This window comes from Sinohyriopsis cumingii, chromosome 17 (assembly GCF_028554795.1).
Source record: "Sinohyriopsis cumingii isolate HCF-2022 chromosome 17, ASM2855479v2, whole genome shotgun sequence".
Lineage (NCBI taxonomy): Eukaryota > Metazoa > Mollusca > Bivalvia > Unionida > Unionidae > Sinohyriopsis > Sinohyriopsis cumingii.
Window position 1 is genome coordinate 122,130,162 of NC_142977.1, and position 269,017 is coordinate 122,399,178.

The following is a 269,017-nucleotide window of genomic DNA, read 5'->3' on the forward strand; positions in this document are numbered from 1 at the left end:
GCGGAGCTAAGTACGTTTGGCCTTGGTATTGACCACTACAATCGGCATTTGTTTTGAATGTAAAGTGGTGTAACCGTAAATTATATCCCAGATTTGACCTTTTGTGTATTGCGAGTAATGACCATAGCAACAATAGCATCGGGAAGAACGCCCAACCCCCCAACCCCCCCAAAACCCCCCACAAAAACAGTGGTAATTATAGGTGAGTGAGTGACTAATGGGTAAAATGACTAATTATGTATTTTAAAAACTGATGAAAATTTGCGACTGGTTGTCGTTTTGGAGTGTTCTTGGTTTAAGCCGCTTGGGTTCATTGTTCTTAGGCGTCGTTTCTTTTTAAGCTTTTAAGCTTCATTTTCTTTCCTAAAGTCTTAGAAAACAAACTTCATAAAGACATCTACTACAAACCAACTGATAACATCTCACATCCAGTTGCCAGCCAAAGCATTCATTTGTAACTTCCGGTTTAGCTAGGTTCCGTATAAACCTCAGAACCGGAAATGAACTGGTCCGCCAAGAATCGTGACGTTGTCAAAATGGCGTTGTCAAGAACTCCTTTGTATAATTCACAGTAGTTCCAAAATAATATTAGAGTTCCAAAAATGAGCACTTCCTATTTCCACTGAACAGTCCAGACAAATGTTTTCCCTCTCAGATAATATCTAAGTACAACATAAAACGTGTGAGTTGATGTTTCAACAGAAACACAAGAAATAAGGATGATTACAAAAATAGGAATCAATCTGATTGCTCAGTTCTCTCCTTATATTCACCTTCAAGAGTCTATTACGTTTATATGTCTCAATATACCCTACGTAAGAGATCTTTATGCTCAATTTAATATTTCAAAATATCAATTCACGTGACCCAATTCATCCAATAAGAATTAACTTAATACCACCTGACAGATCTGTCCAATGGGAAAAGGGTCGAATCTAGTAAACATATTTATTAATAATTCTCTCATTAGTAACTGTCAAGACATATGTGAGCATCTATTACAAATTCTATGCAATTTTCCGCTATTTAATATCTTCAAATAGACCAAATGCATGTACGAAATCCTACCACAGGCGATCACTACAATTTATAGTCATGCAAAAAAAAATTTGCAAAACTTAGACACTATCATGTACAAGAAGTTACACAAAGCAAAAATTATACATAATGATAGCACAAATTCTTCACTACATCGTCGTGATTCAGTATATTAACATTGCTAGACACATGGAAACCAGGCTAAAAATTTGATCCAACAAAAGCGATAACAAGACAGGGACAGTTGTCAGATAACAAACCAAAAGCGGTATTAGATAAATATTCTAAATGGAGAGATCAACACTATACTGGAACAAAACAAGAACCATCAGCAGCTGAAAAAGCAAATGAATCTCTACAAAACAAACTAAATTTACAGGAATAAATACCTGGTTGAGGTAGAGAGTTAGAAATGGCGAACTAACAAACAAACAAACAAAACCATATACATGAATATTAATTCAAGTCAATGTAAATGGACACGATTAATGTCCATACATGCGACTATTCCACGCGGAACTAAGGTAGCCAGATGGTTTTATGACCCTGGATTTTGTAAGACGTACCCCGCCCCTTTTAAACGTTCCATTAGTCCCTGGTACTCTTGAATCTGTGCGTTTTGGTAATAATACCTCATTTCAGAATCATTAAAAATTTAAATGAACAACTGATTATTTGATGCATTCAATACTCACTACTACTACTGCTACATAAATTAATTGAGAAGAAGAACACATATCCTAGTGTCAAAATAGGTGAAATATATTATAGAGCCATGATTGCTTCATTATATCCGATCAACAATCGATATTAATTGATTAGTGCTATTTTCCTTACGTTTTCATAGACAATGTCAATTTCGCATACTTGATATGGGTTAATTTGCTCATATTCATTTATTTACAAATGATAATGAAGGCTTGCTTGTTTGACTTTTCCTACCAGTATTGATTTTCTTCTTTCTAAAGGTTAATTAGGTGACACTGTTTGGACTAACTATAGTACTCGCACAACCTCCTGTTTGTTTGTATCACCCATATCGATTATCAAAACAAAGGCATTACGAATATGAAAAATGCTAAAAACTTAGTCAATTTATTCATCAGTTTATAATCTAAACCGATTGTCGCCAGGGTACCAAAACAATATCAATTTGTTGGCGATTTGTTGGCGATTCGAATCAAACGGTTGTTTTGTTACACCGTCGCCATATCTACATTGGCGAGTGTATGTTTTGAATCAACACATTTGGTGTACTTTACCGTCATTAATAATCGCGGCGATTCCGTAAGTTTTGGAGTTACATCTCTTTGAATCCATATATACATGAGTTTCTCGTTTCTCCTTTTTATTTGTCCAGTTTATTTTATAAATATTGGAAGCAGATGACACAGTGTTTACTGAAAAGGACTGGGTTTTTTTAAAACCAGAAAGAACATTGAGTATAGATTCTTCTCCACCCGAGAGCTGTGCCTCTTCTCCCACGTTGCCTGACATACATGGGTTAGTGCAGATCACACTCACATGACGATCTAGTAATTAGTTCTCATGTATCTAGGCATTCCTATGAAAGAAATCAAGGTATATATAATTAATTATAGAGAATTATATACACCAGACAGAACGGAAAGTGCTATCACAGGATTCCTGTATGTAGGGAATATGGACTTGTGTGTGCATGCAAGGCGATGGTTGTTGTTTACAGGCGGACCTGGGTTCGAAACTCTGTAGAGTACGAATTACAAATTCTCTACCCTGTATAACACTATTATTTGCATTAAACTGTTAATTCTTCCTACCATTATCAATCATTTTCTTTTACAGGAATACAGGGATTGTACTTTCCGTTCTGTCTGGTGTATATTTATAATTCTCTCTCTCTCTCTCTCTCCTAGTCAGATAAAATTTTGAATCATCAGTGGTAAAAAACCAACCTTTTCCTACAATAAACCAGAAGAGGACAAGAGATAACGATGACGTTCTGTGTCGCTTCGTCCACTGAGAGAAGCGTTGGCAGAAGTTTACGCTGGCATGAGTGACCTGAGCTAACACTAGTTACCTCCACCAAAAGTCCTAGAGTCAAGGTCAATCAAAAAGGAAATTTGTTCGGTTAATATTATTTATATATTTGACCAAATCAAAAAGTGACTTCCAGCAAATTTAAAACGGCTTCCTCCTAGACTGTTCCCACCATAATCAATTTTTATATTAAAAAAAATTAACAAGGAAATTTCACAATATTCAGCACAAATCGACAGAAGATGAATAATTATACAACGCTGAATTTCCTTATTAATTTTACATCTATATAAAAAGATGGGTACCAAGACTAACCCACCCTCTTCGTAGCAAGAGGAATGATTTAGCAAGAAAACAGAAACAAGATTTAAAGTTGTTTTATTAATAAACAATCTTAGTAATGCTAAAATCCCACTTCCGATTTCTAGTTGATAAGTATTTGTTTCCCAAAGACTTACAAAAATGGTACTAACAGCTGCCTCTTTTGGCGCTCAGCATTAATAGGTTAGTGTTAGGACTGGTTGGCCTGGTGTCAGGAAAATGTGACTGGGTGGGACATCATGCTACATGTCTGCGGCATGATGCCCCAAGTGCTTGACATCACTATAGACTATCACTGCAGACATCGTAGCGATATGACTGAAACGTTAAAGCTACGTTAAAATACAAATCTCACACACACACTCACACAGAGTCTTTCTTTGCTATTTTCAAAGAAAAGCAGGCGATCCTGGTGGATTCAGGAAAGCTAATAGGCTGTGTTATCTTTTAATTGGATCCGGTGGTCATTTGGGCTACCACCAAAATGAATGTATGTCTCTGCGAGGCTAAATCCCGAGATGAAAACTGGTGAGAGTTGATTCTGTATGCCATTCAACAGCTTCTGTTATGTCTGTAATCGAAACATTACGTTCAAAGGCGACACTCGCGGTTATCACTCTGATTTCACATGCTGAAATCTTCATGAGGCGACTCTGATCTTTCGAGACTTGAGAGTACATACGGAGCGCATAATTCACTTCAGCCATGAAGATAGAGTTTGAGGGTAATATCCTGCTTCCCGTGTGTCACCTGTAGAAAGTCACCTGCATGTGGTACGACTTGCCTCTGTGCTCTTCAATACTGCTCGAGGGGGCGAACATTGGCTTGTATTCTCGTTGCTCTCGACGTGTCTATAGACGAGAGGGTATTACCGGCTTACGGTAACTAAGTTTTGGCTGCAAAGCCTGTTGCGTCGAGAGGACCACCGAACAATCCAATCTGAACTGAAAACAGTTCGGTCAAAGGAAACGGCATGCAACTCGCTCATCTGCATTCACAAGCTAATGTTATCGGGAAAGATGTTTTATATAATAGTAGATTTAGCGAAGTGCGGGCTAAAGGCTCGAATTTATCTGAACTGAGCCAGCAAACATTGTAAGAATTTTGCTCGATTAGATCAAAATTTGCCAGAAGATCTGATAAATGCTTATCTTGATTGATATCGCGTCTTTCAAGATGCAGGAACGTGTTTGATGTGGCGCGATAGTATTTGATGGTACTTCAGGCCAACTGCTTCTCGTACAGAAGTCGACAAGTTGAGTTTTAGAGGCACTCAAATGGTGTTATTGACTCTGCACCAGTCCCTAAAAACCCGCCACTTTCCCTCATTAGCCTTCAGAGTGGATAGCCTTTCTAGTCGCAAGATTACCTATAATCGAAGGTTTAAATTCTTTCTCTCACAAGACTTTCCGGACTGTTGCAAAGCGAGAATACGAAGATGGTCCGGACAGGGATGCAACACCCACGACATCGATCGTTTCAGAAGAGTCGGCTTGGAATATTCCTGGGCAGATCTGTTGCTGGATCAAGTAGATCGGTCACCCAAGACTTGTCCCGTCTAAAAGGCGCTATCAGAATCATCTTGCAGTTCTGACCCCACAGCCTCTGGATTAATTTTGGTACTAGGACTGCGGTACGCAAGGAGAAGGTAAACAACCACTCAACTCCTATTTACAGTGTGTCCACCACCCAAGCTTCTGCATCAGGAACTGGTGACAATGGTAGGCAACTCGTGATTCGGCCTTGTCCTAAAATATATATATATATCTTCGGACGCACATAAAGTGCGCAAACCCGAAGAAAAACAGATTGATGGAGAGTCCATTCTTGATCAACGATTTAATCTATTCTGGATAAAGTGTCGGTAAGGACAATGAGTCTGCATTGAATATGCTTAATTTGTACATTAATATATAGTTGGTCGCGCAACCATTAAAGCTGCCAAGTCAGAACGTACAGGTCGTGTGATTTGGTTTCTCCGTTGAGTTGATAGGTAGCTACTACAGAGTTGTCCGATTTAATTAGAGCTGCTTTTCCTGAGAGTCGATCCTTCTAGAACTGTAAATCGTTTTGTAACAACATTGATTTCGAGAAGGTTGATGTGGAAAGGCCCCTGGCTCCCCATGTGGTGTTAATCGTAGCAAAATCAATCAGCAGATTAGCACCCTAACCATAGATACACGCGCTACATCGCTGTAGATGAAGTCGACCGGAACAGGATCATGATGCAATCCACGATTTTGGTAAAAGCCCAGAGGCTGGTGCTCAGGCCAAAGGGTTGGACTTGAAACTGATAAAAAGTGTCGCGGTTAGCAAAAGGGAGAATTTTTCCGCGACGGATATAAAAAAATGCATCTGTCACATCGAAGCTGACTGCATATTACTCCCTTCTGATGGAGAAAAGTATATATATCTCAGTCTCCATTTTGAAATTCGGTGTTCTAATGTATTGGTTAAGGCGATTCAGATCGACGTTGGCTTAACGTGCCATTCGCCTTAAATGGAAATCCTCGAGATAGTAGATTCTGAACCATCTCCACCGTCCTTTTATCAATGAGCGACGTATATCCTGCTATAGAAAATGGTCCTCCCGATCTAAAGGTATGTTTGTGATAAGGAGAGCAGAGGAATGAGGGTGAAGTAAGATAAATGATATTCAAGGCCCCTACGAAATCTCACGGATATCCCACTCGTTCTAAGGAAATAAGGCGATCGAATGAGACAGGAATTTCAGGAATCGGGCGGCCACCAGCAGGCATTCTGCGGGTTGGCAGGTGAATATTTATAAGGTTCTTAGCTCCCCTTTAAGGTGTTATGTATATTTTATTGTTTGTTATATATATATATATATATATATATATATATATATATATATATATATATATATATATATATTGCTATTGTAATGCAACAATGTATGTTGTACTTGACCGTGTCCAAAACCGAGTTTATTTCTGCTTGACCTGGTTTGACTTTTGTTATAGGTTTTTGTGTAAACTACTAATGCATAGCTAAATTATTCTCTCTGTGTATGGGCTTAATATCAAGATCATTATTAATAGAAGAAGTTAATGTTTATTTGGGTTTAAGTTTTGGAATTTTCTGAGTGTAATCCAGGTTATGGTTCCGATTTTTTAAATATCAGATTATTCTAGAAGGTTATTTTCCATTGGGTAATGTCTTTTTTATATAAAAAAAATGCTAATTGTGACCTGAGGTCAAGTAGAGAACTAAATATATATATATATATATATATATATATATATATATATATATATATATATATATATATATATATATAGTAACTGTGAGGACTTACTCATTCGTGCTTTACCATCTAGGATTTTCAAGTTGTATTATGTGTCCAGTTGGGGTGATTCTTTTTCTTCAAATTAATGAATTTAAGTGATTATTTTCTCTGGAAGTACAAAAGTGCTTTAATAAAATTCTTGGATAAAGACATTCACTGGAATTTATACTGAATTAAAGTCTGGAGTTCTATTACAGTGAATCAACAAAAGGCTGTTGACTCATCAGTACTCTAAGCTATACCCTACACGTCATTGCCGTCAGTTTTGTGGATTTCTTCGGGACTTGTACAGAGTTATATTTAGGACTTTACATTACTAGGAGTTGTGTCTGTAATTAACGGATTATTTTGGGATTTAATTAGCAATACCTAAGTTCTGTTTTCTCATTTTCACTTTGTACTCTAGAGAAATAAATCTTATTTGTTAAATTTTACAAAGCTTGTTGTCTTTCACTGTTTCCTGTTATTTATTTTAAGAGCACAGACTCGTAACAAGGGTAGCCTCATAAACTGGTTAGGTTGTCTCATCCCGACATTTCTCTGGATCTGAACTGAATGTTTGACTTAAAGTTCCCTTTTCTCTAGCCTGCCTATAGTCCTCCAATTGGCGAAGAAGGCTGATGGAAATAAGTCTGTCCCTCCTCATGGAGAACTACTGACATTCTAACTTTATAGTCGCGTGTGGCGGTATGGGGTGGTGGACATTTTGAATGACCGACACGCTCATTATGCAACAGCATGTTCTGGTTCGGCTTACATATCCGGATAAACCATACCAATTGTCATCTCTCTACAAGTCACGGCCTCTCCCCTTTATACAAGTTGTGAACATACGGTAAGCCGAGTCACTGGGTATGGTAATGTTCTCTGGTCTTTTAGCTGATCGTCACTCCTCTGATATAAAAGATGTAAGTGGTGGACAGAGAAGTTGAAAGAAATTGCATCGCCATTTCCTCAATGCATCGTGAACAGTAAGGATGTCACAAGACCAAGTGCAAAGTACCACTATATGATGCAGTTTAAGTGTGAATGAATGCAATAGATTGTCACATCTCACCAAGTCCATATTATATGAGGGTGTAGACATAGGCTATCATTTGGTGTGGCGCTCTCTTTATAACCCTAGTTATATGGCTGGATGACTCTTATTCATGGTCACTGCCAGCATTTTCCACTTGGAGAAAAATGGCCAAAGACCCAAGTTGGATTGCAATATTTTACTTTAGCTTCAAAGTAGCACTAAAAAACCTGTCAACTGCTTTTGATGGAATATGGGCATACATAAATCACCACTGTGCTTGTCCGTGTTTGGAATATCGCCATTACAAGTCTCTCAATAAAATCAATAAAAAGACAGAAACAGCAATACTTGCAGCTGGCATACTGAAAATAATACTTATATATTAATAGGATCCCAAATCTTGTCTGTCAGCAAATGGTGATATCTGTGATTTTCATGGACTGAAGGAGAAGACAGAATGAGAGACGTTCATCTTCCTTTGTGGCACTGAATGAAGCCTTATCCTTGAAGGCCTAGTTCAATGTATGAGCACTAGAGGGGCAGATAACACGTGAAAGGTTGTAATACATTTCTTCAATTACTGAAACTGAACTCACTCCATTCAAACATGTGCAACTTATCCCTTGTCATCAAAAGTGAAAACAAATAACTAACGTTTCACCAAATAAAACATAATAATAATGTTACTAAACAGTGTAACAACACTAACTCTCCATATCCACTAACTTCTAGTCATATGGCTCACACAAATTTAATGCATTACAGCAGTGCTGTCCAACGTTTTTGACACAATGGACCACTGAAAAATGTTTTTCTTGAAGCCAAGGGCCACAGCAGAAAGCTGAAAAGCAACAACTATATAGCTGATCGGGCTTTGGTGGGCCTTTTTAAAATCAGCCCGCAGGTTGGACAGCACTGCATTACAGGATGTGTAAATGATGCATTGTGTGTATTTCTGTAGTAAAAGCTTTAACTGAGGAACAGTCAATAGATAGTAGACCAACAGGGGAATGTTATATTAATACCCTGGAAGAGTTATTTCCCATAAGTACTATTTTTAGCATCTATATCACAAGTACTATTGGCAAGCAAATCAAGCTTACAAGAGAAATACTAGCATAAATAAAGACTGATGGTAAGAGGACTTTTCATCATTCTTTTTTTCACATTAAATCATTTTCTTTCTTGTTGGAATGTTTGTGTGTGGGGCGAGGTACAACCTCATGTCGTCCTGATCTTGGTGAGTGTGAATTTTACAGCAATACATTTATTCGTGCACCATTAAAATAATGCAACACCATAAAATACAATATCTTTTATTGGAAATAACAGATAGGACACCTTTGCTCTAGACATACAATATTATGTGAAAAGTACAGCTTTAAATTGACAAGTGATGTTCAAAAGATGTTTATATCAAAGACCAATGATCTTTGTTATGGTGATAAATGGTCAAAGAAATTATTTGTACAGATGCAGAGAAGACTTTGCAATACAAAATAGGTTGCTGGACACATTTATAACATAAAAAGTGAAAAGAAGCGTAAAATAATTTTCTTTTCTTCTGGTAAAATTCTAATATTTTAACACAGCTGAAAAGGAAAAAAAAGTGCATACTCTCATAGCAGTCACTTCCTTCTTAAACAGACAACTCTCTCATACAACCAGTGTCTATTTCCTTTTGTAATTTTACCTCTCATACAAGGGCAGACAACTCTGGAAGTCAATTTTTTCTACAAGTTAGACCATTTTGCAGTAAGGTATAATAAAATATCATGTCCTCTTATTGTCATGCTGGAAAATATGCATTTACATGTCCAGAAGTGTGATTCAAGATGCAGCCATGGTAAACATTGCGTTCAACTAAAACTTTTGTAAAGTATACTCAGACCTTAATTACCTCCAGCAGAGTTTCACAAACTGCAGTTCCAAACCATAATGAGCTCAGCGGCTTCTTGCTATCTCAAAGCTTGATGTAATCCTTAAAAACAATTTGTCTGATGTGGTGATGGCAATCATCTTTCCAGCCAGTCATGAGACATACTCAAATAAAGACCTTATGTCCAATAAAAACCTAACAGTTGCCCTTTCATACTCTTTCCCAAAACAATCTGAATATACCTTTCTATTCTTCTGTACTGACTATTAAAACCTTTAAAAAGGCTCAAGGGTCCTTCAGTTTTGGTAATGTATTGCTTGTTGGCTGCCTTTTTCAAAATTTCTGATAACAGGGTTCCTGTCATAAATTTAAAAAAAAGATTCCAGATCTTTTCCAGACCAAAAATATAAATACAAATCTCCAAACAATATGAAAAGTTTATTAACCTAATGAGGCTAAAATATTAAAAAAATAAAATGTGCAGAGATTCCACTAGGTTTGTGCAAATACCAGTGCTCTATACAAGCATGGATTGGTACAAAAGCTATTGGGCCAATATCATCAATGCATGGTTTATCCTTTGCACGAATTTGGGAAAATTATGTTAATAGAAAACGAAATTAATGCATTTCTGACCTTTCTGACCTTTTCTCTGATTTATTTTAAATATTTTGACATTAATGTTTCAATGTTATATCAGAGCCAATTGCCTAATGAAAAGTTGGAATTCGTCACTACCACATGGTGACAACATAGGGTAGCCACTTACAAGTGGGCCTAACACATTTAAATGTCCTTACACTGGGTAATACTTGCATGAAATTATTTTCTCAGAAATTGTGAGTAGAACATTTGTTATGTCTTTAATTCACTGGCATCACAAAACTGTAGTGCTGATGCAATTTGACCTAGTACTTGCCAATTATATAGCTAGTCATACGACTAAGCAAATATCGTAACTTATATGTAAGTACCAGAGGTCTAATAGCTACACAATATCAATATTACACCCCTTTCCGATATTGGTCTACGAAAAAAAATCGAAATTAAATTAAAGTTTTGTGAAATGAGCTAAAGCATAATTAATTCTCAACATATTTATTCTGAGAACAATGAAACCTGTGCAAGCGACCTGGAGAAAACCAGCAGAGAGCACATGCAGTACTAATGTGATTCCAACCAAAACATAGCAGACATGTGCTCAATGCTTCATGAATCTGACTTTCACCGGGTGGCAGTGAATTCCAACTTTTGAATAGCCAACTTCCTCTGACCCTATTCTTCGACATAAATAAAAGTGGAAAGTGTTAAGATTAAACTTGGAGAATGTAATCCGTTTCCAGTCACCAACTCAATCCACACACAGTTAACGACTTTGGTTATGAGTAAGAACTATGAAGTAATTAGTTATGGTGTTTAATTATAAAGGCTTTGAATGACAGCATCAGAAGACAGGCTTCTAGGCTCCATCTGTTAAGTAATTAGTTATGGTGTTTAATTATAAAGGCTTTGAATGACAGCATCAGAAGACAGGCTTCTAGGCTCCATCTGTTAAGTAATTAGTTATGGTGTTTAATTATAAAGGCTTTGAATGACAGCATCAGAAGACAGGCTTCTAGGCTCCATCTGTTAAGCTGCAGCAGCAATCCAAAGCTGTTTCAATAATTCGATAACTGGGGGAAGTGTAGCCCTAACTGCAAGTTGTCCATTTTAACTCATTTGGGATTATTACAAATTATACAGCATGTATCTAACATTGCAACATCTGAATCCATCAAAGAGATAAGCTGACTCTTCAATCAAAGTTGGCATTTATATGGGACTACAATTGGCATTTATATTGGACTACAATTGGCATTTATATCGGATTACAATTGGCATTTATATCGGACTACAGTTGGCATTTATATTGGACTACAGTTGCATGAAAAGAACAGATCGGCTTCTGACACTTTGATGTTGAGACAGTTAACTTTCAGGACTTAAACACATGTTACAGTTTGTCAGTACATAACTACCAAACAGTCTTATTTTTTCTGGGACTGGGACATATTTTACCAGTAAAAACTGGTATATACTGATGCAAAGAGATCCAAAAGTATAATCAAAACTGCAAGATTTATTCGTATACTAAAACTTTTCTCCCAAATGCATGTGATCGATTTCTGTAATAACAAAAATGTAAAACTTTTCAAAATTATTTGAGTTATTTATAAATTTTTCCAGACATTTTCAAGACCTTGAAAAGCATTTTTCAAATTTAAGACCTTTTCCAGAATTCTAGACCTGCACAGGAACCCTGTAATAAGCAGCAATTTAATCATTCAAACAATTTGCATCACCAAATACTTGCAGTTGAAAACATCTGAGGTACCTCCATAGAGTTAATCTGATTCCCTGACCAACTCTACTAAATCTGGATCCAGATCAAACACAGACAAACCAGTATCCGGATTTGACTGCAAACAATCGTATTTCTGTAAATTATTCCGTAAGTCCATATTTTAATGACCATAAAACTTGTGGCAAAATCGTAAGGATTGGCAGATCTGATGATGCATCTTTCTCTCTGAAATTGATGCAAGGCTCAAAACGATAAGATCATTAAATTATGATATCAATGATATCATGCAAGTTAAATCTATTGCAGCATTATAAATTACAGAACTGACTGGAAACAAAATGATGTGGTTGTGTGTCTCTCTAAATAATAAAAAAAAAAGCTTATATGGTGTATATAAACAGAATAACACCTGTTGAAGAAAATGATAAAAGTCAAGGAAATGTATGGAAAAACATTACTGATTTGTGTCCTGATGGAAACAGTCCATTCAGACTTTTTGCTGATCTCAATAAACATGTTTTACTGAAAACAGTTCACTTGCCAAAATACAATTTTCTTTGTGAAGCAAATGAATGGAAGAAACGAATTACCTGTTTAAATTTGCTGAATTTAAAACACTCATTTACCTATTTTATGACAATAAAATGACTGAACATTTTTCCCAACATTTTTGTAAATGAAGACCATTACTAGGGGATAAATACTGAACTACAAGTAGCATATGAAGCCATACCAACCTATACATTGTGGGTGCACAAACCCGAGCCCCTGGCCAGTGAATGTGTTCTGTCTGGCCCTCAGGGCAAATAAAAACAACACAGAAATATGGCCTGTGAACTGTAATTATATTAAAGAAATGAGTGTTTACGGCCCTCAAGTGCTCTTACAAACCCATGCTATACATAAATTTCCTGGACAATTAGTTATGGAAAAACAAAACGTTTTCAAGATGACAAATACTCCAAATTTTTATAAGTGATGATCCTAACATCCGCAATTATTCTATTCTACTGCTGACTGCCTAGGAGAGAATGCACTATATCTAAAAACATAGTTAAGGGGTCGTCAAACTCTAGCATTAATTCTGTCACAAAACAAGACAAGTTCTGAAATTTGTAAATAAAGAGAGAAATGGAAGCATATGTTAATAAAATATTCATTCATCCTTTACCCAGGCACAATAATGCATACATTTTAACCATAATTTATAGTTTATTTTAATGTACTCACATGATATGCTGTGTAACAGCTACATTCATGGTGACATATATATATATATATATATATATATGATGTCTGCAAGTTATTTTCAAAAGAATAAATCAACAGTAAAGAATCTACATGATTCAACAACAGCGCAAGAAATGAATCCTAATAGCCAATTTACTCATAAATGAAAGATATTCAGATCAAAAATGGAGAAAACTAATGAAAATAATTTTACACAGAATAATCGTGCTTTGGCAATTGAAGACTGGGAAGACAAATGAAGCGATGAAAAAACAAAACCCATTTAATATAGTACTGTATAACACTTAATTTTATATACAAAGACCGAAAATTCCATGGCTATTATCTGAAATATTCAGGATAAATTGGTCATGGGGGTGACGGTGGGGGGCAATGTTGTTATTATGGAGTTGATATTCTTGACCAAAAGTACACTGGAAAAACTTAGAAATCAAAGTAGAACCCAGAATTAACAAATGTGTTAAAAATTCACTTACTATCAAATGACAGTTTACAGCCAATTCCATGCCAGTGAATGCAGACAACTTATAAAAGTTGGAATTCTCAAGGACTATGGATATTGTACACAAGTGACATAAAAACAGTACAACAATGGTACACATCTTATGCAGGTATAAATCACTGACATAATTACTGTAAATACAACTGGAAAGACACATCTGGCAAGGACTATGTAATATTCTAAAATAACAGCATTTGAGTAAATACACATTTACAGATATAATGCCAGTTCTAAATTTTATCAAATGACAGATCTTTTATTTAGCTTAATATTCCCATATAAAAAAATTCTATATTCACCTAAAAGTCGCGACATTATATAATTAATAGACATAATGACATACTGATTCATCCGAAGATATTTCATTCAAAGTCATTTCACAATAATATTCTGTAGTTTCCTAAAATAAAATCAAAAACTTAGGTTATATTAAAAATAATGCTAAATTTGTGTTTTATCCAAAACTTGCTAACAGTTTCAATCTTCTCCATGCCAAAGATCACAAGAGATCAAAATTATTTGCTAAGGTTCAAGACATTTATCTGAGATAAGCACTCTAATGCCTATACTTCTTGCCTATTATACTAGATTTGAGTGGGATGTTGAAGACATGAACAGTATACATTATGGTACAAAAGCCCTTCAGAATTCTTTAACAAGTTATCAAAGACTTCCAAACAATTGAGTATTTTGTCTTACAGACAACTTTTTCCATAACGGTGCTTTGTGCCATTTGATGAACCAACTTTTATTAATGCCCTTTATTCATTACTTCGGGACATCTTGTGAGTACTAAAAAATTCTTGATATACAACATGACATATTTTGTTCAGTTTGAATGATTTTATTCCCTGAGATAAATTCAGGGAGTTTTGGAAAAATTTAAGTATTTTTTGTTAAAAGATTCAAGGATAAAATCAACTGTTTTGATACTCTCAAATTCACAGATTATTCAATGATGTGCAGCCATTTATATGATCACAACCAAACCTTTAAACAATTTAAAATCATATCGGTAAATCCAACAATGCAACAGCTTTATAGAGGTATTTCCTCAAATAGCTAGAAAATGGGACATATATTATATGCTTCCAGGATATGCAAGTTGCTCAGGAAAATAAAACATCTGTGATAGTTTATAACATGTTACATATAGGAATCTTGGGGAATAATTTATGATGTACAGCAGCATAAAATTAAAAAGCAGCAACAACTTTGGTTAACTACAATCTGAAGCATACAATTTTGTCATCACAGACTTAAACCTGTATAGAGTCCTAAGTACTACTACTAGACTAGTTAACAATTGTTTTCTATCCTTTGTTGCTGGTGAACATTTGAGCATCAACTTTGAACATTCCACCTTGCACAGCCTAGATGAAAGAAGTATGTCATGAATATTCAAGCAAAATGCACCAGTATCACAGGGGCACCAAAATAATGATGGGAAGTTTAATTGATGCTCGAGTTGTGCCCATCTTGACAAGTCCAACTTCGGTCAGAAATGCCGTTCTATTGTTTCTTCCAGTGAATACTCTAACACAAATTCCAGTGGTTTCACCTGTACTGCATTGTTCCTATCCCTTATTTGGTTCCACTGCTGTAAAATACCTGCATACTGATCGGCCTTTTCTTGATTACTGACATGACGATACAGTTTTAACAAACCTCGATAGTCGTATTCTAGCCCACTGTAGCCTTCACCAAAGAGCTTCTTTCCTGTGTAGAGACATTAAGGTAAGCATGACAAAATAAACCAACAACAGCTTAATAAAGACAGGTGAGCCTATGCAAATGAAGTCACATTCATATCTGTTTAACTGTATAGACTCCAGGTAGGTTAATCATATATTCCAACAGTCTGATGTTAAACAAATATAGCAGTGCCCATGATTTGCTGAGGATATTGCAGATTTTAGATGATTTTATTGTCAGTTTTCAGCAGGAATATATATGGTACTGAGATGTTTTGTAACTAATCAAAAGCATATGTTATTCCTCCACAAATTATGTCTCTCTGCGAATACTAACCCGTAAACATTGATAAAGATGTTCAAACACTTTTGAATTCAGCAATCCCAGAAAGATGAAAAAAAATTGTCTTTCCCATCTACAGTGTAGACTACATATAAATGAAAAAACAAACTCTTCCCAATTCTTCCCCTTACCAATCCAAGGTGGCTATGATGTCTTAGTTTTATTCGAGTGATACCTCGATGAGCATCCTTGCATTTGTAGAGGCGTGGGAGGACATATCAGTAATGTAAATGCATAGATGGTGAAACAAAATTTACTTTAAAAAATTCTTTGAATACAATCATCATTTGTATTAACATTAGGAGAGAATGTAACTGGAAGAGGCATGCTATACAACACAGACAGAAGCTTGAAAAAGTTGAGTGTGCAGGTTAGCCAATCTCTATTATATCTCAGCTAGCCTAGGTTCCATTCAAATGTGAAGCATGCCCATATGGCAGTTTCCAAGATGGGCCATAAATGGCAGTCAGTATACTGTGGTATCATTAATATTCATGAGATGAAAATGGGCAATTGCTGATTCCACCTAGTCGCAAAGAGATCCATCATTGGGTTATGTCAAAGTACACAAACCATTAAATTATATGGACAAATCTGTAAAGGGTCTAGCCAATTCTTAACAATAAATAGAAAAGGACATTAAGCCTGCCCAGAATATATCTGATTTTATATTCATCTGTGTGCAATAGCAGAGAAATTACCAACTAGTATGCATGGATTTGGTGCTTGCGTCTTTCCTTGTTTGTGGAGATAGGTCACCATCACAGAATTATGAGACACAGTGAAGACTACCTTTCTGAGCATTTCTTTATTATGGGTTTCATTTCCAGGAAAAAGATGTCAAGAGACAACTCACACTGCTCCCATTTGCCACCGTCCACATTGAAGCTGGGCTAAATACGGGCTCCACAGGCAGGGTGGCAAGTGAACGACACCTTTTTTTGAGACATGGGGAAGGAAAATGATTTGAGGATTTTGTTGCTGCCTGAAATGAAATTGTTGCCTTGCAGTGTTATTCATCCTATTATCCCATTTCCTCCAATCATCTCTGCACTGCAGCTGAAACTGATTCTGTCTGAACACATGAGCTAGGGAACAGGGTGAAATGAAGCAGCAGTTGTTGACGTGCCTGCTTCCACACATCCCCAATTTGACTGCCAAATGGCAATGGCATGCCAAAAGATGACAAACACAGAACATGATGTAGTTCTGGGACAGCCAAGTGCAGGCAGGCATCTCATCTCACAAAACTGAGACCAGCCAATGCTGTAATGAGGTCAGTACCATGTTATGCATGCCCTCCTCATTTCCTTTGCTATGCTGGCAATCCGCTCATGGCTGTTTGGCTTTTTGGACCATCAGATAGGAGGAGATGCCAAATCTAGCACAGAAGAGATAGCGATCACATTCCTTACAAGCTTGAAGGTGGAATGCAGGGCATATTTATCCACCTTACAAAACAAAAGGTTAGACATAATGACCACTGTAATGATTTAATCCAGTGACTACAGCTCAGAGCTGAAAGTTGGTGAATGCATGCAATACCAGCATTGTACAAACTATGTTGGTAGCTAGCTTTCCACAATGAAAATTCTGAATTGAAATTGTTGCATACTTTATGTCAGGCAGTCTGAAATTTCTTTCACCTTTCATGACTTTCAAAGAAGACGATGTTTTCTTTGTTTTCCAAATCCAGTGATTGATCTTCTGTGCCTGACTTATAGCTGACAAGGATGGATACTCAGAAATTGGCAGCACTATGCAATTTTCTTCCACATCTGCTTTAAAGATGTATTCTGTATGTTCCATAGTAAGATCCACATACAGTGAGTTATCCCTGCAATCCATGCATGCAGTGAGTTATCCCTGCAATCAATGCATACAGTGAGTTATCCCTGCAATCAATGCATGCAGTGAGTTATCCCTGCAATCAATGCATAGTGAGTTATCCCAGCAATCAATGCATACAGTAAGTTATCCCCACAATCAGTGCATACAGTGAGTTATCCCTGCAATCAATGCATACAGTGAGTTATCCCCACAATCAATGTATACAGTGAGTTATCCAGTGAGTTATCCCCGCTATCAATGCATGCAGTGAGTTATCCCCACAATCCATGCATACAGTGAGTTATCCCTGCAATCAATGCATACAGTGAGTTATCCCCACAATCAATGCATGCAGTGAGTTATCCCTGCAATCAATGCATCCAGTGAGTTATCCCTGCAATCAATGCATGCAGTGAGTTATCCCTGCAATCAATGCATACAGTGAGTTATCCCTGCAATCACTGTTGGGTGTGTCTTCATCTGGTCAGGTATTCTATCAGAATCAAAATAAAACATCCTGGTAGGAAGGGAAGACGGCAGACTGGTAAAAGCATAATTATTGCAAAGAGAAGTGGCAAAAAAGCATGGTCTGATCATAAAAAGTACAATTTATACATTTTATGTCATAATTACAACAAACTGTATGAATATTGTATATTTATATTAATTTTGTTATCAACCTGCATCAGCACTTATTTAAAATTCTGTCACGTATGGGGCAATCCACTTTAAGAAGTCTACACATCTAACTTGGTGAATGATTGACAAATCCACAAATTTGACAATGGCAATGTGTTCAATCCGAGTGCTGTATTACATCACCCTCACATTTTTCTTTTAAAAGTTTTAAAGCATTATTGTTTTGTTCATTTTCTGATCTGAAATATTATGAAGTTTAAAATAATATCTCCTCTAACATTTTTCTGTCATATAATGGCCACGAGTCACAGAGATAAAACCTGTTTAACTTTGCATCTGGTTCCATGTTTTCTAAAGTATAGGCTGGTTTGCTATCTAAATATATTATCAAAATATAATGAATCTGTGAAGCAAGTTTCTAAAATTGATGAAACGCATCAGTCCTTTTGGAAATGTGTCATACACGGCTGCTATAAATAGAAAATAAGGAAAATTCATGTAGGTCTACAATGGACTCAACAACTATTCTTAAGCAGCAGTCTTATAATTTTATATTTTCAAATTAATATGATGTATGGGATTCAAGAGATGATAATAAAAATGCCAAACAAAAATTTTATTGCTTAATATTTTTTACTTACCAAAAAGCATAAAACATATTCCACACCTTTTCCAGGCCCAAAAATATAAATTTCCAGACCTCATGAAGAGTTCAAAATCCATATAAAAAAAAATTCTCCCAATGCAAAGAGCACTCATATTACTGGTTTCTATGATGATTGCAATAATGAAAATTTAAGTCTTTTTGAAGACTTTTTGGTCATTTTTTAAAAAATTTCTAGTCATTTTCATGACCTGGAAAAGCAATTCTCAAATTTTATACCTTTTTCAGAATTCCAGAACCATGCAGGAACCCTAACATTTAATTAGGTGAAAAAAGCACCATCATTATGACAAAAATGCAATGTTTTGCATGTATGTCTCCCCAAAGCACAAGCTGAATAGATTTGTTTTACCAGTTGCATCACTAACCAGCAGTATCAGTTTGTCTTGCTGGTAAGAAATGCAGTAATCACAATTACCAGTCTGTTCAGCTATCAACTGGATGGATGGCCCAAAATTATTGCCTGGCCAATCAGAATGGATGGCCTAAATTATTGCCTGGCCAATCAGAATGGCTCTTGGGTGGACGACCAGTATGTTATTCAGCTGGAAAGGTAAACTGGATCATGTGGCAAAAAAGCTCTGCATAACCATGTGCCATATGGCACGGCTTGATTTAGTGATTGATTCCCAGTCAATGATTGTTGAGTATGGAACACCTGGCTGCTGGACAGTAGCTGGAATGGCAATAAAAGGACTGGTGGCAATATGGCCAGAAAATAGCCCATTCACCAAGACTTACAGGCACTTCAGCTCCAACAAGTGGCGGGGCTTACACATGCTTGGCAGTCTAGAAAATGGAGGACAATTCTTATAAATTCCAACTTGGGTCTTGAAAATATAAGCAGGATGTAACAATGAATTCACCAGAGGCCAACAACAATGTTGTAGTCTTTTTGGTCACCACCCCCCTTGATTCCAACAAAGATGGAATCAACAACCATTTATTCTTCCAACTGCAGGTGTCCCAAGGTCATGGTAGCTGTTGTTACCATGTGCCTCGCCATTAACATGTCCCCAACAATGCTGGCTAGTAATGACATATTAAGGTTTAAACTTATAAACTTAAGCTATAAACCCTGGCTTGCTGCATCCCTCTTTAATATTGACAAGACTTCCTAATAAAACAGCCCAATGTTTTCTGACCATGCTTCATACACAATAGTCACAGATGATCATTTAGTATTACAAGACAAATGAAGTGCCTCTCTACTATGGCCTTCAGCATTTTACATTTAGTGCATTTAGTCGTTATCTTGGTCAATTTTCTAAGAGACAATGGTAACAATTTTTGGGAAATTTCAACCCAAATAATGTTACCACCATAAAGAAACAACAATTACTAATAAATAAGCAAATGAATAGCCACAGTGTATGCAAAAACAACTAGCAAACAGGGAAGAACTATGCTGTGTTGGAGCATGAGATTAGAATTTGTATGTAAAATTGAAACTTTAAACCATTGCCTGTAGTTTAAAAAAAATCTATTTATAAATTACAGTAAAATCACAGCAGTAAACAGCTCTGATAAACCATCTGGAACTGTCCACTACTGAGACTCTTCTCCAAGGCAATACTGTTTGAATTTTCATCAATGAGTTTTATTAACAAATAGATCAGTCATTAGGGGATGACATCCCATTCTACTATTTTAGATCCTAACTGTATATATCGACTGAATGATGGAATCAGATTTTAAACCAGTTCCTTATCTAACTTACCTATTGCAATAGACCTAAGGTACAATTTTTCTGCCTCTGCAAACTTTTGCATGTCATAATTGTAAAGCGAAGCTAAGTGACCAACAGATAGTGCCACTTCATAATCCTCCGGGCCTAAAAGCCGTTCCTTGATTTCAATTGCTTTCAAATGCATATCTTCTGCTTCCTGTCAAACATAAATGAAAATAATTAAAAATAATTCATGCACTATTGAATGATAAAAGTAAAAGTATACTGTTCATGCAGGCCATATTGCCAAAAAATCTGTTTTGGTGAAAGAAAAAGAAACCCAACCCATAACAATATGTCGTAAGTGAGAAATAAAGTGTTCCAGCCAGGTTAACACAAAAAGAGGCAAATTGGTGACATGCATTTGAAAAAAGTGTGTCAATGGTGTGATCATAATAAAATGAGATATCATTTATATAGTCTACTTTACACGTTATTTCCATGAAAAACCAAATAAATTAGCTTCTCTACTTTAGGAATATCCTCTATGATGCTTCCAATCTTACTCTTACAGCATGGAAGAAGTCCAAATCTATAATTGTATGCCCCCACCCAATATTTGACAGAAAACCCAACGTTGACATTATCCTTGCAGGAGTAATGAAAAAGATATTTCAAAATGAATGCACTGATGCCAACCCCCAGAGTACAAAAATACTGACTGCTGATGACACAAATACTGATTTTGAAAACGTTAATGCATATTTAACTATTTACAACATCTACAACTGTCAGTAAAGTAACCTGATTAAAAAGTCAAATATGCACGTGTTGCACTCTTGCACCTTCTGAATGGGCACCTTGTTCCATTTGGGTGCCCATTCAGAAGGTGCAAGAATGCAACATGCACTTGGACACAGGCTGTTTATAGAAGCTTTTTTCCACACCTTTTTTCTTCAATCATTATCAATTCCAATGCACCACCTTTCATTGATGATCTGAATTCCGTGTGATTTTTTTTTATATACCAAACTGTTTTCCCTCTAGCATATGAAAAATAATTTGTGATTTCACAGTGTGGAAAAAGTGTGCAAAATAAATCACCAGCAACACTTAAGTTTAGTAACTGAGGAAGGTTCATTTCCAAAAGAAATTAGGTAAACTGAACTTCGATCGAATTACATCAAGGTTCTCTCTGGCATTTATAAACATCATAAGTTCTGACTGAGTGTTGATGATGAAGCAGCAAGCATATGTTTATTAGCTTTTTCATGCTGTTTTATGTCATTGCCAAAATCACAATTACACAATTTGTAAAATGCAAGGTTTTCTGCTCTGCTTGATGGTTACACAAATCTAAACAGAATGGCACATTTGTTCATCCAGTTCTGTATCTTCTGATTTCCTTTTCAACATGATTGGAAGTTGAATACTATGAACGTGAGATACAGTGATAGCGGTAGGTGTTTGCACAATCCAATAAGGCAGTTAAAGACTGGCATGGTAGCCTCGATGTCGAATGAATCAGTCATATTTTAGAACTCAGTATCCATATATCTATGTGATACATTTACTCTCAGAATGGAACCAAGTGGACATTATAAACGGAAAATTGCAAGGAAAGTTTTAGTTTAATTTTTTTTCTCATTAAAAAATGGATTTTTAACAAGAAAAATGTACAGCCATATTTGGGTCCAAAATATGGGAAAAATATAGAAAAAATAGGATACTTGGCAGCTATGTGGATGCCATGGTAACCGTGTAGGATGTCAGATTGGCACCATTTTAATTTAGGACCAACTAGAGATTAGAAGAAGTCATTTATTAAAAACACCATACAAACATCTGTGTAAGAGATGTTGTGATAACAAAATATTTAAGATAACAAAAGTGCTAAACATACTTGATGTCAGATGGTCACAATTTTCATCTAGAACCAAGTAGGCATCAAAAAGGGTCTTTAGCGAAAAACTATGTCAATATGTCCATCCACTCAAGAGGAGATTTTCATGATTTCCACTGTGGCATCCAAACTGACTCTAAGATCAATACCTTTTTTATTTGGGTCCATGAAGAAATCACAGGAAAGTCTTTTTATTAAAAGAGCACAATCAGGACTAGTAACAATAAGGCATGATTCAGCCAATAATGTGCAACAAAATGTTGTATTCAAACCAGAAAATAAAAACAAACTATCAAGCACCACATGGCTGAAGTTTCCACTCAGTAACTTTCACTTCAATCTATCATCACATCATCAGAATTTCCATGTTATACACTGACTTTCCACTTCAAACTAGCAACATTTAATCACACTTCCATGCCATGCAATCTAGCATAAACGGTCAAAGTTTCCATATACTGTATTAGGTTACTCATATTGTACAATTTAAAGTGATTCAGCTGTGAGGAAGTGATAAATATACTTTCCCTCCAAAAATATATCAAAATGAACCTTAGAATAAGAATTCTGAAGCTGAATGAAAATATAGTTTCATTTAAATTAGAAAACAATAGTAATAAACAATCACTGTCATGAATACCTCAAACAAGTGCATGGACTGATACAGTCTGCCCAAGTTTCCGTAATGTTTGGCTGTCTGGACATTGTTTTCTCCAAAGGCTCTTTTGGCCAATGCAAGGGACTGGAGATGAAGTTCTTTAGCTTCATTTAGCAACCGATCCTCCACTTCCTTGTTTAGACTATCAATTGCAATTTCTTCCAATATCAGTGCTGTTGAGTAAAAGAAAAGATTATAAACTCAGATACCTCTTTTAGTCTAACTGCTAAATAATACAAAATAATGGTTGTATGAAACACTTTTTCTCATCTGACAGATAAATCCTCTGAATTTCAATAATTACTTCTCTAGCTTTGGTCTCATCTCCATTCAGTTGTCCATGCCAGACAGTTTGCTTGTATGTTAAATTTTTTTATGATTTTGATTATCACAAGACAATTTATTCTGGTTTATAAACAGAAATAACTGTCTACAAAAATTAACTAACCCTTTATGCACTATCCAACTGATTATACAAATTTCAGAAAATACTAATTCTTTCCATAGCAACATTTTTATTAATTACCTGCCGTCTCTTTTTCCACAATTCTTTTCTTATCAAAAATGGGAGAAAAGTAATACATCCAATGAATTTCATGTGGAAAAGCGAATTCTCACCAATAGGAAATCAAATTGTTTAAGCAAAATCGTTTCTCTGATAATACCTCATCAGATTACATTAGGATTACTTTCTCTGCTACATAGGAATCCAGCCCGGATTTATTTCAAACTTTAACAATTACAGCAAGATTATGAATAATGAACTGTCAACATCATCTACATCTACCAAGGAACTGACCTTGTTGGCAGAACTGAGTGAAGGTGGAGGATGCAATTCCAACCTTTACATTGTCAAATTAGCATGTGTTGGCATTTCCACTTAATCACCATCATCAATGGAAAATAATGATAAAGTATCACAGGCATAAGTCACCGGTTTTCTCATTGGATATGCTGTCAGTAGTGATTGCATTATGGAATACTGGTCTGGCATGGCTGGTTTTGCTTGGTAAGACAGCTTCAGTAAGTATTATGCAGGTTTGCTATGAATTTCAAATAAAACTTGTTTATTTGCCTGGACTTAGTCACCAAGTCTAAACAGTATACCAAAAATTGTATGTCTTCTGCTAATTTAAGGCTGGTTGTTATGGACCATTCATCTGAAGCTTATTGGATCTGACAATACAGTATTGTTATAGATTGTATGTCTGTAACATATTGGTCAAATGCAAATGTTAGATATGGCTAGCTGGCTGGCTATGCGGTATGTTTGCACAGCTGGCAATTACAGACTAATAACCATAGTAATTGTGGTCAATTGTACAGTTGGAATGGTTGTATGGTTGTCATGATCAGCATACCAAAGATGATATATGCTTTTTCATCCAGCTAGCTAGTGCAGTATGGTGGATATGGATCATTCATTTGAAGATTATATGTACTGACCTTAAAGTCTAACACAGAATCAATGCTGAACAGAAAAAAAATCCTTTTTAACATGAATCAAAATGTTTAACACAGAATCTTAAACTGACCGCTATATATATATATATATATATATATATATATATATATATATATATATATATATATATATATATATATACATATATACACACACACACACACACACACATAGCTTATCATGTGCTGGAAAACGGAACTAAACCCACAAAAACAACAACCTACTGACCTTTTACTCTTTTGGATGAAGATAAGAGAAGATGTTCCTCGTCTAAGATATGACCCAGTATCTCTATTGCCTTTTCTGCATGGTCTCTGAAAAAACAGCAGAAAGAATTTTTTAAAGTAAATTATATTTTCTAAAAAACATTTACCCGATCAAATTAACATTAGGATATTTATATCTGCTACTCTGTATCCAGCCCACCATGAATGACACCCCCCCCCCAAACATCTAAAGATAAAAATGGACACAGAAGTAACTCTTGCAGATTAACTCCCCTGTTCCCACGCTGTGGCCAACGATACCCCAGTTACCAATTGAACCATGAGCAAAACCTGCAAAAGAATGCTTACATTTACAAGGATGGGAGGAAGGGATTGACAGTAATATGATTGGTTTAGTATTTTAACAGATTAACAATATTCCCTTCTTTGTCAAACACATTAACCAATCACATTAACATTTCGAGATTAAGTAAGAGTGGAGTGTTTGTGCAACAAACCTCTACCAACATGCCCTGCAGAAGCATGATCAGGGTTCATACAGAATTCTGAACAATAAATTCAAAGACTTTCACCAAACTTTCAAAGACCACAAACAGATTTCCAAGACCTATTTACGCTAACATTCTGTGTACAAGTTATGTTATATAAGAAAACAATCAATGCAAAATACAACAATATTGTTTAATGATGAAATTCAGATTATAATTAATTTCCTAATTTCAAAAGAAAGAAACCAGAAAACTACATCTAAATCTAACAGCCTTGTGATTATGGAAAGAAATTAAAATGTTCGGGTTTATTTCATTTTTCAAAGACTTTTAAAGACTTAAAGACTTCAGAGTACTCTGCTTGATTTCCCAAACTTTCAAGGCCTTGAAAATGCTCCCTCATTTTTCCCAAACTGTCAAAGACCTTTGAAGACCGTAGACACAAGCTATAAATATGAGCTTATACAGGTGCAGAGCAATCCCTGTGAGATCCTGCATGTGGCTACTCTATGAATCTAGCTAAAGTTGCATGGTTATGCCTGGGGACGGATGGTAACTGTCCAAGTGGTGTTACCAGTGGCCTAACATAAAGGGAGGATGGTATCTGTCCATGTGGTGCTACCAGTGGCCTAACAAATTTGAGCTCTCCTTTGCAAGACCATATCACACAGATAGAAGCTTTAAAGACTGGACAAAGTGGTCGAGTCAAATGTCTCCTTTATGTCTCAAACTGAGACATTAAGTTTGAAAGCCTGTCTTGTGGAAATCACTGGTATTGCAGGAGCTGAAATCTTTGAGCTGTATCTGATCCACTGAGAATTCTGATTATGCTAATCTATTAACACCCTTTAGCCAGCCAACCAGCAATCACTTGTATAGTTATGTCTTGCTTTCCTGTCTCAACTGGTAAGACGAGACTTTGACAGCCACCATGGATATTCTCCATGCAAATCATATAGTCACATCAAGCAGACTGTCTATCCAGGATCCTTCCCATTGGTATTCGACTATCAGAACTGCTTTGCATGTCCCACCCCTCATTTTCTGGATTAATGTTGATATTAGAACTACTAGAAGGTAGGCATATGCGCATGTTCTCTACACTAGGATACTAAAGCAAGCAGTTGTTTCACCTCATAATGAACAGGTCTAGAATTGATCAGCCCCACACGACACAGACTCAATGGAAGATGGATCGATGGAGAGACCACACTATGAAGCAGCTGGCCTTACCTGTGCTTTCAAGTCGGACAAAACAATAAACCTATCCAAATGTGTCAAACATTTATGTTTATATTATATTGGGCACACCAATGATGGCACTCTCCTACCCTAATGCAAAGGTCCAATCTTTGAGCACAGAGCTCACTATGCCTCGATTGTCTGACATCATCAGAACTATCATCCTCTGCATATGTTCCATCCAGGTGTGGGAGACATTGAGATTTGACTTCATTTTCAAACGGCTGGCAAGAGAAGTCTTCTCTTGCAGTGTCCACTTGCCTCTGACCATTACAGAGACCAGCAGCAAGTGTGCATCCCAACCAGACAAACTGTTATCTAAACAGATTGTTTTTATCTGGCTGTGGGGTTTATAATGGAATGCACACTGCTAGACACTCATTGTCTTACTACTGAAGAAGTGTTTGGTCTTAGACAAGATTGTAACATGGTGATCCAAATGACCCAAGATCAGGTATTGCAGTACAACTGGTCTACTGCCACAATGTGTAGGCCAAGGAGTTGGAGAAACTCCCTTGCCAAAATCAATGTCTTGGTTGACACTTTCTCTGAATGATACTTCTGATGCATTTGGAAGGAAGACACACCAATCAGAGATGTTTAGGTGCAAAGGCTTAGACTGAGGCTGATTGGAAGGATGCAGAATTGGTATACTACCCAACAGTATGCAAGCAAAGGTGTAACTGCATGATGCCAAATGAAATGGTATATAGATGTATGCTTTCGAAAAGTTAAGACTGATTGCTTATTTATTGCACCACACTGAAAGATGGCCAGACCCTGCCATTTCCAACCCGAATTTTAAACAGAAATAACTTGACACAGCCTACGTAAATAAATGTCATATCTTAATTTCCTCACTGGATTTTGTAGCATGTAAGATTCTGTAGTAGAAGGGGTGTCAGGAAACCCTCCAAAATGACCTGTATCACTCAATCATTTTCCAGGAATAGGTTGATCCAAGATTGCTGAAAAAGGAGTCATGCACACACAGGTAGGTCGCAAGTTGGCATGAAGGACAGCGAGTCAGTTGGTGAGAAGTCTGAGAGAGAGAGAGAGAGAGAGAGAGAGAGAGAGAGAGAGAGAGATAAAATAAACCTTACTTTCTCCCTGCCTGTGAAAATTAGGAAATTATGACCACCTTAATTTGCTTGACCATGAATATCCTGCTGTTGTTGAGAGCCACTCATGTAGACTCTGTGGTGACAATCGTCTCTTCTATGATAGTTTACTGATGGGGTTGTGCTGAGATGAGCTTGCACAGAAAACTAAAGAGGCATCTCTTGCGCTACTTGCCTTCTCACTTAACTTAACAGAAGGGAGGTCTGAATGGAGAGTAGAAGGTGACAACATGATGTGATTACACAAAAGGAGAATGCAGTAGTATGTCTGATCAAATCTATGTTGCATTACCCTCTAAGAGTGTCCACCATCATGTGGTGAGCAGCAATATTAACTATCCTGGCGATATGGCTAACTGAATCCCAGGCAAGGTCATATAGTGCTCTTTCTGCTTGATGGAAAATCTCCATAGATGCAAGATTAAGTATGGAAAAGTCAACACAACATTCAGGACTAACTTTTCAAGCAGCATTAAACAATTGTTGATCCAGTTATAACATGATGCAGCAGACATACTAAATGCATAAATATTCTTGTCTAGACTTGGTACATCTGATAATACATATCAGTATAGTAGGGTGAGAAAGCTGGGAGTGAATGATTGTTGTTGTTGTTGTTGGGTTTAATCATGCCATTTTTCAGCACATGATAGGCTATACATGGCGGCCAGTATTAATGGTGGAGGAAGAACCCGGGAAAACCCAGGAAAGAACCGACCCACGAGAAGCTACTGGAAAGCTTTCTTACAAACCCACATTGGCTGAATTTGAGACTCGAACCGGCGCAGACAGAGGTGAGAGGGCAGTGATCCGTAATGGAGAGCGCTTTAGACCACTCAGGGCCCCTGGGAGTTAATGACTCACTGAGAAAAAGGCTATAGTATCACTGGGATCACAAACATTATCCAAGAGACACCATGTAATTTTCGCAATTTTGAAGTCTGTACTAAGACTCTGAATGATGGACAATCAACACTATCATCTATGTCCACATTGACCTTGACCTTATATGCAGTACTGATTGCTGGTTAAGGATGGTATTCCAATTGAAGAAAAATCCTGAATTTTTTTTTCACGGTCTCTAAGTAAAATTCAATCTGTTCTGTTGTAGCTGCTTGATCTACAATCAACAGGTGTTGTATGTCCAGCAATGAACATGATGCAGCTGTAGAATGTCCGTCTGGCATGGCTTGTTTTGCTGGCTCCAAATATAATATTGGTTCAAACAGATATGACTGGTTTAGCAGGGAAGATGACTGGCCACACAGCTTGAGCAGTCTGCTGAGAGAAAGTCACCATCACTTAGCACTGTTGACAGAAGTGGTTGGCCTTCATTCAGAATAGATGAAAAGATGACAGAAGCATAGCTACTAAAATAATAGATACATTTTCCAAGTGCCTAGATCAGTTGCAGGGTGGTCTGGCTGGTGAAGGCAAATAGTAGACCTGAATGACTAGCTTAAATATTTCTAAAATCATGCATAGGCGGGGAAAATGACTTGTACCCAGCGGGATGCCAATTTTTCATTTCTTAGCTTCTTTTTTTATAATGTTAGACCAGATGGACTCTGTCCCTGACACCCATGCATTACACATGTGTGATGTCAAGCACTCTAAGTAATGAAAGAGAATATTAAAGAAAGAAGACAATCATGACCTAGATAACCTCAAAATATCACAGACAATAATGAACAGAATAGATGAAAAATGTGAATCAATTCACCAAAATTCTCATAAATGTTGTATGCACAATATATTATAACATTCTTACTTACTATTCCACTGAAAAGAAAGAGTGGATCGTTGAAATTTTAAGTATTAATTTAGACGGATTCCAATAGGTCAATGTTGACAGTACCAAATTAGAACTCGTTACATCTGGGTGGCGATTTAGTGAGTAACATGGGGATGTTAACCTGTATGAGTTGATTCCCTTTGTGTATGTTATATGCAGTGTAACCCTGCTATAGTACCACAATTGGGGTCCACAAAATGTCATCATGCTATGTACTGAATCATGCTAGAACCAAGCAAGATTCTTCAGCAATATGATGCATGCACTAAAAAGGTCTGCGATGTAGTTATTGTACTGAAACCATTTTTGGTCTTTCATTTACAGCAATCTTGATCACTGACCTTTTTAGCTCCATAACCCAGCATAAACTATCCACAAAGTTTGGTCCAGTAAAAAGCCACATCTGATCCAGTTAGTGACTTTGACCTTTTACCTAGGTGTGTAATGCAGAACTACTGTAAAAGTGTTGGAAATTGTTCTTCTTTCAGTCAGTAACTTTGACCTTTGACCCTGGAACCAATAGGCCTCTTCTTAACACAACTGCAACCTATCCAATAAATCTGGTGCAAATGTATGTGCTGAACAGTTATAGTGAGGAACAAGAAAAGATAACAGAAATATAGATACACTGGGTCATAGCATAATATGTTCTACCAAAAAATGGGCATTTCAAAGAAAACAGAGGGGGAAAAAAGCAAGCCCTGATTATGGTACATGACAGACTTAAAAGTGTACATACCTTGCATCATTAAACCTCCCAGAACTGTACTCTTGAACATAAGAGGCATACGCTAAATCTTCATGTGCTATCGCAACATGCAGGTTATTTCCTCCAAATACAGACTGCCGAATATCCAGGGCATTCTGTTGCGAGAAATAAAAAAATAAAAAATTTGTTTGTAATTTTTACAATATACCAACATGCTGCTGTTATATAATGCTGAGGCAAACAGAGTAATGTCTCTTATCCATGGACTCGCCATGAAAGCCAAATTGGGATGATCTAATAGCAGGATTTGAACCCACACACCTTCAATTTGCAAGTGTCTGACACACTAACCATTAAACTACCATTGCTTAACATGAAAAGGAAGTCAGTAGCACACACACACGCACACACACACACACATCCACACACACACACCCACACATACACACACACACATCCACACACACACACCCACACCCACACACACACATCCACACACACACACACACACACACACACATCCACACACACACACACACACACACACACATCCACACACACATCCACACACACACACACACACACACACACATCCACACACCCACCCACCCACACACACACACACACACACATCCACACACACACACACACACACACACACACACACACACATCCACACAAAACAATATTTTCTTTAATGACTCATTGTTAAAATGAACTCAGGAGCTGAGACAGGTCATAGAGAAAAATCTGATGTAAATAAATGTGATTAAATTAACAAGAAAAAATAATCTTTATCACTTTGACCACAAATATGTCAGTCACATCATAAAATGACAGACATCATGAGTTTTGCTGTGGAAAATAAAGTCTGAATGATGGATGGAAGAATGAAGAGGCAAATGCATTAAAAATATTGCAGCTGAAGAACTGTAAATATCTATTTCAATAGTCTAATTAATACTTACACCAAATCATATACATCTTAATGTTGAACTTGGGTAATGTATGAAAGAATGGATAGATAAATGGAAAAACAATTTAAAAAACTGAAACTGAAGCACTGTGAAAAGCAAAATGGGCCACTGTCTAATCTGTGTACCAAATTTTATAGCAATATCTAAAATGATTTAGGAGTTCGGTTCTGGAAATGAAAGTTGGGATAACATGAATGGATGGACAGAAAAATGGATGAAAATGTCACTACTGAAAAGTGAAGAATTGTCAATATCTACATAATAGTGTATTATGTGTAACAAATTTCACTGACATTGAACTGTTTTGGAGTTCTTCCCATGAAACTAGTGTGGATAATGGCTAGGAAAAAACAAAAGACCAAAAATATTACAAATACTCAAAATGAAGAATTACGACTAGCCAAAGGCACTTCTGGGCCATAAATGTACCAAGTTTCATCGAGGCAGCTTAATGGTTTTGGAGTTTTCTGGAAACTAACATGTAATCAAGGAATGGAACGGATGCACAAAGAAAGAGAAGGAAACTATTCCAACAGAATTTTAAGTATCAAAGGCACAGTTACACTAGTCTAATTGTGTAGTAAACTGTATGCAAATGATGGCTGAATGAATGGACAAATGGAAAATAAAAATAAAAATATTGAAAGTGAAAAACTGCACAGTAAAATAAACATGTGTAACAAGCTTCATTGATATCTTGAATTGTTTTGAAAGCGTCACTGATGGATTGAAAAGATGAAATCATTCTATGTTTTGAAATAAAAATAGTATCAACTGCACCAATGTTTTCTTCTTACATTCATGAATTCAAATGTACTGTGACACGCTTGCCTTACTGGAAGCCTCAAAACAGATTACGATGAAAAATAGTCTAAAAGAAAATATTCATATACAAATCAAACCCCATTAGTAAATTATGTTTCTCCAAGAATATTTAGCTTATGACATCTGTGCTAGGAAAAAGTTCTGCTACTGCTATGTTTTGAATCCAGCAATATTCCAAAAAGGATGCAGCTCTTTCCAACCATTCACCTCACCTCTCCTCACCACCACTAGCTGTGTACAGTTATTTACCAGATTTAGCTTGTGGGATACCTTAAAAGGGATACTCATATTTGGGGGGATGGTTTAATGGTAACATGATCCGATAAGTATTCTCTATCAAACATAGTTTACTGAAACATTTGCTCTCTCCTATGAATACATTCTGCAATCGTATAATTGTTATGAGAACAGAAATAGCAAAAGGTAATAATGAGCACCCTACCTCTACCATAACCACTCTTGTGGGAAGAAGGAATCTTCACTGTATGAGGGTAAAATGAACTCCTAGCATTGATTTTTCCAAACTTGAAAATGCTCCCTCATTTTTCCGAAACTGCCAAAGACCTTCAAGGACTGAATAAACCCTGTTCTAGTATTGTCTTGCACTGGGGCATCATGCCACAGCCATGTAGCATCATGTCCCACCCAGTCATATTATCCCGACACCAGGCCGACCAGTCCTAGCACTAACCTCTTAATGCTGAGCACCAAGCAAGGCAACTGCTAGTACCATTTTTTTAATAAGTCTTTGGTATCATTCAGCCGTGGTTCGAACATGTAACCAAACGCATCTAAGGTGGACGCTCAAACCACTTAGGCCACCGGAGTGTTAGCTTGAGAATGGGATTATGCCTTCCAGCATCTTTTACATGTCTGATTGTGATTTGGATTTCTAACATAGCTTTAGGAGGAAGATTTGGAAGAGTTTTTTGCCTTCATCTCTATGGGATACAGATGGGAAAGACAATCTTTGCTTTCTGTGGTTCTTGGATTCAAGGTAGCCGAGCTTCCTCCTAACAGTAATATGATCAAGGAATATATTCCAATGAGAAATGAAAAGAATGAAATAATCATTTTTGGATCTTAGGCCAAAACAGATAAACCTTGATGGCATGATGGTCTAAACTTTTCTATACCTTGAGAAACCAAAACTGTTGCAGGAAAATAATGTGTCCACTCACCTGATAAACTTGTACTGCTGCACTGATGGAGTCCACATTTAGGAGATAGAAGCCATAGTCTAAAAGTGCATCTGAGTACTTGGGATGCTTAGAACCGAAACAGTCCCTACATAAACAATGAAAACTAAATCAATATCTACACAAATGTAACCAAACAAAACCATAAACCTGCCATTAAATTCATAGTAATTAAATTGCATCTTAGTCACACAGAAAAATAATATTTTATAATTGAGAGGGTTACTTTGTGTTATGATATGTTTTGACCCCACTAAAGACCTGCTATTATCTCCTGGACGGGTGGTCAAGTGAATGCATGACTTTTGTCCCAAATCTACTCAACCCATAAAGGAGTAATAAAGCCTTAATAAAAAAACAAAATATAAAATTATTCCACAACACTGTAGAAATTAAATTTCCTATTCATAATTGGCTAACAACATTTTCAGTGAATTGTGTATGGAATGACTTATTTGCAACCATCAGATAAGGGCTGTACCATTAAAACATACATGGAACCCGGGGATGGCACTTTTAAAAACATATATGCCAGGGTTGTTTGGATTCAAAATAGCTTCTGTCCCAGGCTGTTTATTCAATAAAATCACTTCTGTAGGTGGTTGAAAGAATTGGTTTGGGAGGTCTCCCTAAAAGTGCAAGTTAAATGTAATCAAAAACTTCCACTTTCGATATCCAGTCATCAAATGTGTATTTTATGTTATGTAAACTGTATTTTTGCCCGTCAAGCTCATTTCCATTTCGTTCACTTCGTACAGACCCAGACTATAAAACGTTGTCATTGGTCAGCTATAAATAGGTCAGGAAAAGCATACCACACAATCCTGCATTTGACTGACTAATCACAAAGTGAAAATCTATGTCTTTAGTTTCTTAATCATAAGGAAAACTCTGAATAAATCTCCTTACAAAATGAAAGTGTAAATTATGCGGCCATATTAGTTTTAGTCTCATGAATGTAGCCGTATCGTGATAGTAATGGTGGTGAGATGTTTTCGACCTGGGAAGAGGTCGGTATTTGGTCAAGAAAGCAAAGCCTAGAGAAATAATTGTCAGCCTTAGAGGTATGTTCTGTTAAATTTTCAGCAAGCTAATAAACAAGTGTTAAAAAACTAGTGAAATTTTGTTTATTCAATCCTTACAAATGTTGATGTCATAGACATGTTTCTTTATTATTCACCCAATCTTCCAGTTATTTCTGCATAGAAATGATACTATCCATACCTAACTAAAATGTAACTTTTGGTGATCTAAGTAAAAATGTGTTGGGGTTTTTCCACTGAATCTTCAAATTCTTAGTAGGTTGTTGTTGTTGTAGGGTTTATCTTAGTAGGTAACAGTTCTTATTTTCATTGGTGGTTTGTCTTAACCATGTAAGTAGTTATTAACAATGTGGTCAGTTGTGGCTTGAATACAAGTACCGGTAGTATCTGCTTTGTATCCAGTCATCTCATTTTCTACAAAAAACTTTTAAGCATAATGATACCATAACTGCAAGTTGAATTAAACATTGTTGACATTATGTTTGTATTTTGTCTACATGCATGTCAAGTTGCTAAACATTTGGACAGTTCATCATCTCCCAAATATACATAGCATGTAACATAACTGCTGCTTTACACTCCATGCCTATTCTTATTCACTTGAATAACTTTCATAATGAATGCATTAGTGGTCAGTTTCATGTTAGCTTCAGTGTGAATCTTGTTGGTTTTGGATTAACTTTGTTTTTGTTGTTGTTGTAGGGTTTAACGCCATTTTTCAGCACATGATAGGCTATACATAGCGGCCAGTATTAATGGTGGAGGAAGAACCTGGGAAAACCCCGGAAAGAACCACCGACCCACGAGAAGCTACTGGCAAGCTTTCTCACATACCCACATTAGCCGAATCCGAGACTCGAACCCATGCAGACAGAGGTGAGATGGCAGTGATCTGTAAAGGAGAGTGCTTTAGACCATTCAGGGCCCCTTTGTTTTTGTTGGGGACTGTCCACATGAACACACTGACGGAGGAGGGTGAAGTTTGAGTATCTGTTTGTGTGGATAAGACCATGTAGTACATGCACACCTAATGACAAAAACTTTATTAAAGTTACAATAAAACCTATTTGCCATAGCCAGCAACAAACAACTGATAGTATTTGCACATCTTCCAATTTGTACAAGCTTACCAATTTTAAAAATGAAAAGCATCAAGAAGTTATAAATAAGTGCAGTACATCACTGAATAATAACTCTTATTAGGCCAGCAATGACGATAAGACAAAATAGTTTGTCTTTTGTTTTTTTTATTAATGTTAAGATTGGAGTGGCTGTGTGAAAGTTTTATTAATTGTTAACAAAATTATTATACAGTTTATTTTATTTTAGATAGTATAAGATGTTACTGTAAGAAACTGAATAGAAATTTTGCCTCATTTTTAACGATAGAAATTTGATAATGGGTAATCTCTTGCTGTATTTATTTAATCAATGGATATGTACTTGCACCGAGCTGTTATATCTCTGATACACATACACACACACACACACACACTTGAGTTTAAAGTACTTTAACCCCCCACCAATCAATGCCAACATGGGCAAGGCACTCGATTCCTGGCTCAAAATCACTCATGGGTATTTCCATCAACACTTCGCCAGCTTCAGTAATTTCATCTTCCTCAAATCCTTCAAAATCATTGTCATCATCACTATCAGAAGTCAGTATTTGTTGCAAGAAATCACTATCATATTCAGCGTCAGCCATTTAAATTTTTTCCAGGTACCATGTGCTCAAAAGCGAGTATTTGTAAAACTTCTTTGCTAAATGCTTAGTAAGGTAAAACGGAATGCTTGTTCCGGGCCTCTATAAACCAATCAAATATAGTTTTACAAGCAGTCATGGTAAGTTGAAGTAATAGGATGCATACATTGTTGCCTACCAGGAAAATGACTTAAGTCGTGACAAGCACTACGAGACCTCGACCATAAGCAGGACTAATGTCGTGACCAGCACATTAAGGGTTAAACTGTACAAAATATCATTGTATTAATTTTTGTTTATAGAATAGAATAGAATAGAATTATAATTTTAATTTAAGTGACACTATTTTATATACAGTTTATGCACTAGTTTAACACTTTTCCCGTTAACTAATAAGCCATTTTTTAGTGACTTACTATTCCCGTCCCGTCCTGTTGTTTTTTTATAATTTTAATTCCCGTCCCGTCCCATTGATTTTTAATTTAAAACTTTTAAGCGGGAACAAGATGGCGGCTGAGACTATATAAAGGGAAATTTAAAGAGTAACGACATTTACTGTTTGACTGTTGCCTTGAGAAGAGCTACGACTTTGAGAGAAAAACAAGATGGCGGAATTTACGATTAACTTGCCTACAGAACGAAAGAAGCGCAGCCGTAACTGGTGCTTTACTTCAGTAGAAGAGCTGATAAGTAATGCTGAGAGCCTTAAAGAAACGATGGGCGTACATTTTGAAAGTAAAGACAACCCGCTGCTGGCTACAGAAATAGAGAACGAAAAGCTACACTTTGCTATTTACTTGGGCTACAAAGAGATTGCCGATGCAGAAGTAACTTATGTACATAGACATGGACTGTTAATGCTACAATGCTGCGAGGGAGTACAGCCTGCCGTAATAGTAAGAAGCAGAGCAAGAAAGCTAATTGCAGAGACACTGAAGCTTAAAGCTGAAGAAGTACAAGGAGCTTTGAGCTATGTGGAGCCTATGGTTTCCAGTAAGAAGAATGCAATTGGCTACTGCTTTAAAGCTAACCCAAAGACCGGCATACACAGCGAAGTAAATACAGGCGAGACTTACAAGACTTTGATAAAGTACTTGATGGCGGAGAAGTTGCCGATTACACAAGACAACTTAATGAAAGCAGCTTACAAGCACGATTTAAAAGAGGGCTTTATAAGGAAGATTAAAGACGACTTGCATTTGGTAAAGATTTACCATGATACTGTGCGAAGAGGAAATGAGCAAGCCGGAAGAAGACTTGGACATATTTATAGACTGTGCTAACATGGAAACGAAGAAGATGCGCTGCATTTGCCAAGACAGAGAGAATATAATAACAGAGAACGAAATGTTTGGAGGGCTATTTGCGGAACAAAGAGCTACCTTTATAAGGATACTACAAAACTTGCCTTTTATACGTGAGAGGAAATTCCAGGACAATTTTCCGGAGCTGGTATTTTACGGAGATGCAAAGACTGGCAAAAGTATGTATGCAGACTTAAATTGCAAAGTAAAGCAAGTGGCTAACGATGCGAACGGAGTGTACCGATTTGCATTTGAGTACCTGGAAACTTGACTGACATGATGTTGATACAGTGGCTTTGTCCAAAAATATGTGAAGTTTGAGCTTTAATACTCTGCTGTAATTAGTGTATATACATAATGTTTCATTAATAAGAGTGTTTCAAAAAATAGTTATCGTATTTGACAGGATTGTTGTTCTTTTGGATTAAAAATGCATGGATACAATTAAATGTGCTTTCAGAAGAAATTAAATGTTTCAAGAACAGTTGTATTTGAATGTAGGATCAATTTGAATAAGTATTTGAAATTTAATTTTCATGTACTTTTATTCTGTATTATTTTTTCTTTCATTTTCAGTATTACTACTGTTTGAATACCTTGTACTTTTTCTCCATTTTCACTCTATCCTTACCTGCCTCACATTGATCTAAGGCAGTGAGTGTAAAATTATTGAACGTGTGCATTGAAAGAATATAAAATGATTTATAATTCTTGTTTCAAAAGGTTAAAATAAAAACGTCCACGACACAGACATGTAAAAAAAACTTGTCAAATAAACAATAAATTTTAATTTAATCTGGTAATCTTTTCTCAGTTGTAATGTTATAAAACAATTCCCATTTTCATTTAATTATTTATAAAATATCTTTACTGTTTGCATGTGCTTGTGTGTGTGTGTGCATATATATATATATATATATATATATATATAGTGGGTCCTGAAAGACCGTAATCACATCTTAGGGTTGCTACCCAATTTCAAAACCCCCGGTCCCATGAATGTTTTAATGGAACAACCCTAACAACAATGCAGTTATAATTAGCTGACATCAATTGAGTTCAACCAATCAGAGTAAAGCTGCTCCGATGTCACTTTTTGCAGATTATGCCGATACTGCAGATAGCCAATTATTAAAATTGCCGATACCGATTATGTAACCAATTATTTCAAGAAACCGCCTGTTCTACAGTTAGTGAAAGCACTAGCATTTGATTGACAAGTAAACCATGCCCTATTTTTTTATATAACTAACAATGCCTAAAATGGGTGCGGATTTATGTTAACAGTTCAAATGTGGTCTCAAGCTACCATACATGTGATAACTATTTCCCACATTTTATATCCCACTTTATTTCTTATTGTTAACTCGTATATGCAAATAATATAACTCTTTACTAAATAACATATTTATTCTGAATTAGTTTTTGGGAGGCACATATGCTCTGTGATATGTTTCTTCATTTCTTCTTTTAATTTAATGATGGTAATCAATGCTTATATATACGGTAGAGTAATGCCAGGTCAAGTTGACTCGTGTAAGTTTCATTGGTGGGAATGGAGATCATAATTTGCTTGTTGAGAAAAAATCTACAGCATTCAGTGATCATTCCTGGGATTTAGGAAGCAGTTCACTAACAAGCGAATCATGTAAAGCACAGCAAAAATAAATTTCTTAACTCCTAGTTTACAGAGATGTACTTTGTGAAGCTAGCCATAAAAAAAAGGGGTGGGGGATTTAATTCCTGAATGCCTGAAATCGACGGTCGCATTATACATCACTTATCTTACACTGCAAAGTATGATCATAGGGTTTTAGTATTAAAATGTCATTATCTAAATAAAGTATACAATTATTATTTGGAAAATAATATATATATAATATAGATTTGCTTAATACCTCATGTTTCTATTGAAAAAAAGAGACTGTAGGAAAGTAGATATTTTACATCTGATAATGCATTTATTTCAGGTGACAACAGTGATACCTATGCACTAATGGTGATGTGCAATGCAAATACCATGGAAGTAGTGCAAAACAGTCATGTAATGATTTATTTTGTAATGTTATGGCTGTATTGCTTGTTGTCAATAAAATAATAACTATCCCATCTTTTTCAATTTTCATTGCCTATTATACAAATAGACTTGGAAAAATATTCACTACTTGTTCTGGTGACATTTTGGACAATTGGCAACAAAATACTGAAATTGGCGATATTTTTTTTGCTACAACTTTTTAAAAGCCAGGACCATCCCTGTAATGTGTATGCTGGATGTTCAACAGCCATACGAGGCCTCATTTGGCTGGCTGGCTGTTGTGATTGGGATGAGTGCATGCATGGTAATGATAATTTGTTGTGAGCAGACAATCAGTGGTAGTTTATAGCAAGGGTGTTAAAAAGTATTTACTTTTAAGAATATACTGTCTTTCAATTAAACCCCAAAACAAATGTTTATTCTTTAATTTCCAATATTTAATTCTTATTTAAAATTCAAGCCATGTCAAGATGAATGTTATGATTAAATTTATATTTTGGAAATTTGTTTACATCAGCACCAATTATTTCTACCGATACCAATTATATCAATTGTTCCAATAATAGGCCCGATTATGAGTATGGCCGATTAATCGGTACAGCTATATATCAGAGTACACATCTCATATGAACTATGTACGGAAACAGTTCAAACACTGCAGGTGTCCTGCTATTGAGTTTAGAGAAATAGATTTGAGAAAAAAAATATTACCAGAAAATGTCAAGTTAAATAATGTGGTGAGAAGCATGTCTGACATGACAAACTAACCTGGCAAAACTAACTGCCTGCTTGATAAGAACATCTGCTTTATGGAACTCTCTCTTCACAACACAAGCCTGAAACACAAGATTATATATAGTTATTCTTATCTGCATACAATGCATATTTACCAAATTAGCATGGAGAATGCAGTGTTAAAATTTTAAAACACTCAATTTTTGAAAAATTGTAATCCGTGTTATCAATTATTTTTCTTCCAGACAAAATTAAAACTGTACTATATAATTACATACACATAATTACAGAATGATTTGCTTTACAGCACACAAACACAAGTAGGTTACTTAGCGCAACTGGAGTAAAGTGCCCTGCCCAAGGACACATCATGAAAGCTGACCCAGGCAGTTCTGATGGAACCTGCACCCTTTCAGTCTTGAATCCAGCACACAAACCACTGAAGCTCCAATTACAGAATGAAGAAATAATTTTGCATAAAGAGTTCTATCATTTATTAAGTAGGGATGAAAACAGTCTCCCCCCCCAAAAAAAATGAAAATTTTCCATGCATCTCCAGGACACATGTAAAGTGCAGAATTTCACAAGTAACCGAAAACATGCCCAACTCTTTCAAAATCATAAAACAAAAAAAGATTATTATCATTCATCAACTTGAATACTATTTCATCGTTTAGACAAGTCACTTGTGAAGAACTGTTGATACCTCTTGTAATAAACTGTTTCCCAAACCTGGTTCATCTGCTGTGAGGAAATACAAAATGTTTCCTATTGCACTGGTTTTAAAATTAGGGTAGGTAGTTTTTTTTAAAAACATCAGATACAATGTTAGTTATAATGGTTAGTATATATAATGTACAAAGCACTTCAAGAATTGGGATAAACCAGCTCAATTAGATGCACATATCTCTGGATTTTTTAAATAAATTTTTTCCCCATTACCCCAGGGTGATAAAGGTGCTAGGGTTGGCAACGAAAAACTGGTATCATCAGCTGACTGGAAACATTTTTTTTTGGTCTGAACATTTTTTTTTTGGTCTGAGGTGGTCACTGCCATTTTCAAAAGATGAAAGTGACTGAAAAAACATTGGGAGCTTCTGTGTATTTAAACCCGATTTTCTCTGACTGCTTTTTTGTATTAGCATAGTTAGGGAGCACTTTTTTGTATTGGCATAGTAAGGGAGACCTTTTTTTGTATTAGCATAGGAAGGGAGCACTTTTTTGTATTAGCATAGTTAGGGAGACCTTTTTTGTATTAGCATAGTAAGAGAGACCTTTTTTGTATTAGCATAGTTAGGGAGCACTTTTTTGTATTAGCATAGTTAGGGAGCACTTTTTCTATTAGCACAGTTAGGGAGCAATTTTTTGTATTAGCACAGTTAGGGGGCACTTTTTTGTATTAGCACAGTAAGGGAGATCTTTTTGTATTAGCATAGTTAGGGAGCACTTTTTTGTATTAGCATAGCAAGGGAGACCTTTTTTGTATTAGCATAGTTAGGGAGCACTTTTTGTATTAGCATAGTAAGGGAGACCCTTTTTGTATTAGCATAGTTAGGGAGCACTTTTTGTATTAGCATAGTAAGGGAGACCCTTTTTGTATTAGCATAGTTAGGGAGACCTTTTTTGTATTAGCATAGACAGGGAGCACTTTTTTGTATTAGCACAGTTAGGGAGACCTTTTTTGTATTAGCATAGTTAGGGAGACCTTTTTTGTATTAGCATAGTTAGGGAGCACTTTTTTATATTAGCATAGTAAGGGAGACCTTTTTTGTATTAGCATAGTTAGGGAGCACTTTTTTATATTAGCATAGTAAGGGAGACCTTTTTTGTATTAGCATAGTTAGGGAGACCTTTTTTGTATTAACATAGTTAGGGAGACCTTTTTTGTATCAGCATAGTAAGGGAGATCTTTTTTGCCAGCTGATCCAGAATTAATTTTGTCTTGGCAACTCATGCACCAGACATGTTCAGGTTCCTCCCATTTCCATATATATTCCAAAAACATTAATGTGATCTTTTTCTTCTAGACAGCTCCTAATGAACAGATTGATTACTAGGCCTAACAACAAATTTCGTTTTCATAGAAGCCTTGAAAAGATCTGAGTGTGTGAAACATCACTCCAAAACTGCATCATGAACCAACGAAACTATGAACAATTCCTGCCTGCACAATTAACTTCCAGTATACTGTGTCTTGTTACCTTCTTTCCTTCTCAAATTATATTGAGGAACAAATATTTTGACTTAAAAAAAAAGCAAAACTGGAAAAAAGTCTGCCAGAAATTTTACCCCAATAAATGAAAATTGGTATGTATGAAGAAAAAAAACGGATTTGTGACTAAAACCAGAAAATTTCCATCTCTGATTAAGATTTAAAATGACTATATTTGGATCTTTCTGAACAATAGGAAACAACAATAAAGATTTCCAAGTCAATGAAAACATGTATAATCTAAATATGGTTCAATATACAATGCTTTTCTTTTAAACTTTCAACTTTGCAATATTTTATCTTCTAATCAGCTAATAACCCAATAACAGTTAAAAAATACACCCACCCACCCAAACATCAGTGATGATCTTTCAAACCTATTTTGCATTTTAGAAACTCACGTCAAATTTTTAGATTTTACATACCTTTGAACATTGGCGAAGAACATCAACTATAGCCTGTAAAAGGAAAAGAAATTAATTATGTTGTCTAATTATAGGTTATTGGTTTGATGCTTAAAAATACTCTTAACATGTTCCAGGGAGTAATGTGTGACCCTGATGACAAGATACAACCAAGAAAGTGCTCACAATATTTGTCAGTTTAAAACCAATAGCTATTTTGTACTCCAGAAAAATATCAATTTTAAACTCAAGAGAGCTTACAGTTCCTAAAATATATCCTTGTTGTAAAAAAAGAAAAATTTCAACAACAGCTAAATGTCTAATGCCATTAATAAATTGCATCTGATAGTGTGATGATACACAGTTATATAAATAGCATAGCTCACACATCAGTCCTCTTTGCAAAGAAGTAAAACCATGAAAACAAATGGCTACAAAATCATTGTGAGAGGAATACAGACAAGAATCATATGCTAAAGTCTGATGATGTTATCACAGATACTGTGAAAATAAGGAAAAACCGTAACTGTAACTTTGAATTTAGCTAAGATTCTTGAAATAAATGAGAACATGCATCGAGGTTGTCTCTGGATGACTGGCACGATTGCAAACAACATTGCCTTGCTTTGGTACTGTACACTTAGTTTGCAGTTGAGAAGTAAAGTATTGGACATGTCGTTTCATTACAGGTAGAACTGGATCTTACATATTCCCGCAAGCAGAGCTTAGCATCATATGCTGGATGGGGAGTATGGTTTGTGTTAAGTTCCTACAGTGGGTGTGACTTGTATTCTTTACACAGAAAGTATTTAATGGGGTATATGGTTTGTGGTAAGTTTTTATAGTGGGTGAGGCTTGTATTCTTTACACAGAAAGTACTGTCCATATAAGACAAGGGTTTAATATCAGAAGTATGAGGTACTCAAAGTTGTCAATAAAGAGGAATATTACATATTTTAAAAATAAGGAAAAAAGAAATATTATACATGAAGTATTAAATAATTAAAAATAACAGTAGATAATAAAAGGAAAAAAAGAAGAGTGCCAAAAGCGAATATAAAATCATATAAGAATCAGTAAATCTATCATACTGATGTAAAGCAAAGGTCAATTAGAAAATCTGACTGGTTTGTATGACTTCATATTCACAATACAAAAAATGTCGGTAACTGATTTTCTTGCCATTCCAACTGCAGTACCAAAACAATATGTATGACTGCAATGCAATATCATAGAGTATCACATATTGCAGGATGTCATATCAGCTAATAAAAAAGACCTCCCTCATAAATCATGTAATTATCTTAATATAAAATTGGGTGAATCTTTCGATCTTCTTGGCATTCAAGTATTCACATTATTAATAATTCATGTGTGGCTTCATTGGTAACCATTTGATTTTTTGCCAAGGTTTTATGTTCTAAACAGAGCCAGATTGTTTTTTTCCCCCATTAAAAAATTTGTCAAAAAAGAAAAGGTTGTACAGAGCTTATATTGCTGGCTAATAAAAAAATAAAGATGATAATAACTGTCTTGTTTTTGATGTTAGTATAAGATGAGAAAAAGAGAATGGCAGCTTAACTGCTCAGCATGGTCTAAAAATGCAAATTTTCAAAGTATGTGTCTCCAAAAATACTTACCGGATCACATTAACACTTGTGATAAATCTTTAATACCTTCCAAATCCATCCCTTCAAAAAGGACATAAAATGTCTTTTCATCCTATATCATATAGAAAAAGGACAATAACCCTTACCAGTACCACCCAATGCCAACACCAAGTATTACTAGTTTTAAGCTGAGTGATGGGTGAATGAGTATGCTTGCATGGCAGGGAGTTTGGAGATTGTTAAGTATTGTGATCGGGTAAGTAATTTTGGAGAAACATAATTTACTTAGATAATTTGCTATTTCAAAAACAGATCACATTAGCATCCTACATATAACCTGCCTTTTGTCCATATTATATAGACACAATACATGATTTCATCTTTTATGAAGGGTTGGATTCAGGAGGTAGAAAACTTGTATATCTACCACTAATGTGATCAGGGAATGCATCTAAAGGAGAAATTGAGCTAAGGGTAACTTTCACATGCAAATGAGAAAAATATGCCATAGTAACCAGATTTGTTTTAACATGGTAGGACTCTTCATGATGCATCAACAAATAAAATATAAACCAAGTAAAAATCCTAAGTTTTGACGCTGAATTGACAGGCAGATGGATAACTGGATAGACTGATGGGTGATGGATAGTCTAATGGATGGATAGAAAGATTAATGGAAAACTGGACAAAAGGATAAGCTGATTTAAAGAATAACAGGCAGTAGGACAGACATAATTTAATTTAATACATTAGCTGCAGTTGCTCTGAACACTGAATTTTATATGGCAACTTACCTTCTGAGGTAATGATGTTGCAAGCTCCTTCATTGCAAGCCTACAGTATTTGAAAGCCTGAAAAATAAGTAAATGGATTAATTACTTAATGAATGTATGAAATAAAAAACTAAAATTCAAACATCAAGGCAAAAAGTGATTTGGATTGGAAAATATCAGAATTAAAATCCAAACTATATCAACAAGACTGTTTACTCCATTGTGGCATTATGATGTTCCAATTTCAGTAATAATGAATGAAAAAAAAAGAATATTTTAAAAACTGTATTAACACAAGAAATTTAGAAAAAGTAGCACATACCCTGCCATGGCATTAACCAAAAACTGTGTAGACAATAATATGCTGGTCAATGGCACGATGCATATTTCTAAGCCTGCAAATTGCTAGAGGGGCCACGAGTGGCTGAGTGGTCTAAAGTGTTCTCTGTTACAGATCACTGCCATCTCACCACTGTCTGCGTGGGTTTGAGTTTCGGGCTCAGCCAATGTGGTTATGTGAAAGCTTGCCCGAGGCTTCTCGTGGGTCAGGGGTTCTTTCCAGAGTTTTCCTCCACCATTAATACTGGCTACCATGTATAGCCTATCGTGTGCTGAAAAATGGCATTAAACCCTACAACAACAACAAATTGCTAGAGCAAGAAAAATAGGTTACTGTGGTCTACTTCTAACTGTGGTGTGTAGTAACCATTAAGATAAATACATCGATCAAGTTCCATGACTACACTCATAAATATCACAGAAACTAAGCAAGATGTAAAAAAACCCTAACAAAACCAATATATAAAAATTAAGCACAAGTAGAATCCTCAATAATAAATGTATTGTATACCGTGTATACTCACGTATAAACCCATTCATGTATAAGCCAACCCCCCAAACTGAATAGGCATAAACACTAAAAAGTGCATGACCCGTGTAAAAGCTGACCCAAAAGTCTGATGTTATTGTTGTTGTAGGGTTGAACGCCATTTTTCAGTACAAGATAGGCTATACATACCAGCCAGTATTAATGATGGAGGAAGAACCTGGAAAAAACCCCGGAAAGAACCACTGACCCATGAGAAGCTACCGGCAAGCTCTCACATACCCACATTGGCTGAGCCCGAAACGCAAACCAATGCAGACAGAATGAGATGGCAGTGATCCATAACGGTGAGCGCTTTGGAGCACTTGCTCACTCGGGGCCCCCTCCAAATGTCCGAGACAACATCACACGATGCAAGTGGTAAGTTACACATGCATTCATTTAGGTAAACTTACATTAGCAAAAAGTACACATATAGCTCTCTTGCGGTTGGCATGTATGATTATTACATAGAAATGGTATAAATTTGTTTGAAAAGTCAAGAAATTTACTTAATTTTCTGCTTTGTTATTGCCTAATTCATATTTGTGTATAACTTAATCAGACAATGACAAGAATTGATCATTTGTGGGTTGCTGTAACACTACCCCCCTTTTGACTCGATTATTGTTTGTTTAAGCGTCATTGCATTAGACATTCTATATCAGTGAAGTAGTAATGTTTTTATTTTGCCTTGAAATTGTAAATACCTAACTCATTAAAATATTATCCTAGTATGACAACAATGAACAACAATAGGGTTTGATTCAATCCTCGCAATTACGCTAGTGAGTGTATTTACATAATAGCGCCACAGCACGTAGATTATAGGTTTGAACACGTCCTGAATGATATACATTCCAGTGAAAGAAGTACACCACTAAGATTTGAATCATGGGCACCACTGCACTAAACTTTAATAATATATCCAAAGTACAGTAATGAAGTTTCAGAAATAATGCTTCAAAAATTATGCTAATACCGTAAAAAAATGAGTTGTAGTTTGTTCTGATGTAAGCGACCTTACACCCCATTTTACAAAAATATGGTAATCGTGCGAACATTATGGAGTGAAAGGCAATCACACATCAAAGTACTCTGATAGTTGTCGGTCAAAATTCCCTCTTAATCGAAGCCAGTTTCAGGATTTTAATGATCAACTGACATGTATTGCTGTCGTAAAACAAAAGACAAATCTGACAATTAAAGAACAAAGGAGATGATGAAGCATCCACCTTTTATTCTGTGTAAAATTATGATTTTGTTCCGCCAAAACACAAAAGTAAAACAGATTGATGAATGATCTTAGTTGATCTATATTCAGAATATTAGCCTTTTTTATTACTTTTCTTTAATGAATATGTTACAGTCATGCTAGCTATGCCTTGCACAACTGAACGTGTGTACCTTTCCATAAAGATTACCTCAATTTGTAGCATCTCTTATATCATTAAAAAAGAGTAACTCATGAGCGCATGGATCAATGTAAATGAAACGGCTATTATCGATTAGGAAAAGTGTTATCTGGAAAAATGTGATTTGGTCAATAAAATGAATAGAGCAAATTCTGCATCTAATATGTTTCGGAATAAACAGGGATTAAAGTGATGCTAGGCAAGATGTGTACTCTGCAAGTACTATACATTATACTACAGCCTGGTCTCACAGGTAAACTTGAACTGGTCCATGAATTATTAAGTCTTTATTTACCTTTACTTAATTTCATGCTGGAGAAATCAGAAAATATGCACATACAAATTAATAACAAAAGCAATCATAGTAGTTTATAACAATTTAGTAAATGTTAGTACACCAAGAATTCTTTTTTTTTTCTCACATGCATGTACATTTTAGGTCTTAAAAACATAATTGTGTAGAGGGTGGGAGGGTGTGCCCATATTATGACCAGGTCAGAATTTTTGAAGAAGCATCAGAATTTTGATATGCCCCTCTTTGATGCACTTCTACCAATCTGAATGTAACAAGGAAAACAGTAGTACGATTAACATAATCAGCAGTATCCTCTGCATCAGTATATTTTGATCAGTATGTGTTTATCAAATATACAACAAATAGCAACAGTCTACTGGCCATGGTCAGGGCTAAAAACACAAATGAATTTTCCTTGAACTTTGACAATGATAAGCTGGCCTATTATATGATGCACATACAAGTCTGCAGTATGCAGGCCTGTGTTACAGCTCTATGATCTTAAACTAAGTAAATGAAAAACAGTAATACCAACCAGTTCAGAAAATTCAACAACTTATTTATTTACCAAGAATACAAAGCAAAATATTAAAAGGAGCATTAAATATTGTGAATTATATCCCAAATAGTCCAGTAAGTTCTATCACACATACAAAATTCTGAATGAATACCAATCTTGAATGTATTAATATGCTTTTAACCTTCAATATGCTAATGTACCAACAATCCAGATGCATTACAATGATGTAATCCATAATGTCTCTGAATGAATTCACAATAATTCCAAAACAGTGCTTTAGTCACAAAGACAATAAGCACTTAGTAATTCCAGTGAATATTTTAAATAAATAAATCCTTTCAAACTATAACTGAGCACAACTAAAAGACTGATACTACTGGATGTTACAATAGGAATAAATAATTCTGATGTAAATAACATATTATATATATATATATATATATATATATATATATATATATATATATATATATATATATATATATAAACCACGATAAGAGGACCAGGATCAGGACTTAAAAAAGTTCATTTCTAGAACATTCTATGTTGTAAACAAATTCAGGTCTTTGACTTAAATGTTAGCAATGAACATGAGAAATATCAAGCTGACCAAGAATTTCCAAGGGCAAAACCTATGTCCTGAACTAAAATCTAAGTAAACTTGTTTACAAATATTTTAATGTTTCGTCTACAACCGTGGACAAAAATTAGCCAAGTAACATGCTTACAATACAATCATTACAATCTATACTCATGAACAAAAATTAAACATACAAAATAGATACACATAACACTTATTATATGATGCAGATCTAAGTCTGCAGACAATGAAATGCTGGTCTATGGCATGCATATTTCTGAGTTGGCATTCTTCACAGAGGGGTCTGTGTTCTAACGTAAATCCTTTAAGAGCAAATGATGCAAAACATTCTTAACCTTAGTTCAACACAGCTGAGCGAGAATATCCTTCAAATTTTCTAGAACAAAGTGCTAAATGTTAAAATGACAATAACAAACCAGTACAATATGGCAATACATTTATTTTGAGCAACAAATAACTGTCAATTTTAGTACAACATCATATGAAATGGAAATGCAAAATAGCAGGGATAGCCCTGGGCTTCACCAATGTCACAAATTTTGATTTCTTTCCCCATATTGGCGACAAAATTATATATACCGCCTTGGCTTTGGAGTGGAGAAATTCAAAAGCAACAAGACAGGAAGCCGCAAACTTGGACATAAAATTGCACTGGAATCTAATATTTCACAAACAAATCCTTTGTTCATATTGACAAACCACCTAACAGTGCATTGTTATATGATAATCGATTTATGCATATGTCTGGCCTTAGTACTCTGTGCCGTAATATAACCCAAACAGTCATCCTACCTTTCTAGCCACAACTGACCACATGTGAAGGTGGTAATGAGAATGACTTGACTTTGGCCATATAGCAATATTTTATTGTGAAAAAGGTACCAGAAATTCTGCATATATACTAAGCAAACGGGTACAAAAAAATGTGATGTTGCCACAGCAATAATAAACAGGCATTTGCTTGTTCCTTCAAAGTGAGCCTTTAGTGGCGCCTTCAATTAGAAATACACCTTCATCAAAGCAAGCCAAAGATGTATGACTGAAGGAAGTCAGCAGCAAATTTAAATAAAAGCAGTATTTCATTTTTCATAGTGATTGGAACAATATTTATTATGCTGTGAAAGTTTCTGATTTGCAACAAAAATGTTCACGCTTACGATTTCTACCAACGGTGGCATAAAACCGAAATTAAATATGCAACTTTTGAAACAACATATATCTGGCCATCAAGTTAAAAGAAGATGGGGCATCTCACAACAATGTTTGTTAAACTTTTTAATTTGTTCATGTTTTCATTTCCCTATGAATAGCTTCATCCCCTTGGTAACCTTGGAAGGATGGTAGTTGTCTCTGGTTGACCAAATTCTAGGTCAATTTAAGTACATGTAGCATAGCAAATAAACAACTATTCGACCACAGGCTACTAGGCTAATGAATATCAGAGTAAATTGTTTTATGAGACGTGTTTGTGAACAATGGGCTATAGCTCAAACGAGGACTACCATTATATAAATATATATGTGTTAGCTGTGTTTTCTAACGGGATTTGACTGATACATGACTTTTCTATTGTATGATATAAAACTAAAATGCATGGATTTTGTCACATACATATACATTAACACATTGTGTAATACATAATGTAAGTTGTCAACATTTAAGTGAATTTCAGACTAGTTATCTTCATTTTAATCGAAATATCCATCATTTTTTTTTCTTTTTGTGTAAATCCTAGTCACTGACAACAGGTCACCTCTTAAATATTTCACTTGTATGCGAAATTTCAATTTTCAGTTCCCTCTACTTATCAAAAGACCCACTTATGTTGACAATATTACCTTGGCCCTGAGGACATCAAGATGAATAATGATAATGGCACCATTCTTTTTTGAAAATTGGTAACAAAATATTGAGGTTATCGATTTTTTTGCAACAACTTTGTTAAAGCCAGTGCCAACCCTGAATAGGCAACATCTTTATAAGTCAATGGGGGTAATTTTCTGCAAGATGTTAAAGCTATGACTTGCGTTGTGCTTTTGCACAAATTTTCAATGATATTAGGGATGAACTAGCAAAAGTATAATATAACCAATTTTACCCACAATTCCTTGCAGATTCACAATGACTGGCAATGAATGGCTGTTTTGTACTGGAATTTCTATATGTGCCATTGCCTGCTATCAGTTATAAATATCACTGAAACTATCATTCATTGATATTTACATCCTCAAAGTAACCAAGCTGTACTGTTGCTAGCACTTACAGTTGTGCTTTTTAATTTGGCGAAGTATTTGTTCAGAAAAATGTAATGGCATAAACATAATGAAACAGACACAGACACTGTCATTTACCTCGTCATACTGACTCTCAGCAAACAGCAGTGCACAGCACTCTGTAAATAACATTGCTTTGTTGACATTTACTCCACATTCACTAAGTTTCTCTAGAAGTTGAAAAGCTGCTTTACGAGTTACATCTGCATCCTTGTATCGACAGTTGGCATTCTGAACATGGAACAGCCTGAAATAACAATAACGTTCAAAATTACACAAATGTCAGATAAACAATTTGGTGGATAGGGGAAATCAGAAATCATTCATTTATATATATATATATATATATATATATATATATATATATATATGATCAATCCTCACGAGTGGCAGGATCAAAGGAAATTCAGTATAACAGTCCTTGATATACCAAAGTTTAATCTAGCCATATTGCAAATAAAACTGAGGTAACATAATCACCTCCAGAAGGGACCTCAGTATAACATGGTTCTTGACATACCACAGTGATGTTGATGCATGTATGTAATCCTCAAGAGTGGCAGGATCAAAAGAAACAACCTCAGTATAACATGGTTCTTGATATACCACAGTGATGCACATGCATGTATGCAATCGTCAAGAGTGGCAGGATCAAAAGAAACTCAGTATACCACAGTCCTGAATATACCACAGTGATGCTGATACATGTATGTAATCCTCAAGAGTGGCAGGATCAAAGGAAATTCAGTATAACAGTCCTTCATATACCACAGTGATGTTGATGCATGTATGTAATCCTCAAGAGTGGCAGGATCAAAAGAAACTCAGTATAACATGGTTCTTGATATACCAGTGATGCCCATGCATGGATGTAATCCTCAAGAGTGGCAGGATCAAAAGAAACAACATCAGTATAACATGGTTCTTGATATACTACAGTGATGTTGATACATGTATGTAATCTTCAAGAGTGGCAGGATCAAAGGAAACTCAGTATAACAGTCCTTGATATACCACAGGGATGCTGATGCATGTATGTAATCCTCAAGAGTGGCAGGATCAAAAGAAACAACCTCAGTTTTAACATGGTTCTTGATATACCACAGGGATGTTGATACATGTATGTAATCCTCAGGAGTGGCAGGATCAAAAGAAACAAGCCCAGTATAACATGGTTCTTGATATACCACAGTGATGTTGATACATGTATGTAATCCTCAGGAGGGGCAGGATCAAAAGAAACTCAGTATAACAGTCCTTGATATACCAGTGATGTTCATGCATGTGTGTAATGCTCAGGAGTGGCAGGATCAAAAGAAACAACCTCAGTATAACATGGTTCTTGATATACCACAGTGATGCTCATGCATGTATGTAATCCTCAAGAGTGGCAGGATCAAAAGAAAGAAACTCAGTATAACACAGTCCTGAATATACCACAGTAATGTTGATGCATGTATGTAATCCTCAAGAGTGGCAGGATCAAAAGAAACAACCTCAGCATAACATGGTTCTTGATATACCACAGTGATGCACATGCATGTATGAAATCGTCAAGAGTGGGATGATCAAAAGAAAGAAATTCAGTATAACACAGTCCTTAATATACCACAGTGATGCTGATGCATTTTTGTAATCCTCAAGAGTGGCAGGATTAAAAGAAACAACCTCAGTATAACACAGTTCTTGATATACCACAGTGATACCCATGCATGTATGAAATTGTCAAGAGTGGGATGATCAAAAGAAATTCAGTATAACACAGTCCTTAATATACCACAGTGATGTTGATGCATGTATGTAATCCTCAAGAGTTGCAGGATCAAAAGAAACAACCTCAGTATAACACAGTTCTTGATATACCACAGTGATACCCATGCATGTATGTAATCCTCAAGAGTTGCAGGATCAAAAGAAACAACCTCAGTATAACACAGTTCTTGATATACCACAGTGATACCCATGCCCATGTTATTCTCCAGAGTGGGAGGATCATACTCTCAGCCTTATCAATTACTTGCTTTCCTTACAATGTTTGAAAAACTCCTTTAAAAAACCCGAAAATTAAGATACAAATTTCTTTACTTGATTGTGAATACTGTGTCCATCAAATTAATTCATACTGCAACAATTTGATTAGCATAATCTGATCAACCTGACACTTGCATCCTATCTATAGCATTGTTACGCATATCTATTATTTTTTTGTAACTCATGAAACATCATTATCTAATTTTTGCAAATGTTATTCACGGCTGTAAATTGTAGTAATTCTGCATCATCTTTCGTTAAGCTACTGTCTACATAACTTGGGTCTGTTTTAGGATTAAGAGCTTAAAAATTACATAGGATGTATAAATAAATGCTTATGTATGTGTCAATAATTACTAATAATAGTCTTAATGACAACTTTGGGTTAATTTCTCATTGGCTGATGGGGTTTGGACAGTTCTCAAATAATGTAGTAACTTCCCTTTGATTGGATTAGGTCACATGAATAGGCAATTTCGAAATAAATGTAGTAGTATGATCCATGATGTGGGGTATGTCGTGAAATATAGTCATAATAGAAGGTGTACATAAGGAGAAAACTGATATACTTTCTAATCTTAAGTTAACCTTGATTTTGAATTTTATGGCATCAAAATAAGTAAATGAAAGGTTAGAAGTAATTCAATGTTTTAAATGCACTATGGTGTATAGATTTGACTTCTATCAATGTTTATCGTGTACAAATTCTGTAAAGTGGTTTACATAAACAATGGTACAAATTTCCCATGCAAATTCAATTTTCAACTTTTACTCCTAATAAAAGCCTTGCAGAAATGTCAAAACAAATTATAGCATGTCCTCTCTCATCTATTGCCAATAAAGAATTTTGAATAAATCTACCTTATGAATCTAAACATAGCTTCCAACCTTCCAGGCTCACAATTAGTGAAAACAGGGATAAAAAGTCGTGAATTTGGGCATGAATTAGTGAAAAATTCCATGACAATAATTCCATCCACTCTGACCATCAATACTACACTATATCAAATTCGCAATGTAAAACTAAAACACTACAGTAATACCTCGAACATTTGCGAGGTTAGGTTCCAGAACCAGTCGCAGATCAGGAGGAATCGCGAATGTTTGGTAGGAGTCACTAAAAATGCTAATACATGTAAATGCTTATTTCTAGGGTTTAAACCCTAAATATGACCCAAATCATACTCCCAAAGCACTTTAATTTCATTTAAAAGTTAGCTTAATACATTACCCTTAAAAAAGATAAATAAATGGTTAACGTAAAAATAGAGTACAGTATCGCCTAATGGGTATTTGCCACACTAGCGCATTTACAGAACGGTACATGTATACTAATATTACCCCCATACTAATTCATTGGCTGCCGTTTTCTTTTACACTCACAGTAAGGTAAAACCAAGTAACAAATGGGACTGTAAACTTAATGACTGACGTTTTCTTTGTCATTGTCAGGAAGGTAAACTAGGTAAACTTCATATGTCACAGAAGTCATATAACAAAGGTACAATTCAATAAAATAAAGAAAACATGTATGTAGAGGGTACCAATGAAAATTTCGCGAATCCAGAAACGCGAATGCAGCACAAGGTATTACTGAACATATATGCAGAAATATTTATTTATCGAGACATGATACTGTGGCAGACTTGAACTCCCTCAACTGCTTGATCGTAAATTTGTTTTCTAAACAGTTCAGACTTCTTGCCTGCTGGCTGATCTTGGTGACTAAAATTGCTGACAAATTTTCTGCAGCTAAGGAGGCCCTAAAGTCTCTTATTTATCCTCACTAGAGAAAACACTTTTTTGCTGTCATTGTTTGCTGTGAGGAATGCACAGGAGCTGCAGCGCTTTTGGTTCTTCCACAGGAAAATTTGGAAGTGATTTTCGAGTCCGGGAACATTTGTCAGAACAAATGTTTATCATGGTCTCCAGCTGATAAAAGTAGATTGTGTTTGACAGGAAAACTCACAAATAATGCTTCAGCATTGGTAGCCTGCAGGTCTTCTGCCAATGGCTTAAAATATTCCAGAGCTGAAATCTGCGAATTCTTAATTTTCCCAACTCCTGCATGTTTTTTGCAACCGAAGTGCTTCCTCACATCGTCTCTGCGATGGCACACTGAGTGCAAAAGCATGATGAATATTAATGTTTAATGACAGAATGCACGGCCAATTTTTGATATATTCCAAATTAAACTTCACGTTTTGAGTAATACATTTCTTTTTCCTTGGTGGTGAAGACATTTTTCAAGATCTTACATGCGATGCTGAACGATAACTCAAAATCAGTGTTGGTGACGCATGCGCGGAGTAAAATTCTGGCTAGGCCTGAGTTTCACTCAAAAGCAATTGTAAAACTTCTCTTATACATATAGATTAAAATAGGCTAAAATGCTTGCTACCAGGCCAACTGTACTAATTGGCTGTAGATCTACTAATATCGCAACCAGCAGTACCGGACCGTTTCGGCAACTGCGAATATCACGACTAGCGCTTAACAGGAAATTGGTTATTTTTTTAATTAAAAATTTAAAATAATTGAGGATTGGAGAATTCATGAATTTTTGGCTTGCGACGTGAATCCGTGAATTGCTGAAAAAGTCGTGAAATTCAAACCAAATTCGTGAGGGTTGGCAGCTATGTCTAAAGTTCAATGGGATCGTCAATCGCATAATGGTAGGAAATGAGCAACATTTGGTGGGTTTGGTAGTGTTTCCAAAACACCCATGTGTTAGCCTCAACTTCTATCAGTCACTTATTTTGAATGTCATTGTTATTAATCTTGTTTCAAACTGACTTTCATCTTCAATCTGTCAAACTTAAACTACTGACTTAAAATTAAAAAAAATTATGACCGCTTAATCAAACTTTCAACGTTACTGAATTAGTCTGAAAAGTAGATCTTTCTCACTTTCTGGCTCTAATGTTGTTTGCTGTTATAAAATCTTCACTTGTAGGCCTAAACTGTATTATTCATCATAAAACATTTTATAGAAGAAAAAATTGCCAAACTAGTTTATTAAGTCAGTCCCAAATCAATGGTAGCCAGGAGGGAAGAATCAAACAACATTTCACCATATGCTCAAGTGATGCCTTGAAGTGTGTGACTTGAACAAGTGCGTGTGCAGTATTTATTTTGTACAATTAATTATGATCAGTTTTTGTAATGAATTGAGATAATGATCTTGTAATGTTATGTCCATTTAAAAAAAAATTATTTCCATGGTGATGCTTGTAAATTTTTAAAGCAAATTATGGTTAACTGAGAATACTGAAACCAAACAAAAAAGAACATTATCTTTCCTGTCTAAAAAAAAGTCACCATTCGAATATATTGTTACATTTATCTCCCCTTTCCACTGCTATTTGAGTACCTATATAATAATAATAATAATAATAATAATGAGGACTTTGTATAGCGCCTAACCTTTAGAAGCTCTAAGCGCTTTACAACATTAGACAACACCTATAAGATAAAAAACATATATAATGATTTGATTACAAAAACAAACACCATGAAATTAGAAAACATAAAAAACATGCTGAGAATATTTAAAGTAGGAAACGATATTAAGTCTTTAAGTTTGTTCTTGCAGTCGAAATAAGTGAGTTTTGAGAGCACTCTTGAATGTGATCACTGTCTTTTTGTCTAAGTTCAGTCGGCAATTCATTCCACTTTTGCCCTGGTATGCAAAAGAACACTGTCCATATGACTTTGTTTTCATAGTGGGAATAATGAGTATATGATTGTTAGAAGAGGAGCGTAAGTATCTTCCTGGTTGTCAGATAGGTATGTTGGACTAGAGTCCGTCAATGAAACGTAGCACAGAGAACAATTTCTGTGTTTGATTCTGGAATGAATGGATAGCCAGTGTAGGGTACAGAGCAGCGGGAAGGTGTGCTCCGATTGTGGTACTCTAAGTATCATCCGAGCAGCTGTGTTTTGAACTTTTTGAAGTTTCTGGAGTAGATATTGAGATGAACCAGACAGAACTTAGTTACAATATCCAGTCTTGAAAGTACTAATGAACACACAAGTGTTTTAGTGGCATCAACTGAAAAATATTTGCAAATGGAGCTGATGCATCTCAGCTCAAAATATGCAGCCTTGCATATGTTCATGACATGTTGGTGCAATGTGAGAGTACTGCCCAGAGTAACACCTAGGTTTCGTACTGATTGTGTGAACTTAATGTTGTGTTACTGATATTTATTGTTTGAGGTAAAGGATGTGAATGAGAAAGTCTTTGTGTTGTGATCAGAATGGCCTCAGTTTTATCATCATTCATCTGCAGCTTGTTACATGTCATCCATGATTTCACATCAGAAAAGCACCTCTCTACACCTTGGATGGTAGCATCAACTTCTGTTGGGTGGCTAGATTTGTATATTTGCATGTCATCAGCGTACATTTGGTGAGACACTGGATGATGATCTATGACACTTGAGAGCGGCTGAGTGTATAGAATGAAGAGAACAGGTCCAAGAACAGACCCATGTGGAACACCACAACATAGATCAACAGGGCTGGAGTGTATTCCATTTGCAGACGCAATTTTTGTCCTGTTGACCAAGTAGGACTTGAACCACAGTATGGTTTATCATGAATGCCAAATACATGCTGGAGATGGTGAAGTAATATATCATGGTCTATTGTGTCAAATGCTGCAGACAAATCAAGGAGGGTGAGGACTGTAATCTTTCCGCTATCCAAAGCAGAGAGAATGTCATTAACTACTTTTAGAAGAGTAGTTTCAGTACTGTGGTAAGGGCGATATGCAGATTGTACATTGCTAAAAAGATTGTTTGAATTCAGATGAGATACAAGCTGGGATAGAACAACCTTTCCTAAGATTTTTTATATGAATGGGAGATTAGAAACTGGGCTGTAGTTCTTTAAATTGTTATGGTCTAGTGTTGGTTTCTTCAGCAGAGGCTTTACAATGGCAGTTTTGAAAAATGATGGGAATTCCCCTGAAGAGAGAGAGGTATTAATAACATCAGTTAGTGAAGGCAATACTGAATCTAAGCACTCAAGCAGCAGTGATGTTGGAATTGGATCAAGTTCACATGACTTTGGTGCACTCTTCATCAGGAGTGTACGTACGAAATCCATAGAGACAGGTCCAAATTCTGCTAATGGTTGCCGCTCAAATTCCGTATCCCTACTGTATGATGATGATGAGTCGATTGAAATTGTGTTGTCAAGCTTATCTCTAATGGTTTGTACTTTGTCACGGAAGAAATTAGCAAACATGTCCAGAGGGTCGATGGAGAGAAGTTTGTTGGAAGTGGTGTATATTTGTTCCTTGACATTAGCTTGTTAGTAATCTAGAAGAGCTCTTTGCAGTTGGAACTTTCCATGATCTTAGTAGTGTAGTGGGCTGATTTCGCTGCATGGACTATATTTGTGACATTCTTCTTACCGGCTTCATAGATTTGCTTATGAATAGTGAGTCTGGTGGAAAGCAAAAGCCTCTAAGCTTTACGGTGGTCTCTTTTAGCAGTGCAAAGCTGGTCCCAAACACTGCTATACCATGAAGAACACTTTTGAATTGATACTCTGCACTTGGTAGCTGGGGCATGTTTGTCGAGCAATGAACGCAGGCAGTTATCAAGTTGTTCTGCTGTAGAAGGTAAGCAAGTTGTTAGGTTTGCTTGGATGTCATGCATTAGTTTGGTTCTATTTATCATACGGAGGTTTCTCTTAGTAGCAGATAAAGGTGGAGGGTTAGGGACTGATACGTCAAGATGGTATATAATTCAGAGCTGATCTGATGCAAGGTCATGGGATACCAGGGAGGACCATAGAATGTTATCATCAGGTCTATGAAGAATCCAGTCTAAAATGTGACCATGTTTATGGGTGGGTTGGTTAACTGACTGTTTGAGGTTGAAAACATTAGTGGAATCTAGGAGTTTTGATGTGTTTAGGTTTCTGGGACAGTCAAAGTGAAAGTTGAAATCTCCAAGAATAATCAGGTTGCCACCTATCGAATTTCCATTCTCCAGGAGATTCGGAAACTGCTCCAAAAAGAGAGATTCAGTTAGCTTGTTTTTTCTACTAGGAGGGCGGTATAGGCAGAAAAAATGGACTGACCTTTGCTACAATGTGAGTGTGGTACTACATCAATGAAGATGAGACATTTGCTGGCAGGGATTAAATGTGATCAGGTAAGTATTCTCGTAGAAATATAACTTCTAATAAAAATTTCCTAAAGGGAAAAATGCTTACAATATCCAATGAGCATAAAGCCTTAAAAAAAGGTCACGTTCAAATACACGGTTTCCTTTAAAGAAAGAGTTATGAGCAAATCCCCCAAATTTGAAACAAAAGGCCATACAATGGTTATGCTAGCCTTTACAAAGTATCAAGGATGCCGGAATGACCATCATCAGACCCACCAGATGTAGTTCAAGTTGGATTTGAGAAAAACTATATGATCCTTTCACATTTTATATATTGCATAAAATTATCTGCATTTGTTGGATGTGGCTACATAATCCAGATATTAATGACAGTATAGCTGCAAACCCTGGAGTACAAAAATACTGACTGCTTATGTCAAAAATACGGATTTTCAGGAACAAATACTGATTTTTTAAAAATTTTTTAATGCATATGTAACTTTTTACAACATCTACAACTGTCCATAAAGTAGAAAAGTACCCTCCTTAATTATTCAATGTCAATGACAAATGCACTGCATTCTTGCACCTTCTAAATGGGCACCCTGTTCCATTTGGGTGCCCATTTAGAAGATGCAAGAATGCAACACACACTCAGACACATGCTGTTTATGAGCCTTTTCCATACCTCATTTGTTTTTCTTTTTTTATTCATTGTCAATTCCAATGTACCATCCTTCACTGATGATCTGAATTCTGTGCGATTTTCTTACTGAACTGTTTTTGTTTTTCACACAAGTTATCTTTTGCAATTTTACTGTCTGGAAGACGTGTGTGAAGTATATTGCCGATGTGTGTGAAATATATTGCCAGCAACATGAAAGATGAAGGTTCATTTCTAAATGAACCAAATTTCAATCAAATTACATCAAGTTATCTCTAGGGTTTTTATATGTCGTAAGTTTTGGCTGAGTTATGTATGATGAAGCAGCAATGTGATGTCTATTAGCTTTCTGTGCTCTTGTATTTATGTGAACCTCCATGCCCAATAGCGAAATCACATTACACAATTTGCAAAACGTAACGTTTTCTCCTTTACTAGATGGTTGTTGTTGTTGTTGTAGGGTTTAACGCCATTTTTCAGCACAAGATAGGCTATATATGGCGGCCAGTATAACTGGTGGAGGAATAACCCTGGAAAACCCCAGGAAGAACCACCGACCCATGAGAAGCTACTGGCAAGCTTTCTCAACGTTAGCCACTTTACTTGATGGATTCACAAATCTAAACAAGGCAGCACAATCAACCTTCCAGTTCTGTTTTTTTGTCTTTCCTGGAGAAATTTCTGAATATTCTGCTTTCCTATTCAACATTATTAGAAGTTGAATATTAAGAAGATGAGATTCAGTGATAGCAGAAACTATTTGCAAAATCCAATATGGCGGATTAAGACAGGCATGATAGCCTCGATTTCAAACGAACCAATCGTATTGTAGAACTGCATTCCTATACACATGCAATACATTTCTATCAGAATGGAACAGAGTGCCCGTTCTAAACTGAAAATTGCAAAATACGGGACAAATATGAAGAAGAAAAAAAAAGCAGGACACTTGGCAGCTATGTGACAGTCTATAATACACACCTCACACTACACTCTAGGGATCTGTAGATTCCAGTAGAACTGATGTCAAGTTCACACAGCAGTAAACACGCTTTATACACCTTTCCACTGTCAAAAAACCAACCAGCATCACAAAGAAAGCCCCCTGAAATCAGTAAATTAAAAATAAAAAAGAAACATTTTAAATGCCACACATATTACAAAAAGGTACAAATTTAAAATAGCATGAAACCAGCAGTAGAGGACACCTTATAGGGGATACACGTTCATAAAGGAAAGCATTCATTTATCTGCATTCTACAAATTTATATAGTTAATTTTTTCTTACCATACCTACTAATACTGATATTGCTTAAGTCAACAAACTGAACAACAATGAAAATGCATAGTCCCAGGCCAATGGTCTAATGTTACTACGAACTATGTCATGTTTAAGTTGATGTCAAGATAAAAACTAAATGTGTATGTTTTGACCAAAGCTGCTGGTCCCAAACTGAACAAATCCTTTGTTTTCTAATCAAAGCTGTCAGTTCCGAATACTCTGTTATATAATTATCTGATGTTGCTGTTGCAATAAAAAAAAGGGCATTTCTTTGGTCCTCAAAACTGACCTTTCACTGTGACTTCAATAACACATGCACTCTTCATCAAAGCAAGCTGACTACAATCTTGAATTAAAACAATGCACCCATCAGGAAAGGAAGTCTTTTAATTTGTTCACGTTTTCATTTCCCTATGAACAGCCTCATCCCCGTGGTAGCCTCTGCAAGATGATACTTGTCTCAAGCTGACCAATTTAAGTACACGTACATGCAGCATGTAAACACCTATACAGCCACATGATGATGGTGACAATGAATATTGTAGTGAATTTTTCAGTGACAAGTGTTTGTTAACAAAGGGATAAAGATCAAACTTGGACTACCAATTTCAAAATGTATTTATTATTTGTGTTTTCAAATGGGATGTGACTAATACAACGACGTTCTGATGAAGTTGTCTCATGCACAGTACTTAATACATAACAGTTATGACTACACAAGTTGTCAATATACAAGTTTATTTCAGACTAGTTTAGTCGTCATTTAATCAAAATCCCCCCCCCTTTTTTTCTCTCAGTGCAAATACTACTCATTGACAGGTAACCTCTTACAAATTGAAATTAGATTATTTTTTTAAAGTCCCCACATCGACATCTAATTATGCCAACAATATTACCTTGGTCGAGATACTATATTCTAATCACTCCTGCGGATCATAATTCCCCCAAAATTAATGTGGCGGATATGTATTTGTGACAGTTAATATAAAAGCATTGAAAGAAGATGTAACAATTGTGGCAACAAAAAAAAAGAGAACACAGACACTTCTAATTAGCAAATGTGTCAGAAAATATGTCATCTTCAGCTCCTAGCTTTACTGCTGTTTTAGTATTATCCTTTCATGATACATTGGTTTTCTCTCAAACAAATTATGTACAAGAGTCCCTTAAAATATCTGGTGTTCTATTTTCCATAAAGATTAATCTGGAATTCAATATAAGACCATTTCTACCATTTCAAACCATCTCTCCTATTCTTCAGCAATAACAAGATTTCAAATTGGATGCTGTGGTGGACATATTGGATGTCAGATTGGCACCATTTTCAATTTGGGGCAAATAGACATCATTAAAAGTCTTTTGATGAAAATCCATTGTAAACATAACAATTCATTCAGGTGTTGTAGGGACAGCAACATTTTCAAAAGCCATAGTGAATGTACAATGAGCAGGGTTTCATTGAGGACCCAACTAAATATCGAATGAGGTGAAAATCCAATGTTGATATAGCCATCCATTTGGGAGGAATGGAGATATTTTCCAGATGGGCACCATATGAAACTATCATATTTGCACTTAATGCTGCAAATACAGGTAAATAAACAAATCACCTTGTAATTCAATTAAGCATAAAATCAAGGTACACCACAAGCTTACAGTGTCTAAAGTCTGGAATAAATGGTCACAAAGCTTTGCAGTTTACTTTTTATTTATTCTAGTATATATCTGTCATCTAACATCCAATAATGGTTAATTATCAAGTTTATGACCTGTTTAGGTGATACTTAGTTAGAATATAAGGAAATTTATCCCAACTCGTTTTCTTTTAGCAGAAGTATGAGGTCAATATCACATGTTCAGCTGCACAGTAAAAACTGAAATCTGATTTGTGCACCAAACCAATGTCCATCACAAAAAACAGTTTCACTACACGGAGTATTGACAGGCTTCCATTTTCTAAAGTTGCTATTGTCAGTCAAGTTAACCCCAATTTCGCTCCGCTGCATACACAAATCCATTTTGATCTATGAATATACGCACAAAATCCTCATAAAAATAGCCTTAGATGGTCTACATGCTTGATAGTCTCAACTTTTACATTTCATTTTGAAATACCACTGAAAAGGGGTTGACCAGAATTTTGTCAGTTTTGGTACACAGCACTCATATTTAATATTTTCTGGTTCAAACTCACCCACTGATATTTCCTGTAACACTTTCCCAGCTCTAATCATCTCATATTTCAAAGTTTTCAAACTCACCGACATCATCACTATCTTCAGCCAGTATTTTTCCACATAATATTATCTGAAGATGATCCATATTTGGTGTCAGCCATTTTGAGTTCTCTAGGTAATGTCTATTATAAACATGCATTTGACGAATGGTTGAAACAAATACAGGATGCTTGTTCCAGGGTTCACTGTACCAATCAAATTTAGTTTTACAAACACTAATGTCAAGCTGAAGTACCAAGATGTATAAACAGTTGCTCACCTGAAAAATGACTTTATGCCCGACAAGCATGATCTGTTTTGGGGACAGACTGAACCACAAATTCAAGCTCTAATGGCACGCAAAGAAGGTTCAAGAAGATCATAACAGTCAAAGTAAAATCTATCAGGAAATACGCTTTTAAACAAGGAAATATGTAAAATGTGTGGTAACATGCATTAGCAAGAATATTTTTATTCTAAGATATCAAAGATGAAATTAGTAATGAGAAATGGCCTCTTTCCTGAACATGTGTGAAATTTTGTTGAGACACCATTTATAAAATTGATACAAAATCGTGAATTTCTCATTAACCATCCTGAGTATGTAAGTTTCTTGGCTTTTGATGAAATTAAACTCAAAGAAAGTAAATGTTTATGCAAATGCCAAGACACATAGAAATTTTTTTTACCCAAAGCAAATCCTAGATGGATAGCTTTCTCTCTGAATAACACATCCATGCATGTGGATGGATTAAGTTGACGTGAGAAGGCGTCAGCCAAAATCTCCGAGATACACACTCCATGGTCCATCAATGCCTGAAAACAGTGGTGCAGCAAATGCCTAAAAATGAAAGAATAATATTAATCACATCTCAACAAAAAGGCAAGCCCAGACTACAAAGAAAAACTTGAAAGATTAAACAACACTGCTAGTGAAGTCATGACAATCAGCACTGGCAGACAAACAACTGCTATACATCAAACAAGTTAAATGAAATGAAGGTACCTTTTTGCCCTCATTAAGCACTAAAGTGCATGCAGGTAGATTTAATTTTCTTTACTTATCGAAATCTGATCGATATTAAGTTTGATCTCCAACAGGCAATATCCTTGGCAAAGATCTTTCCGACAATTCACAGAAACCAGCCGTGGCAAATTATATGATACAAATGGTTATCAATCACCAAATCTAAAATTCACATGATATGCTGGCAGGTCATGACCTTTCCTATTTCACTGAGAAAAAAAATAAAAAAATTACAGATCCTGATACCCAGCTTAATTATGCCATGGCAGGGCTGTGTGTAAGCTGTTTATAACTGGTACCAGAACTTGGAGTCTCAAAAATGATACTTCATTTTTTGCCATGGAATGATTCAGAACACCATGTGCAATGTTGTATGAACAATAAGTTACTAGAATGCTAATGCTCATTCACTGTGAAATATTTAGCACCATCCTATCCACTTATACTGATATCGACTATGTTGACAAAAAAGCAATGGTTCATTGTCTTTTGTTACCACCAAATAAATCATGCTTAAGCAAATGTCGAGATATTGTGACAAAAGTCTCAGGTCCCAACTTTAACAAATCCTGTATTGTTGTACCCTTACTTGGCACCAAAGAAATTTTATACAGTTTTGCCATAGAAAAAGTAGACATATGACAAAATCAACTGAAAGTGCATCTGTACACGACACTGAAAACCAGCTGAACTTGTGATGATTTTAAAATGATTTTAGGACTTTGCATTCCTCCAACAATCAAAGCAAGTCTCAATATCTCGGCGCTATTTTTTCTAAATACATTATATGATAAAATCCAGTTGTTTAAAATATCATGTGAGGATTTATATGATGGATTATAACTGACAAGTAATGTTTATCAAACAAATTGAAACATGCACATGTAATTAGTAATGTAAATGATAATTAGGAACCAACAAACGATTCAAAGGTGTCTCAATCTCTTTGTTTGGTAAAGATTTAACCACAGTGGCTTCACCTGATATTGAATTCACTTTAACTTTAGCTTCAAAGCTTGTACACTAGAATAATACAAATAAAACACTGAGGAATCAGTTGTTTTAATTTTCATGCACTCAAAAATAAAATGTATACTTTTACTTAGATTTTGGCATCCTGCAGAACTCTTTTATACTATATGTCATAACAATATCACACTGAGGCATATAATGCAAAGTTTATATATAAAAACTAAATGAAACACAGATTATTTCTGTTCTTCATGGACAGGTGTCCTTTCCATGAAGGTGGAATATGAACTAAACTTGGCATAAAATGGTCCATAAATGTTGCCTTCATGAGTAGGTGCCTTTTAAAAGCAATTGTCCACTGCATTTCTTTATCATGAAGAATTCTAAAATTGTATTCCATCTGATGCAAAATTTCAAAAAGAACAGCCCAAGGTATCATTCAAATCATTCTTGAAAGAAAACCAACTGTTGTACAGAACTGTCAAATGAAACCAATTGGATACCATTCCAGAAGTGGCCAGTTGATGCAGCCTTAGATGATTTTTTTCTCTTTCTTTATGTATTGATGATTTAAGACTCTTACCTTTTGTCATTGACTTTTAAAACCTTGGAAAATGTTTCCAATTCTGAGAATTCCATGCCCAGCTGACACAATCTTCCTTTATTATATAGCTGTAAGAACAATGATAATAAAATCTGTTACATTTGTACAGAAGAAGGCATTGGTTTTTTTTTAATTAAACACAGGAGCTTATCAGTTCACATATAATACATTTTCTTTAATAAAATGAATATATCTCATCACATCATTGCAAACGTAATTAATTAGATTTGTTTCAGTTGTTAAACTCAGAATTCGCCCCAGGGCTTTGCCAATATCCTAAATTGCAATGTTTTACTTATTGGCAAACAAATATACCATCTGGTGATCTTTTTGGTGACATTTTTTGCTGTAAAAAATTGTAAATACAGTCTTGGGTTTGCACTTGAGAAAAACAAAGGCACCATGATAGGAAGCGGCCAACTTGGAATATAAACTGCTCTGGAACCTATTGTTACATAAACAAATCATTTCTTCATATTGGCAAACCACCCTAACACAGCATTGTTACATCATAATTATGCAGATGTCTGTCCTTAGTACTCGGTGCTATAATATAACCCAAATAGTCATGCTACCTGACAAGCTACATTCGACCATCTCTGAAGGCGGGAACAGGAACGACTACAATCTATCAGATGATGGCATTTTTTGTCCTTTATGAAAAATGTACCAGAAGCAAGTTTTGTTGAAACTTCAAAGAAAGCTGATTACATTTGAAGCATTGATCGTTCTGTATATATACTCAGCAAATGAAAAAAAATCTGTCTCTGTCAATGTTTTAAAATTATTTGATGTTGCCGCAGCAACAAATGGGCATTTGTTTGGTCCTTTAAAGAGGCGCCCTTAATAACACATCAACCATCATCAAAACAAGCATAAAACCTTTGATCAAAGAAAGTCGGCAACAAACTTAAATAAAAGCAGGTTTCATTTTTCATTGTGATTGGAACATATTTATTGTGCTGTGAAAGCTTCCTTTTGCAACAAAAAAGTTAATGATTATGACTGTTACCAATGTCGGTTTAAAACCCAAAATAAAAGTTCCAATATTCTGAAAAACAGATATCTGCCTGTCGAGTTAAATGAAGGTGGGACATCTCGCAAGAATGTTAAAGCTTTTTAACTTTGTTCACAAGTTTTCATTCCCCTGTGAATAGCCTCATCTCCTTGGTAGCCTCAGCATCATGGTAGTTGTCTCTGGCTGATAAAAATCTAGGGCAATTTATGATTTGTACTTGTAGCACATAAACAACTATACAGCCATGTACTACTAGGATAATAAATATCAGAGTGAATTGTTTCATGAAATGTGTTAGCTGACAATGGGACAAAGATTATATGAGGACTATCATTTTTTAATATATTTTTTAGCTGTGTTTTCTAATGGGATTTGACAGATACACGAATTTCCTAACATTTGAATTCAGTAATTTTTAAAATGCATGTATATTATTTAACATGTTGTGGAGTGTACTACACAAACGTAAGTTGTCAATATACAAGTGTATTTCAGACTAGTTGTCTTCATTTAATCAAAATTTCTTTTTTTTCCCCTCTCTGCGTAAATCCTAGTCACTGATGACAAATCATCTCTTAAAATTGTATGCGAAATTTCAAATTTATTTTCAGCCCCCCCCCCCCATCCCATTGTGCTTATGTCACAATATTACCTTGGTACCAAGGATGATGAGATAAACTGATAGTACTGTATTATGAAAACGGCGACAAAATATTGAGGTTGCCAATTATTTTTGTAACAACTATTTTAAATCCAGGGCTATCCCTGTAAACTAATTCTGGCATTTCCTAACTACAACTGGTCCTTAACTAAATGAAACTGAAATAGCTGATATAAATTTAGAAAAACTGCAACCACTAAATTACCCCCGACTGATGCCAACAAATGTGACTTATTATAGTTTTAATATTTGAGGATATTGCAATGAAGCAATAAACACACCAATTTGTAGGATAATCACAAGTCCTATATTCTATTCATTTTTATGCAATTAACGGAGTGACAATTTTTCTCATACATTTATTAAACACATTGTGTGATCGCATATTTTTACATCCAATGATACCCAATGACACTGAATTATATGTCTAAATCACAATTTCTTACAAAATTCCAAATTTATATTAAAAATCAAAAAGCACTGAAAACTGAGTACAGCAATTACATAAATATATTGCCTTAAAACAATAAAGACAATTTTCTCATGGCCTTTCTTACACATGCCCATGATAATTACTACAAAACATATTAAAAATACATTTTTGATTTTTGTCACTTTCACTGAAAGATATAAACACCCTTAAACAATTTCTTACACAAACCAATTTGCTTATGAATAAAAATGTACAAATGAAAATGAAATTGGGTAGAGCGCATTACTATTAGATATTTTCTTGTTACAGGCCATCAAAGATGGATATTCAGTTTTAATGAGTCAGCCAAATGAAAAGCAGCTCTCATGCATAAGGATAAATCACCTGCATCTGAAAACTCAAGTCAAGAAAATCGTAGTCAACCAATTGATAAAATAAGCTGCTTCCTCATAGTCAACCAATTGATAAAATAAGCTGTTTCCTCATAGTCAACCAACTGATAAAATAAGCTGTTTCCTTATAGTCAACCAATTGATAAAATAAGCAGATTCCTCATAATCAACCAATTGATAAAATAAGCTGTTTCCTGTTATTGCAGCATGAGATACCCACTTCACTCATTCCATTATCAGTTACTATTGAAGTAAACTATTTCATTAATGCTATCTGGCTGGTTTTTTGTGGACAACAATTAGATGTAACACAAATCCTGGATCAGGAATATTATGCTCTAAATATTTAAAAGATAACTTAGTATGTGCACATGATCTAAGGGGAAAATCATCGAGGTACCCAAGTCAACATATGACAAAAAATACTACTAAAATAAGCATCTTGATCATATAAAATATTCATTATGTTAGGTAATTGCCCACATGGCCAAACCACCTCTATTATGAGGGCACAATTTTCACATTTTGTAATTTGTCTCAAGTTTGATCCTTGGGTACAGTTTAAGAACGAACTTTAATCACATGAGATTAATTGATAGAATATATATATATTATATATATCCGAGAAAATGGAAATCTGAACTCAAATTCAGATTCCCCAGGTCACAAATATGTAGTACATTTCAGCTTGATATCTATATAATAAAAAATATATTAGTATTTGAAAACGCTCTGTTGTAAACAGGAAAATTTGTGAGTGAAGAAACGACGCAACCCTTTCAGAATGCTGAGTAGTCTAAACTGGTATAGTAGTACGCTTCTTTTCCAAAGTCAGAGTAGTCTAAAGTGCTTGCATTTACCAATCACTGCCATCTCACCTCTGTCTAAATATGTTACAGTCTTTTACTCTGCCAATGTGGGTAAGTGAGAAAGTGTGCAAGTGGCTTCCCATGGGTTGATGGTTATTACCGGGATTTTCCCAGGTTCTTCCTACATCAGTTAAAGGCTACTGGCTGCCTATCTTGTGCTGAAAAATGGCATTAAAACAAAATTAATAACTTCCCCATACCATTTCATTCGGCCGAAACTTTAAAAGTGGAATTTGTTACTGAAATTGTCCATGTGGCCATCATTTACATATAAGTACACTTGGATAAATTTTGTATTGATATCAGATATGGTCACCCATGAATCTCCAGATGACTTGCCATGGAATAGCAACCGGAGACGATACTAGAGAGCACTTGTGATCAATATTTAGATTTTCTCAAAATGTCAACCCGGTTTCTTTCCTATGTAAAAAAGCCAACATTATTACATATGAATGTATTCACGGTTTAAAGGTCAACTGTCTAAATTTAGCATAAATAATATTGGGCCTTTTGTACAACATATTTGATAGAAATAAATGACAATATCATTTTTCAAAATGCAGTAAAACTAAAAAAAAAAAACATATATATGCTGACCTACGACTACTTTTTAAATACTTTGGAGATCATTTTACAAAACTAATGCTACAATACGTTAGAATATTTGTGTAAAACCCCCAAATTATGTCTTTTAATAGGTCACGAATGCTAGCAGAACTCTTCCCAGCACATGGGTCAGTAAAAATGTTCAAAAACATACAAATACTTATTTTATGACAAAGAAGACATTTATACAAAGGAATCAGATCATACACACGTTTTCACTTATTATACAAAATGTATTAAAAATGTTTGGAGGAATTTTCGGTGTGTAATGTATTTTCAAGGTTAGACAGACTTTTTATACATGACAGGTGATTTTGAGAGGCATTGGCAGGCCTATTTAATGTAAACTTTTCATGTTTAGTATAGACAAAAAGAAGTAAAATTTAAATTAAATAAAAACAAAACACATTCATGGCATTTATTGTGAATATCAATCTATTCTGAATACTGACAATATAAAAAAAAAAACAATCGATCTGTGCCATATCACTTTATTTAAAACATAAAATGATAAATATTTAGTGAGAACTGTGCGACTTCCTTCTCTTGCACTCTCTTGATTTCACAATTTAATACTGCTTCATGAACTGTAAAATACTGCTCAAAGTTGATCAGAATTATTAAGAAAATATAAAAAATTGATACCAAATTTTAATGTTGCAATTTACACCATAGAAATGCAGATTTACTTTAATAACAAATAAGTGGAAAACCTGTAAAACATAAAAAAGTGAATAAGGAATTTTTAAAGAATTTTGTCCACGTGACTGACATCTTTTGTAAAATTGTGAAAGTATTCAATGTAAGTTATTTTTATGTTTGTTTATTTTGTGTCATTAATTGTAAAGATATGAAAATTGACCAAGTCTAATTTATCATAATTTAATTCAAAAGTGGCCATTGCTATTTACTAAATTGTGATTTCAGATCAACATATACATGTACAAGAGTATTGTAATGATTATGCACTATTTTAAGAGTAAAATATAATTTAAATGGGTGTATGACTCATCACTTTGGTGTGTGTGTGACTAGGATGTTTTAATGTAGCTCTAACGACTTTTCAGTCATATCGCTTTGATATCTGCAGTGTGGCAGTTTATAGTGATGTCTAGCACTGGGGCATCATGCTGCAGACATGTAGGATGATATCCAACCTAGTCGCATTATCTTGACACCAGGCTGACCAGTCCAAACACTAACCTCTTAATGCTGAGCACCAAGTGAGGCAGCTGTTAGTTCCATTTTTGTAAGTCTTTGGCAAGATTCGGCTGGGGGTTTGAACCCATGACCTCCCGCCGCATCCGAGGAGGATGCTCTAACCATTAGACCACCATTGCGGTCCATCATTTTGGTATTTTATGAATTTTTTTTAGGGTAGGGCACTTAAATAAGGCACAAAAAGGCTTCAGAAGTACCTGAAACCACAGGGGTTCATTACAAAGAAAATCTGGAGTATCCATCCTTGAATCAAGGGATGGGAGTTCTAACCTCTAACAATATAATACAAGGAAACACACCTGTCTGCACCCCTTGGTAATACCAACCCTGATACTTTATCCTAACTGTGTCTGCTAATTTCCAACTCAAGCCAGCCATAACCAAGAATAGTTCAATTTTCAAAACAGCTTGAGACACTTTGTTTAGTTTGTAGCATTTTGGAGAAAATGCAACAATTGTTTGCCGATTTTGACATCTGGACAAGCAGTCCCCAGCAGTGCCGTTTGCATTCGGATAGTCATGGATTTCACCAATGACCGAAAGGTAAGGCCAGAACAACCTCAAGTCCAAAGTAAATATCGTTAATACACATTGTGATGCGTTTTAATTTTGGTGGCAAAAACAAATCGATTTTGGTAAGTTTGGTGCTGATTAATGCATAGTGCATTATTAACTCCTGAAACATACTTATTGTTTTAAAATATGAGTCAGTACTTATTGTAATCACTTAAACCGTTTTAACTTTTGTGTTTTTATTGTTGTCCATATATTAACTTCAAAGAAAATGGATAAGCAGCAGTTGTTAGTTACGAAGACGGCACAATAAAAGATCCATTTATTTCCTTGCTATCGTATTTAGCGCTGAACTACAGATTCGAGTTTGTTTGGATCTTACCTTTCATTCAATGGTGAAATCAAAGACTATCTGAATGCAAACAGCACTGTCAGGGACATTACTTGTCCAGACATTAAAATCAGGGAACAATTATTGCATTTTCTCCAACATGTCACAAACTGCACAAAGTGTGTCGAGCTGTTTTGAAAATTTAAATATTCTTGATTACAAGTGGTTTAAGTTGGAAATTAGCAGATACAATTAGGATATTATGCTATCAGGAACTACCGTGGGGTGCGGACTGGTGTCTTCTCTTGTTATATTGTTACAGGTTAGACCCCCATCCCTTGATTCATGGACAGATACTCCCAACTTTCTTTGTAATGAACCCTTGTGCCTGAAACAATGAAAAGGAAAATTTATTATTAAAGCTGAAAGTTCACTAAACATTTCTATATTGCCATATGTAAAAAATTTGCAAATTCCAGCTTGAAATAACCATGAGGTCAAGATTTTGAAAAAATGGACCAAAGACCTATATTAAATTGGTGGATGGTACAAATGTCTGAATGCATGCTGTGAATTTATAGGAATTAATATCATAAAGATGGTTCAATTTTGAATTCAGCACAAATTAATTATGCATAAAACATTACAATTTAAGAGCAACATATAATGTCAACATGTGTATGACTCAAGAATATAGTATCTCATACAAACATGGGGGGAGGGACACTCAATAAAAAGGCACAGAAAGGCTTCCAAAATACCTGGAACAGAGGAAAAGTCTATTTATTCTTATAGCTGAAAGTTCAGCCAACATTTATATATAACCATATGTACGAAATATACAAATGTCAGCTTGAAATAACACGAGGTCAAGATATTGCAAAAAGTAACCAAGACCAATATTAAAAATGGTGGACGGTGCATGTTTGAATGCTTCCTGTTAATTTATTTGAAAGATGGCATCAAGATTTCATTTTTTGACTCTGCACACTTAAATTATTCAAAAATCATTATTTTTATTTATTCTAAAATTCTGAAAATATCATCCCTTGTTGCTATATGGAAAGACTCAATTGGTAAAACGCACCTTGCACAAACTCTTGAATTTAAATTATAAAATCACGAGAGTAGCATAAAACAAACATAATAAACTTGATTTTAGAAGTACCCTAAATATCTTCTTCAAAACAGCTTCCTTTACTTTTATAAACTGGTAGTTTATTATTCTTGTCCTATGTCAATCAGAATACAAACGAGCTAGTTATGAATATTTTGCATTCAAAACATTTGAACACGTACAATTTATATACCTTATAATATATGTCGAACTGTACATTTTCGGGAAGGGCTTTCAGTTCCCTTCTGTGACGTGAGTACGATGTAACAATTGCAGAAACTGCTGTGTTGTACAGTGAGTCTGGAACCCACTCAAGAGCACAGGCTGACGCCATGTTGAATATCTTTCCTAGTCTACGAAAAGGCTGGCCCACTGTCGTACTTTTAAATGTAATTATGAGTAGTACTTTTCCTGTATGGGGAGGAACCAGGCCAGTCGAGAACGAGGTTGAAAGAGTTATTTCCCCTGCTTTCAGGCTCTTACTAATGTTCAATCTGGATGAACTATAATCGCCAATGTACATGTACACAAACTCAGTTGGGCTAATATACGGTATTACATTCTGTTGCTACAAATGGTCTGCAGTTACAGGTCACCTAAGGTAAGCTCAAGTTGTAATCTAGTCATTAAAGTAGTTAGACCAAGCCATGTTGTTTAGTAAAACATAACATGGTGTCAGAAGTGAAAATTTTGGAATTAGTTGGATTTATACCATTAAGAAGTATATCTCCATAGCAATGCTAAAATTTGGATGTATAAGTTTATGTGTTAATTGTGACATCATGGAAAAACTCAATCAGCCACCTGAATGGACTTTAATTCCCATCATCTAGCAAAACTTGGAGGAGGTGGAAGCAGACTATGCAGTTTTACTTAGATGTTCCACTTGCAGATAAAGAAGACAAAGAAAAATTCATTGCTTTCCTATGTATTATTAGTCAGGATGGTAGATACATTTACAACACATTTACATTTGAAGCCAAAGAAGCTGAAAAAAAATTGCTCCACTTATCAAGAAGTTTGAGAACTATTGCAGTCCGAAGTAGAATATTACAGCAGAAGGCACAAAAGTAGTGAATGGGGCCACCCTAGCCTCAATGGGAATTATCATTACAGAGACCCCTGGGCCACTCTAGCCTCAATGGAAAATTAACATGGAGAAAAATCGTGGGCCACTCTAGCCTCAAGGGGAATTTAACATGGGAAATAGTCTTGGGCTACTCTAGCCTCAAGGGGAATTGAACATGGAGAAAAAACCCTGGGCCACTCTAGCCTCAAGGGGAATTGAACATGGGGGAATAAAGTGTGGGTCTATCTAGGGACAAGGGGAATTGAACATATGGAAATTGAACATGGTGGATCTGTATAGCGTCAAGGGGAACTGAACATGGTGGGACTGTCTAGGGACAATGATGATAGAGGGTCAAACACAACAGAGACAGAGACATACATACAGTAGTACAAGCGTGAGATTTATATATAAAGCATTACCAAGACCTGAAATCTTGATGGGGTGTTCAAAAATTTGCATAATTGTAATGATGCTATAAATAGCGATAATCAAGGAAATGCTCAACGACAAAATGGATGTGACTAAAAGTAACGTTAAAATGACGAAATTGTCCCAGAATTTAAAGGAAAATAAACATATCCCCGAAAATTAAGTTACAATGGTTTAGACTAAAATGGATAAAATTAGTAACTACTTACAATATCAACTTCTGTGACGATCGTGGATAAATACCTATGTATCTATAATCAGCTGAAATTCCTATGAAATCCCACTATCTATTTATAGCTCCAACTTGTGGGTCTGTACTGAACACTAGGGATAAACGGCAACAGTGTTGCAAGTGGCTGACCTGAATACGCGCTACTGTAGGTAGGTAGGTAGAGTGTATCTGATAGGGATAAAGTGAGTTTTATAGGGACAAACAGAGACCAATACACACACACACACACACACACACACACACAACATACGCGCGCAGACACACTCACACACACACACACACACACACACACAGAGGGAAGAGGAAAAAACAAACCCCAAATATACTATCAACACAGAAGGGAGATAATACAAACCCCAAATATACTATCAACACAGAAGGGAGATGATACAAACCCCAAATAAACTATCCACACAAACGTACGCGAACTCATACAAACCCCAAATATACTATCAACACAGAGTGAAGAAGAAAAAGTTTTTTGAAAGCACCTAAGCCCTCACCTGCAATGACCAACTCTGCCAAACACCTACACCCCCCCACTCCCAACACTACAAAACCCATTTAACCCGTTATTTTATGGCATCAGTGTGTGATTTAGGAAACATCAAGACACAAAATGATGGATGAATAGACTGACTATTGTTTACGGACTTGCATGCCTAAAGAGCGTGCGTGAAGGAAAACATCCTTCCATTTCAATTCTAACTAAAACGTGATCCAGAGGGATAGAGAGAGGTGAAAGAGCACAATTTCATAAAGTGTGAGTAAAAACAAAACATGCCATCCTTATTATACAATGTCAAGACCAAGAGACACTTACGTTTTCTTTCTGGTCTATTCTCTTTTAGAAGGTAGTATGAAATTTCACATCAGGGCCAACGCATCGGCTCACATTTTCAATTTTTCCATTTCCATGTCTTTACTGGCACAAGTTCTTCATCATCTTCAATTTCTTCTTCTTCTGAATCCCTCTTCTCTGTTTCGTCTTGTTTCTGTTTCTTCTCTTTTCTCGTAGGGCACTCTGAATTCCAGTGTCCTTTCTCCTGACAACGATATTAGGTATCTTGACTTTTGTCTCTCTTTCTTAGACGAAGCAGGTATTCTGGAGACAAATACACATTTACCTTTGCAGATATAGCAAACTTCATTAGCACACACTTTCGTATGACTCTCATCAAATCAACGACCAAAAGAGTAAGTTTTGTTGCCACTTTCGCATGTGAATTATGCTTTCGTATGACTTTTAGCAAATATTTGACCAGCAGGTCGATCTGTGCTGACTCTTCCATCTTCTTGATCGTTTGAGAGTGGAATGAATACTTGATTTAATTAATATACTTATGGTTGTCAAGTACAAGTTGAATCGGATCATACAACGCTGGAATCAATCCTCAAGAATCCTCTATCTGCCGCACCACCTGGACTTCAGAGAATGCCTCTAAGAGTGCAGAAGCACAATTTTTACTTAACGTATTGTTCAGGAAAAGAGTTAATTGTTGCATATGCTTTGTCGAGAGCATACAGACAGACAAACACATCTGAGATGACCATGTATAATGAAACTGAGTGATATGTGTACATGATCATGTCAAGTGTACAGATTGCAGTTAGAAGCAATAAAGAATGGAACTAAACGTGATAATAAAATGACCAAATTACGAGAAATGATTCAAAAGGAATGGCCAAATGATAAATATCTTGTACCCTTTGAAATCACAATCTTCTGGAACTGCAGAGATGAACTTTCAGAAATGGACGGATTAGTTCTAAACGGAGAGAAGATACCAGATGCTCTTCAGAAAGAAATGATAAAAGAGTTGCACAAAACATGGGGATTGAAAAGACAAAGCAAAAAGCAAGAGACATTATGTATTGGACTTGCATGAATACAGAGACTGCAGACACATTATCGAATTGTTCTACTTGCCAGGAATACAGAAAGTCAAAAAAAAAAAAAAAAAAAAAAAAAAAGAACCATTGTTATCTACACAACATACTGCACCATGGGAAAAGGTTGGAACAGATTTATTAATGTGGAATAATTACAACTATATCTTGACAGTAGACTATTGCTCCAGATCTTTTGAAGCTGCCAAGTTAGAAATTACACGAGCAAGCACAGTAATCACACACACACAAAGTCAGTTTTTGCAATACATGGAATACCACGAGAAGTAAGGAGTGATAATGGACCACAGTTCTCCTCAAAAGAATATGGACAGTTTGCAAAAAGCTGGGGATTCAAACACATTACTTCAAGTCCCAAGTATCCACAGTCTAATGGTTTAGCAGACAGAACTATTCAAACTGTCAAAGGAATTCTCAATAAGGCAAAGAGAGATGGAAAAGATCCATAGTTATCCATACTGGTTTATCGAAACACACCAATTGATGATATAGGATATCCGGCACAAATACTGATGAGTCAAAGACTTCCATCGACTTTACCTACTACCAAATTAAAACAGCTACATCCGTAAGTTATAAAAGAGAGAAACATAAAGTGGAAACTGGGTGAAAAGAAAAATCCGCAAAAGAAACAGTATGACAGAACAGCTAAAGAGCTTCCAAATCTGACTTCTGGGGACAAGTTAGAATCAGAAGACAAGATCTTTGGGAACCAGCTGTAGTCGTCAGAAAAAGTAGCACTCCATAGTCGTATGATGTGAATACACAGGACGGTGCTAAAAACGGAAGAAACAGAAGACGTGTGTTACAAATAAAATAGACATTAAGAGATGTATGATACATATGAAGATACTAACAAGGAGGTCACTAAACTGAATGACAAGATGCCGTTAATCATCAATGAGGCAGGATACATTGGGACAAGGAGTGCACGTCTAATAAAAAGGCCTGCAAGATATAGAGATTTTGTTATGTGAACTTGAAAATTTTTCTGAATAATATTGTGTCTTGTGAATGTTAGAATCTGGAAGTGGTCAAGGGCAGAATAATACATCTGTTATATCACATCAGTTTATATGCAGTGATAACAACTGGGTTGAAGAACAAAATATATAGGACTATATATTTTAGCGACAATGCCAATATATCACCATGTATTTGTTTTCATGAGTGGAAGAACAATTGTGAATGTCATAGGGCTGGAACTTAATTTTAACTACAATTAGTAGAACTTTTACAACTCACCAGAAACTCTTTAAATAGATATTCAGGTGCAAAATAGAACTTTGTCAAGTAATATGTTTACAAATTTATTAAAAAGAAAACGAAAAATGAATTTAAAAGAAAAGCAAAAAACTCATTTTTAGGGGAGTTGTGGTAATATACGGCATTAACATTCTGCTGCTTCAAAAGCTCTGACAGTTACAGGTCACAAGAAGTCAGCTCCAGGCTCTCACTCAATTGTAACCTTATCTGCCTTATGATATCATTAGCTTATGAAACTAGTGTGGGTGGGTATTCTCTGTTTTAGTCAGTTGTAATCTAGCCATTAAAGTAGTCAGACCAAACCATGTTTTGCGCTATTTAGCAAAACTTGACATAAATAAAACAGTTTTAGTTATAATAATAACAATAATAATAATAATAATAATAATCTGTAACATCAGACATAGGTCCAAATTGCATGCAGGTATTAAAACCATGGTACAAGCACAAATCATAACGATTCCCTAACTTTTAAAGATGTTGCTAGATAAACGTCTAAATCACGTATGATATTAATATTGCTAATGATCCTCTGGATAAAGTTATAAAACTTGATGTTATCTTTATCACGATGAACGTATGTAGGCCCAAATAATCATACATGGGGCATTTGACAACACAATGAAACTCGTCTTCTATATCTGCACAAAGGGCACAGTCTAATATACGGGCTATTTTTGTACCTAAATTTACCATTATGGGAAAGCTTCCATTTCTGAACATGCATAGCAAGCTAACACTGTACGAAGATTTCAAATAATTATGTAGTACTGACAACTGAGATTCTTTCTGATCTTATTATACAATCGTAGATTATTCATTCCATGTAACTCTCAATTTAGTTCTTGCTGAAACATATTTTACCACGTTGTTTAAGGAAAATGAAGAAGATTTTCTCATCACCCACTCCTTCGGTAACCCAAACTTCTTCCATCCCGCATGAAGACAGTAGATTCTTAACTTTATTCACCTAACAGTCAAAGTGTTCACCCCATGTGAATTGTTGTTTATAGCCTTGTTTTGGGAATCTATCTTCAGTCGTCTTTAATACTTTGAACTACTACTTAATAATTCTTATATAACCTTACCAAACTTTTTATCAACAAAAGTGTTTGGTGTATTTTGTAATACGAATAATATATTCGCAAAATGATGCATGTAAACCTTCAATGTCAAATGCTTTGTGGAAACCCCAGACGTCCGACCCAGAATTCAAAATTGGTGCTAATTTAGTAAAAACTATTGGGAATAGAGTTGTTGTTGTAGAAAGCTTATCAAACTAATTAAGCTGAGTCTCCGAAATATATAGTCACTTTGCCGCTTGTAGTGCTAGCATTTTTTGACAAATGAATGTTTAGAAGAGACTCCAATATATCTAGATACTTTAATCACCAAAATACCATGAAGTTGAGTAACAGTTTCGGCAAAGGCAATCAAGTCATCTGCACACAACAGTACAAATAAGGTAGCAAATTCTAGTGCTACAACGTTATTCTGGTTTAAATCATTTAGGAATAATGAAAATAAAATAGGCGATAAAATAAAACCATACCCCAGCTGGGCAGTTAAACATTTCTGTCAAAACATTTGCTAATATTTTAATTTACTATTACTATTTATTTTCATTTGCTATTTATGTTAAATCAAGTTCCTGTCAGTACGATCAATACCTTCAGATTGATCCAGACAAGGAGTGAAAGTGACCTCATCAAAAGCCTGACCAGTACATGTGTCAGCTAAAGGAATACTTTCCTTATCTACATCATTCGCAAGAGCTTTCTTTGCCATAGCTCTGGTAACTGTACAAGCTGGGAATAAATCAGGGAATTCCTTTTCAATTGGATTGACGTTCTGATCCAAACAAGGCTTGTCAGTTTTAAGTGGATTAACCACAACCTTGTCTCCAGCTAGGTCGTTGCCTAATAATAAATAAATGCCCTCAACGGGTAAAACAGACACTGTGACGACTGTCAGACGTCCGGAAACTAAGTTGATGACAAATTTACACAATGGAGAGGAACATTAGCAAAGGCGTACTCTACCGTCTGAATAGGAACATTCTCATGAGAAGAAGACTTTTTAGAAAAAGGCAAAGTACCTGATAATAAAAAAACTTTGAGAACCTCCAGTGTCCCTTTAAAGTTTAATAGGGATAGGATTGGCCAAATCACACAAGAGTAATATAGAACCCTACGATATGAATGGTTCATAATTCTCCATAATAAAATCAGGCTGTGGTTTAGTAGACCCAACAATTGCATTGCTTTCAATATGTGACTGTGACCTTGACCTCTTAGAAATAGGAGCGTTTGGATTAGGTCTGTTTTATTTATGATGCAAATTTTTCAATTTGTAGCAGTCATACATAACCTATCCTTTTTTCTTACAATAGGTACATGTAGGAAGAGACACGGATCTTGATTCAAGCTTATCTGAAGCTTGATATGTAGAAGTTGTCGCAGTTAGAGAAACTCGCGCTAAGTTAGAGACTTCGGTTTGACGTTTTTGACTTTATTTTTGTAATTTTTTCGTATGAGATTTTATGTTCATTAACGGACTTTGAAGCAAGTGGTCTGTTCACCCTCTCTGCTGCTGAAGATGCCTCTTCTGTGTTATCCCTGGAGTGTGGATCGGTTGGGACTGGGAAAGGTTAGCAAAAATGATGTTCATGGCTTAAGTGACGGCACGCTGCTTATTAATTTTAAACTGTGAAGACACTGACAGCCTATTAACATGTGAAATAAGTTCACCTAACATAAATCTAGCAAAATAGTATTGTTGGAGACGTCGTAAACTTGATGAGGTAGGAATTTATATTTGCTCCATTATTAGATTATCGACTGAACTCAGTTTAGTACAAACTGATGTTTATTGACGCTCATCGACATTATTCGATTCATTTAATTAGTCTGATGACGTCACTTCAATGTCGGTATTAACGGTGGCGGAACTATCCGATACATATCTAACCTAGCGATGGAATCTCTATATCATATATTCCAAGGATCTAAAGCTTATCAGTAACACATGAATACATACATACATACATACATACATACATACATACAGCGCTACACGTGCTTGAATGCACGAAACAAATTGTTTAGAAAATGTTCATGTGGATAAGTTCAGGGTAGAGGGAAAGGCAATTGATTACTAACTAGGAGTTGGGAAAATATCTACTTCCTGTTAGCAATATAAATTTTTGTTTCTCTATGTTTCATATCAATTTGATAAAATTAGAATCTAACGAATTAAATATGATTACAGAGAAAGAAAATAAAGCAGATTACAAGTAAACAACCGAGAAATAATATTAGAACGTAAATGTATTTTGTGTATAGGTACAAACTACAATAAGCGCGAGCATAGTCACGTGGTTCTTGGCAATGACAATTGAGTTAGGTGGCAACATGATTATGCAACTTTTCAAGGTAAGGAATAGTGCCGTGTTATTCGTAAATTTTGGATTTTTATGTTGACTGGCGAAACATTTCTTTTGCACTTATATTCGGCCTTTGCATGCCAGAGAGATAGCAAAATGTATTAAAAATCCATGCTAACAAGCATCCACCTATTTCTTTGCTGTTGCATGTTGTCAGAACATTGAAAGTCAGATTAATACAGGGAAGAGATGCATTCGAAGATTATCAACATCTTCCTTATTATAGGTTTTATTACATACTATAGTAATACAGGGAAGAGATGCATACGAAGATTATCAACACCATCCTTATTATAGTTTTTATTACACACTGTTGTAATACAGGGAAGAGATGCATACGAAGATTATTAACACCATCCTTATTATAGTTTTTGTTACATACTGTTGTAATACAGGGAAGAGATGCATACGAAGATTATCAACACCATCCTTATTATAGCTTTTATTACATACTTTAGTAATACAGTGAAGAGATGCATACGAAGATTATCAACACCATCCTTATTATAGTTTTTATTACATACTGTTGTAATACAGGGAAGAGATGCATACGAAGATTATCAACACCATCCTTATTATAGCTTTTAATACAAAGTCTTGTCCCTTATTCAATTATGTAATACAGTGAAGAGATGCATACGAAGATTATTAACACCATCCTTATTATAGGTTTTATTACATACTATAGTAATACAGTGGAGAGATGCATACGAAGATTATCAACACCATCCTTATTATAGTTTTTATTACACACTGTTGTAATACGGGGAAGAGATGCATACGAAGATTATCAACACCATCCTTATTATAGTTTTTATTACATACTGTTGTAATACGGGGAAGAGATGCATATGAAGATTATTGACTATTATTATCATCCTTAATATAGCTATTAATACAAAGTCATAACCATTATTCTCTTTCGTAATATTGACAATAATATCGTGTACCCTGCTTTGCAAACTAATAAAATAAATAATGTCAGTTGGCAACCAAAAGGAATGACCCACACCATTTGCTTTAATCCAATGTCGTCCTCGATGTCATGTTGCTAAGCTTAAAAGAAATGACATTTTACGCTCCATAGGTTGATAACATGCCGAGTGCTCGACAGACAGGTTGCTGTGCGGGATAAAAGTAAGATATAGATTTCTGTCTATTTTGTTCTGATGCGTCTTTACGTGTTTCTTCTTTACTTTCTGTGTTTTTACCTGTCTGTTTCGGTTTGTTTCTTCCCATTATTCTGTGCCGTTCACCCTCTCTGTTCATGTTATTCTATCTCTACCTGTCTTCGCCTCCTGAATATCAGAACTTGTCCATTTTAGTAATGATAGATGAGGATTTATCAATTGTTTGAGGGTGGGTTGTGGGTGTGGTAGGAGGGAGAACGTGTAAACGGTAAACAACTTGCAGGCATTTTGGCCCAAGTTCTCTGTTACAGCTAGTTGATAGGAGATGGAATGTCCGAGTGATACAGGGAAGAAATGATTACCAAGGATATTATTATCATTTGTACTAAAATTATTATTACCCTTGATTCAGTTTTGTAATGCTAACTATAAAATTGTGCACTCAGTCCTTGCAAGACTTCATATAATTTAATATTTCTTTAATTTTTCGTATTCTATACATGGATCTATCTATCTATCTATCTATCCATCCATCCATCCATCTATCTATCTATCTATCTATCTATCTATCTATCTATCTGTGTGTTTGTGTGTGTATGTACATATGCTAGAAAAGACCATACGAAAAGAAGAAGAAAACAAAATTGTCAGTTGGCAACCAAAACGAATGCTTTAGCCATTTATTGTCATCGATTATCTTCTTCGATGAAAAAATTACATCTTCAACTCTATATCGAGTGCTCTTCAGAAAGGTTCCTTTGTGGAATTAATTATATGTTTGGGTATCATTTCTCCTGCCGTGTCTTTATGTGCAACTCTCTGTCTGTATGTCTCTCTGTCTCTGTCTCTGTCTGTCTGTCTGTCTGTCTCATCTACAGTGTCAGGAACAGTAAAGGTTTATTCATTAAATCAGATGCAATGGTTCAGGTAAAAATTATAGTTACCGTTCAAGTATCTCTGCTTTACAGATAGCATGGATCAACGTTCCCTCTAAGGCATGTGCACTAGTGAGAGCCGAGCAAAGGCCACTGAGCAGACTGCAAAACCTAGTGAGCAAATTTTTTTACGGAAATTGTATCCTCAGGCAGGGTGCGTCAAAGTGTATCATTATGGATTTAATGCCATTAAATCAAACATCTGAAATTTTAATCTCAACCATGTCAAGACTGAAAATATTTTGAACAACGAACAACTGTAATCAATTAGAAGAAATTGTGTTCACGAGAAATCAAAAGAATTATCTCTGCGCGCAGAATACATTTAGCTGCGCCAAGACATCAAACAAGCTTAGCGGGAACATTGGCATGAATATCACTAATGTTAAATCTGCGTTAAAAATCTAAACAACAAACACATATCAATGTTAAAGGTCCGTCCCATTTAGACTTGTCAGTCGGTGGCTTCATATATATTCGATTACTAAACGTGCATGAATGTACAAAACAGACTGTACAGAAGATCAGGTTGGTAAGGTCAGTGTAGAGCGAACGACATTTGTAAATTAACCAGGAGTGGGGAAGTTACCTCCAATTTTCTTTTGTAATTTAAGTTTTTGTTTTTCCATGCTTCATGTTCATTCGATAACACGAAAATATAATGAATCAGATATGATTACCGATATAGACAATAAGGCATATTGCAAGAAATTAAAGAAGACATACGGATAGATAGATTGAGAGAGAGAGAGAGAGAGAAAGAAAGAAAGAGAGAGAGAGAGAGATAGTCGAAGAGCTAATGTATTTAACATTTGATCAAATCAGAATATATATTGTTTGATTTAAAAATTTAGGGCGTACATTTTTGTGTATGGGGAACAAACTCTAACAAGCACGTGTAACGTGCCTGTTTATAACGGCAAAGGGATTATGTTGCGACTTGCCATTCCGGTGGCCTAGTGGTTAAAGGGTCCGCCTCGGATGCGGGAGGTCGCGGGTTCAAATCCCGACTGAGTTATACCAAAGGCTTATAAAAATGGTACTAACAGCTGCCTCGCTAAGCGCTCAACATTAAGAGGTTAGTGTTAGGACTGGTTGGCCTGGTGTCCGGATAATGTGGCTGGATGGGACATGATGCTACATGTCTGTGGCGTGATGCCCCAGTGATAGATATCACTATGAACTGCCACACTGCAGATATCGTAGTGATATGACTGACTTTTTTTTAAAAAGCTATGTTAAAAATTCAAATCACACACGCGCATGTTGCAGCTTGATTATCTTCCTTTCTAAGATCAAATATTTCGGGTGCCAAGTGGTTTGCACAGTTTGGACTTGTTTACTCTCTGGAGTAACATTTGTTTTGCAACCATCTACAGCCTTTTGCATGCCGGATAGATAACTAAATGTATTCAAGATTCATGGATAGCTCAGTGCTAATGATTCTAGCTATACACAAATGAGTGTATAGGTTCAATTTGCCGAAACCCTCGTAAACGCAGAATCAGTGTAAACGAATCGTGGCATGTGGTTTCTACCGCTACCACTATTTTTTTTACCCCAAGGAGAAATAGGCACAACCTGTTTCTTTGATATTGCAAGTTGCCAGAGCATGAAAAGTGAGAGTAATTCATTGACGAAATGCGTATTAAGAACTGTATTATCATTCTTATTACAGCTATTACAATGAAGTCTTACCCATAATTCACATTTCTGGTGAAAATAATATGGTGCACTCAATCTTACCCATGGTTCACATTTATAATGTTGAAAAAAACATATTTTGCACTCAGTTTTTGTAAAGTAGTTTTTGTAAAACAAATTGGTCAGTTGGCGACCGAGAAGGAATTCCCCTCCCCCATTTGCTATGATCCTCTGTCTAACTCAATGTAACATCACCTCGATATGTAGATAACACAACGAGCGCTCTGCAGAAAGGTTACATGGTGGGATTGAGTTAAGATACAGTTTTTTTTTAAAATATAAAACAAATAATATTTTTATGCTTTGTTTTAACGTGTTTCCTCATTTCATTCGGTATCTTTGTCCATGCCTATCTATGTGTATTTCTTCTTGGTCATTATGTTGTTCTCCCTCTGTCTTTGCGTTTTTCCTTCCTTTCTTTCCATGCCTTTATCTACTGAATAAAAATGTCCTTCTTAATAATAACTTGTCAGTAATCAAGGGGGAGATTAGGGTTGGAAAGGTGGACAATTTTTAAACAACATGCAGTCAATTTAGCCAAAGTTTTTTGATACTGTAAGTTTTTAATACGTGTTCAAAAAATGAAAAATTAAAAAAAAGTATTGTCAGTTGGCACGCTAAAGGAATACGTCATGCCATTTGTTATCATTCCAATATCTTCCTCGATGTAATGTTGCCAAGCTTGACAAAAATGAGATCTTAACCTCGATATATAGATAGATAACATAACGAGTGTTCTACAAAAAACTATTCTTCTGCGGAAACAAGGTACGATACAGGTTTCAATTTTATTTCTCTCGCTTTTTCTTACGTGTTTCTTTCGTTCATTTTGTGTCTCCCCCCCTGTTTCTTTCTATCATTCTGTTTTCCCATCTCTGTCTGTGGTTTATCTTTTTCCTTTTCTTTGCATCCACCTCCTGAATATCTATCTACCTTTCTATCTGTACGTTTCTGTCTTTTTTCTATCTGTGCGTTTGTGTTTAATTTTTTGTTTTGTCTTTGCGTGTATTTTTTTCTCTTTCATTCTGTATTCCTCTTTTTTCCCCTGTCTTTTTATGCGTTTCTTCCTTTCATTATGTGTCTTTCTCCGTCTGTGTGTGTTTCTTTCTCAATTTCTTTCCTTTACCTCCAGGGTATCAGAAAATATCCGTTTTAATGATGACATACGAAATTTATCAAGTGATGGTGTCGGGTGGGCTGGGTATGGTGGGCTGAGAGGGGGAAATGTATAAACAACTTGCACATATTTTGGGCCATGCGCAGCGTACACTTTACGTCCAGGCTCCCGTAATATCGAAACTTTAGAAGCATGACTGCCATACTCAAGCTAAAATCCAAATTAAGGTTGGATAATTCCAATATGAACATGTCAATGAAAGCTTTAACGTAGAGGAATCCAAGTTAGGAAAGTAATGAAAGTTTTAAGACTACAATTGTAATGTAATCAAAGTTACAACATGTCATATTCATGAGAGTTCTAAGACTACAATTGTAATGTAATCAAAGTTACAACATGTTACAGCCATGAGAGTTCTAAGACTACAATTGTAATGTAATCAAAGTTACATGTCATAGCCATGAGAGTTCTAAGACTACAATTGTAATGTAAGACTACAATTGTAATGTAATCAAAGTTACAACATATCACAGTCATGAGAGTTCTAAGACTACAATTGTAATGTAATCAAAGTTACAACATGTCACAGTCATGAGAGTTCTAAGACTACAATTGTAATGTAAGACTACAATTGTAATGTAATCAAAGTTACAACATGTCACAGTCATGAGAGTTCTAAGACTACAATTGTAATGTAAGACTACAATTGTAATGTAATCAAAGTTACAACATATCACTGTCATGAGAGTTCTAAGACTACAATTGTAATGTAATCAAAGTTACAACATGTCACAGTCATGAGAGTTCTAAGACTACAATTGTAATGTAATCAAAGTTACATGTCACAGCCATGAGAGTTCTAAGACTACAATTGTAATGCAATCAAAGTTACAACATGTCACAGTCATGAAAGTTCTAAGACTACAATTGTAATGCAATCAAAGTTGCAAAATGTCAGTCATAATAGTTAACTTTATCAAGAGTCTCTTCCTCAACACGTTTACGTGGCTAGAAATTTAAAATTAATATTCGGCTCTTTTTACCGAAAAACCGAATTAAAGCATCTACATTGTTTTGTTTTTTTAGATTGAGGACTTCCTACAAGAATAAATATGGCTGTTAAATTGACGGTGCTTGTGACAGTTTTGACCATTGGAGTGTACTTCAATAAAATAGGTAGGTAATATTTATACAGTCTGGTAACTTATCTTGGGGAAATAAATTAAGTTTATAAACTGAATAGATAAACTATTTGTGAACGTGGCGATGCCGTCGAACAATTTTTCAAATCTGTGTTAAGTTTAGTTCCTCTACAGTATAAAAAAGTTTTGCTAAATTCCACTGGTATACATGCATGTTAACACACGAGTCTTAAGGATGAAAGGATGAGTAGTACAAAACCCATATCATATATATATATATATATATATATATATATATATATATATATATATATATATATATATATATATATATATATATATATATATTGTTATAACTCCTCTATTGCCTTAAACTAAGCAACAGAACAGAAAGAAATGCAACATGTTTAGTAAATTTCAGCAAATAATTTTACCCCTAAATATAATGAGAACATTTAAAAAAACTTTCAGTATTGCGAATTATTAAGTACCAACTAGTCCTGACAGTTATATCACAAATCAAAAGGTTTAAAATTCCAAATGAATTCCTGTGGTGTTCCGAAGAAATTGCAATTCTGAGCGCGCTGACGTGCCAATAGCCTGGAATGTGCGACGTGTTAAGTCTTGGTCACTGTAATTCCAGTGAATAGTTTAAATAAATGAATACAACAATGAATGAATACAACAATACGACTGGTTTAATATTAAGTTAGGAATCAGTAATTTTGAACTAAACAAAATTAATATAAAGCCTACGACACACTAACAGAACAAAGATGTAGTAATTTTTCTTTCTAAAAGATTCTAAGTTGGCAAACAATATCCGGAATTTTCAAGTGAAAAACTAATGTCCAAAACACAGATACAAGTAAACATATTTACCTCTATTAATAATGGTCTGAACATTTAATATATTATCATAGACAAATATTTGCTATGTGTGATGTTGTTTACAAAATAAAATTCACTAGTCAAGTAGGCCCTTAACTCGATAACTGGCTAAGGTCAAGCACACAATATAGATATCCATATCATAGATTCAGAGAGAAAAGAAACAATACAATTCAAATATACATAAAAATATATCAGAGTGAGAGAAAGACAGATAAAGTAAAAATGGGGATTTGTACTGATTAATCTTTGACTTGTAGCAGTAATTAGCGCAGGGCTTAATTGAACATGACATACAAAGTGACTGATGTAGACAATTTAACTATGGGTAGACGTAGCTTTGTAATGGCCAGATTATACTCGTACTAACCTTAAACGTTGATCCACTCCAAATATACTCTGTGCGAGTTTTTTGTGCTTCTTTTTCTAATCATGTGACCAACATTGACGATATATGTTATGGTTTTATCTGAAATTTGAGATGATAGGCAAACACATTTCAAAAATGAAAAATATCGTTGCAGCATTGGGTCAGTGGAGCGCGTGCAGTACATCATGTGGTTATGGCACGAGAACGAGACAATACCCTCATTACAGTTCTGAAGAGTGTAATGATGCCTGCTTCAATGGAGGAGTTAATCGGAATAGTCACTGTGTTTGTCCTGCTGGAACAACAGGACCTTGTTGTGATGGTAAAACAGCACGTCAGCAACAAAAACACATTTCCGTCTGTCCTATTTCATTTTGCACGAACACACATGACATAAAATATTAACTTTTCTTCAGTTCTTGTCACGCTGTTACACGTTCGTATACATAGGTTATACCAATACACTGTTGAGCAGCGACGGTAATTGGTCCTACTGATCGAGAAACATTTATCTAATCTTTTTTTACGACTCCAAAGCCTAAAAATAATATAGCATCATCCATTATTTCTGTCGATTGAACCGATATTTTTTATTCAAACTTCATTTATTTTTGTCGAATGAATTTATGCTTATAATGATGAATTTAGTGGCCAAAATGTGTCACAAAGTAATCTTTTGGAATGTTTCATTATTCCATTATTTATTTTGTTATTTATTATTTGAACTTAAAAGATATTCCCGAATGCGTAAGCAACCCTTGTCAAAACAATGGCACGTGCATCGAGCTGATCAACCGTTACGACTGCAACTGCACCCGTCGCTATTACGGACCCAACTGTGAAAACGGTAAATCAGTTTTCTTAACGTAATCGATTTAATTAATGCAGATTACGCAGTTACATACGGTGTATAAATGTATATAAAAATAGGAAATTATTAATATAGGTATAACGAATTCTGTGTCTCTACCTTTCTCTCCATTGTATCCTACAACATATTAGTTACTGGTTTATTTGTTTTTTCCTTTTCTTCTTAGTATTCACTAACTTCCAAATATAAAAATGTCACGAAACAAATGACCCAATTAAAATATTTGAAAAATAATTGATTGAATTAAAATTGAAAGAAACGAAAGCGAGTGATTCCAGCCCTGCACATCTTTATATTGCTCGGTTGCTTTACAATATTTACTATATTCAGGAGATAATGTTATTGATCCTATTAAATAAAGTTTGTTTTCAATTCCATGGTAGAATCTTCGCAAGAAGTGTACACCTAATGATACAGTAGTCTTTAGGTAATTGAGAAACACACATGTAAATAAAATGTGAAAAATAATGACGGATACTGGAGATATAAAAGAACTGTTTCTTTAAAAATTGCAGATTTGATAGGAGAAATCTCAAGAAATGTTCTTTATTAACATTGATCAATACAATGAATATGATAGTTCAAACCCTATTTTCAATATTATCACCTCTTTTTGTTTGTTATTCTTAAGAATATAAAAAAATTCGATATTTTTCCAAAATCAAACTAGCTTGGCTTTTAAATAATTTAACTATAGTTGTAAGCAACTACTCAGAAAATACACTTAATAGTTCAAAGATTTTGGACCGAATTAAAGTAAATGTATTGGACGCTTGAAAGGCGACGCACAAACAAGTCAAGATGGAATTAAATAAAAATAATGTGAAATTAAGTCATTCTGTATTTACATGCCATGTCTATTCGTTTTGGCACCATACACATAGGTTAATGCATTTCTCAATGCCATATATTTTACAGTTTTGATTTAATCAAATTCAGTTAAATTGTAATATAGAGAATGTTACAGCTAAACTAATAAGTATGTTTATAGTATTGTACAAAGCATATATGCAATTCAGCGTAATTAAAGCTATGTAATTCAACTTTGTTAACATTATGTCTTTCAACTTTGTTAATATTATGTATTTCAACTAAGTTAAGACTTTCGTTATGTATATTTAAATTGCATTGTTTGCTAACAGAAGGTTTTGTTTACATTTTAACTTTGTATTCTAGAGAAATAATTTAATTGTTGACTTTTACAAAGCTTATTGTTCCTCACTCTTCCCTATTACTTTTTTTAAGACCACATAATCGTAATAGAAAATTGGGCGCTCGTCCTTAGCGAACTACTGGAGAAAGGAGAGCGAGAGAGACAAATGCAATTGGAGAAAGAGGAAGGAGAGAGAGAGACATATACAACTGTGGTTGCAGATAACTGGAGAGAGAGAGAGAGAGAGAGAGAGAGAGAGGCTAACGCAAATAAATATGCAATGTGAAAAAGAATGGAGAATTACAAAGAGAAAAAAAATGTAAAATGGAATTTCAATTTAGATTAAAAGAATTAGAGCTGTTAAGCGAAAACCAAGTCCCCACTTTATACACATATCCAAGTTTTGATGTTACTACCCTCTTTTAAAGAAAAAGAAGTAGATACATATTTTCCTCATTTGAAATAAATATCGCTGAAAATTTAACATTGCCAGGAGAGCATTGGACTGGTGACATCTACACTTCCTTTTCATTTATATCTGGTTAAGGGATGCATCTAGAAGTGTTATCAGTTGGTATCTGTAGCTTATCGACAAAAGTTCAGGAACAATAAAAAAGAAACTGGACACACCCATGACAAATTTGCAAGAGAAACAGAGCTGTTATTTGATAGGTGGTGCTTAGCCAAGAAAGGTGATCAAGATTACGGAAATCTCGGACTACTCTTATTGGTTGAAGATTTTTAGAATTGTTTCCATGGTGACGTTTAGACTTATCTTGATGAGCATAAGGTCTAAACTTTAGCGTACTCCTTAACTCATAAAGTCTCTTTGACCAGTAGGTCGTCGACTCAGACTTCTTCTGGTAAAATGTATTCCATTCAATTACTAGCACTTCTAAATATCAAACTGGCAAAACTCTCGTCTATACAGTTTCTTATAAGACTGATCAGAAATCCGTATCTCTTCCTACGCATACCTATTACAAGAAGAAACGGCGCGTTTTGTTTTCTGAAAAATAGGCGAGAGAATGAAGACGGAACTATTCCAAATGCTCTTATTTCTAAGAGGTCAAGATCACGGTCTTGTATTGAGAGCAACACATTTGTAGTGTCAAGCAAATCTCAGTCTGATTTTAATATGGAGAATGATGAACTATTCATGTCGAACGGTTCTATATTGATCGAGGGTGATTCGGTCAATCCTATCCCTATTACAATTGTAAGGGACGCAGGAGCATCTCAGAGTCTTTCTTTATCAGGTACTTTGCTTTTTTCTGAGAAGTCTTCTTCTAGTGAAAGTGTTCTTATTAAGGGAGCGGATTGCGGCCGTGTTACTGTTCCTCTCCATTATGTACATTTGCCATCAGACTTAGTTTCAGGGTCGGTGACAGTCGCAAAAGTGTCGTCTTTACCCATAGAGCGTATTTATTTATTACTAGGAAATGTCCTGCTGGAAAGAAGGTTGTGGTTAATCCACTCGTAACTGACAAACCTTGTTTGGACCAAAACGTCGATTCTGTTGAAAAAGAAATGCCTGATTTATACCCAACTTGTGCAGTTGGTAGACCTAATGCAAGAAAAGCACTTGAAGATGATGTTCATCAGTAAATTATTCCTTTAGGTGACACCTGTATTGTCTAACTTTAATGAGGTCACTTCTGATCCTCATTTGAAGAAATCAAAATGTATTGATCATGATGATCCTCTTTTAACTTCTAATTCACTTAATTCTACTGAGGGAGACAAACAATAACCACTTTTCGTCAAACTGTAAAAGGTTCCTAAAATCCCCTGTTTGCGTTAGAGGGCTTTTAGTGAAAATGAAGCCACATAAGTAACTTTTTGTTATTTTATTAAAAATGGGGTCCTTATGTGAAAATGGAGACAACCTGGTGTACCTGCTGGTGATGAGTGATCAGTGAACTATCAAATTATAGTTCCAAAGTTGTATAGGGAGGACCTCTTTAGTTTGGCCCAGGAAATTATTTGGCTGCCATCTAGCGATCAGTAAGACCTATTACAATCTCTTGAACAACCATTATTAGCCAAAAAATTAAAAGTGATGTTTGTAAATATTATAGGTATTGTGAGACTTGTCAAATGATATGAAAACCGAATCAAAATATACCTATGGCACATCTGCAACCTATTCCTGCATTTTGCGTGCAGTTTATCAGAATAAGTCAGGCAACCAATAATTGTTTACCATAATGTGTGCGTCCACAAAACCCCAGAGGCAATTCTTTTAGGGAATATGAAAACTAAAACAGTAGTAAAAGCTTTGATGAGATATTTTTACACAGTTGGCCTTCCCAAATCTGTCCAACCTGATCAAGGGCAAATGTTATGGCTGGAATTTCCCAGCAAGGTTTGTAAAAGTTAGGCATCCAGCTATTCAATTCTTCTTCCTATCACTCTGAAAGCCCAGAGGCTTCATAAAGATTTCACCAAACTTTGAAAAAAATATTTAGTCATATTGTTTTTATACTAGAAAAGATTGGGACGAAGGTGTTCATTTTCTATTGTTTGCTGTTAAGCAATCAGTTGAACAATCTTTTGGATTTAGTCCCTCTGAGCTAGATGAACTAGAATTATGGACACACTGTCTGTAGATCATTGAAATTATTAAAAATATACTTTTTCAAACGAAAATAGAAGAATTAATTTTCTCGACTATGTTTTTAATTGCAAATACAAATTGTCAAAAGTATGCGAGGCTGTAAGGACTAATTCGCATTCTACTGAGATAAATATGAAATTACGGCATGACAAAAATACAAAGGAAAGGAGTTTTGATCTTGGATTTAGAATTCTGGCTCTTTTGTACATACCACAAATTCCTCTTCAGGCTAAGTACAAAATACTGTGATTTTAATCATATCATCAATACTTACGGTAGGCGAAAACAAAAACAACTTTACAATATAAACATGTTATAGACTTTTGTTGATTGAAAAAGCCATGCTAATCATTCAATCAGTTTAGATGAACCTGTCCCACACAGTGAGTATGTATGCGATGGAATGCAATCTGAATGTAGTAACTGTGGTGTAAGCAATCTTGAGAATTCAGAAATAATGAATAATCTGGACCTGAAACTTTCGCAAAAAATTTACCATGAGATTAAAATTATAGATTCCACACCTGTGAAATAGCTTCTGTACAGTATGAATCCTCCCAACCAGGAATGTTTGAAAAAAGAAATTCGGTTTTTGATGGAGAATGATATCGTAGAACCGAGCAAAAGTTACTGGAGTAAACCAGTGATTCTTATGCATTTGGTCTAGAAACTTGTGATGCTTACATAGATGATGTCATCATCTACAACTACACCTGGAGAAATTATTTAGCAACAATTCGGAAATTCTTCGACAGACTCATTGATTTAATTTGACAATTATGTTATCCAAAAGTGAGTTTTGTCGTGCTTGTGTTACGTTTCTAGGACAAATCGTGGGACATAGACAAGTTAAGCATCTAGATGATAAATTCAAGGCTATCCCTTCGCCTATCAGTAAAAACCAACTGATGTAATGTTTGGGTATGGCTGGATACTATCCGAAAATTTGCTCCAAATTTTCCATAATTGCTGAAACACTGACAAATTTATTGAGCAAGAAAACCAAGTTTCATTGGTCTGAAAAATGTCATTAGGCGTTTGATAAATTAAAGGCCATACTTATAAATGAACCAGTTCTTTCAGCTGAAAATTTAAGTCAGTTATTAAAACAGTCTGTTGATGCAAGTGATATGGAAGTTGGTGCAGTGCTGATTCAGGAAAAAAAAACATCCAGTGTGCTATCTTTGGAAAAAATTAGATTAGCACGGGAGATAATTTTCCACAATCGAGAAATAATGTTTTCTTTTGATATTGGCATTGCAACACTTTGAAGTAGATATTGGTTCAGATCCTTCTCCGATTATTGTAACCGCTCCAGTGGCCTAGTGGTTAGAGCGTCGGATAAGGGAGATTGTCGGTTCGATCCCTGGCCAAGTCATACCAAAAATTACAAAATTGGTACTAACAGCTGTCTCACATGGTACTCATCTTTTAGAGCTTAGTGTTAGGACTGGTCGGCCTGGTGTCAAGATAATGTGACTGGATGGGACATCATGCTACTTGTCTGCGGCATCATTCCCAAGTGCTAGAAATCACTATAAAACTTCAAAACTGCAAGCTTCGTAGAGAAATTAATAATATTGTTTAAAGCTGTGTTAAAAATCTAAATCACACACACACTCACATTATTGTGTTTAATGATTACAACCCCCTTACTTTCATTGACAAGAGGAAAACAGATAATTCAGGTGGAGTTTGATGTTGAAGGAATACAATATTGATATCGCCCACGTCAAGGGAAAATATAATTTAATAACAGATGCACTTTCACGTGTATATAAATGATATTTTGTTTCATGTTTGTGTCATTCACAAAATTTCATCTTATGTAATTTTTTCACACATGTAAATTTGACAACGAAAGCTTTATTGCATACATCTGTCTTTTTCCTTATGAGCGGAGGTGCTATGTATATTTAAATTACATTGTTTGTTATTTTGTTTGTTTTGTTTAATTTCATTATGTAGTGTAATATTATATGTTGGATTTGACCTTATCCAAAAATCATGTCCATCTTCATTTTTACCTCAATTATTGAATTTGTTTTTCTGTAAACAACTAAATAAATAAAATATTCTCTATGTGTACGGGTTTAATATTATGATCATTATTAGTAGAAGTAAACATATTTTGGAGCGTCTAGATCTAGGTTATTGGAATTCCTTTATATCTGGAGCACCTCACATATTCCAGGTTCTATGTTACAATTTTTGTAAAAAGATTTCCAATGACAACTAAGATTTTATCTTTTAAACATCTAAAACCGTTTAGACTTACCATTAGGTAATAGCTTTTATTAGGAAATGCAAATTGTGATATGAAGTTAAGCAGAGGTCTAGATAATCCTATTACAGGAAAAATTCCTCATTCGCTCTTTCAGATCTTAGTATAATCAATTGTATTAATGCTGTTTTCAAAAGTTCGTTTGGGTTTAAATGTGATTCATTCAAATTATCTTTACTGGAAATACAGAGTTCTCATCCAAAATAATATTCTTGGAAAAAGAGAATCTAATTAGTGAAATTTGAAATAAGGATTTAGTTCTTGTTTTGTATTTGTGTAATCTATGAAAATACTATTGGTACAAAACCATTATATGGGCTACCACAGGCAAACCAACATTTTTAGAGTACAATTTTTGGGGGATTTCGACTAGAGCTTATTTACAGCCTTTAATCACCAGGAATTACATCTGTAATTCTAGAATAAAATTGGGATTTCATTCGCAATAACGTAAGTTTGTTCTTTCACATTTTAAATTTGCATTTGGAGAGATAAATTATATTTTTAGTTTTACAAAGCGTGTTACTTCTCACTCTTCTTTATTACTTATTTTAAGACCACAGAGTCGTAATACTATAAAATTCATCTTTGTTTATACTATGTAATTCAAATTCCATATGGAATTCATCTTTATTAATAATATGAAATTCAGATTTATTAATATTATGTGATTTAATTGCGTTCATACTGAGCAGTTTAACTCAGCTTATACTGTATAAGCAGCTTCATCAATCCTGAAACATAAATTTCTGTATGAAGTAATGAAACCTAATCATAAAATATGAATACGCATCAAAACAATATGATACAGAGTATCAGAGCAGTAACTTAACTATCAAATCAATCAGAACATAACTAGAACAATTGTAAATCACCTGAATAAAAGAAAACTGACCAACTCTTTAATACATTCTTGTTGTATCAATAATTATAAATTTATGTGAACAAAGTTAGATTGGACATTAATAAGATAGAAATATGATTGAAACATTCATCAGTACTGTAAATGGATTCCCAAAGCGTGAACAAAAGTTCCAAAATTATACATGAATATGAAGTTAAATATAATATACACGAATATGGAGTTAAATATAATATACAAGAATGTGAAGTTAAATATAATATACACGAATATGAAGTTAAATATAATATACACGAATATGAACTTAAATATAATATACACGAATATGAAGTTAAATACAATATGCACGAATATGAAGTTAAATATAATATACACAAATATGAAGTTAAATATGATATACACGAATATGAAGTTAAATATGATATACACGAATGTGAAGTTAAATATAATATACTCGAATATGAAGTTAAATATAATATACACGAATATGAAGCTAAATATAATATACACGAATATGAAGTTGAATATAATATACACGAAAGTGAAGTTAAATATAATATACACGAATATGAAGTTAAATATAATATACACGAATATGAAGTTAAATATAATATACACGAATATGAAGTTAAATATAATATACACGAATATGAAGTTAAATATAATATACAAGAATGTGAAGTTAAATATAATAAACACGAATATGAAGTTAAATATAATATACACGAATATGAAGTGAAATATAATATACACGAATATGAAGTTAAATATAATATACACGAATATGAAGTTAAATATAATACACACGAATATGAAGTTAAATATGATATACACGAATATGAAGTTAAATATTATATACACGATTATTATATCCTCATTTTTTTTCCCCGTTAACTTTACATTGACAGAATCGTTCAATATTCCCCGATACTGAACGCGCGCGACAATACACATATAACATTCACGTGACAAAGGAACTACTTTCTTTTGTAAATAAACAATGGACTCAGACGCCAGCACTTTTGATTTGTAAACAAATCATGTACACTCGCGTAAGAGGCTCTTTACGTTGTGGTTGTTTAAATTTGTTTCTGAATGAACTAAAACATGTTTCGTGGACTGCAAAAGACCCCAGTTGTCTTGACATTTTGGATTGATACAATGTTACAGATTTAGGCTAGCTACTTTATATAAATGACGGATTAGGTCCTTACAAAAAACATGGCATATACTGTTTTCTTTAGCTTATGATAAGAATGGCAAAATAAAATATACTTACAGTTTTACATCCTGAATTTCCTCATAATGTTTTTTCTTAATTCTGCAATTCCGAATTACATGAGCCATGTCATAGGTTTTTAATCTGGATTACACATTTCGAAAGTGTGTTGTAATTTCGATGATAAGTGAAATTGCATGCTCCTTACTGCACTCAAAATAAAATACACGTTAAATTCCAAAGCGTCTTTTTGAAAATTGCAATTGAAAGACTTTACATTTTTTCCACGTTATGATTTCGAACATTCACTGACAGAAACAGAAACACATTTGCAGACGTAAACACGCTTCTCCCGCGCCACTTCAATCCGATGTATTTCATGTATAATTTGCACAGATGAATCCAGTCCAAAATCACAAACTTTTATCGAATCGAAACAAAATACCAAAATATATTCACTCCAGATAAAATGGAAAAGTTGTTGCAATGCCCATTCATTCACAATATGACTGCAAATTTCAATTTTAACTAGACACGCCATTTTCTTTCGACCGCGCGACTAAGTTCAAATTTATCTGGGCGGAGCTATGTGCGCATTAATAATGATGTCATTTTGTAATGTCAAATCTGCGCTTGTGTATTTAGTTTGGAATACGGCATTCATTCATTTACGTTGTTTCTTGTAGTGTATTTTGTTTATATAATTAAACCTTGGGTAGAATAAAAAAATGAGCATATAATAAAAAGGTTACTGCATTTGATTGGGAAAATATGAACTCGTTTTGTCGGAAGGATATACTGCACTCACAAGTCCGTGCAATATTCACTCCGAAAACTCCTTGCTATTTTCCCATACAAATGCAGTAACCTATAAATATGAAGTTAAATATAATATACACGAATATGAAGTTAAATATAATATACACGAATATGAAGTTAAATATAATATACACGAATATGAAGTTAAATATAATATACAAGAATGTGAAGTTAAATATAATATACACGAATGTGATTAATCTATATCAGGTTCTGTACAGAAATAAGCAGCTTCGAAGTTTATTTAGAAAAACTGATCATGACAAAGACAGTATATAATTTGTATAATTTCGATTTGAAACAAGACATTAATAGCATGAAACATTTTATAACAAATTCATAAAAACAGCCATAGTCCTCCACAAAAATTCGTGATATATTTTAAATAATCTGTACCTAACCCGATGTAGCTTTCTTTGGAAGTTTTGATTTTGTGAAGCAATAAGGAAGCATTGTTTTTAAAACAAATACCTATTGTTTCATTTTATGAAGAATGCAAAAACTATTGTTTTAATTTTTTAAATGCAACTTACTGAATCTTTTTTTGTCTTTTTTCATGACTTATATTACGTTAGGTTTGTTTGACATTTTAATATTTATCTTCGATAACTAATTAGACTTTCGATCCAGTCAATGAATCTATTTGCACTTTCCTTATTATGCATACATTCTAAAAAAGCAAATGTCAGTGCTCTTGTAAGGAAAGGTGCTTCATTATTTTCTTCTTGCATTATTCTTCTATTTTTCCTTATTTCACATTTTTGTATTGTATTGTGTACTTAATTTAAAGGAATATTATCTGCTTCTGTACAAGGTTCTGTACACGAACTTTGATGACTTCTTTTCATTATCCTCATTAGCAATTCCCTATCAACTTTGCTAGTGTTTAACTGCTAAACTTGCTCATACCTAAATAAAGAGCGGGTATTGCACATTGATTTAGTGTCATGTACTTCTTAAATATGTTCTATTAAATGTTCTGAACATACTTCTGCATAATAAATTTAATAAGCAAGATAATTTTGGATATTGTGTTTGAAATCATCAATATTATTGCTGGTTAATACCATTTCAGAACAACTCTCTAAGGTAAATTTAAATTTCGATATTTCGTTTTAAGTGATTTTGACAGAAATAAGTTTTAAAACTTATTTCAATTTATGGCCTTCACACCTAGTTGATAAATACAAGTAAGTTAATGTACTTACTATGGCAGCTAAGTATCATTTAGCATGAGTGTATGATATATTCACTTTGTTCATTGTAAACACGTGGATCGCGTGATTGTATGCTCGTTCAGTGGAATTTAAGACCCAACCTTCTTAAAACTTGTTTTATTATTACTCGTGCATTAACATGTTTGACAGCTGTAACACCGTCAAACCTCCATGCATCGGTTTAGTGAGTGATATTCTTGCATTTACAACTACCAATTCCTTGGATGATTATCTTCTTGTCTTCAAACGAGAAACATTTGTGTAGGTTTTCATATATGTTTGATCTGTACAAATCAGGATCAGGATGTACTGTAGACGCGTATCTGTCTACAGTCCATCTTGATCCAGATATGTTTAAATTTTCCAACTTCTCATCATTACACAAACTTTGTCTATTTTATCATGAAGGATCTCGGGGACTTTACGATTCAAAAACGCACCAGCACCGCTATCAAACAAGGATTTGTTATTTTAGCTGTATCATTAAGTGGCATAGTAAAATATTTATCGAGCATACCTACCATCTTAACCGCGGAAGTATATGTGCCTGTACTACACTTTTGGGTACACGTATTGCGCAAGTGAGTGCAATATGAAGCTGTGCAATATCATAAAATATTGCACGATTCAGATAATGTAAAGTTAACGGAGAACAAAATGAGCATATAATAAGTTTTATTAAACAGCGAATTACTATGTTCATTCCTATTTCAAATCAGTCTGTGGAAATCAATGATCTGAGCTAGCAGTTTTATTAATTTATAATTCGAGAGGAATGATTGAAATCATTCATTGGAATTCATAAAGTGCTCATTGAATGGATTAACACATTATTTTTGAAATTTTATGAATTAATTCAAAGCCATTCTAGATTCACCATTAGCATATCTAGATATCCAAAACTATTGGTACATCAGAACATTCAAGACTATCTAATTCATTATGAACATTCCATAATTTTGACCTGTGATAGGAAATTTAGGATTATTTTTAATTTAATTCACAAAACTGTAAGTATTTTATGAATTTTCGCATTCTATTCCAAGGAAATAAATTCTTTGCTGAACTTTTGTTGGTTTCACTTCCTTTCTGTTACACATTTTAAAGAGCTAGGGTCGTAACATGACGTAAACATTTATGGACGAGGTTAACTTCAAGGTGTCGCCCATTAGATACCGGATTGAATGTCGCGTGAAGAGATCTCACAATAAACGATGTGCGTGTTGAGCAATATTCGTACTGTAGTGTCATTTGTTATGATACAATAGACAACGATTTTTTCTCCAGTCTAATATCATAGCTTCCTTGATTTTGATCATAATAGTATCTCTATCGTTTATTGAGTTCTATATTTCAAACCTGTCAGGAAATCCCCTCTTGCTCCTAATTGTTTAACATTATCTTCCAGTTTTGAAATAGTTATTTCCAATTGTATTTTTCTTCGGTCATTCGTACTTACTGAGCCATACAAAATGGGTGCTATTCCTTTAGTAGCATTTGTATTTTGTCCAGTCCAAAAATGAAATCGATCTTTTATGTTTGATCTTCTTCTTTTTATTTTACCCTTGCTTGTTTTAATACATTTTGTGTTTGTTCCTCTCTGTGTTTTCGACTTTTCGGAATGTTGTTCTTATTTCTCTGTGTTTGTTTATCTTTTTGTTTATGCTGTATGTTCATCTGTTTCTATTTATTATCTTTCTTTTATATTAGTTTTTTTTTCTAGAACTCATATTCTGCGCCACTCTACATTCCTTTCTTGACGTCATAGTGTATTTTACAAACTTGTATATAATCAAATTGCATCGCATAGCATCATCATAATTGCCTTGCTTTGTGTCTCTAACGGACACAGTTTGATAATATATCTACATCATTTTTTGTGTTTAAAATTAGCTTTGTTGTAACATTCTCTATAAATATAAAAACTGAATTGCATATTGGAATAACAATACTATATACTGTTGCACTAGAAACATGCATTGACCTAAGAATATTCTGTAAAAACCAATATAGATGGTATATAATCCTAACTAAATTTAATATTATATTGTTTGCATTTGGTTTTCTGTTGTTGTCATTGCAATTGTCGTAAAAATAATGAATGAATTTACGCTTATTCTGTTTAGAATCTCCTGAACATAGCATGTATTATCATAGAGATTATGTAGAATTGTATGTAGATTATGTATACAGTAGCTAGGTTTCTTGAAAACCTCACAAGTACATTCTAAGGAATAATCAATTACTATGTCAGTAACTGAAATCTTAACACCTGATATATCACCTGTCACAGTTAGCTTACTATCTTGAGAATAACAGACGAAAAAGAAGATGTTAATATAGAGAATCAAATTTTAGGTATGATATTAAATTTATCAATATTAAAAAGGATATAATTTATAGATCGTATCCTCTCAACAGTGCTATAATTGAACGAACAATTATTATGAATCTCTTGTATGCAGTTCTATTATTGAAAAATAAATACAAAATAAAATCAAGAGTGCTTATTTATCTTCCGTTTATGACCTTATTTATCACATTTTCCTCATTATTTTTGTTCTTGAGTTGACAATGGCTATCTTATCACTAGTGTGAGCTTACTAACAAGATCACACCATTTAGTAGAGAAATAAGATAGTTTTGGTACAATACATGTTGCAAAATAACATTATATATGGGTGTCAGTCGGTTTTGTTTTTCAGACATTTTCCTATCTAAATTTGACTTTAAAATAAATCGTGATTTACATTTTGTTTTTATTCCTTTGCAGAATGAACACATTTAAACATAATACAAATGACGTGTTTTGTGATTTATTAAGTTTAATATTGAAAGTTGTAAATCAAAGAAAAGATTAGGAAGTGATCTGTAATTCGCCATCTTTAAGCTTCTTTAACTGTAGCAACTAGTCCTGTCCATTCGAAATGACTGTACTAAACCTGAAATCAGACCCAAAATTTACGTTGCATTAATGCATAAATATACTGCAAACTGCAGATACCATTATTTAAAGTGTTCATAATTCATGCATATGTGGGAGGCGCTGTTGGGAGGGGCGGGGGGGGGGGGTTGTGGTGCGAAAAAAGAGATAATAACGACACTTTTTATTCATTATTTGTTTTACATTTAGTTATTCGTTTTATTCTTTCGTTGCTTGATTTATAAGAGAAGGAGTATTCCTTTTTTAAGGACAATATTTATAAGTTGTTATGCTGTTACGTTATTACTTTGTTCTAGATTTGATATGGGTACATTATTCGGCCTGCCAGTATGAGTCTAACAGGTGCTTTCGGGTCTTCGAAAAACGTTTTGATTGGAATGGAGCACAGGTAATATCAAGCGATGTTAAAATATATACCAACTAGTCGGCACGCTGTTTCTCCTAGAGTTTATTGCGCTTCCATGCCTTTACAACTGTCGACATATCACGGACAGTATAGTGTATGACCCCTAACGCGGGACACAGCATCGCAATAATACCATACGGAATAAGCTGACCAGATACTATTTTATTTTACGAAATATTTTCACGAATATTTACTCAGAGTCATTCACGTTCTCCATAATCAGGCTTACGTTGGAAATACTAGCTGAAAAGAACCAGTTAAACAAACAACGATGGTCAGCATGAACTTTTTACGAGGGTTTTAAATTATTTTATTTCCGCAAATAATCAGATGTGGGACTTAACGAAAGTTTTAGCAACTTTAAGTGTTCTCTCGCTTAAAATATAGAACTGTAGAGAGAGAGAGAGAGAGAGAGAGAGAGAGAGAGAGAGAGAGAGAGAGAGGAAAAAAGTTGTGGCTCGCAAAATACAAGAAAATTGTTATGAAAAATTACTTTGACAGGAATGAATGGAGATAAACAAAATAAATTTTGGAAGAGTTTGGTCAGCGTACATAATCTAGTACGAGCTTTCGGATGTTCCAGAATTGCTAGTAACCTCTGACATCAGTTTAATCATTATGTCATGAAAGACAAAAGTATATCTGATTGGCTAAATTTTTCCATTGAAATATATTGATATAACACTATAGTAATGGTTCAAGCATTATAGATGAAATCCGACTCTGCAACTTTGTCACTGGCTATTCCAGAGGGCACTAATAAAATAAAATAATATAAATTGAAACTAAAAAAATTTAAAAAAAAAACAAAAATATTCTGAGAAAAACAATTGTCTAATGTGTTACGAAAATGGACATGGTCTGAATATAGTTAATCACGCACATAACAAATTGCGTCTGTGCTGGGTAATATAAGACTCGAAGACAATGTTCATTCCACATAATACAGTCGACGGTTTTAAAATTTGTAATACTATTAAATGTTAATTTAAATTGAAAAGTCTACAACGATTCTACATTTATAAAAATATTTTTATAGACTTTAAGGCTGTGCCGATTGATTGCTGCTTTAATGTACAGGAAAGAAGAATTATGATTTTTCATGTTGTCCTAAAACTTTTTTATGCATATTTGGCACATCCGCTGTTGTGTAAAGAATGCTAAGGGTATATACGTCGTATCTATGTAATCTTCTTTGGGCGAATTTTGTTAAACTGACAGTCATCCAAATTTAACATTTTTTTAATATTTGTATAGAACACTGGTTGCGGCTATCTCTACCTTACATCGCGTGACTTATTTTTATGCACATTGACTTCTGCTGCGAACATAGCGTAGACAAAGTTGTCAAAACGCACCTATTAAGTATTTACAGATAAACATTGCAACAAATATATTTATTTAAAGGAGCTGCAGTTACAGAAAATGTGTCGCAAACAGTACGTCTACCTTCTGTGGCCATTTAGAAATGTGTGTGCTACATCGGCATAAAATCAGATGTTCCGTCAAACTTGAGAGCGATTTAGATGCAACATCGTTTATCCAAGCTGCCAGAGGAGTCTGAAATACTGACCGAAATAACTACTCTGAATGATGGAAATTGCTTTGGATTGGTTTCTTGAGTTTGATGCAACAGCTGGTTGAAGACCGTAACTCAAGACATACGAAAAATACCAGTAAATGTCTAAATTGTACAGTCATATCTAACAGACAGGTGTCTATGCAACACTCGTTAAGAATATGTGATATCGGAATTTCCAAAGGTACAACATAACAGTACAGTTTGGGAATAAAATATCGGTTTAGTACTGCTTCGTTAGTCTGTTGTCGGGTCGATAATGCGTTATGATAATTGTTATGTTTGATTTGAAATATAATTCATATGCTTATTCTGGTGTTTAAATGAAAAATCAATTTTATAAAAAATTAAATCCATAATAATATCATACCAATATCATTACTTTTGTCTGTTTTGACCAATTTTAAGGATAAGAGGGGCATAAATGTTTGTTTACTGTTCCATGAACACTGATGTGTGTATGTAAATATTTCTGAATATTTCTCACATGTTATATCCCATCTTGAGATGAGGAAATGTTCAATTGGTGCTTTGCTGTTTGCAAGTTGCATCAGTATTTGAAATACGCCACCGATGAGGATTGTTCCCAACAACTACTTGAAAAAAACGAGTGTCCGTAGAATACATTATTAGCAAAGTGCCCCATCTTTAATTAACTTCACGATAAACTATGTGATGAAAAACGTTTTATAGGAGAATACAATATGGAATCAAAACAATTCAAAAGGTCGAAGAAACAAAGCCCTAGATAAGCCAGTAATGAAAAATGCAAACATTACCACAAAATATTTTCAGTATATGTTTCATATCTCTCATGTATTCTGCAATATTGATAAAATACAGTTTATGTTTATTAAATGCAGGAGTTTTGTAGACGACGTGCTGGCCATCTTGCAGTTCTTGATACAACTGAAAAACAATACTTCCTGGAAACAGCTCTCGCGACCTTGGAAAGTGAGTGAAAAAATATCAACGGTTGCAGAAAACTAAGAAAGTTTAGTGATACATATGCTAATACACGTTATCTATTCTTCTTATAGTGGCAAATGGTCTCAAATCGGAACTACATAATGCTTCTGCGTCATTAGTCTAAAGTGCCTTCCAGTACATACACAGAGTTTATAATTTTTATAATACATAGTGTTGAATAAGGTGTAGCAGATGATAGGTAGCAATTAAGATACGTACAACAATTAAGATGCATTACTATTTCTAAAGCAGATATAACTTTGAATTAAGATTTGATGAAACAATTAAGGTGTCATACACTTTCCCAATTTGATTAAAATGTAGTAACTAAGGTTTGCAAAACAATGATGGCACATTAACCTTTCTAACGCAGATTAAAATGCAGCAATTTAGATTTGTAAAACAACTGAGATATCATAAAATTTGAAATCATATTAAAATTTAGTAATTAAAATTCGAAAACCAATGAACGCATTTTAAATATTTTAAAGCGGATTAAAATACAGTAATTAAAATATGCAAAACAGTAAAAGTATCTTAAACTTTCTAAAGCACATTAAAATGTATTACTAATATTTGACAAACATTAAGGGATATTAGAATTTGTAAAGCGGATTGAAATATACAAATTTAGATTTGAAAAATAATGCAAGCACATCATATTTTCTAAGGAGATAACATATAGTACAAAAGATTGCAGAAAATCGAAACCATATTAAACTTTCGAAGGCATATAAAGATATAACAATTTAAATGGAAAAATAATGAAGACACATTAAATTTTCTAAAGCCGATAAAAATGTAGTAATTTTAGACATTTATATATCTGGTGGATGAAGAAGCCGGGAATCCCCGGGAGGAACCACCAAACTGTGGGAAGCTACTGGCAAGTTTACTCACATACCTCCACTTGTCGATCCCGACACCAGAACCCAAGTGGATAGAACCGAGATGCCAGTGATTGGTAAATAACGCCATTTATCACTTGATCACCATTTATTACAATGCCATTTTGGTGACCGTAGTGACCGTAATGTTTTGTAGACAACACCCTTCTCTTCAAAAAAAGAGAAATGACACATCTATTCTTTACCTAACAATTAGGCACGTGTTTTTGAATTTTTTTTTATATTATGCACGTAAATTGATGGTAGAACATTGTAATTATTGTTTTGCAACCTTAATGATTATCACCGGCATAGTAGACAGATCACACGACTGAGATGGCCTACTAGGTAAGTGAAAATTAGAGCTGAATAATCAAAATAAACTAAAACAGCTCATACCAAATAAGGGTAATCAATATACCTGGCGAAATATAGCATTACTTGTATGTCTGGGTGCGTATTTCATACATCGTAATACACGTACTTCCGTTGTAAATACTTAGAAACTATTATTCGTATGTGTGTAATTATTGAACCTTTCGTTTCATTTTCCTCTCCAACTCGCATAATCATAGACATTTCATTCTAACTACATGGCTATTTCCATTTGAAACTTTGTTTATCAGTTTCAGTCGATGAAGATGGTTCCAAATTCTGGATCGGAGCCTCATCGAACGCGCATGTGCTGCAGTGGGTAACAGGTGACGCTGTTGTCAATTCTAGATGGACGCCAGGTGTCGGTAATGGTATCCATGGTTACGGCTGTCTGGCTCTCAGTACCCATTTCGGTTTTACGTGGACTGAACTAAACTGCTCAAGCTCTGCTTTCTTTATTTGTGAAGAGGGGTAGGAATAAGCTCTCTATCCTTCTCTCTTAATAAAGCATCACTCTCTCTCTCTCTCTCTTAATGAAACGAAATCTTACCATCAATGTCTGTAATAAATTTAAAATTATATGTATGCGTGCCGATAGTCATTTGCAAATAAAAATCCATCCACATATAGATCTCCAAAAATAATCCTTATCTAACGTTTACTTGTTAGCAATATACGATAATCTAATCTAATCCAGTCACCGTTAGTAGTTATACTTAATTACAAAGTATAGTTTTAATTCAAATGGTCTAAATTAATGGTGTAATGAGCAACAATAAACGTCTTTTGAGGACAATTAAATCACGGACGACTAATGAATTTTGAAGCTTTTCTGTTCTTGGAGATCCGTTAAAAGGTTTAATTCGGCTCTTTGATATATAGAGGTCATGCAGAGTTATATATTTCCTTTGTTAAGGGTTTGAGGCCAATACCAATGCCGGAGAACTGTACGTGTTCTCCATGTTTTGGCAAAGTAAATCTGAAGAAACAGTAATTCAAATAACTAATTAAAATGCAGTTGGTCATCATAAAATTATTATATTCAGTTTTGTTAATGAGAAGAGCTCTAATATTTTATATAAGTAGCATGTGTTCATAAAGACTGCAAGAGTTATTTCCTCTAGATCTAAATCATGAGACGGATCACAAAAAAATACTTTGATTCATTAAAGATATCTATATTGTGAAGTGTGTTGCCAGAAAAAGCAGGATAATAAGATTATAAGTTCAATGCAGATTTATAGTAATGGAAATAACAAAGAAGCCGACAGCACATAAATCTGACTTGAGGTCCGGAATGGTGGATTCCTGGTTTGCACTTCCGGACCGGAACCAAAATGAGTATCTTCTTTTCATGGTCTAATTAGATGTATCCAAAAATCAATTTTATTGAAAATTCAAGAAATAATATGGGCAAAGTTAGATTACTTGACGTTGCTGTCTGTCTTTATATCTTTATATATATATATATATATATATATATATATATATATATATATATATATATATATATATATAAACAAAAACAAAAACAAAAGAAAAAAAAAATCAAGATGGCCGCTATCGCTTAACCAGCTTGAAGCAGCTTTTCCGTTTTTTTTGTGCCTTTTCATGATATTTGTGCATGTTGCCTGTCTTCGTCTATGTTATTGTGTTCATTATGTATTGGCTGTTCAGTTCGTATGTGTTTCTTCATCTTTTTATTTTGGAAACGAGAACTCAGCTGTCTTGCTCCACTGCTACAACTTCCTTTGTTTTTGAGCAAACCGCCATCACGTGATAGTCGCCAGTCAGACCGTTTATGCTATGATGGACCCTCATTAATTGCTTTAAATGACCACTCCTTGGCTCTCCACACTACATTGTGCTATAAACTAAACGAACTGGGATTACATTCATCATTACCTAAATGTAAACAGAAGCGAAAAAGAAACGTTGTTTCAAAGCTGGCCTGCGTAGAACAGAAAGAAAAATTCCACTTATCTCCCTTATGCCCTTTCCGACTCAACAATTTAAAAATTCAATCGTTAATTTAGATAACCTAATTCAAAACCCTATTAATTCGTCAACCTTTGTGTCAACTATCCAAGAGATACTTCTGCGTATTGTATTATTCAATGCCCAATCAGTAGGACCACCGGAGAAGCGCACAGAAATAGTTAATTTTATCAACGACCAGAATGTCGACGTCAGGCGATGAACCCAAGTGCGTGGGTCTAACACCCATTGGTTACTCGATCAAGTCGTTCCCCCGTAACTCTCGCGGAGGTGAAATTGGTCATCACAAAGAACTCCATGATCAAACGTCTTAAGCACACAACTACATTCAGTTTCGACCACACATCGTTTGAACTAGTCCAAACCACAATCACACTGGAGTAAAAGTCAGTCCATTTGTTCTGCCTATATCACGCTCCTCCTAGTAGAAAACAAGCTGACTGAATCTCTCTTTTTGGAGCAATTTCCGAATCTCCTGGAGTATAGAAATTCGATAGGTGGCGACCTGATTATTCCTGGAGATTTCAACTTTGACTTTGACTGTCCCAGAAACCCAAACACATCAAAACTCCTAGATACCATCAGTGTTTTCAAATTCGAACAGTCAGTTAACCAACCCACCCATAAACATGGTCACATTTTAGACTGGATTCTTCATAGACCTGATGATAACATTCTACGGTCCTCCCTGGTATCCCACGAGCTTGCATAAGATCACCTATGCCATCCTGACGTATCAGTCCTTAACCCTCCACCTTTATCTGCTACTAAGAAAAACCTCCGTATCATAAATAGAACCAAACTAATGCATAACATACAAGCAAACCTAACAACTTGCCTGACTCCTACAGCAAAACAACTAGATAGCTGCCTGCGTTCATTGCTCGACAAACATGCGCCAGCAACCAAGTGCAGAGTATGAATTCAAAAGTGTTCTCCATGGTATAGCAGTGTTAGGGACCAGCTTCGCACTGCTAAAAGAGACCGCCGTAAAACTGAGAGGCTTTGGATTTCCACCGGACTCACTATTCATAAACAAATCTATGAAGCCGCCAAGAAGAATGTCACAAATATAGTTCATGCAGCGAAATCAGCCCATTACACTACTAATATCATGGAAAGTTTCAGCTGCAAAGAGCTCTTCGAGATTACTAACAAGCTAATGTCGAGGAACAAATCTACACCACTTCCAACTACCTTCTCTCCAGTCCACCTTCCGGACATGTTTGCAAATTTCTTCCGTGACAAAGTACAAACCATTAGAGATAAGCTTGACACCACAATTTCAATTGACTCGTCGTCACCATACAGTTGGGATACGTCATTTGAGCGGCAACCATTATCAGCATTTGAACCTTTCTCTATGGATTTCGTACGTACAATCCTGATGAAGATTGAACCAAAGTCATGAGAACTTGATCCAATTCCAACATCACTGCTGCTTGAGTGCTTAGATCCAGTATTGCCTTCACTAACTGATGTTATTAATACGTCTCTCTCATCAGGGGAATTTCCATCATTTTTCAAAACTGCCATTGTAAAGCCTCTGCTGAAGAAACCAACACTAGACCAAAACGATTTAAAGAAGTACCGCCCAGTATCTAATCTCCCATGCATATCAAAAATCTTAGGAAAGGTTGTTCTACCCCAGCTTGTATCTCATCTGAATTCAAACAGTCTTTTTAGCAATGTACAATCTGCATATCGCCCTTGCCAAAATACTGAAACTACTCTTCTAAAAGTAGTTAATGACATTCTCTCTGCTTTGGATAGCGGAAAGATTACAATCCTCGCCCTCTTTGATTTGTCTGCAGCATTTCACACAATAGACCATGATATATTACTTTAGCGTCTCCAGCATGAATTTGTCATTCGTGATACAGCCTTACTGTGGTTAAAGTCCTATTTGGTCAACAGGACACAAATTGTGTCTGCAAATGGAATACACTCCAGCCCAGTTGATCTATGTTGTGGTGTTCCACAGGGGTCTGTTCTTGAACCTGTTCTCTTCATTCTATACACTCAGCCGCTCTCAAGTGTCATAGATCATCATCTATCGTCTCACCAGTTGTACGCTGATTAAACCCAAATATACAAATCTAGCCACCGAACTGAAGTTGATGCTACCATCCAAGGTGTAGAGAGGTGCATTTTTGATGTGAAATCATGGATGACATGTAACAAGCTGCAGATGAATGATGATAAAACTGAGGCCATTCTGATCACAACATAAAGACTTTCTCATTCACATCCTTTACCTCAAACAATAAATATCAGCACCACCAACATTAAATTCACACAATCAGTACAAAACCTAGGTGTTACTCTGGACAGTACTCTCACATTAACCAACATGTCAGGAACATATGCAAGGCTGCATATCTTGAGCTGAGACGCATCAGCTCCATTCGCAAATATCTTTCAGTTGATGCCACTAAAACACTTGTGTGTTCATTAGCACTTTCAAGGCTGGACTATTGTAACTCATTTCTGTCTGGTTCATCTCAATATATGCTCCAAAAACTTCAAATAGTTCAAAGCACAGCTGCTCGGATCATACTTAGAGTACCACGATCAGAGCACACCTCCCCGCTGCTCTGTACCCTACACTGGCTATCCATTCGATCCAGAATCAAACCCAAAAGTTGTTCTCTGTGCTACGTTTCACTGACGGACTCCAGTCCAACATACCTATCCGGCCTCACCCATGTGTGCCCACCAGCAAGATACTTAAGCTCCTCTTCTGACAATGGTATACTCATTATTCACACTCTGAAAACAAAGTCATATGGACAGCGTTCTTTTGCATACCAGGGTCCAGCAATGTAGAATGAATTGCCCATTGAACATAGACACCAAGACAAAGTGATCCCATTCAATCGTGCTCTCAAAACTCACTTTTTTCAACTGCAAAAACAAACTTGCAGACCTAATAGTTTCCTACCTTAAATTTTTTCAGCATGTTTTTTTTTGTTTCTAATTTCGTGGTGTTTGTTTTTGTACTCATATCATTATATATGTTTTTGTTTTATCTTGTAGGTGTTGTCTAATGTTGTAAAGCGCTTATAGCGCTAACTATTAGGCGCTACACAAAGTCCTCATTATTATTATGAGTATATATATATATATATATATATATATATATATATATATATATATATATATATATATATATGTATATATATTGTTGTTGTTTAACGCCATTTTTCAGCACACGATAGGCTATGCATGGCGGCCAGTGTTAATGGTGGAGGAAGAACCCGGGAAAACCCCGGGAAGAACCACCGTCCCACGAGAAGCTACTGGAAGCTTTCTCACATACCCACAGTGGTCGAATCCTGGAGTCTAACCCACGTTAACTGAAGTGAGATGGCAGTGATCCGTAACGGAGAGCCCTTTATACCACTCGACCACTTGGGACCCCGGATATATATATAAAACAAAAAGAAACAAAATATAAATTTTCAAAGGAGTCTGCGATTATTCGCAAAAGTTTAAGAACTATATTTTGCAGCGGACTCACCGGACAAGGTTGTTCATAGTTCATTCATTCCGTCAATACTCAGTTACTTGTAGTTAGTGTTAACTGCTCTGGAAATGCCAGTATGTGTATTTGTATGTGATATAAATAAAAGATGTTCGGTTTGTACGCTTTATCTTTGATATGCCACTCGCTGTATAAATTTTTCAATAAAAGGAAACTCAGCAAACATCTTTTCATTTTAATGAAACTTTTATACATTTCGTGGTGTATCAATGACAAAACGAGTTTGAAATTCTTAACAGGAATTATACACAGAAATATTTTTGTTGGAATATTTACAGGTGTGAGTAGTTTCCAATCATAATATGTAGAACTAATTGAAAGAAGTCCTTAATCGAAAATTTAAAGTTTTTTGTTTTTCTTTCAGAGTCCAACCCATAGAATCTGGATTTGGATAGACAACAACTGGTCATGTTGATAATCTTTGACAGCCTGCATTAAAATCAGATTAATTGAGAAAACGAAGATTTCGCGTGGTATTCAGTCACTGTATGATGTATATTTCTAGTTTAATAAAGGTTCTTTTGATGTAATTTGTCATTTTGGATTACTGTTAAAGAACTGTAACACCAAGAGTCAATATGGAAAATAAAAAAAAGAGAAAAAGACACCCCCAATACAGTATTTCGCTATTATTCAAACCCATTTATTCATTTCATATCGGCCATAACAACAATAATTAATAAACAAATATACATTAGACAGGATGTAGTGTTTCATGATTTATACAGTGTTTGGCGAGTGAAGCGGGTTCCTGCCACAACCACATCAACGGCTCGCTGGGAATAAGGACACAGGTGATAGTTAATCACAACTTTTATCAATGCTTGACGTTCATTCCTTTCTTACTATAGCATGTTGAAGGAATTGTTAGTTTTTCAACGTTACGTTCAACACTTTATTTTGATAGAATAGCTATATTGAAGAAGTTGGTTGGTTAATTGGTTTGTATCGGTACTTTCAGCGCTTTATTTGGACAGAAACCTATGTTGATGATGTTGGTTACTTGGTTTTAATGGTAATTACATCAGTATATTTGGCCAGAAATGTTATGTTGAAGAATTTCGTTGCTTGGTTTTAATAGTAATTAAATCATTATATTTGGTTGAATGATATGTTGAAGAAGTTGGTTGCTTGGTTTTAATGGTAATTACATCATTATATTTGGATGAAATATATTGAAGAGAAACTCTATATGCTCACTAACTATGAAGAACTTCACATTAGCATCTGCATCAAATTCCAATCTTTGAATGTCCAGTGTCATTATCATTAACTTGGTGCTTCCCGAACAAACAGGCTGCTTCTGATTTTAAGAACAACATATAGTAAGTAACATGAAACATAAAGGCTCGAAGTTTTGTTATCTGCTCAATGTGTACAATGTTTCTGGGGACGATTTGGTTAAATAATTATGTGTATTATTTGCTTGCCCTTTATTTCTACTTCTATTGTTCTTTATCTTTTTCTAATGCTTCTTTTTCCTTCTGATGTGGTATAAGTAGTTTATTATGTATAACCCGGTAATCAATGGAAAACCGTCTGCATTCTACATTTTGACATTATAATGGAAATGTATTGTCGGTCGCTACTGGAGTTTTGGACCTACTGTAGCAAGAAACTTCAAATTGACAGATTTGTTTTATTGATTTATTGATATTTGTATTTTTCCGTAATTTTGCGAAGAATACATTCAATGGTACAGAGAATACAGTAAAAAATAGAAAGAACAATGAGAAATAAGGAAAATTTACTGGGTATATCTTAAGGTCATAGTTCGTTTTCTACATATTTTCCTCCACATTATAACAGTTGATTACCATTTACGTGAACATAACTGTACAAAATTCAGTATCAAATGAAGGTATTTATTGATTCATATAAAAGTACTAGAATGTTTATCCACATAATATATGGCGTTAATAAACTAAATATAGAATTGCTCACAAAGATTTAAATAGGATTATGTTTGTTATCATTTGCATCATATATACTTTTTCACGCAAGCAATGAACTTAGAATTAACCAATACCTTTTCATTCACGTTTATTAACCGTTATTCGACCTTGCATAGTGTACGACTCTATGACGTCTATTAGATTAAATTAATTCATCAGTTTAAACATTTCTGGAACAAAGCCAGGTTATTTAATTGGCAATCTTGGCATATAATAGATGAAAAGACGCAGTAAAACTGTTTTACAAAAGATAAACTGCATTCATCAAGCAAGGTATATTCTGATTGCCTGCGTTAAACCAAGTGTCACAACCATACAACGCTTCGGGTATATTGTCGTAGTTCCATACAAAATCTTAACCATGAGATGATTAAGTTATTTATATTTACTCGAATATCAATATAACTGAAGAAAGTACGTAAATATTTATATTTAGTCTCTTTAAGTGTTCTATCGATTTAATTATACCTAGACACATTAACACTTGCATAACTCTGTTTCGTGATTACTATCAAAATCCAAGAACTATTGTCTATTGCTTCCTTTGTAGTGCGGCGAGTTTTCGTCAAACACTACGATATCAGTTTTCTCTTAGTTTTATCCAAATTCCCACTTTAGTGAATACTCGTCACAAGACTTCAAGAAGAAGCATATCGTCTAATACAGTTGGACACGGGCAAGGATTATCAAACATTAAGAAAAAAACATTCTTATATGTTGGTAATACATCAAGAAGTTCATTTATAAATGCCATATAAATTTAAGAGGATAATATACCAACTTGTCTTATTCCTTTTAAAACACGAAATCGTGGATAATCCTGCAGAAAGCAGGTAGGTAATGCGCGTTGAAAAATACATACACCAATAAACATTAGGGATGGCTTCGTGGACAAAATAAAAAGCATGTAAGTGTAAAATATTTTATAACGGGCTCTGAGGAATCAAATCAAGTATTAATAGTATGCTGAATACTGCATACACCACTAGCTTTTACGAATGATTTCCTGACCGACCAAAGGGCTGTAAGGTAATATAACGTATTGCGTTTTCTGCCCAGCCAAGCTAGGTATTGATCGTGTGCTTTACAAGACATACACCAATAACCTTTACAGAAACAACAATAGAAATATGTGAGATATAAAATTGCATTCTTTCTCGCAATCCGTTTTAGGTGATAGAATGGATTTATATATTTTATGTTTCGGACATTATTCTAAATTACAGAGGGTCTGGACTATATTACATAATGATAGGCTACCAGATGGACTGTAGTCTGTTTCAAGTTAGGCCCTGTTATTACTAAAGAGACAAAATAAATTCAATTATGCCTTGCATTAAATGTTGAGTAATGATAGATTTGTTATAATTCAGTGACATTCTTCTTGGAGGACACAGATTCAGGTACGAACGTTGGTATTGTATTATAGAGCAATTCACATGAGTTCTGTATGCGCACTTACTATTTTAAATGAAATATAAAATTGTTCTTTTAAAAAGAAAAAGCCCTAATTTTCTTTAATCAAAATCTATTCAAGCCTTATTATTTAATACTTTTCACCTTAACTGTCACCAAGAAACTTCCAGACCAAAATTATCTATCGCTATGGAATTTTACAATAGCATTCATATACTAAACTTGGCTGAAAATAAGAGCTCTTCGAGTGGAATCATCACAATCGAGTGGAATCGTCACAATCGAGGGCATTGCGAATTTGTTTGTCATTAAACCTTTATTGTGACATCGCAGCACGCTACATTCAGTCTGGATTGTACTGGATCACACCTGTAGATTCATTTTGTCCGAAACTTTCTACGTACTTTAACATTGACTTTACCGTATGCAATTCTCTGGGCGTTTAAAAATGACCTTCCAAAGGAAGATGGATGCATAGGAATCCAAATGAAGTGAACACTTGCCACTTAAAGGTATATATAATCAAATTCTAAAACGTAACGTCCATTACTGAAATAACTGGTGTTGAATGTATATATGACCCGTGTAGCTTGTACTATAATCTCATACAGAGCACTATAACAAATCATATTAAATAAAAATATGAAACATTTTTGTGTGGCTCTATACAAGTCCCACCCCATGACATCACACTAACAAGCGTTTGGTACAAGACGGTTGATATGTTCATTGCATAACAGAGTAATATTTAATATTTCCAGTGCTCTCAGATTTAGCAGTTCTTTCCACTCTTCATTAGACAACACTTATCTACTGTCCTCTATACATTTCAATTAATGTTGAAACTAATGTAATCTCATCATTTGTATTCCTCATTTTTCATATACCTTTCGATTTCACATCTATTATAGCATTATCTCTTTATCTGTTCTTAAAATACTACGTAAAAATGTTACACTCAAATACACATTCGACGTTTTGATATTGATACATGAATGATACAATTGTGAGCACTGATTTTAGCTCTAAAGGAGATTTAATAATGTCTCTAATCATGCCAGAATTAGTGACGTATCTTCAGCATATCGCGGAACTAAAAATGTACTATTCCATATTTGATCTCATTAGCCGAAGGTAAAATACCACATAAGCATGAAAATAAGTGACAATGACATATCTTAGACTATTCACCCTTAGATTAATATAGAAAGAGATTTTCAAGAGTGTACGTGAAATGACATATTAATGCCGTTAGAAATATATGGTGGGAAATAAAGTCGTGTAAAGATTAGGTTATAGTGACCAAAGTTTGTTATTCTTGGGTATATACTGATGGTACGTAAGCCTAGGCGAGTACTAGTTAACGTACTCTAATCGCTTTCTAAGATATATCCACGTACCAGTTTACATGAGTGCAGCTTATTATTAAACAATATAAATAATCAGCTGAAATAGTGTTAAAATTGTATCATAGCAGCCTAGATTTGCTATGGCTATCTTACTCTCTATGACATTCAGTCATTCGGTCATTCGGCTATCATTAGTATAATATATTGTGTGTGAAACGAAAAGGTGGCTGAAAATACATTGTAACTTAAGCATACGAATTAGGTCACAGTGATGATATTTCGGTATAATTTTTCTACTTTGTCGAGATAGACACAGATGCTACTTTTCTTGAGTGTAAGTGATGTATGGCCAAGATAATTAGGTCATACCTAACATATGTCTAAAAGTAAACAATTAACATAAGCATGCTGTGAAACGTTTGCATTACGAGACTGACAAATTTCTCTACTCAAAGGAAGCAGGAGTGTTTTGTATGCCACTCACTATTAAAATACATTAATTTATTATTTATAAAATAGCATAAAGTTCTACTGGAAATGAATTATTGGTCCGAAATCGTTGAGGTCATGACTTTTTGCGCCAAAATCATTTAAGATCTTTTTAACTTATTGCCTATTTCGGTTGAATGTCATTATCCAAGTCCTGTTAACTGTTCATCTTGGGAATGTATTGTTCCTCAGTTTTCCAGATATATTTTAATCGTTTTCATGTTACTTTCCAATTCATGTATTTCACTGTTTATCTTCTGTTTAATTGATTGCACATATTACCTAAAGTAAGATAAACCATATTCTTGTTTCCCTTTACTGAAAGTTGTGTTTGAATAGCATTATATACATTATTGATCTCTGTTTCAGTGTCAATTTTCCTGTTGATGCCCACAAGCGTTTTGGATATCTTGGTGTCAGCCTGTTCTCTGAACATCTTGACGAGTTTCAAGTTGTTATTTACCAGAGATTTGTATATTTGTGTTTCCGCTTGCTTTTGTAGAAAATTAATTTTACCGCATCAAATTCAGGACATGTCATATTCACCATATGGTTATTGTTGAGATTCATGGTTAATCGTAATGGTTTTAGAACCATTGTATCCGTTCTATCCGTTTGTACTTTATATACACATTCATTTGGACCTTATGTTATAGTATGTTGTGAAAATCATCTTGCCATCTCGATCCTTCATACTGATAATAAGTACATGGTAAACTTTTATGATTGCTTGTAATACCCATTAACACTGCACGAAAGAAAGTCACAGTGCAAATTATGTGTGACTCAGATGTTTCCTGAGTAGTTGTCTGGCTTTTGAATTCTTGAAATTTAACAATCTTTTTGGTTATCTATATTGTGGTATTGTTGCTAGGAGTTATTAGAACTTTTAAGTTGTGTTTCGAACATTCAGTACTAATATTATTATCATTGTCAACATTCATAGTTATTCCCTTAAAATTGTCCCTTTGTGACATTTTATGAACATATCAGGATTATATTAGCCATGGGCAAATGAAATAGTCCTCGTTTCGTTGTTATTGTTACACTAAAATATGCACTACTAATTGCATTATATTATCAAGCACCAATGAAGTGGAGAGTTTGTCAGGTGGCGGGACAAAATGGTAGCGGACAAAATGGTACGGACAAAATGGTATGGACAAAATGTTAAGTGGACATAATGGTATTGGACAAATTTGTATGGAAAAAATAGTGCGGACAAAATGGTACGGACAAAATGGTATGGGACAAAATGGTACTAGGATTAAATAGTATAGACAAAATGGTATGGATAAAATGTTGCAGAGAAAATGGTATGGGACAAAACGGGATAAAATGGTACATTTATTACAATTTCGGTTGCTAATGCAAATACTAATTACCTAAATTCATAATAAAATGTAATTTTTATACACATATCAAAATATTCACGCATCCATAAACTAACTGAAAAAGATACCAATACAAATGATTTTCTTAAAACTGTATTCGTGTAAGTTCGGAAATGTTAATTGTATTTTATAAAAAAACTCAAGTGAAACTGCAAATAACTTATGCCGAATCTACAAAATGCAACGATACCAAATAGTAATTCAATGCAATTTTAATGACTGAAAAAATTCGCAACAATTTTGAATCAACAAAATCAGTCTTCCGTGACCTAAAAGCAATTTATGTCAATATACCTGTGCATTCAACCCAGACATAAACTAATGGACAATGGTTATTCATATCATCTGAGATAGAGTTTATGTTGGTCTCATTTTTAAATCAGACAACTAAAAATAACTTTATGATGACCTTCATCAACCTGGCTTTCTGGCATTGAAATTAAACAGTCAACATGAAGCCTAGAAATAACTTGATTTATTGTTTGTGTCACGTTCCATGCTCTTTCTTGCCTTTTAAAAGGCTTTCAAAAAGTTAGTTTTTATTAGAAAAGTTTAAGTTCTTCTAACTACATTTAATTTTTGGTGTCCTGTCGTTTGCGCGGATGTCAAAAACGCGCCGAAAATATATTGCAGCAATTGTGACATATGCGATTAGCCGAAAAGTGATACCCTAGAAAGCCCAGTAAGACTTTTAAAAAAATTATTATAAATCATCCTAGGTCAGTTCACAATAGCAGTCTATTAATGTTATTTTGTAAAAATTTGTCTTTTTGTTTACATTTCGTATTAATAAAATTGTAGTCGTACCATTTTGTCTGTACCATTTAATCCTAGTACCATTTTGTCCCATACCATTTTGTCCGTACCATTTTGTCCACACCATTTTATCCATACCAATTCGTCCAATACCATTATGTCCACATAATATTTTGTCCATACCATTTTGTCCGCTTCTAATTTGTCCTAGTACCGTTTGTCAGATCTGTCATTTTGGAGAAAATTAACTCTTTTTCATGAAATGACTCGGTTGTAATGTAATTGTTTTTGTTCGATTTCTACTTTTTGAATTTTTGTTTTTATTGATTGTACTCGTTGATGATGGTAATGAACTCATCGACTTTTATCTCGTTTCAGTGATACAATTGCTTGTCACATTATTGAAACTGTTTAACTTAGCAATGGCTTTATAATATCTCATCGTGCTTTAAAGTTTTTTGTGAATGAAGTTTTCATGAAGAGTATTTAAAAACATTTATATGACTTTTGTTCCAAATCATTTAAGGGCTACTCATAGCTATTCTAGATAAACACAATCCACTAGTTGAAAAACCAAATAGTATAATCTGTTTATGTGCTTGTTTCTACCCATTTCAAAGTTTTGGATAAAACTTTGTAGTCTTTTCATGCATTTCTATTGTTCAATATTCTTAACTATTTTGTATTCTGGAACAACTCAGTTCGGTTGTTTTGTTGTTATTAACTCATCTCTTAAGATGTTCACTTAGCAACAGTTGTTTCAGGCAAACGTCAGTGAATTATCCAGTAGTCATTTATGAGCTAATCGAAACTAGACTAATCAGTTTAACAATCTATTCAATTATCATTCTTGACGGTGGACAAATTCCACACTTAAATAGTTCTTTAAAAGCGTGGTGTGTGCAAAAGTAAGGGCAGTTCTTAACATCATTTGGTAAATTGTGTTGTTAATATTTGTAAGCTTTGCTAGACACGTTGTTAATTATTTAGAACGACACTGCACTTAATTGTAAGTAATAATTTTCTCAGGTAAACGTCCACTCGATAGTATGCACGCAATTGTGCGTTGCCTAAGAACATATGAGATAATCAAGTTTATAATTTTCTTCATTGTCCGTGTTTGCTATTATACCCAGCGAGATCTTAAACAACTTTTCAAACATCATGCCGCAGACGGTCTAAGTGGTAACTCGTGTTCATGCTGTCTTTTTATGTCGACATTTAGTTTGTTACATCTAGTGTTAGAAGACTTGAAGGCTTGTTAAATCATAATATGCATCGGATTGTTAAAAAAAATACAAGGTTTTTTCTTATTGATGTGCTTTGATTAATTGTTCGCTATTACTCTCAGTACCTTCTGATTTTAATGTAAATTTAATTGGCATTGTTTGTTCGTTTGTTTTATGTTTTTAAATGCTTTGTGTTAGGTAAATGTTTTATTTTGTAGCTGATCTTGTCAAAATCGAATTCATTGTATATGTAAAAACATTGATTTTAGTAAATTATGGAAGCAACTAATACATAGCTAATATTTTTATTTATGAGCATGGGTTTAATATTAAGAACATTTTTAATAGAAGTAAACATACTTATCTAGGTCTAAGACAAGGACATTGTGTTTTCTATGTTCTTTATTATAATTTTCCTAACAGAGCTTCTAACATTAATCTGTAACCATTTGGAACCTTCCAGAATGATATTTTAAATTAGGTAATATTTTTTTTTTATTTTAGAAAACGTTAATTATGACATGAGGTAAGGTAGAGGAGTATGCAATATTTTTTGGGGGAATAAACATTGTTCATGCTGAAAGATATGAGAAGAATCATTTGTATTATTGTTGACCAAAAAAAACAAGAGAAGTGAAACCACTGCATCATCATACCTAAATCATGTGGCTTATGGTCATTTCATTGTTGTGACTTAGTATGATTTTGATGTTGTGTTCCATGATCTTGTTACTTCTTTAAACTTTACTCTTTGGTTATTAGATGGTTGCTGACGTTGCCTAGCTGCTTACCAAATTCAACGACACTTGGCGCTTAGAGCATTTCTTTTCTGCCTTGACCGAGTTCCACTTATTTGTCATTGGAGTTTGGAAAGTAAACTGAACATTAGCTTAGTATGAAACAATAGTATTTGCAAGATGACTTATAGTGTTACAATACGCAATGAAAACAACTTGAATTGCAGTTGTGTAAATACACAGATCGATTCCAAGACATGTTCAAACTAAGGTGACGATAAAGACTTGGCTGAGTTCTACAGAACTTCTACTTTCTGCAAGTCATGTCAAAAGGGAAATATAACAAATGGATGGATAACAACAAAGATCACAATAATGAATAATACAGAAATGGGAAGATGGCGGCAAAGAGTACATGAAGTGATGGCAAGGTGACAACATAGAGTATATGCAAGAAAAGATACACGACAGTCGAGAAAACTATTTATATGAATGCGTGAGATAAGAATACCGTGACAACGAAAACCATAGGATATCAAAACTGGCTAGACATATGATTATATCAGCTTTAAGATAAAACATGTCTGCCACAGTTTTGAAGATATTAGTTGTACTGAACATCACAACATCATTAATGTGTGACTGAAGATGATCTTCCTACTGACCATTCATGTCATTCATGTTGACTCCTTTGATCTGTCTGAATCTGATCAACACAGTAAATGCTTCCGTTGAAAAAAATAGGTATAATGAGGGCCAGTCAATCATATCCAAAAATGATAAGAATACATCGTATGAAACGGCTGTGAGTTCAGAATTCGACTATGAGGTATTCGAGATAGGCAACTTCATTATTGAAGAGATTTCGGAAATCACCGTTTAATCTCTATTCCCTGGACAGCCTTAGAGTTAAGTATATAGCTACTTTATATATTTCCTAAGCATATTTACAAAATTGTGAGTTAAACTACCTTTGACATTTTCCCCATCGCTTACTATAGTTATCTTTGCCGTTAGCAGCAAACCTGACTTGAATGACAAAAATCAGCTGAAAGACATAATTTAAGTTACATTTATTGGTTATATTAAAATTCAATGTCAGCCCCCCCCCCCCCAATTTGTGAAGAGCTTAATTGTGCTAAACAGTGATATCACATAGTAAATAACTCACGACATTGGACAATGACTTTGACATCTTAAGACCCCTAGCATATATTTCACCTATCTTTAGCTAAGTCCTCATCCATTCTTTGCAAACTTGCCACACGTGTATTTACTATTGCTATGTATGTTCAATTCTTTTAAAACTCACCATTGATATGTACTTCGTGTCTTCAAGTAATTACAAGTCTATTTCCAGTTCTTCCTTATCAACTTTCGCTGAAAAGAAGGCCTAAAAGATATTCTGACCTGATGAAATTTTCAATTCCTACGTATGAAGATGTTGATTATATGGTTGATGCACATACTGAACGTCCATCAAGTGGATTTATTACGACGTATACCAATCAAGGGGAAGTTGAAATATGTTTATTTGAGCTTTGCAAAGATCGTATGATTGAAAATAACGTGTATCAGTACAAAATGACTCGAAATGACTTGAAAATAAAATCTAGAAAACTGTATTAAGAAAACCTGACTGTAGTCTAGCTCAGATTCCAAGGAATGGAGATATTAGGAAACCTTCTAAGTCCATATCTGATAACACGTGTGAATTTTAATCACGTTAGGGTGGATACGGTAGGATTAATATGGACGTCATCAGGGCCAGCCTTAGGCTAATTGGACCGATATAGCCAAATCGGGCTCCGCGCTCACAAGGCCTCTCGCATTAGCAGTTTTGAAAATGTACCTATAGAGAGAAAGTAATTTCAAAGCAATAGAAGTTCAATATCATATAATGCTTGTTTCAAACAAAGTTAATTTCCAAACGGCTTGTTGACATGTAGGATATATATATATATATATATATATATATATATATATATATATATATATATATATATATATATATATATATATATATATATATATATATATATATATATATATATATATGGTCTAAGGTTGACATTGCCCGGGGTGGGAATGGGAGACAAGCGCCCCAATCCTCCAAAATACCCCATACAGCCTGCGTCTCTTACTGCCTCTGTCAACTAAAATCCAGCTCCTGGCCTTCGCGAGTGGCTTAGATTTGAAGCCCGGCAGACCATGTTTTCCACTAACAGGAAAAGGGGTGAAGGCGGCCCACTGGCGCCTTAAAACCAGTTGCTTCGGGTAGATGGGACTCGTAAACCTTGGATGGTAGCTCATCTAGGAGAAGGAAAACTCCGATTCCAAACCTATGCTGCCTTGTGGCTATACCCACTCATGGGAAAGGCTAAGGGAGTAAACCCCGACAGAAAATCCGGAGATGGAGTCCCTAAGGCGGTATGACATTGACTTCAACGTCATTCCGGCAACTCCTGCGACGCCGTTGGTGCCAAGCTGTATCGGCATTCGTCGTTCCCTTGGGCACACCAGCTGCGTGGAGGGGGGGGGGTCTGCTGCATGGGCAACAGCTGATTCTCCATACCACCCTGCCCAGGCTTCATAGCTCCACTGGAGAGGACACTCCAGCGTCGTCGTACGGCGTCGGCACAACACGAGAAGTAGCAGTTTACCGGTTCTAAGTCAAAGCTCGATTGGCGTAGAGCTTGGCGCCAGAGGTTACTTCTGACGGTGGGAGAGATCACCAGGTCTCACTGGACAGCTACCGCCCGCCTCAAGCTGGGCAGCCCCCAGTCAGTAAGGTGCTGCCCGCCATGGCCTGCCTGCTTCACTGGGTGCGTGGAGCTTAGAGAACCATCTCGACAAGTGGGCCACAAAACTCTGCACCAGGAAAGACTAAAAGAAGAAATAAAAAGACTCCAACTCTTCGTTTTGCAACCTGGAACATCAGGACCATGTGTCCTGGATTGACCACTGACCTACAGCAGATCGACGATGCACGGAAGACTGCCATCATTGACAGAGAACTCTCCCGACTGAACATCGACATTGCCTGCCTCCAAGAGACCCGACTGGTTGACAGCGGCACCATCAGGGAAGCCAATTACAATTATTGGCAGGTGAAGCCCTTGGATGAACCTAGGCAGCATGGTGTAGGCTTTGCCGTCAAGAACACGCTAATCGCCTTCATTGAACCTCCATCATCAGGTACTGAGAGAATCCTTGCCCTCTGGCTGTCAACATCCTTAGGCCCGGTCAACATCTTCAGTGTGTACGCCGCAACCCTCTGCTCCACCTACGAGGAGAAAGACAAGTTTTATGAGGCTCTGGATCAGGCAATATCCAGTATCTCCAACAATGAAAGCCTTTACTTACTAGGAGACTTCAATGCTAGAGTGGGAGCTGACCATGAGGCCTGGTCCACCTGTCTCGGCTTTTACGGAAGGGGCAAGATCAACGAGAATGGTCAGCGACTGCTGGAGATGTGCTGCTCCCACAGCCTATGTGTGACCAACACTTTCTTCAAATGCAAGGAGATCCACCAGGTGTCATGGAGACACCCACGTTCACGCCACTGGTACCAGCTAGACCTCGTCATCACCAGGCGTGCAGAAGTGGCCAGTGTCCTCCTTACCCGCAGCTACCACAGTGCCGATTGTGACACGGACCATTCCCTCGTGGCCAGCAAGGTGCGAATATTACCCAAGAAGCTGCACCACGCAAAGAAGAAGGGTCACCCACGTATCAACACCTGCTGTACAAGCAACCCAGAGAAAACACAGCGGTTCATCAGCAAACTGAAGGAAGCCCTCACCAAAGTGACACCTGATGACACCATTGACTCCAAGTGGTCCCATATCCGTGACTCTGTGTACAATTCAGCCATCACAGCTTACGGGAAGAGGGTGCGAAAGAATGTCGATTGGTATGAGGCAAACTGGGAGGAGATGGAGCCCGTGACTGAGGCAAAGAGGAAATCCCTCCTGGCATACAAGGCTGCACCTAGCCCCAGAACACTACAAGCCCTCAGGATTGCAAGGAACAATGCCCAGAAGACCCGCCCGCCGCTGTGCCAACACCTACTGGTTGAATCTTTGCAACAGTATACAGACAGCTGCTGACACCGGGGATACAAGAGGAATGTATGAGGGTATCAAAAAGGCGACAGGACCCCCCCCCCAGCTACAAGACCGCCCCCCTCAAGTTCAAGACGGGCGAAGTCATCACAGACCAGGGGAAATAACTGCATCGATGGGTTGAGCACTATCTCGAGCTATATGCAGCCCAAAACAATATCACTGGAACTGCCCTGGACGCCATTCCAGACCTGCCTGTTATGGAGAAGCTAAACACACAGCCCACCCTGGAAGAGCTCGGAAAAGCCATCGATTGCCTTGCCTGTGGGAAGGCTCCTTGAAGCGACGCCATTCCGCCTGAAGTCCTCAAGAGCGGAAAACCAGCACTGCTCCAGCCCCTACACACACTCCTCTGCCTTTGCTGGGAATAGGGATACATCCCACAGGACATGCGTGACGCCAACATCGTCACTTTGTACAAAAACAAAGGAGACCATAGCGACTGCAACAACTATCGGGGCATCTCCCTCCTCAGCATCGTCGAAAAGGCTTTCGCCAGTGTTGCCTTGGCGCGCTTGCAGATCCTAGCCTCCCGCGTCTACACAGAGTCCCAGTGTGGATTTCGAGCCGGCAGGTCAACTGTAGACATGATCTTCTCACTACGTCAGCTGCAGGAGAAGTGTCGCGAGCAGCAGATGCCCCTCTACATTGCCTTCATAGACCTGACGAAGGCGTTTGACATGGTTAGTCGGAGTGGACTCTTCAGACTCCTGCAGAAGATCGGCTGCCCCCCACGTCTGCTTGCTGTCATTATGTCGTTCCACGAGAACATGCACAGCAGAGTGTACTTCAATGGCGCAACATCTGAAGCATTCGCAGTCATTAGCGGAGTCAAACAAGGCTGTGTCCTTGCACCGAGGCTCTTTGCCATCTTCTTCTCCATGCTTCTCCAGTACTCATTCAAGGACTGCAGCGAGGGAGTGTACATCCATACCAGGGCTGACAGCAAGCTGTTCAACATCGCCCGTCTCCGTGCTAAGACTAAAGTCACAGAGGTACTCATCCGTGAATTGCTCTTTGCCGACGATGCAGCCTTGACATCACACACGGAAGATGGACTTCAGCAGCTGGTATGCTGCCTCACCCATGCATGTAAGGAATTTGGACTGACCATCAGTTTGAAGAAAACGAATGTCATGGCACAGGACGCAGACTCCCCTCCCTCTGTCTCCATCGATGGGTACAATTTGGAAGTTGTCGAGAACTTCACATACCTCGGGTCTAACATCTCCAGCTCACTCTCCATTGATTCTGAGGTGGGCGGCAGGATTGCCAAGGCAGCAGCAGTGATGGCCAGACTTAACCAGAGGGTCTGGAACAACCCCAACCTCACAGAGAAGACCAAACTGCGTGTCTACCAAGCGTGCGTGCTCAGCTCACTTCTCTACAGCAGCGAAACATGGACCACCTATGCAAGACACGAGAGGAAACTCAACAGCTTCCACCTGAGAAGTCTGCGGCGCATTCTGCACATCCAGTGGCAGGACAAAGTACCCCACATAGAGGTTCTAGAATGCACCAACATGAACAGCATGTTCTCCATACTCAGCGAGAGCGCCTTCGCTGGCTCGGCCATGTCAAGAGAATGGACCCAGGTCGCATTCCCAAGGACCTGTTATATGGGGAGTTAGCAGAAGGTGCACGACCAACTGGACGACCACATCTGCGCTACAAAGATGTTTGCAAGAAGGATATGAAGACAGCAAACATCAATGTCAACGACTGGGAGAGCTGTGCAAACAACCGTTCCAGCTGGCGTCTAGCTGTCAGGCAGGGAGTTCAAAACGCAGAGGAAAAGAGAAGAATAAAATAAGCTGAAAAGAGAGCTATAAAGAAGGATAAGCAAAAGCGTACTTTGGAGTTACGCCATCGTCTCCCGTAGACGTATATATATATATATATATATATATATATATATATATATATATATATATATATATATATATATATATATATGTATATATATGTATATATATATATATGTATGTATATATATATGTATGTATATATATATATATATATATATATATATATATATATATATATATATATATATATATATATATATATATATATATATATATATATATGTATGTATGTATGTATATATGTATGTATGTATGTATGTATGTATATATATATATATATATGTATGTATGTATGTATGTATGTATGTATGTATGTATATATATATATATATATATATATATATATATATATATATATATATATATATATATATATGTATGTATGTATATATATATATATATATATATATATATATATATATATATATATATATATATATATATATATATATATATATATATATATATATATATATATATATATATATATATATATATATATATTACTCCATGGCATGCTTCAAAAACTCCATTCACATAAGTCAGGAACCTCATTTGCTCAATCCCAATCGATCCACACTCCAGGAATAACACTGAAGAGTCGTCTTCACTATGTTACAAAGCACTACTCTAACATAGGTGGCCCCATATACGTTGTGAAAGAAAAAAGGGGAAATAAATTCAGAAAGATTAATTTTGATGTCGGAAATGTAATTCAGTTTCGATTTATATGCACTAGCTCACAAAGTACGCGTTTTTGTGCAGCAGGTATAACTTTTGAAGGCACACACTATCAAGTGTCTCAAGTCAGGCGAAAGCACATACGTACTTGAAGCTTGGCAGCGTGCTCAGCTTCTGTCAATTCACTGTTATTTACTTTTGCATTTCTCTTGGGTCTTTTGTTATTAGCCTTGTCTTTTCAGTGCTAATCTCCATCACATACCTTAATAATGCTTGGTTCAGATGGTTCACTAGTGTTTCAACTTCTTCCTATTTTTCTGCTAAGCCACCGATATCACCATGTAAGCGCAGGGTGGTGGTTTTTATGCCTCCAACACTGACACTGCCCTCATAGTTTGCCAAGGCATTCGACATGATCCTTTCTAGGTAAATGTTGAAGAGAGTGAGTGAGAGGAGGCAACATTGTCTAACTCCGACTGTAATTCTGAACCAGTCTTCCATGTTGATTTGACCGGAACTGCACTAGTGGACTTGTAATACAGGTTTTCTATGGTGCCGATTAGTTTTGCGTTTATGTTGTATATCCGTATTTTGGCCAAGAAGGCTACATTTCATTACTTCTTGAAGTCAATGAAGACATGATAGAAGTTCTGTTGACGTTGTATATGCCTTTCACAGAGGATTCTAGGGTTGAAGATATGTTATATAGTACTACGTCCTGGTCTGAAACCAGCCTAAACTTCAACAATGATGTGCTCTGCTTGCGGTTTCAGTCTGTTTTTCTTAAGCATAGCCTTACTTGAGTGACTAAAGGGAATGATTGTTTGGAATTTCTGGCACAGATGCAGATTCCATTTCTTAGGGAAAGTGCTTATCTGAGACTGGGTCCATGGTGTAGGCCATTAGGGAGAGTGCTGATCAGAGACTGGTTCCAAGGTGTAGGCCATTAGGGAGAGTGCTGATCAGAGACTGGTTCCAAGGTGTAGGCCATTAGGGAGAGTGCTGATCAGAGACTGGTTCCAAGGTGTAGGCCATTAGGGAGAGTGCTGATGGTAGGTTGGGACCATGGTGTAGGCCATTAGGGAGACTGCTGATCAGAGACTGGGTCCAAGGTGTAGGCCATTAGGGAGAGTGCTGATCAGAGACTGGGTCCAAGGAGTATGCCATTAGGGAGAGTGCTGATTTTAGACTGGGTCCGTGGCGTAGGCCATTAGGGAGAGTGCTGATGAGAGACTGCGTCCATGGTGTATTAACATTAGGGAGAGTTCTGATCAGAAACTGGGTTCACGGTGTTTGCCATTAAGGAGGCTGCTGATCAGAGACTGGGACTATGGTGTAGGCCATTAGGGAGAGTGCTGATCAGAAATTGGGTTCATGGTGTAGGCCATTAGGGAGAGTTCTGATGGGAGACTGGATCCGTGGTGTAGGACATTAAGGGGAGTAAGGATCAGAGACTGGGTCCAAGGTGTAGGACATTAGGGAGAGTGGTGATCAGATACTGGGACCATGGTTTAAACCATCAGGGAGAGTGCTGATCAGAGACTGGGTCCGTGGTGTAGGCCTTTAGGGAGAGTGCTGATCACAGACTGGATTCATCAGGTGGGCCATTCTCCTGCTTGCCAGATTTTGTTTCAGATAGAAACATGTATTCAACATCCATAGATAGCGCAATGCTAATGGTGAAATAAATAAATGTCTGGGGGTCTAGGTTCAATTTCCCGATGCCCTTGTCAACGTAGAATTAAGATCAACGTTCAGTGTTATGTGGTATTCTACCTCTACTGCGGTTGTTCCCCGCCCCAAACGCTAATAAGCACCACCTATTTCTTTGCTTTTGTATAATGTCAGAACATTGAAGGTCAGATTAATACAGGGAAGAGATGCACACGAAAACTATTAACACCATCCTTATTATAGTTTTTATTACATACTATAGTAATACAGGGAAGAGATGCATACGAAGATTATCAAAACTATCCTTATTATAGCTTTTACTATGAAGTCTTACCCATTATTCATTTTGGTAATATTGACATAATATAGTAATATTGACATAATATAGTAATATTTACATAATATAGTAATACGGGGAAGAAATGCAATAAACGAGTATTGATTATAATTGTCATTCCTAATATAGCTATTAATACAAAGTCATAACCATTATTCTCTTTTGTAATATTGACAATAATGTGGTGCAGCCCGCTTGCAAATGAACAAAATAAATATCGTCAGATGGCAGCCAAAAGGATTGACCCACACCATTTGCTATCATCCCCTATCTTCCTAGATATAATGTTGCCAAGCTTTAAAGAAATTACATCTTACGCTCCATAGGTTGATAACGTAACGAGTGCTTGGCAGACAGGTTACTCTGCGGGATAAAGGTAAGATATAGATTTCTATATATTTTCTTCCGATGCGTCTTTACGCGTTGTTTCTTTACTTTCTGTGTTTTTACCTGTCTGTCTCCGTTTGTTTCTTCCTCTCATTCCGTATCTTTCACCCTCTCTGTTTATGTGCTTCTATCTCTGCACGTCTGTGCCTTCTGAATATCAGAAAGATTAAATTTTAGTAAGGATATATGAGGGTTCATCAATCGTTTGAGGGTGGGTTGTGGGGGGTGGCAGGTGGGAGAACGCGTAAACAGCGAACAACTTGCAGGCATTTTGGCCCAAGTTCTCTGCTACTGCTAGTTGCCAGGACATGTCCTGTCCGAGCAATACAGGGAAGAAATGCTTACGAAGAATATAATTATCATTTGTACTAAAAATATTATTACCCTTGATTCCGTTTTCAGTTTTGTAATGCTAACTATAAAATTGTGCACTCAGCCCTTGCAGGTCTTCCTCGAATTTAATATTTCTTTAATTTTTTGTATTCTATACATGGATCTATCTATATATCTGTGTGTTTGTGTGTGTGTGTGTATGTATATATGCTAGAAAAGACCATAAGAAGAGAAGAAGAAAATAAATTGTCAGTTGGCAACTGAAACGAATGCTTTAGCCATTTCTTGTCATCGATTATCTTTCTCGATGTCATGTTGGCAAACTTATTTTTTTTACATCTTCATCTATAACGAGTACTCATCAGAAAGCTTCCTTCATGTGATTAGGATAAAATATAGGTTTGGGTATCATTTCTCCTGCTGTGTCTTTACGTATAACTCTCTCTCTCTCTCTCTCTCTCTCTCAGCTACACAGTCAGGAACAGTAAAGATTTATTCATTACATCAGATGTAACGGTTAAGGTAAAGATTATCGCTGCCGTTCAAGTATATCTGTTTTACAGACAGCATGCATATCAATATTGTTAAATCTGCGTTACAAATCCAAACAACACACACATATCAATGTTAAAAGTCCGTCCCATCTGGACTTGTCAGTAGGTAGCTTCATATATATCTTCGATAACAAAACGTGCTTGAATGTACAACATAGTTAAGAGCTAACGTATTTAACATTTGATCAAATTAGAATACAGATAGTTTTTTTTTAAATTTGGGGTACAGTTTTGTGTATAGGTGCAAACTCTAATAAACACGTGGCTGTTTATAACGGGAATGGGATTATGTAGCGACTTGTCATTCCGGTTGCCTGGTTGTTAAAAGGTCCGCCTCGGATGCGGCAGGTCGCGGAGTCGAACCCAAGCCGAGTTATACCAAAGGCTTATAAAACTGGTACTAACAGCTGTTTCGCTAAGCGCTCAGCATTAAGAGGTTAGTGTTAGGCCTGGTCGGCCTCGTGTCCGGGTAATGTGACTGGATGGGACATGATGCTACATGTCTGCGGCGTTATGCTCCAGTGATAGACATCACTATGAACTGCCACACTGCAGATATCGTAGCGGTATAACTGACATTTTTAAAGCTATGTTATAAATCCAAATCACACACGCGCATATAGCAACTTGATTCTGTTCCTTTCTAGGATAAAATATTTCGGGTACCTTGTGGTTTGCACATTTTGGACTTGCTTAGATTCTGGAGTAACATTTGTTTTGTAACGATATGTTGCCTTTTACATGCCAGACAGATAACAAAACGTATTCAAGATTCATGGATAGCACAGTGCTAATGATGCTGGCTATACATAAATGAGTGTATAGGTTCAATTTGCCGAAGCCCTCGTAAACGTAGACTCAAGATCGTCGAATCGTGGCATGTGGTGTTCTACCGCTACCGCGTTTTGTTTTACCCCAAGGATAAATAGGCACAACCTGTTTCTTTGCTTTTGCAAATTGCCAGAGCATGAAAAGTGAGAGTAATTCATTGACGAAATGCATCTTAAGAATTGCATTATCGTTCTAATTATAGCTATTATAACGAAGTCTTACCCATGATTCACATTTCTGGTGTAAATAATGTGGTGCACTTAGGTTTTGGAAAGTAATTTTTTTAAACAAAATATGCCAGTTGGCAACCGAAAGGAATTCCCCTGCCCCCATTTGCTGTCATCCTGTGTCTAACTCAGAGGTTCTCAAACCACGGCCCGGGGGCAACTTGTGGCCCGTCAGCTCTCATAAAGTGGCCCGCGAGGCCTCTATATTTACTATAATGTATTTTAATAATTTCAACAGTTTATTGACGTTCAAATAAATAAATAATAACTAGACGAAAGATGCAATAATGCGCGATCTACAGTATTCTAGAGTCTAGAATGTTATTTCTAAGATGTCTGTCATTTTGTGTAGAGCATTCGGAGCTCCGTCGGCGTTCGATAATTCACTCTGCGCGATGTTGTTGTGCTCGGATATAATTATCGAATGCGCCCGTTGAGTTAGCGAACGAAACGTTTGGAAATACCCTTTTCCCAGCCTTGTCAACCAATCAGAGTGCGCAAGACGCCATGATGTCATCTGTTACAACTGTTTAGTAGTCTGCAGTTTCGTGTTGAAATTAGATTTTTCAAATACAAATTTACAGTTAAAGCCGATAAGCATGAACGTGGATAACGTAGAATCAAACAATGCTAATAAGCGAAAACGTGAGTACGTTGTTTGTCGTGAATTCAACGCAGATTGGACGGAGAAATTTATATTTGTGCCTAGTCGTAGTGATAAACCGGTTTGCTTAATCTGCAGATTTGATTTATAACCCAAAATGACTTTAGTGCTGGACTGACACTGACTGCTTTTAAAGTTTTAGAATTTGGTTGCTGAAAGTTAATATATTTAATAATGATATTACACGACTTTTATAATTTTATAAACATTGATAAACATTTATAATTTTATGGCCCCTTAGTTACCGAAAATAGTAGATATGGCCCTCTACTTTAAAAGCTTGGGAACCACTGGTCTAACTCAATGTAACATTACCATGTTTGAAAGAAATCATATCTTCACCTCGATATGTAGATAACACAACGTGCACTCTGCAGAAAGGTTGCATGGTGGGATTGAGGTAAGATACAGGTTCCTGTCATGTTTTGTCTTGACGTGTTTCTTCCTTTCGTTCTGCATCTTTGTCCATGTCTGTCTCTGTGTGCTTCTTCTTGGTCATTATGTTGTTCTCCGTCTGTCTTTGCGTTTTTACTTGCTTTCTTTCCGTGTCTTTGGCTCCTGAATAACAATGTCCATTTTAATAATAAGATATCACTAATCTAGGGGGCAACGGTGGTTGGAAAGGTGGACAATGTTTTACAGAACTAACTCGCAGGCAATTTAGCCAAAGGTCTTTGATACTATACATTTCAAAAAATAAAAAATTAAAAATAATATTGTCAGTTGGCACCCTAAAGGAATATCCCATACCATTTGTTATCATTCCAATATCTTTCTTCATGTAATGTTGCCAAGCTTGAAAATAATGATATCTTAAGCTCGATAGGTAGATAACATAACGAGTATTCGACAATAGTATTCTTCTGCGGAAACAGGGTATGACACAGATTTCAATCTAATTTCTGTCGCTTTTTTCTCACGTGTTTCTTTCGTTCATTTTGTGTCTCTTTTCCCCCCGTTTCTTTCTATCATTCTGTTTTCTCTCACTGTTTGCGCGTTATCTGTTGTTCTCTGTATTCACCCCCTGAATATCTATCTCTATCTGTGCGTTCGTGTCTTATTTCGTTTTGTGCGTTTGGGTTTAATTTCCATCTGTGCGTTTCTGTCTAATTTTTGGTTTTGTCTTTACGTGTTTTTTTTCTTTTATTCTGTATTCCTTTTCATTTTCCTGTCTTTTTATGCGTTTCTTCTTTTCATTGTGTGTATTTCTCAGTCTGTGTGTGCTTCTTTCTCATTTTCTTTCCTTTGCCTCCAGGGTATCAGAAAATATCCGTTTTAATGATGACATACACAATTTGTCAAGTGATGGTGTGGGGTAGGCTGGGGGGTTGGATGGGAGGGGGATGTATGCACATTTTGCAAGTATTTAGGGCCGTGTTTATGAACAAGACTGCCATACTCAAAAGTCCAAATTAAGATTAGATAATTGGAGAATCAACATGTCATTGAAAGCTTTAAAGCAGAGGAAATCAAATTTAGGAAAAGTCATGAAAGTTCAAAGACTACAATTGTAATGCGATCAAAGTTAAAACATGTCACAGTCATGAGAGTTCACTTTACCTCGACCGCTCCGGTGGCCTAGTGGTTAGAGCGTCCGCCTCGGATGCGGGAGGTCGTGGGTTCAATCCCCGGTCGAGTCATACCAAAGACGTACAAAAAATGGTACTAACAGCTGCCTCGCTTGGCGTTCAGCATTAAGACGTTAGTGTTAGGACTGGTCGGCCTGGTGTCAAGATAATGTAACTGGGTGGGACATCATGCTACATGTTTGCGGCATAATGCCCGAGTGCTAGACATCACTATAAACTGTCGCACTGCAGACATCGTAGCGATATGACTGAAAATTTGTTAATGCAACGTTAAAAATCCAAATCACACACACACACACACACACGCGCGCGCTCGCGCGCGCATTTTATCTAGTTTCTTGCTGAACATGTTTTCGTGGCTAGAAATGAAAATGTTCGGCTCCATTTGCAGAGAAACCGAATTAAAACATGTACGTTTTTTTTTTGTAGATTGAGGACTTCATACAACAATTAACATGGCGGTTAAGTTGACGGTGCTTCTGACAGTTTTGACCTTTGGAGTGTACTTCATTAAAATAGGTAGGTAATACTTACACAATTTGGTCACTTACCTTGGGAACTAAAGTAAACTCTTAAGAGGAATATATAACTCTTTGTGAGCGTGGAGAAGACCATTTTTCAAATCGCTATTAATTTTTGTTCCTTCACAATATATACAAGTTGTCGCTTTGCTAAATTCCACTGGTACTAGCGCGATTAACGCACGAATCTTAAGGAAAACTCTAATGCCTTTAACTAATAGAACATAACAAACTCCACCGTGTTTAGTAAATTTCAGCAAATAAGTTTTCCCCTAAATACAAAATGAACATTTAAAAAGAACTTACGATATTGTGAAGTAAGTACCAAATAGTCCTAAAAGTTCCATCACAAGGAATTTTCAAGTGAAAAACTAAAGTCCAAAACTCAGGAACAAGGAAACCTAATTACCTTCATTGATAACGATCCGAGTATTCAGTATATTTCCATGAACAAATATCAACTACATGATATGTTGTTTACAGAATAAACTTCACTAGGCAGGTTGGGCCTTAACTCGATTACTGGCTAATTAAACTATGGGTAGAAGTAGCTTTGGAATGATCAGATTATACTCGTACTAACCTTAAATGTTGATTCACTCCAAATATACTCTGTGCGAGTTTTTCTGCTTCATTGTCTAATTATGAGACCAACATTGACCGTTTATGTTATGGCTTTATCTGAAATTTGAGATGACAGGCAAATACATCAAAAATGAAAAATATCGTTGCAGCGTTGGGTCAGTGGGGCGGCTGCAGTGCATCATGTGGTCATGGCACGAGATCGAGATACAGCCCTTATTACGCAACTGAAGATTGTAATAATGCCTGCTTCAATGGAGGAGTTAATAGAAATAGTTACTGTGATTGTCCAGCTGGAACAACAGGATCTTGTTGTGATGGTATAACAGCACGTCACCTACGAAAATACATCTCCATCTGTCCTTTTTCATTCACACGATCGCACATGACAAAATATTAATTTATCTTAATTCTTACACGCTCATATAAATAGTGTTACACCAATGTACCTTTGAGTAGCAGCTGTCATTAATCCTCCTGAGCGCGAAATATTTATTCATTCTCTTATACGACTCCAAAGCCTAAACACAATATAGCATCTTTCGTCATTTCTGTCAAGAGAACAGTTATTTTTTATTCACAGTTTATTTTTAAGTCGCATGAATTTATGCCTATAATTATGAATTTACTCTTTAAAATGAGTCACAATGTAATCCGATGAATATCATATTATTCCATTTTTTATTTTGCTATTTATTTATTTGAACTTTAAAGATATTCCCGAGTGCGCTAGCAATCCCTGTCAAAATGGTGGCACGTGCATTGAGATGATCAACCATTACAACTGCAGCTGTACCAGTCGCTATTCTGGACCAAACTGTGAACACGGTAAATCCCTTTGCTTAACGTAATTGATTTAATTAATACATAGTACGCAGCTACATACAGTGTGTGTATATATATATATATATATATATATATATATATATATATATATATATATATATATATATATATATATATATATATATATATATATATATATATATATATATATATATATATATATATATATATATATATATATATATAAGTAGTTAATAGGGATACCCTAGGGACAATGGGACTTAGCATTAAAAAGACCCCTGGGGCACTCTAGGGACAATGGAAATTTAACATGGAGAAAAATCGTGGGTCACTCTAGGGACAATGGGAATTTAACATAGAGTTTGGGACTGTCTAGGGACAAGGGAAATTTAACATGGGAATAGAGTTTGGGCTTGTCTAGGGACAAGGGAAATTGAATATGGGATTTTTTTTTTTTTAAAAAAGTTTTTTTTTAAATTTAAATTTAAATTTAAATTTAAAAAAGGGTAGGCAATTGAAAGGCTATCTCTCTTCGAGAAATATGGCTGGCCCTGAAAAGGGCCTTTGGGTTTATGTTAATGTATTCATTAACATAAATGACACCGCATTGGTCTTCTTCTTGTCCTTAGGCTGCGTCTCACTGTTGGCCCGTAAATCAGCACTCTTTTCAGGCATCCTTGTCTTTCAACATAGATCCTACGTATCCACAGGCTGGTGTTTGTCCTGTGGACAATGGTCCACTTGGATCGGACATACATGAGTATGTCCGTCCTGAACATCATGGAAGACACAAGCGTAGAAGATTGCACATCGGTCCACATCTTGAAGCGACGAGAACAGGTGAATCAATGCAGTGAACTGCGCTTATTTATAGGTAGAGGTAGGATTGAAACGGATTGAGTTCATTCACCAATCCGAACACGCGTTACAAAATTCAGTCAGCCCGCATCCAATCCGAAGAGAGCAGTCTGTGACGTCACGTAGTCTATATAGATTCGCTAGCGCTTGTGTGCAGTCAATCTATGCGACAGTGATTCAACATGACGGAAATTCAGAAAACGATCCATTGGGGTGCACCAACAGGGGAGACTGCCCAAGGGAACCCGGACTTACTTTCAGAAGAGGTGAATTGGGATTTTGTGGATTTTCTCTCCTCGCAAGAATTTGTTCCGGAACCTGCGTTACCTTCTTCATTACCGCAAGTGGAGAATTTTAGACAGAGACAGAAAGAAGAATTGGAGAAATTTATACAACGACAAAAGGAAGCGGAACAAGCTTTTCTCCTACAGCAACAGCAGCAAGAAGAAGAGGTAAGAAAAAAACAAGAGCAACAACAGCAAGAAGAAGTAGCAGCAAAGAAACAAGAGGGTGAAAATCAAACGGTCACGGTACTGTTGGACATTTTAGCGGAGTTAAGAAGTCTGAAACAAATGTATCAGACTTCTTTCTTACGACCGAAGAGAATACGACCTTCCCGAGCTAAACACGTTAACCCTGTGACTAAGCCTACCGTACCACCCTTAGTGATTTCAACCCAATCATCATCATCATCAACATTACGCAGTCCAGAAGTAGGCCTTGGCCGTGGCAAAGGCTTAAGGCAGTTAAAGTTGATTGCTTAAACTCACCCCTACACCATAAAGAAAAAAGGCCCTTTTCAGGGCCACCCACATTTCTCGAAAAGAAATACAATTTCAATTTGCCAATAACTCAAAAAAAACCCCACCCATTTTACCCTTATAGTACGTTTCTGTGTATGAGTGTGTGAGTGTACGTTCTTATTTTAAAATCAGAACTCAAAGACACTTACCATATATCATTAATTTATTCTTTTATCCATTTTTTACAATCCAATTCACAATTCACAACACAACACTTTAATAAAAAGTTCATTGACTTCTTCTTTCTCCTTGTTTAGTCTCTCTGTTTTTTGAATTTCTTCACCCTCTTTTCCTCTTCTTTCTCCTCATTTTCTTCCCTTCTTCTTTTCTTCTCCTGTTTCTTTGCCTCTTGTAAATAGAATTGTCTTCTTTCTTCCTCTTCTTACTCTGAAGAATCCCTCTCTTCCTCTGAAGAATCCCTCTCTTCCTCTGAAGAATCTCTCTCTTCTTCTGAAGAATTCCTCTTTTCTTCTGATTCCTCTTGTTTCTTTTTTGGGCAATCTGGAGACCAATGTCCTTTTTCTTTACAATAATAACAGGTATCTTGACTTTTGTCTTTTTTAGCCCCTGTTTTTTTTCTTTTTTGACGGTCTGGACACTCTGAAGACCAATGCCCTTTCTTCTGACAGATATAGCAAGTATCTTGACTTTTATCTCGAAAGGAAGGAGAGTAGTCCGTGGGCTGGTCTGAAGAGAATTTTCTAATGACCCCTCGCAAAGCTCTGACGAAACGTTCGATTTGGTTAGTCTCTTCCATCGTTGTGCTCGGCTTGAGAGTGAAATGAATAGTGAAAGAACAAGACACACACCCTTTTATATACGCTGGTCTGCCATGACTATAAATTAGTTTATGGTGTTTACACTTGAGTCATTTGACGTTTTGCACTCAAGATGAAACGATCCTATTCATTCGAGAAGAAAGAAGAAGAAGAAAGTAAGAGGCAGAAACGTGATCTATCGCCTCGTACCAGAGCTGAAATCTTGGCACAAATTCATGCCAGTGATTTTGAAGAGGACATGAGTGAACCAGAATCCGAACCCTCTAAACAAAGTTCACCACCCTTAGTCAACCCTGAAAAGTAATATTCCATTCGAGAGACCGAAAAGCGCTCCTCAAGAAAAATTGGAACCACGGCTTACAAATACTCAGTGAAGTTTAAAGATTTCAAGGCTGGAGTACCGTTAGAGAAAGCAGAAGGGTTCATCACTGGGGTGTGGGATTCTTTGCTCACCGCACTCAAGCGACAATGTCAACCCAAAGAAGACGATCGCTTGACATTATCCATAGATCACGACGGTTTGAAATCCCCTGTTTGGATCGAGTTTAGCAGACCCGCAGAACTAACCCCTTCCAAAATCATGGACAAGATTCAACACGTACAACAATCTAATGACCAGTTTGACATCACCGATGGTAAAGCCACACTGAAAATGGCCCACGTCTCTCTTCCTCAAGGGACAGGACGCAAAAAGATGTTATTGGTGGACGACCTTCGCAACACCAAAACAAGTCTCGTCCGAATTAACAACCCTCAAGATCAGATGTGTTTAGCCCGTGCCATCGTGGTGGGACGAACCTATGCCAACAAGAACGACACGGTAGAATGGAAAAGAACCTGGGAGAACATTCGAAAATCGAACCGAACCAAACAACGAAACGAAGCAGAACTCCTGTTACAACAAGCTGGCCTGTCCAAAGACACACCCTGTGGCATTCCTGAGATGCAAAAATTGCAAGATGCCCTACCCTACGCTACACCTTGAAAGTGCACCCTCAGGAAATGCGCGGGTCTCTGTTGTTTCGAGGCCAAGATTTTAAGGACGGAAAATACATTCATGTCTATTATCACGATGACCATTTCGATACCATTACCAGTATCACCGGATTTCTGGGATACGGTTATTATTGTGAGAAATGTGACTATGGTTATAACAATCGAGAGCAACACAAACATTGTGGATGGAAATGCTCAGGATGTTTGGCCTCTCCACCCTGTCTGAGCGAAGAACCAGTGCCTTGTTCAACTTGTCTGCGCACGTTTGTCAGCCCTACCTGTTACCAACAACATTTGAAGACACAAGGTTCACAGCAGAAATGTGCCCTACGTGTGGACAAGGCCTATGTACCAATACTGCCAAGGCACACGTATGTTCAGGAAAGAAAAACTGTCACATTTGTCACCACATCGTGGACTTGGAACACCAATGCTACGTGCAAAAATACCAACCCCCACCAGAGAAAGAGGACGGTCAGAAGAAGAAAGGCAATTTCATCTTTTTCGATTTCGAATGCATGCAAGAGACCGGCATTCACATTCCTAATTTCTGCGTAGCTCATCGAGCGTGCGAGAAGTGCATTCAAGAACCTATCTTCAGTCATTGCTCTCACTGTAGCAAGATTCCTGGAGGACGTGAAAAAAATCTTTCGGGGACCGAACACGCTAGCCGATTTCGCTCGATGGGTCTTAGACCCCATTGACAAGACGTGGAGCCAAGAGGACATCGAACGTTACGGAGATTGTCATCGTCATGCCACGGTGATGGCTCACAATTTCTCCGGATACGATGGACAGTTTCTTTTGAGGTACTATACGGAACATGGCACCGAGCGTCCTAAAGTGACTTTGAACGGAGCCAAAATCATTTTGATGCAAGTGGGACAAGTACAGTTTAAAGATTCGATGAGCTACTTGGCCATGCCTTTGAGCCGAATGCGTAAAACGTTTGGAATGACAGAAATGGCTAAAGGGTACTTTCCACACTTTTTCAATACGGAAGCCAATCAACACGTCGTTCTACCCCATTTGCCTGAGGCTCACTATTACGACCCCGACAACATGCGTACCGAACAACGAGAAGCTTTCTACGCTTGGTACCAGGCTCACGCCTCGGACCCTTTCGACTTTCAGGAAGAAATGCTAAAGTATTGTCGTTCCGACGTGGACATTTTACGGCGTTGCTGTGGAAAATTTCGAGAACTGTTCATGGAACACGGAGGGGTCGATCCTTTGAAAGAAGCTTGCACCATTGCCAAAGCGTGTTCCTTAGTGTATCGACAACGATTCATGCCTGAAAACACCGTAGCTGTGATCAGCCCTCAAACGACCCACTATGTCAAGCGTCAATACTCGGTCAAAGCCCTACGTTGGTTACATTACTTGTGCGACAAGGAAGACAAGTGGATTCAGCATGCCCGCAACGGAGGGGGCGAAAAGACCATCGGAACGTATTCGGTCGATGGCTGGGACTTAGAAAACCCCAAGATCGTGTACGAGTTTAACGGTTGCTTATTTCACGGATGTCCCGTCTGTTACCCTGACCGTGACACTAAAAATCAGTTTTTACAACGGACCATGGAAGACTTGTACCAGGACACTTGTCAGCGGCGCCTAAAGTTAGAACAGCAAGGATACCAAGTGGTGGAAATGTGGGAACACGAGTACGATCACCGTATGAAAACCGATCCCGAGTTTAAACGCCTCGTGGAAAGTTACCAGTTCATGGACCCGCTGAACCCGAGGGATAGTTTGTACGGAGGAAGGACCAATGCCACCTGTTTGCTGTACCAAGCCGACGAAGAGAAAGGAGAAGAAATCAAATACTTGGACGTGTGTTCGTTGTATCCCTACGTGTGCAAATATTGTCGCTTTCCTGTAGGGCACCCGCAATTGCTGACGGAACACATCGACCTGAAAAACATTCGACAATACGAAGGCTTGATCAAGTGCAAAGTTTTACCTCCCACGAACGTATACCATCCCGTCTTACCTCACCATTGTCAAGGCAAACTGATGTTTCCCTTGTGCCGTACTTGTGCCGAAACGTGCAACCAAGACCAACCTTGTCAGCACACCCAGGAAGAACGTGCCTTGACGGGAACCTGGGTCAGCGTAGAATTGTTCAAAGGTCTGGACATGGGATACCAACTGTTAGAAGTGTACGAAATTTGCCACTTTCCCAAGACACAACAATACCACAAGGGTGACCCTACTCAGAAAGGCATTTTCGCCGACTACGTGGATGCCTTTTTGAAACTGAAGCAAGAAGCCAGAGGCTATCCTTCCTGGTGTCATACTCCCGAAGACCAAATACAATTCAAAGAGAAATATTATGAACAAGAAGGCATCACTTTAGACCACATCGAGAAAAACGAAGGCAGGCGATCGTTTGCCAAAGTGATGTTAAATTGCTTGTGGGGTAAAATGGCACAACGACCGTGTTTACCCAAGACGGAATATTTGACAGAACCTTCCCGCTACTTCCAGATGATTCACGACAAAACCAAATACATGAAACACGTGGACGTCGTTCGAGAGGATTTGATCTTGGTCAATTACGAAGAAGATCTGGACTTTATACAAGACGACCCTTTTGGAAATGTCATCATTGCAGCTTACGTGACAGCCCATGCTCGCTTAAAATTGTACGAAGCTTTAGAACTGTTAGGGGAACGCGTCCTGTAGTTTGACACGGACAGTTGCATTTACATCCATCACCCGAGTCAACAGCACCCTGACATCGAAGGAGACCGTTTAGGATCCTGGACATACGAGCATCCCGACGACAAGATTCTAAGTTTCGTCAGTGGCGGTCCCAAAAATTACGGCCACGAATACCGTGACAAACAAGGAGAAGTGCACACGACGTACAAAGTGAAAGGACTGACTCTGAATCATCGTACCAGTCGTGTGGTCAACTTTGGCGTATTGAAAGAAGCCTTGCAATCGGGAGAGGATGCAAACTTTAAAGTGACCACTTACCAACCGAACAAGATTGTACGTTTACCCACTCACCACATCGTCAGTCGACCCTTGGAAAAAGTCTATCAAATCGTGTACCAGAAGCGAGTGCGACTTCCCAATCATTTCACCTTACCGTATGGACACGTCGGTATTGGTCTGTATATAAAAAGGAACCCTAGGCAAGATCGATAGTTCATTGTGACTACCAAGACCGAGCGAACAAGATGAATTCTTTCAGAGAAACACGAAACAAGTTGTTTAGAAAGACATAATTCAAGTGTGAGACTTCGGAAGTGGAATGCGATTGTGAGCCTTGCGATGGGTACGATGCTATACCTTGTGACCTGAGCGATGGCGTAAAGCATCATGGGAACTTTAGTGTCCCTACCCCTATCATGGAAAGTGATGCTGTGCGTGTCAAACCTGTAGGATGCGAAAGTGATGCCGCTCGTCCTCTTGGACATTTTACTGAGTTTCGTTTTAAAGGGGAATGTTCACCTTCACGTCTACCCCCTTACGGATGTCATCCAGCCCTGAGCAAACTCCTGTTCATGTTACCCAGCCCTCATCGAAACGAACCTGTGAAAGACCAATATTCGTTTCCTGAGCGTTTGTCGGAATACTGTGACTTTGAAAATCGTCTTCAATCGTTCAAAGGAAAATGGCCTAAGTATCTGGGAGGACCGACCCCCGAAGAATTAGCCAGAGCCGGATTTTTCTACTTGGGCGAAGGAGATAAAGTCAAGTGCTTCAGTTGCGGTGTGTCACTTCACCACTGGGAACCGCAAGATTCGGCCTACGTTGAACATGCTCGATGGTCACCGAATTGTCATTACTTACCCTTAGTGGGACCGAAACATTGAAGTAACTTACCATGTAGTTGACGAAGAAGAAACCAGATTGGCTAGGAGTCAAATGTTGGACATCACCGAGACCAGTATTGAAACTTCATTTCAAAAACGATATTGAATCATTACCTAAAGAACTGCAAGAGAAGATTTACAAGGAAGTTTGGCAGGGGTTTGCCAGAGTGAAATCTGAATGGGTCACTGTAGAACTTTTGTGTCGAGAAATTCAGAAGAGGAAAGTGAAAAAAGTCAACCAGTGTGTTAGATTTCTTTGGGTCAAGGGTGCATTCATCCTATTATATCGCTTTAGACCGTTTACATCAAAAGAGTTCAGTGACATTCTTGGACGTTACCCTGAATGGCAGTGGTCAGAAATTACTCACTATGTGGATTACTTTTGTGAATTGTACGGACTGACCTATTCATGAATACTTTACAAGAGAACATTCGTGCTTTGCCTGTGGAGTTGAGAGAAAGGATTTACCGAGAGCTGGTCAAAATACAAGTGAAACGTAAAGAACAATTGCATCCATTACGTCACCGGTGTTTGAACCACTGGTACCTGAATGCTATACAAGGACTGATTGAGTTGAAACTGTTCCATTGGACAGACATTGATCAACGACCTCCTGGTTATAAAAAGGAATGGTTTGGTATTGACGATTCTATCTACTACATTGTAAACGTACTGCATCGAATTCCAGAGGAAGAGTTAACGAATTACCAACATCTTTCACGCAATGTCAACTTAGTGAAAGAGGAAACTTCTGAACGAATTGTAATGTGTAGATTAGTGGTGAAACGATTTAGATTCGACAATGAATTAAAACCATGTTTGTGCAAACAGTACATTTCTTGTGTCAGACCAAAGAGGATTTAGTATGACCTATTCATGGATACTTTGCTAGAGAACATTCGTGCTTTGCCTGTGGAGTTGAGAGAACGCATTTACCGAGAGCTGGTCAAAATACAAGTGAAACGTTAGGAACAATTGCATCCGTTACGTCACCAGATCTTTAACCATTGGTACCTGAATGGTATAAGAGGACTGATTCGTCAGAAATTTTTTCAGTGGTCAGACCTTGTTGAACACTTTCAGTTTGTGAATGATGATGGACCAGACGTTCGTAATTTTGGTTACTTCGAGATTCACTTACTGCAACGTATTGAGGAAGATGAGTTAAAGGATTACCAACATTTGTTACATGGAATCTGCTTAGAAAAAGACGAAACATCTAGACAAATTCTGACGTTTCAGTTACAGTATGTAACATTTAAATTCTCTACTGGAGAACGAACATGTTTGGTTAGAAAATACCTTTATTGCTTCCGAAACAAAGACACTATAAAATCAAGTTGCCATGCCACGGATTATGTCACATATCATGGAACAGATTCCGTGGAAGGTACTCAATGACCATATTCAAACCGTGGATCATTACCATCAATTATTACAAGAATTTTATCCATTCAATTTGGGACGACAAGTAGTGTGTGTCTTAGTGACTTGTTTTCTGGGATTTCGTTTACCAGCCGATTCTTTGTGGACTCTTTACGATGAGTACTTACCACCTCAATGGCCTTAAATGGTCACGAAAAACTCCTTTTGCTCAAAGCCTTGCGTTTTCATCTGGATACTTCTCGACCTCAACAGGAAAAAAAGATTCGTCAACTTTTAGCTACCCAAGACGTGTATGACGATGTGTGTGTAGCTTGTGACTTACATCCCCATTGGACAGATGTCCGTGCCTGGAAAGAATGGGGTTTTGAGGCTTGGACTCAAGAAGTGGCCCAGTATGCACGAGAGTTGTTCAAGGAAAAAAGTTACTTTTCAACCCGTGTTAGTGACGGTGCCAGAAGAACCCGTCACCCAGGACAGGACTGTCGTGGACAGACCTGAAAGACCCTTTCGGGAGGACACTTGTGTGACCTTACCCCCTGTTGAACTGGTTAGAACATTACGCAAAACATGTTGTTGTTGTACAGACACTTGTTTTTATTCCACGTTCATGGTTATCATGTGCCTTTTATCCTTGTACTTAAGCCTTTGGCTTTTATGTATTTTTGTCTTTCGTATTCATGTTTGAAAAAAACATTCAATAAACGTGTTCTGAAAAAGTATATAAACTCTTGTCTTGTTTGTTTTCGTGTCACAAGTGACATTTCTCACACAATGGCTACCTCTGCTGTCTCTGCACCCTCTTCCTCCACTGTCAAAGTCATCGACGAACACTTAGATCGTGCCAGTTGGGAGGCTTTGTATCTTTGCCATCCCTTTAACATGCTCATTGCTGGACCTAGCGGTTCAGGCAAAACCGAATTCGTCAAACGTTTGATCGAACATAAACATCATTTGATAAATCGGCCACCTCAACGGATCGTGTGGTGTTACAAAGAGTGGCAATCGGCGTACAACCTCTTGCGAGAAAGTCAAGGCGATTCCATCGTGTTTGTGGAAGGCATTCCTAAAGAAGACGACGGCATCGTCTCTGACTCCCGTCAAACCCATTTGGTCATTTTCGACGACATGTTAGGAGAAGACGAAGAAGAAATTAAAGTATGGTTCACGCGCAAAGGGCATCACCGTAATGCCAGTGTCGTTTACATCACCCAAAATTTGTTTCAACAAAGTAAAGCCCATCGCACCATCAGTCTCAATGCGCATTACGTGGTCTTGTTTAAAAGCCCTCGAGATAAATCGCAAGTGCAAGTCTTAGCCAAACAGTTAAGAACGCCTTGGCTGACTCAGGCGTACGACGATGCCACTCAAACGCCACACGCCTATTTACTCATCGATTTGAAACCTTCCACCCCCGAGGATTTGCGATTTCGTACCCACTTGTTTCACCACTGGTGCCAAGACGGAGGGCCTGTCCTGTACACGTCTCCGTCCTCGACTTCATTTCACTCCCCATAAAAAATCTATAAAAACCTCAGACCCTTTTTCGTCTGTCTCACACAGTGTGAACATGTCGTCCCTTCAGTCGCATCTTCCCGTCAAATTGATTCGTGCCTTGTATGGCATCAGTCGAGAAAAAAATCCACAAATACGAGCCCGTGTCTTATAAGCTAGTCTCAAAGAAGTCTTACGATGGTTCACGGTGACGGCACGTCAAATACTCCAAGGAATCATTCAGATTCCTCATCAAACCCAACGCTTTTTCGATCGAAACAAAGTCGCTTTGGTCCAACTGGCCGATCCCCGCATCGACACTCAAACCAAAAAACAAATCATTTTGAAACCTGGAGGGAGCGGTACTCTAGGAGGGGTCATCATTCGCTCACTCTTAAGATGGGATCCTAATGCCCCCAAAGTTATCCCGAAGACAAAAGTCCAACGAAGCCCCAAGAAGAAAAAGAAAAAGACCAGGTCCCCAAGGAGATTTTCTCCAGTGGCAGGACCCTCCTCTTACCAGACACCACCCCGGAAAAAGAAAAGAAGCCCCCAGAAAAAGAAACAGAAAAAAAGTCCCCAGAAAAAGAAAAGTCCACAGAAGAAAACTAGTCGCAAGAGAGGCACTTCGGCTAGGACGCAACCTTACACTCGTAAACCACGACCTGCCACAGCGGTGACTGCGTCTCCGGCATCCTGACGTTTGTCCACTTCTCCGTTGATGACACCAGGAACTGAAGAGTACTTGGAGACGTTGATCACACCAAGAACTTCTCCGTTGATGACCCCAAAAAGAACTTCCCCAGTGGCAGGACCCTCCAATTTAGTGGCAGTGGCTGCTGCTCACAAAGTACCTTCTCCCAAAAATCAAAGTCCATGAAAGATCGGGCATGTTACAAAGTTTACTGGATTTGTCCAAGCAAGAACTGGCTCGATTTAGTCCGTTACGTACCCCTGCACGACGTGTCATGCCTGTCCTCAAACTGATACGACGTAAAGACAATCAGTGGCGACGCGTTCCAGTATAAAAAAGGCCTGTGACCAAGTAGGGTATCAGTGTTTTTTGGTGCTCCTGAAGACTCAAAGATGTCACCCTCCAGAAAACCCCAAGGAAAGAAAAGGAAAGGACTGCCACCACGTTTAGCCAAACATGGGGACATGTTATCTGTCCTGTCCAAAGCTTCTCCACCCCTACGAAAAAAACTCATTCAAACGGCCTCCAAAGAGGTCATCGATACCGTGTACGAATGTTGTTTGAACGTCTTGAAAGGCACGATCCCTTTGTCCAAACACCAGAAACAATGCTTAGGCAAACATCGTCACGTTCTTCGGAAAATGGTTCAAAAGAAAATTCCCATTCGTCAAAAAAAGAAGATGTTAGTGCAACGTGGAGGTATTTTACCTCTCTTGTTAGGCCCCATACTGAAAAGAGTCTTGGGAACCATGTTGGGAGGACTGGTGGGAGCAAGATAAAAACGCCCTCGGAAGTCCCAAGATCTCAGAATCGACCCCTGACAACCCCATGGAAGGACGAAAACTAGCTTTAGTGCCTTACAAACGATGGATGGAATACCATCGGTGGCAAGAACAACGCACCCCGCATTTACCTCCCAATCCCAATTTGAGCGAGATGTCCCAATTACAACACCACTACTACCATCCCCAGGGGTCACCAGAGATGCTACCCCACGAAGGCCTGAGGAAGAAGAGATGCGAGAAGTGTTTCAAACACCGTCAGCAGCTCCCATTTCGAGTAAGATTGCAGCATTCTTGTTGACCCCGTCCCCCACACCCCAACGAGAAGAAATGAAAGCTTGGGTTAAAAAGATGATGTCCACTCCTCCTTCGACAGAAGTGAAAAAGAAAGAAGGGAAACCAGAAGTGAAAAAAGAAAACCAAAGCCATTCCATTGCCACCTCCACCACCACTACCTTCGACTTCTACTCCCGTAGCCCATCGGACACGTAAATCCGTTTCTAAACCACCCTTTCGTCCCACCCAAAGTAGCATCACCGAAGAGTGGGTGACTTATTAACACACAAAAAATGGAAAAAGTCTTAGCCAGCTTTTGCTACGATCCCTCCCATTATGCAGGTTACGCAGGAGTTCAAAAATTGTATCGTGCTGCCAAAACGCGACTGAAAAGTCTCCGTTTACCTCAAGTGCAACGATGGTTACAAGAACAAGCTACCTACACTTTGCACAAACCCATTCGACGCAAGTTTGTCAGAAGTCGCACCCGAGTGGAAGGCATCGATCATCAATGGCAAGCCGATTTAGCCGATGTCTCTCATTTGGCCAGCTACAATCGTGGCTACAAATATTTGTTTTGTGTCATCGACGTCGTTTCCAAATTTGCCTGGGTCGTGCCCTTGACTTCCAAATCCAGCAGCGAGTTAGTGCGAGCCCTGCAACGAGTGTTGAAACAAAGCGGTCGTCACCCTCTTCGATGGCAAACGGAGAAAGGCACCGAATTTCTGAACCAAGCTTTCCAAAAAGAATTAAAGAAACGTGACATTCATTTTTTTACCACCGAGAATCCAGAAACCAAAGCCAGCATCGTGGAACGTTTTCAACGCACTTTGAAAGAACGCATGTGGAAATATTTTACGCATCACCACACTCTGAAGTACATCGACATCTTACCGCACCTGGTGCAAGCGTACAACCAATCTTACCATCGAAGCATCGGACGTGCCCCGCAAGACGTGACTCCCGACAACGAAGTGCTGGTGTTTGAGCGCCTGTACGGTACGTCCCCGACGAGGGCTGTCCCCAAGAAAAGTGGAGAGTTGTTCGTAGGAGATTGGGTGCGCATTGGCAAAACCAAACGCACTTTCGACAAAGGTTACTTACCTAACTGGACGACCGAATTGTTTCGCGTCACTGGACGAGTGCATGGCCGTCATCCTGCTGTCTATAAATTGGAAGACATGAACGGAGAAGTGCTCAAAGGAACGTTTTATTTGCCCGAGTTACAACGTGTCACCAAAAAAGAAGACGACGTGTACGACATCGAAAGCATTCTCGAACGCAGAACCCGTAAAGTGGGCAAACGACGTGTCAAAGAAGTCAAAGTACGTTGGAAAGGATATCCACCCAGTTTCGATTCTTGGATCGACGCTTCGCAAGTCATCGACTATAAAAAGAAGTGACCATCATGCCCTTTCACACATCAGACGCAGCTACGTCGACCACTCCTTCTTCTTCACCTAGTTCTTCTGTGCAAGATTTACAAAAACAACCCTTGTGGGTGTGGTGTGGAGAACGTGTGCCTAAAACGCAAATCGTCTTTTTCTGCCAAATCTTCGTGGTGTATTGTGTCATCGGGGCAGCCATTGCCAATTTGAGTTTGCAACAAGGAGGCAAACAATTGTGGACCATTTTATTGAGCAGTTGCATCGGTTACCTGCTTCCTAATCCCTCCCTGAAATTCTCCTCGAACGGGAACAACGGGAACCTTGTGTCCAGTGCCAGTGTCAGTCACCACTCCAACAACCACAACCAGAACCCCATTTTGGGCAGAGACACGCCTCTGACGTCCAGTAATATCCCCTCGGACAGCCACAGAACTCTGGAATTATGAGTCACCAAAACCAATTTTACTTAACCTTACCCAGTGACAGTTCCATGGAGGTGTTTCCCCACAACACGTTGTGCTGTTACACGGCTAAATTACCTCAAGCCATCCCTTTAGATCACGAAGCCCATTGGGAAGTGGCTTTGGTAGAAATGATTCACCCGACCCAAGTCCTCAATGTCCTTCCCAATCAAAATTTTTTTGATGTGGAAGTTCTTGACGAGCCATTGCAACTGGAGTTGGATAAGAGAGCCACCATATCTGACATTAAAACCTATAATGACAAAACTAAAACCACGACCTACCACTTGTCCACTCTCCCAGGCTATTATTTTAGTGGTCATCATTTGGTCAGCGCCATAGCCTCCAAGTTTAATGGCATGTTTGGGAAAGCTTTTGAGATTGTCAAGAACAAAAGTGTCACCATGGAGTATCACAAAGTAGCTCGTCGCTTCTTGATGAAATTTGAGCGGAGTAAAATCCTGTCCATTGTATTTTGTCCTGAATTGTTTGACATGTTGGGCGGTGACATGGAGCTGAGGAAGAAAGTAGAACGAAAAGGACAACCCGAATCATCAGGCATTTACGACAACGAGACTTTTGCCAAGTATTTTCGTACCCCGGTAGAACTGAACCAAGGACTGAATTTGATCTTTGTGTACTCTGATGTGGTGGAGTATAACGTGGTGGGACACACCTCCGTACCGTTACTGCGTGTCATTCCTTTCAAAGTGGATTCTGCCACGAACGCTGACGAGGAAGGTGGAAACACTTACCACGTTCACCGCGAATTTGTCCGTCCTCACTATTTGCCGGTCAGCAAGTCTTATTTGGACACGGTCAACATTACTATAAAAGGAGATTTGGGACAAAATATTCCATTCACCAAAGGAAAAGTCACGGTGAAACTCCATTTTCGAAAACGGTTCTCTCACGATTCGTAAGTAAGTCATGTATCCAGTGTACCGAGGGGTTGCTTGACAGCGAGGACACGGTTTAGGAGACATGTTAAAATCGGCCTTTCGTTCGGTGGCCCCGGTGTTGAAACCGATGGTAACACGCGGATTGCACGCCTTGAAAGATGCGGCACTGACGCAAGGCAAAGAATTTCTCCAAAATTTCATCATCGACAAAAAAACCCTAAAGAAGCCTTCATGAGGGCAGGCAAAAATGTCTTGCTGCAAACGGGTAAAGACATTTTAGGCCGACGAGACACACCTATAAATGCCCTGCACGCTACCGAGTCAGGCAATCAGCAAGGACAAGGCAGAAAGAGACGACGACGAAGAAAACACCCTTTCACCAGACTTCAAGCTAGAAAGGCCAAGAAAAGAAGAACCGTTCGAGACTTAGACGTTTTAGATTATTGAGACACAGCGACAAAAAAATGATGCACCGAGAGTCTTGCGCTTGTTCCAAGATGGAACTGGATATGTTTGCCATGCCCCCCACCATGATGACCATGCAAGAATCCCAGTGGGTGGAATTTCACCCGGTCTCCTCATTGGCCGATTCCGCTCCCATCGAGTTTGAAATCAAAGGACAGCCCGAAGATTACATCGATCTGAATAGCAGTTACCTGTATTTGAAAGTCAAAGTGAGCAAAACGGAGAACAGCAATCCTGGAGCCAATGATAGAGTAGCTCCTGTTAACAATTTCATGCATTCCTTGTTCAGCGAAGTGGACTTGTACTTGAATAACAAACTGGTCAGCAGCAGCATGGATACTTACCCGTATCGCGCCTACCTGGAAAATCTCTTGACGTACGGAAAAGAAGCCAAGAACACTCATCTGGATGCTTGCGTGGTATGGAAATCTGACACGGCCGGTGCAAACACGTTTAACGACACATCACTGACAGCAGATGACGATCCTCACAATATGGGGTTTAACACACGTAGAACTAAAATTCTGCAAGGGCGAAGTTTAGAACTGATGGATCGTGTGCATTTGGACATGTGGTTACAAGAAAAGTATTTGCTGAACGGAGTGGATATCCGCCTGAGACTGAATCGCAGTAGTGCTGCTTTCCATTTGATGGCTAATGATGCCACTTACAAAACCATCATTCAAGAAGCCAGGCTCTACGTGCGTCGCGTAGAAGTGTTACCTAAAGTAGGTAACGACATCAGTCAGACGATGAGCAGAACGACCGCCAAGTATCCGATACGACGCGTAGAAGTGAAAACGTTCACCATTCCTGTTGGACAGCGATCCATGATCGAAGATCATCTGTTCCAAGGGCAGTTACCCAAGCGTTTGATCGTTGGTATCGTCAGGAATTCAGCTTTCAATGGACTTCACAACGAAAATCCTTTTGAGTTTCGACACTCTAGCGTGTCCAAGATCGAAGTCAGTCGCGACGGCAAGACCTTGTGTACCCGACCCTTTGAGCCTAACTTTGCCCAGAACAATTACATGAGATCGTACTTGTCCCTGTACGAAGCCACGGGACAGTTAGGAACCAACACCAGTCACGGGATTACGTACGAGGATTATGCAGGAGGCTATGCTTTGTGGGCTTTCGATTTCACTCCAGACCAAGGCAGCGACGAGGGACATTTCCACCCTATAAAATCTGGCCAGATTCGTGTGGAAATTCAGTTTACTACAAATCTAACAGAGACGGTGAACGTCATCCTGTATGCAGAATTCGATAATACCATAGAAATCAACAGTTTGAGAGAAGTCATTCTAGACTATTAGAACCTATGGAAGACTGTTATCCCTCTTTACCTAGTGGAGAAACTTTAGACATGGAATGTAGGGTGACTGTGAAAGAAGAAGAAGTGATCATGATGAAGTCAAGATGGCCAGAACAAGAAGCCCATTTAGTTTCCTGTTTTGCCAAACACTTGGTCGATAAAATGACGGAATTGATCAAGAAAAATTGTTATGGATGTCAAAACGATCATCCCAGTCAAATTCAACACGATAAATGCCTAATGTTAAGTCAAGAAGAAAAATTGGACGAGTATCTGGACAAAGCTTGGAGTCTCATCTCGAACAAAGACGTGTTGCACCAGTGGTATAAAGACTTGCGTGAACATTCTTGTCCACCATTAACCACTCAAGAGATCCATCGTATCGAAGCTCTCCTGAATCAGAGTGAGGAAACAGAACGAATAACCGTTTATTCGTCAGACATTTTCAAGCAAAAAGTCAGGATCGAATTGACGACTTATTATTACCTGTGAAGAAGAAGAAAAAAGCACACACAAAACAATGGATACCTGGGAACTTTATTACCTTTTGAACCACAGTTCGTATACGGCTTCTTGGAATCCTGTCGTCTGTGCTAAAGATGAACTCCCTCATCGCAAACCTAAAGACCATCAAGCTTACGTGATCAACACGGACGACAGTCATCTCCCAGGAACCCACTGGGTAGCCGTCTACTTTCCTCAAGAAGGATGTGTGGAATATTTCGATTCGTACGGATTGACCCCTTTGGAAGACGATATCATCGACTTTATGAGAAGAAATGCTCAAACCACCCGATTCAATAATGTGAAATTACAAGGCACAGATTCCTTAGTGTGTGGACAGTACTGTGTGTATTTTCTGCATCATCGCAGCCTGGGCTATTCCTTAGAACATTTAGTGACTCATTTTGATCCTCGTTCTTCTGCTAGAAACGATGTGAAAGTAGATCGATGGTTTGTGACCATTATCCTTATCTTTTGTCTCAAGCTAGGAAACGTAGTGTCCATCAATGGCCTAATGATTTCCAACAGTGGAAATCACAATTTCATTCACAACGTTGTCAGCCCTGTTTAAAGTAGATTGTCAATTGAGAAAAAATTGTTTGATGTTATATTGTTGGATTATTGTTAAAAATGTTAGAGTTGTTGTTTAGTGTTAAGTGATTTTTGAATAAAAAATGTTGTGTTTTGAAAAAAAATGCCTTTGTCTTTTGTTTAGCTATAAGAATGTTGGATTGATGCTCTTTCATTTCTTACTATCCCTCTCATGACACTCACTGAACGTTAGAACTCGAAAACCGTGTGGGGGATGTTTTCCTTCACGTCCGCGCTTTGACTTTAAGAACCGGGGTTGTTTCCAGTCTAACCATCCATTGTCGACTCATCCTCCTAAGAAGATGTGCTCCAAACTAGCTAAGCTCAACGAAGCCTACGTGAATTTGCATAGGGTCAGACACAGTCTGATACCGAAGCCAGAAGAAATAGAGAATGTGAGAAAGTTAAAAATCACTGAAGACCTGATAGAAGAGCTCTTCAGAGAAGAAATGAACAGGGAGGAAGAAGAATGGACAGAGAAGTACAGACTTCAGAGACAGCAACAACAGCAGCAACAGCAGCAACAACAGCAACAGCAGCAGCAACCTGAACCTGACAGAGGCTTTGTCGATTGCCGTATCGACACCAAAGAGTTCTTCTTCTCTTTCCGAAGAAGGAGACCTATCGCCAGAAAGTCTATCCTCAGAGGACATCGCATTCTTAGAAACTAAAAAAAGATTGCCATAGCAAACAAAAAAAACCAGCCCTTTTCAGGGCTACCCAATACTCTATAAAAGAAATAGCTATCCTTTTGCCAATGTGTGTAGGTAGAGTAGTGTGAAAATAAACACTAACTCTTTTTTAAAAAATGTGAGGGTATGTGTTTGTGTGTTTGTAAGTGCTCACGTACGTTGGTATGGATAGTAGATTAAAATGATGTTTGTTTTTTTGGCTGTTAGAGGTGTAGATTTGGGGATTAGATTGGATTGCGTTGCGTATGTAAATAGTCTATTGAAGTGATAAAAAAAAATTTAGAATAGTGATGGGTAGCATAAAAAAAGTGAGTGAGTGTTTCTTTTAGGTCCGCGCGTTGTTGTTTCTTTGGTCATGATCTAGGTAAGATCAATTTTATGTTATTAGGGGGATGTTTTAAATCACGTCCGCGCTTTCAGTATAAATTGAAACTCGTTCGGCAGTCCAGCTACCCTTGTTGATTGATCAACACCAAAAATGAACACGAGACTGTCTAAACTGTTGGAACTTCATGTGCATCTGGAATATGCCAGGCGCCTGTTGAATGAACTGGCCGCGGAAGCCATTGTGGAGGAGGGAAGGATAAGAGAGGAGGAGGAAAGAAGAAACAAAGAAGAGGAGGAGAGAAGATATAAAGAAGAAGAGGAAAGAAGATACAAAGAGGAGGAGAGAAGATACAAAGAAGAGGAGGAGGAAAAGGAGAGAAGAAGAAAAAATTTCAGAATCCCAGAAACCGAAAATTGGGATTCTGAAGCCACATATCCTGCCTCTGCTCTCTCCCCCCAAAAGGTAAAAAGTACCTGGGAGACAAGATGTGTATGTGGCGCCAGGCCTGGAAGGTGTCACCATTAACCAGGTGTCCATGAAGTTCCAAAAAACAGCCCTTTTCAGGGCTACCCAATACTCTAGAAAAGAAATAACGATCGATTTGCCAATGTGTGTAGGTAGAGTAGTGTGAATATAAACACTAACTCTTTATTTATAGTGCGAGTGTATGTGTTTGTGTGTTTGTGTTAGTAACTGTTCACGTAAGTTGGTGTGAATGGTAGATTATGGGTTTCTTTATTATTTCTTAGCATATGTGAAGAGTATAGTTAGGGTTTTATTATAAGAAATGAGAAAGTAGGGGGATGTTTTCCTTCACGTCCGCGCGTTGTTTGGTCATGATGTAGGTAAGATCAATTTTATGTTTTTAGGGGGATGTTTTCCATCACGTCCGCGCTTTCACTATAAGAACCCACCACGTTCGTCATTAGAACCATTCTACGGAAGAACCCAAGAAAATGAGTATTGAACTATTTAATGAGCTAAAGGATAGTTGGTACTGGATGACAGATGCAGCCTATGTCGTGGAAAGGCTAGAGAAGGAGTGGATGCATAAAGTTACTAAGGACTTTGTCAAAAGTCAAGTGACGAGTCTAAAACTTGCCAGGGATCTGATTGTGGACATGATTGAAGAGGAGTTAAAAAGTTAAGAGGCTTCATAAAACTTGACTATGTGAAAGTAGGTAAACTGAAAGAGGCCCTTGATTATGCTATTGAAGTGAGGTGTTTTTTAAAAGATATTTTGGAGTGGACTGAGTGGTCCTATGTGAAATGGGGTTTAAACCAAATGATGAAAGCAGAGGAGATGATGAGGAAAGTGATGAGAGAACAAGTCAAGATAATAAAAGACATTTGGACTGTAGAAAGAAAAGAAAAAGAAAACAGAAAGAAAAAGGAAGACTTTGAGAGGCTAAATCAGAATTGGATGAAAGTCCAGGAAAAGTTTAGAGCCTTGGGCCATCCAGACTGGATGCCAGAAAAGGAGAAAAAGAAGAAGAAAGGAATAATGGAAAAAGTGAGGACTTGGTGGAAGAAGTTAAGGAGTTAGAAGAAGAAGAAACCCAAAGGCCCTTTTCAGGGCCAGCCATATTTCTCGAAAAGAGATAGCCTTTCAATTGCCTACCCTTTTTTAAATTTAAATTTAAATTTAAATTTAAAAAAAACGTTTTTTTAAAAAAAAAAAGAAATCCCATATTCAATTTCCCTTGTCCCTAGACAAGCCCAAACTCTATTCCCATGTTAAATTTCCCTTGTCCCTAGACAGTCCCAAACTCTATGTTAAATTCCCATTGTCCCTAGAGTGACCCACGATTTTTCTCCATGGTAAATTTCCATTGTCCCTAGAGTGTCCCAGGGGTCTTTTTAATGCTAAGTCCCATTGTCCCTAGGGTATCCCTATTAACTACTTATATATATATATATATATATATATATATATATATATATATATATATATATATATATATATATATATATATATATATATATACATAAATAGGACATTAATAATATAGGTATAACGAATTTTGTCTCAATATGTCTCTCTCCCTGTTTCCTACAACATATTAGTTATTGGTCAATTTGTTTTTCTCTTTTCTTCTTAGCGTTCACTGACTTCCAAATTTGATAATTTCACAAAACAAATGACACAATTAAAAGATTTGAAATATAATTGACTGAAGTAGAATTCAAGTTAAACAAGACAATAATTTGAAAAAGAAATCGAAATCGAGTGACTCCAGCACTTCACATTTCTATATTACTATGCTTCCTTGCAATATTTATAGTATTTCAGAGATAATTATATATGAAATTGATCATATTAAATAAAGTTTGTTTTCAATTCCATAGTAGAATCTTCGCAAGAAGCAAACAACTAGTGATACAATAGTCTTTAGGTAATTCAGAAATACCAACGTAAGTAAAAAGTGACAAATAATGACAGATATGAGAGATATATAAAAGATTGTTTATTTAAAAAATGGACAGTTGAGAAGAAAAGTCTCAAGAAAAGTTCACTGTTAATATTGATGAATTCAATGAACACGATAGTTTAAATCTTATTTTCTGTATTACTACCTCTTAATTTGTTTCGTATTCTTAAGAAAATAAATAAATTAGATATTGTTCCCAAATCAGAACTATCTTGGCTTTTAAATAATAATTTTATAATTGTAACTAATTTTTCAGAAAAGATTCACAATATTTCTATGGTTTTGGACTTAATAAAAGTAAATGTACTAGACGTCTGAAATGAGATGCACAAGCAAATCAAAAGGGAATTAAATAAAACCAACGTGAAATCCAGTCATGCTGTAGTTACATGCCATGTGTATTCGTTTTGGCACTATATACGTAAGTTAATGCATATTCTCAATGCTATACAACACATTATTGCTTTAATCAAATTCATTTCAAATGTAATATTTATAGAGAATGTGAAGAAAAACTAATACGTATGTTTATAGCATTGTGCGAAACGTTTATGTAATTCAGCTTAATTAATATTACGTAATTCATCGTTGTTAATACTACGTAATTCAACTATGTTAATACTTTTGTTATGTATTGTAGTAAATTTAGAGTATGTACACTCGGTTATAGCGCCCCGTTTTAAGCAATTCTTAGATTTGCGTGATTACTTGTTTGATTATTGGAATTCGGCGCCATGGAAATATTCCTGGCCCGAACTAATGAGCTAATTAATAGGAGCAAACGTCACGGAGTGAAGTGTTAGTGTGTTTCTATGATGTCCTGGTTCACTAGTAGTGAATTCCGACCAAAACCGAATGAATGTACCTGTCGTAAAATAGTACATATTAAAATCTAGTGGTATACATTGGTAGCGTGACTGCAAGGACAGTACTTACGGTACTAAACCGGTAAATTACGCAAGCGAATAAATAAAAAGGGACTTCGCAGACACCGTTTATGTCGCCATGTGGGCGAATATGGTGCAGTGATATCGGCGAAATGTACCTGGAAAGCATACATTGACTGGCCTTAGGTGGCGGAGTTAAAATAGTTCCCATTGTTAGGGAGTACTCATATATGTTCTAAGGCGTGAATGGTTGGTGGTACGGAAACATAATGAAGCCAAAACACGCAGATGTACGGTTGATAGATAGTTGGCAGTTTGGTTTATCTGTGGTCTTGCATTAATTAGAGGAAAATTTAGGTATAGAATGGACATGTCGGGCTTTCTAATTTACAACTGAGATTGTTTGGAAGTCTTTGGAAAGTCGGGGTAAACTTATGACTTCTATCGAGAATCGCGCCAGGCTTTGACAACCGCTCGGTCAAGTAAATACCCGTGTGCGTGTAACAGTATATTTAAGTTGCATTTTCTGTTAACATAGGTTTTGTTTACATTTTAACTTTGTATTCGAGAGGAATAATATAATTGCTGAATTTTACAGAGCTTGTTGTTACTCAATCTTCTCTATTACGTATTTTAAGACGACATAGCCGTAATGTAAAATAACTGGAGATAGGAGAGATAGAAACAAATGCAATTGGAGAAAGAGGAAGGAGAGACATATAAACATATACAACTGTGGTTGCAGAAGGAGAGAGAGAGAGAGAGAGAGAGAGAGAGAGAGAGAGAGAGAGAGAGAAGAGCGAAAGACAGAAGTAAATGGATAGGTTGTTGCAAATAAAGATGCAATGTGAAAAAGAACAGAGAGACGTATCGAGAGAAAGAGAAAAGGAAAAAACGGAATTTAAATATCAATTTAGGTTAAAAGAATTTGAACTGGTAAGTGAAAAACATGCCCCACTTTAGACACAACTTCAAGGTTTTTGATGTTACTAAAAAATTAGGTAAGTACCCACTTTTAAAGAAAAGAAGTAGATACACAGTTTCCTTTTTTGGAGTAAACATTGCTGAAAATTTGAAATAGCCAAGAGAGCATTGGACTCGTGACGTCTACACTTTCCTTTCATTTATGATCTGGTTTTGGTATGTGTCTACAAGGGTTATGCATTTGTATCCGAGGCTTATCGACAAAAGTTCAGGAACAATAAAAAAAGGAACAATAAAAAAAAGAAACTCGACACAACCGTGACGAATTTGAAAGAGACAAACAGCAGTTTTTTGATAGGTGGTACGTAGCCAAGAAAGTTGATCAAGATTAAAAAAATCTCAGACAACTCTTATTGGTTGAAGATTTCAAGAATAGCGTCCGTACTTCATGTGTGATTTCCCAATCTTGTCCCTATTACAATTTGAAGGAACAAACGAGCTTATCTGAATTATTTTATCAGGTACTGTGTCTATTCCTGAGAGGTCTTCTTCTTATGAAAGTGTTTTATTCAGGAAGTAGATTGCGGCTGTGTTACAGTTTCTCTCCATTGTGTAAATTGTCATCAGACTTAGTCTCAGGACCGGTGACAGTCGGAAATGTGTCGTCTGTACCAATCGAGAGTATTCTTTTATTACCGGACAATGATCTAGCCGGAAAGGAGGTTGTGATTAATCCACTCGTAACTGACATGCCTTGTTTGGATCAGAAAGTAGACGCTATTAGAAAAGGCCTGTTTTATACCCAACATGTACAGGTAGTAGAACTATTGCAAAGAAAGTTGTTGAGAAAGATGTTGATATGGAAATTATTCCTTTAGCTGACACATGTATTGGTTAGACTTTTGATGAGGTCGCTTTTGATCCTCATTTGAATCAATCAAGAGGTTTTAATTACATGGATCATCTTTTAATTACTTATTCACTTTATTCCAATCAGGTAGACAAACAATAATCACTTGTCGTCAAGCAGGAAAATGTTCATAAGATCTGTTTGTTTCAGATGGCTATTAGTGAAACTGAAGCCACAGAAGTGAATGTGCTTGTTATGTTATTAAAATTGGGATACTTATGTGAAAATGGAGACGTCCTGAGGTACATGCTGGTGATGAGTGGGTGATGAACTATGAACTATGAAATTGTAGTTCCAAAGTCATATAGAGAGGACATTAGAGAAAGCATTTTTAGCTTGGCTCATGAAATTCTTTCGTTGGCCATATAGTGATCAATAAGACTTGTTACAAGATCTTGAATCACTATTATTAGCAAATAAAATTAAAAGGGATTTGTGTAACTACTGCAGATATTGTCACACTTGTCAATTGGTATAAAAACCGAGTCAAAATATACCTAAGGCATATCTGCATCTTAATACCATCTAGCAGAGTACTGGAGCACAGTGTTGGTACCTTACCTAAGACCAAGACAGGCAACCAATAATTGTTGACTATAATGTGTGCGTCCACAAAATTCTCAAAGGTAATTCCTTTAAGGAATATAAAAACGAAAACAATAGTATAAGCTTTGATAAAGATGATTTTACACAGTTTGGCCTTCACAAATCTGTCCAACCTGATCAAGGGTCAAATTTTACGTCTGAAATTTCCCAGCAAGTTATGCATAAACTATACATCAGACAAATCAATTATTCTGCCTACCACTCCGAAAGTCATGGGCTTTATAAGGATTTCACCAAACTTTGACAATATTGTTCAGTCATATTGTTTTCACTCTGAAAAAAGATTGGAACTAAGTAGTTCAATTTGTATTATTTGAAGTAGATGAACTATACCCGTTGATCGTTGAAATTGTTAAAAGAGATACTTCTTTCAAATAAGGATAAAGAAATTAATCTTCTCAACTATGTTTCTAATTTTAAATACAAATTTTCAATGTCACTAATCTACAATCTGCTCCGACAAAAATGAAATTAAGATATGACAAAAATGCGAAAGAAATGAGTTTTCATCTTGGATTTAGAGTTCTGACTCTTTTGCCCATTCCACAAAATCCTCATCAAGCTAAGTAGCATGGTCCTTACACAGTAATAATAAAAATAACTTTGAATATAAATATATGATAGGGTTATGTTGATAGAGCCAACCAGGTTAATCATCCAATCAATTTAGTTGTATCTGTCCCACACAGTGAGTATTAAACGACGGAATGCAATCGGACTGTAGTGACTGCAATATAACCAATCTTCGAGATTCAGAAAGTATGAATAATCTGGATCAGAAACATTCGCATAAAATTTACCATGACAATGAAGTTATAGATTCTACTCCTGTGAAACCACTACGGTATTTGCTGGAAAATGATTTCGTACAACCGAGCAAAAGTAACTGGAGTTCACCATGTATACTTGTTCCTAAACCAGATAATGCTTAGTGCGCAGACTATACAAAGGTGAAGAGTGTGACCAAAACAGATTACTACATGGGCAAAACTGGATATGCAAAATACGTCAATATTTTTCACCTTTTGTGAAGCGAAAAACTTCGTGACTCCAGTTGGACCTTATCAACATAAAGTCTTCTTGTACATTTCAACGTTTAATGAACATTATCTCAGCAGGTTTAGCTACCATCCTGCTGTGATTTACTTAAATTAACTGTTTATGACATGATGCATCCAACAGTTCTACCACATGTGCATACTAAAATATGTTTATCACCTGTTAGTTATATCTCTTTTATCTATTATATCAGGAGTTAAAATACCAATTCAGAATGTGCGAAAATAGTGCTAGGGTTTATAATACACGTTATACAGGTCATGTATGATTTCAGTTTCGACTATCTCAGTACTGGGCATCATTTGTCATAATTTGATTACTCATCCCTTTAAATGGCGATTATTCAGTTTATTTGGATCCTTATACATCCATATACCTTTGAAAGGTCATTATATACACGACCCCATAAACACTTAAGGCAGCTTGATTGTAGACGGTAAACAAGCAAGATATTTATTGGAATTTGAGTTTAACGTCAGTTTTGTTTAGAGTTAAGCTTTTTCCAGATAATTCAATTGCAACGATGGTCAAGTAAAGCTGTATCTAAAGGGGAGTTGGTAAATAATTATTCATTCATGTTTCATATCAGTCTGTGGAAATCAATGATCAGAGTTGGCAGCTGTGTTCAGATGTAATTCCAGAGGAATTATTTAAATCATTCATTGGAATTCTTAAACTGCTCATTGACTGGATTATTTTTGAATTTTTGTGAATTCACTGAAAGCCATTTTAGATTCATCATTAACTTATCCGGATATCCCAAACTATTGGTACGTCAGCATATTGAAGACTATTCAAACAACAGGACATTGAACACTAATGAATTCATTCTAAATATTCTATACTTTCGGACTTGTGATAGAACATTCAGGATAATTTGGGATTTATTTCACAAAACTACGTGTTTTGTGAATTTTCGCTTTCATTTCCAAGGAAATAAATTGTTTACTGAACTTTTGTTGGTTTCACTTCCTTTCAGTTACACATTTTAAGAGCTAGGGTTGTAACAGTACGTGGACATTTATGGACGAGTTTAACTTAAAGATATGGCCGATTAGAAACCGGCTTGACATTTATGGATCAGGTCAACTTAAAGGTTTCGTCCATTAGAAACCGGCTTGACATATATGGACGAAGTTAACTTAAAGGTGTCGCCCATTAGAAACCGGCTTGACATTAATGGACGAGGCTAATGTAAAAGTATCGACCATTAGAAACCGGCTTGGCTTTTATGAACGAGGTTATCTTAAAGGTATCCCCCATTAGAAACCGGCTTGGCATTTATGGAGGAGGTTATCTTAAAGGTATCCCCCATTAGAAACCGGCATGACATTTATGGACGAGGTTAACGTAAAGGTGTCGCCCATTAGAAACTCGCTTGAATTTAGTGAGAAAAACGTCACAATAAACTTTGAGCGTGTTGGGAAATATTTTAACTGTACTGTTATTTGTTATGATATACTAGATATCTACAGTTTTTCCTCCAGTCTAATAATACCTGGCCAACATTACAAACTTCCACAGGGACGAGTAATTTTCGAGGGACCTTTTTGGTGACATTTTAAGTGCAGAACATTAAATTTTAGAACAAAATGGAATATCTTATTTAATTTGAGTACGTTCGCCTACGTGACCATGTTGACATGCACGTTTCATAGCTTTAACGTTATTAAGTATAACCGACTGCTCTAAATAATCTTTTTGTTTTGTTTAATTCTTAGATCTCTCAGCTTCTAGCAATACAACTACATTATCCATCATTTCGTCGGAGTCATTTGAGATTTTGTTAACTCTTTTTTTTTCAAATTCATCATCTGTATGTAATACCTTGATTAAATTATATCAAATAAAAGTTGATGCTACACCATTTCATGTTTCCTTTTAAATGAGAATTTTCTATATCTTTATAAGCCTTTCTCAAGTACTTTCTTCGTATCTATTCAGTCTTTCATAAAGATTTTTATTTTAAGAAGTGTTCCTAAATCAATAGGGACAACTATTTATTATATTATATGTATGGTCTTAGAAGAAATTCTTAATATTATGATTGAAATCGAAAAATAATCCTGAAAGGTTCTGCTCAAATCCAAATCGATGTTTCAGAACAAATTCTAGGTCCTCAATGTTCTAATGTAGCAGTAGCCTTGAATGTGCCAAAGTGCCAACAATCTTAATGTATCAGAATAGCATTGTCCAAACCTCTACTGAATCAATTCATAACAATCCCGAAATTTTGCTTTAGTGTAGAGACAATTAGTACTTTGTAATTCAAATAAATAATCCAAACAAATCGTTTTCTTTCAAACTTTTTCTAAAGACAACATTTGATACATCTGCAGATTAATTTTAAAACAAGAACATAGGAAATAGGAACGAATTAATTGTCTACCTCTTCGTTGTCATCTACATCCTAGCGGCTCTACATCGCAATAATTCCCTACTCGATCTACGTCGCTATACCACCCACGTGATATATTTAACAATACCTCACGTCGTAACAGAACCCACTATACTCATTTTTCTAATGGGCAATTACCTCAAACTTATAAACAGGTTTATGATTAAGACTGACTTTAAAACTTATCAACACGTATTTATAGTTCAAGTGCAATGTACAGTAGCGTACTACAAGCAAAAACACTATATATATATATATATATATATATATATATATATATATATATATATATATATATATATATATATATATATATATATATATATATATAACTCCAGTTTTCCGTTCTCTTAAAAGAATCATTGAAACTGAAGAGGTTTGAACGCCAATATATCCGACCAAGCTCTTTGTTCCTCACAACTAGATATTTTTTCTCAAGTTAATTTTGGAATTTTTTTCATCGCAGATCTCACATTTATGACTGTTTTTTCCTTCATTTCCTTTATTAATATTTAGTTATTTTGTGGAGTATCGAAAAAATCAAATCTGTTTTACAGACATTGTTTGTTTTACCATTTAACGAAATAAAATCTAGTTTATTTCCTAGATATTTAGTACAGCTCGACAAAAATGCAATTTATAATGCTTTCTCATTCGTTTTGTTTGTATAGATAATGATAATATTTCCATAGTAGCTTCCTTGTTATGTGATCATGATAGTATATCTATAGTTTATTGCATGCTATCTGTAAAACCTACCAGGAAATCCCATTTTGATGCTATTGTTTAACATTATCTTCTAATTTTGAAATGGCTTCATTCGAATTGTTTTGCACTTCTTAGGTTATTCGTACTTACTGAGCCATATAATATAGGTGCTATTCCTTGCTTTAGTAGCATTTGTGTTTTGTCTAGTCAAAAATGACACGGATCTCTTATTTGTTTTATCTTTGCTTGTTTTAATACATTTTGTGTTTGTTCTTCTATGTTTTTCCTTCTTTTTCGAATGTTGTTCTTATGCCTCTGTGTTTGTTTATCTTTATCATACTGAATGTTCATCTGTTTCTATCTGTTATATTTCTTTTCTATTAGTTTTTTTTATATAAATCATATCCTGCGCCACTCTACATGCCTTTCTTGAAGTCACAGTGTATTTTGCTATACAAACTTGCATATAATCAACAAAGGTTAATTACACCGTGTCAAATAAATTGCATCGCATAGCATCATCTTAATTGCCTTGTTTTGCGTCTCTAACGGAGACAGTTTGATAATATATCTACATCAATTTTGTGTTTAAAATTAGCTTTGTTGTAGTATTCTCTATAAATATAACAACTGAATTGTATATTGGAATAACAATACTATATACTGTTGCACTAGAAACATGCATTAACCTAAGCATATTCTGTAACATCCAATATAGATGGTATATAATCCTAGCTAAATTTGATATTATATTGTTTGCATTTGGTTTTCTGTTGTTTTGATCGCAATTGTCGTAAAAATAATGATTGAATTTACGCTTATTCTGTTTAGAATCTCCTAAACATAGTATGTATTGTCATAGAGATTATGTAGAATTATAGAATTATAAAGTGGTTATGTATACACTAACAAGTACGTTTAAACCAGTAATCATTTATTATGACAGTAACAGAAATCTTAACACCTGATTTCTCACCTGTCAATGTTAACTTAATGCCTTAATAATAACACACGAAAACAAAGGTGTTAATATAGAGATTCAAATTTCAGGTATGATATTAAATTTATAAATATTAAAAAACCATATAATTTATAGATCGTATCCTCTCAACAGTGGTTTAATTGAACGAACAATTATTATCAGTGTCTTGTATTGTATTGCTATTATTGAAAAAGCTTATTTATCTTCCGTTTATTACCTTATTTATCACATTTTCCTCATTATTTTTGTTCTTGAGTTGACAAGGACTATCTTATCACTAGTGTGAGCTTACCAACAAGATGACACCATTTAATAGGGAAATAAGATAGTTTTGGTACAATACATGTTGCAAAATAACGTTATATGAGGGTGTTACTCGGTTTTGATTTCGAGACATTTTCCTATCTAAATTTGACTTTAAACGAATCGTGATTTACGTTTTGTTTTTCTTTATCTGCCGAACTACGGCGTTTAAATATCTATCAAAATGATGTGTTTAGTTACTTGTTAAGTTTAATATTGAAAGTTGTAAATCAAAGATAAGATTTTTTATCAAAAGATCTATAATTCATTATCTTTATGCTTCTGTAACTATAGCAACTAGTCCTGTCCATTGAAAATGACTGAGCAAGGCTGGAAATTTGACACAAATTTTTATTGCATCAATGTATAAATATACTGCAAACTGCATTTAATTGACTCCATTATTTAAAGTGTTCATGATACATGAATGGGGGGGGGGGTGTTGAGGTGGGTGTGGGGCGGAAAAAATGTAATGATGACAATTTTGGCTCATTTCTTGTTTTACATTAGGTTTTCGTTTTTTTTTTTTTTTTTCCTTCCTTATGTGTTTTCGGAATAGTAGGATCATTCCTTTATTAAGGCCAATATGTATAACGTGTTATGCTGTTACGTCATGACTTTGTTTCAGATTTGATGTGGGTACATTATTCGGCCTGCCAGTTCGAGTCTAAAAGATGTTTTCGGATCTTTGAGCAACGTCTTGTTTGGGCAGAAGCAGAGGTAATATCACGCGCTGTTCAAATATATACCAACCAGTCGGCACTCTGTTGACCCTAAAGTTTACCGCCTTTTCATGCATTTACCGCTGTCAACGTCTCGCGAACACAACATCACTATAATATTATGCGGTATAAGCTAACCAGATACTAATGCGAAACATTTGTATGAATATTTAATAAGAATGATTCACATTGCTGACAATCAGACTTATATTGGGAAGATTAGATGGAAAGGACCATATAAACGAACAAGGATGGTCAGTTTGAACTTTTATTAGGGTTTTAAATTATTTTATTGCTGCAAATAATCCGCAGTGGGACTTGACTAAAGTTTTAGCCACTTTAAGGGTTCTTTCGCTTAAAATATAAAACTGTAAATTTCAAAAGACTGTAAAGGATATAGCAAAAGCAGCATCACGATTACATCAATTTTAAAGACTTAGCAGGCGCAGAGAGAGAGAGAGAGAGAGAGAGAGAGAGAAGGGAAGATATTTTCTGGTTCGCAATATACAAGAATATTGTTACGAAGTAAGACTTTGATAGGAATGAGTGGAGACAAGCACTTCAAATCTCGGAAGAACTTGGCCAGCGAACGAGCTTTCGGATATTCCAGAATAGTTATTAATCTCCTATAAGTATGGACCATTCCGTCCTAAAACTCACCCACTTAAATCACCACTTCAACACGCGTTCACAGTAATAAAGATAAACATTGACTGCAACAAATTTATGTCTTTAAAAGTGCAGCAGTTACGGATAATGTTTCGCAAACAGGACATTTGAAAGACCTAGCTACAAGGACGATTTTAGTCCGTATAATCAATCCCCAACCAACATGTATGTTATTTGGCCTGAGGGGTTGACATAATCGAGTAATTGTAACAGGCAGATCTGTCCGCAACACGAGTGTTCATTTTAGACATCAGTACGTCTAGCGGTTTCTGAGCTACCGTCGGATGAAGCGGTATCTCGGCGATCAGGACAACATCTGTTTGAAAATTCATGAATCCATACGAAACAATACAACGCTTTCTTGTGTCGCCATTTCAAATTTCTGTCATATCGGCTTCAAATCAACTGTTCCATCAAACTTGAGAATGAATCAGATGCGACATTTTTTCAAACTGCCAGAAGATCGTGAACCACTTGACCGAAATAACTACTCTGAATGATCAGAATTGTATCTGATTGGTCCCTTGGGATGGATGCAACCTGAATCGCATCTGATTGGTCCCTTGATCTGATTGGCCCCTTGAGATGGATGCAACAGCTAGTTGAAAACCGTAATTGAAGAGCCACGAGAAATACAACTATGTGTCTAAAATGTAGCATTATCTTGCGGATATAGGTTGCTATGCAAAAATTCGCTCGATTTCATGATTATGCGTTATCAAACTTTCAAAAGACACAACATTACAATACAGTTTTGGGGTAATTTATCGGTTTAGTACCGCTTCCTTAGTCCGATTTCTGGTCGATAAGTTCGTTGTAGTAACTGTTATTTTTTATTTTAAAATATAATTCATATTCGTATTTTGGTGTTTAAAGGGAATATCAATTTCTTTAAAATTGAATCCATAAAAATATCATTATTTTTGTCTGTCTTTATTAATTTAATGGATAAGTGTGGCCTCATTTTGTATTACCTGTTCGCATTTGTATCAAGGCGCAAAATACTTGCAGTTAACAAACAAGACTCTGTTATTGCCCCATCAGTGTATCAACTACTTTTCTGTAAACAATGATGTGTGTATGTAAATGTTATTTAGAGGTCACACTGAATATTTCAGTGTAAATCTATCTTTTACACCCCATCTTGAGGTTTTGCGCTTTAAAAGTTGCATCAGTATTTGCAATGAGCCACGCAGAAGGGTTGTTCTCAATAACTAATGAAAATGGCATGACAGTTTCAGAATCAGTCAATATTTGCACAGTGGATATGCCTCATCTTTACTTTCACGAAAATAGACGTGACGGAAAATGTTTTATATGAGAAAAAATCTGTAATCATACAATTCGAAAGGTCCATAAAGAATCAAAGCTCGGAAAAGGCCAATAACGAAAAATGTAAACATTACAAAAATTATTTCGGGTTATGTTTTTATCGGTCATGCATACTGGGATAATAATAGACTAAATTTTATATTTATAAAATCCAGGAATTCTGTAGACGACGTAATGGCCATCTTGCAGTTCTTAACACAACTGAAAAACAATACTTCCTGGAAACAGCTCTCAAAACCTTGGAAGGTGAGTATAAAAATTAAAAGGTTGAAGAAAACAAAGATATTGTGGTGGTATTTATGATAATACACGCTCTGTACTCTTTTTCTAATGGCAAATCGTCTAACTACGCAATTACATACAATGCTTCTGCGTCATTAGTCTAAAATGCCTTCCAGTACATATACAGAGTTTATAATTTTTATAATACATAGTGTTGAGTACGGTGTAGCAGGTGATACAGAGCAATTAAGATACGCACAACAATTAAGATACATTACTATTTCTAAAGCAGATAAAACTTGAATTAAGATTTGTTGAAACGATTAAGGTGTCATACACTTTCTTAATCAGATTAAAATGTAGTAACTAAGATTTCCAATATAACGAAGACACATTAAACTTTCTAACTCGGATCAAATTGCAAAACGAACGGATATGTAATAAAATTCGTAGATCATATTTAAATGCAGTAATTTAGATTTCAAAATAATAATGATATCATAAAATGTGTAAAGTGGATCAAAATACAGTAATTTAGATATGCAAGACAACCTGTCTAAATCAAATTAAGATGTGGTAACTAAGATTTAAAAAATGTAAGACATGTTAAAATTTCCAATGTTGAATAAAATATACTAATTTAGATTTGTAAGAACAGTTCAGGCACACTTAATTTTATAAGGGAGATAGAATGTAGTAATAAAGATTTGCAGAACGACGAAACCATATTAAAGTTTCTAAGGCTGATAAAGATAAAGGAATTTAGATTGGGAAAATAACGAAGGTAATTGAATATTCATGCCAATACAATATATAGGAATTTAGATTGGGAAAATAATGAAGGCAATTGAATATTCTAAAGCTAATACAAGATATAGGAATTTAGATCGGGAAAATATTGAAGGCAATTGAATATTCTAAAGCCAATACAAGATATAGGAATTTAGATTGGGAAAATAACGAAGGCAATTGAATATTCTAAGGCCAATACAAGATATAGGAATTTAGATCGGGAAAATATTGAAGGCAATTGAATATTCTAAAGCCAATACAAGATATAGGAATTTAGATTGGGAAAATAACGATGGCAACTGAATATTCCAAAGCCAATACAAGATATAGGAGTAGTGAAGTGGGATACTATAGGCTCAATGGGAATTAGCATTAAAAACACCCTTGGGAACATATAGCCTCAATGGAAATTTAACATGGAGAAAAATCGTGGGAACATATAGCCTCAATGGGAATTTAACATAGAGAAAAATCGTGGGAACATATAGCCTCAATGGGAATTTAACATAGAGAAAAATCGTGGGACGATATAGCCTCAAGAGGAATTGAACATGGGAATTGGGACTGTATAGCGTCAAAGGAATTTAAACAGGGTGGGACTGTATAGCGTCAAGGGAAATTGAACATGGGATTTTTAAAAAAAAATAAAATAAAATAAAATAAAAAAAGGGGTAGGCAATGGAAAGGCTATCTCTTTTCGAGAAATATGGGGGCCCTGAAAAGGGCCTTTGGGTTTTCTTCTTCTGCTTCTAATTTCTTCTTTTCCTCCACCAACTTCTTATTTTATCTCCAACACTCTTTCTCTTCTTTTCTTTCTTTTTTTCTCCTCCTCTTCTTCTTTCTTCTCTTCCTCCTCTTCTTCTTTCTTCCTCTTCTCATTTTCTTCTTCTTTTTCAATTTTTTCGTTCCATTTGCGTATTCTTATTCTTTCCTCTTCATCCTCCTTCTCCTCCTTTATCTCTTTCATGACACCACTAATCTTGTCCTTTGCTTTTCTTAAGTTATTAATTTCCATCTTTACACGATGGGGACTATAGGAATAATGGTCTTCAACGAGTCTTATTAGCATCTGTTCCATTATTCCTAAGTTGTCTAAAACGTCTTGCAAGGTTTGTATTTTGTCCATTTGGTTTGACGCCATCTTCTTTTTATTCTTTGCAGAATGGTTTGAACGACGAATACTGTGGGTTCTTATACTTAAAGCGCGTACGTGAAGGAAAACATCCCCCTAAAAACATAAAATGGATCTTACCTAGATCATGACCAAACAACGCGCGGACGTGAAGGAAAACATCCCCCTACTTTTTCATTTCATATAATATAACCCAAACTATACTCTCCACAATTGCTAAGAAACAATAAAGAAACCCATAGTCTACTATTCTCACAAACATACCTTTACTCTTACAAACACAAACACACAAACACATACCCTCACATTTTTTTAAAAAAGAGTTAGTGTTTATATACACACTACTCTACCTACACACATTGGCAAATTAATAGTTATTTCTTTTCTAGAGTATTGGGTAGCCCTGAAAAGGGCTGTTGGTTTTTTTGAACTCCTGATGCACCTATCTAATGGTTGCACCTTCCTGGCCTGGCGCCACACACGCATCTTCTTCCCCAGTCTTCTTTCACCTTTCTTCTGGGGAGCGCAGAGGGAGGATGATTCGCTTCAACACCCCAATCCTCTGTCTCGGGAATATTGAACGACATCCTCTCTTCTCTTTTCCTCTTCTTCCCTCTCTCTTCCCTCCTCCTCTTCTTTCTTCATTCTTGCTTCTTCTACGATAGCCTCCGCTGATAGTTCGTTTACTATGCGCCTGGCATATTCCAGGTGCATCTGGAGTTCTAGCAGCTTCACAATCCTTGTATTCATTGTCTTGCTGTTAACAGGTCGACGATGGGCCAAACTGACGATTAGTTTTTAATTTATACTGAAAGCGCGGACGTGAAGGAAAACATCCCCCTAAAAACATAAAATTCATCTTACCTAGATCATGACCCAAAACAACGCGCGGACCTAAAAGAAACACTCACTCACTTTTTTATGCTACCCATCACTATTGTAAAATTTTTATAAATCACTTCAATAGACTATCCACATACGCAAAGCAATCCAATCTAACCCAAAATATACACCTCTAACAGCCAAAAAAACAAACATCATTTTAATCTACTATCCATACCAACTTACTTAACCACTTACAAACACAAACACACAAACACATACCCTGACATTTTTTTAAAAAAGAGTTAGTGTTTATTTTCACACTACTCTACCTACACACATTGGCAAATGGATCGTTATTTCTTTTCTAGAGTATTGGGTAGCCCTGAAAAGGGCTGTTTTTTTGTTTGCTATGGCATTCTTTTTTTAGTTTCTAAGAATGCGATGTCCTCTGAGGATAGACTTTCTGGCGATAGGTCTGCTTCTTCGGAAAGAGAAGAAGAACTCTTTAGTGTCGATACGGCAATCGACAAAGCCTCTGTCAGCTTCAGGTTGCTGCTGTTGTTGCTGCTGTTGCTGCTGTTGCTGCTGTCTCTGAAGTCTGTACTTCTCTGTCCATTCTTCTTTCTCCCTGTTCATTTCTTCTCTGAAGAGCTCTTCTATCAGTTCTTCAGTGATTTTTAACATTCTCACATTCTCTATTTCTTCTGGCTTCGGTATCAGACTGTGTCTGACCCTATACAAATTCACGTAGGCTTCGTTGAGCTTAGCTAGTTTGGAGCACATCTTCGTAGGAGGATGAGTCGACAATGGATGGTTAGACTGGGAACAAACCGGTTCTTAAAGTCAAAGCGCGGACGTGAAGGAAAACATCCCCCACACGGTTTTTCGAGCCGCAACGTTCATGAGAGGGATAGTAAGAAATGAAAGAGCATCAATCCAACATTCTTATAGCTAAACAAAAGACAAAAGCATTTTTTCAAAACACAACATTTTTTATTCAAAAATCACTTAACACTAAACAACAACTCTAACATTTTTAACAATAATCCAACACTATAACATCAAACAATTTTTTTCAAATCACAAACATTTTTTTCTCATTTTACAACCTACTTTAAACAGGGCTGACAACGTTGTGAATGAAATTGTGATTTCCACTGTTGGAAATCATTAGGCCATTGATGGACACTACGTTTCCTAGCTTGAGACAAAAGATAAGCATAATGGTCACAAAACCATCGATCTACTTTCACATCGTTTCTAGCAGAAGAACGAGGATCGAAATGAGTCACTAAATGTTCTAAGGAATAGCCCAGGCTGCGATGATGCAGAAAATACACACAGTACTGTCCACACACCAAGGAATCTGTGCCTTGTAATTTCACATTATTGAATCGGGTGGTTTGAGCATTTCTTCTCATAAAGTCGATGATATCGTCTTCCAAAGGGGGCAATCCGTACGAATCGAAATATTCCACACATCCTTCTTGAGGAAAGTAGACGGCTACCCAGTGGGTTCCTGGGAGATGACTGTCGTCCGTGTTGATCACGTAAGCTTGATGGTCTTTAGGTTTGCGATGAGGGAGTTCATCTTTAGCACAGACGACAGGATTCCAAGAAGCCGTATACGAACTGTGGTTCAAAAGGTAATAAAGTTCCCAAGTATCCATTGTTTTGTGTTTTCTTCTTCACAGGTAATAATAAGTCGTCAATTCGATCCTGACTTTTTGCTTGAAAATGTCTGACGAATAAACGGTTATTCGTTCTGTTTCCTCACTCTGATTCAGGAGAGCTTCGATACGATGGATCTCTTGAGTGGTTAATGGTGGACAAGAATGTTCACGCAAGTCTTTATACCACTGGTGCAACACGTCTTTGTTCGAGATGAGACTCCAAGCTTCGTCCAGATACTCGTCCAATTTTTCTTCTTGACTTAACATTAGGCATTTATCGTGTTGAATTTGACTGGGATGATCGTTTTGACATCCATAGCAATTTTTCTTGATCAATTCCGTCATTTTATCGACCAAGTGTTTGGCAAAACAGGAGACTAAATGGGCTTCTTGTTCTGGCCATCTCGACTTCATTATGATCACTTCTTCTTCTTCCACAGTCTCCTCACATTTCATGTCCAAAGTTTCTCCACTAGGTAAAGAGGGATAACAGTCTTCCATGACTTCTAGTAATCTAGAATAACTTCTCTCAAACTGTTGATTTCTATGGTATTGTCAAATTCTGCATACAGGATGACGTTCACTGTGTGATCTGGAGGTGGATTTGCAAACTGAAGTTCCACACGAATCTGGCCTGATTTTATAGGGTGGAAATGTCCCTCGTCGCTGCCTTGGTCTGGAGTGAAATCAAAACCCCACAAAGCATAGCCTCCTGCATAATCGTCGTACGAAATACCGTGACTGGTGTTGGTTCCTAACTGCCCCGTGGCTTCGTACAGGGACAAGTACGATCTCAAATAATTCTTTGCGACACCAAAGTTGGGCTCAAAGGGTCGGGTACACAAGGTCTTGCCGTCGCGACTGACTTCGATCTTGGACACATTGTAATGTTGAAACTCAAAAGGATTTTGATCGTGGGTTCCGTTGAAGGCTGAATTCCTGACGATACCAACAATCAAACGTTTGGGTAACTGTCCTTGGAACAGATGATCTTCGATCATAGATCGCTGTCCAGCAGGAATGGTGAACATTTTCACTTCTACGCGTCGTATCGGATACTTGGCAGTCGTTCTGCTCAACGTCTGACTGACGTCGTTTCCCACTTTAGGTAACACTTCCACACGACGCACGTAAAGTCGGGCTTCTTGAATGATAGTTTTGTATTCGTTGGCATGGGCCATCAAATGGAAAGTGGCACTGCTACGATTCAGTCTCAGAGGGATATCCACCCCGTTGAGCAAATACTTTTCTTGTAACCACATGTCCAAATGCAAACGATCCATCAGTTCTAAACTTCGCCCTTGCAGAATTTTCTTACGACGGTCGTTAAACCCCACATTGTGAGGATTGTCATCTTCTGTCAGGACTGTGTCGCTAAACGTGCCTACACCTGCTGTGTCAGGTTTCCATACCACGCAAGCATCCAGATGAGTATTCTTGGCTTCTTTTCCGTACGTCAAGAGATTTTCCAAGTAGGTACGATATGGGTAAGTATCCATGCTGCTGCTGACCAGTTTGTTATTCAAGTACAAGTCCACTTCGCTAAATAAGGAATGCATGAAATTGTTGACAGGAGCTACTCTAGCATCGCCTCCTGGATTGGTGTTGTCCGTTTTGATCACTTTCACTTTCAAATACAGGTAACTGCTATTCAGATCGATGTAATCTTCGGGTTGTCCTTTGATTTCAAACTCGATGGGAGCTGATTCCGTCAAAGAGGAGACGGGATGAAATTCCACCCACTGGGATTCTTGCATGGTCATCATGGTGGGGGGCATGGCAAACAGGTCCAGTTCCGTCTTGGAACAAGCGCAAGACTCTCGGTGCATCATTTTTTTCTCTTTCTCAATAATCGAAAACGTCTAAGTCTCGAACTGTTCTTCTTTTCTTGGCCTTTCTCGCTTGAAGTCTGGTGAAAGGGTGTTTTCTTCGTCGTCTCTTTCTGCCTTGTCCTTGCTGAATGCCTGACTCGGTAGCGTGCAGGGCATTTATAGGTGTGTCTCGTCGGCCCAAAATGTCTTTACCCGTTTGCAGCAAGACATTTTTGCCTGCCCTCATGAAGGCTTCTTTAGGGTTTTGTTTGTCGATGATGACATTTTGGAGAAATTCTTTGCCTTGCGTCAGTGCCGCATCTTTCAAGGCGTGCAATCCGCGTGTCACCATCGGTTTCAACACCGGAGCCACCGAACGAAAGGCCGATTTCAGCATGTCTCCTAAACCGTGTCCTCGCTGTCGAGCAACCCCTCGGTACACTGGATACATGACTTGCTTACGAATCGTGAGAGAACCGTTTTCGAAAATGGAGTTTCACCGTGACTTTTCCTTTGGTGAATGGAATATTTTGTCCCAAATCTCCTTTTATAGTAATGTTGACCGTGTCCAAATACGACTTGCTGACAGGCAAATAGTGAGGATGGACAAATTCGCGGTGGACGTGATAAGTGTTTCCACCTTCCTCGTCAGCGTTCGTGGCAGAATCCACTTTGAAAGGAATGACACGCAGTAACGGTACAGAGGTGTGTCCCACCACGTTATACTCCACCACATCGGAGTACACAAACATCAAATTCAGTCCTTGGTTCAGTTCTACCGGGGCACGAAATAACTTGCTAAAAGACTCGTTGTCGTAAACGATGGGTGATTCGTTTTTCTTCATCATCGCCATTCTCATGTCCATGTCTCCGCCCAACATGTCAAACAATTCAGGACAAAATAAAATGGACAGGATTTTACTCCCGTCAAATTTCATCAAGAAGCGACGAGCTGTTTTGTGGTATTCCATGGTGACACTTTTTTTGACACTTTCCAAAGCTTTCAGAAACACGACATTAAACCTGGAGGTAATGGTGCTCACCAAATGTTGACCACTAAAATAATACCCTGGGGGAATGAACAAGTGATAGGTGGTGTACTTTTGATTTTTTGTGCCAGGGGTTTTCTTGTCATATTTGCCATAGGTATCCAAGTACTGTTGCAATTGTTCGTCATGAACTTCCACATCAAAAACATTTTGATTGGGAAGGACATTGAGGACTTGGGTCGGGTGAATCATTTCCACTAAAGCCACTTCCCAATGGGCTTCGTGATCTAAGGGGATGGTCTGAGGTAATTTGGCCGTGTAACAGCACAACGTGTTGTGGGGAAACACCTCCATGGAACTGTCACTGGGTAAGGTTAAGTAAAATTGGTTTTGGTGACTCATAATTCCAGAGTTCTGTGGCTGTCCGAGGGGATATTACTGGACGTCAGAGGCGTGTCTCCGCCCAAAATGGGGTTCTGATTGTGGTTGGAGTGGTGACTGGCACTGGCACTGGACACAACGTTCCCGTTCGAGGAGAATTTCAGGGAGGGATTAGGAAGCAGGTAACCGATGCAACTGCTCAATAAAATGGTCCACAATTGTTTGTCTCCTTGTTGCAAACTCAAATTGGCAATGGCTGCCCCGATGACACAATACACCACGAAGATTTGGCAGAAAAAGACGATTTGCGTTTTAGGCACACGTTCTCCACACCACACCCACAAGGGTTGTTTTTGTCAATCTTGCACAGAAGAACTGGGTGAAGAAGGACTGGTCGACGTAGCTGCGTCTGCTGTGTGAAAGGGCATGATGGTCACTTCTTCTTTTTATAGTCGATGACTTGCGAAGCGTCGATCCAAGAATCGAAACTGGGTGGATATCCTTTCCAACGTACTTTGACTTCTTTGACACGTCGTTTGCCCACTTTACGGGTTCTGCGTTCGAGAATGCTTTCGATGTCGTACACGTCGTCTTCTTTTTTGGTGACACGTTGTAACTCGGGCAAATAAAACGTTCCTTTGAGTACTTCTCCGTTCATGTCTTCCAATTTATAGACGGCAGGATGACGGCCATGCACTCGTCCAGTGACGCGAAACAATTCGGTCGTCCAGTTAGGTAAGTAACCTTTGTCGAAAGTGCGTTTGGTTTTGCCAATGCGCACCCAATCTCCTACGGCCAACTCTCCACTTTTCTTGGGGACAGCCCTCGTCGGGGACGTACCGAACAGGCGTTCAAACACCAGCACTTCGTTGTCGGGAGTCACGTCCTGCGGGGCACGTCCGATGCTTCGATGGTAAGATTGGTTGTACGCTTGCACCAGGTGTGGTAAGATGTCGATGTACTTCAGAGTGTGGTGATGCGTAAAATATTTCCACATGCGTTCTTTCAAAGTGCGTTGAAAACGTTCCACGATGCTGGCTTTGGTTTCGGGATTCTCGGTGGTAAAAAAATGAATGTCACGTTTCTTTAATTCTTTTTGAAAAGCTTGGTTTAGAAATTCGGTGCCTTTGTCCGTTTGCCATCGAAGAGGGTGACGACCGCTTTGTTTTAACACCAGTTGCAGGGCTCGCACTAACTCGCTGCTGGATTTGGAAGTCAAGGGCACGACCCAGGCAAATTTGGAAAAGACGTCGATGACACAAAACAAATATTTGTAGCCACGATTGTAGCTGGCCAAATGAGAGACATCGGCTAAATCGGCTTGCCATTGATGATCGATGCCTTCCACTCGGGTGCGACTTCTGGCAAACTTGCGTCGAATGGGTTTGTGTAAAGTGTAGGTAGCTTGTTCTTGTAACCATCGTTGCACTTGAGGTAAACGGAGACTTTTCAGTCGCGTTTTGGCAGCACGATACAATTTTTGAACTCCTGCGTAACCTGCAGGATGGGAGGGATCGTAGTAAATGCTGGCTAAGACTTTTTCCATTTTTTATTTTTTGTGTTGGTTGATGTGTTAATAAGACACCCAGTCTTGGAGGATGCTACTCTTTTTCTCTTGGGGTATTTTCTTGGATTGCAATGCTTTGCGTGTGCGGCCAGCAATAGGTGTCGAAGAGGAGAAGAATGTCTGAACGGGGGATATCGGTTCTTGTTTCACTTCTGTCTTCACTTCTGTCTTCACTTTCTTTTTCTCTTGTGATGAAGAAGGGGTGGCCATCATCTTTTTAATCCATCCAATTCTGGAGGTAGGTGGTGTTGTTAACTTGCGTACTTTTTCTGGTGGAGTTTGAAACCCTTCTTCTTCTTCTTCTTTTCCTTTTTCTGTCTTGGTCACTGGTACTGGTACTGGTGATGGTGCTGGACTTTTCATCAAGGTCTTAAAATCTTTCAGAGTGGGTAGAGCTGTTTCGTCTAAAGCTTTCTGGTGAAAGAGTTGCAGTCGTTGCAAGAGTTGACCGTACTTTTGCGATTTTTCTGTTTCGGACAAATCTTGGCGATCCATCAAGGACTGCAATTCGTGTTGTAACTGGGACATTTCGCTCAAATTGGGATTGGGAGGTAAATGCGGGGTGCGTTGTTCTTGCCACCGATGGTATTCCATCCATCGTTTGTAAGGCACTAAAGCTAGTTTTCGTCCTTCCATGGGGTTGTCAGGGGTCGATTCTGAGATCTTGGGACTTCCGAAGGCCTTTTTATCTTGCTCCCACTAGTCCTCCCAACATGGTTCCCAAGACTCCTTTCAGTATGGGGCCTAACAAGAGAGGCAAAATGCCTCCACGTTGCACTAACATCTTCTTTTTTTGACGAATGGGAATTTTCTTTCGAACCATTTGGCGAAGAACGTGACGATGTTTGCTTAAGCATTGTTTCTGGTGTTTGGACAAAGGAATCGTACCTTTCAAAACGTTCAAACAACATTCGCACACGATATCGATGACCTCTTTGGAGGCCGTTTGAATGAGTTTTTTTCGTAGGGGTGGAGAAGCTTTGGACAGGACAGATAACATGTCCCCATGTTTGGCTAAACGTGGTGGCAGTCCTTTCCTTTTCTTTCCTTGGGGTTTTCTGGAGGGTGACATCTTTGAGTCTTTAGGAGCACCTAAAAACACTGATACCCTACTCGGTCACAGGCCTTTTTTATACTGGAACGCGTCGCCACTGATTGTCTTTACGGCGTATCAGTTTGAGGACAGGCATGACACGTCGTGCAGGGGTACGTAACGGACTAAATCGAGCCAGTTCTTGCTTGGACAAATCCAGTAAACTTTGTAACATGCCCGATCTTTCATGGACTTTGATTTTGGGAGAAGGTACTTTGTGAGCAGCAGCCACTGCCACTAAATTGGAGGGTCCTGCCACTGGGGAAGTTCTTTTGGGGGTCATCAACGGAGAAGTTCTTGGTGTGATCAACGTCTCCAAGTACTCTTCAGTTCCTGGTGACATCAACGGAGAAGTGGATAAACGTGAGGCTGCCGGAGACGCAGTCACCGCTGTGGCAGGTCGTGGTTTGCGAGTGTAAGGTTGCGTCCTGGCCGAAGTGCCTCTCTTGCGACTAGTTTTCTTCTGTGGACTTTTCTTTTTCTTGGGGCTTCTTTTCTTTTTCCGGGGTGGTGTCTGGTAAGAGGAGGGTCCCGCCACTGGAGAAGTTCTTCTCTTTGGGGTCTTTTTCTTTTTCTTCTTGGGGCTTCGTTGGACTTTTGTCTTGGGGATAACTTTGGGGGCATTAGGATCCCATCTTAAGAGTGAGCGAATGATGACCCCTCCTAGAGTACCGCTCCCTCCAGGTTTCAAAATGATTTGTTTTTTGGTTTGAGTGTCGATGCGGGGATCGGCCAGTTGGACCAAAGCGACTTTGTTTCGATCGAAAAAGCGTTTGGTTTGATGAGGAATCTGAATGATTCCTTGGAGTAATTGACGTGCCGTCACCGTGAACCATCGTAAGACTTCTTTGAGACTAGCTTCTAAGACACGAGCTCGTGTTTGTGGATCTTTTTCTCGACTGATGCCATACAAGGCACGAATCAATTTGACGGGAAGATGCGACTGAAGGGACGTCATGTTCGCACTGTGTGAGACAGACGAAAAAGGGTCTGAGGTTTTTATAGATTTTTTTCATGGGGAGTGAAATGAAGTCGAGGACGGAGACGTGTACTGGACAGGCCCTCCGTCTTGGCACCAGTGGTGAAACAAGTGGGTACGAAATCGCAAATCCTCGGGGGTCGTAGGTTTCAAATCGACGAGTAAATAGGCGTGTGGCGTTTGAGTGGCATCGTCGTACGCCTGAGTCAGCCAAGGCGTTCCTAACTGTTTGGCTAAGACTTGCACTTGCGATTTATCTCGAGGGCTTTTAAACAAGACCACGTAATGCGCATTGAGACTGATGGTGCGATGGGCTTTACTTTGTTGAAACAAATTTTGGGTGATGTAAACGACACTGGCATTACAGTGATGCCCTTTGCGCGTGAACCACAATTTAATTTCTTCTTCGTCTTCTCCTAACATGTCGTCGAAAATGACCAAATGGGTTTGACGGGAGTCAGAGACGATGCCGTCGTCTTCTTTAGGAATGCCTTCCACAAACACAATGGAATCGCCTTGACTTTCTCGCAAGAGGCTGTACGCCGATTGCCACTCTTTGTAACACCACACGATCCGTTGAGGTTGCCGATCGATCAAATGATGTTTATGTTCGATCAAACGTTTGACGAATTCGGTTTTGCCAGAACCGCTAGGTCCAGCAATGAGCATGTTAAAGGGATGGCGAAGATACAAAGCCTCCCAACTGGCACGATCTAAGTGTTCGTCGATGACTTTGACAGTGGAGGAAGAGGGAGCAGAGACAGTAGAGGTAGCCATGGTGTGAGAAATGTCACTTGTGACACCAGAACAAACAAGACAAGAGTTTATATACTTTTTCAGAACACGTTTATTGAATGTTTTTTTATCAAACATGAATACGAAAGACAAAAATACATAAAAGCCAAAGGCTTAAGTACAATGATAAAAGGCACATGATAACGATGAACGTGGAATAAACACAAGTGTCTGTACAACATGTTTTGGGTAATGTTCTAACCAGTTCTATAGTAGGGGGTAAGGTCACACAAGTGTCCTCCCGAAAGGGTCTTTCAGGCCTGTCCACGACAGTCCTGTCCTGGGTGACGGGTTCTTCTGGCACCGTCACTAACACGGGTTGAAAAGTAACTTTTTTCCTTGAACAATTCTCGTGCATACTGGGCCACTTCTTGGGTCCAAGCCTCAAAACCCCATTCTTTCCAGGCACGGACATCTGTCCAATGGGGATGTAAGTCACAAGCTACACACACATCGTCATACACGTCTTGGGTAGCTAAAAGTTGACGAATCTTTTTTTCCTGTTGAGGTCGAGAAGTATCCAGATGAAAACGCAAGGCTTTGAGCAAAAGGAGTTTTTCGTGACCATTTAAGGCCATGGGGGTATGGTAAGTACTGATCGTAAAGAGTCCACAAAGAATCGGCTGGTAAACGAAATCCCAGAAAACAAGTCACTAAGACACACACCACTTGTCCCAAATTGAATGGATAAAATTCTTGTAATAATTGATGGTAATGATCCACGGTTTGAATATGGTCATTGAGTTCCTTCCACGGAATCTGTTGGATGACATGTGACATAAACCGTGGCATGGCAACCTGTTTTTATATTCTCTTTTTTTTGGATGCAATACACGTACTTTCTAGCCAGAGATCTTCGTTCTCCAGTAGGGAATCTAAATCTTGCATACTGTAACCGAAACGTCAGAGTTCGTTTAGAAGTTTCCTCTTCCGCTAAGTAGATTCCACGTAACAAATGTTGGTAATCCTTTAACTTGTCTTCCTCAATGTATTGCTGTAGGTGAATCTCGAAGTAACCATAATTATGAACATGTCGATCATTAGCGACCTCAAAGTGTTGAACAATGTCTGACCATTGAAAGAATTTCTGACGAATCAGTTCTCTTATACCATTCAGGTACCAGTGGTTAAAGATCTGGTGACGTAACGGATGCAATTGTTCTTTACGTTTCACTTGTATTTTGACCAGCTCTCGGTAAATCCTTTCTCTCAACTCCACAGGCAAAGCACGAATGTTCTCTAGCAAAGTATCCATGAATAGGTCATACTAAATCCTCTTTGGTCTGACACAAGAAATGTACTGTTTGCACAAACATGGTTTTAATTCATTGTCGAATCTAAATCGTTTCACCACTAATCTACACATTACAATTCGTTCAGAAGTTTCCTCTTTCACCAAGTTGACATTGCGTGAAAGATGTTGGTAATTCGTTAACTCTTCCTCTGGAATTCGATGCAGTACGTTTACAATGTAGTAGATAGAATCGTCAATACCAAACCATTCCTTTTTATAACCAGGAGGTCGTTGATCAATGTCTGTCCAATGGAACACTTTCAACTCAATCAGTCCTTGTATAGCCTGAAGGTACCAGTGGTTCAAACACCGGTGACGTAACGGATGCAATTGTTCTTTACGTTTCACTTGTATTTTGACCAGCTCTCGATAAATGCGTTCTTTCAACTCCACAGGCAAAGCACGAATGTTCTCTTGTAAAGTATCCATGAACAGATTATTATGGTAAGAAGTTACTTCAATGTCTCGGTCCCACTAAAGGTAAGTAATGACAATTCGGTGACCATCGAGCATGTTCAACGTAGGCCGAATCTTGCGGTTCCCAGTGGTGAAGTGACACACTGCAACTGAAGCACTTGACTTTATCTCCTTCGCCCAAGTAGAAAAATCCGGCTCTGGCTAATTCTTCAGGGGTCGGTCCTCCCAGATACTTTGGCCATTTTCCTTTGAACGATTGAAGACGATTTTCAAAGTCGCAGTATTCCGACAAACGCACAGGAAACGAATATTCGTCTTTCACAGGTTCGTTTCGATGAGGGTTGGGTGACATGAACAGGAGTTTGCTCAGGGCTGGATGACATCCGTAGGGAGGTAAACGTGAAGGTCGACATTCCCCTTTAAACCCGGTAAAATGTCTAAGAGGACGAGCGGCATCGCTTTCGCATCCCTCAGGTTTGACACGCACAGCATCACTTTCCATGATAGGGGCAGTGAGAACAAAGTTCCCATGATGCTTTACGGCATCGATCAGGTCACAAGGTACAGCATCGTATCCATCGCAAGGCTCACAATCGCACTCGTCTGCAAACTCCGTTACGCAATTACAATGGTAACCACATGGACAATCGCAGTTTCCTTCCGGACATTTTCCGTCGCAATGCATGGGTCTTATCCATCCAATATTAGTCACACTAGAGGAAGATACAACTTTTTTACAATCCCCAAACTGGAACGATGCCTCTTTCAAAGTATTCATCTTGTTCGCTCGGTCTTGGTAGTCACAATGAACTATCGATCTTGCCTAGGGTTCTTTTTTATATACAGACCAATACCGACGTGACCGTACGGTAAGGTGAAATGATTGGGAAGTCGCACTCGCTTCTGGTATACAATTTGATAGACTTTTTCCAAGGGTCGACTGACGATGTGGTGAGTGGGTAAACGTACAATCTTGTTCGGTTGATAGGTGGTCACTTTAAAGTTTCCATCCTCTCCCGATTGCAAGGCTTCTTTCAATACCCCAAAGTTGACCACACGACTGGTACGATAATTCAGAGTCAGTCCTTTCACTTTGCACGTCGTGTGCACTTCTCCTTGTTTGTCACGGTATTCGTAGCCGTAATTTTTGGGACCGCCACTGACGAAACTTAGAATCTTGTCGTCGGGATGCTCGTCTGTCCAGGCTCCTAAACGGTCTCCTTCGATGTTAGGGTGATGTTGAATCGGGTGATGGATGTAAATGCAACTGTCCGTGTCAAAGTACAGGACGCGTTCCCCTAACAGTTCTAAAGCTTCGTTCAATTTTAAGCGAGCATGGGCTGTCACGTAAGCCGCAATGATGACATTTCCAAAAGGGTCGTCTTGTACAAAGTCCAGATCTTCTTCGTAATTGACCAAGATCAAATTCTCTCGAACGACGTCCACGTGTTTCATGTATTTGGTTTTGTCGTGAATCATCTGGAAGTAGCGGGAAGGTTCTGTCAAATATTCCGTCTTGGGTAAACATGGTCGTTGTGCCATTTTACCCCACAAGCAATTTAACATCACTTTGGCAAACGATCGCCTGCCTTCGTTTTTCTCGATGTGGTCTAAAGTGATGCCTTCTTGTTCGTAGTATTTCTCTTTGAATTTTATTTGGTCTTCGGGAGTGTGACACCAGGAAGGATAGCCGCTGTCTTCTTGCTTCAGTTTCAAAAAGGCATCCACGTAGTCGGCGAAAATGCCTTTCTGCGTGGGGTCACCCTTGTGGTATTGTTGTGTCTTGGGAAAGTGGCAAATTTCGTACACTTCTAACAGTTGGTATCCCATGTCCAGAGCTTTGAACAATTCTACGCTGACCCAGGTTCCCGTCAAGGCCCGTTCTTCCTGGCTGTGATGGCAAGGTTGGTCTTGGTTGCACGTTTCGGCACAAGTACGGCACAAGGGAAACATCAGTTTGCCTTGACAATGGTGAGGTAAGACGGGATGGTATAGGTTCGTGGGAGGCAAAACTTTACACTTGATCAAGCCTTCGTATTGTCGAATGTTTTTCAGGTCGATGTGTTCCGTCAGCAATTGCGGGTGCCCTACGGGAAAGCGACAATATTTGCACACGTAGGGATACAGCGAACACACGTCCAAGTATTTGATTTCTTCTCCTTTCTCTTCGTCGGCTTGGTACAGCAAACATGTGGCATTGGTCCTTCCTCCGTACAAACTATCCCTCGGGTTCAGCGGGTCCATGAACTGGTAACTTTCCACGAGGCGTTTAAACTCGGGATCGGTTTTCATACGGTGATCGTACTCGTGTTCCCACATTTCCACCACTTGGTGTCCTTGCTGTTCTAACTTTAGGCGCCGCTGACAAGTGTCCTGGTACAAGTCTTCCATGGTTCGTTGCAAAAACTGATTTTTAGTGCCACGGTCAGGGTAACAGACGGGACATCCGTGAAATAAGCAACCGTTAAACTCGTACACGATCTTGGGGTTTTCTAAGTCCCAGCCATCGACCGAATACGTTCCGATGGTCTTTTCGCCCCCTCCGTTGCGGGCATGCTGAATCCACTTGTCTTCCTTGTCGCACAAGTAATGTAACCAACGTAGGGCTTTGACCGAGTATTGACGTTTGACAAAGTGGGTCGTTTGAGGACTGATGACAGCCACGGTGTTTTCAGGCATGAATCGTTGTCGATACACTAAGGAACACGCTTTGGCAATGGTGCAAGCTTCTTTCAAAGGATCAACCCCTCCGTGTTCCATGAACAGTTCTCGAAATTTTCCACAGCAACGCCGTAAAATGTCCACGTCGGAACGACAATACTTTAGCATTTCTTCCTGAAAGTCGAAAGGGTCCGAGGCGTGAGCCTGGTACCAAGCGTAGAAAGCTTCTCGTTGTTCGGTACGCATGTTGTCGGGGTCGTAATAGTGAGCCTCAGGTAAATGGGGTAGAACGGCGTGTTGATTGGCTTCCGTATTGAAAAAGTGTGGAAAGTACCCTTTAGCCATTTCTGTCATTCCAAACGTTTTAGGCATTCGACTCAAAGGCATGGCCAAATAGCTCATCGAATCTTTAAACTGTACTTGTCCCACTTGCATGAAAATGATTTTGGCTCCGTTCAAAGTCACTTTAGGACGCTCGGTGCCTTGTTCCGTATAGTATCTGAGAAGAAACTGTCCATCGTATCCGGAGAAATTGTGAGCCATCACCGTGGCATGGCGATGACAATCTCCGTAACGTTCGATGTCCTCTTGGCTCCACGTCTTGTCGACGGGGTCTAAAACCCATTGGGCAAAATCGGCTAACGTGTTCGGTCCTCGAAAGATTTTTTCACGCCCTCCGGGAATCTTGCTGCAGTGAGGGCAATGACTGAAGATAGGTTCTTGAATGCACTTCTCGCACGCTCGATGAGCCACGCAGAAATTAGGAATGTGAATGCCGGTTTCTTGCATGCATTCGAAATCGAAAAAGATGAAATTGCCTTTCTTCTTGTGACCGTCCTCTTTCTCTGGTGGGGCTTGGTATTTTTGCACGTAACATTCGTGTTCCAAGTCCACGATGTGGTGACAAATGTGACATTTTTTCTTTCGTCGACATACGTGTGCCTTGGCATTGTTGGTAAGTATGCCTTGTCCACACGTAGGGCACAATCTCAGGAGTTGACAAGCACATTTCTTCTGTGAACCTTGTGTTTTCAAATGTTGCTGGTAACAGGCAGGGCTGACAAACGTGCGCAGACAAGTTGAACAAGGCACTGGTTCTTCGCTCAGACAGGGTGGAGAGGCCAAACATCCTGGGCATTTCGATCCACAATGCTTGTGTTGCTCTCGATTGTTATAACCATAATCACATTTCTCACAATAATAACCGTATCCTAGGAATCCGGTGATACTGGTAATGGTATCGAAATGGTCATCGTGATGATAAACATGAATGTATTTTCCGTCCTTAAAATCTTGGCCTCGAAACAACAGAGGCCCACGCACTTCTTGAGGGTGCACTTTCAAGGTGTATCGTGGAGCTAGGGCATCTTGCAATTTTTGCATCTCAGGAATGCCACAGGGTGTGTCTTTGGACAGACCAGCTTGTTGCAACAGGAGTTCTGCTTCGTTTCGTTGTTTGGCTCTGTCCGATTGTCGAATAGTTTTCCAGGTTCTTTTCCATTGTACCGTGTCGTTCTTGTTGGCATAGGTTCGTCCCACCACGATGGCACGGGCTAAACACATCTGGTCATGAGGGTTGCGAATTCGGACGAGACTCTTTTTGGTGTTGCGAAGGTCGTCCACCAATAACATCTTTTTGCGTCCAATCCCTTGAGGAGGAGAGACGTGGGCCATGTCCAGTGTGGCTTTACCATCGGTGATGTCAAACTGGTCATTAGATTGTTGCACGTGTTGAATCTTGTCCATGACTTTGGAAGCAGTCAATTCTGCAGATGTGCTAAACTCGATCCAAACAGGGGATTTCAAACCGTCGTGTTGTATGGAAAGTCTCAAGCGATCGTCTTCTTTGGGTTGACATTGTCGCTTGAGTGCAGTGAGCAAAGAATCCCACACCCCAGTGATGAACACTTCTGCTTTCTCTAACGGCACTTCAGCCTTGAAATCTTTAAACTTCACCGTGTATTTGTAAGCCGTAGTTCTAAATTTTCTAGAGGAGCGCTTTTCCGTCTCTCGAATGGAATAGTACTTTTCAGGGTTAACTAAGGGTGGTGAACTTGGTTTAGAGGGTTCTGATTCTGGTTCACTCATGTCCTCTTCAAAATCACTGGCATGAATTTGTGCCAAGATTTCAGCCCTGGTACGAGGCGATAGATCACGTTTCTGCCTCTTACTTTCTTCTTCTTTCTTCTCGAACGAATTAGATCGTTTCATCTTGAAAGCAAAAAGTCAAATGACTCAAGTTCAAACACCATGAGCTACTTTATAGTCATAGCAGACCAGCGTATATAAAAGGGTGTGTGTCTTATCCTTTCACTATTCATTTCACTCTCAAGCCGAGCACAACGATGGAAGAGACTAACCAGATGGAACGTTTCGTCAGAGCTTTGCGAGGGGTCATTAGAAAATTCTCTTCAGACCAGCCTACGGACTACTCTCCTTCTTTTCGAGATAAAAGTCAAGATACTTGCTATATCTGTCAGAAGAAAGGGCATTGGTCTTCAGAGTGTCCAGACCGTCAAAAAAGAACAAAAACAGGGACTAAAAAAGACAAAAGTCAAGATACCTGTTATTATTGTAAAGAAAAAGGACATTGGTCTCCAGATTGCCCAAAAAAGAAACAAGAGGAGTCAGAAGAAAAGAAGGATTCTTCAGAAGAAGAGAGGGATTCTTCGGAAGAAGAGAGGGATTCTTCAGAGGAAGAAGAGGAAGAAAAAAGACAATTCTATTTACAAGAGGCAAAGAAACAGGAGAAGAAGGAAAGAAGAAGGGAAGAAAATGAGGAAAAGACGGTGAAGAAATTCAAAAAACAGAGAGACTAAAAAAGGAGAAAGAAGAAGTCAATGAACTTTTTATTAAAGTGTTGTGTTGTGAATTGTGAATTGGATTGTAAAAAATGGATAAAAGAATAAATGAATGATATAAGGTAAGAGTCTTTTAGTTCTGATTTTAAAATAAGAACGTACACTCACGCACTCATACACAGACACGTACTATAAGGGTAAAATGGGTGGGGTTTTTTTGAGTTATTGGCAAATTGAAATTGTATTTCTTTTCGAGAAATGTGGGTGGCCCTGAAAAGGGCCTTTTTCTTTATGGTGAAGGGGTGAGTTTAAGCAATCAACTTTAACTGCCTTAAGCCTTTGCCACGGCCAAGGCCTACTTCTGGACTGCGTAATGTTGATGATGATGATAATGATTGGGTTGAAATCACTAAGGGTGGTACGGTAGGCTTAGTCACAGGGTTGACGTGTTTAGCTCGGGAAGGTCGTATTCTCTTCGGTCGTGATAAAGAAGTCTGATACATTTGTTTCAGACTTCTTAACTCCGCTAAAATGTCCAACAGTACCGTGACCGTTTGATTTTCACCCTCTTGTTTCTTTGCTGCTACTTCTTCTTGCTGCTGTTGCTGTTGTTTTTTTCTTACCTCTTCTTCTTGTTGCTGTTGCTGTAGGAGAAAAGCCTGTTCCGCTTCCTTTTGTCGTTGTATAAATTTCTCCAATTCTTCTTTCTGTCTCTGTCTAAAATTCTCCACTTGCGGTAATGAAGAAGGTAACGAAGGTTCCGGAACAAATTCTTGCGAGGAGAGAAAATCCACAAAATCCCAATTCACCTCTTCTGAAAGTAAGTCCGGGTTCCCTTGGGCGGTATCCCCTGCTGGTGCACCCCATTGGATCGTTTTCTGAGTTTCCGTCATGTTGAATCACTGTCGCATAGATTGACTGCACACAAGCGCTAGCGAATCTATATAGACTACGTGACGTCACAGACTGCTCTCTTCGAATTGGATGCGGGCTGACTGAATTCTGTAACGCGTGTTCGGATTGGTGAATGAACTCAATCCGTTTCAATCCTACCTATGCCTATAAATAAGCGCAGTTCAGTGCATTGATTCGCCTGTTCTCGTCGCTTCAAGATGTGGACCACAGTTGAGTCATCCACCCTTGTGTCTTCCATGATGTTTAGGACAGACATGCTCATGTATGTCCGATCCAAGTGGACCGTTGTCCACAGGACAAACACCAGCCTGTGGATACGTAGGATCTACGTTGAAAGACAAGGATGCCTGAAAAGAGTGCTAATTTACGGGCCAACAGTGAGACGCAGCCTAAGGACAAGAAGAAGACCAATGCGGTGCCCTTTATGTTAATGAATACATTAACATAAACCCAAAGGCCCTTTTCAGGGCCAGCCATATTTCTCGAAAAGAGATAGCCTTTCCATTGCCTACCCCTTTTTTATTTTATTTTATTTTATTTTTTTTAAAAAATCCCATGTTCAATTTCCCTTGACGCTATACAGTCCCACCCTGTTTAAATTCCTTTGACGCTATACAGTCCCAATTCCCATGTTCAATTCCTCTTGAGGCTATATCGTCCCACGATTTTTCTCTGTGTTAAATTCCCATTGAGGCTATATGTTCCCACGATTTTTCTCTATGTTAAATTCCCATTGAGGCTACATGTTCCCACGATTTTTCTCCATGTTAGATTTCCATTGAGGCTATATGTTCCCAAGGGTGTTTTTAATGCTAATTCCCATTGAGCCTATAGTATCCCACTTCACTACTTATAGGAATTTAGATAGGGAAAATAAAGAAGGCAACGGAATATTCTAAAGCCAATACAATATATAGGAATTTAGATTGGGAAAATAATGAAGGCAATTGAATATTCTAAGGCCAATACAAGATATAGGAATTTAGATCGGGAAAATATTGAAGGCAATTGAATATTCTAAAGCCAATACAAGATATAGGAATGTAGATTGGGAAAATAACGATGGCAACTGAATATTCTAAAGCCAATACAAGATATAGGAATTTAGATTGGGAAAATAACGATGGCAACTGAATATTCTAAAGCCAATACAATATATAGGAATTTAGATAGGGAAAATAAAGAAGGCAACGGAATATTCTAAAGCCAATACAATATATAGGAATTTAGATTGGGGAAATAATGAAGGCAATTGAATATTCTAAAGCCAATACAAGATATAGGAATTTAGATTGGGAAAATAACGATAGCAACGGAATATTCTAAAGCCAATACAATATATAGGAATTTAGATAGGGAAAATAATGAAGGCAATGGAATATTCTAAAGCCAATACAAGATATAGGAATTTAGATTGGGAAAATAATGAAGGCAATTGAATATTCTAAAGCCAATACAATATATAGGAATTTAGATTGGGAAAATAATGAAGGCAATTGAATATTCTAAAGCCAATACAATATATAGGAATTTAGATTGGGAAAATATTGAAGGCAGTGGAATATTCTAAAGCCAATACAAGATATCGGAATTTAGATTGGGAAAATATTGAAGGCAATGGAATATTCTAAATCCAATACAAATTAAGTAATTAAGATACTTGTAACATAAAATTTGTCTTCAAATATATTAAAAAAATTGTTGTGATCATTTGACCTTCCACAAATAATAATAATAATAATAATAATAATAATAATAATAATAATAAATGAATTTCAGCATATTTGATCGTCATCTTCTTTCACACATCCAAACATTCTTATACAACGTGAAAATGACTAAGATTTCGTTTACAATACCAGATAATAATAATAATAATGATAATAGGAAGAAGAAAAAGAAGAAGAAGAAGAAGAAGAAGAAGAAAAAGAAGAAGAAGAAGAAGAAGAAATGAATTTCAGCATATTTGATCACCATCTTCACACATCCAAACTTTCTTATCCAACCTGATAATGACTAAGATTTCGTCTACAGTACCAAATAATAATAATAATAATAATAATAATAATAATAATAATATTGTTATTATTACTATTATTATTATTATTATTATTATTAAGCATTCGATGTCAACATATAATAACCACAAAAAAGCATCATGGCTCTTTTCTTATGTTTTGGATGCATTAATACATGTTATAAGTTTGAATGATCTATGGGCAGCCAAATATACAGACAGAGAGACATGCAGAGAAGCAAATCACACACATGCCTTTTTATAAATGTATTGGTTTAACGACACGTCAGCACAAAATGGGTTATACAGTTCATATCGAAAGTGATGTTCTACAACAAATAAAGATAAAGAATTGCAAGAAAATAACTTTTCGAAGACAAATCTTTCCTAATTAACGTAATTATATATTAAAACAATCAAAAAGACAAAGGGTATATATGTTTAAATTCTTTAAATGGTATATACAATAGAAAACAATGATAAAAGAATACAAAATCATTGCAACATAGGATCAAAACTATTGTTTATATCAACCACAATTTCTCAAAAGATCAAATATTTTATATGACATGATATTAGGAAAATGTTTCTTTTTGTTGTTTTAAAATTGAGTTCACATAAAAAACGTTACTGAATACAGGCAAGGTTTTCATTATGGTCGAGGTTTCCACCTTCATATGATATGCACTGGTCTAGTAGGTGTCATGTACGCGAGTGACACAATACCAAATTATCCCTGCATTCATACGTTCATATGAAAGAATAAATATCGATTTTTTTATATATATATCTCTTAATCTATGACTACCGTCATTGGGGCCACTTCTTATGATTGGATATAGTTCAAACGTCCTTTAATTACGCAGTGAATAAATCTGAATACTTTAAGTTCACAAGTAATTGGGATCACGTGCGTAAATAAATAAAAACTTCTTGCAAGTGCACCCCACGATTCTAAAATATACACTCAACCAATCGCTACGCTGATCTAGAGGATGGAGACGCTTGTTTATTCAAATGAGGTTACATGAGAATGGGAAGTGAATACACAAGGACCTTCGTTATTTAATCCGCCGTTTCTGATTTTATGTCTGCTTTCCGTGGTTAGGTCTGGGTTGATGATACAATACCAGCGTAAGTATTGAGCTCTCAGATTTACCACGCTGTATAAATTCATTTCACATGGACTAAATGTTCACTGATTTAACACTTACTGTTCTTTATATACAATTTATATGGTGAAGTACATTCATTTTTGTCTCCCAAACATCATTTACTTTTGATGAATAAGCTTTTCATGTTTTTGCTGTTTCTTCAATTAATTGAAGTACTAGTTGTAAGATTCAGTAAATAATGTTACTTAAATTCCACCGTTTGAGAAATTTCAGCTAGAAAAATATGCTAACTGTATTGAAAGTTCGACAAGACCTTTAAAGAACAGATTTATAAGTTTTGGTAAGTGTGATATCGTTGTTACTAATGATATTGCTAAATGTTCCGAGATTACTTGATACGCTCCTCAATTTATGCTGGAAATGCGGTCAGATGTGATTTTGGCTTTTTTTTATTGCATTTAAGACACTCTTATATATTTAGAAAACAATATATAATCTTTATAAACATGCTTGAATTATGTATGCTATGATTAGTTTCTTTACCCAATCTTCACTACTTCTCTTCAAAGCATTCAATCGAAACAAGTCAGACGATCTGGCCAGTTTTTATTACATGTCATGAATGAAATTATCAAACCTCTTGAATTCAGAAACTAAACAAAGTAATATCCTTACTGCATACAATATATTTCAGAATAAAATAATGGACAATTATTCTGGTTCTGGCATATCGTTGTCTATAACTCTGATAATTTTATTGACGACACAATTCTCAAAGCCACCCCAGCCCACCCACCCCATTACATTAATCGATCCATTGCTTAAATGAAAATATGTTTGATGGACATTATTTATGGTTTTTGGAAAACTAAAAGAGTGAGATGCAATACAACACATAAACCGCAACATGGCCTTGCTTCCAGGGTTAATAATATATCGCACCATTCAGAGTAATTGCAAATATTTAATAATATCGCTAGTAAACGACAATCGACATAAAAAAACAATGAAAACACCAATGAAAACACCTTTTAATGGTACGATCTGACTTCCATCAATTGCGACAATTAGGAATTAGTGCACGATACGTGGAAAATTAGATTTTAGGTTCACTTTTTGTATATCCAAGACACATAGTGTGTTAGTAATTGTGATAGTCACAACGTTGTTGTTAGACTGGTTTGTGGTTTTGTGTGTTTAACGCCATTTTCCAGCACCTGATAGGATATATATTGCGGCCAATTTACATCTGGTGGAGGAAGAATCCGTGAATCACCGGAAAGAACTACTAATCCAAGGGAAGCTACTCTCAAGCTTACTCACACACCAACATATTCGATCCGGACACTCGAACTCATTTAGATAGAGTCGAAATGTCAATGATCGATAAAAAGCTCGTTTGACTACTTGTTCATCCGGAGGACACCATTTATTACAATGCCAATTTGGCGACCGTAGTAACCATATAGTTTTGTAAGCAACACCCTTTCTAGAAAGAAAAAAGAACTAAGAAGAAAAAAGATACATCTTTTCTAAAAAATATTTCTGCACGTAACTGAACGTTGAACACTGTAATTATTTTATCTGCAACCTTAATGATTATCACCGGCATAGTAGACAGATCACACGACTGAGATGGCCTACTAGGTAAGTGAAAATTAGGGCTGAATGATCAAAATAAACTAAAACAGCTCATACCAAATAAGCGTAATCAATATACCTGGCGAAATATAACATCACTTTTATGTCTAGATGCATACTGTATACATCGTAATATATGTACTTCCGTTGTAAATGCTAAGGAAGTGTGCAATTATTGAACTCTTCGTTTCATTTTCCATCCAACTCTCACAATCATAGACCTGTCACTTTAACTGCATCATCAATTTCATTTGAATAGGAAACTTGTTTATCAATTTCAGTTGAAGAAGATAGTTCCGAATTCTGGATCGGAGCCTCATCGAACGCGAATGCGCTGTACTGGATAACAGGTGACGCTGTCGTCAATAGTAGATGGCCTCCAGGTGTCGGCAACGGTATCCATGGTTACGGCTGTTTGGCTCTCGGTACCCATTTCAGTTTTATGTGGACTGAACTATATTGTTCCAGCTCTGCTTCCTTTATTTGTGAAGAGGGGTATGAATACGCTCTCTATCCTTCTCTTTCAATAAAGCATCTCTCTCTCTTTGAATGAAACGAAAACTTAGCCAGCATCAACAAACTTGTCATCGGATATAGACAAAGATCGTTTGAAATTTAATCGCACAGGATGTGTTTCGCTAAGTTTAATCTAGGCACCCCTAGTAGTTACAATTAATTACAAAGTATGGTTTAAAATCACATCGCCTAAGACAAGGTGTACTGACCAAAAATGGCTGCATCAATCTTAAACGTCTTTTGAGGAGTATTATGCCATGGACGACTATTGAACGTTGAAGCTTTCCGGTCTTTGTGGCTACCAGAAACTTTTTAAAATTCAACTCCTTTATCTATAGAGATCATGCACAGTTCGCTTTGTTAAAGGTTTGAAACCAAGAGCAAGACAACAGAGCAGTACGTGCGATACATGCCCTGGTAAAGTCAGCAGCAGTACAATGTATTTGCTGCATGCCTTGACTAAATAAATATGAAGAAAACATTTGTTCAGCATAAATGTATTTTGTTTTTGTTTCTGAGAAGAGCTCGGCTATTGTGATATTTTACAAGCGCAGGCATGTGTTCAGAAGGAATGCACGAGTTATTATCTCCAGATATAGGTGAATAGAAGAATCGCATAAAGTTACAAAAAGAATGATTTCCATTCAATAAGATATCTTTATTGTGAAGTGTCTTGCCAGAAAAAGCAGGCAAATAAGATCCTAACTCCGTTCAATGCAAATTTATAATAATTAAAAATACAAAAAAGCCGAGAACATATAAGTTTGCTTTTCATTTGTTGCAATTAGTGTACATGGTAGAATTCGACGGCCGAAACGGTTTACTCGTGGGGTGCACTAACGAATCGGAAACGAAATCGCTACGTCCTTTTCATGGATTCATCAGATCTATTAAAAATATTAATTGTATTTAAAATTCAAGAAATAATAATGGCATTGTTAGATTACTCGACCTTACTGGCTGTCAGATTGGTTCTCTTTGTCTGTCTGTCTGTCTCTCTCGCATAAAGAAGATAATATGCGGACGTGAAGTGAGAGAAAAAAAAAAGAAAACTGAACTTGCATCAAGTAACCAACAAGAACCTGGGACTTTATAACGGCTAGGTGTAAGCGTTCCATGTGACTTTAATACAGTGTTCACAGTACCAGTGATAGTTTATAACGGCTAGGTGTAAGCGTTCCATGTGACTTTAATACAGTGTTCGCAGTGCCAATGATTATTTATAACGGCTAGGTCTAAGCGTTCCATGTGACCTTAATACAGTGTTCACAGTACCAGTGGTAGTTTATAACGGCTAGATGTAAGCGTTCCGTGTGACTTTAATACAGTGTTCGCAGTACCAATGCTTATTTATAACGGCTAGGTGTAAGCGTTCATTGTGACTTTAATACAGTGTTCGCAGTACCAATGCTTATTTATAACGGCTAGGTGTAAGCGTTCATTGTGACTTTAATACAGTGTTCGCAGTACCAATGATTATTTATAACGGCTAGGTGTAAGCGTTCCATGTGACTTTAATACAGTGTTCGCAGTACCAATGATTATTTATAACGGCTAGGTGTAAGCGTTCCATTTGACTTTAATACAGTGTTCGCAGTACCAATGCTTATTTATAACGGCTAGGTGTAAGCGTTCCATGTGACCTTAATACAGTGTTCACAGTAACAGTGATAGTTTATAACGGCTAGATGTAAGCGTTCCGTGTGACTTTAATACAGTGTTCGCAGTACCAATGCTTATTTATAACGGCTAGGTGTAAGCGTTCCATGTGACTTTAATACAGTGTTCACAGTACCAGTGATTGTTTATGACGGCTAGGTGTAAGCGTTCCGTGTGACTTTAATACAGCATTCGCAGTATCAATGATCATTTATGACGGCTAGGTGTAAGCGTTCCGTGTGACTTTAATACAGTGTTCACAGTACCAGTGATAGTTTATGACGGCTAGGTGTAAGCGTTCCATGTGACTTTAATACAGTGTTCGCAGTACCAGTGATAATTTATAACGGCTAGCTGTAAACGTTCCATGTGACTTTAATACAGTGTTTGCAGTACCAATGATTATTTATAACGGCTAGGTGTAAGCGTTCCATTTGACTTTAATACAGTGTTCGCAGTGCCAATGATTATTTATAACGGCTAGGTCTAAGCGTTCCATGTGACCTTAATACAGTGTTCACAGTACCAGTGGTAGTTTATAACGGCTAGATGTAAGCGTTCCGTGTGACTTTAATACAGTGTTCGCAGTACCAATGCTTATTTATAACGGCTAGGTGTAAGCGTTCCATGTGACTTTAATACAGTGTTCACAGTACCAATGATTGTTTATGACGGTTAGGTGTAAGCGTTCCATGTGACTTTAATACAGTGTTTGCAGTACCAATGATTATTTATAACGGCTAGGTGTAAGCGTTCCATGTGACTTTAATACAGTGTTCGCAATACCAATGATTATTTATAACGGCTAGGTGTAAGCGTTCCATGTGAATTTAATAGTGATACAAAGTTGCAATATTATATCAAGATTTGTATGGTACATTCATATGTCAGGAGGAATAGAATCAGTGTAATTTATTCAATGTTTTATTTATGTTTATTTTTTACCTCTTGTTTTGTGAAACCCATTAGTAAGGGCCTTAAAACATATTAGTTAATATTAAAATGTACAATGGCCGGTCTATCTTCCCTCAACCATTCTATATCATTGTATGGGTTGGTAAGGCAGCAGACAAATCGACAAATAAAGAAAGATAGGGATGGACAATGAATAAATGCTTTTATGATGAATCTCTCCAACTCCACCACCACAATCTCTCTCTCCCTCCCTTCCCCCCCCCCCCTCTCTGGACCTATGTAGAAAAATACCAACGTAAATCCGTTAAAAACCGAGCTTGGCGGATTAACGTCTGTGTCAGCGACGATGTCTTTGGACGAATGAATGATGAAAAAATGTAGTGACATGAAGCAAGGGAAACGGGAAAGTTAGAAACATATGATAGGAAAATTAACTAAAGTATAGTAATGATTTAAATGAACTTTAAATCATTTAAGTGTTTGCATCACCGGTTCCTCATTTCGCTTAGTTTATATTTCCAACTCTCTTAAATATCATAGCCGCTAGTTGAAAGCCAGAACGTTCAGTGTTTCAGTAGTCAACCTGCTGTGTTTGTAGTGCTGTACTGTTTCCATTCAAACCATCTTGTTTAAATTATAATTGTGTCTTATATTCATTTAATCAATATAAACGAAAATAGAAGTTCGAAAAGAAAAGGAAGTAACTTATCAATTTGTACATGACTCACTGGACAAGGTTGTGCAGATTTCATTCGTTCCGTCAAAACACAGTTGCTTATAGTTCAGTCGTAAATTATTTGGAAATGCAAGTATGTGTATTTGTATGTGATATAAATAAAATATAGGTATGGCATGTACGCCGTATCTTTGATATATCACTCGTTGTATAAATTATTCATTGAAATTAAACTCGGAAAGCCTCGTTTTATGTTAATGAAAAATTTATACATCTTGTGGTTTATCAATGTTATAGCGTACACACACAAACACTATATATATATATATATATATATATATATATATATATATATATATATATATATATATATATATATATATATATATATATATATATATATATATATAATAATAATAATAATAATAATAATAAAATGAGTTTTAATCTCTTCAGGGTAAGCATTCCTAGGAATATATTTGTAGGAATAGTTAGCGTATGAAAAATTTCCAATCGAAATGGGTAGGCATCATTTGAAGTATATCGTTCATGGAAAATTAAAACCTTTGTTTTTCTTTCAGAGTCGATCCCATAGAATCGTTACTTGGATAGACAGCAACTGGCCATGTTGATAATGTTGACAGCTTGCTCTAACATCAGACCAGTTCCGAAAATGATCACGTGATATTCATTCATTATATGATGTAGATTTCTGTATTAATAAAATGTTCTGTTTGCTACAATTTGTCATTTTAGAGTACTATTAAGGGACAACAATATCAAGAGTCAACATGAGCCATAAAAGGACGAGGAAGACACCAAACAACAGTTGATATTACATTATTATGCGAACTCTTTTGTTCAATTCATATTGGCCTGGATAACAATACTTTACAAACAAATTTACATTAGACAGTACGTGTTGTTTAATTATTTATACATTATTTGACGCGTGAAGTGGGTTGCTGCCACGACTATATCAAGGGTTCACTGGGAAAAGAGAACTCAGGTGATAGTTAATCATAATTCTTCTTAATTGTTCGTTTCGTTCCTTTTTCATGATGGCATTTTGAAGAAGCTGGTTGGTAGGTTTTCAACGGTACTTTCAGCAATTTATTTTGAGAGAAGAGCTATTTTAAAGAGGTTGCTTTGGTTGGTTGGTTGGTTGGTTGGTTTCTAACATTACTTTCAACACTTTCTTGAGACAGAAAGTTATGTTGAAGATGTTGGTTGGTAGGTTTTTAAAGGTACTTTCAGTACTTTATTTGGACAGAATGGTTATGTTGAAGATGTTGGTTGCTTGGTTTTAATGGTACTTCCGGCACTATATTTGAAAGAGCTATCTTGAAGAGGAACGCTTTATGCTCACTAAATATAAAGAACCCGACACTAACATCTATAATAACTTTCAATCGTTGAATGTCCGGTGTCTTTATCATTGGCTTGGTGCTTCCCATCAAACAGGCTGCTTTATTGTTTATCATCAACTTATAATAAGTAACATAAAACACAGAGGCTCGATGTGTAGTTATCTACTCAATGTGTACAGTCTCTAGGACAGAAACGTTTCTTTCGAAGTCGAGATACATCATTGTTTTCGCTGAATAGTGATGTGTATTGTTTGCTTGCCCTTTCCTTTTCCTTCTCTTGTTCTTTTTCTTTTCTAGTGCTATGTTTTCTTTTCTTTTTAATTTGTATAAAGACTTTATTAAGTGTACTTGGATAATCTAGGGAAAACCGTTTGCATGCTACATTTTGACAATATAATGGAAATGTATTGTCGGTCACCACTAACAAGAAGGAAACAAGTAAAAAACTGGAAAGCCTGACCAGATTTGATTTTTTGACCTACTGTATCGAGAAGCTTCAAACTGACAGATGCTTTTTATTGATTTATTGATATTTGTTTTCTTACGTAATATTCGGAAGTCTACATTCAGTAGTACAGAGAATATAGTAACAATATAAAAAACAGCGAGATCTAGAAAATGTACTGGCTATCTTAAGGTCATAGCACGTTTTCAGTATTTTGTCCTACAGGTTATAACCTTTGGATTACCATTTACGTGAACACAACAGTCAGGTTACGAGGTAGTCTTAGAGGTTAACAAGGTATACTTAGTAAAATAAACATTGTAAAATGCAGGTATTGATTCATTCATATAAAAGTACTGGAATATTTATCCATTGCGGTGATAATAAGCACTACTAATAATGCTCCACACATAATATATGGTGTTAATAAACTAAATTATGGCGTTACAAAGATTACAATATGAATACGTTCATTATTATTGTCATCATCGATATTGCTTGTTATATACCTTCTCGACAGGGAAACAGCAGTTGAAATGAAACAGAAATATAATTGATTAAAAGAATTAACGAATCACGGGTTGGTAATCGTTCCTAACACAGTATGCACCAATTAAGTATTGGACATTGCAATTTATCAATTACATCACATAAAATTTGTTAAGGTTTGTGCAAGAAATCTACATTTGCATAGAAAATGATCAACCAGAGAGGTGCAGACTGCTTGACAACGAGTTCATGCAGATTCTGATGGCCAGCTGATATGACTCAATAAATGCCAGAATGCTATTTCCTAATTTCCATATTACAGATGGATTCAAAATGCAAACAGGTAATAACTTCTTAAATCGACTAGCATACCTATCTCCATGAAGTCTAACTGTCAAAGCATTTCATATACTAACTGGACTTGGAATTTACCAATACCTTTCCATTCAGAGGGAATCGACCTTGTAGAGTATACGTCATTGCGACGTCATTTAGATTAAATTAATCCAGCAGTTTATACATTTCTGGAATAAAGGGAGTTGCTTAACTGGCAATCTTGGAATCTGATAGATGAAAAGACGGAGTAAAAACTGTTTTCCAAAGATAAACTTCATGCATCCGCAAAGTTTATTCCGATTGACTGCGTTAAACCAAGTTTCAAACCCATACAACGCTCGGGGTATTGCCGTAGTTTCATACAAAATCTTAACCGTGAGCGGACTATATCCATTCTTATTTACCCAGCAAAGAAGATTAGTCTTTTCTACAACAATGTAAACTTGAACTGATAAAATATCTAGAAACGTCAGTTCATGTATATCTAGAAACACCTTGAATATGCTTTGATCTCATGTAAAAGCATATTCTGAAGGCTTGGTTTAAAGCAAGTTTTACAACACAACAACGCTTGAAGTATTGCCATAATTTCAAACTAACTTTTATTTAACCCAATATCAATAAAGTAATTATCTCTTTAAGTGTGGTATCTATTTAGTAATACTTAGAAACATTAACACCTAAATGACCCTGTTTCTTGAACACTATCAAAATCCATGAACTACTGTCTATTGTTTCTTTTGTAGTTTGGAGAGTTTTTGTAGAACACTACGATATCACTTTCTGGGGCAATTGTAGCCAGATCCCCACATTAGAGAGTACTCGTCACATATAAACAGTAACGAATCCTACCCTTATTTCGAAAGACTTAAAAAAGAAACATATAAAAAAAGGAACATATCGTCTAATATAGATGGGCACGGGTATGAATTATCAAACGGTACAAAACCACGCTTATAAGTTGATATTACATCAAGACGTTCAGTTATAAACACAATGTAAAGTAAGATGGAATAATATACCACCCTATCATGTTCCGTTAATATCACGAAATCTCCAAAAAATAAAGACACCAATACACTTTAGGGATGGCGTCGAGCACAAAATAAAAAAAAAATTATAAGTGCAAAATAGTCTACAGCGGGCTGTGCCTAATAAATCCTGGCATTAATTGTATGTTGCAAAATAATTAAACAAATAACTTTTATGGATGGCTCCCTGAACAACAAATATGCCTGTAAGTCAAAATGTCTTATACTGGGCTCAGCAGCAGGGAAGTTGTACAGACCTTCCGTTCCAGACCAAATAAAGCTTCCTACGCGAACTTTCTCCGTAGAAGCCTCAGATTTCACTTTTACAGCCTTCTACGGAAGCTAATTTTCGTGCATTTCAGACCGGATGCATCGGTTGGTCACGCCGGTGTGTTAGTAAATTAGCACCCGAGACAGGAAAAATAAATGAAGGGAATAATTTTGTTGCAACGCGGGGGCTGCTTTGGCCAATTTTACGTCGCATTAAAATAATATACTTGAAAATAATATGAGTTCGAAAACTAGCACAGTTGGAGAGCCTCATTCTGCTAGATTAGCGCGAGAACAATTAGCGTCATTAAAGAAGCTTATTCCAGCAAAAAAATTATTTAAGAAAAATGTTCGTGATTACGAAGACGCGAAGTATCATCTTACCGATTTATCGTCGAGATTGTTAAGTCCAGTCACCGAAACAGTTGAGCGAGTCGCATATGGTGACAAAAAAGATGATAAGGAACTCAGGAAACGCGGAATTGTTCCCATGACGAGAGATATTGAGGAACATACTCGATTATTGCCGGAACGAATAGTACAAACACAACGAGCGCAAACACAAGCACGAGCGCAAACACAAGCACGAGCACAAGCACAAGAACAAGCACGAGCACAAACACAAAAGCTGCAAGAACAATTGAAGCAAGCACAAGCACAAGCACGAGCACAAGCGCGGCAAAAACAATTGCAGCAAGCACAAGAACAAACACAAACAGAAGCGAGGCAGGAAGAGCTTCTAGAAGAATTAAAGGAACTAGTGGATCAAAAACAAGAGCAACAAGCACAAGCGCAAAAAGAAGAACAACTAAAAGAAGAAAAAGAGGAAGAAGAAGAAGAAGAAAAGAAGGAAGAAGAGGAAGTAGTAAAGAAAGGTCGCCTCGCGAATATAACGGACAAATTTTTTACTGTGGGGGGGTTAACGACGGTAAGATTAGAATTAGATAGAATTCATGATGAAGATATTGACGAACTTGGATACTTCGCGAGGCGTAGTTTCGATGAAAGACATAAATATTTAACGGAAGATGGATCAAATAGATATAATTCACGAGAAGATTGGTATAAAGCAACATACCGGATAAAATATAATATGTCCCAGGCCAGGTCTAGCGATCAGAGATATGTTCAGTTTTGGAATTCTGCAACGAGTGAAATTGAGGAAACACAACATCAGAAATTAGAGGATATTATTAAAATTGTAGGATCTTTCCCCGCCTCAGAATTTACCTCAACTGGACTTCGGAGGTTAAAGGATAAGGAAGAAAGCCTGATTAAAATCGCCAAATACGGCTTCGAAGACAGAGGTAAATATTTACGTCCCGGATCTTTAGAAAAATATACCAAAGAGGAATGGATTCCCGCTGTGTATTTTGCTTCAAGGGGGGATCAAGTTGATATTTATCACCCCGGTTACAAAAATTTTCTAGACAAAGTAAAAAAATATGAAGAAGAAGAGGAGAAATTCGAAGATGTATTATCGCCATCGTCGCAAATGTTTTCGAAACCAAAAACAGGAAGCGGATATACCGTTTGCCCTGACAGCGTCGTCAATGATGTATCTCGCCTCGAAATATTAATCGGAGGAAAGCGAGCCGGAAATAACTCTTCTGAAATAATCAACGAGGCCTCAGATATTTGTCAGCGATTATTCCGCGGCGGCGTCATCGATTCTTACATTTACAAAGAACTCGTCGATGAACTCATCGATTAAAACAACACAATTGAAATAACATGATTGTTCACAAACATCAGCGCAGACCTAGACAGGTCCGCATAGTTAACTCTCGATTGCCTGTATACAAATATATCCACGGCAATGGATTCGGAGACATCGTTAAAAGTTTTGTTACGCGAGTAGTCCCTAAAATAGGACCCGCAGCTAAGCAATTCGCGTCAAAAGCAATAGGAAAGATTGGCGAGACTGTCATCTCTGGTATTGGTAATTTGGCAACTAAAGGCTTCGATTTTGTCAGAGGTAAAATATCAAATTTAACACGTAAAGAAAAGCAGCCCGTCAAATTACCTAGCACCAGCGAAATGCCCCCCGAGGTCAGCAAAGCTATAAACGACGCAGCAAATAAAAAAATAAATGAGCTAGCACAGGAAGTTGCTAACACAAATCTAGCACAGGAAGTTGCAAATACAAGTTTCATATTGGGTAGCGGTCTTCGTTTTAGATAAAATTCTTATTAATAAATGTTCGCACAAGTGTCAAACGAAGTGTTCGACATGGACGAGCCTGTAGGTAGAGACACATCCGTGCGAGATTTCCAGTATTACGCAGTGACACCAAATACGATTGGTCGTGTTGAAATTCAAGTTCACGACACGACAAGATATTTTCTTCCGTCTGAGGCGTATATCGAAGTTGTTGGTAAAATTGTGAAAGACGCTGGTGGCGTCAACTACGATGAAAAAACTAAAATTGGATTCGTTAACAATGGTATCATGGCTTTATTCAAGAGCGCCACTTACATGATTGATGGAAGAGAAATCGAATCAATCACGGACAACGTTGATATAGCAACGACGATTATAGGTCTAGCTAGATACTCGGATGATTTTACCAGGTCAGCCGGTCCTAGTATGATATTCGCCAAAGATAATTCCGATACCGCTGAACATCTCCCGCATGAAATCAGAAAACCAAAAAATTACGCCAAAACCGCTGAGATTGACGTCGAAGAAATGATAATCAAATCCAATATCGATTACAATATCGGATTTGCCACGCGAAGAGCTGTGTTAAAAGGAGATGGAAATGAACGAATGTTTTCTTGTGCAATTCCGCTATCTCACATTTTTGGATTTTGCAGGCATTTCAGGAAAGTTATTTATGGAGCAAAACACACGATCCTTTTCATTCGAGACGTCGAAGGTAATAACAGAGCTATCTGGAGAGCCGCTGGTATTCAATCCGGTAAGGTGGAACTAACTAAATTTACCCTGTGGATGCCAGCGATAGTCCCATCGATACTTGAGGAAGAAAAATTATTGTCATTCATGAATCAAGGTGGTAAGTCTGTTATGTCTTGGCTGACAACCATGACCGACTCCTTCGACGTTAATATCAACGGAATATTTACCTGGCGAATTGCGTCACAACAAGGTGTCTCGGCGCCTAGACATATCTTTGTTGCTCTTCAAAACGCAAATAGAAATGATCAAGAACACAGTCACATGATATTCGATAAATTCGCAGCAATAAACGTATCACTGAGAATAAACGGCCAACAAGAACCATCCGAGGAAATATCGATTGATTTTGAAAATTATTCTACGGCACGCGCATATCATCGCTTGCTAAGTTTCATGGGTCGCGATCAAAACATCGATACCGGATTGCAAATATCGCAGCTGGATTTTAATAAACTTTATCCTATCTATTACTTTTCTCTGGAACATCTCGATTTGGTGAAACAATCTGTCGTTGATATCCATTTCAAGGCCAGAATTAACAAAGCCGGAGCAGCAAGGGCATTTGCGGTTATTCTCAGCGATAGAACAATGATCTTGGAAGGCATCAGTGGCAGAATGAGAGTCATCGACGCTCCTGTCGAGAAAATGTAACTTTAAAATCGAAGATTTTTAAGATTTCTAAATTTAGATTAAACGATTATTAATATGCCGTACGAGCACGTCAGCGTAACTCTGACCCCGGGTCAGATGAAAAAACTCCAAACAGCAACAGTAAAACGATGCGCTTTGAAATTAACCTTGAAAAATGATCAAATTCATGGTGGTCCTAACAAACTATCGTTAACTAGGGGTCAACATGGACATTTCACCAAAGCCAAATCAGCGAATTCTGGCGTTCATGTGAATCTTAGTATAGGCGCCATCAGAGATATGGTCAAAACGGGTGGAATTTTCCCTCTGCTAGCCGCTATTCCCGCGTTAATAGCAGGTGCAAAAGCGTTAGGGTTAGGTGCGGTTGGAGCCGCAGGTGCTAAATTAGCGCATAAAGTAATGGGAGGGCGATATGGCAAAAAAAAAGGGAGGGCAGCTTATGTTTCCCTCCCCGGGTTCATTCATAAACGCGATTAAACGGAAACATCTACAACAACAAAAGGCAGGAAGCGGCCTTTACCTAAGACGACCCCAGTACGGATCCGGCCTAAGATCAGCCTACCAGCCTCAAATCTAGATTTACTCAGTGAAGCAAAGAAAAAAAAAAAAAATTTTCAGAGGCGTATTTATGCGAGATCAACTACCAGAAAAACCAAACCCTACCGAGACGGGAATAATAAATCTCGACTCAAATACCGGCCCTGGCACACACTGGGTCGCCTACGCGATTAATCCTCGTGAAGTTGTTTATTTTGACTCGTACGGATTAGCACCACCGAAAGAATTTATCAGTTACGTTTCAAAGTTAAATATTCCAGTTTGGTATTCGACACTTCCGACACAGACGTTAATGGATCCACCGATATGTGGCCCAGAGTCAATTAACGTTCTCGATGAGATTTCAAAATTATCCGGTCCGTATCATAAAATTGTATTTGAATATGCCGTAGATAAATATCATGGTTGACATTTACGGGAGATTCCTCTACAGAAAGAAGGAGGGAGAAGTGACTGACGTCGATCTATCAAAATTCGCCACAAGGGATGATATTAATAATCTTCTATCGTTGTCAGAAGTAGATTCTGGCGAAGTTGCTATTTTTCAAAGTAAGGAAGGAAAGTTACAAACCAGCAACGTGAAAATAACCGATATAATCAAGCGAGACGAATATAATGATCATATCAGTCAATTTACTCGCCAATCGGAATTGGTATTAAAATCTATCTCTGATATTACCGATCTTTTAGCAACGCTGCCACTGAAGGCCAATATCACGGATATGGAAAAAAAAAAGACAACGAGCTATCAGCAACGTTGCTCCTAAAGGCTGATAAGACATTACACGATGATCTTCAAGAAAAAGTGACAAAAAGATTTAGCAATCTGAATCGCGATCTTAAAAAACTCGAAGAAACATCAAATAAACTTAGCAAAAAAATCGATGAAGATATAAAAAAATTCATCGATACTTCCTCCGCTACACACGACGATCTTAGCGAAAAGTTAGGAAAAATCAGCAGAGATGTTACTGGCATTTTCACCGATATTACCGATATAAAAACTGCAATGGGTCAGAAAAGCGATAAAACATCGCACAATTTTCTCGACGAGAAAATGAAAAAAATCAACGAGGATATTATCAAAATTAACGAGGAAATTTCCGCGGTACGCCAAATCATAGACGGAAAAGTCGATAAGACATTATACGACGACCTCGACGAGAAAACGAAAAAAATCAACGAGGATATTAACATAGTACGTGAATTGGCGCGTCAAAAGGTCGATACATCGTTGTATGATGGAGAAATTCGAGATTTAAACACGGAACTTCTCGAAACAACCACAAAAGTTAACGATATTAGCACAAAAATATCGTCAGTGAATATTCCAAAATTGGCGCGTTTTTACGTGCCAGATCAGGTGGTAACAAAAAATCTTCCATGCAATCTAACATTTGTGTTAAGGTCACAGAATCTTACCTGGACACCCGATAATAACACATTTAACTTTACCGCGCCAATTCAGGGCGTATATCGAGTATATATTATCTCGGCAATAAAATTTAAGGTGACAACAGAAGGTACCCATAAAATTCACGAATATTATGACGGATTTTTTATTATTTCCATGGATGAAAATGCCGCGGAAACATTTACGCTATCACCACCGGATAGAACCACCACAGGACCGGTGTATTATTTTGTAATTTTCGAATATTTATCGATATGGTCTGCAGTTGGTCAACCCGACCCGTTTATAGAAGTTAAATCCGAATCGATTTCAATTGTTAACATAGGTAAATAATAAATGACCGCATCGGATTACCGTTACAATCAAGCGCGTTCATGGCAGGATTCACTAAAAAAACTCCTCGACGAGTATCAGATAAAAATAAAGAAATACCAGCGTAGATTAGTTACCATCGATGTTGCCGTGTACGCGGTAAGTGCAATAGTCGCCGGTGCAGGTATAATCTTATCCGCGGTAACAACAATCGCGTCAATCGTAGCAACGATAATAATCTCATCGACAACAACAATCGCTGGTGTTCTCAATATTATCGCAAAAAAAAATATCCTCGTGCACAAACGAGAAATTGTCCCTATACAAGAATAAATTATCCCAGGTCAACGAGGCGTATTCGAAATTATCATCGCTGCTTTCCGAGAGTCTCAACGACGGCGTTATATCCGATCTAGAATTTTCCATGATGATAAATATCTACTCCGAGATTGAACAAATAAATATTAATAATGTCCGAACTAGCCCAAATCGTGACAAACACGACACCGCTGACAACAACGCTAATATCGGCAAGCTCAACCAGGCCGGAATTTAGTATCGATTTCACGACGCCAATTAGCGTCAAGGAAATTGCGTTAACACAGTTGCGTGTCTATAACAGCTGGCCCAATATCAGATCGAAATCGTTCGGTAGATTATTACCAAATAATTCATTTGTTATCGCCAACAAAAAACATCCCGATGGAATTCCCGATTGGATCACCATTACCATACCAGATGGCAGTTATGAGATTGAGCAAATCGACAAGGAGCTAACCCGTAGGATATCAAATATAATCGGCGATGCTAATCCGGGAATAAAGATATTAGCACACGAGCCAACGTTGTCGTCGATTATCGAGGTAAAATTACCGTATATGGTCGATATTTACCAATCATCGATCAGGACAGTTCTAGGTTGGCCTGAAATTGCACCAATTTCAGAATCGGAGATTCCTAATATTCTTACACATGATAACAATCCAGATAGGCAAGGGCGGCATATCTCGCCGGGTATCGTCAATATAACGGAGGTTATCGCGATTTATCTTCACGCGGATGTTGTTGAAAACAGCTACAATGTAGATTCGTCTATATCAGAGCAGGCACAGCAGGGGTTTATCTTATACTCGTTTTCACCTAGCGCATCTCCAGGATATTTGATAATAAAAGAGCCAGTAAATCCGTTTTACCTGCGATGTCATAATCGATTATTGTCGAGAATAAATTTCAAGCTGACGAATCAAAATGGAAATTTGCTTGATATACGCGGAGAAACGTTAAGTATCAGCTTGCTGGTAAGATCGTGAAAAATCGAAGATTTTTGATCTGTCCACCAGAAAAAAACGGGCCAAAAAAATAAATAAAACCCAAGGAAATTTTCAAAATTAGTAGATTTTTTTAGTTTTGATGGGGGTAAATACCAGTTAAATTGTGCAATTTATATAATTTCGTGAATCTGCTGGGGTAAATACCCGTCAAATTGTGCAATTTATATAATTTAGCAAATTTGATGGGGTAAATGATAGTCAGAAACAAGAAAATTGTACAATTTCAGTAAATTAAATTGTTTCGGTAAATAATAAAAAAAAAATAATAAAAATCAGGGGAATTAAGAAATTTGTGCAATTTAGTAAATTTGATGGGGTAAATACCCGTTAAATTGTGCAATTTATATAATTTCGTGAATCTGCTGGGGTAAATACCCGTTAAATTGTGCAATTTATATAATTTCGTGAATCTGCTGGGGTAAATGGTAGTCAGAAATAAGAAAATTATACAATTTCAGTAAAATAATAAAAAAAAATAATAAAAATCAGAAATTTTTGTTTTTTTTTGTGATAAAATCTTCAGAATCTTAAGAATCTTCAGAATCTTAAGAATCTTTGACTCTACTTTCATCGACCAGCTTTTTCAACTGCCTGACACGCGAGCTTGTAATTTTTCTTGACTCATATTCGTCGGACAAACTCGACCTAACTTTTTCTACCAGCGTCGATAATTTAACAAAATTCTCGATTTGATCATCGCTGACAGTCGCAAGCGATTGATACATCGCAATCTGGATTTTCTTTATAAATTTGTATTCTGACGGTAGCGTGTATCTGTATTCGAATTTTCCTTGGACGATCGTCTCAAATTCGGACCGGATTTTACCTGTGTCCAAATCTGAGGACAAATTTACATTTTTATTTTTTAAATCCTCGATGGCCTCGATGATATTATTTACGTTTTCCTCGTTCATTATATAAATTTTGTTATATTTAATTAATTTTTAATCGAATATTATCGGAATATAGTAAAACTCGATCCACTCGCCAAATTTATATGAGAACGTCGCGTTTTGAATTTTTTCTGCTACAAGTCGCACGGAATTTGAATTAATAGCAAAGTACCTTGCGGCGGCAGTCATCGATGTGAATACAATTTCCTCGCTTGTTTATCGATTTATCGATTTGACCGCTTTGGCAATATTTCGAGATCTACCAACGTTACTACTGTGAAGTAAATTTTCACTCTGTGTCACCACTCGAAGATTGGATATTTTGTTATTCAGTTTATTTCCATCGATGTGGTCGATAACAAGGCCAATTTTTATTGGTCCGTTGAAAACTTCGAATACAAACTTATGGTTGTGATAATATTTTGTTCTTCCTTTTTTTTCACTGATGGTAAAGGCAAGATAACCCGTATTACCAATATTACCGACATGATTCTTTGTTTTGACATGTCTGACAACACCATCCGATGATGCCTCATATTTGGTAATTATTGGGTGAGATTTAAACTCGTGTGTCATTGTTGTTTCTGGAATCGCTGATTTTGGATTCATATATGATAATCTATTTGTTTAAATCGTTATTTGCCTTGAATCGATTAATATAATCTTCTTCGCAGGTTATCACGGACGAGGATCTTTTTTCATAATATCGCCGCAATTCTCGATAATTTTTTCCTCCGCAGGCCAAACACAATCGAGTTTTCCCTCGCGTGCCAACTTGACAAACTAAGCAACGTTGTGGGCCTTTGCTACCACGCCGAATCGCGTGTATATGAGCGCCGCAATAATCGCCTCTACAGGATTTATCACAGAATTTTGTTGAACCGATTAGTATCCATTTGAAATGCATTATTATAATTTAAACATTTGTCTAAAATATAATTATGGACGCATTTGATCTTGATGAGGCAGAATATATTATACCTGAAGTTGACCGAGCGAAGAGAGAATTTTTCGATGATGGAGCTGTTCACACTTGGTCGACTTGGAAAACGAACTCTGTCGATGCTACGATGAATCTGGAGCGAGCCAAGAAAATAATCGAACACATAAAAACCGAACACAAAGAAGAGCGATTTATCTTTGGAATAAAATTTATCGCACAAAGGCCCGACGATACTTGGATTATTCGTGATAAACGAGATCCAGTGCGTGGCGGTAAGAAAAATGTTGTTCTCGATAAAAACTCTAAACCTGGATTGTTACTGGGGATCGATGGCCCTTATTACGCTAGGGCATATCCATCTAGTGCAGTCGTTTATGGAATTTATCGGCTAAATAGTAATCCGGATGTGAAAAATCTACCTGCGATGAAAGAATCGCCGATGATAAACTGCGTGGCTGAGCGCGTAATAGAAACATATGAAAAACGCCCGACGTGGATCTGGTCTGACCCAGTTGAGGCTAGATAAAATTAACGCGTGGGCGAAGACTGTCGCTGATGGTGCATCTGTGGACGATGTAGCTGCGTTGAGCAAGAAACTTAAGTTTCCTATTACGGTGAAAACGTTATCAGGAGAAATATTATACTCGTCGCCGTATAGATCTCGAGGAGCACCAATCGAGATTGTCGATCACAATTCACATGCGTGGTCGCAATCGGTGATGATATTTCCACGGGATCGTATTGTCAAATTTTATCCCGTGGAAAATTCTACGGAATTTTCTGCGAAGGACAATTCCGATTCTATGTTTAGATTTATCAAAAAATTAAGCGCATCTGATCCAATATCGACATGGTTATTCTCGAGCGAAGAAAGATACGATCAGTTTATTTTGCCATGCGGTGATATTTACAGGGATGAAATATTACACGAGTCGATGAAAAAACTTGCGGTAAAATATTCGTCAAATCCCGATCAGTTACTAACGAATTGCTTTACGGTTCCGTCTGTTGCTGCTCACGCTGCTAGAGAGAAAAACTCGTGGAAGCCTACAAGGAACGAATATCTCGCTGATGTTCAACTTAGTTGTATCGAATACGGCCATGGCGGATTGTGGAGTACCAAGTACAATTTCGAAGATATGATCTCCGTTGACATGAGCGCGTGTTATCCTGGAAGTTTCCTTGGATATGGCGATTGTGCAGATTATTTTGCTAAATTCGGCCATCCTACCAGCGAGATGACAAGAGTAGCGATTAACGGACCGTTGCCTGATTTTGCCATGACCGGATTCGCTTGTGTTACTTCGTTCGAGTTTGCTGAAAATTTACATAAAATTTGCTATATTTGGTTCGGCAGGCATTTATCTCAGCGCCGTTGGGTCCCTACGGTGTTGTTAAGATATATGCTAGATTCATCGATGTTAGTATCGTTGACAGTGAGCGAGGTGATCATATCTTACAGAAAACAGACCGACGTGTGGTTGCCGACGGATTGTGACAACGCGAAAGATATCGGAAGAAAGATAATTGGTAAATTTACTCAAGGTGGATCCGTTGATCATAAACATCGACACGCTAGGTTGTTTATCAACGACGCCGAGATGGATTTTATAATCGCCGATACGGTATCGCGAGGAATATTTTGCAACAGAGAGAATATTATCATTGATGGAACAAAGTTAGGTACCGTAATTAGCTACCTTGACGGAGAATCAGCACAGTATACGCATTTACGGTCGTCGATGCTCGCTTATGTAAGTATAAATTTGCTGTCGATGATAAATAAATTTTCTGATATCGCGGTAAGAGTCGCGACGGATTCATTTTATATCGATAAAAAATACCAGTGTAGGCTGGAAAACTTAATCACCGATGGTAGCTCATGGGGAACCTGGAGGATAAAAAACGAAGATATTTTAGATTATTGCGAAGACGCCGATGTCGAAGATCGCGATGAATTTCATCGAGATAAATTTGAGGAAATATCGACAGCCGCATCTGCATTTGACCCAATTTCACGCAGCAAATTCGTTTATCTAAATGGACCTGGCGGTAGCGGTAAAACAACGCGAGCAATACACTTATTTGCAAATTCTGACATGATTGTGTTGACTCCGACACATAGATTAGCGCGAGAAATAAAGCAACGCGGAGTTAATTCTTGCACGTATCACAGTTATTTCAAGTACAGCGGTGGATCATGGGACTCGGCACGCATGGGAAACAAATATATCAACAAGATCATTATATTTGATGAAATTTGCACGGTGAATTTAGATATACTAAAATCGATCTTGACTTGGCTGGAAGGGAAAAATACCGCTGTGATAATGTGCGGAGATCACGGCCAACCTAATCCTATCGATGGCGAATCACCTCACGAATGGCTCAGAAACTTCGTTGATTATTACGAGGAAATCGACGCTGATTATAGATCAACTGATATTTTGTTAACCGAGTTCAAAAAATTGATTCGATTACAGCCGAATAAGATTCAGTGTGATGTCATGAGGAAAATAATCGACGAGACTCCGATGAGCGATTTTCTAAATTTGTGGCGTCCCGATCATTTGATCGTTGCTAGTAGAAAAATTATTCGTGATATTATTCAGGAAATGTTATTCAAGCTGCATTGCGAGAAATTTCCAACGCTGCAGGTACCGTTATGCTATAGGCCCGCCAATACTAGGAAACAAAATATTAATATTATTTTGCCATGCGGAGAGGAAAAAAACTTGGTCCTAAATGATATTATCTTTGTTGATATTAATCTTGTCAATGACGCGATAAATGCAGAAAAATCACCGTGGAAACTAGGATACGCAACAACGATACACTCGTCGCAGGGATTGACCGTAGATGGTCAAGTTTGGATCGTCGATGATAGAATTTCCTGGTCAAATTTGGTATATTTAGCCGTGTCGAGAGTAAGAAAATTATCTCAGCTAGGACGAATTCGAGTAAATCACATAAGTGACGCTGGCGGTAGTTGAGTATCTTCGGGGACTATTTGTAATTCTTCCTTGGTAAATCCGCGTTGAGGCGCTAACGAATCTAGGATATAAATAGCTGGTCTTCCTGACGATCTTGTTACGGCGGATATTTTGTGAGTTGTAACGCTCCAGGTTGGGTCGGTTGCTCTTTTTCTGCCTCCTTCAGCCTCGCCTTGCTTATACAAATATCTGACTGTGACGCTACCTAGTACAGGCTGAATTGTGAAATCTCGCTTTATGGGTATATTCGATTTTGTAATTGCAATTGCGGGTTTCGTTGCTATTGTTCGAGTTGTCTCGTTATTTAGCGCGTTAATCACATGAGGCAATCTTGATACCCAATCGTGAGATCGATTATCTTGAATAAATTCACGCGCGTACTGGTATCCAAATAATCGTTCTGCGAGAGTATTATTGAATCTTTCGACGATAGCTTGATTGCGATGAACACCTACAATACCGCGTCGAATTTTCACGTTGTTCTTTTTCATCAATAAAGTAACCGCGCCAAGAAATTCTCGACCTGGATCAACTTGAAGAAGATTCGGCCATGTTAACGGGGATCGTGAATAAATTTCGTTAAATGCCTTGGCAATTTCTGTTGCTGTTTTAATTTGGACATTGGTTCAGAGTAGCCTATATCTGCAACGGCTATGTTATTCTCTTCGAGAGGTATTCATTCGGGTATTAAGAGATTAAGTAACATGTTGTCAAATATGTTGAGTGTGAAACGAACAAGTGACTGGAATTACATTGTCACATAAACATAAAAATTAGGTCACAGTGATGTGGCTTTGGTATGATTAGGTTATTTGTTGAGATATACCTACATACTAATTTTCATGAGTGTAAGTGACATATGGGCAAGAAGCATAATAATTAGGTCACAGTGATGTGGTTTTGGTATGATTTAGGTATTTGTTGAGATACACCTACATACTAATTTTCATGAGTGTAAGTGAAATATGGGCAAGAAACATGAAAATTAGGTCACAGTGATGTGGTTTTGGTATGATTTAGCTATTTGTTGAGATACACCTACATACTAATTTTCATGAGTGTAAGTGAAATATGGGCAAGATAATGACGACTAAAGTTAGAGAAACCATCTACTTTTCTCCCTTGCTGATCGTAATGATTGAATAGCATTAGATAAATTATCGATCTCTGTTTGACTAAGTCTTGAGTTTAATATCTGCTTTTCCTCTTCTCGTCAACAAGCTTTTGGATATCTTAGTGTCAGAAAAATACGATGAAGTTCATGTTATCATTATCAGGAATTCAATTTAACTGGATATTAGACAATGTTTCTTTTTACCGCATCAAATTTATGACGAGGACATGCAATATTCACAATTCGGTTATTGATGAGTTTTTCTGTTACTATTAATCGTTTTACCACCGTTGTATCCGTTGGATCAGTTTGACTTTGTGTACAGATGCTCGTGGACCGTTAAGCAGTATCTTTCTAAACACTGTGTTAACTTAACTTGAAAGACCGCTCTGGTGGCCTAGTAGTTACAACGTCCGACTCGGATGGGGGAAGACATGGGTACGAATCCCGGTCGAGTCATAACAACGACTTATACAAATGGTACTAACAGCTTCCTCACTAAGCGCTCAGCATTAAGGGGTTAGTGTTAGGAATAGTTGGTCTGGTGTCAGGATAATGTGACTGGATGGGACATATCATGCTACATGTTTGCGGCATGCAAGTAAGGTTAGAAAAACAGCTAGATTTCTCTGTCGCATGGGTGAGAATTGATAATCGCTGTTTACTTGGTACGGGCAAGTACTTGTATTACATTCATATAAAAATGATGATAACGTAGCAAGGTATCTTTATTTACAAAATACTTCATTCCGAAGGTAACCTGTTAAGTAAGAACACAAGGTCAGCATTAGTCGTTGTCGAGAATCTAACCATGTTAGTCTGTCTCACAGTTAGGTGCACTTAACACTAGACTAGAAGGTCCGCATCAGCAAGGCTGGTCAATTAATGACATCATATACTTAAACCTTTCCCACAACAAATAACAACATTTTCAAACTTAAAATGTAAACTAAAAATGTGCAAGTCCTGGTATGTCTTTATGATATATTATTTTTATAGGCATATATATATATATATACGAAAGTACGTGTATGAAGACAGGGTCACAACACATATTTTTCCAAAGATCCCTACTTTTATAATCAGTTTTAAAAATACTCGGCACTTACAGTAATTTGCCAAGCAAATATGTAAGAAGAAGAGATACCTATAGTATATAATGTTCATCTAGCAATACGCTTTATCTTCGATTACCATTAAAAATAATTTACAAAAAAAGAAATGTGTTGAGAAATTTGAAAGAAAATGTAAACTTAACATTGTTATCTCTACTGTGGCATGTCGGCACACTACTGGCTATATCAAACCGCATAAATGATATTTAAGTGCCTTGACGCGCCGAGACAGCTGGCTGCGGTTGGCCTGGGCGGTTATGTATGTATGTATGTATGTATGTATGTATGTATGTAATATATGTATGTATGTATATATGTATGTACGAGAGTTTGGCTCAAAACCAGGTACATCTTTATCTCAAATCTGCAATCTTAACACATGCTGGGTTTGTTAATAAGTGACAATACATATTCATTCCACCACAATACTCCACCCACACCCCACACCCACTTAGGATTATTAAGCAAATTTCTGGCATTGTTTTTATATCTACACCATCAGTGAAGGGTTATTAACTTCATCAAATCTAACAGTAAATATAGAAATCGGAGTCACCGTCGAGGAGCGAACCCGGTATAAGTGTTTTACAGGCAGCTAAAGATATCACAAGGCTAAATGTCCGACCCAGTTTATATATATATATATATATATATATATATATATATATATATATATATATATATATATATATATATATATATACACGTGCACGAATGCACACAACACAATGTCCAGAAATTGTTTTAGGTCGAACCAAAATGAATATCTTGTTAGGTCATTGGATTTTGTGTACAGGGTACAAACTATTATGACACGAGCATTTGTCACGTGGCTGTTTACAATGACATTAGAGTTATGTGGGAATTTGATTGTTGACCTTTTCAAGATAGTTCCTAGGTAATTCGTACATTTGGAGATGTTTATTCTCTGGTAAAAAGAAAAGCATTTATTTTCAACCTTTTGCATGCCAGAGAGATATCAAAATTTCGCCAGGATCCATAAACAGCGCAACGATTCGAGCTACGTCTGAGGGTCTAGGTTCAATTTCCGAAGACCTCATAAACATGGAATCAAGATCAGCGATCATAAGCATGGAATCAAGATCAGCGATCATAAACATGGAATCAAGATCAGCTATCATAAACATGGAATCATGGAATGTGGTTATCTACCTTTACTGCGTTGTTTCTTTACCCAAGGAGAAATAGGCACCACCTGTTTCTTGGCTACTGCAAGTTATCGAAACATTCAAAGTTATATTAAATACAAGGAAGAAATGAATACGAAGATTAATATCATCATTCTTTCTATAGCTATTTATACACAGTCTTATACATTATTCGTTTTTGTAATATTGACAATACTATAGTAATATTGACATGATATAGTAATATTGACAATACTATAGTAATATCAACAATACTATAGTAATATTGACATAATATAGTAATATTGACAATAATATAGTAATATTGACATAATATAGTAATATTGACAATACTATAGCAATATTGACAATACTATAGTAATATCAACAATACTATAGTAATATTGACATAATATAGTAATATTGACAATAATATAGTAATATTGACATAATATAGTAATATTGACAATACTATAGTAATATTGACATAATATAGTAATATTGACAATACTATAGTAATATTGACATAATATAGTAATATTGACATAATATAGTAATATTGACAATACTATAGTAATATTGACATAATATAGTAATATTGACAATACTATAGTAACATTGACATAATATAGCAATATTGACAATACTATAGTAATATTGACATAATATAGTAATATTGACAATACTATAGTAATATTGACAATACTATAGTAATATTGACATAATATAGTAATATTGACAATACTATAGTAACATTGACATAATATAGCAATATTGACAATACTATAGTAATATTGACATAATATAGTAATATTGACAATACTATAGTAATATTGACAATACTATAGTAATATTGACATAATATAGTAATATTGACAATACTATAGTAATATTGACATAATATAGTAATATTGACAATACTATAGTAATATTGACAATACTATAGTAATATTGACATAATATAGTAATATTGACAATACTATAGTAACATTGACATAATTTAGTAATATTGACAATACTATAGTAATACTGACATAATATAGTAATAATGAAGATACTATAGTAATACAGGGAAGAAATGCAACCGAAGATTAGTATTATTATTCTTACTATAGCTATTATTACAAAGTCTTTGTAATAATAGCTATAATATTTGTAATATTGAGAATAGTATGGTGAAGCCCGCTTTGCAAACTAATAAAATAAATATTGTCAGATGGCAGCCAAAAGGAATGACCCACACCATTTGCTATCATGCAATATCTTCCTCGATATAATGCTGCCAAGCTTAAAAGAAATTACATCTTAAACTCCATACGTTGATAACATAACGAGTGCTCGGCAGAAAGGTTACTCTATGGGATAAAGGTAATATATGGATTTCTGTTTTGTTCTGTTGCGTCTTTACGTGTTTCGTCCTTACAATCTGTGTCTTTCTCCATGTCTGTATACGTTTTAATTATTCCTTTCATTCTGTGTCAGTCTCCCTTTCTGTTTGTTTTATACCTTGCATTCTGCGTGTTTCTCCTTTTTTGTTTATGCTCTCTCTCTCCCTCCTCTCTCTCTCTCTCTCTGTCTCTCTCAGCACTCTGTATGTCAGAAACAATTCAGTTTTAACAATGAGATATGAGGGTCTACCAGTCGATGTGGTTGGAAGCTGGGGAATGTGTAAACAGTTAGCAAATTGCTGGCATAATGGCCCAAGTTCGTTGCGGTGTCAGAACCTGGAAAGTCTAAGTAATACGGGAACAAATGCTTACAATGGCTATTATTACCATTCTTATTATCGTTATTATTATCATTCTTATTATCGCTATTATTATCATTCTTATTGTTATTATTACCCTTGATTCACTTTGTCAGGAGGCAACCAAAAGGAAAGCTCCACGCCATTGCTTATTATCCAGTATCTTCATCGTCTTCTTTATTTTTTCTCTCTCTCTCTATTCGTATTTTTCCTTCATTTTGTCCCTTTTCCTGCCGCAATATCAGACAATGTCCGTTGTAGTGATGACAAATCAGGTTCCCCAATCGATGGGGGAGGTTTGATGGAATGTGCAAACAAGCATGCAAGCACTTTGGACCAAATACAGTGTACTCTCTATTAGCAGATCCGTATTATCAAAACCTTTTGAGGAGAAATATCATACTTTAGTTCAAAAGTTCAAATTTGGATTGGAAAACCTGAGTATTAACAGGTCAGTGAACGCTCTAAAGTAGAGGAACCAAAGTTGGGAAAATCCTGAAAGTGCTAAGATTCCAGTTTTATTGTAATCAAAGTTACAATACGGCAAAATCGTAAATGTTTTATCTTTATCTCGAGTCTATTGCTTGAAAAGTTTGGAAAATAAGGAAACTAAATTTTAAATTTATTTTGGCTCCAATTGTCAAAATACCGAATTAAACATGCACGTACTTTTCTAGATTGAGGACTCTATACAACAATTGACATGGGGGTTAAGTTGACGGTGCTTACGACAGTCTTAATGTTTGGAGTGTACTTCAATAAAATAGGTAGGTTATACGGATATAATTTGGTCTCTTAGCCTAGGAAAATAAAGTAAACTTTTAATAATAATAGAAAAACTATTAGTAAGCGTGAAGATACCATTATTCTTTTAAACAAAAATTGTGTTAGTTTGTGTGCCTTCACAATATAAGCAATCTGTTACATTGCTAAATTCCACTAATACAAATACTTATGTTAACGCACAAGATTTTTTCGGATGAAATGATTTTGAGTATAATACCCACCAGTAATTTGGACCCCAGTCCATCGGGGGCTAATAATTGGAAGCATGTCTGAATAACATTCTGGTTAATTAATGTCAACATTGCTGTGAAAATTCCAACTCTCATTTATTTATTCAATGAAAGAAATCTGAAGTATATAATATATAAGGCAATATGATGTACATCAAACGGAGATTTGTTGCAATAGGATAATCCTCAACAACAGCAGTAATTAGTATAAGGGTTAATTGGACATGAGATCCAAAATTAGATAATGGGTAGACGTAACATTACGGTGCTAAGAATTTGAGTAGAATGTATCACTACTAACCTTTGATGTTGATTCATTCGAGATAGACTTAGCGAGTTTTCGGCTTCATTGAGTCATGTGACGAGCATTGCAGTTTATATTGTGGCTTAAAGAATCAGTTTGAGATGATAGAACAAGACGTATCTAAAATGAAAAATATCATTGCAGCACTGGGGCAGTGGAGCTCGTGGAGCTCGTGCAGTGCGACATGTGGCCGTGGTACGAGAACGAGATACTATTACTCATCTCCCTATACTGAAGATTGTAATAATCTCTGTTTCAATGGCGGAACGATTCGGAACAGTCGATGTGATTGTCCTGCCGGAACAACAGGAACTTGTTGTGACGGTATAACAGCACGTCATGTTTGTCTCTCTATCTGCCCTCAGCTATCACTCTCACGAACGCACACGACATAAAAATAATTGTTCGATTTAATTTATCTTCAGTCTTTGTCTCGCGCATTCACACTCGTGCAAATACTGTTTCACCAATACACTTTGAGTATTGGTTACGACTAGTCTTCCTGAACGAGCGGCATTTGCTCAGTCTCCTATCATTTCCGCCGCGATTGAATTTATATTTTTTTGTTCTACACTTATTTTGTTGAAAGAATTTATGTCCATAATTATGAATTTAGTCACCGAATGCCTTAAGTCTGCCTAGGTTGATTGGACTTGTTATCCAGAATGACAATTCGCACAATAATGTACATTGTCACAAAATAATCCGAATAACATTCTCATCTTCCAACCTTTTATGTCGTTATTTATTTATTTATTTATTTAATGACTGATTTATTTTTTTGAATTTAAAGATATTCCCGAGTGCGCTAGCAATCCCTGTCAAAATGGTGGTACGTGCATCGAGATGACCAACCGTTACAATTGCAGCTGCAACAGTCGCTATTACGGACCCAACTGTGAAAACGGTAAATTAATTTTTTCGTTATGAAGAATTTCAATAATTTACTGTATACACTTACACATTGCGTATAAATGCAGATTAATGGGTTACAAAGTGAAAAGATCAGACATTTACTGAGGTAGGTTGGTACGTTTCGAATACACTTTAAGCGAGAGATTAGTACTATAGAGATATGAAATTCTCTTTCTCTTTCTCAGTTGCAAAATTTGAAATATAACTAGTTTAATTAGAACTCAAAATTAAATATGACAATGACTAATAAAGAGAGTGACTCCAGCTTTTTACATTTTTATACTATTCCCTTTTTTTGCACAATATATTAAACTTAAGTGATAATTATACGTTACAATGACCATATTAACTGAAGATTTTGTTAATTCTAATACTGTATGGATTTTGTTTAGCAATTGCCTATAGTTCTACTAGTCTTCGATTGCTGAACTATTTATTTAACTAGACGTAACCTAAATGGACAGTGTATGCTACAATAATATATCGTATAAGGCATTGAATACAACAACATAATATCGTATAAGGCATTGAATACAACACATAATATCGTATAAGGCATTGAATACAACACATAATATCGTATAAGGCATTGAATACAACACATAATATCGTATAAAGCATTGAATACAACACATAATATCGTATAAGGCATTGAAGACAACACATAATATCGTATAAGGCATTGAATACAACACATAATATCGTATAAGGCATTGAATACAACACATAATATCGTATAAGGCATTGAATACAACACATAATATCGTATAAGGCATTGAATACAACACATAATATCGTATAAGGCATTGAATACAACACATAATATCGTATAAGGCATTGAATACAACACATCATATCGTATAAGGCATTGAATACAACACATAATATCGTATAAGGCATTGAATACAACACATAATTTCAGATGCTGCCTTTTAAGTAAATAATATTACCGATATGGCTTAGACCATTCCAGAAAATCTCCATAATGATACATTTAAGTATTGACATTTCGTCTTAACTGAACCTGACACAACAATTCGTTTTAAAATAAGTTATTGTAGTACCTCACACACCTATGTTTCACAAATATCAGTAAGGTAATGTATTTACAGTAGCAACTAAATATAATTTATCATCGATACATGATACATCCAGTTTGTTCGTTTTAATCATGCACTTCTTGTAATTTTATAACTGAGAACTTATTTAACATAATGATGTATATGCGCCAGTTATATATATGAAACACCATCAATAGTCGAATATGATTTTTACCAAATACTCCAAAGGTTCCTTTTTACATATGTTCTGCTTAGTTCTTTGAAATTATTTAATTCCATCACTCTATTATCTTGATTAACATTTTCTTCCCGATCTAGGTCACAACCTAAATCCTCCGTGACTTTTTGTACTCATATAACACACCAATAGGGGGTGGGGGGTATAAGATTGTAACATATAATCTACAAAACCGCTATTATCATACTATTCTTCATTCAATTGAGAAATCACACGGGTGACGATTATGCAACCTAGCGTAAGTACACCGGCAAACGTGCACTCGATTTTTATTACCTGTTTATCCACTACCTCCCCCATTCCATATCTCTGCTGGAAGTTGTCGGTGGTTACCATTTCTGCCAACACGGTGTCAAACTCAGCAATGCCAATTATTTATCAATTGCAACGAGAATGTTGTGCGCCGGAGAAGTCCTGAATATATGCATATTCGCAAATGAAGAGGTGACGAAATTATGTTACCAGCCGCACCAGTCACACCGGTTGCAATTGATATGGATCCAACAACAATTTCGATTGATGTGCCTGTAAAAGCTAATAAATCCGTGATTCCCGTAACATCCGGTCGATGATAAGTTTTGCACTTCTGTAAATTTCAGAAAGACTTTAACCAGGTTCTGGCTAGATGGTGTGTTGCGGTTTTTCACTGATTCCATTGCAGTTAAAATCATGTTCATCAAGTAGTCGTTATGTGCTACATGCAATCATGCAAAGTCGGCGAGGAAATTTCTTACCCTCGAACTTACTATGTTTGCTTATTATTCGCTGATAATATTTGATCCACATGCAATGGTATAACGATTGTAGATATTGCAAATACACCAAATTACTACCAAACTGTCTGTATATGTATATCGATTGCAGAATAAGCTGCAGGCCTTCATTCCCAAAAAATACATGAATAGCTATACCAGGATAAAACTTACTGATATTGGTTTTTGTATGGAGCATTCGAGGTTACCAAACAGAAGTTCACCAGATGCGCTTATTATTCCGGAGGCTGGTCTCTATTTTATCGTTGGCAGGATACAACACGGACATTCAAAACATCAATCGTCATCACTTTTACTAAGCGCATTGTGGAATATATAATAGCGTTGAAATCTATCTCGGCCAACGAATAGCGTTTAACGATAAAATATGTAGGCAAACTTACTCGCATCTGTCTACAGTCCACTCCGATTCTGCACGAGTGAATGTCCAACGTCTCAAGATTCCTTGCGAAAGGTTTTTCTGTTTCATCATTAAGGATCTCACGGTCCTTACTATTCAGGATTACAGAATTACCACCACTATTAATGCAGGAATTTTGATTTTAGATGTATCATTAAGTGGCATAATTGATTACAAATGGAGAACAATTTACATCTTAACTGTGGAGGTACCCGTGCTCTGTAATAATGATATCATTCTTTTGCGCATTTTGAAAGAAGTTTCAATGCGTCTTCACTTGCTCCATTTAAAATGTATCATAACTGAAATTTGTATATTTTCATTATGCTGTTCTATCAATAATAGCCTTTTGTGCACTTTTGATTTGATATGTTTCCCTAATGACAAAGTGTTCATAAAGCTACCACCTGTGCGCCGAACTGTCCTATTTTCTCTTTGGCTGCTTACTTTTTCTGCGTACGTCTAATTTTCGTTTGCGCATTTTTTTTTAACGTTGCTTGCAAAGGTGATATAATGCTTCAAATTTGTTGAGATATTTAGTTACTTGCATAGAAATTTTAGAACATTCCTTATTTTATAAAAAATATTTATCTCAAGCATCTTAAGTGATATATTTTTATACTCAAATTTCTTCAAATCATTGTTATAACTCAGTAACTTCCACAGACAATTAAGCTGCTTCGTTTGGTGTTTTATTTTGTTTCTTCTTTGTTTTTCTACTTCTAGTCGATGACAGTTGCGGTAACACAGCAATTAGTTCATGCTTTTATCGCTATAGACCGACAAAAGTAACATTGCTAATAAATTAACTGATACTATTAAACAGGTTTAGCAAAGTTAACTAGTCAAATATGAATATTTGTAGTGCTTTCTTATTCTAGCTCAGATGCCAGTAATGCCTAAATAACGCCCCTATTTTACTCATACTTCAAAAGACAGGTGTAATTGAGCTATGCATGTAAAGAGTAAAGGTTATTGCAATGAGGAAGACATTCAGAGCTGGCATGCATCTACCGGTAATAACATCAAACGAAACAAAACTCAACAAACAACAGAAGCTGGAGACAAACAAAAACCTAGTTGCGGAAAGTATAGTAAACGTCGACAAGAAACAAATAATAGAGAAAGCGTACAACATAATTTTGACAAAGGTCACTTTAGAAAATATTGACGTTTTGTCCGAAAACATTGGTGCTGTACAAGAAAACTAAGACCAAATGGCTGCTCAATGTCACTCCCATATTATGTGATAATGCTTTTGGTCAATGTCATGTCCATATTATGTCATTATGCTTTTGGTCAGTGTCATGTCCATATTATGTCATTATGCTTTTGGTCAATGTCATGTCCATATTATGTCATTATGCTTTTGGTAATCTGCCTTATCACTCATTCGATACAGTTAAAGCCTAAGACACTTGAAACTGAAATGGAAAAACCAAAAGCTGTAACCTTTAACACAATCATTCCTATGAAAGCTGTAACCTTTAACACAATCATTCCTATGAAAGCTGTAACCTTTAACACAGTCATTCCTATGAAAGCTGTATCCCTGATCTGTTCTAGTCTATTTCATCAAATACAATAATTTTGAAGTCCAGCCTTTATTAAACTCGAATGACAAGCTGATACAGTGGATAATTAAAGCGATACAACATTAAATAATAATCATTCTTGTAACATAATTAACATCTTGAGAATTTTTTTCTTCTAACTTTGAAAAGTTTAGACATGAAGTAATTAACTTAAATACTTACTAAAATAAGCCGTTTTAACTGTTCTACCACATGTTGATACTAAATTATCTTTATCCCCCGTTAATGCTAAATCTTTTATGCATTGTGCATATTATATCAAGAGTCATTGAACCAATCCGGAATATGCAAAAGACATGTTCCACTCTATTACACAAGTCATACAGGTCATGCAAGGCTTCAGTACCGACTATTTAGCAATGGATATAATTTTCTAGAATCTGTTTACACATATTTCTAAGTTGTGACTGTTCAGTTTAATTTAATCCTCGTTCATTCCTATTGCTTTGGAAGGTCATGATATACAAACCTCGACCATTATCTACGGAAAAAAATAAAGGCTAAAGTATGTGGATAGTTTTGGACGACGTTAGCATAATGATGCGATCCAAGACCAACCGTATTTAATGTTTGTTTCTGTAGTCTCAATAAAAGTTGAGCGAATTAAACAAACTTCGTACTGCCCTATTATTAAAACATAGATGTGGTTACTTGCTGTAGTAAGATTTGTATTTTTACGCAGTAAAAAATGAAATGGATTTTTACAGTTCGCTTTTCTTTCATTTTCTTCTGTCTTTATTTGATGTTTGTTTCTCTATGTTTTTCTTTCTGGTTGTTCTTCTTCCTATCACTTTGTCCTTCTGATTTTATTACGTTTTGTGCTTGTTGTTCTGTCTGTTTGTTTTTCGTATCTTCTGCTTGTTCTTCCATTGGTTCTCTCTCTGTTTGTTGCACTTCAATTCCTGTTTATTCATCTGTTTCCTTTCTTTCTTTTCTGTTTGTTTTTTATTACATCTCCACATATGCATCCGTACTAATTTATTTTTTTAATTCTTTTTCTATATATACTGCACCACTCGAGAATGCCTCCTTTCTGTCACATAGTATTGTAATATATAAAATTGCATAAAATGGGATAAGTTTATTTCCATAATCTCAACCAGGTTGAATCGCATAATATCAACTTATAATTGATTTACTTTGCATCTCTAATGGAGATATTTCCGTAATAAATGTTCATCAAAAATATATTTATTAGATTTGTTGTAATATTCTTCATAAATGTCACAATTTAATTACTTTTGGCATAACAGTACCATATAACGTTGCATTAACCTAAGACTACTACCAATAATAGATGTTCTATAATCCTAGCTAAAGTGGATTTTATATGGTGTCGATTTAATTTTCTGTTGTTTTGATTGTGAATCATTGTACAAATGTCTAGTGGATGCACTCTTATTCTATGCAGACTCTCATAAACATCGTAGATATTATCAGAAGGGATCTGATAATTTAAAACTCTAACTAGTACGTTTTAAAAACAAACAACTAATTTCTTTACTGTCTTGAAAATAGCACATAAAAGTTGAAACAGAAAAACAAATTTCAAGTATGATAATAAACTGATCAATACTAAGAAGAAATAATTTCTTAATATTTCTATTCTTAAAAAATACTATTATTGAACAAAGATTTCCTATCTGTCTCCCATTTGGGTCCTTATAAATTACATTTTCCTCGTGGAAGTTTGTTTCTGAGTTAACTATGGACTATCTTATAACAAGTATGTGTCTGCTAATAAGATAATGTCATTTATTTGATAAACAAAATATCCTTAGTACAATACTTGTTGCAAAGTAACATAACACACGGCTGGCAAGTTGTGATGTAACTCGTTTTTTATTGCAGTCATTTGTTGTCTAATTTTGTGTTTTAGATGAGTCATTTACATTTCGTTTTTGTTCTTTTGTACTAACAAAGCTGCTCAAACATCATTCAATTTTTGTGTTTATTCATTTTACGTCAAATTTTGAAATTTGCAAATCAAAGAAAGCAATAGCCAGTGATCTATAATTCGCCATCTTTGTGCATCTAATTTTTTGACACGTAGTCCTGTCCTATCGAAATGTGCGCAAAAAGACCCATTGAAAATAAGTTGCTAAGTATCGAAGTCCGATTTTGGTGTTATATTTTGGAGACTGCCTGTCATAGTGACTGACAGCTTAACACCTGACAGATCATCTGTTACTTGGCTGCAGAGAGGATTAATTAGTCTACTATCTTCTACACTATACGAATCACCAATAAGTGTCTTCTTATTCAACCTTTTAAAAGCGATCAGGTAACATATTGCCACTTATTCGCCCATTTCCATAACTAAGATATACTGCCTATTTCTAGCGGGTTTTGAACCTCTGGTTTTAAATAAAAATTCAATTTTGTGAAGGATCAAGACGTTTAACTATTTTTGTTTACAGTATTTATCATCTCATGTTAAAGTACGCAATAAAACAATACAAAATACGTTTCAAATGTCTTTGAGACAAAGACTGAACTTATTTATGTCAGATTTATTTCTAACAAGATTTACTTCGCTGTCTATTCATGCAAAAATACTTACGTTTATAAGACACCATTGCTTGAAATGTTCATGATTGTCAATGCATATGTACGATTCGTATTATCTTTTGATACAGTGATGGATGAGATAAAGAGATAATAATGACTGTTTTGGTTCATTTTTACTCATTTTATGTTTCATTTTTACTCTTTTCTGGTTTATGTGCCTTCCAAAAATTAGAAGAATTGCTTTCCTTATGATAATATTTCGAACGAGTTTTGTTCCAGATTTGATATGGGAGCATTATTCGACCTGCCAGTACGAGTCCAACAGATGCTTTCGGATCTTCCAAAAACGTTTTGATTGGTATGGAGCACAGGTAATAACAACTGATTTAGAGTTTGCTGTTTGATTCAATTACCTCGGCGAAGGTCTCACAAACAGTGAAGTATATGACTCGAAACGCGGAACACTTCATCAAAATAATACGATGCCGAATAAGTTCACCAGATGATATCGTTAAGATTTGGTGATCTTAAATTAAGTAACAGAAAAAGCAAAACCAATAGTTATATTAAAAATTCAAAAATCATTTATTTCCCTAAAACACAAAGTAAAAATTTAGAGGGAACTTCAAATAATGTGTATTAAATCATAAAAATTCCTAAAAGGTCTATCACAATTCACAAAGTACAAAGTGTTCCGAATGGCTTTCAGTGGTGTTTCGAATGAATTACAGTGATGTTCCAAATGAATTCCAATCTTTAATGCAAAGATGACTCAGTAATCTTGAAATATAAAAGTAGACCTGGTTTGTTAACGTTTTCCGCTAAAGTTTTGGGATTTATTACTCCGGTAGAGGCTCGAGTTTTGCAGATGCATTCAGCTCTGCAGTTTTCAATTGGCCTTTCCTGGGGCACAAATACAATAAAATAAAATGAAAATTATAATATTAATATTTAGAATGAAATAAAACACGAAAACAAGCATTAAAAATCAACCTCTAACCCGCCATGAAAAAATACATGGTAGTAAAATTTTCAGTCATTTGACAAAAGGAAATTATGTGCCTATACAATACAATATTGAATAAACATATTAATCAACATAATACAGTTGATAATTGTATTATTCATACAGTCATAAAATGTTACTTTAAATTCTAAAACCTACAACAATTCTACAGCTATGAATTATACAGTCGTGAAATGTTACTTTAAATTTTAAGGCTGGGTAGATTGACTCATACTTTGATCTATGTAGACTGACTGGTACTTTGATCTAACTAAAATGAAGAAGTTTCGTTTTTCGTGCTTTGCTTGCATTTTATAAATATTTGTCATATCCACTATTGAGGAAGAAAGTTAAAACCTCTTGGGGGAAATACGTAGAACCTGTGTAATCTTCTTACAGGGGTCTTTATATGTGCTTACTGCGACTGACAATCATCCAGATTTAAGCTCTATTTCATTTCATTTGCTATAGGGTCGTGCTTTTCAATGAATATCACCGACTGATGCTATCTTTTCTTTTCATCACGTGATTGCTGTCTTTCGCCTCACCTTCTAATGTATCCTTAGTGTACACAAAGTAGTTAACAAAAAACTCACGTATTTCCACCACCACTTGAATGGTCTTTCACAATAGTAAATATAAACAATAATTTCAGCACATTTACGTTTTTAAAAGAGCAGCAGTTTAGGTTAATGTTTCGCTGACTGATCGTTCTGCACTGCTCGATCTACAGTAGCTACACGTATGTCATCAGTCTGATAAACCATGTTATAAGATTTGGAGGTTTCATATAAACTATTCTTATAATCGAGCAGTTGTAACAGACAGGTCTGTCCACAACACACAAGAGTAGATTACCGTATTGTAATATGATTTAACAATAGAATATTATTAGAATACATTTTATTTTTTATTATATCCAGGACTTCTGCAAGCGACGTCATGGCCATCTTGCTGTTCCTGACACAACTGAAAAACAGTATTTCCTGGAAACAGCTCTCAAGACCTTGGAAAGTGAGTGGACAAATAACAATCACTGGAGAAGGTTAAGAAATTATAATGATATTGATAGTAATAAGTCTTCACTGCTCATCATGTAGTGGAAAAATGGTCGTAACTACGTCGTAAGTACTAAGTACATATACTGTTTCTGCGTCATAATTTAACAAGTGTCTTCCGGTATACACAGCCACTTTATAACTTGTTGCATATGGTGCAGCAAATAAAATGTATCAATTAAGATCTGTAAAACAATTCAAACACATTAAACATTTTACAGCATGTAAGATTAGTAATCAAGACTTGATACAACAATTAAGGTGTCGTTAACATTCAAAAGCTGATACAAATTTAGTTTTGCAAAACAATTAAGGCTAATTAAACGTTTCAAAGAGGATACACAACCAAGGCATATTAAACTATTTTTATAGCTAAAACTGTAGTAATTAAGAATTGTAAAGCTAAAAAGTCAGATTAAATTTCCTAGCGTAAATGAAGCATATAGTAATCAAAGTTTGTAAATCAATTGATGCATACAACATTTCTAAAGCACACAAAAATGTAGTAATTAAGATCTGTAAAAGTATTATTTTTGACTGAACTTTCTAAAATAAACACGTTGTAAAGTCAGCATGTTTGATTACCATCTCCTTTCACAATCCAAACTTCTTAGATAAAGTGACAATGACAAAGATTTCCTGTACCTTGCAAAATAATAATAATAATAATAATAATAATAATAATAATAATAATAACGATAAAAATATTAATGTACGCGCATTTAACAGAGAATTTATTAAATATCTTAGTAATTTAGTTCTATTATCAGAAAAAGTATTAACTTTGCCCAGCCTGGGGGACCTAGCGTGCTATGGGGGCAATGTCTAATGTGTGTCGAATTAGAATTCAGGCAATTCGCTGCAGCAGAAAAAATACGTTACGTTACAGGATTTAAGAGAATTGTATTTTTGGTTAAACAATTTTGAATAAGCTGAGTTAGTCACACAAGTGGCAACAAGCAACACTGAATTTTGATGAGTATGAAAATGTTTCTATTTCTCCTATTTTTGATTAGTTGCTCTAATTGGTCGTAGTATTTTTTGTATTTTCCTATCTTTCCATGTGTTCTATTTTGGCTCTGTGTGACAGCCAGTAAATTTGCAAGTCTATTGTCTTGGTTATTTGCAAGTCTATTGTCTTGTTTATTCACGTGATCAAACACGAGACCATCGTAAATAGGACCATTGAAACATAGGTAAATACATTGGTTTGAAAGAAACATTTTCCCCCAAGACTTCTAATTGTGATCAAAAGGTTTCCTCTATTATTGACTTTACTGATTGTTTTAATTTTGAGAAGACATTTTCTGATGATCCCAGCTCTCACAAATTCATCAAGATTAATAATATTTTCAGCTTGCTCCTTCTAAATAATATTTTTTTCTTTTAATATATGATTATACTTTAGCAGAGGAATATCTCTCGAGATAATCCTTTGGGGTACTTTATTCTGATGTCATCAGGAACATTCATTATATCATAATTTTGTTTAAGCGCTACATATTTTTAACCGCCAAAAGAGACACATAACTTTGTTCTTCCCTTTGCCCAGCGCCACATCTCAAGCATTGTTTCGGTCCACTACTTCTACGGCGAACACTGACCATGTGATAACCACAGTAACCACCTCAAAATTTTTTTCCACCAGGTAAAACTGATCTGACCATGAGCCATTGTCAACTAATTTTTTTTCCTGCCATATAATATTATTTGGAAAAAGTTCAATTAAAGAAATTACTTTCCCTAATTATATAGCAATGACTACTTCAACTTTTGCAAAGCAGCTGATGGAACAGTATTTTTTCTAACCGGTATAAAATCAGCTTTTCCAAGGTCTCAAATCGCACAATAAGATTTACGAAATCAAATTAACGAATTATTAAACAAGAGTGAAATTGAGAGAATGGCACAGACAACAAGAACAGAAAAGATCATGGATTACTGAACTAACTACTAGATTTGACTTTGAAAAATTTGCCAAGACAAAACTCTTTCATCATTTGAGCAGCAATTACTTGAATTTATCATAATGGCCAAAAATAAGTTTGCGCAAGATGGCGTTGTTCATGTCTCATCAACATTTAAGATTGACGGATATGGCATTTTCGTTGACTCCACCACGAACGACAAATGATCAGCAAATCTTATTAATAATCTTGTGGATGACAGGAAGCACATATTTAGAATTAAATGTATTGTCGAAAATGTCAGCGAAATGGTCAAATTTGGATTATTCGTGATAAGCTCGACCCTGTTAAGAAATCAGTTTCAGTGCTGGGTTTATACGAGAATACTAGTGAATTATTAGCGTCTAATCCACCAAATGATTCTTCTCTGATATTTTGCCGGCTATAATAAACTCGTATTTGTGCCAGTACAATCTGAAGTGAGCGACCATTGAGGGCTGTTATCGGAGTTGGAAAACCAACATTAAATTCCAGCCTCGACGTCACTGATATCATTGTGGCAGTCGGCCACTTTGTGTTAGCGATGCACTGTTCCATACTAAATGTGGTGCTGGCAACATTGTTGCCTGCACTGGTATGTTTGCGTTCTTGTGATAGCGATAATAAAAATTTCTGCTCGCAGCAAATTCATCGTCTGATATTTTTATTGTCTTTTATCCCTGCTGACAGTATCGATGACATATTTATACAAGCATACGTCACCTTGTAGAATATTTTTGCGTGTTCATGTTATTTTTACTGGCACATGTAGATATTGGTTTCACGATAATATTGGGGATACCAGCAACGTCTACAACAACAGCGACACCGATTCCAACTACCGGCGGTATCACGTGCGTTGCTGATAACATACCGATTAACCTCGTTGTTCAGCGACCAACGGGGAACGGGGTATACAATATTGCCAAAGACGATGGTTCCTCTACGATATTGTGTGGTTTTATCATGTGGTAGTTGATGGTTTCTTAAAACGATGCCTTCCACGCACACGCTTGATTTTACCGAAAGGACTGTGTGGGGTTCATTTTGTGTTATACTAAGTTACCTACTGTAGTGTTTTCGCGACCAATTCCAGACACCACCAATACGTTGCTGCGGTTAAGTCATTATCTGCTGGTTCCAGAATAAATGTGTCCTAGGTATTTTGATTTAACATGACCTTCACGGTTCTAGACTATCGGTGAAATGAAACCACAGATATGTCGCAAATATCCTACATCGCGCAGCGCTAAGCACGGAGAGCCTCTACACATCGGTGATCTCAGCAATATTTTGGATGGAGCTGTTTTGTTGTAACCAGGTTGGTTCTTCCGTCGCCGGTAAATGCCACGATGTTTTTCTTGGTCGCACCTGAAACTAGCATAATATCGACCCAATTGATTTTGCTCGCCTTATCCGCCCATATTGATCCTGAAAATGAACAACCTCATCTGGATCAATCCCGTATGTATGCAAAAGTCAGCAAGTTCATCTCGTGTTACATTCGCCGATAGGTCAATGTCGATGAGATCCTGCGCGTAGCAGATCTTCGGTAAATATCTACCACTATGAACCAGTAACCTGTTTGAAAGGACTGTTGTGTGTGACATGGTGTGGTTCGATCATCTATTTATTCAATTTTCTCGACAAAAACAGTAATTTTGATACTGATTATGTTATTTCAGTTATTCCCCGCCAACCAACTCTGAGAATATAGGTGTTTTCTGGGGATTCTATCCTCGTCTCATAACCCACTAGTTTGAATTTTACTGCAACACCAGATATATGTATTCTATTTATAAAATATATAAAAACTATCTGACTCTTTTTCAAAACCAATATATAATACTCTCATTCTAAAACACCTCTCGAATGTCTCCTTTTCTCTAATACGTCCCCATTCATTGCCGCCTATCATAATAAAATCAGATTCATGGAGTATACAAATATTCTTATAAATATATCTTTCCGTACATCATTTATTCAGGTATCCAGATGAATTATCTTGTCGTATTTCTCCATAATCTTCTCATGAACTCTCATACTGTCCAGTCTCCAGCTAGGTCCATTATCTGTTGCTGATACTCTACCGAGCTCTTGTTCAATTTTATTTACTCTGTTATATATAATATTTGATTCTATTTTAAACTCGTTTAACTTTCCATCAAATCCTTTAACGGATGCTGATATTTCTGCGAGTGTTCAGTTCATTGTTTCAAGTGATGTTTAAACCCCGAAAATATCAATCAGCTGTGTTTGAAGGTCAGCTAGCGTATTGCTGGCCGCTATATTACTGGTATTTCTTAGTCTTCGAAAACTATAAGGTCCGCCTTCAGCGTGATCAACGGTATCTTTTACGAACATCATTGACGGACTGTGAATAATCAACGAAATATCTTATACGACCCAATATCGTCGTGGCACCACTGACGTTGTCGTGACACAAGTAGATTTCTCGGCCTCGATAATATGTCGTGCACTGATAAATAATGCTATAATACCGTTCTTAAAAGATCCACCTTGTTGATCACCATAGGGATTACCATCGGTTTTACCAGTCTACCCTGAACTTCAACAAATGCCTCAGCAGGCAGGTAATACCTGGTTATATCTTGAACTTATAGTTCGATTCGTTCAGGCTGATTTGGTTCTCGTGCTTCATAGGAATAACAATTTATTATAATTCTAACATCGATCAATATCGCCGACATTGTTGGGCCAGACCACTACCCGCCATTAGGACTGCGATTATATTATTTTTTCTATCTCGTCTGCGGCTTGTTTTGTCAGAGATGGCTTGCCAGTTAATTTTGTTGACCACTTATTGTGTCTTGATTTATTATTTTACTGACACTTGCTGGCATCAGTCGGTGCTGAGCAGTTTTACCAGCAGTGGGTTTCGTCGTGTAACCAAGCGAGTCTGTCTTTGATTAATGCTTTAATAGCGACATCACCAACAGTGCCAATACACTTATTACGAACAACTTCAATGGCTTCATGCCTAATTGTTTTCAATCGGAAGCCGGCCAGCAATATCGGCATGTAATGTCTCAAAAAGTTTTCTGTGTGGCCACGGTTGCTTTAAAAAAATGGGATTGGTTCGATCATTGGTTAGTAACTGCTCAGTACCCTCTGTATATTCCACATGAGCTTTCTAGCGTTGTTGTCAGCTGCTATTCTACAGAATCACGGACTGGAAGATATTTCTTGATTGCATTTAGTCTCTGTCAAACTAATTTAGCTGTACAAGATTCCATAGTTGGCACAGAATAACCCATTGTTATTATTATATCAACATTTAATCACAGATCACTAGTCAGTAGACATAAAAAATTTAGTATATCAGTAAAGTATTTGTTTACCGCAGCGAATTGCCGGAATTCCAATTCGACACACATTTAGACATTGCCCATAGACGATGTGTCAGATCGCTAGAAATACCTATGATAAATTGATCATTAATAATAGAACGCTGGGCCCCCTACCTCCCAGGATCGGCAAAATAAATACTTGTTGTGACAATTGAATTATAATTCTCAGACACTTAATAAATTCTCTGTTAAATGCGTGTAAACTAAATTCATAATTGCGAATGTACTGATATAACAGCAGCGCTGGTATAGTTCAAATCAATTATTGTTGCCGTATATTATTAATGGAGACAGTGGCCGAGTGATTAGTACATATGGATGATCTTTCGATCAATCTATGGAGACTTACCGGATGTTCGATCCCAGGGACACGCGACAGTCATATTATCGGCGTTTTAAACAAAATTATCAAAAGGTTTTTGTGCCTGCGATGTATTGACAAAAAAACGAAATATCATTGAATTGTAAAACTTAACCCAGGTGTACTTGCCTGGGCCTCCCCCGGAACCTAAATAAGAGTGATCATTTTATAGTACCCGCGATTCACTTGGAGTGTGTATGTGTGCTTGATTACAAAATTGAAATTCAGCCTGGACAGACCTCTGTATCTCTAAAATTTCGTTTCGCACTGTGCGATTCGCCAGGGAGTGAGTTCATGCAACAATAAAAACCCATCGTAACAAAAATCCTAAAAAAGGACCACCAACCCAAGGGAAGCTATTAGCAAACTTTCTCACATACTCACGCTTGCCGAGCCCGGAGCACAAACCAATGTGACAGAGCTAAGATGTCTGTGATCGTTGAAGACAAACGCCTAAGACCACTCTATCACCCGGGGCACACACTTATTAAACTAACATTATTGTGACTACTGTGACCATAACGTTGAGTAGGCTACAACATCTATAGCAAGTTAAAGCCTAAAGAAGAAAAAGAACAAAACGTAGTTTGGAGTAACAATTAACCACATGTTTTTGGAAAGTCGTGCGTTAATTGAAATTAGTTCGCCGTAGTCATTGCATCTACGAGCTTAATGATTATCAGCAAAATAGTAGGTTTATTCCGCAACTGAGACTGTCTATTTAGTAACTATTAGGCACATAATTTAGCAGCTGGAATGGTTAAAATTAATTAGAACATTTCATGTTAAAGAAAGAATAACCAATATACATTCAAAACATAAAATTATTTGTGTGTGCGTATTCATTTTATGTTTCGTGATACTTGTACATCCTTTCCAATGCTTAAAAACTATTGTTCGCTTGTATGTGACTATATAACTTTTCGTATCCATTTCGGACAATCATAACCCTTTCAAATCTAGCTGTACGACCACTTATTTTGTAATAGAAAACGTCTTCATCACTTTCAGTCGATGAAGGTAGTTCCGAATTCTGGATTGGCGCCTCATCGAATGGGAATGCTCTGCAGTGGGTAACAGGTGGCGCTGTCATCAATTCTAGATGGCCTCCAGGTGTCGGTAATGGTATTCATGGTTACGGCTGTTTGGCTGTCAGTACCCATTACAATTTTATGTGGACTGAACTATATTGCGCCAGCTCTGCTTACGTCATTTGTGAAGAGGGGTAGGAATACGCTTCTCTTTCAACAAACAATTTCTCTCTCTCTCTCTCTCTGAATCAAAAACTTACAATCTATGCATGCAACATATTTAAACGTGTATTTATACACTTGATGATATCCAAAAATCTATGAATATAAATATCTCCAGAATCATCTAAAATACAATTGCAGGAAGATGAGCCATCATCAACAAACTTGTCTTTGGAAACAGACAAACATCAAATGAAATGTAACCACACAGGAGGTGTCTCGCGAATTTTACTTGTCAGCAAATAGCATCATTTAATCAAGACACTCTTATTAGGATATCATTTGAAAAATTATATGTTGATGTCATATGACCCAACTACATGGTGTAATGACCATAAATCGGTACATAAACTTTAAACTTTGGGCTATTAAACCATAGAGGACTAATGAATTTTATAAGCTTTCTAATTCTTGTGACTACTAAAAACTGCGTTTAAAATTTGGGTCCTTCGAGTACAGAGATAATGTACAGTTATTCAGTTCGCTTCGTTAAAGTAGACTCAAGGAAATTGTTGAAATCAAAAGCAAATCAGTAGAACAGTTGTTGTTGTTGTTGTTGTAGTGTTTAACGCCATTTTTCAGCACACGATAGGCTATACATGGCGGCCAGTATTAATGGTGGAGGAAGAACCCGGGAAAACCCCAGAAAGAACCACCGACCCACGAGAAGCTACTGGCAAGCTTTCTCACATACCGACATTGGCTGAATCTGAGACTCGAACCCACGCAGGCAGAGGTGAGATGGCAGTGATCCGTAACGGAGAGCGCTTTAGACCACTCGGCCACTCGGGGCCCCCAGTAGAACAGTGCGCTTGCTCTAAAGAAAATTCAGCAGCAGTACAGTACGTTTGCTCTATGCCTTGGCAACGTCAATCGAAAAATTGTATGCATGTGTGTGGGTGTGTGATTTGGATTTTTAACGTAGCTTTAACAATTTTTCAGTCATGTCGCTACGATGTTTGCAGTGTGGCAGTTTATAGTGACGTCTAGCACTGGGGCATCATGCCGCAGACATGTAGCATGATGTCCCACTCAGTCACATTATCCTGACACCAGGCCGACCTGTCCTAACACTAACCTCTTAAATGCTGAGCGCCAAGCGAGACAGCTGCTAGTACCATTTTATAAGTCTTTGGTATGAAAAGGCCGGGTTTCGAACTCTCGACCTGAAGGAAATCTAAACATTTTGAAGTCGAAATATGTAGGCATAATTTGAAGGAAACCTGTAACGTTCCAGTCCAAATTTGTCGGCATCATTTGAAGGAATTCTTAGTATTTTCCAGTCGAAATATGTAGACATTATTTTAAGGAAATCTGAGTATTTTCCAGTCGCAATACGTAGACAACATTTAAAGAAACCTGATTATTTTCCAATTGCAATATGTAGGCATCTTGTGAAGGAATTCGGAGCATCTTTAGCGAAACACGTAGGCAACATTGGAAAGAAATCTGAGTATCTTCAAGTCGAAATATGTAGGCATGATTTGAAGGAAGTATGAGTATTTTCCAGTCGAAATATGTAGGCATGATTTGAAGGAAGTATGAATATTTTCTAGTCGAAATATGTAGGCATCATTTGAAGGAAGCATTAGTATCTGTCACTCTCAAACAGGTAGGCATCATTGGAAGGAAGTCTTTGTATTTTCCAGTCAAAATATGTAGGTATTTTTTGAAAGATGTAATTCGTAGAGAATTTAAACTTTTTTTCTTTCAGAGTCGAGCCCATAGAGTCATCACTTGGATAAAGATCAATTGGTCATGTGACATCCTGCGTCAAGAGCATATTAATTCAGAGAATTCGCCTGATAGTCATCCATTGAATGATATAGGTTTCGTGTTTAATAAATGTTCCTTTGCTTCAATTTGTCATTTTGGAGTAATTTTTCATTATTAAAGAAAAGGAAACTCAAGATTAAACATGAATCATAAAAGCTGGAGAGAAAGTAAAACAAAATATCTTTTTATCTGACATGATTATGCAACCCCATATAATCAATTCATATCGGCCTTAATAATAACAATTGATAAACAAATGTCAAGTAAAAAGAACGTCGTGATTCGTGATTTAAACAGTGTTTGACGCATGAAGTGGGCTACTGCCACAACTGTAGCTAGGAAAAGATGACTCAGGATTAGTGAATGGGGACGATGTACGGACAAAAGGAATTAGCATTACAAGACCCCCTGGGACGCTAGACGGACAATATTTTTAGACCCCCCCCCCCCTCCGTGACCATATACGGACAAAGTGAATTTAACATGGGAATATTGGGACTGTATACAGACAAGGGAATGGGGGTGATTTGTATAGGACCAATAGGTGGGGTAGGTAAACAAAGATAATAGAGACATAAACACATAAAACACATGCATAGATTGATGAGTCTATCACACCTAAACTATAAAATCGAAAAGAGAATTATGCAAGAAAATACATATCTTTGGAGGCAATCCTAAAATATAAAATCGACAAACTTTTTTTAGGTAGAGAGAATAAATATACTTTCGTGGCCCTGAAAATGGCCTTTGATTGTTTGTTAATAATATTCCGTTAACATAGAGGGCATCGCATATGTCTTCTTCTCTTCCTCAAACTTCTTCTGACGTTTGGACGGTAGATGAGGCTCATTCAGACAGCCTTGTCTCTCCACACACATACATCCTCCAAACGCTCGTATCAGTCATCCTTATGATTGGCCATGATTATCTGACATACGTGGGTAAGTCCGTACGGAACAGCATCGAATATACGAGGGTAGATGATTCAACCTTAGTCCACATCTTGTGATGAGAATACGTGAAGGAAATGAAGTGAACCGCTGTTATGTATAGTGGAAGAGCGGATCGAAACGGATTTAGTTTTATCACCACTCACAATACGCGTTACAAAATTCAGTCACAGAACAGGGTCTGTCTAGCAATCCGAAGAGAGCTGCATGTAACGTCACATTCAATAAATAGATGCGCTAGCGTATGTGCACAGTGAATCAATGGCATAGAGTTTTCAAACATGACAGAAACTAAGAAGACGATGAATTGGGGTGTACCCGCCGTGGCATAGCAGCGGCTATCAAAGTCAACACGGTCCTACTTTCAAATGAGACCGATTTCAACTGGGATTAAGTGGATTTTTTCGCTTCTTCTCAAGAATTTGTTCCGGTACCAGTACCTTTGCCACCTTCTTCTTCCTTACCACACGTCGAGGATTTTAAACAGAGACAGAAAGAAGAATTTGTGAATTTGTTGGAACAAACGTATCAGTCCTTCCGAATCGAAACAGCCCAACCCTGTTACTACACCTGAGATGCCAGCCCTAGCGATTTCTACCAAATCAGCATCGACATGAGCAAGTATAGAGTAGGCCTTGGCCGTAGCAAAGGCTTCAAGCAGTTAAAGCTGATTGCTTCCCGTTCCTGGGTTTGGTTGTTTTGTGCATGTTTTTGAGAAAAAAACGATCATCGGTCTTTTTCAGAGCCATTCGCCTCTCTCGAAAAGAGATAGCAATCATTTTTCCTAAATCAATTAAAATTCAAAATCCCCTTTTGCCCCACGATGTACGTGTATGTGTGAGTGAGTGCGTGAGTGTAGATCCTTATTTTAAAAATCAAAAGTAAGAGACACTTAAGTGTTTCTTTCTGGTCTATTCTGGAACAAATTTTACAATCCAATTCACAAAACAAAACATTAAAAAGTTCATAGACTTCTTCTGTGTCTTTGTTCACTCTCTCTGTTTTTTAAAATGTTTTTCACTTCACAGGTTTCTCTTCTTCTCCCTCACTTTCTCTTCGTCTTCTTTCTTCTCTTTTTTCTATTTTGTTACGTGTCTGGGGTCTTCTTTTTGGGAGGATACCTCTTTTTCCTGCTTGGAACCCCTCTCTTCCTCTTGCTTCTGTTGTTTTTAGAGCATTCTGAAGACCAATGTCCTCTCTCTTGTCAATGATAATAGGCATATTGACTTTTGTCTCTTCTGACACCTGTCTTGCTTTTTTGACGGTCTGGAAACTATAAAGTCCAATGCCCTTTCATCTTACAGATATAGCCAGTATCTTGACTTTTATCTCAAAAGGAAATTGGTTAGTCCGTCGGTTTGTCTGAAGAAAACATTCGTGTGACACCTCTCAAAGATCTGATCTGTTCGATCTGCTAGTGCTCTTGAATCGTTCTGGTCGGTTTGAGAGTGAAATGAATACTGGGAGGGAAGACACTGACCCTTTATATATGGAAGACATTGGTTTGACTTGGATATAGGAAATTATGGCGTTTAAATGTAGTTATTTAACTTTCTGCAGTCAAGATGAAACGATCGCATTATTTCGTGGAGAAAGGAGAAGAAAGTAGGAGGCAGAAATGTGATTCATCGTCTCGCACAATAGCAGACGTCTTGGATCAAACTAATTACAGCAATTTTGAAGATGTTATGAGTGAGCCCTAATCCAGACCCAGAGGGTCTCCATCAAACCAAAGTTCACCACCACTTGTAAAACCTGAAAAGTACTTTCACATTCGAGAGACGGAAAAGTTCTCCTCCAGAAAATTTAGAAATACGGCCTACACGTACACGGTGAAGTTGAAAGATTTCCAGTCCAACGTACCGTTGTAGAATGCGGAAGAGTTCATCATCGATGTGTGTGATTATTTGTTAACCACACTGAAACGATAATGTGAAGCCCAAAAAGACGATCGTATGAGACTATCCTTTCATCAGGACTGTCTGAAGCCTCACCCCTCGTTTGGATCAAGTTTAGGGGCCCGGCAGAATTGACAACTTCCAAAGTCATCGACAAGATTCAACACGAACAACAATCCAACGACAAGTTTCACATCACCGATGGAAAAGCGACACTATTCATGACTCACGTTTCTCTTCCCAAAGGGACTGGACAACGCAGAAAAGTGTTATTGGTGGACTTCCTTCGTAGCATCAATCATAGCCTGGTCCAGATTAACAGCCATGAAGACCAGGTGTGTTTAGCCCGTGCTATTGTGGTGGGACGAACTTATGCCAACAAGAAAGACACGGTAGAATGGAAAAGAGCATGGCAAACTATTCAAATATTGAACCAAGCAAAACAACGAAGAGAAGCAACACTCCTGTTACATTAAGCGGGGCTATCGAAAAACTTACCATGTGGAATTCCTGAAATGCCAAAATTGCAAGACATCTTAGCTCCACTCTACACCTTAAAAGTACATCTTCAAGAAGTGCGCGGACCGTTGTTGTTTCGAGGCGAATATTTCAAAGACGAAAATACATTCAAGTCTATAATCACGATGAACATTGCGATGGCATTACCAGTATCACTGCATTCCTGGGATACGGTTATTATTGTGAGAAATGTGACTATGGATATAACAATCGTGAGCAACATACGCATTGTGGATCGAAATGTGAGTGATGTTTAGCATATCACCCCTGTCTGGACAAAGGACATGAGCAAGTGTATTGCCCTACTTGTCAGCGCATATTTTTTAGCCATGTCAATTACCAACATCATCTGAAGACGCAAAGGTCACAGAAGAAAAGTGCTTGTCAGCTGCTGACATTGTGGACAAGGCTTACATACCAACAGTGCCAAGGCACACATATGTTCAGGAAAGAAACGATGTCACATATGTCACCAAATCGTGGACTTGGAACATGAATGTCACATTAAAAAATACCATTCCAAACAAAAGGAGAAGGAATGTGACCAGAAAAAGAATGGCGATTTCATCTTTTTCGATTGCGAATGCATGCAAGATACTGGCATTCACATTCCTAATTTGTGTTGCTCACCGCGCGTGCGAGAAGTGCATCAAAGAACCTATCGTTAGTCATTGCCGTCAGTGTAGCACGATTCCTGGAGGACGTGAAAAAATAGTTCGGGGACCGAACACGCTAGCCGATTTCGCCCAATGGATCTAGGACCTTGTCGACAGACATGGACCCAAGAGGACATCGAACGTTACGCAGATTGTCGTCGCCATGCTACGGTGATGGCTCACATTTTCTCGGGATACAACAGACAGTTTATTTTGAGAAACTATACGGAACAAGGTAGTGAACGTACTAATGTGACTTTCAACGGAGCCAACCACATTTCCTTGCAAGCGGGACAAGTGTAGTCTCACGATTCAATGAGTTACTTGGCCATGTCATTGAGCCGAATGCCTAAAACGTTTGGAATGACAGAAATGGCCAAATGATATTTTCCGCACTTTTTCAATACCGAAACCAATCAACACACCGTTCTACCCCATTTGCCTGAGGCTTAATACTACGACCCCGACAATATGCGCACCGAACAAGGAAAAGCTTTCTTCACTTGGTACCAGACTCACGCCTCGGAGCCCTTCGACTTTCAGCAAGAAATGATTAAGAATTGTCGTTCCAACGTGGGCATTTTACGGCGTTCTTTTGGAAAATCTAGTGAATTAGTCATAGAGCATGGAGTGATCGATCCTTTGAAAGAAGCCTGCCCCGTTACCAATGAGTCTTCCTTTGTGTAATGCCAAGATTTATGCCCGAAAACACTATGACTGTCATTAGCCCTCAAACGACGAACTTTGTCAAACGTCAATACTCGGTCAAGACCGTACCCTTGTTACATTACTTTTGCGACATGAAAGACAAAGGGATCCACATTACCGCAACGGAGGCGGCGAAAAGAACATCGGAACGTGTTCGGTGGATGGCTGTGACTTATAAAAGCCAAATATAGTGTACCAGTTTAACGGATGTTTTTTCACTGATGTCCCATCTGCAACCATCAACGTGGCACTAAAATCAGTTTTTACAATGATCCATGGAAGACTTGTGCGAGGCCACTTTTCAGCGGCGCTTGAAGTTAGAACAGCAAGGATACCAAGTGGTAGAAATGGGTGAACACGAGTACGATCACCGTTTAAAAGCCAATCCCGAGTTGAAACGCATCGTGGAAAGTTCAAGTTGGTGGACCCTCTGAACCAACGGGACAGTTTATACGGAGGATGGACGAATGACACCTGTTTGCTGTACCACGCCGACGAGGTGAAAGGAGAAGAAATCAAATACTTGGTCATGTGTTCGCTGTATCCATATGTGTGAAAATATTGTCGCTTTTTTGCAGGGCACCCACAATTGCTGATGGCACACACTGACCTGGACAACATTCGACAATACGAAGGATTGAATAAGTGCAAAGCCTTGTCTCCCACGGACTTTTAACGTCCAGTTTTACCTCACCAATACCAAGGAAAACTGATGTTTCCCTTGTGTCGTACAGCAGCAGAGAGGGTGAACAGACCACTTAAGGGAGTTGTCACCCTTGTGTTTGGACCCCAAAAAAATAGTGACCCTTCATAGAGGTCAATACCACGTCTACGATTATTGTTTGTCCCAAACAGAATTGTAGACGCCCCCTCTCTGCTGCTATTCATGTTGTAAAATAAATTTTTAAGTTTGATGAATATTTTTTTTTATCTGAATCATGGGAATCTTCGGAATCTTCATCTGAATCATGGGAATCTTCGGAATCTTCGGAATTTGTTCTATGTTTCAAGTAATATTCAAGTTCTGATGGTGGTTTTTCTATTTTTGGATTTATGTTCTTTCTTTTTCTGTAATAGTTCATCAAACTTCTGTATCGATCTCCACCGCAATTTTTGCAAATCTGATATAATCCTCTAACGCCGTTGTTACATCCAACACAAATTCGTGGACCAGCATGAGGACTTTTCTTTATAAGATAATTATGTTTTTTGCAATATTCTCCACGGCATTTTTTATCACATTTGTTAGTGGTTCCTTGACGCAGCCACGCACAGTTGTTCATTATATGAATGATATCTTTTTAATTAAATTTATCCAAATATTTTATCAAGACCCACACGATATCTTGTTCTTGGATCATGTAAATTTATTGTTATAAATCCATGTGGAATAGCTTGCGCTCGTGAGAAGAAATTTTTGAAATTAATTATATCCATGTCACCACCACACCAAGTTTGATGAATATTTCTAAGTGTGTGTGTGTCCACGCCATTAAACACAACTAAAATGTTGCAGTTGTCTCTGATCACTTTCGGAATTTGTGCATATCGTTGAGTAACATAGATCACGTCTGTATTTTTATGTCTACCTCGGGAAAATATTCTGGCTGGATTTGATTGTTTATCTAGCATCACATCGTCGTATACAACTAAATTATTAATAAATCCATCTATGGAATCTACGGACGGTGCTTCATCAATATCGGTTATAAACTCTATAACATCATTACCTTCATCCAGTAATCGCGCGTTTTCATTGAAATCTTTAAGTACATCATAACATCGTTGATCATCAGCGGATGGTGCTACTAAATACAATTTATCCCATTTCAACCATCTCATTATCAGATTAAGTAATAACTGCGTCTTACCCGATCCAGATGGTCCTATGATAATCATTCTGATGAAATTTGGTAACGCAGGGTGGTGTTTAACTGGCTCTCGTTTTCTTGTTGCTGAGAAATCAATTATATCCATATATATATATTATGTCATGAATTTATATTGCTTACGCTGTAGAGTTAAAACTCCAACTACTGATTTAGCTACGGTTACAACAAAAAATAAAAAAATAGCGTATGGTGGAAAATGTTCTGTATGCGGTAGAAAGAAATTTTCGTTTTTACCTAATAAGCGCGGTGGTGATATTGCTAATTTGATGTCAAAGTTTCCAGGTACTCCATGGGCTAAATACAGCGGAGAAAAACATCTACCGGGATATAATTATTGCTGTCCTGGTACCAGACTTGATATCAGGCTCGATAATCAAGATCAACCAAAACCAGGCGAGGAACCAATAAACGCTATTGATCGAGCTTGTCACGCTCATGATGTAGCTTATAAAAGTCAAAATCTATAAGATAGACATATTGCAGATGTGAAATTAATTCATGCATTAAATTCCATAAAAAATAAAAATATTAGAGAAAAATTAGCTAATTGGTTAGTAAGATCCGCGATGAAAGGTAAATTAGCGCTTGGAGCTGGTAATTAATAATGGAATCGATTTATTATTCACCAAGAGGATACTGGAGAGGCAAAGCAGCAATTGGTAAACTTGCTGATGCAGCAGCGGTTAAACATTCTACTGCTCAAACGTGGTTATCTAAACAGGCGATATGGCAAATTTATCTACCACCACCGAAACGAATTCAGTACGCTTATTTCGATGTCAGTGTTCCTAATGAAGTTCATCAAGCTGATATTCTGTTTTTACCGCATGATACTGTACGTAGAAAAACGTACAAATACGCGTTAACCGTAGTTGATGTTGCAAGTAGATATAAAGAAGCAGAGCCGCTATCAGCGAAAACATCATCTGAAGTAGCCGACGCGTTTGAACGAATTTATCAACGAGGACTCGGACCACAAGGTGGTCTGCGATGGCCACAGCTACTACAGGTTGATCCTGGTAAGGAATTTCTTGGTCCAGTATCATTATTGATGAAACAACATAATACCAAAATACGACGAGGTCATACTGCAATTCACCGTGATCAGGCAATTGTGGAGCGATTTAATCGAACACTCGCTGAGCGGTTATTTGGATATCAATACGCTAGGGAATTTATTCAAGATAAAAGATCTCGCGAATGGGTTGCAAGATTACCAAGCGTGATAGCTGCATTAAATAATGAGATTACACGAACAACCAACATGAAACCCATTAATGCAACATATACCAACACAACGAAAAGATGTTGAAAAACAAAAAATATTGGGTGATGTTACAGTTAGATATTTATATGAGCCTGGTGAACTTGAAGGTGGTAAAGCGAGAGCGACTGATCCTATTTGGAGTGTTACCACACACAAAATATCCACCGTGACAAGATCCTCAGGTAGACCTGCAATCTACAGATTAGATTCGACTGCTCCTCAACGTGGATTTGTACGTAAACAACTACAAATAATTCCCACGGATACACAATTACCACCGCGATCACTTAACTAGCACTAGTGCCTGCACCCCGACGTCGATTACACTCAAAACAGGTCAACATGGTATTTTCTCGTGTATGACCGCGACTATTATCTTTTCTGTCTACGGTAAATTGTCTTGAATCATTACTCGAATACCGCCATAACATTATACAATTACAACTGGCACAATGATTATTCTGCTGCTGTTTTAACTCAATAATTCAACATCAAGATCAAAGTCACGTTTATTTTTTTTATCAGATTGTTTGTATCCAATTAATTTTTTTCTTATTATATCATCATCGATGATGTTAAATTTATCAAGGATTTCAGGAATTATAATTCTACGTAATTGAGATATTTTTCTGACCCTCGATACCGCTAAATAAACTAAATTTGACCACTCGATGCGATCGTCTACAATCCAGACTCGTGTATCAGAAATAGTTAATCCCTGAGACGAGTGGATCGTCATGGCGTATCCCAACACCCATGGAGATTTGTCAGCGCGTAATGCATCTTCGACCACACTGATATCAACGGCGACAATATCATTTAATACGAGATTCTGTTTTTCAGTCTGTCCTGGAATATCAACATTAATATTCTGTTTTCGTGTATCTGATGGTCTATAACACAACGGTATGGGTAATTCTGGGTATTTTTCTTTATGTAGTTGAAATAACTGTTGTTGTAAATCGTCTCTGATTATTTTTCTACTTGCTACGATCAAATCGGTGGGTCTCCATAAATTTAAAAAATCACTCATTGAGGTCTCTGAGATCACTCCACGTATTATTTCACACTGAATTTTGTTTGATTGTAATCTGATTAATTTTTTAAACTCCTTTAAATTTGCATCGAGAGCTCTATGATCATCATCTATTTCCTCGTAATAATCAACGAAATTTTTTAACCAATCATGTGGAGATGGTCCAACAAAAGGCGGCGGTTGACCATGATCGCCACACATTATTATAGCGGTGTTTTTCGTCAACAACCAATCAAGAAACGTTTTTAATGTATCTAATGACACCGTGCATATCTCATCCCAAATAATTATTTTAGGTATATATTTTTCTCCCATTCGTTCAGGAGTCCATGTATCTCCGCGCCACCGAAAGAAACTATGATACGTACACGATTGTACTTGCCGTTGTTTCATCTCACGTGCGAGTCTATGTGTGGGCGTCAGCACGATTATATCTGAATTTCTAAAAACATTAATTGTTCGAGTCGTTTTGCCGCATCCACCAGGTCCATTGAGATATACTGTCTTATATCTGGTTATTGGATCACTCAATGATGGCGCTTTTGACATTTCTGATATTTTATTACCCTTACGATAAAAATCTCTCATTGGAACATCTGCTGATTCTGTATAATTGTGTAATAGTTCTTTTTTTATCCTCCACGAACCCCATCGTTCATCATTACTTGTAAATTTCATAACGGATTCTAAATATTTACTTGAAATATAAAACGAATCTGTTGCGACTCTGACTGCGGTCTCAGGAAATCTATTAATCATCGATAATAAATTTATAGAAACATAAGCCAACATGGAAGATCTTAGATGAGTATACTGTGGGGAGACGTCATTTATGTAACTAACGATCGTACCCAATTTTGTTCCGTCGGATAAATAAACACTTTCTCGATTTACAAATATATTTCTTGCTGTTGTATCAGCGATTATAAAATCGTACTCGGCATCATCTAGAATTAATCGTGCGTGATGTCTTTTATGATCATATGCACCACCTTGAGTAAATTTACCTATAATTTTTCTACCGAGATCTTTTGCGGTTTTGAGTTTATTCTCGAGAATTTTGGGAATATCATCCTTAAACTCGCTAATAACTTCAGAATCTGGCATGGGCAACCAAACTTTCGTCTGTGCATGATATGATATAATTGCCTCACTGACCACCAACGATGTCAGTATCGCACAATCTAGCATATATCGTAATAAAACTATAGGTGCCCAACGTTTTTCACAAAAATGTCTACCAAACCAAACATAACAAATCTTGTGAAGATTTTCGTTAAACTCGAATGATTCAATACAAGCAAATCCAGTCAGATCAAAATCAGGTAATGGTCCATTAATTGCCACTCGCGTCATCTCGTTTGTAGGATGACCAAATCTTTTAAAGTATACAGAACAATCTCCGTATCCTAGAAAACTTCCTGGATAACATGCAACCATATCAACCGAAATAACATCATTGTAATTATATTTGGTATTCCACAATCCGCCATGTCCGTATTCGACGCAACTTGCGCGTACGTCCTCGAGTAAATCAAATCGTGTTGGTTTCCATGAATTTTTTTCTCTCGCGAAATGAGCCGCAACAGATGGAACGGTAAAACAATTAGTTAGTAATTTGTCAGTATTTTCCGCGTGCTTGCACTCTAAAAACTTCTCAGCGAGATTTTTCATCTCGTCGTGGAGGGATTCTGTTCGATATATTTCACCATTTGGTCTGACAAACTGATCAAATTCACCTTCTTCATTACTTTTAAATAACCATACCGATACAGGATCGGTTTTACTTATTTTGTTAATAAAATCAAACATACTCATATCTGCCCCAGAATTATCTGGGGGGTAAAATCTAACAGTTCGATCACGTGGAAATATTGTTACTGCGTTAGTCCATGCACGCGCGTTATGATCAATAATATTTATTGGAGCTCCTTTCGATTTATATTTCGATTCGTACAGTACCTCTCCCGTTATTGTCGCTACGGTTATTGGAAATTTTAATAGTTTTCCTAGTTCAGCAACATCTTTTATTGTAGCACCGGTATCTTTAACTGAATCAGCCCACGAGTTTATTTTTTCACGCCTTAAATCAGTTAATCCATTTCCACGCATCGCGTTTGTAAAGTGTTCTATTACTCGTTCGGCTACACAATTTAACCTTGAAAATTTCATTGGCGCTAGTTTATCAACGTTGGGTTTTTTATTTATCTTATAGATTCCATAAATAACCGCTGTTACAGGATACGCTCGCTCATAATACGGTTTGTCAATACCCGTCAGTAGACCCGGTCTGGAATTTTTACTTAATATGACGGTTTTATTATTACCAAGGACAGGATCATATTTGTCACGGATAATCCAACTACCTGTTTCTGTTAATACAATAAATTTTACTCTGAAGAAATATTTTTGATTGCCCTCGTACTCAGCGATGTAGTTAATGATAGTTGCCGCTCGTTTGTCGTTCATTGTGGCGTCCGTGATAGTGTTACGTATAATCTTGAACGTTGACCATGTATGAGATGCACCATCCATGTACAATTCTTTCTTGGCGTCGTGAATTTTTGAGATCAGACTTTTATTTTTCGGATCAACCAAATCTCGCACTGGCAAGTGAGATAATCTGTCGAGGTTGAATTTATATTTAACAGGCCTAGTTTGGGATAATCTCTCAAACTCGTTCATATAATTAAAACAAATATTTAAAATAAAAAATATTATATATACAATGTCTCAATGCAGATGGTTGATGATCGGCTCAGTAAATCGATGCACAAATCCTGCAGAAAGGAATTTTGTTGGATGCACTCACAAAGCATACGACGAGGAAGTCTAGGACCAATACCGTGTCTGCGATGTGGTATTGGAGTGCGAGAAAAAACAGAATTATGTGGAAAGTGCGGTGGAAAACGGTTCAGAGAACTTAAAAGATATTATGACAAAAAAAAATAATAATGGTGAAAACGCTATAAAATCCGTGGAGGATTATATATCAAGATTTCAGACAAACAATGATTTAAACAAAAAATATTATTATAATGGAGCAAAATAAATTTGTCCCACATCCTGTCATTAAGAATTACGAATCAGATATTAATGGTGTCATCAGACATTGTAAGTTGAAGAGACCGGTTGGTACTGTTTCTAATACTGGCTATCTTAGATTTACAGTTGGGAAGAAAAGATATCATTGTCATCGATTCACGTATGAGTGTCACAAGGGTTTGATCAAAGACGGTCTTGTTATTGATCATGTTGACGGAGATCCTCAGAACAACTCCCTGCACAACCTTCAAGCTATATCACGGAGTGAGAATAATATACGTGGTAATACTGGAAGATGTAAGACAGTTTCTAGAAGGGCGGTAAATTCCACAAACACAGAAACTGGCAAAGCAATTATATTTCGTTCAATATCTTCTGCTGCGAAATACTTTGATATTAATCCGTCTTCAGTACAAAGAGTGGCAGAAAATATATATAAAACCGCTTTCTCGAAAAAATATAAACAGAAAATCACCTTTCAATATTGTTAACTATCATTACCACCTCGAATTAATTTTTTTAATTTATGTCACAAAATTTCCCCCATACACTATTTATTTTTGACTCATGAAAGGGAGGTAATTTTTTGATCATAATTATTTCGGTTTCTAAGTTACAAAAATATGCAGTTCGTGTATTTTTTCTGTTCTATTCATGAAACATTTAGAACAACACACATATACATTACATCTAAACTACAGAAAACCGACATTTATATGCCAGCTTACTGAATGTAGAATCCAGCGTATAGTGTGTATCGATCGTGGCGGGTTAACAGTACAGGGATCCTGCATGTATTTACTCGATTACAGAAATACATGTATATAGTGTTTGGAATTAAAAATCAATTGCATTTTCCTTGTTAAGAGCAAAATATATTTGTATACGTATTTGTATGCGTATTTGTGTGCGTATGTGTGGTTACTTTTTCTTTATCGGGTAATATTAACAACTAAATACTCCCTTGACCATATGTTCACAGATACAGATTTACGAGTGGGAAATCTCGTAATATATATTTCTCCATAGAACAGACATAGAGAGGACTGAAAATCTCGTGTAGTCATAGGAAGGATGAAAACATCTGACAGTTATATTATAGGAAGGATGAAAACATCTAACAGTTATATTATAGGAAGGATGAAAACATCTGACAGTTAGATGGCGTGGTATAGTAAATAATCCAGCTTTTATAAATCTAACTTGTTTGGTGAAAACGTATTTCTTGAATTCAGAATTGTATTGGTTCCTTAGCTATATATTAACTTCCGAAACATATGTTCGTAACAAAGTTCGATAGCTCAATCAGTATGGTATTGGACTGTGACGCTCGCGGTCCAGGATCGAATCCCCATGGCTGACAATTTGTCGGTGGTGCGCATAATTGCGATTTTTATAATAATTAGGGGAACCGCAAAACCCCCCGCTCAGCAAAATTCAACCACAATATTGACCGGTGGTTGATACATATTTTCGTATCACCCACGGGATTTTAATTATTGTGGGTGGGGTTTTGCTGAGCGCATATGTTTGTACTGTCCTTCATTCATTAAATGTTATGTGTATATCCTATAAACTTGGTAGATTGCGGTGGCAAGCTACGAGTTTAATGAGGATTGTGCCGTCCTCCCTCTTGGGCCTTCTAGACCGTTGTTTGGCGGGTTAGGGGCTCTCGTAGAGGGAATATTTCGTGTGCCTAATGAACTTGGTAGATTGCGGTGGCAAGCTACGAGTTCTTGGTTGTACTGTCTTTGAAACATCCCGACGAACTCGCTAAAGACTCGATAGGGGTTCTAGGGATAATTTTTTTTTTATTTTAAAGATTTATATATTATATAATGAACCATGAAAATATCAATGATGTAGTTGTTGCTATTAAAAAATTGAAAAAGATGGAATTAATATATCTGATGAACTAAATCCTGAAAAAATAGTTTCTGATTTTGAGATTTGACAAGAACGTAAATACCAGGGAACACACACACTATCATCTGAGTACAAGCTCATGAAGCGGATTCAGGCGGCAATGTTTCAGTCGCTAGCTACCGTAGAAGATAATCAGGTGAAGGAGTTCGTTCCTCTCTCTGCCGCCGTAGAAAGAATTAAATCGCTGTTATCCCACGAGTACGAGGCAAAGAAAACGATTAGTACTCGTATAAGACAATTAAGAAAAATTATGTCAGCGAGTAACCCCGTTACTGGTGAAACGATCCAAAGTAACCCCGTTACTGGTGAAACGATCCAAAGTAATAATGAAAATGAAAGTTTTGGTAACTGGGGTCCCTGTCAACGCTAACCACGTGTGGGCTAGAATTAAATTTTCAGAAAAAAAAAAATAAAAACATTTCTGAATAAAAACATATTTCTGAATAAAAACATATTTCTGAATAATTTTTGTTTCTGAAATATTTTTTGCAAGGCTGATTAATTTGTACCAAACACACAATCTGATTAATTTGTATCAGTAATAAAAAAATATTTTTTTTTTTTTAAGTTGGTCGAATTTGAGTATGATCTCTGTTAAGAAATCCTCGTGTCCGTGTTTAGTGTATAAAAACACTCCATTACATAATATTTAAGATTTCACATACAGATTTATCACAAGCTCTTCTCCACGTGTGTCAATTAAGCGATTAAGGTGGTCTGTGAGCTTAAAATTTATTCATGTTAACATATTATTGTGACACCGTAGATACACAGGTTTAGTTGGTTCTTGCACGATTAAACTTCCGGGGGGGGGGGGGAACTTGTGGTGTGAACGTGTATAGGATGTATCCTTGTTGAGCCTGATTTGATCTTCCGATCTATTTGATAGCTGCCATCGATTACGTCACAAACCAGATTGACCGCGAATGTCGATGTTATATTAACGATTCCCGGAGATACGTGTCTCCCGCCGCCATGTGGATCATTATTATATCTAAGAATAAACTCCGGTGGAGTTATTTTTTTCCATGCATCGATTATTTTAGGAAAGTTTTCGTTGATAAGATCCTTGAGTGATTTTGTCAGGTCGTCGGTGGCAAATCCTGGTAGTATAAAATCTAATAAATCCGCTTCAGTTATTTTATAATGATCAAGATAGGTTTGTCTAGTACTTTTACCCGTCTTAAGCGGAAGAACACTTTCATTTATAACATCAATAAAATATCGATTAACGTATTTAAGATCTAATATAATTTGATTCAGATGTTGTATTTTTTCAATAATTTTTTCTTTCAGATTGTTATTAGGAAACTTCAGGATATAATTTTTAAACAACTGTGTTAATGTCGTTAATGTATTTGTAAACTCGGTCTTAATTTCGTCGGATATAATCTTGACATATTCTTCACCAACAGTTGTGGTTGAAGCTGTCACATCAACAACAACAAAATGAGGAAATACTGGTGTGATAAGTTTTCCACCAGCAGCAGCAACAGAATCTCTCCATGCTGGATACTGGCGAGAAAATCGATATCCTGGAACTGTTATAAGTTTTGCTTCATCCGTGAGAAATTCACCTAACTTCGGTTCTGATGGTCCATGATATTCTGGCATGATATCAGGCCAACCTAGTACGGATCTTATCGTGGACTGATAGATATCAACGGTATAATCAAGAGAATGTATTTCAACCGTCGAGGACAGGGTCGGTTCATGAACATTAATTGATATTTTCGCTTCTTTTCCGGTTATTGATTTTATTCTACGCGAAATTCATCATTGATTTGTTCGATCTCGTAACTGCCAGTTGGTATTCCAACAACAACCCAGTCAGGTGTTCCATCGGGTTTATTTTTACTAGCAAATACAAGCGAATGATTTGCTGGTGTACCATTAAATGATTTTGATCTGATATTTGGCCAGCTGTAATATACCCGTAATTGCGCTAATGCTATTTCTTTTACTGGAATTGCAGTAGGAAAATTAACACTAAATTCAGGATTAGACGAACTTACCGAGATCATCGTTATCTTTGGCGGAGTTGTGTTGGTCACGATCTGCTGTAGTAATTCTGTCATTATTAATACTTGTATCTTTAATACCGATACCCTCCTCGTATATTTTAGTTATCATTGAAAATTCGAAATCAGATATAATTCCATCACTGAGACTCGCTGATAACAACGAGGATAATTTCGAGTATGCTACCGTCGCTGTATGTAATTTTATTATGTAATCGGATAATTTTTCGTTCGTGCAAGTACATATTTTTTTTAGCGATGATATTAAGCACACCTGCAATAGTTGTTGCTGCTGAAATACAAATAGTCACAGCTGCTGGTGCCATCATTGTCACCGCTGATAATATGACACCGGGTCCAGCAACAGCAGCGGATACTGAGTAAACAATTACACCAACGATAACTAATCGACGTCGATATTTTTTTACTTTTACTGTATATTGATCGACTTGATCTTTTAGCGCCGCCTGCCATTCACGCGCTTGACTGTACCTGTATTGTGCACCGTCCATATATATTTTTATGCAGTAACCAATTGAGGTGTTTCAGCTACAAATTCCAAACACCACCAGTAAGATGTTGTGATTAATTTCTCATCAGCTGCTTCCAGGATAAATATTTCTTCAGTTCCCTATTTAACATAACAGATACAACCCCGGAAAACCTGTCGGTGGAATGACGCCATGGAAACGTTGTAAATATTTCAAATTTTTCAGCACTAAACACGGACAACCTGTACACGCCAGTGACTGTTGTGGTATATTTGATAGTTTTATTTTGCTGCGACCATGTTGCAAAACCCGATGATACCGTGTATACAATGTTTGTGATATGCCCGGGAGTTATTCCAGCTGAAATTTTAATCAGACTGGTTTTGTTGACAATCTCAGGAATCCCCGCTACGATGTCTTGCTGTGTTTGTTTGATCGTGTCAATGTTGGTCTTGATATCTTGCTGTGTTTGTTTGATCGTGTCAATGTTGGTTTGACATCTTGCTGTGTTTGTTTGATCGTGTCAATGTTGGTTTTGACATCAACGAGTTTTATGTCAATGACGCGCGGAGTGCCAAAGAATTTATCAATGGATTCGTCGGTTTTTTGAAAATTTCTTCGAAATCTTGCAAAAGAGCCCACGTGAACATCATACTCGGCCCGCAGCGTGGATAATTTATTATCTACGGTACCATAGTTAATGTCAACATACTTTTTCGTTGCAGCATCTTCGTCTGATGTTGGATCTCTTAAAACTACTATTTTATTTCCGTTCATGCTGAGTTCACCCGTCATTGTATCGCCGGTGCTTTTCACACGATTAGCAACGCTTCTTGCAATTTCATCTCTGATTGTTGTAAATGATATACTTGAATCTCTGATTCTACCACCGTCAGTAAACACGGGAATATTATCCGCAACTGCACCAAGTACTCGCCGAACTATATCATTCCATTTGATATTGCTGGTTTTTAGTTTACCATATCGATCTTGAAAAATAACAACCTCATCTGGGTCAACTCCAGCCAGGTTCATGATATCAGCGAGTTCATCTTTAGTTGCGTACTTTGACAGATCAACGTCGGATTTTATTTTCTTACTGGTAGAAGAAGATCTTCCGTAAATATCAACCATTATAATAAGACCTGTTGTTTAAAAAGCTTTACGCGCAACGAATCGGTTACTTGTGCAATCATGCACAACTTTATGTGGTGGTTTGGATGATTTTGATATAGCGTTGAGTACATTAATTACTTCACGGCCACATATTGGCGGATCTGTCATTGTTTGTGTGGGTAGCGTTGAATACCAAACTTGCGCGTGGAGTGGTGCAACATACTTGATAAATTCAACGGGTGGAGCTAACCCGTACGAATCAAAATAAACGATTCCACGTGGATCGACCGCGTATGATACCCAATGAGTACCGGGTCCGGAATTCGAGTCTAGATTAATAATACCTGTTTCGAGTTTGTTTGGTTGTTTCGGTAATTGATCTCGCATAAAAACGCCTCTAAAAGCTTTTATTTTTAATTTTTTTAGGAGCATCAAGTAAATCAAAATTTGATGCTGGAGTATCTAACGTGGAAGCCTCAGACCTCTTCCCCAGCGAGATCCGGGTAATCTTAGACCGCGTCCCTTTTTTTGTACCCCTTTCCTGTTGCTTTCTTTAGAGCCATTCCAGCAGCTGTTCCAACAGCACCTAACGCGGCTGCTTTTGCTACGGCTGGAGCAGCAGCAGCTATTAATGCTGGTATAGCCGCAAGAAGTGGAAATATACCACCGGTTTTAAACATGTCTTTGATGGCGCTCGGGGAAAGATGAAATTGAACTCCAGTTTTTGATTCTAGGGCTTTATTGAAATGTTTAATCTGATTATTTGTCAACGATAATTTGTTTGGACCACCACTAATCTGATCTCGTTTTAGTGATATTTTAGTTCCGCATTTGTTGGCGGTTTTTGATTGAAGCTTTTTGACCTGACCAGGAGTCAGAGTAACATTAACATGACTATACGACATTTTTATATAAATAATATTTTTCTGAATAATTAAAGATTTTCCACTGGTGCATCAACGACTCTCATTCGACCGCTAACACCTTCAAGTAACATGGCTTTATCGCTGAGTATAACCGCGATTGCTCTATAATCAACACCACCTGTATTTAATGTTGCTTTGAGATGTATATCAACGACAGATTGTTTTGATAGATCAAGATGTTCTAATGAAAAATAATAAATCGGATATAAAGTTCTGAAATCATGTTGAGATATTTGCAACCCAGTATCAACATTTTGATCACGTCCCATAAATGACATCAAACAATGATATGCACGTCCTATATGGTTTTGTGCATAATTTAGTTGTATATTCTCTGTTGGTTCCTGTTGTCCGTTTATCCGTAAGGAAATATTTGTGAGACCTAGTTGGTCAAATATCATATGAGAGTGAGTCTGTGAGTTTAAACGATTAGTTTCCTGAAAAGCAATAAAAATATGTCGTGGTGCAGAAACACCCTGTTGTGATGCTATATGCCATGTAAACTGACCGTTAACGTTAGTTTGCATGCTATCCGTGCTTGTTGTTAACCATGACAACAAGGATTTACCACCTGCATCCATGAAAGTAATCAATTTTTGTTCTTCTGCGATCGTTGGAGTCATTACCGGCATCCACAGTGAAAGTTTCGATAATATTACTTTACCAGCGTCACCAACGGGTCTCCACAGAGCATCATTATCATCGTTCTTTCTTACAAAAACAACCGTGTGTCTAGCTCCAAAAATAACCTTTTTAACATTCCTGCAAAATCCAAAAATATGCGATAGTGGAATTGTACATGAAAAACGTCTATTGCCTCCTAGCAACATATTTCTACGCGCTGCAAATCCCAAGTTGAAATCTGGATTAGGACCATGAACTACTGGCCACACAGCAGCATCAGCGGTATTGGGATCGTTTCTTGGTCGTCTTATATTATACGGATCGCTTTCAGGGTTATTGGAGTTATCTTTCACAAACATCATTGTGGGACCTGCTGATCTTGTATAATCATCAGAATATCTTGCTAATCCTATTATTGTTGTAGCAATGTCTACATCTTTCTCAATCGATTCGATATTTTTTCCATCGATCATATATGTGGCGCTACTAAATAATGCCATGATCCCGTTGTTGACAAAACCAATTTTTACTGGATCTAAGTAATTAGTATCATCCGTTTTTACAATTGTACCTTCTACCTCAAGAAAAGCATCAGCGGGTAGAAAATATCTACTTGTGTCATGAACTTGTAGTTCAATTCTTCCACGTCGATCTGGTTCTCGTGCGTCATAAGAATAAAACTGATAATCACGTACCGATTCATCCTTAAGGACGGGTGCTTCCATGTCAAATGCTGTGTCGGATACGCGCTTGAACATTTTATTATAATTATTTTTCGTCTAACACGTTGATCACCGCGCTCGGGAAATTCCACTTCCGGATATCAAACTTGAGATATTATTTTCAGATTCACCGAGTCCTTGATCTGCTAACGCTGCTAGTTTTTGATTTGCAGCTTGATTTATTATTTTACTGACATATGCAGGCATCACCTCAGTACTTGGTAATTTTACTGGTGGTTGTCGTTTTCGTCGCAATCGTGCTAGTCTTTCTTTGATCGCCGAGAACGCCTTACCAGCAACATTGATAATTGCACCAGGAGCTTTATCACGAACAATATCAATGGCCTTCATCGATAATTGTTTTACAATAGGTGCTACTTTTGGAGCTATCCTTGTAAATAATCCCCGCACAACATCACCAAGTCCATCTCCGTAAATAACACTATAGATTGGTAATCGTGAGTTTACCGCTCTGACCTGTACAGGTTTGCGATGATTATTATGTATTATCATCTTATTTTTATTTACCATTTATCTAACAACTAGTCATCAACAAGTTCATCGATAAGTTCTCGGTAAACTCCGATATCCATGATGCCGCCGCGAAATAATCGTTGACAAATATCAGCTGCTTCATTAATTATTTCTGGTGAATTATTTCCGGCACGTTTTCCTCCTTTGAGAACCTCTAACCGTGACACGTCATTGAGGATATTATCAGGACAAACAAAATTATTTCCCAGACCACTGCCAGTAGCTCCTTCTTCTTCTGATTTCTTAAATAGTCTTAAGGGTGATCTTTTTTCTGTTGTTTTCTTAAATAATCTTGAGGGTGATACTTCTTCTTCTTCTTCCTCACTTATTGTTCTGAGAGATCGTGATACTTTTGGTTCTTTTCGTGCAAGATACATGTCTATTTTTCTGCGATAATCATTATATACCTCATCACTGGAATAAACTCTATCTTTATTGTAATATATACGATATATCCATTTATACCAGATTTCAGGATTACTAATACGAGCGGGATTATATCCAGGTCTTAAAAGTTCTTCTTTTTTATCCACACTTGCAACTGCAAGTTTTGATAACATATCAATATCCCCCATTTCCTTTATGAATCTGATACCCGCACTAGTAAATCTATCGCTCAGCGTAATCATTTTCCCTTCATCATCTTTCTTTCTTCTGATTTTATTAATTCACGATCTTTCATATCACCTATCTCAGCACGAAGTTGTCCAATTTCTTCAAGTATTTCCTCACCAACAGGTGGAGGCTGAGCCGCAGCTATATTAGTTGGAAGATCTCGTAAAATCTTCTTTGTCTGTTTAGTTCTTCTTGCTATTTGTTTTGATACCGGAAGAAGATCCTTTTTGATGACAGTTGTAACTTTCTCAGTAGCTGCAGTGACGGGCTTAAACAGTTTTTTAGTGTCCTCTTCATACTCAACTTGTGCTTCTTGCTGCGCTTGCAGATTTTTTCTGAATGAGTCTCTGACAGGAAGAAATTTTTTAATTGCTTCTAATCGTTCTCGAGCTATTCTTGCAGTATGAGATTCCGAATGTACCATTATTTTTTAATATAATGATTTAATTAATATCAGCAGAAGAAGTGTAAATTTAATTAAAAAGATATCATTCATATAATGAACAACTGTGCGTGGCTGCGTCAAGGAACCACTAACAAATGTGATAAAAAATGTCGTGGAGAATATTGTAAAAAACATAATTATCTTATAAAGAAAAATCCTCATGCTGGTCCACGAAGTTGTGTTGGATGTAACTACGGCGTTAGAGGGTTATATCAGATTTGCAAAAATTGCGGTGGAGATCGATACAGAAGTTTGATGAACTATTACAGAAAAAGAAAGAACATAATCCAAAAATAGAAAAACCACCATCAGAACTTGAATATTACTTTAAACATAGAACAAATTCCGAAGATTCCGAAGATTCCCATGATTCAGATGAAGATTCCGAAGATTCCCATGATTCGGATGAAAAAAAAAATATTCATCAAACTTAAAAATTTCTTTTACAACATGAATAGCAGCAGAGAGGGGGCGTCTACAATTCTGTTTGGGACAAACAATAATCGTAGACGTGGTATTGACCTCTATGAAGGGTCACTATTTTTTTGGGGTCCAAACACAAGGGTGACAACTCCCTTAAGTGGTCTGTTCACCCTCTCTGCTGCTCGTACTTATGCCGAAACGTGCAATCAAGACCAGCGTTGTCATCACACACAGGAAAAACGCGTCTTGACAGGAACTTGGGTCAGCGTGAAATTATTTAAAGCTCTGGATCTGGGATAAGAACTGTTAGAAGTGTACGAAATTTATCATTTGTCAAAGACAGAAAAATACCATAAGAGCAATGAGACTTAGAAAGGCATTCTTGCAGACTAAGTGGATGCCTCTTCGAAACTGAAACGAGAAGCCAGCGGCTATTCTTCTTGGTGCCAGGCTCCTGAAGACCAAAAGGAATTCAAAGAGAAATACTGGACGCAGGAAGGCGTCATGTTAGACCACGTGGAGAAAAACGAAGGAAGGCGACCGTTTGCCAAAGTGATGTTGGATTGTTTGTGGGGCAACATGACACAACGACCATGTTTTCCCAGGACGGAGCATTTGTCCGAACCTTCCCGCTACCTCCAGAGGATTCAAGACAAAACCAGACACATGAAACGCGTGGAAGTTCTTGAGGACTTGATCTTAGTCAATTACGGAGAACTAGACTTTGTTGAAGCCGACGAATTTGAAAATGTCATCATTGCGACCTGCGTGACGTTGATGCTCGCTCAAAATTGTACGAAGTTTTAGGACTGTTAGGAGTTTGTGTGCTGTATTTTGACATGGACAGTTGCATCTACATCGATCGCCTGGATCACTGTTACCCTAAAATCGTAGGATACCGTTTAGTAGTCTTGACACACTATCACCACATACCTTTAGTGGTACCCTAGTCATTGAAGTGGCAAACCTTGTCGTTTAAGAAGCCAGCTTGGATACGAGTCAAATATTGGAATACACCTAGACATGTATTTAAACCGCATTTAAAAAATAATATTCAAGGATTGCCAAACGAATTACAAGAGAAGATCTACAAGGACGTTTGGCATGGACTTGCCAGAGAAAAATCTCAACTGGTGACTGAGGAACGTTTGAGTCGAGAAATTCACTAAAGGATATTGAAAAAAGTCCACAAACTCGTCAGATTTTTCTGGATCAAGTCTGTGTTCATCCAATTAATCCGCTTTAGACTGTGTACATCAGAAGAATTTGTTACCATTCTTGACCGTTTTACCCTGAATAGCAGTTGTCAAAAAGTATTCACTATGTCCATTACTTTCGCTCGAGGAGAATATTTTAAATAAAATAAGGACAGGTAGAAGTGGCCCCAACATCGGTATAAGTACTGACTGACATGATCATGGATACTTTACAAGAGAACATTCGTGGTTTGCCTCTAGAGTTGAGAGAACGCATTTACCTAGTATTGGTCAAGATACAAGTGAAACGCAAATAACAATTGCATCCGTTACGTCACCAATGATGTAACCACCGGTACCCGAATGCTATAAAAGAACAGATTCATTTGAAAGGTTTCCAATGGTCAGACATTACTGAACTGGGCGAAGACTAGAATACTTTGGTGGCTACCCATCCTACTGCTTACATGGTGACCACATTACAACGAATTCCAGAGGAAGAGTTAATAGATTACCAAAACATTTTACTCTATCAAATTTTGTCTGTCGAGAAAAATTCGATGCGATGTGTAGTGTGTTAACTAGTGAGTAAAACAAATTGTTCCGCTACATGAACATTTCCGAAAGACCATTCCAGGAGGCCACCTGTGTGACTGCACCCAATGTGGAGACTGTAAGAACATTACACACTGTTCCTAGGACAACGTTGTTACCAAAAACATGTTGTACAGTGACTTGTTTATATTCCACTTGATCGTTGTGATGAGTATTTTAATGACGTACTTAACCATTTGGCTTTTATGAATTTTTGTTTTTTGTGTGCTCCATTTTAACTAGCAATAAACATGTCCTGAAAAAAGTATTAAAAATAACCTCTCGTCTAGTGTATCTTCGTGTCAAAAGTGACATTCCTTGCAATAAGGCTACCTCTACTGTCCTTGCTCCCTCTTTCTCAAATTTCAAAATCATCGACAAAAACTAAGATTTTGCTAGTTTGAAGGCCTTGTATCGTTGCCATTACTTTAACATGTCAATTCTTGGACCTAGAGGTTCAGGCAAAACCGAATTTATCAAACGTTTGATCGAACATAAAATCATTTGATCGATCATCCACCTCAACGGATCGTGCTTTGTATCAAAGCGTGGCAATCGGCATAGAGCCTCTTGCGACAATGTCAAGCGATTTCATCGCGTTTATTGAAGGCATTCCTGGCGAAGACGACGGGATCGTGATTGATCCCGGCCAAACCCATCTGGTCAGCTTTGTTAGGAGAAGACGAAGAAGAAATTAAACTGTGGTTTACGCGCATAGGGCACTATATCAATGCCAGGTCATTTACATCATCCAATATTTGTTCAACAAAGTACATCCCGTCGCACCATCAGTCTTAATGCTCATTACGTGTCATGTTTAAAAGCCCTAGAGATAAATTGCGAGTGCAAGTGTTAGCCAAACAGTTAGCAACGCCTTGGCTGACTCATGCGTAAGCCGATGCCACTCAAACCCCACACGACTATTTCCTCGTGTATTTCAAACCCACCCACCCCTTTTTGCGATTTGTACATATCTGTTTCACCACTGATGTCAAGACGGAGGGCGTGAAGTGTACACATCCCCGTCGACTTAAAAAATCTATAAAACCTCGGACAATTTTGGTATGTCTCACACAGTTTAAACATGACGTCCCTTCAGTCTCATCTTCCCGTCAAATTGATTCGAGCTTAGTACGACATCCATCGCGAAAACAAATCCACAAATATTTGCTCGTGTCTTAGAAGCCAGTCTCAGAGAGGTCTTATGATGGTTTACAGTAACAGCTCGTCAACTAGTTCAAGGCACCATTCACATCCCACATTAAACCATACGCTTTTTATAGAAACAAAGTAGCTTTGAAGCAACTGGAAGATCTCCGCACCGAAACGCCAACCAAACAGCAAATCATTTTGAAACCTGGAGGTAGCGGTTCCATATGAGGTGCACAGCATTAAGAAGTTAGTGTTAGGACTGGTCGGCTTGGTGTCAGGATAATGTGACTGGGTGGGACATCATGCCACATTTTGTAGGCATGATGCCACAGTGCTAGACATGACTATAAACTGCTACACTGCAGACATCGTAGCGGTATGACTGAAGAATTGTTAAAGCTACGTTAAAAATCCAAATCACACAAATATACTTTACTTGAAAGAGAAAGGTCAATATGCAAATAGTACCTCTCTGCAGTTTCTTGCAATAACCATTAATACTGTACAAAACAAAGTCACAGTGCAAATTGATGCTTGCTGTACAATTGGTTGGGTATCGAATTCAGGCAATTTAACATGGTAGTTGGTTATGTATTTTGTGTAGTTGTTTCTAGGATTGATTCGAACTTTTGAGTTGTGTTTCAAACATACAATACTAACGCTATTATCATTGTCATCAGTTGTAGCTATTCTGTTTAATTTGTCCCTTAATGACCTTTTCATGAACCTTTTAAGATTATGGCAGCCATGGGCAGTGAAAACAGTCCTCATTTCATTGTCGTTATTGTTATACTAAAATTATGGTTGACCAGATGAATTGTAAGACCCAGGAACAACATCAGTTAACTACAACGAAATGGAAAATTCGTCAGATCAGAAAATCTAACTCTGTGTCACGATGTGACTCAGTTGTAATGAAGCTCTCTCTGGATAGGCGGTCTTTACTTCAAGATCTTCCTGTTTGAGATCTTGTTTATGCCATTGCACTCGTTGATGATGATGATAATGAACTCTTTGACTTTGATATCGTTATAAATCATGCCATTACTTATCGCTTCGTTGAAACGGTTTAACTTTGCCATGGCTGATATAATATCTATCGTGCTTTAAAATCATAGGATACACAATTGACTACACGCTAACATGCTAGCACCACTGGACAATTACAGTTCCAAATCCAAAATATTTTTACTTCAAATTAATCTCGTGAAAGTAGAATATTATTGCAGTCCTTGAAAGTTTCATATAATCCAGCCGAATTGTTTAAATATCCAAGTCCTTGCGCAAATCCACATAATCCAATAGGTATTGAGTGTTTAAAATAAATGTTTTTCAACTTGATATTCAAACGAATAATTATAAATAAATAAAGATTTCCTTTGTCTCCTACAAAGCTGGTATAATCTGTAGAATAAGATAAGCGGTGTCTGTATTCGCTGATAAAGTCTCTATATAAGCACCAAAGATCAACAAGGAAAAATCATTCTCGAACAGTTCAATAATTACATTATAAAATAATTTTACAGTCATAATCTGACCTTATAATTTTATTGAGCCAATCAATAATTAATCAATCAATTATTAGTTCGCGCATGATATCTTGATGTGCAAAATGTACGCCTTGTTTTACAATACATTTTCGTGACTTATATTGAAACTAAATGCGTGGCGCACTTGACCGAAACAGACCTTGACGTGGTGTGTGTGTGTGTGCGTGTGTGTGTGTGTGTGTGTGTGTGTGTGTAAGATTAGGATTAGCTACGATGTCTGTGTTGTGGCAGTTCATAGTGATGTCTAGCAGTGGGGCATCACGCTGCAGACATGTAACATGATGTCCCAGCCAGTCACATTATCCTGACACCAGGCGGACCAGTCCTAACACCGAGTTAAAGCAGTTAAAACATTCTCACGGTTGTACCAATATTTATGAGGTTTTCATGGCTTTTTGTCTTGAACAGAGTCATGTAGATCATTTTGTAGTGTATGATGTTATATTTCCTTTTTCAGGTCTTTTTGATGTAATTCAAAGCAATTTAATATCTTCCTTTGACGTTTTTTTCGGATTTCTTTCGTGATGTCATTTATTACCCAGTTAATACATTGCCCACATTGTAGCGATCTTATCACGATTTGCATGTGTACCGTCTCATTTACCTCGTGGTCAGTAGAAATTCAACTCGTTGTTTTTCCCAATATATCTGTCACAATTTCAAAACTTGTTATCTTTGAAAATATTTTCATGCTGCTTGATACCGCTATCTATATGTTGCTATTCTACCATTCTATTAATACTATGAATAACGCATTCTGCTGCTTCCAAACTGTTAAACGTTTCATTATATCGCATCCATTTGACAAGTATATGCGTTTTACCTTTCAGTCTCTTGGCTTTCAACTTCTTTCCTATTTTGTATATGTCGTCTTGTTTGTCACACAAAGATATTTGTGCTCGTTAAAAATGAACTGTATATTTTCTACAGTTATATCTTCCTAGTTGGAAATAACAGTATCCCTTAGAATTATTTCCGTCGTTTTGAAAAGTTGCACCTCCCTCCGTGAAGTTTGAAATGTAGGAGTTTGCAAATATTGTTTTATATTTTGAAATTCTGACTGTTTCATCTATTTCGAATTTTGAGTCCCATTTATAGCTGTGGGCTACTAGTGGAATAGATGGACCTATTCTTTCTTCGTTGTCTTCAATAGGAGATATGTCTTTTGATGTGGAATAAGTGTTGTTGAATCCTTGAAACAGTTTCAGCAACTTATGAACCCGTTTTCTGCTTTCAGTGTGAGTGAAATACTTCCAAATTCGTGTCTTCAAAGACATGTGGAAACTTTAACTACTGATGCCATTTTGCGTGAGCCCGTTTTAAAAAATTCCATGTATTCTTCTTTGTCTACTAAATCAATGGGGGCCCCGAGTGGCCGAGTGGTCTAAAGCGCTCTCCGTTACGGATCACTGCCATCTCACCTATGTCTGCGTGGGTTCGAGTCTCGGATTCGGCCAATGTGGGTATGTGAGAAAGCTTGTCAGTAGCTTCTCGTGGGTCGGTGGTTCTTTCTTGGGTTTTCCCGGGTTCATCCTCCACCATGAATACTGGCCGTCATGTATAGCCTATCTTGTGCTGAAAAATGGCGTTAAACCCTACAACAACAACAACAACAACTAAATCAATGCCTCTTTTATTGAGAGACCCGTGACCTTCATCAAACTCTTTCATTGAATAATTCTGTGGCAACATAGTGCATGTAATTTGCCTTTCTTTTTCATTCCAAGCGTATTTTGAAGAAAAAAGTACATATCACTGACAAGAAGGTATTTTTATCCATCGCTTCATGTTTTGTTTGCATGAATATCAATACTGGCCTCTTGCTACTGATCAGCCAAATAGGAAACTCGTTTTCTAGCTTTCTTGTTTCACGTGTAGGTAGACTGTTTTCTAAAATATTCTTTCAGTTCAGTATAATTTGCCTGACTGTTTAATTTGTTCCTGCAATACTTAGATAAGTAATAGGACTTACCTAAACAAAATATCACGAAAAAAGTTATTATTTTTACATGTTGCAAGTGTTGAATCATGAGGGTCTCGAGCCAAGTGCTTTCATGGTAGGCAACGGTACGATAAAATACACAGCTCAGTCTAACGAAGTGTGTAATGACTGAGGAGATTTTTAATTAAAGATATTCTGGGAAATTTATATTGTTCCCCCTGGAAATATGGCAAGTGTTGCTATTACTTTAACAATGATACGCTACATGGAAATCGTGTGTTATACCGTGCAGGCTGATGAATGAAACACAGATTCATAAGTGCGGAATTTTTCATTTGGTTACAGTGGTTGATTCAACTGGGACTGGTTGGGGGTGTTTGAGAAAATTTGAAGAACGTGGGTCAGACATAGCACATTTCTGGCTGTTGTCTGCGTTGCGGATACTAATGAGAGAATTTGATTTTTTTTGTCGGCAGTCGTGTGTATTGCCTGTGTGTGACTGTGTCTGGAAGAGTGCTTTCTGTTATAGTTCGTTCCACACAACATCGCGAATTTAATCCTAGCTGTAGCTCAGTGAATTTTCAGATCAGCGTCATAAATGTAGCTAAAAGTACCTAATTCGTTTCAAAACGAAGTATTTAAAACTAAATAAATACTCTAAGCTACATTTAATGACGCTGATCTGAAAATGTACTTAGTTACAGAGAGGATAAAATTCGCGATTCTTTATGAAATTTCTAGCATAATCCCAAATAACTCCGTATGGGTGTTGGTGTCTATTTCTCGCAAAATGGAAAGACCTTAAATTGCTTTATGAGTGAATGTCTTTTTGTTATATATAAAGGTTGTTCTTCTTGTTGTTTGATTTCATAACAACTCCGTCAGACATAAACAAAAGATAACAGGGGTTTCTTCATTGTTCAAATTAGTTCCTAGCGCGTGGACACCGTGACTGAGGTGACCTGACTTAGATAAGAAAAGCTAAGATTAGAAAAACAGTTAGATTTTTCTGTCTCATGGGTGAGAATAGATAATCCCTGTTTGTTTGTTAGGGGCAAGAACTTGTATTACATGCCTATAAAACGATAACGTAGCAGGGTATCTTTGTTTGCAATATGTATGTATGTATGTATGTATGTATATATATATATATATATATATATATATATATATATATATATATATATATATATATATGTAGTGTGTGTGTGTGTGTATGTGCGTGCGTGCGTGCGTGCGTGTGTGCAGGGTCATCACACATATATTTCTAACTATCTGTACTTTTATCTGCAGTTTGAAAAAATTATCCGCGCTTACATTAAATTACCCAAAAAATAGGTATAACGTAAAGATACCTGTAGTTCATAATGTCCATCTGGAAGTCCGCTTTATCTTGATTTACATAACAATAATTGTAAAAAATGAAGAAATGTGTGGAGAAATCTGACAGAAAATGTAAGTTTAACATATTTATTTCTACCTTGGCACATTAGCACACTACTGGCTATATCATGCCGGAGAAAAGGACACACCTAGGTTGCTGACTGGGGTTGGCCTGGGTGGATACGAATGTATATGCGTGCGTACATTGGCACGTATGTATGTATGTATGTATGTATGTATGTATGTATGTATTAGTGTTTAGCTCGAAACTAGGCACGTCTTCGTCACAAGTCTACAATCTCCTGACAAGCTAGGTTGGTTATTAAGTTGCAATACATATGCATTCCACCAATATACTCCACCCATACCCCAAACCCACCCCCCACTTTAGGTTATTAATCAGTGAAGGGTTCTTAACTTCATAAAATCTCACCGTAAA

At 36.9% G+C, this 269,017-nt stretch overlaps 4 protein-coding genes across 8 annotated transcripts; 3 read left to right on the forward strand and 1 right to left on the reverse strand.

Moving 5' to 3' along the window:
- Window positions 1–9,009: 9,009 nt before the first annotated feature.
- On the reverse strand, window positions 9,010–73,386 carry LOC149779788 (amyloid protein-binding protein 2-like). Of its 2 annotated transcripts, none has more exons than XM_089940653.1 (14): window positions 73,208–73,386; window positions 65,830–65,918; window positions 63,937–64,088; window positions 60,731–60,854; window positions 51,005–51,173; window positions 44,979–45,035; window positions 42,596–42,628; window positions 39,992–40,059; window positions 33,116–33,221; window positions 30,163–30,287; window positions 24,779–24,864; window positions 23,068–23,258; window positions 20,576–20,741; window positions 9,010–15,404 (listed from the first exon to the last, which is right to left on the reverse strand). In XM_089940653.1, the coding sequence occupies exons 1-14, from the start codon at window positions 73,346–73,348 to the stop codon at window positions 15,184–15,186; spliced, it is 1,728 nt and encodes a 575-aa protein (XP_089796779.1). In that variant the 5' UTR covers window positions 73,349–73,386; the 3' UTR covers window positions 9,010–15,183. The 2 variants fall into 2 exon arrangements, with proteins under 2 accessions (XP_089796779.1, XP_089796780.1); XM_089940654.1 differs by lacking the exon at window positions 73,208–73,386 and adding an exon at window positions 69,324–69,345.
- A 9,067-nt stretch (window positions 73,387–82,453) lies between these two features.
- Window positions 82,454–112,938, forward strand: LOC149779789 (brevican core protein-like). Of its 3 annotated transcripts, XM_089940658.1 has the most exons (9): window positions 82,454–82,506; window positions 83,468–83,548; window positions 87,342–87,431; window positions 88,813–88,980; window positions 89,392–89,505; window positions 102,944–103,035; window positions 105,496–105,586; window positions 107,115–107,334; window positions 112,773–112,938. In XM_089940658.1, the coding sequence occupies exons 3-9, from the start codon at window positions 87,368–87,370 to the stop codon at window positions 112,801–112,803; spliced, it is 780 nt and encodes a 259-aa protein (XP_089796784.1). In that variant the 5' UTR covers window positions 82,454–82,506; window positions 83,468–83,548; window positions 87,342–87,367; the 3' UTR covers window positions 112,804–112,938. The 3 variants fall into 3 exon arrangements, with proteins under 3 accessions (XP_089796784.1, XP_089796786.1, XP_089796785.1); XM_089940660.1 differs by lacking the exon at window positions 83,468–83,548 and having other exon boundaries at window positions 82,457–82,506; XM_089940659.1 differs by lacking the exons at window positions 82,454–82,506; window positions 83,468–83,548 and adding an exon at window positions 85,855–85,906.
- Window positions 112,939–130,703: 17,765 nt separating this feature from the next.
- On the forward strand, window positions 130,704–199,021 carry LOC149779790 (brevican core protein-like). 2 transcript variants are annotated; one of them, XM_089940661.1, is made up of 8 exons: window positions 130,704–130,796; window positions 135,435–135,524; window positions 136,261–136,428; window positions 136,823–136,936; window positions 167,298–167,389; window positions 169,548–169,638; window positions 194,794–195,007; window positions 198,860–199,021. In XM_089940661.1, exons 2-8 carry the CDS (start codon window positions 135,461–135,463, stop codon window positions 198,888–198,890), a joined length of 774 nt encoding a protein of 257 aa, XP_089796787.1. In that variant the 5' UTR covers window positions 130,704–130,796; window positions 135,435–135,460; the 3' UTR covers window positions 198,891–199,021. The 2 variants fall into 2 exon arrangements, with proteins under 2 accessions (XP_089796787.1, XP_089796788.1); XM_089940662.1 differs by lacking the exon at window positions 130,704–130,796 and adding an exon at window positions 133,280–133,397.
- Window positions 199,022–218,843: 19,822 nt separating this feature from the next.
- On the forward strand, window positions 218,844–239,030 carry LOC149779791 (brevican core protein-like). Its single transcript, XM_089940657.1, has 8 exons — window positions 218,844–218,981; window positions 220,038–220,127; window positions 220,825–221,004; window positions 221,474–221,587; window positions 228,453–228,544; window positions 230,103–230,193; window positions 236,927–237,140; window positions 238,883–239,030. The coding sequence occupies exons 2-8, from the start codon at window positions 220,064–220,066 to the stop codon at window positions 238,911–238,913; spliced, it is 786 nt and encodes a 261-aa protein (XP_089796783.1). The 5' UTR covers window positions 218,844–218,981; window positions 220,038–220,063; the 3' UTR covers window positions 238,914–239,030.
- Window positions 239,031–269,017: the final 29,987 nt, after the last annotated feature.

Bases quoted from the DNA above. Each gene is read 5' to 3' on its own strand.
- LOC149779790 (XM_089940661.1), top strand. From the start codon at position 135,461: ATGGCGGTTAAGTTGACGGTGCTTCTGACAGTTTTGACCTTTGGAGTG. The intron at 135,525-136,260 runs GTAGGTAATACT...ATATCGTTGCAG, and splicing joins AGTGTACTTCATTAAAATAG to CGTTGGGTCAGTGGGGCGGC. The intron at 167,390-169,547 runs GTAATATCACGC...TATAAAATCCAG, and splicing joins TTGTTTGGGCAGAAGCAGAG to GAATTCTGTAGACGACGTAA.
- LOC149779789 (XM_089940658.1), top strand. From the start codon at position 87,368: ATGGCTGTTAAATTGACGGTGCTTGTGACAGTTTTGACCATTGGAGTG. The intron at 87,432-88,812 runs GTAGGTAATATT...ATATCGTTGCAG, and splicing joins AGTGTACTTCAATAAAATAG to CATTGGGTCAGTGGAGCGCG. The intron at 88,981-89,391 runs GTAAAACAGCAC...TGAACTTAAAAG, and splicing joins AACAGGACCTTGTTGTGATG to ATATTCCCGAATGCGTAAGC.
- LOC149779791 (XM_089940657.1), top strand. From the start codon at position 220,064: ATGGGGGTTAAGTTGACGGTGCTTACGACAGTCTTAATGTTTGGAGTG. The intron at 220,128-220,824 runs GTAGGTTATACG...ATATCATTGCAG, and splicing joins AGTGTACTTCAATAAAATAG to CACTGGGGCAGTGGAGCTCG. The intron at 221,005-221,473 runs GTATAACAGCAC...TTGAATTTAAAG, and splicing joins AACAGGAACTTGTTGTGACG to ATATTCCCGAGTGCGCTAGC.
- LOC149779788 (XM_089940653.1), bottom strand. From the start codon at position 73,348: ATGGCGTCAGCCTGTGCTCTTGAGTGGGTTCCAGACTCACTGTACAAC. The intron at 65,919-73,207 runs GTATATAAATTG...TTGTTCTTACAG, and splicing joins AGTTCGACATATATTATAAG to CTATATAATAAAGGAAGATT. The intron at 15,405-20,575 runs GTAAGTTAGATA...GTCTCTACACAG, and splicing joins CCTTAGGTCTATTGCAATAG to GAAAGAAGCTCTTTGGTGAA.